The 285,889-nt window shown below is 40.2% G+C and overlaps 16 protein-coding genes, 1 non-coding gene and 1 pseudogene across 35 annotated transcripts; 8 read left to right on the top strand and 10 right to left on the bottom strand.

Annotated features, from left to right (window-relative positions):
- Positions 1–16,463: 16,463 nt before the first annotated feature.
- LOC146691829 (potassium channel subfamily K member 2-like) lies at positions 16,464–46,606 on the top strand. The gene is made up of 7 exons (XM_085431814.1): positions 16,464–16,841; positions 20,251–20,564; positions 27,652–27,769; positions 34,253–34,413; positions 36,089–36,284; positions 38,370–38,512; positions 42,331–46,606. Coding segments are annotated over exons 1-7 (1,290 nt in total). The 5' UTR covers positions 16,464–16,840; the 3' UTR covers positions 42,688–46,606.
- Positions 46,607–57,885: 11,279 nt separating this feature from the next.
- On the bottom strand, positions 57,886–71,672 carry prkg3 (protein kinase cGMP-dependent 3). Its single transcript, XM_085431808.1, has 22 exons — positions 71,324–71,672; positions 69,281–69,370; positions 67,832–67,894; positions 67,590–67,716; positions 67,340–67,506; positions 67,070–67,183; positions 65,928–66,033; positions 65,703–65,766; positions 65,485–65,562; positions 65,257–65,345; positions 64,581–64,646; positions 64,344–64,391; positions 64,157–64,198; positions 63,913–64,024; positions 62,672–62,808; positions 62,494–62,583; positions 62,207–62,348; positions 61,923–62,086; positions 61,597–61,713; positions 60,112–60,174; positions 59,326–59,401; positions 57,886–58,688 (listed from the first exon to the last, which is right to left on the bottom strand). Exons 1-22 carry the CDS (start codon positions 71,331–71,333, stop codon positions 58,602–58,604), a joined length of 2,052 nt encoding a protein of 683 aa, XP_085287934.1. The 5' UTR covers positions 71,334–71,672; the 3' UTR covers positions 57,886–58,601.
- Positions 71,673–72,707: 1,035 nt separating this feature from the next.
- On the bottom strand, positions 72,708–78,076 carry LOC146691827 (phospholipase ABHD3-like). 2 transcript variants are annotated; one of them, XM_085431810.1, is made up of 9 exons: positions 77,651–78,076; positions 76,551–76,711; positions 76,255–76,437; positions 76,072–76,117; positions 75,534–75,646; positions 75,228–75,401; positions 75,090–75,138; positions 74,832–74,997; positions 72,708–74,038 (listed from the first exon to the last, which is right to left on the bottom strand). In XM_085431810.1, the coding sequence occupies exons 1-9, from the start codon at positions 77,768–77,770 to the stop codon at positions 73,830–73,832; spliced, it is 1,221 nt and encodes a 406-aa protein (XP_085287936.1). In that variant the 5' UTR covers positions 77,771–78,076; the 3' UTR covers positions 72,708–73,829. The 2 variants fall into 2 exon arrangements, with proteins under 2 accessions (XP_085287936.1, XP_085287937.1); XM_085431811.1 differs by having other exon boundaries at positions 77,883–78,075.
- A 1,282-nt stretch (positions 78,077–79,358) lies between these two features.
- Positions 79,359–84,349, bottom strand: LOC146691826 (phospholipase ABHD3-like). Its single transcript, XM_085431812.1, has 9 exons — positions 84,139–84,349; positions 82,653–82,813; positions 82,357–82,539; positions 82,174–82,219; positions 80,887–80,999; positions 80,582–80,755; positions 80,451–80,499; positions 80,193–80,358; positions 79,359–79,897 (listed from the first exon to the last, which is right to left on the bottom strand). The coding sequence occupies exons 1-9, from the start codon at positions 84,256–84,258 to the stop codon at positions 79,689–79,691; spliced, it is 1,221 nt and encodes a 406-aa protein (XP_085287938.1). The 5' UTR covers positions 84,259–84,349; the 3' UTR covers positions 79,359–79,688.
- Positions 84,350–91,318: 6,969 nt separating this feature from the next.
- On the bottom strand, positions 91,319–93,915 carry ctsbb (cathepsin Bb). Its single transcript, XM_085431813.1, has 10 exons — positions 93,792–93,915; positions 93,324–93,447; positions 93,131–93,216; positions 92,914–93,028; positions 92,677–92,792; positions 92,400–92,485; positions 92,162–92,302; positions 91,954–92,070; positions 91,609–91,737; positions 91,319–91,484 (listed from the first exon to the last, which is right to left on the bottom strand). The coding sequence occupies exons 2-10, from the start codon at positions 93,444–93,446 to the stop codon at positions 91,408–91,410; spliced, it is 990 nt and encodes a 329-aa protein (XP_085287939.1). The 5' UTR covers position 93,447; positions 93,792–93,915; the 3' UTR covers positions 91,319–91,407.
- An 837-nt stretch (positions 93,916–94,752) lies between these two features.
- fdft1 (farnesyl-diphosphate farnesyltransferase 1) lies at positions 94,753–103,853 on the bottom strand. Of its 2 annotated transcripts, XM_085431807.1 has the most exons (8): positions 103,673–103,853; positions 101,887–101,984; positions 100,701–100,884; positions 100,482–100,610; positions 99,582–99,773; positions 95,811–95,987; positions 95,359–95,511; positions 94,753–95,268 (listed from the first exon to the last, which is right to left on the bottom strand). In XM_085431807.1, the coding sequence occupies exons 1-8, from the start codon at positions 103,769–103,771 to the stop codon at positions 95,041–95,043; spliced, it is 1,260 nt and encodes a 419-aa protein (XP_085287933.1). In that variant the 5' UTR covers positions 103,772–103,853; the 3' UTR covers positions 94,753–95,040. The 2 variants fall into 2 exon arrangements, with proteins under 2 accessions (XP_085287933.1, XP_085287932.1); XM_085431806.1 differs by lacking the exon at positions 103,673–103,853 and having other exon boundaries at positions 101,887–102,923.
- Positions 103,854–109,340: 5,487 nt separating this feature from the next.
- LOC146691823 (uncharacterized) lies at positions 109,341–110,377 on the top strand (annotated as a pseudogene).
- A 64-nt stretch (positions 110,378–110,441) lies between these two features.
- gata4 (GATA binding protein 4) lies at positions 110,442–118,708 on the bottom strand. Its single transcript, XM_085431805.1, has 6 exons — positions 117,955–118,708; positions 113,476–113,642; positions 113,238–113,363; positions 112,769–112,850; positions 112,356–112,510; positions 110,442–112,171 (listed from the first exon to the last, which is right to left on the bottom strand). Exons 1-6 carry the CDS (start codon positions 118,475–118,477, stop codon positions 112,046–112,048), a joined length of 1,179 nt encoding a protein of 392 aa, XP_085287931.1. The 5' UTR covers positions 118,478–118,708; the 3' UTR covers positions 110,442–112,045.
- Positions 118,709–132,421: 13,713 nt separating this feature from the next.
- On the bottom strand, positions 132,422–132,493 carry trnae-cuc (transfer RNA glutamic acid (anticodon CUC)). Its single transcript has one exon. It is a non-coding gene; the product is annotated as a tRNA-Glu (tRNA).
- Positions 132,494–132,790: 297 nt separating this feature from the next.
- Positions 132,791–154,043, top strand: ncoa7b (nuclear receptor coactivator 7b). Of its 3 annotated transcripts, none has more exons than XM_085431794.1 (17): positions 132,791–132,864; positions 133,762–133,936; positions 139,019–139,164; positions 142,717–142,787; positions 142,948–143,055; positions 143,350–143,448; positions 147,365–147,490; positions 147,821–148,005; positions 148,524–148,678; positions 149,417–149,980; positions 150,065–150,236; positions 150,396–150,543; positions 150,687–150,812; positions 150,930–151,082; positions 151,915–152,010; positions 152,111–152,184; positions 152,314–154,043. In XM_085431794.1, exons 2-17 carry the CDS (start codon positions 133,899–133,901, stop codon positions 152,447–152,449), a joined length of 2,397 nt encoding a protein of 798 aa, XP_085287920.1. In that variant the 5' UTR covers positions 132,791–132,864; positions 133,762–133,898; the 3' UTR covers positions 152,450–154,043. The 3 variants fall into 3 exon arrangements, with proteins under 3 accessions (XP_085287920.1, XP_085287921.1, XP_085287919.1); XM_085431795.1 differs by having other exon boundaries at positions 132,847–132,971; positions 148,557–148,678; XM_085431793.1 differs by having other exon boundaries at positions 132,847–132,971.
- LOC146691818 (cilia- and flagella-associated protein 45-like) lies at positions 144,387–162,125 on the bottom strand. 6 transcript variants are annotated; one of them, XM_085431799.1, is made up of 12 exons: positions 162,060–162,124; positions 161,789–161,899; positions 161,026–161,135; positions 160,604–160,748; positions 160,336–160,506; positions 160,065–160,243; positions 159,782–159,911; positions 159,537–159,683; positions 159,345–159,458; positions 159,048–159,241; positions 158,729–158,953; positions 144,387–144,645 (listed from the first exon to the last, which is right to left on the bottom strand). In XM_085431799.1, exons 1-12 carry the CDS (start codon positions 162,060–162,062, stop codon positions 144,573–144,575), a joined length of 1,602 nt encoding a protein of 533 aa, XP_085287925.1. In that variant the 5' UTR covers positions 162,063–162,124; the 3' UTR covers positions 144,387–144,572. The 6 variants fall into 6 exon arrangements, with proteins under 6 accessions (XP_085287925.1, XP_085287923.1, XP_085287922.1 ...); XM_085431797.1 differs by lacking the exon at positions 144,387–144,645 and adding an exon at positions 158,483–158,627 and having other exon boundaries at positions 161,789–161,896; positions 162,060–162,125; XM_085431796.1 differs by lacking the exon at positions 144,387–144,645 and adding an exon at positions 158,483–158,627.
- On the top strand, positions 154,964–157,960 carry LOC146691819 (adenosine 5'-monophosphoramidase HINT3-like). Its single transcript, XM_085431803.1, has 5 exons — positions 154,964–155,123; positions 156,256–156,373; positions 156,579–156,648; positions 157,212–157,338; positions 157,522–157,960. Exons 1-5 carry the CDS (start codon positions 155,013–155,015, stop codon positions 157,630–157,632), a joined length of 537 nt encoding a protein of 178 aa, XP_085287929.1. The 5' UTR covers positions 154,964–155,012; the 3' UTR covers positions 157,633–157,960.
- A 284-nt stretch (positions 162,126–162,409) lies between the features above and the next one.
- Positions 162,410–165,092, top strand: LOC146691817 (adenosine 5'-monophosphoramidase HINT3-like). Its single transcript, XM_085431804.1, has 5 exons — positions 162,410–162,859; positions 162,984–163,101; positions 164,124–164,193; positions 164,311–164,437; positions 164,787–165,092. Exons 1-5 carry the CDS (start codon positions 162,773–162,775, stop codon positions 164,832–164,834), a joined length of 450 nt encoding a protein of 149 aa, XP_085287930.1. The 5' UTR covers positions 162,410–162,772; the 3' UTR covers positions 164,835–165,092.
- Positions 165,093–168,724: 3,632 nt separating this feature from the next.
- ppp1r13bb (protein phosphatase 1, regulatory subunit 13Bb) lies at positions 168,725–200,561 on the top strand. Of its 6 annotated transcripts, XM_085431788.1 has the most exons (20): positions 168,725–169,100; positions 169,340–169,511; positions 175,872–176,019; positions 177,447–177,566; positions 178,506–178,576; positions 183,872–183,973; positions 191,669–191,843; positions 192,218–192,417; positions 192,547–192,711; positions 193,029–193,221; positions 194,085–194,213; positions 196,058–196,191; positions 196,594–197,047; positions 197,369–197,815; positions 197,909–198,153; positions 198,235–198,372; positions 198,464–198,597; positions 198,697–198,863; positions 199,043–199,242; positions 199,472–200,561. In XM_085431788.1, exons 2-20 carry the CDS (start codon positions 169,503–169,505, stop codon positions 199,511–199,513), a joined length of 3,273 nt encoding a protein of 1,090 aa, XP_085287914.1. In that variant the 5' UTR covers positions 168,725–169,100; positions 169,340–169,502; the 3' UTR covers positions 199,514–200,561. The 6 variants fall into 6 exon arrangements, with proteins under 6 accessions (XP_085287914.1, XP_085287913.1, XP_085287912.1 ...); XM_085431787.1 differs by having other exon boundaries at positions 192,547–192,687; positions 197,369–198,153; XM_085431786.1 differs by having other exon boundaries at positions 197,369–198,153.
- Positions 200,562–203,040: 2,479 nt separating this feature from the next.
- On the top strand, positions 203,041–248,522 carry daam1b (dishevelled associated activator of morphogenesis 1b). Of its 4 annotated transcripts, none has more exons than XM_085431779.1 (26): positions 203,041–203,193; positions 230,002–230,304; positions 232,040–232,129; positions 236,213–236,284; positions 236,549–236,643; positions 237,284–237,617; positions 237,698–237,808; positions 237,920–238,023; positions 238,302–238,368; positions 238,456–238,573; positions 239,263–239,401; positions 239,603–239,661; positions 239,751–239,938; positions 241,128–241,427; positions 241,515–241,622; positions 242,494–242,523; positions 242,779–242,876; positions 242,976–243,060; positions 243,268–243,374; positions 244,072–244,160; positions 244,275–244,443; positions 244,627–244,734; positions 244,925–244,985; positions 245,072–245,203; positions 246,449–246,619; positions 247,092–248,522. In XM_085431779.1, exons 2-26 carry the CDS (start codon positions 230,104–230,106, stop codon positions 247,302–247,304), a joined length of 3,249 nt encoding a protein of 1,082 aa, XP_085287905.1. In that variant the 5' UTR covers positions 203,041–203,193; positions 230,002–230,103; the 3' UTR covers positions 247,305–248,522. The 4 variants fall into 4 exon arrangements, with proteins under 4 accessions (XP_085287905.1, XP_085287908.1, XP_085287907.1 ...); XM_085431781.1 differs by lacking the exon at positions 203,041–203,193 and adding an exon at positions 203,231–203,453; XM_085431780.1 differs by lacking the exon at positions 203,041–203,193 and adding an exon at positions 218,486–218,893.
- Positions 248,523–248,575: 53 nt separating this feature from the next.
- On the bottom strand, positions 248,576–255,153 carry l3hypdh (trans-L-3-hydroxyproline dehydratase). 2 transcript variants are annotated; one of them, XM_085431784.1, is made up of 6 exons: positions 255,089–255,153; positions 252,482–252,971; positions 252,240–252,409; positions 251,683–251,805; positions 250,665–250,802; positions 248,576–249,495 (listed from the first exon to the last, which is right to left on the bottom strand). In XM_085431784.1, the coding sequence occupies exons 2-6, from the start codon at positions 252,957–252,959 to the stop codon at positions 249,370–249,372; spliced, it is 1,035 nt and encodes a 344-aa protein (XP_085287910.1). In that variant the 5' UTR covers positions 252,960–252,971; positions 255,089–255,153; the 3' UTR covers positions 248,576–249,369. The 2 variants fall into 2 exon arrangements, with proteins under 2 accessions (XP_085287910.1, XP_085287909.1); XM_085431783.1 differs by having other exon boundaries at positions 252,482–252,966.
- Positions 255,154–256,142: 989 nt separating this feature from the next.
- Positions 256,143–275,456, bottom strand: LOC146691813 (voltage-gated delayed rectifier potassium channel KCNH5-like). Its single transcript, XM_085431785.1, has 12 exons — positions 275,263–275,456; positions 273,759–273,882; positions 273,380–273,486; positions 273,104–273,232; positions 270,987–271,102; positions 270,495–270,887; positions 270,287–270,376; positions 267,866–268,295; positions 263,761–263,960; positions 263,082–263,334; positions 262,700–262,896; positions 256,143–258,304 (listed from the first exon to the last, which is right to left on the bottom strand). The coding sequence occupies exons 1-12, from the start codon at positions 275,333–275,335 to the stop codon at positions 257,234–257,236; spliced, it is 3,183 nt and encodes a 1,060-aa protein (XP_085287911.1). The 5' UTR covers positions 275,336–275,456; the 3' UTR covers positions 256,143–257,233.
- Positions 275,457–276,991: 1,535 nt separating this feature from the next.
- Positions 276,992–284,466, top strand: LOC146691812 (sphingosine-1-phosphate phosphatase 1-like). Its single transcript, XM_085431778.1, has 3 exons — positions 276,992–278,032; positions 282,303–282,392; positions 283,558–284,466. The coding sequence occupies exons 1-3, from the start codon at positions 277,355–277,357 to the stop codon at positions 284,107–284,109; spliced, it is 1,320 nt and encodes a 439-aa protein (XP_085287904.1). The 5' UTR covers positions 276,992–277,354; the 3' UTR covers positions 284,110–284,466.
- The last annotated feature ends 1,423 nt before the right edge of the window (positions 284,467–285,889 follow it).

Genomic DNA, 285,889 nt, shown 5'->3' with positions numbered 1-285,889 from the left:
CTGGTGAGATATTTGTAAAGCAGGCTTCATTCATTCATCCAACAATGTCACTTATCCAATTCAGGATATCTGGAGCCTATCAGAGCTGTGGACAAATTGCTAGTCTATCACAAAGCAAACACGGAGAGCTAAACAACCAATCACGCTCACATTCACACACATGCAAAATATAGTTTCACAAAACTGACCTAACTGTGAGAGGAAGCCAGAGTACCTGGAGAAAACCTCCACAGGAACATGCAAACTCCTTGCCCTGTGTGGAAGCATCTGCATTCACTGTGTTTCTCCACTTATTCTGCATTCTTCTTATTTGTAAGTACAGCAGATCAAAGGTCACAAAGAGGACAGCAGGGATTCACATAATTCTTGCTTTTAGTGAGTTAAGTTCATGCTCATTTTCCATTTTCAGAATTTTATGAGATGTCGTTTTCTGAAAGCCTCAAACCTGCACCATTGCTTACAGGCTTGAGACAGTGATAAAGAAAATTGTATTCTTGAATTAAATCAAGGATTATATTCCATCCAGACAAGACGGATAATTAAATCTCTCCAAATTCAAGGGTCATTCGTGGTAACAAAGAAAAAAATCTTCTCAGGCTGAGTCGCCGTTCCCATGCATTTTATGTGTTTTGGTTTTGATAGATCCAAATAAAATATTGATGTGTGTTTACAGACATTTCTTAATATCACAGTTTTGTTCTTTTTTTTTAAATTTTCTGCTAGTGCCAAAGGGTTTCTTTCATACTGCAGAGGCGGTTGTGAGAACAGGGCATGCATGGGGAGAGGTTATGTAACAAAGAAAGCAAAGTGCTGCATGTTTTAGTGCTGCCTCAGCATTTTGTTTTTAAGATGTTTTTGCCCAGTATGTGTTGCAGTCCCAGACAGTGACAGCCCTGAGTGATATAATCCAAAATATAAACATTTAATTTTCTGTTAAAAATCCACTTTTTCCATTAGGGTTCTGGAAAACTGTTTCTTATCTCATCTGTTTCACACAGTTTAGGTAATTACAGGCTGCTGCATACCACCAAATTACCCAAATCACTTCTCTTCTTAGCGCCTGACAAATTGCAGCATTGAGAAAGGTAGGAGGTTCTCCTTCCTCTGCCTTAATTTGGGGTATTTTTGTGGCACACAGATATTTGTAAGGTGAATGTTCAATACATGGCTGAATTATTGATAAATTTGATGAATTTTACAGTGGAAAGTTCAGAGTATTCCAGGTCAAAAAATTCAAAATGCATGCCCATCATAGGAGAATATATGATGTCCAGCACCTAGACTATGAAATCACATGTAATATTGGAATGGAGTCTGAACTCTACATGAGATGAGTTGTGTGGAGTTGAGGCAAATCTTGAATGTAATTAGTTAGTTAGTTTATTTGCTTGTTTTAATCAATTTTAAATCATGCTTTTTATTTGTTTTTGTTTCTAATGTCTCTGTAAAGCACTTTGAATCACCTTGTTGTTGAATTGTGCTATACAAATAAACTTGCCTTGCCTTGCCTTGCCTAATTTAAAAACCTACCTAATTTTAACAGCATAATATCCAATCTTATTGCATATCCAATACAGCATTAATGGGATATTATGCGCAAAAATATTGCAAATGATTGCCATTTAAGTGGCTTTTATGATCAATTTTGCTGTCGCCTATTGTGGACTCTGGATAGCCGACAGCAAGTGATTGAAAATTAAAATAATAACCTAATAAACCAGAGAGCCAGGAGCCTTGTTGCTCCTTTGCAGTATTGCACTTCATTGTTGTTCAGCCTCAACATTGTGCCCTGGTTCAGCTAATGCAACTTGTGAAGCTATCAGTGTCTCTGAAAAGAAGTGCTTGAAATTATAGTTCAAAACTCTTCACTGGAAAATATCTTCTTGGCAACTGGAGAGCCGGCGTCATTAGTTCCAGCATTCGGGTCTCACGGGTGGAAAAGTTCTTCTCCAGCACCTCAGCAAACGGCATTTGAGGTACCAGGTTCATCTGGCTGTGAAAAACCTGCTGCTGGATCTGGTTAGCGGCTCCTTGACAGCTCTATGCACACTTGAAAAGAATGAATAACCCTCAGTAGCGTGAAGGGATTGTGTAAGCAAGCTGTCTACTGTGGCAAACGGTGCTTGTGCAGTTATTTTTATATCGTTCTCTGAACTGCAGAAGTTAGAGAAAGTTGCTGGAATAGGAAGATACTTTAGTACAAACATGAAAGACATATTATTTCTGGAGCACGTTGATGCTCTGAACAGATGGTCATTACTAACAAGTTAATTTCCATTTACTGAATAAAAATGTTGCCCTTCCTAAGCACCCTTTTCAATATGAAACCTTTTGTATTACGGCAGTTCAACTGAAAGCTTGATTTTTTTTTTTTAAAAATGTCAGCGCCATGCCATTCTTCTTCGACTTCCATGTGTTAAAGTGAGGAAATACCTTCTGAAAAGCGTACAACAGATGCTTTGTGGAGAGTTCTTCCACCACAATTTGCTATTCCTGGTATGTATGTCTGCAATTTGGACGATGGTTAGTTGCCCAGCAACACAAGCTGCAGTTATTGTGATCCTTTTAACGTGATGCTGGCACACAGGCACTGAAGATGCAAATACAGGTCAGTGAGTCAAGGTCCCCTTCCCGTCTCCTCTAAATCGCGCATCAATTAGGAACGCATATGAGGGAATCATATACTAGAAGTCAAACATGTTCTCTGTTCACTGTTACATAACTTAAAACGAGGGAGAAAGAACCTGTTGTAAAACTTCAGCATCACTTTTTTAAGCAAGAGTTCAGATTTCTTGCCAAATTCAGAATCATTGTTTGTTTTTGTTTTTTTAACAGTTTCGCTGCCAAAGCAGAGCCTCATATATGCACAAAATTTTACACCAAACATGCCCACAGGACTAAATGGGTGAAAAGCTGAATTATTTATGAAGGTTTAGCAGCAGATTTATTTTTTGATTGATCATTTTTACTGTAGAAGTCAACAGACTCTCTGCAATATACCATCTGGCATTCAGTTACACAAGAAAAATTAATGTGAGATGATGTGTGCAGGGAGCCCCACAGGACCCACAGGACTGCATTTGATTTCAAGAACATAAAAGAACAATAAGCTTTGTGGAGAAAAACACAGACAGGGATATTTTTGTGTCAACATCAGCATTTGTCTTGAAAGGCTTTGGCCTTTAGCATCTTGCCTCATTGTTTCAGTGATGTTTAAGTAGATGTGGGAGCTAGAAACAGAAAATATTGCAAGCAATACTTTAAAACATCAACCTGCTAATAACTGTCTATTTGTGAACTGTTTTTGGTCAGCGTTCATGTCAATAACATGGTTTCCACTTTGCTTTCATAGCAAGCTGTGATGGAAAAATACATCTAATTTCCTGAAACTGCTGCTAATGATCATCTTTTCATCAGGCGAAAAATAATAAAGAAAAGAAAGTATGCATCAGACTTTATTTCTATTATGAGCAGCAAGCTGATGTAATTTGGCAAGATAGGAGGTGCCTCTGTGGCGAAGGCAGACAAGTTAATTCTTGATTAGCGTCACATACAGAGTGTTGCAGGTAAACAGGACACCTTGTATTAACATCTAGCTGGCCGATATCTATTTTCTGACAGTTTCATTTCCACACAGGTGGCACCTGCTTTCTGGCGAGCATGACAAGATAGCAGAAGCACCTGGACGCGAACTACAAATATATCAGAGTCATTTCCCCTTTTTAGAATTTTCCGTGTGTGCATGCGTGAGTGACAAAGTAAGCAATATCTGTGTTGTCCTACATGGCAGGGAGCATGTGATCTAACACCCCCACTACTCATCGACTGGCGTGCAGCGCAGCGAGTGTTTGAAGAGAGCAGCAATAAAAATGTCTTTGCAGCAGCACAAGTTGAGAATGTAAAGCACGTTTTTAAACGAGAGGTGCTGAAAGCACCAGATAAAAAGCCAAAGTGAATATTTCAGCATAAAGGATTATCTTTTTTCTCTCTCACAAAAACCGTTAAGAATAAAGGCCTAATCGCAGGTTCGAAAGGCTTCAGATGGCGCAAATGAATTCACATGCACACAAAAAGCTGCCTTCCAAGTATAGTATTTGCCACTGAGATGAATGTTATCCAACTGATAATGAGCTGTTGGGCTGCAGCGAGTTGAAGTCTCCAAAAGGGAAAATGGGTAACCACAAAGTCAATGTGATAGGAAGCGAGGGAGGGCTCTTGTGGGGTTTTTTTTCTTATCAAAGCAACGCCACATAATCATATCCTTGGGCAACAGCTTATTATACAAGGTGCAAACCCCAGTGCTTCAGCAGACGCACACACTCACACACATTCAAACATAACCGTGAAGAGCTTTTTGTTTTCAGCTGAATTTCTGTATTAGTATCTACAAAAGCATCCCGTTTGTTAGAAGTAGGAATCAGGGGATCTTTTGTGGTTTGGTGATGTTGTTGCTCAGTAGTCGTGTTTGCAGGGAAGGACACAGTGGGAGTTAAATGCGAGAGCTCAGTTCACTTGTATGGATTACCTTCTTCAGCTCTCAGACGTTTATTGATCGGTCCATCTTTGTCTGACTGCTGCGTGTCACTCTCCTGTGAAGAGAGAGGGAAGTGCACAAGGAACAAGGAAGGGGCAGATTCCCCCATGTGCACACGTGTTTGTGCACATGTACTTAACCACATATAGATATAGAAAGAAAGTGGGCACAGAGGGGGAGGGGGAGCAATAGAATCTAGAGACAATTATTAAAACCGTCACTTCTCCAAAGACACCCGCTTAATTAATCAATCAATCAAATGCCAACAGTAAAATCCAAAGCAACGGAGAAAGATATCAGATATCACACACACACACACACACACACACACACACACACACACACACACACACACACACACATATATATATATATATATATATATATATATATATATATATATATATATATATATATATATATATATATGTAATAGAGCTCCTAATTTCACCACACAGATTGTTATCTAAAAAGCTCTTCACCCCTGTGTTATTTGTCCTGCTGCTGCTCCGTATGTGAGACACAGGTAAGACTCAATGTTGTGGGGACCTAAAGTTTTATTGAGACTAAAAGGTAGCACCACAATGTGAGTCATTACATTGTAAAGCGAACGAATGTTTTAATATTTTGGGTAAGGGTTAGTATTGGGCGAGTAGTGAATCTGATAAAGGTTAGAATACACCTTAGAAAACAAACATAGGAAGCTGTAATAGAGACTAAAGTCGTGCATCTAAGTGCTTGAAAACCTCCCCGCCAAATAGGTCTTCTCTCCCCGAGGAGAAGTTCCCCTTTTTCGTGACAGAATGCTCCACCAATCCCATAATAATCTTGAATCCTGCAGAAGGAAGAAAAGGCTGACAAGAGAGTCACAGTTAAGTCGAGGACACACCTACGCGGTCTATTATCTATGAGTAATATTGTGAAGGTACCCTTTGTGATATTTCTCTGGAAAAAAGAACATCTAATTCTGCCATGTGCAGTTGTTATGTATGTTTGGCACATCCCATTCTGAAAAAGCAGCGTTCAATAGCTTACACAACTTCAGCCCCACCACCTGCAGCTCCCTGTGAGCTCCTTTGTGTTTCTTGTTTGTTTCAATCATTTATTTATGAGTTATTTATGATATTTATGAGTTTATTTTTGTTTTTTTCCTATTTTTCAATGGATGTTGGCGTCCCTGTGTATCTAATTGTGGTTTTCACTTCCTGCCTTTGCCCCCCAACATCACCAATGCTTCATTTTCTTTAATTTGCATATCTCGCCTTTCTGTCTTTGTTGTATTATATATGCATTTCCCCAGTGTTCTTTGTAGCCCTTTAGTTTTTTTTGTATCAGTGCTTCTTGATCCTATCCTGACAGTTTCACATGGGATTTCTGTTACCAGTAACTTCATTTAAATATCTGTTGTGTTAGTGTATCAAGCCTGACGCCAGTGTCTGCGACTAGGTCCACTTTTTGTCCAAAAAGGAGAAGTGGCTGACAGAGATACAGCCTAATAACTGCCATCTGCATCTCATTAAATATAATATGGCTTTTCCAGCTTTTTATTATTATTACACACCATCTCAGTAAAGACACCAAACAGAGCATCAGAATGGAGAAGAACAGGGATTTAAGTGACTTTGAACATGACATGGTAGTTGCATGACAGGCTGATTTGAGTATTTCAGTAACTGCTGATCTACTGGGATTTTCCCCACACATTCATCTACAGAGAATGGGCCAAAAAAGAGAAAATCTCCAGTGAGGGTAGTACTCTGAGTGAAAGTGCCTTGTTGGTGCCAGAGGTTGGGGGAGAATGGCAAGATTGCTTCAAGCTGATGTGAGGGTAACTGTAACTTGATGGGACAATGGGACAAGCTTGGAGTGATGACTCAATTTCTGAAATATCTGCTATAATCGTAGGGTCGGAATTTGGTGCAAATAACATGAAAACATACATTCTATACTTCTTTGTATCACCAGTTCAGACTGGTGGTGGTGTAATGGTGTGGATAATATTTTCTTGGCACACTTCAGTTCCCTTTGTCCCACGTGAGCATTGTTTAAACACCATAGACTACCTGAATATTGTTGCTGACCACCATGTACCCATCTTCTGATGGCTGATTTTAGCAGGATAACTAAGTAAAACTAAGCTAAGCAAAGTCTCAATTTATTATGAACCATTTTCATATTTTTATTAAATAGAGTTATTGCAGGTTGGGGCATAAATGCGTTCAAGACTGTAGTAAATTAATCGTGCCCTGTGTGAATAATGTGATGGGCGTTAGAAGGCATGATGAATAAAGTGTCAAATCCAAGATTTTCAGAGTTGGCTTTGTATATGGAAGAAGATGTAACAAGGCAGGTATTGTCACACCTGCTGATTTTATATGCAGCGTTCATGATCACAGATGCAAGCTTAGTCAGCGATGCCCTTGTCTGCCACCACATTAATCTGAATTAACTCCCTCTTGCTGAGGTGTACAGGTGTGAAAGAGCAGTGTGGAAAAGATCACACTGAGGGAGGGGGGGGGGGACTATAAGATAACAGGAAGGATATGTGAGGGTGAAAAATCTAACGTATGAAGGGATTATCTGACATCCATAACTTTTCCATTACAATGTTTTTTTCATTAAATATTTTAAGGTTTAAACATTTGTGAATAAAATATGAGTTCATGAGTGTTGTGGAAATTTTGACACAAGCAGGTTGTCGTTATTTAGCCCTTTCAAAGGGGGTCAAACAATACAGAGTACAGCAGCAGTCTGCATGTTTCCTGATCCTCCAGTCCTCCTCTCCTCCCCTGTGTCTTTCTGTGTTCGTGCTAATCACACCTTCTGTTACAGCTGTTCCTCCTTCTTTGCTTCCCGCTACAGCACACCTGTGATAATTAACTCACCGGTTGACAATTCTGTGATCAGCTGTTGCTAACTACTTAAGGAGAAGGAAGCCCGTCAGCTAATGCTGAATTGTTAAGCTGGAAACAGTCTGTGTTGCTGGCGCTTCTTACTAGATGCTTTGTGGTATTTTGCTCCTGTTTCTTACCTGTTTTTTTTTCTCGTCTGCACAGGACTCCTGCTTCTCCATCTGACGCGACTTACTGAGAGACAGAGAGAATATTTTCCTGTAGGAATCAACTCTGTGGGTTTACCTGTGGGAGCCAAGAAATCCTCTGACTACTATTGCTTGCCTTTGCATTACTGTTGAACAGCCACTGTAAATAACCGCACTGAACTTATCATCCTGAGTCCGCATCGTGTCCTGCAGAACTCTCGAGTTATGATAGCATGACATTTGACATAGAAGAAAATCAAGCATAGAACCATTGGACAGAGCTGGGGTAATGAGACACCGTTTAACACAATCATTACAATAAAGAGACAACAGACACAAAAAACTGGTACAGGACATAAAAAACAAAGACGACTGGTATAGGCCTGATTACTAATACTTCTCAAGATGTATGAGAAAAGGAAACCCAAAGGAACCAAGAAGTAAACAAAACAATAAAGAAGAAAACAGAAACACAGAGAGACTTTTACTGCTACAATTACTACTATTAATAATAGTAATAGTAAGAATAAGAATAATAGACAATTAACAAAACCGGAGACTAAACAACATTACAAAAGTCAGCCTGAGTGTTAGAATCATAAGGGAAACAGGAATTAAAAACTTTAAGTAGTAGAACAATAGAAAAAAATCTAATATACAAATATATTAACTAAAGATTTCTAATTCAAAAACCAGTCCCAGAGACCATACTGAATATAAGTGAGGTCTGTGGCATTGATGATCGGGTAGTTTGTCCTATGTGGGATAGTGCGGATCGATACTGAAATATCGATTCCTCCGATACCAGTCATTTATGTTCTAGAATCGATTCTCACATTAAAATATCGATATTTTAGTAATTTAGGGTAAATTTGTAGTTTATCATTAACAAGAACACAGTGGAAAGAAACTATATCATTCGGATTGTCTACATTGGAAGGAACTACTTCCTCTTCCGCCTTTCATAGTCATGTGCGAAATATGGCTGTATAAATGTGTCGCAGCCCCTTGGCGTGCGCACTCACAACAATGACTGAGCGTAATTGGAGTCATGTGCGGACGTATTTTACATCCACAAACAGTCGAGACGTGGTTTGCAATACATGTGGCAAGAAAGTGAGGTGTTGTGGCAACACCACAAATTTGTCAAACACCTCAGAGTAAATCATATCAGAGAATCGACGAGCGTATATTGAGGCGAACTGAAGAGGAGGAGTGGACATGAACAGGTGCTGCTAGGGCGAGACAGACGTCTCTCACGGAGTCCTTTAGTGCTGCAGGCAGGCAAGGTGTTCAAATAGCGCACAACTTCAGGTTTTTTATTTCTATATGATGAACTCTGCATTATGAAGTGATAAGAACAAGTAATCTGATGTCCTGTAATCATTATGATGCTATAATTTGAGATACAATAAAAGATACAATAAATAAAATACAGTTTTGTACAAAGTATCGGTATCGGATCAGTATCGTCGATACCACCCTGAATTTTACTTGGTATCAGATCGGAAAGGAAATCAATGGTATCGCACATCACTAGTGTGGGAGAGCTGACTTAGTGTTTTTTAACAGCAGTAATGATCAGACTGTGTTACTCTTGCACCAAACTATCTTCAAAATATTCTCTTCAAACGTACAAAAAGATGATAGATTTGCTTTTTGCTTTCCAGCAGCCTGAGACATTATTTTAGACTTAGTCATTCTAACAGTGACCTTTGAGAAATACTGTGATTGAAATAACATCAGCATTGATCCAAATCCAACAGTTTCTTAAAACAACTAAGCCATTACAGCAGGTCAGGCATGGACATTATTTTTTCTGCAGAAATGATTGTCAGAAGGTTATCAGGAAGTAGAGCAACCCTCATTTATTTGAAATGCAAGGGAAATATTGTTATTTAACTTACCTTATTCATTTAATTGACATTTTATTACACTGAAATGCTGCTCTAAACTGCATTGTGTGTTATAAATGATGTTCTTTGTGACTTTGGTCCCCTGTGTAACAAGCTTCTCCCATGTATTTTTTGGAATATCCACCACCTTTCTCATGATGATCATTATCCCATGATTTTCATGGAGCTCCTGGCCATGGGTGATTGATGGTCACCTTATTACAAAGGTTCATGCTGATGATCTTGTAGCCCATGCCAGCACTGTGCAGGTCTACAGTCTTGTCCTGAATGTCCTTTGACAACTCTTTTATCTTGCTCTCAGTGGTGGAGATGTTGGAATAGGACAAAGTGATACTGTGGACATGATAAATTTAAGTTACTTCAATTAAGTTTAATTCAATTTGATTTATATAATGCCAAATCACAACAACAGTTTCCTCTAGGTACTTTATATACTATGTATAAGATAAAGACCCTACAATAATACAGAGAAAACCAAACAATTAAACAACCCCCTTGAGGAAGGACTTTGGTGACAGTGGGAAGGAAAACTCCCTTTTAACAAGAGGGTCTGCTTTTCAGGAGTATCTGTAATTGATTAATCCATTGTTGATTCTTGGTTTTTGTTTGATATCCTGTCTCTCTACATTAAAATTAAACCACAATGAAAATTAGAGACTTTATTTCTTTGTAAGTGAATAAATATACAAATTCAGCAGGGGGTCAAATAAGTATTTCTCCTAATATGGGCGTATTATGTGCATGCATCTGTGTGCACCTGCAGGTGTTTTGCGTGAGCAGGCGCTTTTGGACAAGTTCATTTCGCTCAGTTGTTCATGGTGATTGATTTTTGCAGGGCTCAGTTGACTGAGCAGGAAATGAAAGACTCCAGTCGACGGATAATGCAGCCTTTTTCCTTTTGAGCTTAATTATCCATCAAGAACCAGTGACTAGAACAACTCGACCCTACAATGAACATGAAGCACAGGGTTAATTAGACAGATGCTTGAGAGCAACATCAGTTATAAAGATTGTTTCCACACAAATGCTAATCGTGTGTCAAACTATGCATTATTGGCTATCCCCTGAACACAGTGAGAGTAACTGATACAAAAACAATGTGCAAAAAGGCTGCAATTAACTGGACTTCACTGAATCCCAGAGAGCAAGGCTGTTAAAGCATTGTCCCATGCAAGATGTATAATTCTCCTTTTTATAAGTTGTTTCAAACAGACTTTCTAAAATGTGTGCTGTCTTCATAGTAGGGGAGACCGGGGATAGTTGTAACGTGGGTCAGTTGTAACACTTCCAATTTCTCCAATCAGGGCTAAGTTTCAAATGATGTGACTCATCCTGTGCATGCCCAATTCAGTTCTGCTATCACATGTGAAAAATCAGCACATTTTGTCAAACACAGACAATTTAACACGAAAAAAAGTAATTTGTATGCCAAAAAGTAAGTTTTTCTACTTTATTTCAATTTCTAATAGCATTATCTGCTTTGCAGTTAAACTCATCAAACTTGAATTATGTTATTTGTATGTCTATGGGGATATATTCTGTGTAGGTCTTTAGAGCTAATGTTTTAGCCGTTGGCTGTAATGTAAGCTAGTTCATGGCTATAGGAGTCTGGGTCAGTTGTAACAGCAACAGTCTGGGTTAGTTGTAACAATAATGCAGATGTTACAACTTACCACACTATTACTTTAACTTATATTAAACAAGTTGGGGCAACGACATCAGCAGAGAGAGGTTCACTGGTCGCTTTTGTATATGCGGTTAATGCCATTGGCAACACAATTCCTCCACTGTTTGTGTTCCCACACATACATTATGCAGACCTCTGTGTCAGAGATGGACCAGTAGGAAGCACTGGTAGTGGAAATAAGTCAGGATGGGTGCAAGAAACAGATTTCCTCATCTTTCTGAAGCACTTTGCAAACCACATCAAGGTAAACCCTGAAAAAAATAATGGAATTGCGATGCTGGTGAACAACTACATTTTTTCAGCTTCATTGTTATGTTTAAAATTGGTGCAAGAGCTGTAGGTTATAATGCCCACTGAGCCAATGAGGCCAAACTCAAGGAAGACCAACCAAAATTAATGAAATATTCATTTGCAGAAAATTCCATAATTTGTCTTTTTGGGGGGTTGGAATATGCTCAAAAGTTAGATTTCTGCATTCTGTCACACACACACACACACAGCTACATAAATGGCTCTAAGTGCATTCATGTGTTGAATAAACAAAGATTACATGTTAATGTTTTGTTAGTACCCTTATTTCATTGTGTTACATTTTACCCCAGGATATGTTACAACTAACCCAGACTATGGGGTTAATTGTAACATTTCACTCTTTGTGTTTGAGACCATACCATGCAATGGGTAACTGTGCTGCAGAGAAAATAGCTGCACTATTTAATAGCAGAGACATGTAAATACTTTGCATTACATTTTGAATCCACTACCTTTAAAAGAGCTCCAATTTACAGACAGAAATGTCAAAAATGTTACAACTATCCCTGGTCTCCCCTAATTCGTTTTTAATGATTTTTTTTTCAATAGATTCAGTTTACTTTCAGAACTTGTTTGTGTTGGGCTTTCATTAAACCTACCTAAAAGAAACATCAGTATTTCATTAATACAAAATGACAATTTCTGTGGATACTGACATTGTTGTATATATTTTGTAAAATAATGAAGATCAGAAAATTGAAGATCGATCTAAATCTGATCTTTCTTGTTTTTTAATTCAAAAGGCTTGTGCTCCTAAAAACTGCTGATAGCTCTCTGCAGGATTTAGAAACTGCAACCTCATTAGAAAAGATTCAGGTGTGTATTCAGCAGGATTGGGGGCAGAGATGCAATTCATTTGTTCAGCACTAAACCCTCTGAGCTTTTACAATGCAAGTTTGCAATGAAGACTATATTATACAGATTTAATCACATGAAAGTATAAGCATTTCTGTTTGCTGATGTTGCTAATTATCTGTTTCCAGAGCTTTTTTTTTTAACATTACTGCAGTCACATTTTTGACCAAGGTAATATTTCTGCATGTCCTTGCATCTCTAAGCATAATAATAATAATAATAATGGATACTTTATTGATCCCCATGGGGAAATTACTTGTTTTTCTCTGCATTTGACCCATTCACTCAGTGAAGCAGTGGGCAGCCCACTAAGCAGGCGCCCGGGGAGCAGTGTGTAGGGACGGTACCTTGCTCAGGGGTACCTCAGGGTAGCCGTTAAGTGGATTCGAACCGCCGACCTTCCGATCACGGGGCGACCACGTTACCTACTGAGCTATCCCTGCATGTGGGAATAACAGCGAGAGTTGAAGCATTTAGAAACAGATCCTCAACCATCTGTTCCTAAGATACACTTTTTGCATCTCTACCAAATCTCTCTCTACCAAATATGAAAAATATGCCCTCAATAATACACCCCATAATGTTGATGCACAGTACACTCAAATTACCAGATGCAAAACATGCTATCGGGTTCATTATAATATAGGTAATAGAAATACAATGTGCAAAAAATACATTTGAAATGTAAATCTTTAAACCTTTGTGATTAAATTTTAATCAACAGAAATTTTATGTAAGCAACTATTACGTAAGAACCTTTTGTAACGGGTCATGGGTGAACTCTCAAGTGGCTTACTACAACAGCATCATTTCGCTGCACTATTAGGAGAAATTACTGTGGTAATATGGCCCATTAGTGCAACAATGTCACCCATAATAGGATTACTATCCTGATTGCTGTCTGTAACAAAAGCCATATGTTCCAGTTACAGGTGCTGTCCAGCTTGAGCGAAACAGTCTGCAAATTACGATGAATTAGGAACCATGTGCTCATATTTCATGGGGGGACTCATAATGAGATGAAAAAAAAACCTCTTCATGTCCAGAAATATCTAAACAGCTCTACTTCAAATTCCCAAATGATCCTCCTGACTAAATACCATTACTGCAAAGTTTAAAACTTAGGCAACACTGGTAGTGAACACTCACAGACATTTTATTAGGTATACCTTGCTTGTACCGGGCTGGTCCCCCTTTTGCATTCTTTAATTCAACAAAGTGCTGAAAACCTCAGAGATTTTGCTACTATAGATACTGATACGAAACTATCCCCCGCACTTCCATCGATCGTGATCTGTTGCTGCAAGGCAGAATGGATCTCTGCTTTTATGTTGTTCGTGGCAAATTCTGAGCATTATCAGAATGTCGCGACAGAAATCAACATTTATTGGACCAGGCGATATTTTTTCAATCTTCTGTTACTCATTTTGGATTAGCCTGTGTGAATTGCAGAAACAGTTTCCTGTTCTTACCTAACAGGAGTGGCATTCATGGTCTTCTGCTTCTGTAGCCAATCTGCTTCGAGGTGGGACATATTTTGCTTTCAGAAATGTTCGTCTACCTTTTCTATAATGAGAGATTTTTCTAGTAACTGTTGCCTTTCTATCAGTTTGAAGCAGTCTGCCCATTCTCCTCTGACCTCTGGCATCAACAAGGCACAGAAAACTGATGCTCACTGGATATTTTCTCATTTTTGGGCTGTCCTCTGTAAACCCTAGAGATTGTTGTGTGGGAAAATCCCAGCACATTCTGAAATACTCAGACAAACTCATTTGGCATCAACAACCATCCCACGTTCAAGTCACTTAAATCACCTTTCTTCTCTATTCTGATGCCGAGTTTGAACTTGACCAAGTCTACATGCGATTGGCTCATTTGTATTAATGATAAGTTGAATGGTGTACCTAATAAAGTGTGTTAATGTCACATAAAGCTGAAGCACATCACTACATATGGTCTCTTACCTCATTCATTTAACTTGGACGTAACCTTTAAATTTCTTCAGGTTTGCAAGTAATCAGAATGGCAAAACCATGAAGAAACAAATGTTATGTTTCAGCAGCTTTATACACTAAGCAGTGGTGAGATGGTCAAAAAGGCTTGCTGCTTTTACACTAAGAGCAACAAAAAAGATGACTATAGCCGAGGGTAAAACAGCTTTAAAGCAAAGTCAGAAAGATTTACAGCCACTCATAACCTACAGTGGTTTTGTAGTTTCTGTTGACAGAACATTACAGCATTAACTGCTGAAAGACTTTGCAGCGGGTGTTATAGCAGCAGAGCGAGCATTATATTATATGCATGTATTCCACTTGAGTGCAAATAAATTCTGCTCTGCTGCTTGTTGGACTGATGTCTGACTTGGCTGAGGACACAAGCTGAACCAAAAAATTCAGCCTCTGACTGATACCAGCTCACAACAGCATGTTGACAACTAAGAAATAATTTGTACTGACTCATAGTCTCTCATTTATTATGGTTCAGACAATCAATGGCAGTTCTCTTTGGGTAAACTGGAGTTAATATTTGATGAGTAAATGCAATCCCTTGAGCCTTTCAATACACATTGCTGATATGACCGCATGTGAGACACAAAAGCCACAATGTAAGTCTCTCATATTTTATCCAGGAATGGGTTTTTCTTCTGTTGAATGATAAATGAATGGAGAAATTAATGAAAGTGTCACACATGTACAGTACCTCTGCGATTAATGCTCTGAAATGATTAATCGCAGATTACTTGGATCCTGACAGTGTGACCAGCATCCATCATAAACAATGAAACCACGACTTACCTAGAAGTCGTGTCCTGGAGGACCTAAAAAAAAAAAAAAACCCTCCCAGATTCTCTGAGCATGTGAGTGCAGATTGGATGCTTGAGTGAATTAAAGTAATTTAGAGAAGGAGAAATGAACAGATGGCCAGAAAAAGATTATAATGGAAAAGGAAAGGATGGAACAAATGGTTGAAAATCTATGAAAGAACACGCGGTTATTAAGAGCAATCTAAAGCATTTTTAAAGTGCGGTTGCAGACTACATGTTTACAATTCTTTTCATTTAGCGTTTTCCCTTCTTTAAATGAAAATTTTGTCCTCTTTAACCTCAACTACTGTCCCAACAAAACATCAAAAAAATGCACAAAATAGAAAAAAAGTAGAAATCAATCATGTATGATATCATTATGACTTGTATAATTTATGCATTGGTTAGAAAATGAAATAAACATTTAAAAAAAAAGGAGAAAATCAAATATCTGTTAAAGGGATCACGTTTTTCTTTCAAAGACGCCTTCCTGATTAATGAATCAATCTAATGCCAGCAGTACATCAGTATCAAAGCATGAAAGAAAAACAGAACTACTCCAATTCAATTAGCTGCAGCTGATCATGCATGTAATCAATACTGTGGTCTCATCTGCACACACACAAACACACACACAAGGGCAGGTAAAGGAGCTGATCAGCAACTGACCATCAAATTACTGAGAATCCTTGTCAGTGTTGGTTTTCATGTGGAGGTCACGTCTGGATGCCAAGGTAAAGATAACAAGCAACACAGGGGACATAAACCTTACAGACAGTCTCACAAATTCAAATTAATTTAATTAAAGCCAGGCTTCAAAGCGTGGAGCTGCAACCTGGCTTTTTCCTGGAGGTGAGATATGGCCCGTTGACTGGGATGTTGCCAGTTTAGTCCAGTAAGAAGACAGCTCTATTTATTTATTTATTATTATTATTATTATTATTATTATTATTATTATTATTATTATTATTTTAACACCAAAATGGTATTTAAAATGGCCTATTTTGGTAAAATTCATGCTTTTTAAGGTGAGTATTCTGTAGTATTCTATATGCTCTTCAGCTCACCATCTACCAAGACGTGGATGTCAGACAGGTCTGCTTTCTGGTTCTGAAGCTGAATTGTACATTTGGATGATGCTGGAAGGAAGAAAGTGGTGATCCTTTATAATATATGAACATATAGAGGGTTTTTTTAATGGAGTGGAGGTTTTAAGGAATCCACATCTCCCTTAGGAGGAAGTTTCTCTCTCTCTCTCTCCATCTCTCTCTCTCTCTCAAAAAGAGAGCACACGGTCACTGTGAGCGCAGCCGGAATGCGCCACAGCGCATCCAGCAGTGTCACACTGATGAAGCGCGTCTACTGACCCTGACAGCCCAAACCTTCCCTCCGTAAAAGCACGAAATGCCTGCAAACACCTGGCTGGATTTCGCGGAGGCGGTCTGTTCTCCGTGTTCCTTTTACGCTCTGTCTCAGCGTTGCTTTTGCTAGGAACGCGACGTCCTGGATGCGTTATCTCCAGTGACGCTGATGTGAAGCGCAGTTCGCTGAAGCCATGTGAAGAGCGGACATGTCTCTTGTCGGGAGCACCGGAGGCAAAACGCGAGTCCAGTAGAGGAACAGTGCTCGCACTTTATTGGAGAGCAAAAAAGATCCATCCATGAGGAGACGAAGAGAGAAGAGATGGTAGAGAAGTAAGTACGCAGACAAGTTGGAAATATAAGCCTAGCAAATGACGATTAGCTGCTTTTATTCTTCGTGACTTATAACCTGTTATCAAGTTTGCACTTTAGAGAAGATGTTAAGGGGGGAAGCAACCGTTCAGTAGGTAATCGGTTCACTGATAATTGATTGAAGGTTAATACCAGGGATATTTGAACTATTCGTATTATTGTTTTGAACTTGATGACACTTTTACTTAATTATAGACAAGAAAGCGACATTTTTAATTAGGTAGACCCATTAAAAATGGACTAATATAATAAAAGTGCTTACCGCAGTTGCGTGTATGTGCAAATAACCATAAAACCTAAAACAGTCCTTTTGGTTTTCACTGGATTGTTTTTGAGCGAGTGATCCTCTCCATGAGTTGTTTACTATAAAATTATGTCCAGGACCTCTCGGGGTGGTTATGTAATTGCATCTACTGTAGCAAGCTGTTTAGGAAACGGGTTTGTGACAAAGAGTTATAAATTTGTAATGAGCGTCCATTCAGTTGCTTTGCACATTTATACTATGGGACAGCAGCCAAAATAAATAAATACATGCATGCATGCATACATACACGTATTTAAAAAATATATAAAGATATAGTATTTTAACTCATGGAGTGCAAAGGGTTGCATTCTTCTTTCTTCATTCTTCTTCACATGTTTTGCATGCACAGATTGATTGATTAACAGATCGATTGAAGTGATATTTGGGAGTTTTATATCAGTCTCACATGTATATTTATTGGACATAATTCGGAAGAGGATCGAGAGATAATGATGCCGGTTGTAAAATTAGGGCTGATGCATTGTGTTTTTTTTTTTTCCTTCAGTGTGAACACAATGTGAATGAAAAGTGTCCAACCTCATGCTGATCGCTGGGGTTGAGGTGGCGCTGTTTCTTAAGAAAAACATTATAAATGTAATTAGACAAACCAAGTAAAAAAAACATTATTACTTATAACAGCGTTAAAAAAAAACTGCCATTCCTACTGGACTTCCATTTTTAAGATTTAATGATCAGCTTTTCTGCCAGGTTACTGACATTTTAAGAAGGTGATGGCATTAAAATACTGCAACAGAAAGTTTCACTATAATATCTAATATTAACGTTTCTGAACTATCTTTTTTCTTTTTTAGCAGCCAAAAAACAAAAAATTGTTAGCTATATGCCACAAAATTCAGAAATTGTCTGCACAGAGGTCATCTTAGGTGATTCCAGTGATTCAATATAAAATACAAAAAAAAAAAAATGCTGTATATACAGTTTTTGTTCTGTTTTACATATATATAGTCAGTCCTCATGTATTTACACTGTGCATATAGTAACTTATTATCCATCCCTTATCTATTCCACTATGTATTACATCTTTGCACCATTGCATCTTAAACATGCTTTAATTGTTTTTGTCTGTCTCATTGTGTCTGTGTCATGCTGATGTCATGTAGTCAGTATTGTCTGTTACATGCAATGAAAGCAAAGAAAAAAACGGAGCCTAATTCCTTGTATGTGTACAAAGCAGATTCTGATTCTTATTATTCACCAGATATAGATATTTGACGTTAATCAATCAGTCAATTTAAGATTGTTTTTCAGAACTGTGCAGCTTCCCTGGTAAAGTCTAATCTTTCTCTTTCTTCAGTGTAACCAGTAATTTGAACCTTGTTGTAAAGTTGTTCTATTTCCAATCATGATGTCTCTTCATTGTAAACTTTAAAAGTGATCAGCTATCTCCTCGAGTGTGCTTGACTTGGTTACTTCTGCAGTTCACACCTTTTTGGCTCAGTCAGCCAGTGCATTCATTCTTTTTAAGAATTAACCAAATTGTTGATTCAACTGCTCCTTTGTTTTTTCAGTCTAATGATGTCCTCACTTGCACTGACATCTATTTGGGCATCATATTCAGAATTGAAACGAAGGCTACCAGAGCTTTTATTGGCCTAATTTGTCATGAAACAACAAATTAACAGCCCTCACCTGCTCATGAAACCGTCTGTCAGTCAATTGTCCAATTAATTTTGAGTATCTAGAAATGGAGATCGTGTATAATAACGTCTGATTCCAAAACAAAAAATGTGTAAAAGCCTTGAAACAAGGCTGAGCCCAGACTCTGTTTTATTTTAAATCCTTTGTTTATGTGAAGAGGAAAAAATTTAACTGTCAAAAACTTAAGGACCCAACTGTATACATTGAGAGATAAAACATTACAATTCAACCCTGCTCTTTTCTTTAACACATTAGTCCAGATTTTCTTAAATATACATGTGAAAGAACCTTTTTCCACATCTGCTCCATGCTTGCCGGTCTTCTGGACCCGACAGGATCCTGGTAGTTGGTCAGAAACTTTCCATTTCCTTAAGGAAATGAACTCCTCCCTGTGCTTGAGGAATTTAGAGTAATGTAGGGGGAAGGATAATAAAATCCTGGGATGGTTATAAACCACTTCGTGACTGGAAGAGAAGGTGTTGAAATGCCTCTTCGACCCATTACACAATTATAAAGTGTTCTTGAGACTATCTCGCTTGCCCTGACACAAGTTTCTCAGAGAGGTCACAAAGAAATGGTAACTGCCGCTCAGTGTTGTGTAGTATATATCAATTTTGAGTTCAAGACAAGTTAAAAGTTTTATGCCTTTTAGGATATATATTTGATCCACAATAGGCAGTTTAAACAGAGTATGGGTTGTGGTTGAGTTTGAAGTTGAAAGCAGCTCTTTGAAGTAAATTTATGAGTCAGAAATGCCTGTAAACCATTTAAACAACAATGTTTTGAAGTGTCAGGTATTTAAAAATATGAAACTGAAAATCATTTGTACTCGTTTACATTTTAAAGACAGATAATTAACAAAAGCAGTTATAAATAACAGTCTGCAATAGTGTTCCGGGACAGCCAGTCCTGGAACATTTTATGAGTTTAAAGGGTGGTAAGATTTCTAATTATCTCACAAACTTTTTCCTTTATGTGATGAAGAAGCAAACAGTAATTTAAACAGTTAGTTAAATGACAGAATCAATAACTGGCAATTATTTTGTTGACTAAACCATCTTTTTAGGCAGAAATATCACAGCTCCTTTGGTCCAAGCTTCTTCAGTGAGAGCTCCTTTTTTGTTTGACACATTTGTTAAAGGTTTATTATTACATTTAGCCCTGTTTAGTTGGAATGAATAAAACATATTATGATACTGCACTGTCTGGATGGTGACCATGGGAAATAGTTACTCGCAACCCTATTATATTATATTATGCAAATCTCATATGGCGCATATTGTTTCCTGTTTATGTCTGTGATAAAAAATAGCACAACCAAGTCTAATCATAGGAAAGGTGAATGATGTGATAAATGAGGAAACATGTAAAGACACTGATCCACGTAAATCATTTGTGTCCTTGCAGTGGCTGCACCTGACCTTCTTGACCCAAAGGCTGCCGCCCACAACTCCAAGCCTCGCCTGTCGTTTTCAACCAAACCAGTGGTGCTGAACACCCCAGAGGACGAGTGCGACACTCGGACTACGGTCATGAGGTGGAAGACCGTATCAGCTATCTTTTTCCTGGTGGTGTTGTACCTTATCATTGGGGCAACAGTGTTCAGAGCGCTTGAACAGCCTCACGAGAGCTCCCAGAAACTGGCCATTCTTACTCAAAAGCTGGACTTCTTGGTTGCGCATGCATGTGTAAACTCCTCGGAGTTGGAAGAGCTGGTCCGGGTAGGTGGAAGCTTTAGTGCCATAATAATAATCCTAATTTATTCTGTTGTGCAGGTCTTAATGTGTAGCAAAACACAAAATTTGTCTGCAGATTTTTAAAACTCAGGGAGAACACTGAGCACTGTGCAGTTTGTACCTGGCAGCTTAATGTTGTTTAAGCACCCCTGAAACCCTACCCTGCCTCTAACATTATGCCTTGCAGAAAAGTATAATAACTGTAAATAGTTTTTACCCCACAGCTGTAAAAGTCTGATGGAGTATTGTCGTCACCCTGCCGGGGAACGACCAGGGGGTGTCAACACCCAAGTTTGCAAATGTGATAACTCAAGAACAAGGCGACGTAGGATTTTGACATTCATACCATAGTTACAGCTAAGAATCTCAGAAGAGTTTGAATCTCTTGTTATATCCATCACCATCTTTGTTCCAATGCAGGACTCTCTGACTGCCATGTGTCTCTGTCATAATGTCTTTGTTTTAAAGCTAAATAATACCATTCTTTAAAGATAAGCAAATTTGGGGTTCTTTTGTACCTTTTCTTATCCATGAAATGCATTTTTCAACAGTGATTTGTGAGGGTTTTAGAAGCCTTAGACAATTGATACAGGGTTACAAATCATGAAATGCATCTGTTTTGCTAAATGGAACTTTAAAACAAAGTTTCATTCTAGGGAATTCCATATCACAGCATATCTTTACTTACTTTTTATCTGCAGTTTCATTTGAAGCAACAGAATCGAACCATGCAGGGAACTTTTTATTTTCTTGAGCTCACCATATGCCAAGCACCGGAAAATTACTACTTGAGGCTGAGACTAGCGCGGGAGTACCTTAAGAGAGGCACGTTTAAATGTTTTTTGAGCTGTAAACTAAATGACATGGAACCCATCATTGCTGGAGGCTGATGCTAATTTTGACATTTCTATTAAAGCTATTACAAATTAGCATGGGATGAACAAAAGGGCTCAACAGCCCATCTACTGTTTAATCACCCCAAATCTTGAATGCTAGTGCTGATGTAAATCTAACCATTTTGAACTGCTCTGCAAAATAAAATATACAGAAAACGAATATAAACTATGAATTGCAGCAAAATAAAGCACAATACTGCCAAATTACCCATCTGGGTCCTCAGGTTTGTGTTATGTTTGCCCTTTGGGTATTCAATGTTTGCTGAAAAGAAAGTCAAAGATGTAACTACAAATCAAGCCATGAAGTCTCAAGTTGAACTAGTAAATCTCACTAAATGAATCCAATCCGTCAACTTGTAACTGCACATCAGTCACTAAAAATAAAAATGCACTAAAAAAAGATATATTGACGGTGCAGCCGTTTAACTCGTGAAGTCACGACTGTTTCTCTATGGATTAGTTTATCTAGCAGGCAAACTTGTCAGGGTTGATTAAAAGCATTTCCTCTTGGGGAATCTTGTTGGAGCATTGCACTTGTGGATGATGATTACTTTTCTAATGTGCCAAAGCTGAAAGGTCTTAAATCTCAAGGGAAAAATGATTTTCTACCTTTTCTAAATTTGGCCGCTAGCTGCAATTTCTCATTAAGAGTCTGCCACTTGGAGCCAAGAAAAACACCTTGTGAGTGGAGCAAACATTTTTAAAATTTTGTGGCATTAAAGTAATAAAAGTATTGGCATACGCTGTTTATAGTACATGTGTGCTCTAACATAATTAAAACCAATTTCACGCTGAAAGGATTTATTACTGCCTGTATTGAAAAATGTGTCGTGGCCACAGTTGTAACAGATGGCGGTTATTTATCTTTAAATTGCCGAGTTAATGTTTAATGGTGATGGTGGTGCTTTCAGAGCCGAGATCATCCGTCTTTCACATTGTTAGAGTGAAACCTGAGGCTCTGGACAATGGAAATCATCCTTCCAGCTCTCTCTTTCGGTCCCACTACCTGTTACATGACGTCCAACAATAGGGCTACGACTATACAGTGAAGCTTATTTACGGTTAAGACATACTTAAAAGCACATCATCAGGAAAACATATGGAAAGCCAGCAGTAGCAACAGTTGATTCTGCATCATCGTCATCTAAAAGTAGGAACCCACGTAACAACTTACATGACAAAAAGCAACTTTTTTTGACAATATGCACTGAGATTGGATCAGTCTGTAACAAAGTAGGAGTTTTTTTGACAGACCATCAGCTGTAAAACTGATAAACAGGATGAGGATGTTTTTTGCTATACAAGTATGTCTCTTGTCCTGCGTGTCCCTTTTTCTGCAGACTGTCCTCTGTCTTTAGATGCATCTGAGCTCTATGGGTTTCCTGGACTTCTGGAGCAAATTGGAACTAATTACTTGCTCAAGAACTTAACCTAAAAATCCAGGGCGAGTTGTCTCTGGAAGCATTTAGAATCACTTTAATGTTTGGTATTTTGAGGCTAATTGTAAGGCAGATAGCAGTGTTGATATAAATCTTTTATTGTGTTTTCACGAGACTAGAATCCAGCCAAACTCTAGTCTCGGGCAGAGGTGGGCAGAGTAGCTGCAGTGAGTACACCAGCCTTTCAAGTAACTATTACTCTTCTGATCATTTATTGATAGGCAGCTTCAACTGAGGTCCCCCCCTCCCCCTCCCTCACACGCACACTTTTTCATAATGATGTATACAAACACACACACATGCACACACCTTTGCAGGTTCCTGCTGATAAAACACTACTCAGCAGAGGATTGAGGAGATATGTGCTCTCAAAGGGAGTAATTAAAAAAAGTGAGTGATGTTAAAAGCTCCAACTCTTTCTCTCCGGTCTATTTGCCTCAGCTTTGAGACGTCCACTGCGGTCTTCACGTCATCCTTTCTTATCTTTTATTAGTTTGCATATAGCTGAGTGCCAAAGCGGTGAATTAATAAGCTCACTTGGCTGGGACACAAAAGGGGGCTGACTGAGCCAGGGCTTTCTGATCTAATGATTTGCTAAATTGTGTTTTTAAAGCCACTGTGAATGTAGTGGAATTAACTTTGACCTCCTCCTCCTCCTTCGGTTTATTTGGGAATTATGAGGTTTAGACAAAAACATGATTAAAAGCTAATCTTGGTACATGTATTAAGTCTCATAATACAGCTGTCCTCCAGTGGGCTCTACCAACTCTATTATAGCAGCTAATGAGTGGAGAAAACTGTAAATCAATTAATTCTATGCTTTTGTGCTTTTCCTAATTGTCGTCATTTGAGCTCGTTCTAGTGACTGATGAGCAACATACGGTGTCTTGTACACTTACTATATTATAGCAACGTAACTCCAAACCTGAGGTCTATTCATATTAAATCCAGCTGATGGAAATAATTAAAAAATTCTAACTCTTTTTGGTTCTTTTTAATTCTTATTCTTATTTTTATATTTTTATGACAGTATGTTTGCACTGAAGCACCGCAGCAATTTCCTAATGTTGTAAACCTGCTCAACATTTGGCAATAAAACCCTTTCTGATTCTGATTCTGATTCAATTCTTACATTTATTAAAAGAAAAGCCACTCAAGAATTAGATCCTTTTTAGATCTTTTTTCTTGGCCTCAAACTGAACAGAATGCATAATCACAGGGGAGTAAAAGCTTTAGTCCAGCGAAGTATTCCTCTGCAAGTTAATGGCATCAGATCTGTAGTAGAGTATCTGCTCCCCTGTCGTTTCAAAGTGTTTCTCTTTCATTTTGTCTCAGTAATAATTCTAGCGAGTCTCTTTAGTTGCCACTTGGGCCAAAAATGCTTTTTTCTTACTGCAGTAAATTAAACTGTTCCCCTGTTGACCTGAGTCTCTCTCTCTTTTTTTTTTTAAACCTGGTGGGATCAAGTTAATCCAGCATTCAGAGGAAATGACAGTTCACTAGCCTTGATCTTTTATCTTTCTTGTTTTATCTTGATGCTGTAATCCTTGATACCAAACAGCCAATACGATCCTTCCTCTCCATCTCCTAGTAGCAGAGAGAGGCCGGGGTTTGTTTGATTAATTATATTAGCTGAGTCTGCTGTACTCATCGATGTCTTATTTGGCTCAGGTTTACTCAAGCTGGAATCTCTGTCCATGGATCTGAAACATCAGTAATCCAAATGAATGCGTCATGATGAATCTGTGACAGTTTCCATGGTGCTGTATGCGGTAGACTGATTTTTTAATTGTGCCCTTTTTCTCTCTTATTACACCTTAGATCTAAAATCAGAGTTCTCAGAGTGTGTCCTTGGGTAACTTTTTGTGCAGTCCATGAGGAGGAAAAAATTAGTAGACTAAACAAGGAAATTTTCATAATATTCATAACAAGGAATTCAAACATTTTATTCACATACACATTTTTCTCTAGCGACCAGTGGTTACCTGGGCAACTCTCAGCTTTACAGCTTTACCTACATACTGTAATATCTGTGCAGGTTATACACTAGTGATTAGAGATCGATATAGGTTAAGTAGGTCAGTTGAACTAGTCAACTCCCCCAAAAAAGAAAAGAAAAACAGTTAGAAACAGGTAGCAGGAAGAGCAGGAAGATCACAGACACAGACTGTTGTGTGCTATTGTACAGTACTGTTGTAGTATTGTTATTATATTCCATTAACACACTTTAACCTCCTAAGATCCAGAAGACAAAATGTTCTTTTTCAAAATTGTAATTTTTTTACGTTTTATGTTCTGCTTCTGTCCCTTGAAGTGGACATCAGGTCTTGTTTGATCACAGAGTGATATGATGGCTGAGTTGAGCAGAAACATTTATGGATATATAAAGACAGATAGAACTATAGAGGTGGAGTCAGGAGCTGTCAGCTGTCATTTTGGAAGGGGCAAAATGATGACCCCCAAAGTTGATCACGGATAAGACGTATTGCATAAGCAGGGGCTCTGAAGTTTTGGGATGTGGTTTGGAATTATTAGGCTTGTTGCATTCTATTTGGAAGTAAATTTTTAAGTTCAAGTTTTAATGCTTCCTTTGGAAATGACCATTTCCACCTTGTTTGTGTGCTGATTTTTTTCTAAAACCTTATTGTCTGTTTTCTGTTTGATGGAACCAGAGGACCACCCATTTGGTGGTTTTGGGCCGTGTCGTCCTGTTTTCATGTTTCATGCTAAAAACTATTTCAGCATGGTATTTATGCTATTTTCACTTTTGTAAGTGCTGACATTTTTTTCTTCTCAAACCCGGTTGCCTGTTTTCTGTTTGATGTTATCAGAGGACCACCTGTTTGGTGGTTGTGTGCAGCGGCGTCCTATTTTCATGCTTCATCGTGAAAAAATATTTCAGTCCAATTTTAGGATGGTTGAAATTAACCTGATAAAGACAGGAGACGTACAGTTTAATGCACTTAGCATGTATTTTATTAATTACATAAATCAGCAGGATAAAAGGAGAAATCAAACTCTTAGCTGGTGTGTGTCTGTGAATTACACACGTTTATACAAATAGATTTATTTGTTAGGTTTAGGAAAAGATCATTTTATGGCTAAAAATAGATATTTAACATGCTGACAAAGAAGATGAACAAATTTTAACAAGCTGTTTTCATAAACTGTTATAAAACTGGATGTGACATCACACACTGGTCTTAAACTCATTGTCACTGTGGAAATTTGGAGTCCGATATTCCCTTCAGTTTGCAAGCTGCATACGTAGCTAACTGCTGAATCCTAATTAGTGCTTAGTAACAGACTTATAAAATACTGGAATTTCACTCACTAAAACTAAAGAAGAAACTCGTGCTGCGCAGCAAACTATATCATTTGTCAGGTCATTGCAATTAAATGCTCCCAAAGGCAGAGACATTACAAATGGTTGGATCTAGCAGCATGGAGGTAAGGGCCTAGCAGACGTGACTACAGCTTCCTGTTGGGCACATGTCAAAGTAGCAGCACCTATAATTCAGCTGTTAAGAAAATGTATCTCGTCTAGAGTTGTTGTGAAGTGGCGAAACTATCAATAGAGGGCAAAACCATTTTTGTACCAGTCTGTAAACATTTTACTGCAGTAAAGTCATTTTGTTATAAAAGTAACATATGCAGATTGATTCGCTTATGAAGTTGCCACTGAAAGAAATAACATTTTTGGCACTTTTGGCACTTCATTTTTTTTTTTTAAATACCACTTAAAAGTATTCTTGATGCCAAGCTATGAATAGCCATCAGGAGACCAGTCACTTATTAGGCCGTATTATGGTGTCTTAGGCGGACATCTATCACGGTAGCTGAATTCTGCAATCTCCCTGAATTCAATTTTTCCCTCCTTCTGGAACACATCAGACATTTTAATGCATTAGCTTTCCAAGGCATAATCTATCATAAAGAAAGGCGATAATGCCACAGCTGTCTGCGTCTGGCTATATTTATCCAGTATGCAGTTTGCCAGCAGGGTGAACTCACTGTAATCAAATGCCCAGTGTTAAGTATAGACTGAGCAGACTCTATGCAAATAGGTGAGAAAAGAAGCAAGTCTACATGTTGCATGAGAATTTCAATAAGGAGAGATCATTTAGAAGAACTGAACATGATTTGTTGAGAGAGTAAAATTAAATAATGTATTTGCCGATTAAACTCTGATGACCCTTCATGGCAGAGCAGAATCCCAGCATTGATTTAGGACAGGATCCCTAGATGGTGGTGAAGATGTAGATTGAGGCTTGGTGGATAGAGCTCTGTTGGGTGTGGTGGGGATGGGGAGGAGATGAGCTGCACGAATGAGACTCTGAAAGAGAGAATGACAGAGTACTCAGATTTAACAACACAGAATGGAGGCAGATTGGCTCAAAGGAGGCAGGCAAGAAGATGATAGGACTGTAATGTTAGTCAGTACTGACTCAGACAGCGTGGGAAACTGGTAGTGATGTAAAGAACAGACTAGTAGCCGAACGTCCAGGAAAGAAGGCAGACGATTACATTATTATTCAACTTACACATAAACTTCATTTTGATGTATAGAAAAAAATGTAAAAGCGATTTTTCAAAACATCATGAACTTGTGCGCAGGTCATTCCACATCTTTTGCTTGTGACATGTAAACGTTGGCATGGAAAATAGCGGCACATATTTACTGTATTATTTATTTCATGCTAAGGCTGTTTTTTTTTTTTCTTCTTTCTTCTGCAGCAAGTGGTTATAGCAATTCGAGAAGGTGTGAACCCTTCGGGAAATTCATCCAATCAGACGAGCCTCTGGGACATGAGTTCCTCCTTTTTCTTCGCTGGGACTGTTATCACCACCATCGGTAAGCAGAGAAATTTCTCGTTCGGTTGTGAAATAAAATGGAAATGCAAATAAATTGTAAGAACAATGTGGAAGCATTTTGGATACAAGTGGATACACTTCAGTCCCACTACCAAAAAGTGTGAGCCAGTGCCTGAACAGGCCTTAAATAGTTGTTTTAGTTGAATACTTGACCTGATCCAGTTTGGTCTATAGCAGCCTCTCACTTGAGATTATCCCAGTAAATAATTTTGTACCTCATTTGCAAATTGTGCCCTCAATGTTAGCTACTGTGCTCTTTATACATAACAGAACTTAAATGTCCAGCTTAAATATGTAGTAATGTAATTTGGCTTCGTACAAGCAAAAAAACAGCCTGAAACTCAAACACACTTCCCTTTTTTCCATCATTTACACCATTTGCTCTCTCTCTGTCACCTCCAGCTGTAAGAGCTTGCTAATCAGAAAAAAGGAATGGCACGCACACAAACACCCACACAACCGGTTTGACAGCTCATCTGGCTCTTCCAATTGGACCATGACAGTTCACCGTGTCTGTTCAGTGGGCTGTTGGGCTCCATTTCACATCTGTTGCACCTTTTCGGAGCACACCCTCCTTTAAAAACACCCTAAGTGTGATCTTGATAAATATTTTAGCATCAGACTTTGCTTGCTAACACTAAGACTTCTCCTGCAACCTCCTTCCAGATTTCTAGATTTTGGTGCACTGCGCCAGGCTTGTGCTTGCAGTTCCGCTCATGAAAAATTCCCCTCCACACACACACACACACGATGGGTATAACATATCTGTGTGGTGGGCTGTTGAGCTTCATTTCATATTTCCTGGATTCTGTCACAGCTCATCCTTGTGATAAAATGTTGCTAATGCATTGCATTACCATAAATGGATTTTGCCTTCTGGCTTTAAAATATGCTTCCCCTCGAATTTATTGCGAAAAAGCAAAGACTGCACTGTGGGTTTTTCGTCTGCTCACCTGAGACTGAGTATGTTGACTCTCTCTTTTATACTCCTGTGCTCCAGTGATTTACAGATGTCGAGTTTTCTCAGTACAAGCAGGTTTACTAGATTTTCTATGCAATGTGAGTGCAGTAAGTGATGCAGAGAAGTGAAAGAGCTCTGCTTTAGTTTAAAAACTAATTAAAAAAGCATGAAGCATCCAAAACTGTCTGAAATTAAGAATTGAAATCTTTTTTGGTAGTAAACTGTGCTTGAAATTAGATTTTGCCACAGAAGTCTCGATCCCGGGTGGTGATTTTGTTTGTAGTATCTCTGATGGTTGTTCGTGCAAACAACATATAATTGCTGCTCTCTCTGTTGGCAATCATTTTAATTTTGCCTTACTGGAACAAAATGTTCTGTGGCCTTTGTGCTGCTATGCAAAGACATCTTGCTTTAGAGAAGCCATTATGTCATTTCTTGTCAGCGCACAGCCTGTAAAGAATCTATTAAGAGTCCAGACAGGAAACCATTTCTGAAGCCATATCAAACATTACATTTCATACACACATACTCCTTTGTTTATGTGATCTTTAATTGGATGCCCATTATTGAAACATAGCATACCCCCCTTCATCGTTGCCCTTTATCGAGGAAATGAACTGGAATAACTTTGTGGGTTCGGTTGCCTCTCCTGGCTCCTACCCTCTCCTGGGAGCAAAAGAACAGTAATCATTGATCTCACAGCATTTCTCCCCCATGGGATTTCTTTGTTAAGACTGGTATACTTGGAAATTCACATTTCTACTGTATTTACACCAACAGATCTCAAATGATTCATTATTTATAGACTGTAGAAAATTTTTTATTATTCTCTCATACAACTTTGCTCCTTTTGGACTCTGTTGGAAGTTTGTTTTTACAAGAACATGTTGCGACACGTTGTGCAATGGTTTTCCATAAAAAGGTATATTTTTTATATATTTTTGATACCACCTCAAACCCACTGTACCAACATCTGATTCAAGGAAAGAGAAAGAGCAACCAAACCCGGAGCCTGTGTCTTTTTGTAGCTAATGAAGTCACTCTGTTAAATGTTGTGCAGCTGGTTTTCTCTCCCGGTGTCACTTAATGAGTTTAGAAGGAAGTCATTAAGCTTTTACTGTCCACTGCAATTGTCATCGCTCCTACAAGAGATTGAACAAGACCTGACGTGTTACTATATGCAATCATCACATAATCCACTCAACTGTGTCGGGAAAGAGGTGATCCAGGGCTCCTCCTTCTAAAATCTTAACCTTAAGATTTTAGAAGGTAAGGTACTGTTCATGAGGCAATGCTCTGAAACTAACTCAAGAATACCTTTCATGGTTTTTGAAGTCTGATATATTGCAAGTCCTGTAGGACAACAGCATCTCGGTAGAGCAGAAGGCAGATAATGTATTTTAAATGCATGACTTCTTATGTTTTTAGATATTTTTAAGAAAATATGTGATGGTTTAAAATTGGCTGTGTTTGCCCAGGGCTGTCACACTATCAGACTACCACATCACAGTTACAGTCACACAGTAAATCAGTATATTAACAATGCTGATATCTGCATAAAAGTGTGAAGCCAGTCATTATTTCATTATATTTTGCTTCCAAGGACCCAGACTTAAAAAACATTTCAAAGTGGTCTTGAGTGGTCAATTTCAATCCAGTACTTGTATGCGACAACCACAGAATAGTGATTAGCAAAAAGCAATGAGCTGAACACTTGGTATGTCTCAGCATGGTGTAGCCTTAAATTTTTGAGGTAACCGGATAAGTGGAGGACAGAAGAAGAAGTGCTAGGACTAAAAAAATATCTACAGATGGACAGTATCTGAAAATCATGTCCTTTAAAAATCAGGAAAAATAAAAATCCAACAAGGACCTAGCATAGGACCTGTTCGGGGAAACCTCGTGAGAAATGGTCTCAGTGGAAACAGGTTTGCCAAATTACTAGAGCTAGATTGAAAATAAGTGGCAACGAGTAAAACTTTTGTTTCAAATCATTGTCACTATCCACAGAGGTGGTCAGGAGAGAGGCACACCAATGAGTGTGTGTACAGCCATCTTAAACACATGGTGGAGGTGCTGTCATGGTTTGGAGCTCAGTCAGTGGTTTTGGAGCTCTTGGAGATCAAAACTGATGGAATTAAAAACACTGTCAGATTTTGATCCATATGGAAGTCGCCTGATTAGATTCATCTGAGTTTTTCAGCTTTCCTGCCAGTGCAGTAAAAGCATATCTGGTTAGAAAAACATACAATGGACATGATCAGTCATGGATTGGCCTCCCCAAAGCCCCAAACTCAGCATTACTGAAGTAGTGTGGGATCATCTTGCTAGAGAATGAATCAAAAGGCATCCAAAACTAGCTTTGAATGCTTTTTTTTTAAATAAGAACTATTCCTGAAGATTACTTAAAGAAAAAATGCAAAAGCTTACCTGAGAGAGTTCTAGTTGTGTTGAAGGATAAAGGTGGTCATACCAAATATTGACTCTTAAGGTGTTAGAATTGTATAAGCTCTGTTTTTGCCTCATACTCTATACTTATACTGTATTTCCATGTATGTTTGCACGTTTCAATGACAAAACTAAAACGAAACATTTTTTTATTTATATCTGTCATGATTTTAATCAATATGTAGTCATCATGACACTCCTATTAACTATTTATTATTTGATTATTTATGCATAACGAGGTAACAACATCGCTTAATGAATAGACAGATGAATGAATACCACAGATGTCTTCTGCCACATGTGACTAATACCCTTACCGTACTAAGCTTTTATGTCTGCTATTGAAATAAAACAAAAGATGAACTTAGAATATAAACTAGAATTAATTCAGGAAGAAATGAATTAAGTACAGGTTCAAATTAGAGCGCTCCTGCTTCTCATTTATTTTGCAATGTCACCCGCAGGTTAAAAAACCTAATCCGACATCCTGTCTCCCATTGTACTGATCTTAAAATTACTGAGCCATGATTGACAATTGTTCTCACATTAGGTGTCACCCTGCTCCAATGTGATCATGGAAAGTTGTTAGAAGACACCCTGCAGCTCATTTCCTGAGACAGATGACTACATTAATTAAGAAAAGTGGATGTAGTTCATTATGCAGATGCCTTATTAAACGTTAAATAATGAAATTGATATTGCATTTTGATGGGTGTGTGGGGTCAGGAGTACGAGAGGCGCAGATTTTGTTTTTAAACACGATCTTGACTGATTTTCTAGCTGCAGCTAAATATGAGTTTGGGGATTAAAACAAAGGCGTTAAACCTGTAATAGACTCATATTTTTGTTTCTCAGGTTTCAGAGGTACAGCTCAATGTTCATCGCTTCATTTTCCCCCCATTTTTCATTCATGTTAGAGTTGGCTGAGAATAGAGGGTGAGAATAATAAGCTTTTTTCCGAGTCAGAGACGTTACGCAGCTTCTACTGAAATTTCTCACAGCTATTCTTTTGTGCCTCTCAGCAATCATATCATAGCACAGTCAGACTTCGTGAAAATTTTCTTGTCTGGCAGGTTTTGTTTTGTTGCAGCCTGTAATGAATGAAGTTCTGAAATTCTGTTTTTTTTTTCACGTGAATATTTTCTCTGCTTATTTATCCATTTCTATTTGTGTTATTTCAGTAATTGCAATATATGTGGTACAGTATAACAATGTCTAAGGCAGGACAGACAGGAAAAAAAGCACAATGTATCGCCAACTACAGCTCTTGTATAAAAAAAGAACAGACATACAGCACGTGCAACACAACAATTATAAAATACACAGATACATAAATCAGCAATCTTCTTGTAGTATGAGTGTGAGACAGAGAGAGCATGCCCAAAGGCAGGCAGAGATGGAACCAGAGTCCCAGAGGACCAAAGACAAAAGGGAATCAACCCTGATAGAGGCCTGTCACTCTGGTACAATTCAAGAATAGGGTCCCAGGTTTCCAGGCACTCAAGAACCTGGTGAGCAAATGCTGCCCCGAACCAGTGGCAAACTGGTACTGCAAAGACCCTCAATGTCTAACTTACAGATAAAATGAGGGTCAGTGAAGGGGTGAATAGGGCCACTGCAGCAGCCCCACGAAACAGCCTCTGGGTACTGCACTGCCCCCCATGGCCTATGTGTGTGGTTATATGTCGTGAACCATAATTATTAGAGTTACTACTCAAAAGGGGGGTTGGGGTGAACTACATCAGCCATCCGCAACCCCCGGGCCACGGACTGGTACGTCGTTTGGTACCAGGCCGCGAGAGTTGAGGCTTGGGTGTGACATTTATGGTTTTCAGGGTTTTATCGGTTTTTATTGTTATTTTTTTGATCGTTTTATTGTTAACTAGGTTTCCATGGGTCTTTTCCCGTTTGTTCTGAATAAATCTTCTTTTTGTGGTACCGTTACTGGTTTTATTTTGTTGTAATTATCAGCGACACCTTAAAGGTCAGTCCGTGGCGCAAAAAGGGTTGGGGACCACTGAACTATATGATTCACCCCTCTCCCCAAGACCCTAAGGGAATGAGTGATGTGATGTATGGAGCTGGGACATGGAAGACCAAGTAAGAAAAGAGAGAACCAGCAAAGACTGGTTCAGTAGGCAGCCCCATTCCCAACACCCTGCCAGAGGGCGGTAAGAAGTCAGACGTCAGGCACACAATGACAATGACAACGGTCCTGAACACCGCCATGTCTAGGGCAGCACCCAGCACCACCACCACAAAGAGTAGACTGGAGTGTGCAGATGAGTCCTGAGGCTTGGAGCTCATCTGCACATTGCGTCACAATAGGGATGAGACAAAATGGTCTGTACAAGCTCCCTGAGACAAGATGCCCTAACCCACCCAATTGGCCTACAGGCACCCACGAGCCCTGGAGGCACAGACCGGACATTCTAACATGGGTCAGCCCACCTTACACATCAAGGTGGCCGGTGGGGGGGGGAGACCATCCCCACATAAGGAGGGATCCAGCCAGTGACCAGGCAACGATTTGGTTGCGTTGCTTGTCGTGTAGTACTGCTTCTCTGCTCATTTGCTTGCATATTTCTCTGACCCTCAGGGTTTTGGGTTTGGATTTTGGACTTTGCTCATCTTCTGTTTAGGACTTAAATCTGAGTTTTTGATCTAAATAAACAGTGCCTTCTGTTTAATCTAACCAATGTCTGTTTTCTGCATTTGGATCCTTCACTCTTCATGTTCCTTTTCATTACAGAAGAAAAACCAAACACTCGTTCACACGATTTTTCATGATTTAAACTGACAAGCGTGATATAGCAAAAGTAGAGAGCAATACGATTTTTAAAAATGTGCAATTTCATGAATGAAAGCTCAGAGAAAAATAAAACAGATTCAACTATGAATCAACAATCGCCTTTAATTTTTATGTTAGAAAGTATGCAAATTGTACATTAAAACTATGTTCTGCTCCAGAGGATAGAATAATTTGGAAACATAACATCACTGAAACTGTCAAGATCCACTCAACATTCACTGTGTGTGTGTCATTTCTCTCAGGATTTGGGAATATCTCTCCTCACACAGAAGGTGGGCGGATCTTCTGTATAATCTATGCCCTGCTGGGGATTCCCCTATTTGGATTCTTACTGGCTGGTGTCGGGGACCAGTTGGGAACTATTTTTGGGAAGGGCATTGCCAAAGTAGAGAAGATGATCGTGGTAAGATATGTTCTCTATCCATCAGTGACATTATACATGAATAAAGTTGTAAAAAGTGAAATTTATTGCGAATTTAGATTAAAAATGAATACAAATCTGTTGATAAGGTAGATAGGCACTGACTTTTATTACCTTGAAGAGTGTAGCATCTGGTAGATTCCTAGAAGAAAGACAAAAAAAGATGAGGGCCTAATTATCAGATGTTTTTCATTTCCTGATGTACTTTGTTTATCTGTAAAAGTCAGCTGAACTCATACATCCCCTCAAAAAGTAGTTTAAGAGTCTCCTGTTTCAGTATAAAATCACTGACAAAAGCATTTTGTCAGGGTACTGATTTTGATGTATAGCTGGCTCTGTCCCTCCCCGGGGAGGAAAAGACAGGTTGGAAGGTCATGGAGACAATGGAAAAAGATGGACTGCCACCTGCTGAACTCACTGCCGTGCAGTGAAGGTGCTGAAAACCATCAGCTTCACTGGTCCCCATGGAAATACAGTGATGCAGTTTTAATTTGTTTCTATAACATTCACTGTAGATTACCTTTCAACTGTGCATTGTTGTACTATGCTTTTTTGAGAGCGATGCGGACATAAGACATCACAGACAGAGTGATCTGAGGGCTGTCTGCTCTTTATACTTTACCTCTGAGGTGCTGTGCTTTGGTCTTACATAACTGCAGAGGAAAAGGGCATGATACCAAGAGACCCAGCTGAAAGCAGTCACCATGAGTGCAAGGGCAGCACAAAAAAGGACAGCGTGCAGAATATAATGCACAGTAACTCAAGCAAAAGACGAACTCTGGGGATAATGAAGAAATGAAATGTGCATGCTGTTGTTGAAGCAGTGCAAGTGCTGACTCTAATGTATCAATTAGCATACAGTAGCTGCTACTAAAAATGTAGTAAATCTGTTATTAGAGCATTTCCAAGGGATGTCAAGTCATGGGTGGGCGTTCCATCTGAGAGTGGAAATGATGTCGCATGAACTTCACAGCTTGAGATGTTAGAAAACATACAATTTATTCCTAGGAAGAGGTCAAAGAAAGTGACTCATTACAATATTCAGATCCATCCATCCATTCGCTTCCGCTTATCCTTTTCAGGGTCGCGGGGGGCGCTGGAGCCTATCCCAGCTGTCATAGGGCGAGAGGCGGGGTACACCCTGGACAGGTCGCCAGTCTGTCGCAGGGCCAACACACAGGGACAGACAACCATTCACACTCACATTCACACCTAATGGAAATTTGGATTTTCCAATTAACCTATCCCCACAGATCCAAATAAATAAATAAATAAAAGCATGGGTTGTTGTTGTTGGTGTTTTTTTCAGTTATTACATTATATGTAGTATACATATTGACAATATCTAACGCAGGACAGGCAGGAAAGAAATTGGATCGGAATCGGAATAAAAGGATAGCATACAAATAAAAATTCACGATGTATCGCCAGCGGCCGCACCTGTAAGGAAAAGCAAACATCTTGTTTTATTAGCACATCAGAAACCAAAGCACATGGTAACTATTCATAAAATTCAGCCGCAGTGTTTCCATGTAAAGCTTCTGCGCTGTTTGAATTCTTTCAAGCACTTCCCTTTCGCTCCCACAGATTGAATTTAAAGTTTTAGTCTCCGAAAGTGCACATCGTGTATTCTTCATGTGAGCTAATCTCCCTACAGAAGTGGAAAGTCAGCCAGACAAAGATTCGCGTCATCTCCACGCTACTCTTTATCCTGTTCGGGTGCCTCATCTTCGTGGCCCTGCCAGCCGTCATCTTCAAGCACATCGAAGATTGGAGCACTCTCGAGTCCATCTACTTTGTCGTCATCACGCTCACCACCATCGGCTTTGGAGACTTTGTCGCTGGAGAAAAAGGTCACTTGAATTTTTCTTTTGTCTTTCATTTTTATGTAGAATCAGTGTATTTATAGTTGAATGATTTATCGGCCAGCCTGACTCAAAGGATCTGCGCAGCAGTGATAAGCCTCCCAGTGCACTACAATTATATTCTGTGCCTCACTTTAATTTACAAGCACCTTAACAGTAGTTCTTATGAACACCGATAACATATTTAACTGTAAAGACCACCAAGCTCATAGCCACTGATTGTGTGAGTCTCTGGAGCTCTACCAGAACATCACATTAGTCTCCCAAATGTTGTCTTCATTTGGTGCTTTGAAGATGTTGATGGGAATTACTTTATATCCAAGCAAGCATAACAGAGCCACTGGTCAGATTATGTTTCTAAGGAGCCAGACCTTCTAGTAATTTTTTACATTAGTTTTGGACAATAGTTTTCCTTCGGACATTGGCTCATTTCACAATAATTATTCCCATTTTGTTCTACCATATTGTTTCATCTTTGTGAAACAGCAAGCTTGTTTTACAGTTGTTGGGGGTTTTTTTGTGCAGAATAAACAATGTGTCACACTGTGTCTGATGGACCAGTTGGCATTTTGTTATCTTCAGATATACCCTGCTTCCTGCTTATTTTCAAATTTTATACAGCTGCTGGAAGTAGATTCATTCTCCTTCCATAAATAAACCCGAGAAGGGCACTGATCATGACTCACCACAAGAAATGTAATAAGCGTACCGCATTTCTTGAAATGTCACACTATTTCATGACGCAAGTCTGTAAACACCCTAAAAGAATAATTATAAACAATTAACTAAACACACTGTACATAATACAGTATGTCTGTGATAGAAAAAGTAAGAGGGTGTACTGTGCATTTTTCGTAGCTTGTGTGTATTTGTGTAGCAGCTGGTATTAGCTTGATTTGACCTTCTTGGCAGATAACAAGAGAGAGGCAGATGGGACAAATCACAAACACTTAGACTGCTGGATTAAACTTCCCTGAACAGGCCTAATGATTATAGATTAGATTGTGGCACCTGTGCCAACCCCCAGTAGCTACACTAAGCTAATCAATGTGGACTCCCGTTAGTTAAAATGTTGTTGTAATGGGAGATTATCTAACTGCACACTGAGCTGGCTGGCTCTGACTCTTCATCCCTGCTGATATTTTACGGAGTCATTGAAAGGTAAGGACCATAATGGGGGCTGAGGCGGCATTTAAATGGGCTTAAGGTAATATGTTCACAATGACAGAAAACCAGAACCAGCCCATGAACTGATGCAACATGGATCTATTATAGAAAAATCATTATATAAAAGCCCCTATTCCTGGGTCATTCATAGAAATAGATTTGGGTGAAGTCAAGCAGAGCGTTGTGCAAAAGTCTTTAGCTACCACTCATTTCTTCCAAGGAGCCAGACACCTTTTTTTGAAAGTGTTCAAGAGACTTTCTTAAAAGTTTTTCTTTGGTTTTTCACTCATTTTCTGTCCATTCCCTGTACCTGACTGTTTTCAAGGCTGACCTACAAATCATTCAATCGTTCAAAAAAAAGGCCCCTAACTCAAGGGAACAACCAGTTTGGGAAAGAACCTATTTTAAATTTTATCTTTAGGCATTTTGTTATTAGCAGTCTGCTGCAAAAACAGATGTCAAATCTAACACTTTTAAATGCATAAAATAGCATATTTGCACCAACAAGATGATTCCCAAGAATCTATGAGCTAAAAAAAAAAAAAGCTTTAAAAGGTTGGGGACCAAAGAAATGTCAGGCCTTAAAAAAATATCTACAGCAGATGAAAAGTATCTAAAAGTCATGTACTTAAGAAATTGAATTCAGGTTTAAAGCTTTTTTCTACCGCCAGCTGTGAAACATGGTGGCAACTCTGATTTGGGGCTGATTTCAGCCAGTGCTGTTGGGGATCTTGTAGTAAATATTGGCACACATATATTTAAATTAATATTTGCAGCTATTTCTCATTTTCCAAGCAAAATGTAAATGAGAAATGACAGGCGGCTCGAGACTTTTGCACAGCACTGTAAGTATCCCAGAACGATGTGACCGACTTTTATAACACAGTTTTGTTTGTTGTTCTTCAGGTGGGTTCGAGAAACCAGAATACCTTGATTACTATAAACCCGTGGTGCTCTTCTGGATTTTGGTGGGCTTGGCATACTTTGCTGCAGTGCTAAGTATGATCGGAGACTGGTTTCGGGTTATCTCCAAGAAAACTAAAGAAGAGGCAAGTAGTGCTGTTAAGTTGGCTCTTTTGTTGGTTTTACTGACAACATAAAGCATGCAGATATGCAGAATCTGAACTGAAGTTGAAGAAAGAACTCTGTCAGCCCCTCGAATCCCAAAATTTATCTTAGAGTCTTATGCTAATAGCATCCCATGCTTGAGGAACCAAGCTCGTGGTTGGCACTTACTGAGAGGTCTATTAGCATTTTTCATTTTCACGTTTTTTTTTTTGTTTTTTTTTTATTGCTGTTTGGCCTTTATTTCACACAAAGTATCCAACAAGTTTGGAATATTTTCCAAAGCCATCCAGCAGGCTGGATTAGAGTCTTTGCTGGGTAAATTCTGGCCCCCAGGCCTTATGTTTGACACCCCTGCTCTACAAAGTATATTGAGAAGTTAGTATTCAGTGAATTTTCACTCTTTAAGTAGCAAAACCAACAAATTTGTAGTTAATGCATTTTTTTCCAATGACAGAAAGGTTCAGGTTACTTTTTTTGTACCTGTGAGTACAAACATTTGGTCTGCAGTAAGTTAATAGTCCTGCACACTTTTAAAACAAACACAAGCCTAATCCAACCTAATGAATTGAATAAATAATCATAAAAGAATTTCCACATCATGAAGCATAAATAATCAATATAAGCAAAACTATGATCTGTTCATCTGAAAGATGGCAGCTGGAAAAAAAGCTGTTTTTAAGCCTTGTTGTTTTACACTTCACCCAGACGGAAGAAACTAAAAATCGCTGTGCAAAGGGTGGAAGGCGTCAAGTAAAACTGAAGCAATGAGTTGTTGTAACTGTCTAATATAGAAGGACACTGAGTTCAGCTGTGGCTCACCAATCAGCCTTTTAGATCAAGCGCTTTGTCTCAGAAAATTCTCAATCATTTCTTTCAAATTACAACCAAACAACTGTACATGTGTTAAAGTGTTTCACAATGATGCTACAGATTAACTATCCACAAATATAACTTTGTCAATGGAGGGGTTTCTTTACAGTTACTGAATATGATCCTATTTGTCTCGACTTTTTTAGTTTTTTCCTCACATCTCCATCCTGGCCCCACCCTGTTATGTAAAAATGCCATTTTGTGCAGGACTTGGTCAAAATCTTTGGTGTGTTTGCAGTGGCTGGTGCTGATAAATATGATACTGTGCTGCTGTGGCAGGTTCATTATTTATATGTAGAAAGAATGGGAAAAGCCACACATTCATGCACACATTGAAGGGCATATAGCACTCTATAGTGGGAAATCCTTTCACAGCCATAATTAGGAGTACAGCTGTGTAGGCTGTGAGCTCCGCAGGGAATTGCATTACTGACAGACAAAGTGGGAGACTGAGGGAATGGATTAGGGGAAGGGAAGAGAAAGTGAAAAGACAGCAGGGAAAGCGTGCAGTGTTTGTGCTCCAATGTGCACCATCATTTTCAATTCAAGTGTACCTTAGAGCCTAATAAATAAACAAAACAGCCGGGAGAAACGGGTCTAATTCATAATGAAGGTGGGATCAATGATGTGTTGGCCTAACTCCCTCTTCCCTGTCACTATTCAGGAACCATAAATAAGCATACTGTGCAAAGCACATACAGTATATATCCGCCAGAGGCCTGTTCAGTAGGTCACACACAGCTCAATGACAAAAACTCATTTTTAATTCATTGCTTTAGGCTCCTGCATTAATATTCTTTGGGAAAAAAATCTCAACAGGCCAGTGATGAATGGTTGGGAAAATGTCTGCAACCTCTAATGTGTGTACAACATCTTGTGCCAAAAGCAGCAAAAAAAAAAAAAAAACTCGCAACACAGACCCATTTCTAAAAATCACATTGAATTCGGAAACATTTTCCTGCTTTTAAGTCCTTTTAAGTCCGCTAACCTCAGGTTAATGATAGCACAAGAGAATGAGACTAAATGTACTAATGCTTTAAAGGTTTTTATTCTCATTCATTTCCCACTTCTCATAAAGTTCCACATCTGCTGTTGGCCTTTATGGTAGCTAACTTTTATTGCAAATAATGAATGAATGTTAAAAAGGTCTGTCGTGCTCATTTGTTAATTGGAGTGCTGGTATATTTTGTGGAAGAATGCTCTGGATAAGAGCTATTAAACAGGGGTTTGCACTGATTAACAGAAATGACATTTTATAAACCATGTTCATGTAACACATCCAAGTTTTTTTGTTTTTCCTGGATTTAGTGCTTCAACTCCATGTTCTACATTAGAGTTATAAAAAATTTACTTTGTCTCTTCACATGAATTAAATTTTAATCTGACTGTGTGACAGAGGATGGCAGTAAAAGTGTCTCTAGTGTAGATGCTTAGAACTGTGCCAGAAATAGAGAAGCCTTGGGGTTGCCATGTCGGTGTCTCAAAACCACCCTTACAACCAGCAATAAGAAGACCAAAACCAGCCTAATATACTGCAATGGGATCCCCATATTAGTACGGCAGTGTATGTACATGATGAGTAATGTTGGTAGGTTACTGAAGTTAACAAATTTAATATGAATTTTTATTTGTAGATATTTGATTTATTTATTTATGACCAAATTTGGCACATGGGCACATTTGGGACCCTAAAAAGTCTTATCCATATCGGATATTATGATCTCATCCGGTTGTCTAGCAACCTCCTGTCAGTTAAATTTACACATTTTAGCTTTTATGAATCTTTAACAGCCATTTTAACTTCAAGACAACAATAAATTTATGTCAACAGAATTTGAATACTTGGATATTGAACAATATGCTATTCTCATGGTCCTGTGTTTTGGAACCCTAAGTTTTGGAAAGTTTTTGTATTTTTGAACTTTGTATTCTTGGTTATTAAGTGTCCTATTTCAGTTGTGACTGGTTGTTTAGGGTTCTTAGTTTTTTATTGTTTTATTATACTGCTGCTGTGTTTGGTCTTGACAACCTTGGTAGTCTGTTTTTTTTAGTGTTTAGAGAATATTTTTGAATGCCTCCCAATAGTCTAGCCTCCCAAGTGTCCTTAACTACTTGTTTCTGCTCCCCTTTAGTTATTTTCTGTTTTATTTTGGTAGCTGATTGTTTCTTGTTTTTAGTTTTTCTTCCTTGCCCTGTTTTTAAATTAGGTTCAGCTGTGTCTCGTCACCCTCCTGTATCCACTTCCCTTGATAAACTCAGTGTACATATTTAAGCCCAGTCTTTCCCTTCAGTTGTTGGCAGAGCATCTTATGCCATTCCTGTGTTTGCTGCCTGTTTCTGAGTTGAGCGGATTTAACCTTCTTTCACCCCAACCAGTCGTGGCACATGGCCACCCTTCCCTGAGCCTGGTTCTGTCGGAGGTTTCTTCCTGTTAAAAGGGACTTTTTCCTTCCCCATGTTGCCAAAGTGCTTGCTCGTGGGGGTAACTGTTGCTGGGATTTGGCGCTTTATAAATAAAATTGAATTGAACTAAACTACCTTTCATTTTTTCATTGGCCTTCAGATTCTGGATTCTACAATCACCCCGAATAAACGTTCACCTTGTGTTTAATTTTGTCAACTTTTAATGCTATGTTAAAAGTAGCCCAAATCTGTGGGAAACCCACAAATCTGGCAACCCTGAAGACAGCTTCAGCTCTTTGTCCAAAACGTGCACACAAATTACCAACAAGTGCAACTGCACAATCTATCATAATAATTTTATCACTGTAAAATACCAGCAATGATATAATTCACACATGTTACCCAAACACAAGTAAACAGAGACATTTAGTGCAACTAGACTTTTCTAACACCAGGTGTAGATAGAGAAACTTAGAATCACGTGTTTGATCGCCTTCAAACATCAATCTTCATTCTTTTTCTGCAGGTTGGGGAGTTTCGTGCACATGCAGCAGAATGGACTGCAAATGTGTCAGCAGAGTTCAAAGAGACCCGCAGGCGACTCAGTGTTGACATTTATGACAAGTTTCAGCGTGCTGCATCCATCAAGCGCAAGCTGTCATCTGAGCTGGGTATTAATGCGTCCATCAACCAGGAAATGACCCCTGGCAAGAGGACGCTGTCAGCTAACTTTTGTGAGGACAGAGAGGGTTATCCCACAGTGAATCTTTCCCTCAGTCCTGTCCCGGGGGCCCTGGCGAGGAACGGCAGCCTTTATCTAAACGGCCTCAGTCCAGAATACGCCGACCGACAGGAGATCGCCATCATCGAAAACCTCAAATGAGGAGCAGCGTGAATAATAAGATTTGGGGAGCTGTGTAAAATACATCTAGCCACTGACAGAGATTACAGATACAAACATGCTTTTGTGTTCATTCACAGAGCATCGCTGATGACATACCCAAACACATTTGTTAAGTAGACTGTGTTCCAACCATCGCATAAATCAGTCATGAAGCCATGTACCTTCATGTGTGTGAGCCTCACACATAAAAACACACAGTTTGGATTTAGTCTGTGAAAGAAGTCTGAAGTCTTTATGTCATCAACGTGACTGACTGACTGCTGTGCTAGTGACTGAGCCAAATAAAAAAAAAAAATAAAAAAAATTGTTCCAGACTGGAGCAAATGATTGTATTGGAGGCATGAGCTTGAAGAAAAAAAGAAAACTCCTCCTGAGCAGAGGAAGGAAATGAAAACCCTGTACCGAGGTAGCAACACACTGGGCATCCTGTCCTCCTACCCCCTGCAAACAAAGACCAATAAATTCATCAAACTTCGGAAGCAATAGACGTGTCTGTGCAAAGCTCCTGCTGAATTTTTCAGAGGCCCTGAAATCTGCATCAGATCGAGAGGATCCTCACTGATAAAAACACTGCATCATCAACAATGAACACGTTCTCTACAAGGCAGCAGCTCTGTGCTAACACAAAGGAATGTCCCTCTTTCTTTTGCATTACGCTTGTTACAGCATGAATTTATATGCCTTGCATCTGCCGGTCAGTCTGCCCTCGCTATAGAGATGAATGTTGACATATTAGTTCCTTTGTGACTGACATTCAGTTTCTCATTATGAGGAATATTCCACTTGTGCCTTACTAAAAAGTATACTGAACCTTTGAGGATGACGGTGTGTGAGAGACTGAGCAGCGCTGGTGCGAGCTCTCATACTACTTATTTTTGAGAACAGCAGTGATAATCATGTGTTTGGGATGTGTCTTGGAAAATAAGTGGACTTTTTTTTTCTTTGACTTGAGGGAGTTTGCATGACAAGGGAGGAGAAAGCATTTTGAGATATATTTGATTACTTGAGGTAACATTTGAGAAAAGGTCACCGCTTTATCAACTGTCTTAGTTTTTTTTCTTTAACCATCTTAATGTGCCGACAGTTACATTAACCACAGTGCCAGGCTTTCTGATCAAACCCTCTAACTCGAGTATACCAAAGCTATCATCCTGCTTTCCTGACAGAAGAATAAGATATTTCTAAAATCTAGCATTTCAGGGTTTTGAAAACTGAATTTAAATGAACTTCTGGCATTTGAGGTACTGTAGTAGTAAAATATCCGAAGCTGTGAGGCACATCTCCACCTTACCGCTCTCTGTGATTGAGCTGGTTGGGGAATAGTTCCTCTATTCGTAACGATAAGGTCTGTTATGTATTGTTGTTAGTGAATGTATACAATCAGAAATCCTTATTTACTGTGTGTCACATTAGTGACCCGATTAAGGCTTTACAGATATACTAGGGGCATCATATAGAAGAAGAAATTATTTAAATAAATGCTGCTCACTTACAGGTTTGGGGATGATGAAAATTTATACTAATGGCAGGAATGTTATTCAGGCACTGCCTATATCTCACTTCCACTTATAATTACTCTATGAATCTATGAATATGAATCTACTTCTTCTTTTAAATTATTAAAATATAAAAGTTAATCAATTTTTAAGGGATATTTTCCATTTTTGTCTCTCCTAGTGTATGGTGCATCTTGCTTGTCTGATTTTGTTCAGTGCATTTAAACAGCAACAGCTGGCACTGTCCCATTCATTTAATAGTGCCATTTACAGTTTTGCAGTTTGTCTTATAAGATGATTTGTTATGCCATATCAACCTTCCTCCATTCTGCTGCCATTAAATACTGCTAATTTGTCAAAGCTGTTGGCATCTTAGAGGTACCCAAAGTGTCCTTTGTCTTGACACTCCAGTTGTGGCAGTAGTGAGGCCAGTCAACCCTTTAGTTCAAGCACACCAGTTACCCTTGAATGCCATTTAACATGCAGGGGTAATGTAAATGAGGATGTTTTAGCAAAAACCACAATCTGGAAATTGAATGCTAAGCTAAACTGAGAGCACAAAGGCCCCAAATGGGACACAAATGAAGTTTCATGGTTGATAGGTTTGTGATTTATAGCACCTCCCCCTGCATCCTTATATGGTCTTTGTTGTTCTTTCACACTTTACAGTTTGGCTTCATCTAATATTCCCATAGCTGCTTTGCCAAGACACAGACAGTGATGAAATTCAGGGAAAAGTAAATTAAAACAGCTTGAACCAACCAAACAAGGTCTTATATAAGGATTAGTTGTCAAATATGTATGTCCATGAACTACCAATTGTAACATTTAACTAACTTAACTCCAGCTTATATTAGCTTGATATTTCATTACTCATTTAGACGACTTTGGGGGAAAAAAGTAGTTTGTGATATGGTCAGCAAAAGTGACCTTTTAATCTGACCTCAGGATTATGCCAGTACAGTTTTTCTATGTATCTAATATGTTCCAGTTCATTTAAATAAATAAAAATGCAGAAATATGTTTCATTTTTGTATGTATAGAAATCAAATCTGAAGTAATTCTGCTCTTACAAAAAGAAATGATAACTATTGCTGCATATCATCCCATCTCCTAAAGGTGTAAGAAATAGTTTTAATATGTTTTTATTTTTGTTTGTTTGATTTTTGCCTTTCTAAGATCTTTACAGGCTAAGACATTACTTCAATTTTACTTCCCAAGTGACATTAATCCCCAAGTGTGACTCAGTTTAGCAGGCACAACATAATCCCTGACATGTTTTCTTGGTTTGAGCAGAGTCTGGTCGTGTGTGTTCGTGTATAAAAGCCATTCGCTATTATGTGTAATAAAATCAAAGGGGCATCACTGAGGAAAATAGAAAGGAACTTTAACAAATAATACTGTTACTTCTCTTTATGTTTCTAAAAAGCAATCAATATCATGTAAACACTTACCTGTACCATGTGCTGAACTGCAATACACTGGGAGAAAGACTATTAGTACATAATTGCTGAGTAGTCTGAGGAAAGCCATCCCAGCTTTAGTGTAGCTTCTCAAAGCAAAGACTGTGCTGCTGCTTCCCTTGTCAGATACGTGATTAACAGCCTGTGAGTGCTGCAGAAAGTCAAGGAGGACCGTCAATGAAGTATTATATAACATGTCAGGACACGTAAGGCCACATGCACATGGTGGTTTGTATGACCATTAACGACTGCACGACTGAGCGTGTGCGTTCGGGTTTGAAGAAGCTCATTAAGTTTCCGCCCACACACATTACGTTTCCTTCTCTTTTCCCGAGGTGACAGTTTTTAATTAGGTCTGTAGCTCACATCAGAATCCTGATTCGAGCATGGTGAATGTATCCACCCATCGTTGACAGCTGAGAGGAGCCTCATTATAGACGTTAGCACATGCATCATGTAACGCAGTGATAAATGCTTGCAAAGGTGTTCCAATAGCTCATGTGGGTATGCTGTGAAAGGCCTTTTAAAGCTCCAGCCCTCATTAATTCAGAATCAGAATGTCGTAAACAAGAATCATGTATCAATCATAGTCATAATAACAACTTGGGTTTGGAAGATGCATGAGAATTTTACAATTTGTGATGGAAGGACAACACAAATAATTTTCACTGTATTTTTTTTATATATTTCTATTTGTTGAATATATGTGAAGGCTTCATGGACACGTGATCTTTTTTTTTTTTTTTTTTGAAACATGACATCATCAAGTGTTGCATGCTATTTTAAATGTTGTTTATTGATCATGAATTTCCTATCTGGGGCTTTGTTTGGTTTTTAAAAACAATATAGCATTGTATGTTTCCAGTGTGTTAATGTATGGTATGTCACATTAAACCATGACCACTTTTTTGAATATTTAGAATAAAAGGTTTTATATGAAAAAGGTCATTTTGTTTTTGTTCTAAAACATGATTTTTTTTAAAGCACAATTTTTTTTATTGTAACATTTTACAAATCCAATGATAAGACAAAAAAAGACTGTCTCACTGTATATCAGCGATTTCTACTAAAGATGTAGAACTTTTTAAAAAATGAATTATATGGTTTTAGCTTAATATGATTAACCAAATAGCTGAGCACTGTAAATTTCACCAGATTAACACGGTAACAGTAAATATTGTATTTGTTAGTGATGCATGGGGCACATTTAGTGTCATTATTCCATTATTCCTGCAGCAAAACAAATATTGCTGTTAAATTACAGTAAAGTGCCTGAAGCTAGATTTCTTTCTGGTAACAGTATTTTAAATAAATCCTGCAGCAGACTGATAAAACGGGACTAATGAGCTCTGAACTTTGCTGAAACCTTCTGTTAATGTTTTTGGGAAGTCCAGCAAAAAGAGCACTGCAGTAATCCAGTCTACTGAAAATGAATACATGAGTGATGGAGGCTCATGTCTTGGTTATATTCCTAAAATGGAAGAAGGCTGTCTTTATGATAAAAATCAATGTGAAGTTTAAGCTCAAATCAGAATCTAAAATAAGACTTTTACTGTGAGCTAATGTAACTAACGTATTAATTAACATATCATGTCTGATTTTAGGCCCAATTAAAAGAACTCACATTTTGTCTTTTGTCCTTGTTAAGTTTTAAGAGGTTTGTGGTGATCTATTTGTTGCTGTCAGTCAAATACAGTGTTAGAGAGTTCGTCATCTATCTCAGATAGGTATAGCTATGTATCATCTGCACAACTATGGTAACACATTATGCTGTGTGAACAGGTTGCCAAGTTGTAGCCCATATAAGGGCAAAAGTAATAAACCAATACAACTGCCATGTGGAACACCACAGGAAAAGTCATGAGTGGCTGATACCCAATCTTTCCTGTCAGTGATATATGATCTAAACCAGGGATGTCAAACTCATTTTACATGGTGGACCACATACAGCCCGCTATAATCTTAAGCGGGCCAGAAGAGTGAAGAAAGTCCCTTTCTCTAAGTGTAAAGAAGTTTAACTACACATTTACTTCCTGAGATATTGGGCAATTTCAACAGTAGGTTTCAGTTTTTCTACATGATAAAGAAATTTAAGAAATTTAAGAAATTTAAGAATTTAAGAAATTTAAGAAATTTAAGAAATGCTGCTGTGGTACAGCAGCATTTCTTAAATTGGGCTTAAATTGTAAGAGGCAAATGTGTAGACTTATAAAAGAGGTTCTAGCAGCTCATTGCCCAGACTCTCCTGTAAGTATAAAGCAGGAGGTTTCTCTTAATTTACAGGAAATGCCCCTTTTTTTCTTAGAATGGTAATTCTATAGTAGATTATCTAATTGGCTATTCAATTATCTATTGCTTAGCTATTTTGGTGTAGTATGAATGGCAGTGAGGGAGGTCTTAATTCGTAAGATGAGCTCTAAAATAAAAAATACAGTTAAAAGACCAACATTTACGGCCTCATTCACATTTTCTGAAGATGTCCAGTAGTACATCTTTAGCACGAAAAGGGAAGGTTTAATCTGTAATGAGTTTGAAGGTTTTGGTCTGTAATTAGTTAGTATACTAGTATCAAAGTTTGATTGCTTTAGTGGTTTAACTGTGGTTGTTTTAAAAGTGGAAGTAAAAACTCCAACCTCAAGTGATGTGTTAAGATCAATGCAACAGACTCAGAGATTCAGCAAAAAATGTGTTCCAGAGAAGGAGTGAGGACTGGATCTAGTTGTGAGGTGGAGGACTTGCAAGGCCATACAAAAGGTATATTGCTTTACATCAGCAGAAACACCATCTTGAATAACTGCCAACTTGTCCAGAATGAACTCTGCTGCATTTCTTCTTGATAAACAACGTGTGTTTTCTGTGCACCTCAACAATAAAGGACACAGTAGTGCGATAATCACGTAAGTAATGACGCACACCGTCTGATAATGGACAAGTGCTGACAAACTGATCTGAGTCACAAGCTGCAAAATGCTCGTCATGGTTCACAAGCACAGCATGGACCGAGAAGCCTACTCATGAGTGACTGCACTGACACCTTCACTTACCTCGAACGTTTTGTATTGAGAACTGTTTGTGCAATAATGTACAATTCTTCTCTAGGTCGTCCTCGACTTTCTTCTGTGCTAAATACAGAAATACATAAAGCAATTTGCAACAAAAGCACTGACGCCTCTCCGTAGCCTACTACAGTTTCCCTTAATGAAAACTGACAGGTTACTTAATGACTTTCAAGATGGAGAGTGACATTGCACATCACCTTCCAGCCTCTGAGCTGTCAACAGACAGACAGGACTATAAGCACATTCTCGAATGCTGCATTTCACCAAGAGGACACAGCTTCTGACTCTGCTCTTTTAAGAAAGGCTATGATTCACTGCTCCTTGCCTTGCTTTTTATTTTGTAGACTGATAACAAAGTAAGTATTTAAACAATCATAATCCACAGGTTTTATAACTTATTTAACAAACAGGTTGTGTATACAGGAAAACTGCTTTAGCTAGAATTCTGTGAAACCCTTTTTTCAAAGCCCTCTGATCTTGCAGCTGGCGGAAGACTTTAACTGTATATAGCTGTTGTGGACCTTTGTAGTCACTCCACTCTGAAAAGGCTGCTTGTGATGTACTTAATAGCAAAGAGGTAGACTACGGCATCCTGAAAAATGCAGCCACAGAGCCAACTTGGTTGGAAATTCGTTCATTAGTGATTCTGTCTGCAGTGACATCAGAGACAAGCTGTGACTCAGCCACCAACCACAATCGTCTGTAGTTGAAGAGGTACATGTTGAGGTTACCTCACACACTGAAAGCGAGCTGGAACTGTGTGTGGGTGCGTGGGTTGTGTGTGGAAAGACTTTGACAGGTCCTTTGTAGACTTTCAGTTCTACAGTTTTTTAGATTATAATTGGCCTCATGATGACTTTTTCTTAGATATTTCTGTTTCTTCGCACTCATTAAGCGCCGCTGAGTTGTGCAGCTGTGACAGCAAAATAAAATAGAAGGTGGAAAATTGTTTTTAAGATACACAATGTAACACACATTTACTTTTGTTGTTCCACTGTTGCGTTGAACACTGGAATACTCACCTTTTCATTTGGCCTTTAGTCTGTCAATGCTCAATATTCCCAATGCACAATATCTGTAATAGCAACGCTGTAAAGCCTTTTAAGAGCATGCAACATGTTGCATTCAAGACTTTGTTTTTTCCTCCTTTGTCATTCTTTCCATTGTGCATTACACATTGTGAAATGATCAGGACCCACACAGTGTTCAATTGTCACACTGAGCGCCTTTATTTTTTAAATACAGCGTTCCCACTGCTTCAGCGCTCGGAAGCCAGCTTTTCAGCTCCTTCCCACACCCCACGCCACTCCTTCCTGAGTCCAGGCACTAAAAAGGGGCAGATTTCATTAGTTCTAATTCCTCTCACCTGTCATCTTGGTCCTCCCGGCACAGCCCCGTGAGCTTACTGTACCACCCCTCCATTGCAGCAGAGCCAGAGACCACACCCCTGCCACAGACATCCTTTCCCCACTAAATTAAAATGCACTTTGCAGCTTTAAGAAGCTAAAGTGCAGACAACAGTAGTATTCTACTAGTAAAAGTAAAGTTTGTGAACTGTATGCAGTGTGATTCCTGTGGAAATTTAGCCCAGAATTGAGAGACAATTTTCAGAAATATTTTCAAAATTAATTCTCAAAAATACTTTAATGGGTGAGCAACAATGCAGTACTCTGATATTGAATCAGTTTGAATGTTTGTTTGTATTTTATCATATTAATGTATTGCTGCTACTTAACACAACAAATGTAGCACGGTTGTATTGTACTAGCTGACTTTTCAAAAGAGTGACCTAACAAGCAGTTAACTAGTTAGCAGTAGGTGCTGCTAGCATCTGACAGAGCCATGCTAGCTATTTCCTCATCCACCTTCTCAATACACTATTGCAAGCAGCAGGAGGAAGACGGCACCCCCGTGCATTTTTCAACAGGTTGCTCTGTGCTGATTATGAAATGTAATTACATTTTACCAGATACTGGGGAAACTGACAAGGTGAGCTATTAAAAAACAAACAAAAATGTCCAGTCATAAGGTATTTAAATGAGATTACGAAGCCAATTATAAAAGTCAAGCAGGAAACAAAGAGCAGCTCTTTAAAGCCAGATTAACAATATTTAAACTCTGACCTTTCTATTTGAATCTCATTTTCCTATCATGTGCTGGCTGTTGCAGAAAGGATATCCTCCCATGCTGGGAAGATGAATAACATCCTGACCTTTACTTCAATACTTGCTGAAGAACACAAATAGATATCATTTAAAGAAGGTGTCCCTGATAAATAGAAATGACAATTATAAAGCTTTTAAAATATCTTTAAAAATTATTCTACAGTGAGCTGATACATTCTAGGATACGACAATTATTCAGTCCAAAAATAGTAAACTTCATAATTTGGATCATGAATAGCCATCAACCCACATAGCAAAATTGGTATGCCCCGATCTGGCCCACACAATGTGCTTACACGTAGCCCACATACCGCAAAGAATGATGGCCCTTTGGTGGCCCAGATCTGGTTTGCCAGAGGTGGCCCACACATGGGCCAGCACAAGGCCAGTTGCAGACATACTGGTGGTCCTGTGCTGGCCCATGTGTGGATTACCTCTGGCAAACCTTATCTGAGCCACCAAACGGCCATCATTCTTTGCGGTATGTGGGCCATGTGTAAATTGTGTGCAGCCACGGGCCATTTGCAGACACACTGCTGGCCCTGTGCTGGCCCAGAACAGTTTCAGCTCTGGCCCCAGATGTCAGCCTAATGTGTACCTTAATTAATCCATGTAATAACAACGTGCCGGAACATAATAGTGCAAAAGCAACATGACGGAACTCTGTTCAGACATTGAATGGACTGAGTGCTCTACAGCACTTTTCTACTGTCTCAGATTGCTCAAAGTGCTCTATACAACATGCCATAATTACCCAATCACACACACTTTCGTTAAACTGCGTGCTTCCTAACGACATTTATACACATTCAAGCTCTTGAGATGCAAACTGGAGGAGCCAGGGATCGAACCAATCACCTTGCAATCAGTAGGTGACCTGCTCTACCTCCTGAGCTACAGCCACCTGCTGGCACAGATGAGTAAACCGTCACTAGGTTTTGGATAAAGTGTACACTCACAAACCTGTCAAATCTGCATTTGAAACGTTGGCTACTATAGCAGTATAGTATTGCAACGTGGCATTTGGATCTTCTAACTAAAATAGGAAAATAGGAACATAAATAGTGCCATCATTGCCAGACCTGGCCCACATCTGGTTGACATACACCCTGCCATGACACCGGTCAGTCAGAAGTGCCAGCTTGATGCCAGATCCGGGCCAGACCTGTTTGTTATGGGCCTGGGCCACATAAACCAAACCACAATCGAGCCAGATATGGCATGTCATCACATAGACAGTACCATCTATGCCAGGCCTGGCCCATATCTGGATGACATACGTCTTATCATGCCAGAAGTCAACCAGCAGAGCCGGCTTGATACCAGATCTGGGCCAGATCTGCTTGCTATGTGGGAAGGAAGCCAGGGCTTACTTTGCATTCTGTTGCAGCCTTAAAGTTACGCCTGTTTATGAGAATTTCATCATTTCTCTTCAAACTCCTACAGATGTTACTGAGAGGTTAACATACTTCTGAAAGCTCTGCAGCAGGAAGTCTTTGCCCTAGGCATTAAAACAAGATTTCACAAGGTCTGCAAAGATTTTCACTCCATTAGACAGGTTTATGATTTGATACCACAGCATAGATGTCAAGGAGCCTCAGTGACCTTGAAGGTTTTTGTAAACCTGTGTGAAAAAGGCTGAAATGATAGACACTGACAGAATGTCCAATCCCAATTTATAAAAGTGCTTTGGAAACTTTGGAGTTCATCCACCCAGTGCACATAAATACACTGATTATGCTACCAGCCAAAAAAAAGAGGAAACATTGTAGCAAACATTGTTGAACACAGAAAATGTTCTTGCACAAAACATCTGAACTATTGAATGGATAAAAAAAAGTAGTTATTCTGTACCATATTTTTATGATGAAGTGTGTGTGTGTGTGTGTGTGTGTGTGTGTGTGTGTGTGTGTCAGAGAGCTGTCAAGGCTGATGTGGAAGTCAGGTGTGGAGTCATAACAGTTGTCACGGTTCATATTTTTCAATGCTTTGTACCACCTTCCACACCAGCTAAGCTCTGCACGTTGAATGGATGGCCTTCAAAAGGTGAAAAGTGCAGTATCAATGGCTGCCTCCATCTGAGCTCCAACAGCTCTTCATGTCTATTTCTGCTCAGCAGAAAATTTCCAGCTAATGAGAAATGTATTCAATTTACATGGAAATGTCACATGATAGTTCATATTATTATTCACAGTTCCAGCTATCTTTCAGAAAAAGAAAAAGAAACTACTCAAAAGAGAGCAAAAGACTGATAATATTCTCATTATATTCTATACATTGTTATAGCAACTGTTATAGTATAAGAATGAATTTCCTCTGAAATGAACCTATTTCTCTACACATAGAGCAGTCCAGTTTCAGTTCTCTGTTAAAGCCAAAAATATGGATACTAAAAATTCTCCACAGGTGTATGTTGGCTACAGTAGGCTCCAGCTCCCATTAACGTTTCTTAATTCCAAACTGGACAACCAAAGAAAGAGTAAACTGAAGCGGATTTTTGAATTTGTGCCATGATGAGTTCTTAACAACCTCACAACAATGACAAATCTAGAGATCACTGTTCCTATCTGTTTGCCAACAAATTGTTACAATATGTAATTAAACAAATGGGATTCAAGTTGTTAATTATACTGTATCTGTGGAGATAATTACAGATGTAACTGTGGGTATATGTTTCAAAAATTATCACAGTCAGGTTAAAAGACTTTCCTGGGTTTCCATTGGCTATATTCAGCAAACCTAAGCACTCCATGCACACACACATTCTTATATTTGCTGAACAGTGAGGACTTGGTAAAAATACCTACAAAGTGGGGTCACATTTAGGGTATAAGACATTCCTGCTCTTATACCCAAGTTTTTCTAGGATTGTGGGAGTGGCATGTACAAGATCATTCGTTTCTGTAATGCTGGAAGTGAGGATGATGAGTAGAGTAGGATCCCTTCTGATAAAACTCTTTTAGCCACAGTTTTCATCCTTAGCTCAGTAGATGCACGTGTCATAGCAAGTGGCTGGGCATCATCTAGTTCCTAAGGCCATTCTCTTCTACCAAGGTCAGCTCATTATGTCCATAATCTTCTCATAAGATTGTCACCTTTTTGAAATACATTAGGGCTTTTCACAGAAGATGTCTTTCCTTGCCAGAGCAGGTTACCTGTTTTTAATAATGTCCAGTACCATGTGATGACTAAAAAAAGTCCTTTATATTCTGCTTTTTGAACTGCTCTCTATCCCACCAAACACTTATGCACATACGCATGTACCACATTTACACCTACTCAGCTCCTGTATTTATAACTATAATTGGAGTGTGCTGAAGAACTGAAATGAGACATTGTAGGTACCTATAAGTGCACCTGTTTCCAAGGGCCTGAAGGGCATTCATGCATAAGAGCAACTCATCGCTGAGGCCAAATTAGGAAGGAGCGTTAAATCCATCTGCATACAGAATTCATGCACGACCACACTCAAACTGTAACTTTGATTGCTGTTTTAAAGCACTTGTCACCTGGGAAATTTAAAATAGCTCTTAAGGACAGGAGCACATGAAATGTTGGCTTTACTCTGTACATATACAATAAAAAAGGCAACGCTGAAGTTTTAAATGTGCAGATACTGAGTCAGTGCACACTGTTTAGCTACTGGCAGTATACTGTATTTTCAGGTAAATTTCCCAGTCATTTAGAAAACAGGAGATAAGGGGTAAACGGATATGAAGAAAGTTGTGATATAACCTATTACACAAATTATGGTCATTACTACTCTCATTGTGAATAATCAGCATTTTCATCAGAGATAAGGACCTACCTCATAATAGCAGAGCAGGTCAAGAAATACTCAAAGAAAGGTGACTCAGTTATCGTGCTCAGTGTCTGAGGAGCAATAATTTCTTCAAAAGTCAAATAAAATCATGGACAAGACAATAACTCATACATTGACTTCCTCAATTTAAATGTTATATAACTACAGTTATATAATGGTTGCTGGCAGGAAATAAGTGCATGCTGTGGGTTTAAAATACACACAGTATGCTTCTGCATATACCATTATTTTCTGCATACACAAGCAGCTACATTTGGTAAATTAGAGCCAGTCATCACAGACAGACATTATCAGGATATAATTAAAACCATATACTCAGTCAGGAAGCAGCTGAACTATTAAAGGTGAATAACAGCAGTTAATTTAGCAGGATTTTAAAAGTTATACAACAGCAGAGCTTCGCTATTTCTGGCCTGCTGCAACAGGTGTGGAAGAGTCTGATAAACAATAGTTTTTAGCACATGTCATGTAAAAATAAAAAAGAAGGGGGCAAAAGGGAAATCTCAAAGGTAATCTCACACATGAGTTAACGTGAGATGAGTCCTGCCTCTAAACAGGAAACACGGGAGAGAGGTGGACACTGAGGAAGAGCTTTCATAGTCCATCACATCAAATGTTAGCTTTCAAGTTCTATTTTTGTTTGATTTTTTTTCCTGCACACACCTACTGGCTGTACCCAGACACATGCAATCTTGTCAGAGAAGTGGAATTTCTGAGTTATTTTTTCTCTGCTTAGTGCAGCTGTACATTTATTTTTATACTGGCAGCAGATCAAGAGTAGTTGTAAACTAGAGTTACAATAGGGAAAATGAAAGAATAACCAACGGACTTAAGTTCCTACTTTTAATTTTAGCTAACTATTTAAAGGTCGTGTTTACGGTTGGTGTTTGTCCCAGCTGTCACAGGGTACATCCTGAACATGTCACCTATCTGTCACAGGGCTAACAATGAGACAGACAACCATTCATCCATCCATCCGTTTTCCTCCCTTTATTCCATTCAGGTTTGGGGGGGGAGGCTATCCCAATTGTCATAGAGCGAGAGGCAAGATTCACCCTGGTCACGTCGCCAGTTTATCACAGAGAGACAACCCTTCGCATTCCCAAGTTCACCAATTAGCCAAAAATGTGTGTGTTTTGGACTGTGAGAGGGAGCCAGATTATCCAGAACTCTGTACAGAAATATCCCAAGCTGGCAGGTGAATTAGCCCTAGGACCTTCTTGCTATGAGGCAACACTGCTCTCCACCACATCATCGTGTGGAGAAATGGATGGATGGATATAGCTTGAAGCTTAGTATGCGGGTTTCCATTAGGAAAGCTACTACAAACCCATTTTACCTGCATTACATTGCATGCTCAACACTAAAATAAAATGAAAAATGCCCTTAGTTTTAGTCATTTCCTGAAGAAGCTGTGGGTGCATATGTATTCATTGAGACTTGTCTATATATGAGAGTTGACCATGTTCACAAATTGTTGCATGTGTACTGTTTTACCTGTTCAGAACTTCTTAAACCAGCCATACAAATATCAAAAACTAAACTAAACTAAAAATGAGGTTGAAAAAAAAATACATAATGGAAATAATAATAAAAAAGAATTAAAATTAACAAAATTTGCGGGACCTTTCATTCAAGCATGAATGCAATGATGCAATCATTGTCCAGAATATGACTAGCCAAAGCTGTGCAACAATCATTTCAAATATTTTCCAGTTCTCAACTGGGTACAATCAATCAGAGTACATAATGTTTTACATGTTCTGGGTTTTGATGGTTCATTGGGGTATAGGAAAAAACACACACACACTAAAATCTCCAGACTGGAGTGCTTTTAATAGAGCATCAAGTAGTGGCTCCTTTATGATCCCGTTATGGGAAATATAATACCTGCATGGAGAAGTCAGATCGAGAGTGCTGATTGAAGTGGTTACATGTTTCCTGCACTTTTGTATTCTTTCTCAGGGCAGCCAATCACTCATCAGGGCTGCCTTACGCAGAAACAGATGCCCATTCAGACCTCTCAAACATAAGTGACCAAACAAAGCAGCAAGCAAAGAGAGGGGCTTAAGTAGACTCAGCACAGGTGCAAACAATAATTAATCAGCACAGGTGTTAGCACTGAGCCTAATTAACTCAAGACTGCTCAGTGGAGAAAACACAACCGGGAAGGACATTTAGTGAAAGAACACAGCGAGGCGCAAATGTTTGCTTTTCCCTGGTGTTTCTTTTTTCTTCTTTAGTGTTTCAGGTTAAACTTCAGGCTGCATGAGACAATCCTCTCACATGGAGCTCAGTCAATATTCCTCGCTTGAAGACAGAGACACTCACAGACAGGAGTCAGGATAAGACCACATCAATCAACTGTGTAAATGTTCGTTTGAGTCTATCAGCCTCAATCCCCTTTCTGCTCAATCTATCGTTTATAATGAGTCTGGAGATGCATTCAGTGCAGCTGAAATCTATGGCATCATTGGAAGAAATGGGGCTTCAATACACATGAATGTTACTCGAGAGAGTGACAAGAAATCAGAAAACTGTTATGAGTTACTGGGATTGGATAAACAGAGTATATTGTGTTTGCTCTGTTAATCATACCACATGCATCACAGGTAAAACAAAGTGATCTGCAAACAGGAAGTCACGGTTTACTGCTGTGAATAGGAAATACTTGTAACTATACTGTGCATCCTCTGGGCTGCTTCTGTCATTGCTGCTGGGGTATTAGAGTCTATGCTTCAATGTGTTTTGGGTCTTCTGTAGGAAGGAAACATCTGGCAGCGGGTATTTTCCCTCTGGAAGATGTGGTTTTTATTCCTGTGAAGTTTGTGTCGTGATGTGGAAAACTGGTCTCAGCAGGCACATCGTGCGCATTAACAGGAGGGGACAGGAAGACTCCTTCCTCCAGCCCTAAAACCTGCTGCCACATCAGACAGCTGTGCCTTTCCAGACCCAAACAGTCAGCTGCAGCCATTGTCAAGAACATGAGATTAAACCCTTATTATGTCACCGGCCACTTTCCACCCTGATAACATTCTTAAAAACGTATTTCCACCATGCATTGTTATCTATCATAAATCTAATCTCTGAATACTTTGGTGTCAGCAGGAGGAAAAAAAGTAAATCAAATCGGCTCGGTATTTTATTGCAGCACAGTAACAAATTGAGCTGAATCAAGTGTATAAGGGCAATTTTTCTTTATTTTCAATCAAAAAGGTATTCTTCATCATGATGTTCAGTATCTTTTTATCTAGAAATCAAGGCCTAACACCACAAGAAAGTAACAGTGTAACGTAAACAACTTTATCAAGAGGATAAGCACTTTTTTTTTCTTTAAAACTTTAAAGATTCAAAGGAACAATAGACACAGACATACATTACAGCTATGGCATTAGAAATGATTCTGTTTCCAGGTTTGATAAGGACAGGGTTTTTTTGTTGTTGTTGTTTGGTACAAGTTGTACCATATGACAGAAACTCTCCACTAAACACAGGGATGGGTGTTTTTATTGGAATCAGTAAAAAGTGTTATATAGATGTTGTTATTGGCACTTCTCCACCAGACACCAAATTGACTTGGACTGTATTTGGAAACAAAATGTTGTACCATGTTCTTGTAACACATTTACATATTTTGGCCCCTTATCCACCTTTATGGTTGTTTTAGAATAGCAAAAGAGGAATTTCGGCACACGTCTAAAGTGCATGATTCGATACAGTTTCACTCCAATAATCAAATTTAAATCAACTTGGTTGTTTGTTTTGTTTTTTCCAAACAGGAAATTCTTCCCACCCTCATATGACTTTAGCCCTGTTTTGGCCCCAACTCAGGCGACCTACAATTATCCTATATGGGGATCTCTTCTTGATCCTTTAACATGGCAGAATCAGAAGTCACGGTCCCAGCCAGAGAACTCCTCTTCTGCCTTCGTCTGATCAAGAGGGAAGCGATCAAAGTTGATGTAGCAGGGACCCTGAAAGAGGATGAAATGTTAATGAAGCTCATCAAACAGCCTATCCCGTAATCTATTTCTAATCAGTAATATTAAGCACTCTTAAATCCCCTCATTTTAACAAAATTCGGCTAGTGACGAAATAACACCCACATAGTCCCAATGAAGCAAATTCAACATTTATGGGGAGTTGATCATTTATTTTAAAGAAGCATTTACTTTTGAATGAAACATTTAGTAAAAATATTTTTAAATGTTCATTTGAAAGCATAATCCTACCGGGTTTTTTTTTTATCTTAACACATGACTAGGAAGAGGATGAGGACAAGAAGAGCAAGAAACTGGAGCAACTACGATAGGCTAATTTCCTTTCTGGGGCCAGTAATGATATGAGGGTGAAAAACTTAGGGTTGTTTTCCATTTGGACTTTCTATTTTTTCATGTTCATGCAGTGTGTAATAACCTTTCAGACCCAGGTTTTGTTAATATAGTCTGAATACACAGTGGGTTTCATGTATCAAAACGTTCTTTAGCCACTGCGAAAACCAGTAATATTTGTTCCACACAATCCTGCCTGCGGTCCTTCTTTTGTTTCACTTTCTCTAAACATAAAAAAAGGTTCTGCTTTCCATGTAAGAGTAACACTGGTTTGACTTGCCTTGCGGATAAGCCGTGCTGTGGGAGCCTCAAGCTGACCCACACGCAGCTTGTGCCAGTTCATACTGCTGAACCACCTGAAGGTAAAAAGGGAGATTTTGTCATTACTATTACTATTATTATTATTAAACATGGTTTTATAATCATAAAATAATAACAAGGTAAAAAGGCTCAATCAGCAGTGTAGAAACATAATCTATAAAGACAAAATCACCATGCTGTTTTTCTGTACAAAGAACTTTAGACTGCTAATCACTTCCCTATTTTTCACATAGTATATATTTATTGTAGTAAATGTACTCACTCTATAGTAATACCGCTATAATAATTACGCAACATCGTATGTGCTATGCACTTGAGGTGGAAAGGTGCATAATGTTTATCATTACAGATTAGTAAATGTATAAAATTACTGTTGCCTGTTCAATATAGGCAAAAATGCCTTGTTGATGCCAAAGGTCAGAGGAGAACAGCTGACCTGCTTCAAGTTAGATAAAAACTCTACAGTAAATCAGATAACAACTGGTTACAACCGAGGTAAGCAGAAGAGCTCAGGAAACTGACATTACAATTCACACCAAAATTGGATGATGGAAGTTTGGAAAAAAGCTTTCTGTTCTCGATTTCAGATGCAACATTTGTATAGTAGATTCAGAATCTGGCATAAACAACGTGAAAGCATGGATACATCTTGGTTGTACCAGTGGTTCAGACTGGTGGTGTAGTGTAATGTACTACAGTACAGGCAGCAGTAGGTGACCAAAGAAGAGAGTTTTGCCATGGTTACCTGTGATGCCGGATATCTTTGATCCCATTTTTGGTGTTTCCTAATCTCTGACCAGGCCGAGGTCTGAAAAAATGCATCATTCAGAGAGAAGGCAGTTCAGAAACTGCTTTTGGTTTCATGAGCTTTCATTTTTCAAGAGGTGTGTTTTATTACAAATATATTTCTATATAAATACAAATGCATCTAATGATGGAATGCTTTCTTTTTCAGACATTTTTGTCATTTTTCATTATTCACACTGTACTTTGAGGCACTGTGGCATTTCCAAACAAGAAAACTCACCGACCAGATTTTGGGGGATTTTTAGTTTTTTTTGGTACACCTGCTTAAGTGCTTGTGAATTCTATTTCAAATCAGCCAACGATATGGAAGCAAACCAATGCATTTAGACGTGCAGTTCAAGCTGAGCATCAGAATGAGGAAGAAAGGTAATTTAAGTGACTTTGAACGTGGTTGTCGGTGCCAGACGGGCTGGTCTAAGTATTTCAGTAACTGACAATCTACTGGGATTTTTTCTTACACATCCATCTTTAGAGTTTACAGAGAATGGTCCAAAAAAGAGAAAATATCCAGCGAACGATAGTTTTGTAATAATTTTGTGTTTAAACCAGGTTGTCAAACATAAGGCCCGGGGACCAGAATCGGCAGACTCAATCCAGTCCACTAAAAGGCATAAATTTAGAGACTTTTAAACTTTTAATCTCATCAGTTTTACAGCTTATGATAAAGACCTTCCCTACAGCCATCCATACTATACTTAAGTAATTAAATCCACTCTTCTATAGAAATATCAGTTTTTACATTGAATTCACAGTCAGCAAAAACAGACAAAAACACACATTGACAAACTATATTGTATACTTACGGGACAGTGTGTGCAGTGAACTACTAGATATAGTTTTCTGTAATTTTACACATTTCATTGGTCCAGCCCACTTAAGATCAAACTGTGGCCCACGATGTGGAAACTACTTTGAAATCTCTGTTTTAAATGCTAAAGCCTACCTGACTATTAATACTACCCATGTCCATCCCTTTAACACCTCAGTGTACCAATTTTCTCATGGCTGCTTCTTGCAAGCTAATATGCAATAATGTCACAAACCTCAAATCATCTCAAACTGATTACAGTGAGTTCACTGTGCTCAAACGGCCTCCACAGGTACCAGATCTTAGTGTAAAAAGCTCTTCTGGGATGTGGTGGAACAGCAGATTCACATCATGGATGTGCAGCTGACAAATCTGCAGTAACTGTGTGATGCTGTCATGCCAATATGGACCAAAATCTCTGAGGATGTTTTAAGCACCTATGCCACAAATAAGACAAAAAGGGGTCTAATCTAGTATTAGGATGGTGTAGATAATGAAGTTGCCACTGAGTGAAATTTTCATAAGGTCTAATTCCATTTTTCTTTTTTGTACAATTATCAGTGACCTATATGAAAATGTAATCTATGTGCTCTCAATAAACTCAGCTGTTCTTACCTGCACAGTTTACTGATAATGGACTTGGCTGCTTCGCTCATATAAGGTGCATAATGGAGCTCCCCATCCAAAATTTTGGCATAAATCTTCTGGGGCTCTGAGCTTGAAAAGGGAGGGCTGACCATTTGAAAACAGAAAAAAAACGTGTTGTTAATAAATGTTAAATTTTTATTGAATGGTATTAAAAAGACTGAAACCTGAAATTGTGAGACACTGAGCTCTGAAAAAGCCATACAGTGCTGCTGCCATCTGCTGGTAAACATTAAGGTTATTTTATGTCTCTGTTGGTTAAAAAAAAAAAGTATTATTATTATCATTGTTATTACCTTCCCGCCAATAGTTCAAAAATCAGGATGCCAAGAGACCAAAAGTCAACTGCAAAGTCATGTCCCTGGTTCTTGATGATCTCTGGAGCCATGTACTCAGGAGTACCAACAAATGAGTAGGTTTTCTCGCCCCGAACCAGCTCCTTTGCAAAACCAAAGTCAACCTGGATGATGACAAGCACCCACACAAGAATCAAATGTGATGATAAAGTCTTCATTAACTGAAATTCACATTAAAAAAAAGTTTGTTTGCTTTAGAAACTTGTTTACAGCTAAAGACGCACCAGTTTGACGTAGCCCTTCGCATCCAGCATCAGGTTCTCAGGCTTTAGGTCTCTATACATGATGTTCTTCTTGTGGAGGTAAGCATAGGCCTCCACCACGCAGGCAGTGCAGAACACAGCGACAGACTCGTCAAAACGACCTCTAACATTCACAAAGATGCAATAAGTTGGACAACGGTTTTCTTAAAAATTTCTGTAAACTTCCATCTGCTACAGCTTCTACAAAAAAGTATGTATTTTAACTTGGGAACTCCAAATATAGAGCATGATTTCACTTTTCGTCTTACACTTCTTTGAGTTTGGTCCAGATTTCCCCACCACTACAGAACTCCATCACCATGTAGATGTATCGTGTGTCTTTGAAAGCTCCATGAAGTCTAGAAACAGCGAGAGCAGAAAACATTTTCAGGTGCTCTGCGCTCAACCGATGGATTTAAAACACTGCAGTCCACATATCTTTGATACCTGACAATGAATTCACACTGCACAGCTTTAAGGATCTTCTTCTCAAACAGCATGTGCTCTTCCTGTCTCTTGGCAACAATGTGCTTCTTGCTGACTCGCTTCACGGCGTAATATTTTCCATGGGGCAGGGTGGTCATCTTAGAAGAGCAAAAACAGTCATCAGTGCTAAATATTTTACAACCCCAGTTCCAAAAAGAGTCAGGACAATGTTTGAAATGTTTAAGTTCTCATGTCAGGTAACAATGTAACAAAGTAATATGGTTGGGTATAAATCGAGCATCTTCGACAGGGAGAGATTCTCAGCAGGGTAGAGGGGCAGAGGGGCAGTTCACAAGGAGGATGGGGTTCAAGCGCTATCATGGAAAGAGTAAGCCATACATGAACAACATCCAAAAACACCAGTCTTCTGCAGGACAGAGCTCATTTAAAATGGATAAAGGAAAAGTGAAAAACTGTTCTGTGGTCAGACGAATCAAAATTTAAACTTCTTTTTTGGAAAACATCCTGTACTCTGGACTAAAAAGGAAGCAAATTATCCCAACTTTTTCAAGACACATTGCAGCCATGAAATTCAAAACAAGCTAATATTTTTTTCTGAAAGTCGTACATTTCCCTATTTTTAACTTTTGATATGTTTTGCTTCTTTTATATCGTGATTAAAATACAGGTTGTGAGATTTTCAAATTATTGCATTCTGCACTGCATTTCACACAGTGTCCCCACATTTTTGGAACTGGGGGGTTTGGATTTACTGCAAATGAGAGAAATATCCATATATGTTAAAGTACATAAACGTTTAGTGGCTAATGCGACCGTAACTAAAATGAGGGGTTAGAGCTGAGCACAAGTTAGCTGAACAACAAATTATAAATTTTTTCTGACTGTGGGAGTAATTACTTTTAGCAGTTCACAGACTACCTTATACATCACATCAGTGTTTACAGTAGGCTGACAGAGCCTCTCTTTACAACAGCAACTTCCACATGCCAGTGCAGGGTAAACATGGCTATAATTATTATGTCCTTTTTCCATTTCGATAGCTCAAACGGTTGTGACACATGGGACCATAATACATCATCCATTATGACTGTGTTAACCCTGTTCTGGTGTGGTGGTGAAAACTACCTCTGTAGTTTCTACCTTTCTAATAAATGTTTAAAATATATATATATATATATATATATATATATATATATATATAGTGTGTGTGTTTTTAAACCCAGACAAGATGCACAACTGACCAGCGCCACACGGCCAAATCCTCCAACTCCAAGTGTGACAGGATCTCCTTGATAGCGACCCTCCTGATAGAAGACTGGAACCAGATCCTTCAATCTCAGAGTGGAGCTGGGGCTGAGAAAGAGTGGTGATTTTATTTTAATTTTTTAGATTTGTTTTCACTAATAACTGCTTATTGAGCTTATTCTGGTGACTGATTGTTGGTTTTGTAACATATTTTAACCTTCACCTTCAACAGCCCCTCACCTCAACTTTTCTGGAGGTTGCGCCTCCTGCATCACTTTGGAGCTGGAAGTGAAAATAAATTTGACAGGATATGAGCAGGAAACTAACTGGGGCAGTCTATTTCACCTCCACGTCACACTCTCGGTAAGGTGGAGGAAAAAACAAATTGTGGTTATGCAATCAACAGTGCTTTTTTTTCAATACATACTCATCAAAGAGTTCCAGGTGCTCTACGGGAATTGTTTCTTCAAATACCCTAAACAAAAGGCATCATTAGTCAAGCTGTGCATCTGTAAGCAAGTGGGAAAACACAACAGACAGCAAACAGACTGTAAAGCAACCGAAGAATTGTCCTCTCCAGGAGCAACAGCTGTCACTGCAGAGCCTGAGCGAACACACTATCACATTCGGTTACTGTCGGAATTGAGTGCTGGGTCAGACTCACTCCTTGTCAATGGAGAAGCAGGTAACAGGGCCGTCGGCAGTGCAGGTTGCTGTCCTCAAGACCTCGCTGCAAGACAAAAAGCATTGCCAAAATTCAAGTCTGTGGAAATGCAGTGAATACAGCTGCAGAAAGAGAACCTCATAGAGATATTTTAATTGAATAACATATATTAGCAAATACTAATATGTAGATTAAAAAATATGCAATGTGAAAAAGTACTGCATTATTTTGAGAAAAATAATTCCCAGTGAAATTGCAATGGTGCTGCATGTCCTGCAAATTAGAGGCAGACAACACAAGCTAGATGATATTTGATATTTATTAAAAATCCAATATCCTCCTTGTATAATCAAAACAACCTCTGTTATTCCACCAGAGGATCACACACACACACACACCCCCACACACACACACAGTGTTTCTGTATGCATGCACCTCTACTGACAGCCACAGCAATAAATTTGCTTCAATGGCTCATTTGCATCTTAGCAGAACTGCGCAATTTAGGGAAAAACGTGATGTTTCCGTCACCAGAGAGCATTCGGAGGATAATCTGAAGAATCTGCAAAATAAAAATGTCACAGCTGACAGCAGCTGAGGAAGGCGCGAGGAGCACATCGTGCTGCACGAGGCTCTCGCAAATGTCCTCAGGCATGTGTTGTGTCTCCATGGTTACCGTATGAGGGCCTGTTCCCCGAAATGCTCCCCTTTTCCCATCCTGCGAATCTGCTTCTGATGACCGTTCACGTTCTTAGTCACCAACACCTGAAGGGGAAACACGCACACAGGCAAACAAACGGAAAGAATAAATGTTATGCACACAAGAGAAATATGGGTTTGTGAAATAGGCTGGATAAAAACTCTGGGTGTGACTGGCCAAAGACGCACGTTAAGATATCGTTACCTCTCCTTTGAGGATGATGTAGAATGCGTTTCCTTCTGTTCCCTCTCGAACTATAACATCTTTGTCCTGGTACTTCACCTAGAAGAGACAGAATTAAAAATAATATTAAGAAAAATGTGTACTTTCAGATTCACTCCAAGAGCTGAAAGAAAACATCCTTGTGTTCAGTGTATTTGATTCTGTTGTGTCGTAGCAAAAAAAGACATCGAGGTGCACACCTCCTCCATGGAGTCAATGATTTTGGACAACTGGACATCATTCAGGTCCTTCAGAGTGTGGGCCCTGAAATGGCAAGTGGGAATTTAAGAGAAAATTAGAAATAGGGGAAGCATTTGCTGCATTAGTGCAGCGAAAAATACCAAAACTGTTATGATAGAGTTACAAAGAGAATCCGAGGAGTCGGGATGAAAGTTTTATCATGGCTGCTGAGTCTAGAAACTCACGTCTTCAGGAAGCCCATGAGCTGTTCTCGTTTCTTCTTGGACTTGTTGGTCATAATGCTTCTGTAGGTCTGTCGCTCCATGCACCACAGATGCACAGGTGTCTTTGCTGCATTATGAGCACACAATAATAGAGATAAAAATAAACAAAAATAAAAAGAGTAGTGGACTCAGTTAACTTTGAAGCATATTTTACGATTAAGACATTTGAACTCTTGAATTAATTTAACTACAACTGTAACAAAAACTGATTGAACCTTTAAAATTATTGGGGTTTGGTTTGATTGAAAATTCACAAATACTGTTCAGATGTAATAGATGAAATCTGAAATAAATGACATAAAACCATAGCCAGATGCACTCTATTACCATCACAGAACTCATATGACAAAGTGAGATAAATGAGAGACAAGCTTGCTGCAGATGGGAGAAAACTGCCTTCCCACGGGTGGATTGCATTGTAAAGGGATGTACTTGAACACACTGTTTTTTCTACATTGAATCAGGCACCTTTGTTACAAAACTACTGTGACTAAAAAGCTATTATTTTTTTCTGTCACTGTTATGTTAGTTAAGTTATGTTATTGTTTTGGTTTTGTCACATTTTACATTTCATTGTCCGAAAAAGCTGCTACCTTTCATAGCACAAGGCATGTTCATTATATCAAAATGCGACTCCAAGCGTTTGTGATAAGCAGCAACATCCTCCTTCACATGTTTTCTGCATCCATTTTGGGGATTTTGGACAACCAGTCCCAAAACCACACTAAACCAGTTTCAATCAGGATACTGTTTGGGTCCTTTCAAAATAAGAGTTTCTTCTTTTTCAGAAGTGTTATTGTTAGTCAGTTTGTTCTCCCCTCAGTGACTATAATGTGTCCAAATACCAAAGCAAACTATGATATTCTCCCCACCATGCTCTAGAGTTAGGTTGATGTTTTGTTGTTAACATGCTGGGCAGTTTTCCTCCAATGCACTGCTATGTATTTCTGTCAAAAAGTTCATCCATTATCTCATATGTAGAACATATGTGGTCATATATTATACATACATACATGTCTCCACATAAATTACATTATACTATATAATACAATCACTACAACCCTCTGCAAAACCCTCCAGGAGGCATCATTATACAGGCTGACCTTTGACTGTTGCTGTCCTTTTGCAGTTGTACAGAATCGCCAGCTCTCCAAAAACATCACCACTAGTAAGAGTTCGGAGGTCACGGCCAGACTGGCTCACAGAAAGCTCACCAGCTATAAAGAAAGGGCAAAAAAAAATAGATATTAAAATTTGCTTATTTGTGAAATGATGCTGTAAGAAGTTAATAACCCAGTTTTAAAAATCTTCCGTATATACATGGAGCAATCGCAGATAAAAAGACAGACATTCATACTAAGGTGTGTGCCTACCTGCCACAATGTACATGCTGTCTCCTTCAGAGCCTTCCTGAATGACTTCATCTCCAGGATTGAAGTGAGATACCTTTAACAGGTCCACCATCATGGCTATTTGCTCATCATCTAACCGGCTCAGGAAGTCATTCTTCTGGATAGCTTTGACAATTAGGCTCGTCTCACTGCCGATAGAAAGTTCAAAGAAGTCATCTACAACATACAAACTGGGTATTATATAAGTTGTTGGAAAGGTGCTGATGCTGACCTGACATTTTTCTTCACCCTCGCCCGTTTAATCTCCAGGTTCTCCGGGATTGGTTCTGAAGCTATGACAGCTGCACGGCTCTTCCTGACCTCAGGTTCAATCTCATTACCGGTCTGAGAGGGAAAGTCTGTAACAGAAACAAATGGATGGTTACAGATCGCCATTAGAAATCGCATCAATCATGTGTGTAAGTAGATAAGTAGATGTGTCCCTGTTCTGTGTTCCCGTGAAGAGCTGCTTACCGAGATCATGATACTGAGTCTGCAGTTGTTGCAGGAGTTTCTCTTTCTCGGTGAGTCGTTTTTCTGTGAATGTGAAGAAAAAAAACACATATTAAATGTGCAAAACACATTAAAAGTGACGATTTCTGTGCTTTGTATATAAAAGATGGATATGGGTCTGAAACATAAGCCAAAGTAAATTCTCTCTAATGGCCTGCAGGGATCCACTCCTCTGAATGCAAACGTAATGAATCACCCTAGAATGACCCTAGTTGTCTCTTGATTTATGACTTCACTAAATACCTTAATAGTGAGTTTATTTTATGAATCACCCGTTTCGAGTCTTTGAGTCACATACTGATGTCACTTTTGTCAATTAAGATCACAATCAAAGACAAATAACATAAAGCATACATTGGGCATGGATACATTTATGACTGACAAGTCATAAATGTATGTAATGTCATCCATTCATGAGTATATAATGTCATCCACTTATCAGCCTGATCCATCTCTCATTGTGGTTTAAGCCCATAAACCAATGAGTAACTGCATGGTTTTCTACATGTGTACTCCGTGTTTTATGTACAGTGGGGCCATGCTAATAACTGATCCATGCTATTAACTGATCTCTGGCCATGATCAGAAAAAAAAAGTCTAAAATTTTAGTTGCATCCCTCCAACATTTTACACTCATCAGTCACATAATTAGGTACATGTTGCTAGTACTGGGTTGGCTCAGAGCTGTCTTAATTCTTCATTACATAGATTCATCATGGTGCTGGAAACAATCCTCAGAGACTTTATTCCATATTGACCTGACAGCATCACATGATTTTGTCACATGTCATCCATGGCATGATTTTCCCATTCCATCACACCCCAAAGGTGACCATGCGAGACATTTCAGTACAGTGAAACTCTCATGTTCAAGTAACCAGTTTGAGATGACATGAGCTTTATGACATGCCACATTAGCCACCAGAGGATGGACATGTGGTCATAATAGGATGATAAGATCTAATACTAAGGCACCCAAAGTGTGCCAAGAAAATATCTCCCATGCCATTACACCATCATCACCAGATCATGGATCCATGGTTTGATGTTGATGTGAAATGTTGACCATCTACCATCCAAAACAAGCAGCACAAGTGGAGACTTATCAGACCAGGGAATCTTCTCTAATCCAGTTTCTGTGAGCACATGAAGCTTCCTGTTCAAACTGCTTCAGCCGTTTGTCTTGACCATGTCTACCTGTCTAAGTTCCACTGATTCCACATCTTAAGTAAAAGTCCTGTGAAGGCCTCATTCTGGTTCTCTAAATTTGAACTCAACCTTCAGAACTTTAAGAGCTCCACCTTTAATTCATGTGTTCGTATATATCCCAATATTCACCTCAATGAACCTGCTATTGCACAATGAAGTCTCTACAATATTTAAAGCTTATATAGTTATTGTTGTACTCACCTAGGTCCTTATTTTGCCTCTGCAGCTCCTTGTTGATCAGACATTGCTTTTCTAGCTGCTGCTTCAGCTCCTCTATTTGCTTCTCCATAGCTACAGCGGGAATAAGATTTTTTTTTAAAGGAAGATTTATGGGAGAATTTCATATAACAGGAAAACGAGAAGTTGTATAAATTATGCACCTGAACACAGACATAAAATGTAGCCCCAGTTGTTGTGATATTTGTGGAAACTCCTACACACAAAGCCATAAAGGGTGATATTTAAACTGTAACTGTGTTGATACCTTTTTCTCAAAGCACTGAACCCTACTTCACTGGCAGCACACAGCAAGAGCCCTGCTGAATAATGCAGACTAATGATGGACAGTCAACGGGGTGCTTTCTGAGTGCTGTCACACCCTGCCAGCATTTGCTGAAGATCTGTTACAGTTTCTGTGACTGATAATGACACAAAACCTGTCAAAGCTGTATAAAAACCCCTTTAAATGAGAGATCGCTTTTTCCAGGCTTTGCGTTTATATGCAGATTATTTATATTTGCTGGTTGTGGGTTGTTACACTAATGTGAGACATAAAAAACCCTGTGACTATGCATAAGCAGGTCATATTAACTGACAGATTCATTAGCACTGCTGCATGAGATTAACAATGAAGTTAACCACAAGCCAGATCCAATACCTCTCTTAATCAAGGTGACCTGTTTAAAGAACCTCTGCAAACAAGATTCCTTTTCTGTTTTCTTTTTTTAAACACTCCAATCAATACAAACACACTTGGATATGTGCCCATTTTACTAAACACACAGTAAAAACCCTGGAGAGGCTGTTTGCCTGTGTTCACGGCACACATCGTATGACCCCAGGTTACTGCTGCCTCACCCTGAACATTGGACAGGCCTAAGATTAAACTAAACTCATAAAGTCATTTAGTAAAACACCAGCAGAATGTGACAGGGAAATATAAACAGCTCCTGTTCTGCGAGGGAGCATGGGCACTTAAAAAAGACATGTACAGCGGCCTAAACTAGATATTTTTCCAGGGATTTCAGTACAGAAAGCGACGTGACTGCAGTGCACATAGCTCATAAATGTGTTACAGAAAAGAAAAAGACCTTAATGGTCAGTTTACACAGATCATAAAAATATGTCCCTACATGCTTACTTGAATATCAGATTTGCCTCAGGATGGTTCGTTAAATTGTCACCAAAGCACACACTAAGACAGAGCCGTGCACAAACACAATTTGTAAACTTTCTAGGAACTTGTAGCTGTTGAGAAAGACAATCTGAGCTGATTGAGATGATAACCTTTAGTGCCTGCAGGCTGACACTCAATGGGGGAAATTGCTCAGTTATTCTTCAGCCCTGGGGCAACTGATAGGTAGGTGGCTGTATTTCTGTTTGAATATTTGCTGTTTCATTGGTCCATGTTTGTTATTTTTGTTACAATGGTAAAAAAAAAAAAAATCAAAAACAAAACAGGTTATTATTTAAATACTGAATGAACTTTAAAAGTGAGCAACATTCATTTAACATGCGTATATTCATATATTCTGTAAATGATCCTGGAGGATCCCAGGAAACATGATATTAAAGCAGACAACGCCAAAAAAAGGAGAGAGAAAAAGAAAGAAAAACAGATATTTGTGTCTGCTTTTCAGCTGCACGCCAGGAACATGATGCCAGCTACCATTATACTGACACAGCCAGCATACAGTCCACTTCATACTGCTTCATTATTAATTCATGGCCATGTGTAACTACAGCTGAATTCTCATAAGATACTCTGTAATAGAAACCTGGAAGGAAGTCATGTGCTTTGTCTTTATTAGGCAGCCTTTTCTCAGATATAACGTTTTGTTAATCGCTGTAGTAAATCAAAAACCAATAAAACTTAAGCTGAACCAATGCTGATCTGTACTTTAAACACAGTAATATATTTAAAGAACCGATAAACGCCTGAAGGTGGCCTGTCTGACCTAATCTACAACTCTGAGACACTATTTGCACGTAATCTGTGGACGAATAGACTGAAGCCACACTCACCTGCAGGCATGGTGTGATCAGCAGACAAGGTGATCTAATGTCCTGCCTATGAAGGCCGCATGGATCACAGGAGCCAAATAATCACCTTGAGCTGCTCAACGATATCCACTTTTCCACTGCAGAGAAGTTTTTTGCTTTCTGTGCAGTTTTTCTGACCTGCTTGAACCCCAGATGAGCTACAGACTGGACACACCTGAGCAGACACACCGCATGCAGCCTGCAAACTCTCTATCAATACTCCTTCTTCTACTTTTCCTGCCACTGCATACTTTCTCAGCTTACATTTCCCCGTCTACAGCTTTACTATTTTTACTTCTCTCCAGCTCTCTCTCTCTCTCTCTCTCTCTCTCACTAAATCTTTCCTTCTTTTTCTGTATCTATCAATCTCCACGGCTCTGGTGTTGAATCATTAACCATAACCTGAGGCTCCTCCTATCACACCAGGTAGAGGAATACAGGCAGCAGGAGTACGAGAAGGAGAAGAAGAGGAGGAGGAGGGAGGAGGAGGATGAGCTGGAGAGAAAGCTGGGCTGTAAAAATTATGCTCAGTTGAGAAAACACACAGCTAAAGTGTGATGTTGCAGCACGTTATTCATCCCGAAAGAACACATCGGGCAAGTAGAAGAAAAGCGTACCAGGGTGCTTCTTTTATACCTCATTCACATTATTTTGTTACCTTAAAAAAAAACAGGAACTGATTTGTGATTACTGTGACGTTTATTAGCAATAATTGTTTCTCACTGACGCAGATGACAGAGAAGTGAGGAAATTAAAGTGGGAGCACAAGCAAAGCAAAGTCACTGCAAAAGCTGCCACAAAGCTGAAGTAGAAGCATAAAAGCTGCACAAGTCCTCACTCTTCTACCTTCATATTTTTGTCTTTAGAAAGAAAAAATGTGTTCGCAACAAGCACCTTTCTTCCAAATGGCTGCATTCACATAAGAGCTGGGGTAGTGTGGAACTATTTTAGGGTAGATTTTATCTGCCAGATTCGGAAAGTGGCTACTCCTTCAGGTTCCTGTTTTTCCACAGAGTAAATGCCACTGAATGTTTTCTAGGCCACAAATGACTCTAAATGAGGTTAGAGGGTTAGCATTGTGACAAAGGGCGTGGGCCTTTATTGTTCACAGTTAATTATTGATATCTTCCTGGTTAATCTGCGACATTAATGACTCGAGCGCTCAGAGATTAAAGGCCTCGGATTTCAGCGGTGCAAGTGAAGGGTAACTCAGTGACAGGCAGCATATGGGTTATAACATTTTTCCACTACAGGTCAAACCTGGTGATACGTGCTATAACAAAATAAACCTGCTGCGACTTGCTATCGATCACAGTGAACGGCCACTTGAAGCTTCCAGACAAACTCAAGATGTAAAAATCACCAGTCGATCTTTATCACCCTTTAATTGTAGTGTAATTACAAGATACACCATCGAACATACAATGCCCAAATATTGCACCATTACATGATATTGCAATAACACCGTGATTGTCTTTACAGCCCATACATAAAGTTTATAAATAAGGCGTGAGTTTAAAAAAAAAAGATATTAAAAGGCAGGTGAATGTGGTAAACATGCAAATAGCTGATGGATTCGTGACATTCATGAAAAGCCTCTTTTACTTCTGAAAAAGCAAAATTAAATTCTCATCCACCCTCACGCTGACAATTAAAAGCCACCAATTAGCACCATTATCACCTATTTTCTTCATGCCGATGATTGAAAACACTTCCTTTTATAGCCAGCAGTGGCGTCATTTAAAAATGGCATGAATCCTACACTAATACCACCTAGCACAGTAAAGCTACATATTAATCAGTGCACTGTTGGTAATACAAAAACAAAGCTGATGTACTGTCTACTGATAATAAAAATACATTCAGTACATGTACATGCTGATCTGGTCCTTGTGTGATGCTTACGATACTTAATTACACTTTATAGCAGCAGATACTGAAGCACCACACAGGGCGTTAATGGTCTTTACCCAGTGTCGGCTCATTTACCACTGGTGTCGTTTACTGTACAGCATGCAGCGTATAAACACAGGAAAGTTTCATCCTTTAAGGCATGCCACAAACCCCGAGGAAAACACTTCTTGAAGGCTCAAAACTAAATAAGCATTTGATGCAAAAGGGAAAAAAACATAATTAGCAAGAAGAAAACAACAATAATGCTGTTTTTAATTTTAATAACCAACTCTTCACTTTTTTTAAATAGCAACAAGCAGAGCACTTGAACTCTACAGTGCAGTCTACATACTACAGGTGTGCGGTGCACAGACGGCCTTTGTGACTGAAAGTAGGTAGCAATCAATTGATCAGCAATATTTTCAAATTGACTAAAATGTATTAAATACTTCAAAATAGCTTTACTGATTTTACGTCACTGTCATTTTTTTATTTCTACATGACTTGAACATGAACCTGAGGTCATGAGGTAGATGAGCAGAGTTGCAGCTGCAAATGTTGTATTACTTCAGTGTAAGTGCCTTCATATTGCTCGTTAGTCCTTCATTTGCTCCTCTCTGATACCACAGGCTTGCTTCATTTCCTCCCGGTGTTCAAAGACTGCGTGCAGAAACTGGCCAAACAAGCGTTCCATATAGCTCTCGCCTAGAGGAAAAAAACCCTGCAAGAAGGCAATGTGTCCCCCGTGGGCCGTCAATACCAGGGCGACGTTAGGAAGATCCTGAACTACGGACACCGGGAAGGCTGTGAGAGCAGGAAAGAAAAAGCCCAAATGAATATAAACAGACAGCAAAGTAGACACAAAGCAGACACGTGAATCGGAAACCTTTTGTAACCCGGAGACTTCAACGTCCATGATTACATATAAAAAAGGAATTGTGCTAAAAAGAATGAGACATTTCCTAATATAATAGAGATAAATTCAATCATCTGTTTTGACGTCGCTTCAGTCCATCTTAAATGAGCTCACACACAAAGATGAAAGTGTTTGAGAGAGTGTTATCTTGCATGTGTGGATGCAGTATTGAACTGTATTCGCTTACATATGTTTTCAGTAGTGTTCCTGAGTCTGTGGCAATGAACCCACTGGCACCTAAGGGCCTTAAGATATCAGCCTTGGTTTTTAGCTTTGTCACTTGCATACAGAGAGTTTGCTTGATTCTCTAAAATTCCAAGATCATTTGCAGCTTTATTTTGAGAAACTTTACTGTCAACTATTTTTTCGTGTAGTCTTTAACAGAGTAGTAAACGCTGCCCCACCTTTACTTCTGAGAAACCTAGACACTCTTGGATGCTCTATTTATACCCAACCGTGTTACTAATGTTCCACCAGGTGTTTTCTTTAGCAGTACACTTTTAATATGATGTCTTGTACAACTTTCAGTAAAGCATTCAATTTTACACAATGTTCCCAACTTGTTTTTTTCGAATAGGACCATAAAATCTGAAAAACGTCACATTTATGAGTAAACCATTACAGCTGTTATTTCCCCTTTGCAGTGCTTATACTGACACACCTCTCCTGTTGTGTACTCACCAGTTTGTGGAGAGAAAGGGTCATCAGCAGCATTGAGACACAGGATGGGTACGGCTGTATTGGGGAGCTTTTTGCCTGGGCTGGCATCGCGGTAATAATCCATACATGAGCTATAACCAAACATCAGAGACGTATAGCGTTCGTCAAACTCACGGATGGACCGAGCCTACAAAAGGGTGTGAAAACAAGATGACGATGAATGTAGAGTCAATTATACATCTAAGAAACTGACAAACTGTGAGTAATATTGTATCATACCTTCAGGACATAGTCAACATCCACCACTTTCTCTAAAATCTTCCTGTGCCTGTGAGAAACAGATTTTGGGGTTTTATTTAACTGGATTTACAAACGCAAAACTGTTAGACAAAATTTATGAACCCAAATGTATCCAACCTGGTGACAGCGCGGTGCAAGCATCTCGTGATGTGCCTGTTGAAGAGCAGCCAGTTGAGCGGTTCCTCCATCGAGTCAGAGGACTTACGTGCATCCCAGGGTACGGAGATGGTGATACCGGCAACCAATCCTGACTCGGTGTGCTTACGGGCCAGGTAGTTTAACAACACCATGCTGCAGCAGGGTGAAAAGAAAGGAATCATGCAATTGTTAAAAATCAATAAATAAAAGAAATGGAGGAAAGACACAGACGACAAATCTAGGTCCAGAAATGGAGGCCAGCAGAAACACTATGCACCAACTCACCCTCCCAAAGACACACCAGCCCCAAGCACAGGAGCACTGGGGTAGAGCCCTTTGACATGCTGCACCACACACTCAAGATCTGAAGTATTGGCAGCACAGTAGGTGACTGGTGTCTGAAGCAAGCAGAGGGATACAGGAGGGGAGTTACATGCAGCACTTAAGCCTCAGATCTTCTGTTAGTGTTATTATTGGTCTGAAACGGTGTATCAGTGGAAAAACTTAAATTACTACTTAAACACACAGAAAATACTTTCAATTCACTTTTTTTGTTTGTTTGGGTTTTTTTTTTAATCTGAAACTGTTTTAAATTGGGATTAAATACATTGGCAACCCATCTACCAAAGGCTAGAATCCTTGCAGGGGGGATCAGAGTTCAAGACCACCACAGTTTCCTACTTCTCATTTCTGTCCTCCCGCTCTAAAATCCTCACTTTCCTCACTCAACTGGGGTCCTTCAGAGTGTATTGACATGTTACTTACAGATTTTTAAAAACTAATTTGATATTATTCTAATTTATTAGGTATTCATTGTACTTACCAGCAGCTCCTCCCCTCCAAGACCTCTGTTGTTGAAGACCACACATCTAGGAAGGAAAGTATTTATGAAAACTGCTTCAGGCAAATACCGGGCACAAGCTACAATAAGCTTCCTGCTTAATGTAAACTTTCCTGTTAGCGCTGCTTCAAGATCACTTCATTTTGTGTGAGGAGTGCAGCTGACCTGTAACCGTGGCGTGTGGCCTGGCTAACGGCGTGAAGCACATAGGACTGCTGGCTGTTTCCTGTAATCCCTGGGAGGATGAGCACTGTGGGACGCGTGGAGGATTCTGGGTAGGTCACACTGGCCTGATTGTCCAACCAGTCAAGAGAGATCTGACCACCATCCACTGTACGGATCAGCTCACTGGGAGATGAAGGGACGAGACAAGATATTCATTATTTAATTAAATGTTTAGATTAAGATTTTTAACCCTCTTGTAAATAGTGGTGAACTGAAAAAAGAGGGTTTCTTCCTACTTGCGATAACTGACAGGGGGTCTGGATTTGAGGGCAGCACAGACCAGCGTTTGAAGTCGGCCTCCCCAGCACCACGGAGTGGGACTGAAGCGCTCAGCTACCACAGGACAGTGCTTGTAGAGGAATGCACTGAAAGCCTCACTGCAAACCAGAGCTGGTCTCTGAAAGGACACAAGACCAGATGAAGGCGTTATAAAAGCACAGCTGCTAATACAGTCACACCTGTGAGAGACAAGAAAACATCCAAAACACACCAGGCGAGCAGAACAAGGTACAAAGAAAATAATGGCAGTATCAGTGGTATGTAGATGTGATGTGACCAGCTCTGCAAGAAATACATCACTTGGAAACTTTGATGTGATGTTACACAATAGCATTTGATTAGCAAGTAGCTAACAATGAGAAAATAACTCTTACCAACGTTTTAGATATTTGAAAATAGTATTCAAATATAATCAATTCAAAATTCATATTGTCTTGTTTACAGTCTGTGAAGATATTTTAGATATTTATTTTTTCTGCATTTTCTACATAAACAAATTCTACTATTGACCATACTTTGAAATTATCCTCACTTTAGCTGCTTAAACTTAAGTAAAACACTTATTATGAATAAAGCTGATATACTGCTTATTACCAAATGATCACTCATAACCATGATCTTCTTCCAGTTTTATTTATGGAATCAATAAAAGAGAGGCTTTAATTTTGTAGAATAAAAGATCATATCTCATACACAGATGATACACATATTACAATATTATAACCTACAGATTTAATTTTATACAAAATAAAGTTAATTTTTTTAAAAAAAAAGGTTCAGAGCTTTGAGTACAAACCTCTGAACCCAAACACTAAAAACTGTAAAATTATGGACCAAGAAATGTTAAATAAGCTTAAAAATGTAAATAAATAAAACGGAAAAACAGTTTTTTAATTAATTAGAAAAACAAAATACCACAGATAAAGTCGAATAGGAGTTAATAGGATATAGTGATCTTCATTTTAAAGGAAATAAAACGCTTAAAAATCCAACTAAACTGTAAGTCAAAGCGGGTATGGCGGAGTCTTTGCCGCTAACTTCGACCGCAGAGACTGACCTGACACTCGCGGCCCCACAGATAGTACATTGTGGCTGTGAGGGAGCAGATGATCACCGTGTATGGCCTGGAAACACACTCCCAGTATGTTCTCCATACCTCCGCATGAGTCAGAAACATGACAACGGTCTAAGTGCGGTTGACAGCTGAGCTGCTAGCCGACGACGTCGTTAACCGACACAACGGAATAACAGGACAGAAAGAATATGATATTTAATGCCCGACAACCTGCCTTCATCAGAAACATCTAACGTTCAATATGTTGTACTTCGACTCTTCCCAGCAGCCTTGGCGATATTACGTTAGACGCCGGTAGCCATCAGGTAATAAGTCTGGTGTTTTCTCCGGGAGCAGCTGCTTCCTAGTTCTCACAGGCGAAGCTCCTGATTGGACAAAAGCTCCAACTTCAACGTCATGGCTACGATCCATGTAAACTACAAATATGGAGATATAGTTTTTCTTTTACTTTCTATGGGGTTATTGAAAATGAGTATATATACGTGTGTATATATATATATATATATATATATATATATATATATATATATATATATATATATATATATATATGGATAGATAGAAAGATAGATATACATTTTTTTTAAATACACGTAAAATATAATGTAGTTGTAAGGAGGATTTCTGTAGTCTGTTGATTTCCAAGATAGTGGAAAAGGGGGTGGGATTAAATAAGCTTATGTTTCTTCCTGCTCCTTTTTGAGCATGAAAGTTATTTGTAGTTGTGGTTGCTCGTTTTCCTTTTGTTTTTCTTTGTTTGTTTGTCTCGTTTTAATTCTATGTTGTTATACTGTTTCAACAAGTTCAAAATAAAGATTCAATCAAAAACAATCAATAAATGATTGCATTACCGCCACGAGCTGGTGTGGAGCTTGGATCGAAACTTGTTTATTTACGGCTTTAAAAACAAAAATAATTATTTTTATCAGCTAAGTTGGCATTTTTAAAATATTTATTAGATCTATTTTTCGTCTGAGGACTTGAATGAAATTGAATTGCCTTATTTCTGCCTCATATTTCTAACAGTGTATCCTGTGCTGATCAGTTCAGTATGTACAAATGTATCTCCTTTTCCCTCCTCACCTCATTTCTCCTTTTGTACACTTCAACTTACTCTTGTTTATCCCACCTTTCCCTCAGGTTGATTTATTATCACCATAAACGTTTGTTGTGGCCTTTGCTCCATTCTCCTCCTTCATGTCTTTTGACACCAAATATACAAGTACCCATAAAAATATTGCCACTAGCCCTATTACGTGAATTAACATTCACTAAAAATACTGGTGGTTGGCAGTGCTAATCCTCAGCCTCATATTAGACATCTACGATATCAATTTCAAAACCCTATGTTAGCTTGTTCTCAACTAGTGAAATATTTAGCAAATTATTAGATTAATTAGCAACAGGTCAGGAATATTTCTGCATCTTAGGGAGGCAGAGTTTCTCCGACGTAAAGATGGGCTGAAGTTCACCAATGTGCAAAAAATTGTGAAACAATTTCAGAATAACATAAAATCGCTGAATATCTCATCATAGTATATCATCAAAATATTCAGAGAATCTAGAGGAATCTCTGTGCACAGAGAACAAGTGCAAAAAGTCAGTATTAAATGGCCGTGACCTCCAGGCCATCGCACGGCACTGCATTGAAAACAGGTATGGTTCTGTCATGGAAATCACTGCAAACAAACAAAAAACTGATGTTCAGTTTACTGCTAATAAAAATACATTCAGCACACATACATAGTGATCTGGTCCTCATGATACGCTTACGATTCATTATTACACTTTATGGCAGCAGATACAATTATCTGAAACCCCACACAGGGTGTTACTGGTCTTTACACAGTGTCAGCTCATTAACCACTGGTGTCCCATCCACACTCTACAGCATGCAAAAGTGTAATCATAGGAAAATTTGACTGTCTACAGAACATGAACCTGAGGTCATGAGGTAGATGAGCAGAGTTGCAGCTGCAAATGTTGTATTACTTCAGTGTAAGTGCCTTCATATTGCTCGTTAGTCCTTCATCTGCTCCTCTCTGATACCACAGGCTTGCTTCATTTCCTCCTGGTGTTCAAAGACTGCGTGCACAAACTGGCCAAACAAGCGCTCCATGTAGTTCTCACCTCGAGGAAAAAAACCCTGCAAGAAGGCAATGTGTCCCCCGTGTGCCGTCAATACCAGGGCGACGTTAGGAAGATCCTGGACTATAGACACTGGGAAGGCTGTGAGAGCAGGACGGAAAAAGTCCAAATGAATATAAACAGACAGCAGAGTAGACACAAAGCAGACACATGAATCGGAAACCTTTCATGTGACTTCAACATCCTTGATTACATTTTAAAAAAAGGAATTGTGTTAAGAAGAATATAAATTCTCAACAATTACAAAACTTGATTTATCTTTTGTGCGCCAAATCTGACAAGGCCTACTGAATCAGCATTTATGAGTAAACCATTACAGCTGTTATTTCCCCTTTGCAGTGCTTATACTGACACACCTCTCCTGTTGTGTACTCACCAGTCTGTGGAGAGAAAGGGTCATCAGCGGCATTGAGACACAGGATGGGTACGGCTGTATTGGGGAGCTTTTTGCCTGGGCTGGCATCGCGGTAATAATCCATACATGAGCTATAACCAAACATCAGAGATGTGAAGCGTTCGTCAAACTCCCGGATGGACCGAGCCTACAAGGGGGTGTGAAAACAAGATGACGATGAATGTAGAGTCAATTATACATCTAAGAAACTGACAAACTGTGAGTAATATTGTATCATACCTTCAGGACATAGTCAACATCCACCACTTTCTCTAAAATCTTCCTGTGCCTGTGAGAAACAGATTTTTGTTTTTTTATTTAACTGGATTTACAAACGCAAATGTAGATTTAGCAACCGTAACTTATCCGACCTGTTGAGAATTTGGTGCAAGGATTTCGTGATGTGCCTGTTGAAGAGCAGCCAGTTAAGCGGTTCCTCCATCGAGCTGGAGAACTTCAATGCATCCCAGGGTACGGAAATGGTTATACCGGCAACCAATCCTGACTCTGTGTGCTTACGGGCCAGGTAGTTTAACAACACCATGCTGCAGCAGGGTGAAAAGAAACGAATCATAAAATTGTTGAAAAAAAATAATAAAAGAAATGGAGGAAAGACACAGACGACAAATCTAGGTCCAGAAATGGAGGCCAGCAGAAACACTATGCACCAACTCACCCTCCCAAAGACACACCAGCCCCAAGCACAGGAGCACTGGGGTAGAGCCCTTTGACATGCTGCACCACACACTCAAGATCTGAAGTATTGGCAGCACAGTAGGTGACTGGTGTCTGAAGCAAGCAGAGGGATACAGGAGGGCAGTTACATGCAGTGCTTAAGCCTCAGATCTTCTGTTAGTGCTATTACTGCTGTGAAATGGTGCACTGAGGATGACGTTCTCCATATTTATATTAAGAAAAACACTGAAACTAACTATGCCTGAAGAAATTAATCTTAGAAAACTGGTCACAAATGCATTGTTTTGTTGGGTCAAAAGCTTGAACTTTTTGGCCTCAATGTCAAGCTTTATGTCTGGAGGAAACCAGGCAGCCAATACCATGACATCAAATTTAGCGCGGTGGTGGCAGCATCATATTGTGCGGATGTTTTTGTGAGATTAGTCAGGGTCAAGGGCAAGATAAACGCAGTAATATATCAAAACATCCTGCCCCAGAGTGCTCTGGAACTCATACTGGGGTAAAGGTTCATCTTCCAACAAGGCACACAAAGCACACAACCAAACAAACAAAGGAGTGGTTTCCACTCTGCAAATGTCATTGACTGGACCAGCCAGAACCCAGACTTGAACCAATTGAATGTCTCTGGAAAAAAATCAGAAAATCGGTGTATGCCAACCTTCCCCCTCCAACTGGATAGAAGAATGGGAGAAACTGCCTAAAGGTTAGCGTGCCAAGTTTGTAACATCATACTCTAAAAGACCTGAGCTGTAATTGCTGCCAAAGCTGCTTCTGCAAAGTATTGAGCAAAGGCTGCAAATTCCTATGTACATATTATGTTTTTATTATTAAAACTCACAAGTACTTGGGTGTTCTACTTTGCAAAATTTTGTGGTGAAAAATAAAAATTTTGGAATAAGGCTGTAACATGAAAAAAGTGGAACAAATGAAGCACTCTGAGTACTCTCTGGATACACTAGAATCATTCCATCCACATTGTTTAATGTGCCCGCACCACTGGCAGGAAAACAACCCCAGACAGTGTTTTCATATTTGAAATCCTCACTTTTACTCCTCCAAACACACCTCTTGTCATTATGGCCAAAAAGCTAATATTTGTCTCATCTGACTATAAAGTTTTCTCCAGAAGGCATTTAGCTTCTCCACGAGGGCAAATTTCAGTCAAGCTTGAATGTGTTCATTCTGGAACATGAGCTTCTTTCTTAAACAGTGTTTTGAGAATTAGATTTTACTTAACTATAAATTATTAGGTATTCATTGTACTTACCAGCAGCTCCTCCCCTCCAAGACCTCTGTTGTTGAAGACCACACATCTAGGAAGGAAAGTATTTATGAAAACTGCTTCAGGCAAATACCGGGCACAAGCTACATTAAGCTTCCTGCTTAATGTAAACTTTCCTGTTAGCGCTGCTTCAAGATCACTTCATTTTGTGTGAGGAGTGCAGCTGACCTGTAACCGTGGCGTGTGGCCTGGCTAACGGCGTGAAGCACATAGCACTGCTGGCTGTTTCCTGTAATCCCTGGGAGGATGAGCACTGTGGGACGCGTGGAGGATTCTGGGTAGGTCACACTGGCCTGATTGTCCAACCAGTCAAGAGAGATCTGACCACCATCCACTGTACGGATCAGCTCACTGGGAGATGAAGGGACGAGACAAGATATTCATTATTTAATTAAATGTTTAGATTAAGATTTTTAACCCTCTTGTAAATAGTGGTGAACTGAAAAAAGAGGGTTTCTTCCTACTTGCGATAACTGACAGGGGGTCTGGATTTGAGGACAGCAAAGACCAGCGTTTGAAGTCGGCCTCCCCAGCACCACGGAGTGGGACTGAAGCGCTCAGCTACCACAGGACAGTGCTTGAAGAGGAATGCACTGAAAGCCTCACTGCAAACCAGAGCTGGTCTCTGAAAGGACACAAGACCAGATGAAGGCGTTATAAAAGCACAGCTGCTAATACAGTCACACCTGTGAGAGACAAGAAAACATCCAAAACACACCAGGCGAGCAGAACAAGGTACAAAGAAAATAATGGCAGTATCAGTGGTATGTAGATGCAGTGTCAGTGTGCTGAATAATACCAGCCCTGCACTTTAATGTGATGTCACACAATAGCATGTAATCAGTGAGTGGCTGACATACAGAAAATAAGTCTAAGATCAAAACTCCCCTTTTCCCTTTGATACAGTCTGTGCAGAGATTTGTTATATTTGCTTATTTTTTGGCATTTTTAACATAAAATTCTTAATTCTTAAATTCTTCAGCTGCCAATACTTAAACTTAAAGTGCTTAAACTTTAGCACAATGCTTAATATGAATATGAACAGGTCACACAACAAAGTCAATGATAAATAAGCTCACAGAAAAAGCACCCAGTTATAGAAGTGCAAACATGTCCGTCTAATTGCAAAGAAACAGGAGAGACATTAGGTGCAAAGGGTGATCGAAAAACTCTTCACAAACACATTTCCTTTTGTTTGGCAATTTTCGAGTGGAGTCATTGCTTTTAAACATTACAGATTACAGGAAGTATGAAAGCCATGAAGCTCCTGGTACGCATTTTTTGTGATGGCACAGTCAGTCTGCAGCTTTCGACTTTTACGCGACCCCGATCTCTAATACCTGGTCGGTAACTTCTTGGCTGCGTTGTTGTGGTTCCCAAACACTCCCACTTTGTGTGAAACCCACCGATTGTTGATTGTGGAATATATAGGAGGAAGGAAACGGCGAGATCCCATTTCATCACTACGCTTGAGTTCACGAAATCTTCAGAACGACCCATACAGGTGCTTTATTTTATACACCTGTGCCTGAAGGCACCAGCATACAAAGATTAACATAACTGGCTACCTTTGTCCTTACAGTGTTGCTGCACAAGCTGAAGAATGACCTCTTTTTAGTGCCAGAGAAACAGGAGTACTTCCAAAAGTTTGATCTGCATGAGCTCATCCACTGCAAAGTCAGGGTCCTCCCCAGTGCTGCTGGTTACATGATTGCTGGAGGCTACTGTTGACTGATGACTAATTTGAGCTTTAGTTGTGGTCGGTGGTGTGATCGGTTTAATTTTTTTTCCCTTTACCAAACAGACTTAATTCTACATCTCGCAAAAGCGTACAAGACTCAGCTGAGGGGTAAAGTAGAACTTTTTTGAAGTAAACATATACATTTTTGTAACTAATTGGAAAGTAGCATAGTGAAAAGGAAACAGAATAAAGTAACCACGGAATCTGACCTGACACTTGCGGCCCCACAGATAGTACAGTGCGGCTGTGAGGGAGCAGATGATCACCGTGAACGGCGTGAAAACGCACTCCCAGTATGTCCCCCATACCTCCGCATGAGTCAGAAACATGACAGGACAGAATGAAGTGCACTAATGTTTAATGCCTTCATCGCCAGCATTCAGCGTTGAGCTCTAGAGCGCGCAGGCGTTCTTCTTTTATTTTTGGTGAACAATAAATTATTGCATTACCGCCACCAGCTGGTGTGGAGCTTGGACCGAGACATTTTACTGTTTCATGAAAAAATGTGGCTCATTTTTTATTTAATAGACGTTTCAAAAAAGAAAATGAGAAGGCGAAACTAAAAAGAAACAGCTGGAGAAACACTTTACAGCTAATTAGGTTAATTAGCAACAGGTCAATAACATGATTTGGTATAAAATGAACATCTTAGAGAGGCAGAGCTTCTCAGAATTAACCGTGGTCCGAGGTTCACCAATCTGCAAAAAACTGTTTCAGAATTATCATCAATATAAAACTGTAAATATTTAGAACATCTCACGGTCTACAGTACATGATATCATTAAGAGAATCTGGAGAAATCTTTGTATGCAAAGGATAATTCTGATGTCTATTGGATGTCTATGATCTTCAGGCCCTCAGACAGCACCACATTAAAAGGCAGGCATGATTCCGTCATGGAGATCACTGCATGCACTCAGGAAACTTCCAGAAATGATTATCTGTGTTCACCATGTCATCCACAAATGGAGATTAAAGCTTGTACCATGTAACCATGTAAAGAAGAAGCCAGACGTGAACATTATGGGACGCTGCCATCTACTATGAACACAGTTCTTTTAAATTGGACTGAAGCAAAGTAAAAAACTGCTGTGTGGTTAAATGTCTGGTGGCATGAAGACTCCAGCGACACTTGAAGCACTATGGAAAAACTTTATTAGCTGACCAAAGCGTTTCAGCTTGTGGCCTTCATCGGGGTCATTGCAAAATAAACGTTTGAGTTTAGATAAAGGAAGAAATCTTGGTAAAATTACTTCAAATATTTGAAAAGATATAGACGCTGGACTAAAGAGGGGAGGGACCATCCAACTTGCTGGCTTTACTCAATGCTTAAATCCTGCTTCTCTGTTGGTAAGAAAGTGAATTAGGGCCGATGGAACTGGCAGCTTGCACATATAGACAGGGTCAATCAGTGTTGACATGTATGTACAGATTTTAAAGCAACACACGTTCCATCCAGATAACATCTTTTTTCAGAGAAGGCCTTGTATGTTTCAGCAATACAATGTTAAACTACATTCTGCAGCTATTATAACAGCCTGGGTTTGTAGCAGACAAGTTTTGGTGGTGAGGTTAACCGCCTGCAGTCCAGATCTTTCACCAGCTGAAAACATTTGGTGCATCAAAGAAGACCGAGGATTTTTTGTTCCGCTAGAATCCTTCATCAACATTCCAGAGGTAGTCTCCTCAATTCCCAGATATTCTATCTTTTATATCTTTTATATCTTTTATTAAAAGAAAAGGGTATGCTATAGTGGTAAACATGACGGTGCCCCAACTCGTTTACTGTCATCAAATTCAAATGACCTTGTTTTGTCTTAAAAGGATATTTTAAGTGTTTTTTTCTTGTGCATAGTCATAAACACTGCTCCTTACTTTGAGATGAAACTTCAGAATACTAAATGCTACTGCAATTCTATTCTTTTATACCTCTGCACACATCAGTATGTGAATTATAAAGATAAGTGAAATCTACGGTGTTGTCATAAAGTATCCAAGGTTGTATTGCTGGCAGTAGTACAGCTGGACTAAAGTTTAACTGAATAATTTAAGTAGTTGTTGCGTTCTGTGTCACTAGCCGCCCACAGCTTTTTATTTCTCTCCGCTCCCTCTGCCAACAAGTGCCTTATGTTGTGTAATCCTAACTTTACCCCTGTAGACATACCCAGGGTTAGCTGCATCTTATTGTATCCCTTTTTTTTTTTTCTTTTAATGCTACTCTTTTAAATGCACTTGTTCCTTATTCCTGTTTCTTAGCACCTTTCTGCATCTTTTTACATATAGGTCCATACTTTGTTGGGCAGACACAGTGTACACCCCCACAGTGGATTTTAAATCAGTCATGTGATTGAAGTGCACAAAGGAATGATTGTAGACTTTGATATTTATGCCTCGTCAACAGTTTTCTTGACTATGCGAGTTCTTGTGAAGGTGTTTTCATTTCCATGGAAATAATTCTGTGATCATCCACTTTGGTGGTATTTTGTGCTCTTTCATGCTTTTTTGATGTTGTTAAGCTTTCCAGTAAACTCCTTCTTTTAAACAATGAACCATATTGTTGATTCGACCACTCCGAAGTTCTTGCTTTTTCTCTGATTGGTTTAGTTGAATTTTGATTGGGTTTCTTCAGCCTTATAACGGTGCCCCTCACTTCCACTCGCATCTGTCTGATTGTTTGATTTAAAATCTTCCGTAGTAGTGTGCAGAGGCAAAATCACACACACGGTCCGAACTGTATGTGCATTACCACCACCCTCTGCTGGGCCCTGCTAGAAACATGTCTTGACATCAGTGGCGGAGCGGGGGGTGGCTTACTGGGCTTAACCCCGGGTTGTTTTTTCAGAAGCCCGGGGTCTTTTGGAGTGTAATTTTTTCATAGCTAGATGCCTGTCTGACAACTGTATAAAACAAAAACTACACACAATATTCAAAGCACATAGTGCACACTGTGGGAATTTACGACTGTGCGTAAATCCCCCCTAATATTGGTATGATCCGAGCTCAGACACTGAGGGAGGGGGCGGGGGGAGCTGCTGCTTGCAAGTGCGCTGTTGGAGAAGTGCAGCCAGGCAGACAGAGGGGAGAACTGAAGTTCGACCAGGTACCAAAGAAAATCATTCGTACTGTACAAATAATGTAAATATGACGGTGTATCACGAAAGATTGATATCAAACTGATCACTTGACCCATATTACGTTACTTGCTCTTCAAGTGAATCAACAAATGGCGAAATGAAAAGCCGAACAACAACAATGCTGTTTCTTTAGAGAGTCTTAGCTTACATGTATGTTTATTTCATATTTTCAGTTGTTTCCCTCCACGTCTAAATAAATCGGTTTCAGTAATGTACTGATATACAAGAATGGACATAAGGGGCTTCTTTTAAAGAAAAAACTCTGGTAGATGTTATTTTATATATTATGCTTTGTATGTTGTTCAGTATATTCCTATTCAAAACAAGAGGAATTTCAATACACAGCAGTATATTCACAGTTGAAACCAGATATTTACATACACTTTATGGAAAACCCAAGAACATTTTTTTACTGTACAACATCAATTTAGAGTAAACTTGTTTTGTTTTGGATAAATAAATATTGAAATATCTTTTGAATTAGTTAAATGTCAGAATAAAGACAGACAGAGCTGTCTCTTTTTATCTCTTTCATCAAATTTAGGAGTACATGTACACTAAGTTTATTGTTAATTAATAAGAAAACTCCAGACGATTCCATTCTGAGCTGAAGAAGCTTCTGATAGGTTAGTAGAGTCCATGTCCATAAAATTTGGTGCCATTTAAAATTATGAAATACAGATAGTTTCTCTCTTTACTCTTAAAATTAACAAATATGTTTTTTATATTTATCAATCTAAAAAAATAAACATTTAGTCTGATTTGATGTTACAATTAAAAAAGTGTTTGTGTTTTTATCTGAAGAGTGTGTAAATATCTGGTTTCAACTGTATATTTGATGATGTTGGTGTTTGGTTTGATTGTCAGCAAGTTATGCAGGCTTGTTTGCACAACAAGGCTAAATAATTATATAAACTTTTCTCAATCTAAATAGTGGACTTTGGTAGAATTAAAAAATAAGTGTAGTGCAGGTCTATGATGATTTTTAGTGCTACTATCATCTAGTTCTGATTCTGGTTCTGTCTTGGTTAAATCCTAAGTAGTCCTGATTTGAACTGTTGTAGTCCTGTTTTAATTCCGGATCAGTTCTGGGTCTGGTTGAATTGGGGTTTAGTCCTCGAGTCTTGATACAGCCCAGACTTTGTTCTGCCTTGCTGCTTAATTAAAAAACTAGTTTAAGGTGTCCTGCACATGTGATATATATTTTTCCCTATATGAAGTCATTCTTTTTTGAACAAAACTCAAAACAGAGCCTATTAATCTTTCAGTCATTTCTAACCCCCCCACCCCCCACCTCCCACCCCAATCCCACATGCATACTACCCTTTAGGGCTAAGCCCCGGGTGTATCAAATGTCTGCCTCCGCCTCTGCTTGACATTGTCCTGTAAGTCACAGTTCATTTAAAAGTTTGTGTTGTAACCTTTTCAGCTTTTTTCCTTTAGTGTACAAAAGGAATTGCCATTGGATGGATCTACCACAAATTGTGAAAGAAGGGCATCCAGTAAAATTTAAAACATCTTAAATCTTGTCAGGCACATGCTTTTTAAAACACTGTTAAGACTGTAGCAAATCACATTTCTCACCACAGTCAAAAATAAGCTGCAACACCAAAGGAGGACTAATTTACAGTGGCCCCTAAAGAGGACTATTTGGATATGTGATTTTTGATTTTCGTTTGCTGTAGTATCCTGTAATTTAAGGAGTCATGGTATTATATTGGTATTATCATTATTATAAATTACTGATTCAGTACATAGTATATGAAATCAGCAATGTCATCATCCCAACTAAAGCTAGAATGCTAGATAATATGTACAGTGGGGCAAAAAAGTATTTAGTCAGCCACCGATTGTGCAAGTTCCCCCACTTAAAATGATGACAGAGGTCAGTAATTTGCACCAGAGGTACACTTCAACTGTGAGAGACAGAATGTGAAAAAAAAAAATCCATGAATTCACATGGTAGGATTTGTAAAGAATTTATTCGTAAATTAGGGTGGAAAATAAGTATTTGGTCACCTCAAACAAGGAAAATCTCTGGCTCTCACAGACCTGTAACGTCTTCTGTAAGAAGCTTTTCTGTCCCCCACTCGTTACCTGTATGAATGGCACCTGTTTGAACTCATCATCTGTATAAAAGACACCTGTCCACAGCCTCAAACAGTCAGACTCCAAACTCCGCCATGGCCAAGACCAAAGAGCTTTCGAAGGACACCAGTAAAAGTATTGTAGACCTGCACCAGACTGGGAAGAGTGAATCTACAATAGGCAAGCAGCTTGGTGTGAAAAAATCAACTGTGGGAGCAATCATCAGAAAATGGAAGACATACAAGACCACTGATAATCTCCCTCGATCTGGGGCTCCACGCAAGATCTCATCCCGTGGGGTCAAAATGATCATGAGAACGGTGAGCAAAGATCCCAGAACCACACGGGGGGACCTGGTGAATGACCTGCAGAGAGCTGGGACCAAAGTAACAAAGGTCACCATCAGTAACACACTACAACGGCAGGGAATCAAATCCCGCAGTGCCAGACGTGTTCCGCTGCTGAAGCCAGTGCATGTCCAGGCCCGTCTGAAGTTTGCCAGAGAGCACATGGATGATACAGCAGAGGATTGGGAGAATGCCATGTGGTCAGATGAAACCAAAGTAGAACTTTTTGGTATAAACTCAACTCGTCGTGTTTGGAGGAAGAAGAATACTGAGTTGCATCCCAAGAACACCATACCTACTGTGAAGCATGGGGGTGGAAACATCATGCTATGGGGCTGTTTTTCTGCCAAGGGGACAGGACGACTGATCTGTGTTAAGGACAGAATGAATGGGGCCATGTATCGTGAGATTTTGAGCCAAAACCTCCTTCCATCAGTGAGAACTTTGAAGATGAAACGAGGCTGGGTCTTCCAACATGACAATGATCCAAAACACACCGCCCGGGCAACAAAGGAGTGGCTCCGTAAGAAGCATTTGAAAGTCCTGGAGTGGCCTAGCCAGTCTCCAGACCTCAACCCCATAGAAAATCTGTGGCGGGAGTTGAAAGTCCGTGTTGCTCGGCGACAGCCCCAAAACATCACTGCTCTCGAGAAGATCTGCATGGAGGAATGGGCCAAAATACCAGCTACTGTGTGTGTGCAAACCTGGTAAAGACCTATAGTAAACGTTTGACCTCTGTTATTGCCAAGAAAGGTTATGTTACAAAGTATTGAGTTGTATTTTTGTTATTGACCAAATACTTATTTTCCACCCTGATTTACGAATAAATTCTTTACAAATCCTACCATGTGGATTCATGGATTTTTTTTTTTCACATTCTGTCTCTCACAGTTGAAGTGTACCTCTGGTGCAAATTACTGACCTCTGTCATCATTTTAGGTGGGGGAACTTGCACAATCGGTGACTGACTAAATACTTTTTTGCCCCACTGTATATATCTCTAAATATAATTATCTAAATTTTGAATGCTAAAACATATAATCTCATCTACCTTCCCAATGAAGCTTATGCGCAACTTCAATTAGGCAGATCCGCAGTCACTCATCTGCCTGCTTTCCTGGGTTGTTTGGCTGCTACTAGTCTCTTCTTGACTCCACTACTTTTTCCCACGTTGTCAAACTCAGTACTGACATCATTACTCTAATCCAATCACCTTCTTGCCCACATTCTTTGAGCCAATTAGCCTCCACTCTACGTGGTTTAAATCTCTACTCTTCGTCTTGATGCATGCTCGATCATCCAGGTAAGTAAATCCCCAAAGTTGGATTATGTTCATGTGCTAGTTTCAGTCATTGTGCGATGTACTGTTTATAAGATTGGGGAAACCTGCAGTCAGCTGAGAGTGAAGAAGTCACTTGGATGAGTGACGAAACGTTTCTCCCACTGAAAATGCTACGTCCAGATGAATAGATTCAAACTTTCGGGATCTACTCTCTGTCATTCTCGCTTTCAGACTCGCATTCATGCAACCCACCTCCTCCCCATCCTCACCTCATAGACATATCAACTGGAGCTTCATCCAAACCTCACTCATCTTCACCACCACCACCATCTAGATTCTGCTCTGCCATGATAGGTCATCAGAGATTAATCGCCAAATACATTCATTTCTCTATGTCAATGAATAATGCTCAATTCTCTCCGTAATGAAATGAAGCTGTAAAAAAAATTTGTAGCTCACTTGTGGGAAAACAAACCTGCAAATCATGGTAAAGAAATGCAAATGAAGACCAAGACACAACAATTTATTCCCTCTTTATTGCATGAAATCTGTCAAAATCTGCCCCAGAATGAGGTCTGTCTTTTCTTCGATTTATTTCTTGATTGTCTGCTGTGATGATTATTTCATCTAGTTAAGCGGGATTCCTGTAACCACCTCTGACTCAATACCACACTCGTCATTTCCACGCTTGATTTTGAAGAAACCTGAAATAAGAAGACAACAGAGGACGACACAGTTTTAGGCCAGCATTCCCACTCATCTTCAGCACTTTGTGTGACGTAGGCCTGTATGTGACACCGGCTATGTGCCTTACACTTTCATCCATACCTTCATCTCCCCAGTCAGTATTCCAGGAGTTTGCAGCCAGCCAATAGGGCGTCCCGTTCTCATCACCCCAGCCCAAGATCTTAATGGCGTGACCGCCCAGCATATCCCCTGTCACATGCTGATACACACCTACAGCAAAAAAAAAAGCTCATTAAAGCAGAAGAAGGTTGTTCCTCTTTTGAATAATACCCATTTTCTGACAGGCGTTCTAAAGTGTCTGTGGAGTTTTTTCAGATTAGTGGTCGACTTGCTTGCTCTCAAACAGTTGCCCAATATTAAACTGAGACAAAGAAGTACGTTACTCATATAGAGTGACATTACTGGAATTAAATACATAAACCTCACCACTCTTATACAGCAGAAAATCTTCATAAACAGTGAAAGATGCCTCCACAGGCCCGTTCTTGTACAACTCCGTCATGATCTGATCCAGGTCCGACGGGACGCCGTATGTGCGTCTACCTGAAGAGGGACATACAGGAAACTTCAAGGACTGCAACGACAAAGTAAACCAATGCTAGGAGGGTGCAGAGTTTATTTTAATTCTCTGTACCAAAGTGTTTGTCCTTCTCATATGATAGTGAGTATCCATCAGTGCACTGCTGCACACACTTAGGAGTCTCTGAACTCCCACACGGAGGACGACTTCCATTCACATGATGCTCACAGGGGGCGATGGTGTAGGGTAGACAGCCTGTAATAAACAGTCACGGTCAGTCCATTTAAGTCAAGTCTTTTGCTCCTCCCCAAAACTACTTAAACTGAATTCAGCAAGTGGATAATGGACTTACCAACTTTAGAGTCATACAAGCCTCCTGTGACAAGCCCTTTCTTTGCCCAGAATTCCCAAGCAGCAGAAGGATAGCCACCATAACAGCTACATCAAACACAAAAAGACATAATGTGCACCATGAGTTATGTTATAGCTGTTTTACTTCATTTGATTTTTGAAGACTGTAATTATAAACCATCACGGTTTCTCCAAAAAAACTTTTCCATGAAAACTTCATGAGTAGAATTAATGAACAGCCCATTTACTTATATACACGAGCCATTACTAATGCTCACCCCATGCCGCATTCATCACAGCAGGCCAGCAGATCTTCAGCGGAGATCTCCACAGAGATCTTACCACCACTTTGGATACATAACCTGTCAGATATTGCCTCAGCTGCCCCAAAGGCCTGTGTAAAAATCAAACCGGGAACACTGAGAACATGGAAGTTGGTAATGATTTTTTTTAATGTCCCACCCTATCTCCTCTATTTGGTGGTGGTGTATTTTTAATTTCTTGGTGTGTCATACCCAACAGGACCCACAGGAGCCTTGATCTCTGATCTGTTGGATTGTGGCACAGTTGGGCCACTCTTTGCGTGCGTCAAAGCTGTCAGGAAGTTTAATGCCTTCAATATTATGAAGCCTAAACAAGAGAGAAAACAGAATCACTGCAGATTAGCTCAACCTGCTGACTGTCACATGTCATCTCATGTGACCAGCTGTCCAAACCACCTGATAAACTTACACCTCTGGTAGCTTGGGTCCATTCAGTATGGTGCCACACAGCTGTTTAACATAGGTGGCATCGATATTCTGGAAATTCTTTGTGGCCTGGAGCAAATAAAAAGGAAATTGGAGCAGAGAAATCATCGCTTACGGGTTGTTAACAGCTTCCTAAGATGTGGAAATATCCATAAAAACTGATTGCATGGTCTCACCGTCCAGGTGGTGTTAGCCTTGTTAATAAAATCAACCATCTCAGAGGAGAGAAGGGAGTGGTGAGGGTGTGCCCAAGTGGTGGACACCATCACCACTACAGAGAGGAGGAACAGTGGACTCATCCTGCAAAACAGACATCAGTGATCATAGGAGGTGACCAGGAAACTGTTTACATGCACACAAAAGCACATCTCAGTGGAGCGTTACAAGGAAAGGGAATAAGGAAAGAGGCCATTTCCTTTATTTATAACCAACATGTGTTTTGCAGTAATGTTGCAAATACATTTCTGTACATAGGAACTGGGTCATGTATGAATGCAATGAACTTGGTTATTAGAAACATTCTTTCTGAAATATATCTAACACTGACTTTAAGAATTAGATCCACAATTAATGATAAATGATACTTTTATTCCAATTTAAAATTTAAAAAATCAGCATATTTGCCAAATGTCTTAATTTTTTACCTGGGTTGCTGTTTTAGTAGATCTTTTTCGTCGTTCTTCTTCTCTCTGACTCAACAAACCTTACAGTTACCCTTCTTATAAGACTACAGTTGTTGATCACATGCCTGTGTAATAAATGCACCTGCATGTCTCATGTGACTAGAAGCCTGCCATTCCAAAGGTTGACCAAGCTCAATTATTATACGTCAATAACGAGATGCAGCTTTGTTTCCTTTATTTAACCATCAACCTTCTGATTCTTAATTTTTTGTTTAATATGTATGAACTTCTCACACACACACACACACACACACACACACTTAAACTCTGCATCAAAACATGAAATCACTCAAAATACAGGATTAATTGTTATTTATTTCTTCAAATATGTACAAATCAAAATGTCACATTACATAGCAATGTTTTTAGCTCTCCTTTGGTTCTGTACAAAGTTACTCTGTGCTAGCCTTTCAACGCACCAAAGCAGTGTTAAGGACACTTAGCTAGCAGTCTCAGTATGCCTTTTTCTTCCCTCTTTTGCTGATGCTATAAAGGACCTGAAAATACATCCATTTTCCCCTTTTCATCTGTAATAAAAACTACCCTGATATTGCACATAATTGTTTTTCCTTAATTTAAAAAAAAACATAACGATGAAACAGATTAACACACAGAAAAGGACCGAAAAGGTTCAACTGTGATTGGAAGCCGTCGAACATACAGCGGAAGCGCTGCAGAGTGCACCAATGTAACTTTTTAGTGTTTCTGCTAGAGAAACACAAGTGGAATATGGAGCTAGGTTTGATGTTTTTCTTTCTTTTCTCATATCACAAGTGGTGGTGGTGGTTGTTGGTAACCCCCCCCCCCAAAAAAAAAATCCTAGTATGTGCAGGATTAAACTGTGAACGTTTGTTTTCAATTATTCAAATACGATGAATAATTACAATTCAAACAATGTTTCAAACAAACTATTTTTAAAAAAAAACAAAAAAAAAAAAAAAACAACACCCTGAACTGTGGAAGTGTACCATTTATGGCAAATATACCCACACACACCAATGTGTGTATATAATTTATCTAGACACAGGATGGACTGCTACAGATCAAATCATTTAATGACACCAGCTTGCTAACAGAGTCATACTTTAGAGTGTCCATCATCCTGTAACAGCCACAGTGAATCTGTAAATTCCTCTAGAAACAGACCTTCAGAGGGGGCACAGGGGCTTCTTTTGTATAGAGGCTCAGGAAAGGAGGGGGTTAAATTAGTTCAAGGTCTCTGCATGTCACTGGTGCCTTGGGCCTGTGCCGCTGTAGTGCTAAGATATTGCCAGCTGAGGGCAGCGAGCACCATAGCAGCAGAAAGGTACATGGGCGACAGGTGGTGGGTCCTGGAGCGGAGGCTGGACTGCGACAGGGCGGACTTTTCACGGATTACAGCCAAGATGTGGAGCGTCTTTTCCCGAGACGGGTCGGTGGGGGACACCTTGTGTAATATCTGGAGAGAGAGAGCACATTCAGTACACCAATATGGTGGAAGCAGTAGAGAGAGACTGAGTTTAAAAATAAATAAATAAAAATAACCCACCTCCTGGCTGTACTGGGCGATAATTGTCTGCACAGCACTCATATTGGTGGCTTCCATCATGAGAGTGACTGCCTGCCCCTTTCGGATCTTCACCACTCCCTGAAACACCATGGGGTTGTTGTAGCACGTTGACAGTGTAGCTATTGCCATCACCTGGTCAAGAGAGAAATGACAACATGTGAAGTGGAAGTGTTTGATCATTTCTCATGAGTCAGTATTCATTGGTCTCTCTATTTAAGCGCAACATTTTCCATAGTTTATCAGTTACAGAAAAAGTTATTATTAAAACAAAATATTAAAATGTTTCGCAAACTTTAAATGCAAATCAAAACATGTTCCAGTAAGACCGTAGGACATGGACAGAATGGTTTGTTTTCTGAGCTTGAAAAATAAATAAAAAATGAACAGGTTTAAATGTTATGGTTTGGAGGAGATTGTGACGCAGCGCATACCTGTGGAATGGCACAGAAATTAAAGACGCTCTGGTTGCGCAGGCGGGACAGGTAGGCAATAACATCCGGGACGTGACGCAGAGCATCAGTGACCAGCAGGTTGAGACAGGACAGCGCCGACTCCAGCTTCTCAGGCTGAGCCAAATCCTCAAGACGGCCTGCAAACTGGCTCCAAGCCTGCACACAGCATGTAACAAGGATTTTATTTATCTGTACTGGCACCAGCCTTGGCTGGATTCTGTTCGTTATGTACTTCTTAGAAGCCTTGAGCAGGTAGGTGCCCCTCCCTTCCTTCCCTCCCCATCTCCAGCTGCCTCCCTCTTCCCGCTCCTCCACAACCACCCACACATGCAGGGCCTTGGAGTGGGGGTATGTCACCAGGGTGCAGAGGAGGCTACCCCCCCCCTGTCCCCTTCTGGCTGCCTCTGCCTCAATTTTATCCCACAACTTAGACATTCACATTATTCACACTCTCATTACACATACATATAGGATCTTGGGGGTGGGCACAATCACGGAGTCCAAATCACCATCAGGGTGTATACCTCACCCCTGACGTCGTTGCCCACCTCTCAATTTTAAATACACTTAGTCATTGAGGGTTAGCAGGAGGGACTATGCGCTTACCTGCTGCTCCTTGGCAGGTAGCTCCATGCCCTCCTGGGTTTTAATTGCACCTTAGAACACATATGCATCAACACTACAATGAGCGGGTGGAGGGAGGTTTGGAGTCTTCTCCCACCCCCATTCTCTGCGGCCTGCTGGAGCGGGAGGGCTAGTAGGAGGAGTTGGCCGTCCGACTGCGGTCTGGGGTGTGGGGCCTCCCTGCTGCTGCGGAGTCGGGGTGGTCTGCCTCTCCCCACCGCAGGGAAAAGGGTAACACCACCTGGGTCTGGGTGCAATTCCCCCCTCCAGGGGCAAGGGTACCTAGACCCGGTTTGTAGAGTACGCTTGGGGAGTGTGATTGTGTGTACAGCGTCTCTTTATGTCTGTCTCCACGTTGGTTGAGTGTGGAGTGAGTGCATATGAGAGCATGAGGGTGGGAATGGATGTTTGTGTCTGTGTGTGCCTGTATGTCTGTGTCTATATGTCAGGTTGGGTATCAGACGCCACCTCTCTGGGGACACCTCAGGCCCTCCAAGGTTTGGAGGCCTATCTCCACCCACCACCACTTCCCCTGCCGGTGGCGGACTCCCTCAGGTGTCGGTGTGTTGGTGGTTCTTTGTGTCTGGGGGTGGGCGTCCGGGTACACACCGGCTCACTCCTTGGCGGCCGCTTGTCGGGGCCTGGGGCTCGCTCGGGCCCCTTTGGAGGTGGGGTGCCCCCGGCCTCTCGGCCTAGGGCTCGGTCACTCAGGCGCAGCTGGGGGCCGGCGGAGCTCACGGGCGCGTCACTGCAACTCCCCCTGACTTCTGCTCCGCGGCTGCTGGGCGAGCCCTCATCTGGGACTCTCCTCAGCTCTTACTGGGACAGTGGCGCGGCTGCCCCTCTGTTGGTCTTCCATGGTCTCTTGTGTTCTGGGGGCCTCTGGATGTCTGGAGTTTTGATCTCCTCCATACCCGCTTCACACCCTGGAGGACGGGGCTGTGGCCCCCCCACACTCCCTAGCAGATCATTACATGGCGAAACCTTTGGAATGCAAGCATGCTGATCCACACAGGTATGCACACATGGGTATTCACAGACGCGGACTAAAGCTTTCTTGGCTGCTGCCTCAAAGCACACTGTGCGCTGTCTATCTTGCGTGCTGCACAATATCGTTTATTACTTAGTAAATACTGATATCTATGACTAGCTAGTTTATTGTGATGGTGCTTTGTTTTCTCTATTATTATGTTGCTCTTTGTTGTTTGCTGTCTCCTCTGTTTGTTTGTTTGTTTGTTTGTTTTTTCTCCATACAGGTGACCCAGGAGTTTTTTTTTTTTTTTTGTCTCTCTTCCCCCCCCTTCTCACCGTCTCTTCTCCCCTTTGGTTTTCTTTCTTTCTCTCCCCCTCTCTCTCTCATTCATTCCCCCTGTCCTATTTATTAAAAAAAAAAAAAAAAAAAAAAATGACAAAGGATGAACTGAAGCTCTGCCATCACGTAATGTCGCATACTGCTGTTTCTGATGTCATTTAAAAAAAAGAAAAAAAGAAGCCTTGAGCAAATTTCTTCAAATTTAGTACAAACACTTATCCCACAGACCCGAGAATAAGTTGATTAGAGATTGGAGGCCAGGGTGAAAGCATGGCCACATGACTGTCCTTTTATTGTAAAACTGCAGGCTTCCTGAGGGACATCTGAAACTCTTCTTTGGAACGTTGACCGCATTTGGTCCATTTTCTGTCAAGACAACCCAACACTACTATCATAATGTTGAGCTCCTGGCTCTGGAGAGGTCACTATCCATGGCTGATAGTGTCCTCTCTGCGTTTTTCTATGCAGGTAGGTTTTCAATCTGATGGAATTATGAATGCAGAAAAGTACCATCGATTTAGACAATTTCTCCAACACCGCTGGCTGAAGTTCAGCCCAAATCTTGGGGGCATGACTTTCATATACCGTTCACCTGCTGTAGATAATTTTTGGAGACCTGCTTCCTCTTCTGCCCTCCACTTGTCCAGTTTTAAGGACACGCTGCTAAAGATATGCCAAGTTTTCAGCTAATACCTCTTAAAGAATCACTTTGTTGGTACAAAAATACCATTTAAAAAGCTGTTAAACTCTGGCATAGACTCAACTAAATAAATGGGAACAAATGATGTGCTTTTGCAACAGGCTAGTTACCAAATGCCCAAAGATACCATTTAAAATGGGTTATTTGCCAAGTTAACCGTTATTTGCAGACATCCCACGAATTAGGTGGGTTTGTTTTGGGGTTGTTTTTTTTTTTCCTTTCTCTCCATAGGTCAGTGTTAAGTGGCTTAACAACAATAACAACAACAGTCAAGGGCTGAGGCAAAATGAGTGAAAAAGCAGCCAATGTCCAAAGACAAACTCTGAAATACCTACAGAAACCCTGGAGAACTCTTGCTTCTGACCACTTTAAAAGGAAAGAAAGTCTGGGTCCTTGGAAGCAAAATATAAAAGAATGATAGGTGCATCAAGATTTTTTTCATAGTACCACATTTTCTAGTGTCACAGTGATCTTAGCCTTTGACCGGCAACATAGATTTTCCTAGAGCCCAAGTAAAGGTTTGCACCACATTCTCAGAAATGTCAGAAAGGCCTTCTGTAGCCAACACAAACAGACGTTTGTACAACATGAAAACACTACAAATAGGACCACAGCCGTCACTAGTGTTAAGCATAAATAAATTTAAAAATTTAAAAAAAAAAAAAAAAGACATTAGACAGTATAAAGCCCCTCCTGCATAGAAACAAATGTTACAAAGCACATTTTGTATTACGAATATGGCAGGTGTCTGTGAAGGTTCTCAGTCATCCAGGTCATTGTAGTCTAAGGAGCTTGGAAAGAAAAGCGTCTGGACTTTTTTAAGTTGCTTGAAATATGGCAGATATTGCTAAGTATTTATGACTGCACCAATGAGTTCAGTAGGAAATAGCATAATTCCTGGAAAATTGCCCCATTCATGTGAACATGGTCACAGCTAGATTAGAAACCCCTGGGCTGACGTATCGAGTTGATAACCTCCTTCGTGCGACTGCTTGGCCCGATTAGGGTAAGCAAACCCAGATAAGTGAAAGATATCTTGGGTATTCTAAACTTGCTTCATAGTACCGGACCCTGGTCAGGCACACTGGTATTAGACAAGAGATTTTGTTTCTACCTCTTGTGGCCAGAAGGCACGTCCCTCTTGTGTGTCCTCTAGATAGTCTCGGATGATGTTAGTCTTTTGGAGAAACAGGCCCATGGAGTTCGCAAGTTCAGTGTCCTGCCCAACTTCAGGGTCCTCCAGCTGAGACGCAGAGAACAGCCGGGACAGGCCAATGCCGACTAAACCGGCAACATAGTGACAATACTGCACAAAAACAGAAAAACAAATCACAGTGCAGGACTTAAGAGAAACAAAATCCTGGCTTATGATTAAACATTCATATTATGTAATATTCAGAGCTGAATCATATAGCTACATGACAAGATTCTTTAGATTAAAAATCTCTTCTACAGGAGTGTCCTGGCCAAGAAAGACAGCAGTACAATCAGAGGAGTTTTATAAAACAGTAGCACGCACACGCACGCACGCACCCATAAAGCAATTAAGTACAGGCAATAAAAAAGAAATATATAAAACCTCTGTCTCAATAAATAATGAATAAATTAGTCAAAGCAAAATTGTCTACTGCCATAATTAAAGGAAACATTTAAAATCACCTTCCTTAAGTTCTGGTTGATTCTGCAGCTGATTTAAGAAGTAAGGAGCTGCAAATCTGAACGCTACTGTAGCTAATTCAATAAAATTGTAAGCTTACTATCTGCTCCTGAGCTGTACCAGTGAGTCAACAGCTAGTTTGTAGCTTACAAACCTCTGATAACAGCCATTCAGTTTTTAATCAGAGTGATGACATTTTATTCAAAATAAAAGGCTTTTATTTTGCAATGTAATAATTCTTTTGGGTCGTTACTCCAGTAATTTTAGAACTTACTCTTTATGTCCCCCCCCAACTCAAAGCAGTCATTTATGTAGTCATTATGGTGCTAGAACTACTAACAGAAGCATAACATTTACCTGGTCCCACTCCTTCATAGATCCCACTTTCTTCTCCAGGAATTCAGCCATTCCCACTCCCATACGGTGGCAGATATCCGAGATGACGTCTCTGTATTCCTGAGCGAGGTTTCTGAATTCCAGCGATATCTGGTTTTAGAGGACAAAGGTTATAGTTACCAATTAGTCACTGCCTTAATTTGCCCAAACTTGGTAAATAACCCTTGACAACCCACTGACCGTTGGGAAGTTTTCCAGGACCTGACGATCTTTCTCCTGGCTCTCCATGAAGCACCACTCATCCTGGTACAGGAAGGTGTGGAAGTCATTGAGCATGGGAACCTTCTTGTCCAGAGGAATGGTCATGTCATCCTCCACTGTGTCCAGTGCACGCAGAACCAGGTAGAAAATGCAAACTGCATGTCTGGATCATAGACACAAGGAGGATTTACACAATGATAAAGGTAGCAGGTATGTCAAGTGTCTATATGTGAAAAACTCCTGCATGGCTGCATCAAAGATATTTTTTATATTCCTATTAATACTACTCAACAATAAACTTTAAATGCAGAAAAAGAAAAGGTACATGGCAGCCTTCACCTCTGCAACCCTGAAAAGCCTGCAATGGAAACGTTAATTAACACCCATTTTATTTATGGAGAGTCTTTCAAGTACATAGAAATGTAGTTTGATATCAAAATTTTATTTAAGATTCGTGTTTAATATCTGGCTCAAAATGAAAGAATTAAACTAGGGTTCATAAAAGGAATGAATGCCTGTCAGTCTGTCTTAGATTACAGGGATATTTCATCCCAAATAATGAATTGGGAAGGTCCTGGTCCAGGTCCCTCTCACAGACCAAAGATATGCATGTTAGATTAATTTGTGATTCCTTTACCCGCCATGGTATTTTGCTTCACATGATGCTGGTAACAACATCACACAGCCAGGACAAAAAAAGTCTGTCATACAAAAACCTAACATGTACTTTTTGAATGTATATCTTTAGTTTGAGTACTTGTTTATAAAGTTTGTCATCATAACTTGCCTGATGACGCTTTGGTGCTGTACTGTGGGTCAACTGCTCTCAGCGTTTCTATTATTTTTGTAATACTCATCCTAAATGTTGCCTCGAGCATATGCCCTCCATACAACTATAGTTAAAGACTAAAACTGGCACTGAAACGAATCCCAACTAAAGTAAGACATTCTGGAAATAAACACTAAACGGAATTAATAATACTAAAAAAAAATGTCAAAAGTCGACAAAAAATAGAAACTTATGAGATAAGTTGAGGGATTTTTTTTTTTTTTTAAAGGGGGAGTGTTTCGGCCAAGACCCTTTGTTTTGCTCTAAAGAAAACAAACCGTGTGCACGCACACACGTGTCCTCACCTGGAGCCAGCTCCAGTAAAGTTTTACTCACCTCAACTCACCGTCCAGCGCCTGAATCACAGCTGCAAAGCTGCGACTGGTTTGGTTCAGGTACAGGTAGCAGGTCCGCAGACTCTCAGTCATGGACTCCTGACAGGAGAGACAGAGAAAAGCTGTTTGTCGGTAGAAGCCTGCAGGTCTGAGGGCGCTGGAGGGTCGGGCGGCCTCTTGCAGGCCCCTCTCCCCGAGCCTCCACCCGTGCAGGAGAGAGCGTGGAGCGGAGCCGCAGCCACGCGGAGCCACCGAGAGAGAGCGCTTGAACACGGACAGAGACAGCGGACACTTGCAGCAAGCTCCGGCCATACGAAAAACCGACAGCGAGAACGACTCTGCAGCTATGAAACCACACTATCCATGTTGACGCCACGCCTGTTGAGGAAGCGTGAAACATGAAGTCCATGTAGAGGACAAGAGAGGTGAACAACGCTGTGTGGACGACGCTGCGTGGAGTTAAATAAGCGCCCCGCGGATCTTTAAGCACTTTAACCTTGAACCGTGGCTGAGCGTGGCCAGTGCGCAGCGTTTGTAGATCTGCTGTTATGAGCAGGCACACTCCTCCCACCCCTGCCCCCAAAACAACGCCAGCTGAAGTTCACTTTCATAACCTACTTCCCGCATGCTAAAAATGGGGGGGGGTCCGATTTGGGGTTTTTGCTGCACTAAAGCCTTTTTTCGCTAAAGGTGAGCAGTGTTTTCTTTTTAAAGAAAGCACGCATTGGCTGCTATTTAGTTGTATCTCCATGCACGCATGCAGCTAGATAATGTTGGCTGTGCGCGATAAGCAAACAGTCAGCTGTGGGGTGTCGACTGCGACTTTGTGCAATATAAAGCCTTCATTGCAATAGAAAAACAAACCTTAGCAAGTTTGAACACCCCTCCCCCTGAAAAAAGCAGAACTCATGAAAACTGTATTTTGCTGACATCTGGTGGGAGACAGCGTGAAGGACGGGAAAATTCGTGACCTGCAAGTCTGTGATACTCCAGGAAAAAGATTTTTAAAACAAATATATGAGACGTATACTAAAACAAACGGACAACTCATTATAACCTTTATTTCTCTTTTTAATGTTTACATCGATTGTGCTCAGACATTACTGCACTTGTGTTGCTTTTGCACAACAATTTGGCTTTTAATACAATCAGATGACAGACTTGAGCTCTAACGTTTGACATCCTGTGCAGGTTTGTTCCTCGGGTGCTTTAATCCAAATCTTAAATGAAGAATATTTTTACTGTGTGTGTGTTTTGTTTAAGTAATGCTGCCAATCCGAGCACGAAGCCTCGTTGGCATGGTGCAGTCTGCAGGCTCTCCGGGTCCTGCCTCTGGGTCACATTGGCGTTAAAACAGTGGGATTATCCGTCAAACACGCGCACAGCATCTCTCCCCACCGGTGCGCCCTCCAAGCTCATTATGTAAGGTAAATCCCAAGTCAATGGTCATCTCTGCCTGTGTGAGTAGACTGTGTGAGCGCAGATCTAATTTGACAAAGTCCAATTAGCTGTCTCTGTTTTCACCCGGATCGTTTGGAGCAAAACTAAGGACCGTGTTGCTCAGTTAGGTTTGAGGTGTAAAGTGCCAGATATGGCTATGTGCTTTTTGTTTTGGTTTGTTTTTTTTCCTCTGCGCAGACTCACTGTGATGATGCTCTGAAAAGAGGAACGGCTATCTGCTTTTTAATCCGCGCAACATCCTTTCTCTGCGTGTGGCTGATGTGTTAGTATTCAAACGAATCTATAAATATGAGCTCAGACTGCGTTTTCGAGTAGATTTTACTCACATAATCCAACTTTGGCATGACGGCTCTGCATCCACCCATCTTAAATTTAAACAGGTTGAATATCTCCTCCGGGTGACCCAGCGACTTCAGGATGTCCATGTTGCTTCAGGTGTTCAGCGGTTACTCTGGCAGACTGACAAGATGTAGCCCCATCAGATATTCGTGTCTCTGAGATGCGGCAGCACCACAAACATGAGCGAGGACACGGTTTGCGGCCGGGAGCCTCGTCAGATCAACGGAGCGTCTGATTGGCTGGCGAGTCATGGGCTTAGAGGTTAACGTCCAATGAGCGGCCAGAGTGACTGGTGTGATGCCCCGCCCCGCCCTGGGCTGTCAGTGGAGCCCAGCTGCTGATTGGTCCGTTAGTTAATCAAGAAAGAAACTGTCTGCTCAATGAAATCGTGGTAATCCCGGCCAGGTCTGATACCTGTTGACTGTTTATACACAGCAGCACCTTGTATGTTATAAAAACAAAGGCACTGGTGAGTCTTTTTAACCAGGAAGGAAGTGTTGTAGCTCCAGTTAAGGTTCTCGGGTACTTCTAAAGCTGGAGATCATTCTCACAGCTGCTCATCCAATGTGCAGGTTGGTTGGGAGTTTCCATCCCTCCTGAAATCCACAATCATCTCCTTCTGTTTTCTTGACACTGATGCAGAGATTGTTATCCCATGCATCAAAGCATCAATCGCTTTACCCCCATCCTGCAGTCAGACTCATCATTGCTCGTGATGCATCCCACCACTGTGAAGTTGGAGCATACTGAAACTACTGCGAATACAAAAATTGGACAAGGAAGCTGTCCTATGATAAAAAAAAAAAATCAAAATCCGACATTGCATACGTGTTGAAAATATATTTCCCTGTCAATTAAACGACGTGCTTGTAAGGTCATTTGCTCATTTGCAGCTAAGGAAGGCCGCAAAATCCGTGATAATCTGAACCGATTCATTGCCAAGTAGATCATCAACAGTTCAATAGAGGACACCTAATGGCCAAAGTCAAAACACGGTGAGCACACAGCCAAGTGTTTCTCTGCTCCTTTTTAAATTTAATATTTTTACATTTTCCCCTCATTTATAGCCTTTGTCTACAAACTAGACATATACAATGTATGTATATAATATATATTGTTGTGCATATTTACAGCCAGCTGCCGACTGGCCTTCGGGCTAACCAAAATTTATTTTAAGCCAAAATGAAACCAAAGAGAATCATGCCCCCTCCTCCCAAAAAAATCATGTGGCTAGACGGTATTAACAGGTATTAGTCAGTGTCCACAACAACACCATCTAACCTCACTTAGCTTGTTTGTGTATGTGTGAGAAGTTGTTTCCTGATGCTTTAAAATACCCGGTTCACTCTGTAACACATGCTTATATGTTAGTGCGTCCCTCTGCATCAGTGTGAGCTGTAACTGGTGTATTCCAAGTTTTCAATGTTGCACTTGCACATTTTACATGCTTTGAAAACTAAGGCTCAGACAAGCTTGTCTGTCAGTCCCACACTTAACCTTTAACTGATTTCCTCTGTATCATTAAATGTTTATAATTATTAGGACAAAAACCTATTGCTGTTATTATTTTCAGTAATTATATTGTGCAAAGTTTCAAATAAATCCTTTACATTTGATATCTGTGTATGAACACTTTTAAAGTTTACTCTATATTAGATCTAAACCCTCCACGCTGGAAGGCCAGTTTCACTGCTAGCACCTGGCACCCTCGGAGGGGTTTTATAAATATCGGAAAATAGTTTGAAGTGATTTGACTGAAAACACTAATGCGATGCTGGACCATGCAGAGGAAGGTGAGAAATCGACACATCAGTCTGCAGTTTGGGGAACTCAATGAGCAGAAGAAAAATTAGAGGGCTGTGCGCTGTGTAGACCACAAGAGAACACACAAACATCTCAATGTTGCACTGCTCACACAAGGGCCAGAGTCTCTTTGTCTATGACAGGATAATTCAGGCGGTATGAATTAAATCCCCTACATGACCAGAATTATGTAGAAAGGTGTCAGCTGAGCTAATTGTAGACTCGACTAAATACCGACTTATCCAAAATGTACCATGTACGGAGGAGCGAAATCTCCAGGCAAGCCAAAAATGTCTGAATGTTATTACCAATATTAATCCCACCTGCCCTACCTCTGCTGTGTTCCAGAGTGTAAAGAGATGCAGCAACCGCTGATGTTCATGGTTACTTCCTCTTTGCAAAACTGGAAAACTGCTGGAGTGTGACACAAAGTAAGTAGGTTTAACACTTTCTAAGGGAGATGTCACCTGTATGGGTGAACACTGGGGCCTATATATGGACTGGAGCCATAGTTTCTCTTGCTTTCTTAAAATTTCTTAAGATGACAATCAATTCATTACATCTATTACAAGACAAGATATGCAGTCAGTGTGAGAGGAATTCAATTTAATGTGAAAAATATACAACAAGACAAACAGCTTTTGTAGCCATATTACCAAGTTACCTGTAATTTGAGTTTTTGTATGTCATACTTGCACTGTTCTTGTCTTGTTCTACTTGCATAATGTGTATGTTTAAGCTGTGGACCCTAAGCTTCACAATTTCATCTCTCTGTATACTTATATACAACTGGGATGACAATAAAGTTTCCTTTGACAGTTTGAAATGTGTCAGATCTTAAACGTTACGTCTCAAATGAAGATACACAGATTTCTTGAATGAGAACGCTGCAGTCTGGCACCTCTGGCTGTGGCAACATGCACCATATGAGTTTACTGACCTTGATGATCTAAGACAGAACCAGGAAAGGACTTTTTACTTTACTTACTCTCTTCCTCGATTTTTTTTAAGCTTTGGATTTTGCAAAAAATACTTTCTTCCATTAAACTCGGAAGCTTTAAAACTAACAAGTTGTATGAGCGGCCTGATAGCTGAGTACTAAGAGTGAAGGCCAAAATCTATCAGCAAAAAAAGAAAGAAAAAATCCCCCCAAAATTAAATGAATAATCTTGACAGGCGCTCAACATGAGCATATTTCCCCAGTCTTGGCTCATTTACACTGGCTTCCAATACGTTGTAGAATTGATTTTAAGATTTTATTGCTTGTTTTTTGAATCTCTAAATGGATTAGCTCCGTCATACCTCTATGATCTGTTAACTAAAAATACTCCTAATAGAACTCATGTCAGCTGATAAGTTGCTTCTAGTTGTCCCTAGAAGCAGGCTAAAAAACAGAGGAGACCAGGCCTTTGCGATTGCTGCATCCAAACTTTGGAACAGTCTGCCTCTTGAAATTAGGGTCTCTCCAACACTTGACATTTTTAAAACCCGTTTGAAAACACATTTTTACTCTGTAGCTTTTAATTTTGACAGAGTTTTGTTTTGTTCTTTATGTGTGTTTGATCTACTTTTTCCTTTTTTACTATGTCCAGCACTTTGGTCAACCTGTGTTGTTTTTGAAAGTGCTTATAAATAAATTAATTGATTGACTGATTGATTGAATATTTTAAAAAATGTCTTCTGAAACACAGTTAGAAAAGCACCACACATAAAAGAGCACATATGCAAATTAGTTCTAAAAAAAATCAAGTTGCCAAGACAAGTTGCCTCTACTCGCTTACCTCCGTCAACTGAAACCACAGGAAGGAAAACACCTAGAAGACAGATTAAAAATACAAATACAAAATATGTCAGCGTTGTTTAAAATTACACAGTGAAAAGCACCACACAGCTGTTTTAACTGAAATATATCATAGATGGGAGCAGACTTCATAAATAACTCTGTCCTTTTATGAGGAAAGACTCCTGAGGGCTGATGTTTAATAAAAGAAGCAGCTCTTCAGCAATGTTTAGGTCATAGCCACAAAGGCCTGAGTATTACTGGAAGGAGGAGCTACGTACTGACAAATGACAGCCTGGCTGAAAAAATGTAGTGCAACAGATCAGGTTATGAGGCTTTTTCTGTCTGGAGATCCTAAATTAAGACAGAGCCTGGCAAAGAAGGGTTATAAGTTTGGCTGAGGTGAGAAGACTGGATGGATTTTCCAATGTGAAATAGTTTCCAGGTGTTGTAACAAGACGATCACAAATTGTTGTGTGTATTTGTTTTGTTTTAGGCAATAGTGAACCAAATGTAGTCACACAAGTAGTTCAATAATATGTTACCTGCGGGAAATGAAGAGTTATTGAGTCAAGTAGTGTCTGTTTAGTTAACTACTAAATCTATATATAAAAAAGAAGAAATGTGACCACATAATACAGGTCGGTTCATCCAACAATATCAGCTATAGCTGGTACAGTTTGATAAAAACGTATCCAGTGTGTTATCCTGCTGCAAGCAGCCATCACAAGATCAGTACACTGTGGGCTTAAAGGGATGGTAATGGTCAACAACAAAATTCAGGCAGTCTGTGGCTTTTAAATGTTGCTAAATTGGTACAAAGGGGCCCAAACTGTGTCAGTAAAATATTTGCCCGCACCATCAGCACCACCCTGAACCATTGATACAAGGTGCGAGTGATCCATGCGTCCGTGTAGTCCGGAATTCTTATCCTACTATCTGAATGTTGCAGCAGAAACGGAGAGTCCGCAAACCAGGCAACATGTTTCAAATCTTCTGTTGTGCAGTTTCGGTGAGCAGGTGTGAAATGTGGACTCGGTTTCTTGTTCTTAGCTGACAGGAGTGGAACCTGGTGTGGTCTTCTGCTGCTGATGAAGCCCATCTGTTTCAAGGTGCTGTGCATTCAAGGATGCACTTCTGCATATGCTGGTTGTAGCAATCACTTATATGATTTACTGTTGCCTTCCTATCAACTCAGCGCAGTCTGGCTGTTCTCCTCTGACCTCTGACATCAACAAGACTTTTTCACACAACTATTTTCTCTTTTTCTGACTGTTCACTGTAAACATTGGAGATTTTTGTGTGGGAAAATCCCAGCAGCAGTTTCTGAAATATTCGGCTGAGCTCTTTTGGCATCAACAACCATCTCATGTCCCTGAACCAGGTCACTTAAATCACTTTTCTTTGCCATTCACACAGCAAGTGTCCAACAAGTTTTAGCTCTTCATCAGTACCAGACACAGTTCCCATAAAACTACAGATGTCCTTAAAAGAACCGAGGTTTAACATCGTCATTGTCCGGCTCCATCCATCCATCCATTCGCTTCCGCTTATCCTTTTCAGGGTCGCGGGGGTCGCTGGAGCCTATCCCAGCTGTCATAGGGCGAGAGGCGGGGTACACCCTGGACAGGTCGCCAGTCTGTCGCAGGGCTAACACACAGGGACAGACAACCATTCGCACTCACATTCATTCGCACATTCACACCTAGTGACAATTTGGATTATCCAATTAACCTATTCTCACAAGCTGCATGTCTTTGGACGGTGGGAGGAAGCCGGAGTACCCGGAGGGAACCCACGCAAACACGGGGAGAACATGCAAACTCCACACAGAAAGACCCCGGCCTGATGGTGGAATTGAACTCAGGACCTTCTTGCTGTGCGGCAACAGTACTAACCACCGTGCCACCGTGCTCATTGTCCGGCTTTTGTGTGAAATTCATTAATAATGGATATATTTGCATCACAGGACAAGCTGTGGTCACCCCTGGACACGTGAAGCCTGTGCAACTAGAAGGACCAATCTCCTCTTGGAGCTGACATCATCCTGGGCTAACGCACAGCAATCTGGGATGAAAGTTTTGGAGTATCTAAAATTTAATCAAGCCACAAATCATTTTTTCCTCAATGACTCAGTGAACAGTAATTTTTTAGTTTCACCACGACATCACTGATGAATGCTGTGAAGACGACAAACAGCATTCTTGGGCAGTGATTGAAAGACAGGAGGAGATTATCATGTACGGGCCTTATTATCCTAACTATAGAGAACATAGTGAGGACCTCGTTATCAGCCAAACCCAGGAACTTCTGGAGTCAGAGAGTTTCTCTGAAGACATAAAGGGCTACATCTTCACTGTGAACAGCCCAAGTTTGGCAAGATATGCCAACCCGTGCATGCTGAACTTGGTTCATAAGGCTCTGGAGAGGTGGAATGCACTTGGAGTGAAGACTCATATTGGCCATATGAAGTGCTTGGGCTTTAGAGGAACCAGAGAAAATCTGTTTCAGGGTGTTAACTACAAACAGGTGGAGTGCCTAAATCAAACTGTGGACTATGAGAGTTATGTTAAAGCAGCTGAAATGAGCACCGATCTTAATCTTTTGTGTGAAACTGTGTTTTCTCTTCTTAAGCGCTTGCTGGGGCCTCAACAAGAAAACATCCACTTTGCAGCCACCATGCAGAAGCAGGACAGGAAGACTTATTTTAAAAGCATGCGTTCTATATTTGAAAGCAAACCAGCGCATGAGAAGAAAAAAAATCCTGACGCAGAGGGTGAAGGCACTGATCGACTCTGCAGAAGTTCTGCTTTCGATGAGTACCGAAAGTCTCCAGGAATATTTAGAAAGAGGGCGTGTTTTTGCACTTGGTTACACATTTAGCTCACAAGCGTGTGATGCTGGCCTCGAGGATATAATGAGACTTGCGTTTCAGCAGTGTTGGAGGGACTTGGTACAGGACAAGTGTGCAGAGGTCATCAGAGAAAAGTTGACTGAGGACTTTAACCACTGTGCCCTTCAGCTTTTTACCAAAAACACCGTGAACATCACAGAGCAATTTTTACAAATTGGGAAATTAAGAGGACTCAAAGGCTCCACGTGCTTTTGAGAAGAAGATGAAGTTATTGTAAGACACTGTCATTAGAAACAGAATGAATTCCACCACCTTTGCATACTGTTTGCATTATGTCAAAATGCTGTGTCTTTATTAGTGTCTTTGTCTACAATATGTCACAGATCATAATGGAGTGGAGTTTTTACATAGAAGCAGTAGCAATATCCTACATTTACAATGGTTGCCTCCATGCTTTTAGAAAGCAAATTGAAGTAATGCTAACATACTGTACAGTTAATCCTTTATACAGCTTATTGGTCAGTCCTTATATAGTAGATGGTAATCCGATGATGACGGTGATGATAATGATGTGGTTTGGCGCTAAACCTTTTAATTAAAGTCCAGTGGTTGCATGCCTGTGCATCTGTCAGCAGGGGGAGCTATGTGGCCTCCACATCACAATCATCACGTGCACTCTTCCTGCGCAGGTAGTTTATCATGTGTTGTAAGAGATGCCAATACTGACGTGTATTTTTCATACTTTGAATGGAAGAAAGTGATAAGGAGCTGTTATTATTGCACTGAGTAGTAGATCGTGTAGCGATCGGATAACTGGCACTGGGGAGTGGTGGATCCCATAAAGTAAGTTTAGGGGGGAATAGTCATTCAAAGGTTAGATGGGCTAATTACACAGTTGCCTTTTAACTGCAGATTCTTGTCAGCAGAAATACCGATCTGCCAATGACAAAACATACTGTTGTGCAGGATGGCCCACTGCCGTGGATCCCTGGGACACTCTATATAACCTGTTTTATATTTGCTTTACCTTCTATTGCAGTTTGAAAAGAGTATAACAGATCGCTCATTGTTTCAGTTTGCTGAATTTAACCTGCATAGAAACACTTAATAGTTTGCGTCTGCTGCAATCTTATTACATTACAACTGAACTACAAAAAAGTACTCGTTTAATTAAACCTGCAAACCCTAAAAGGCACTGTACTTTCCCCTAAACAGTGTGCCAGTTTCTTTGGATGAATCCAAGGGAAGATTTTATCCCACACAGTTAAAAAAAAAAAAAATCAAAGCTTTAAGCACCATGAAGAAAAATGTGTGGAAAGTCTATTGTTGAATTGCCTTGATACAACCAGTGGAAAGTGATCAACTCTACTATATTTCTGGTTCTTTTATATACATGTATCTGAGCTGGCCTTTAAATACACTTTCTGTAAACCTGGTGGTGCAACTTTTTACATTAAGTTTAAAAATTGTGATTTTCTTTTTAAACATTTTTTGTGTATTTTAATGTTTTTCCTTTTTGGCAAAATATCCACAATCATATGCAAAAAAAAAAAAAAAGTTAATTTAAAAAAAATGACTATACCGTAACTATTATTGTCATGTATTATGTTACAGTATTTATCAGTTGAGGAGGGTGACGAAAAGTTTTCTGTCGTGTTACTGAGTGAATCTAGTCACTGCTCTTCTTTCAGATTTCTATAACAAAGTCCATTCAAGTCCTTGTTTGCTCTGAGTTCACACACAGTGTGTGCAGCACTGTAAGGCCTCGTTTCTTCTGTAGTAGCTCCCAGATTTCTGTTCCTGCACTGACAACGCTGCACAGCGTGCAGGAAACAGATGGTCTGAACCCAGAGTCTGTCAGGAGACTTTAATAGGTATTCTGTGGTTAGGTAGGTTTTTGAGATGTTGGGTTGTAGGTTTTTTCTAAGCCAGGATTAGGCTGTTCCAGGGTTCAGCTTTGGAGCCAGAGGACCCGTTGTGCCCCCCAGGGGACATCTTCAGGGGAATGGGGCCTCCTTGAGTTGCCATGTAGGCTGGCAAAGCAGAAATCTGGAGAGATAATGGAGAAGGTGATGAGAAGTGGAATTTTTGCCATCTTTCTGTTCACTTCCCACTACCTCTGAGTGACACGTGGTTAGGGAGGCATTGATTTTTACACTAATGTCTACCAAAAATCTGAGTTTATCGTAAATTTCTTAATGTCCTTCGAGATTTCGCCATTGAGGTGTCTCACCTGTGCATGTGAGCTGTGATGTGTGTACAAGCTGTGATTTTCTGGCTCCGTCTTTATCTGGCGAGTCTCCTCTGCAGTGGTGGTAGTGGTGGAGGTGGTGGAGGCGCGGGGAGTGCTGCTGGGTGTAATCGGAGCCCCCTCATTGCCTGGTGTCCCTGCAGGGTACAGCACAGGTGAGGTTACAGGTGTTGTACACATGTGATCCATCCTTGATACGTAAACCTGTATCACATTTGCACTGATAAATCTAAAAACGTTTATTTCTTCGGTTTGAAAGTACAAAGGACAACAGGTGACAGCAGAAAATTATCACTCTAATGTAGAACACAGGGGAGAAACGACATTTACGGCTCTGCTCCTGCTTGCTCTTAAATAGAAACACAAATATAATCAAGTGTGTTTTTGAAGCCCACCAGTTTGGGATTTATTGAGGTTCTTAGGTTTGCGTTTGCGGGTCTGGATCCCCTCTTTCTTCATAGCCAAAGGTCGAGGGACCTGTCGAGACACAAAGACAAAGAAAGAACCTTAAAGAAAACGCAGGTTGTATTAATATACATTAAACAATCAAAAAGGCTGGAAAACAGTTTTTAAGGAAAAGTTGATCACTGACTTGATGCAGTTTCTTAATGTCTTTTCATTTAGATGTTCTGCATTAATTTTTATTTTGCAAACCATCATATGTGCAAGTTTAAGACAAAGTTAGAGAGGCAAGGCTGAGATGGTTTGGACATGTGTAGAGGAGGGATAGTGGAGCTGCCAGGAAGACCACGGAAGAAGTGTGACAGAAGAAGATACAGGGATAGGTTGAGATGGATGCGACCCCTAAAGGGAGCACCCGAAAGAAGAAGAGTGCAAGAGTTCTCCCATTGTTCTCTCTCTTACCCCATGGAGTTTCATGTAGAGCCCACAGGCGTTGCAGACCGGCTCTCCCTCTGCGTTTCGTCGCCACAGGGTGGTGGTGGTGGTGTGACAGTTGGTGCAGGACAGGCCCACCCTCCTCGAGGCAGACTGCCACAGATAAAACATGTCGGTCGTCAGTGGAGTGACATTTAGCAAAGAGATGAAAGCATCTGTTTTACAGGACTTGCTAAAGGAGAAGATGAAATCGTGGGTGACCAACCAGCCGTCTCTGGGGTTTGATAAGAGGTCTGTTGATGCCGTTCATCTTATGGTACAGCCCGCAGGCGTTACACAGGTAGTGACCGGTACCGTCTCGCCTCCAGAGGGGGGTTGACATCGCTCCGCAGTTCACGCACTCTCGGCCCTCAGCGAAGTCATCAAACAAATCTGATAAGAGATGACAAATATAAGCCAAAAAGTTCTTTTTCTTGAGATGGGGCCACTGGTCATTTCTAACCTTTTGTAAGTAAAATACAAAATATGATCTGAAGTAACACTCAAATATTACTGGAACAGTTATGCTACAATACTTCTTAGAGAAATTAACCTCCAGCCGCTCTGATACCGCAAATATAAATCCATTGCTTTCCTTTTTTTTTTTTTTTTTTTTTTTTTTTTTTGGCTGATAAAAAAAAAAATAATAATAATAATCCATTGCTTTCCTGTACATTCAGACCCTGACAGTGATCAAGCAGTACAGTGGCATTCATGCACCAGCAGGAGGTGCAGGCTGGATCCACTCAGGGGCCCACACAACCGCAACCTGGAGTCCTTCCTTAGCTCGCAACCCCCCGACCCCCACCCCCATGAGATAAAGGGTGGCTGGAAATAAAGATGGAATAGAGCTCAGTCCTACTGAAATGTCTATCATACCTCTTTCTCTTTTTCTTTTTCACTTAGCGGGACATCTGATAAATGTGATAAATGTAATCTTCACTCTCTCATCTGGCACATAACAAAGTGTCTCCCAAGAACCTCTTAACTATTTGGGATAGGAGACATCAATCTTTGGAATAGAGGTGAGAACACTACTAGTCCTTCTTCATATTTCAGCAATGCCACCACCAGCACGAGCTGTAATCTAAAATACGTGTCAGGTCTGAGAGCACCTTGATAAACAGCAGAAAACAGCAACGTATTAACTGTGGACGTCCCGTTCAAATCCTAATGTGTTTTAATCACACACACTTCGCTGTGCATAATTGCTCTTCTTCAGATAGCGTAAATCTGGCCCACATGTGTTCCTCCCTCGCCGCGCTGTGCAAGCGGACAGGCAGTTGCACACATGCAGGCCTCCTCAAGGCTGAGAGCCAAACAGACACGACAGGGCGAGCTAACCTTGAGCGAGGCAGCAATTGTAGCCAACACAACGCAGCAACATGAGACAATACACAAAAGAAATATCTAAATGGAAGTTTTCATGCCCACTGTTTATATGTCAGCGTTTATCATAGTGCGGTTAAAAAACCCAGACACAAATGCTTTAGGAGGCCAGGAGTGGAAATAGAAATACAGAGTGTACATGGTGTCAGCTGTTACAAGGAAAAGGCTAAAGTCAGCAAGATAATGATTGTATCTGTAAACTTATTTTTAACATTAAAAGATTTAACTTTAATAGAATGAGTATTTTCTGAGTATTTTCTTGGGATTTTACACTTTTGCATTTTGGGAAACATAACCAGATTAATTAATCAGATTATCATTTAAGTCATAAATCTTTCTGAAATTTCAATGAAACTTCAATTAAGAAAAGTGATTTAACTCAACATGCTGGCCAACACAGCGTGATTAGCTACTATAAGAAACAATAATAATTATAATAATGTACTGCTGTAAATTAACAGTTCAATTTTCAGCAATGGCAAAATTTTAGGGTACATACTGTACTAAGTATTCCACTCAAGTTTTCTGATTTAAATTCTGATTTTAAAGTTTTTTTAAAAAGATTTTTTTTTAATGTAAAAAAGGGGGGCCAGCATGCGAAATAGGACACATTGTTACACATTATCCAACAACAATAATAATTTCCCAAATAATTTCCCCCAGGGATCAATAAAGTATTCTGATTCTGATTCTGATTCTGATTCTGATTCTGAACACTGTTTAATTGGCCCCATGAGTGAAAGAATGAAAAGACTAAACATGCCTGAATGCATAATAATAAAATATTTGTATTAAAATATCACCTCTTTCAGGGTTTATTTTTGATACCTTATTTAAGCCTTCAATTTGTTCTTTTTTTTACCTTGCTGTTCTTGCTTTACCTAGTAAAATACATTTTATTATATTAATATTTTATTAACGCATATTAATTATTACAATTTAACCTGATTTTAGGGGTACTTTGTTAGATTTTACTTTAATAGAATTTTTGTATTTTTTTCCATGTTGTTCATACAAATTCCACCTAAACTGCTTTCATGACTTCCAGGAATTTATCAGAGTCATAACATAGATATTAGAATCTGAAATATCGATGAATTATGCTGTCCTTTAGTTGAAAAGTTATCCCCCCCCCCCCCTCAATCTAATTAAACTTGAGCAAAGGATTGTTCAATTTAAGCATAAATACATCCATGCATTGTATCCCACACTTAATAAATGCCAATATTGTTGTTTTCTACAATCAATATATTTATGGTTTGCAATTTTAACACGACCATGATAGCTTTGCTCAAAAGACAAAACTAAAGTGAATTTAGTTGTTCCATTTGAAGATCAAAACTGATTTTAGTTTAGTGCCCTCACATCCATTCAAGCTAAATGTCACTGAGCATTTCTGTGCGTTGATTAATGAATGAATTCTGATTAGATTTTATTTCCTCTTTTCCATCTTTACGGAACAAATGAGGGAGTTTCCCTTTCCCCAGAACAATGTGCTTTCGGCACCCGGCTGAAAGCCTCTTAATTAAACACAGAGACTTGATTGAATTTATTGAGATTGCACAACAGTGAGGTGTTACTGTTACGCTTGTAAACCAAATCAGAGTGAACACAGGGGTCTTTGTGACGAGTGTGATTGTAATAAGATGAAGAGCTCCGTTTGGATCAATGCTGTTATCTCTCTTTTTTAGAGATAATTTGAGAGATGCTTTTTTTTTCTCCATGAAACTGTTGAGGGTCGGGGGGTGGGGAGGGGGGATGTGGCAGATGGAAACTGTACATGATATTTAGAAATGAGGAAGTAATGAGCTGTTAATCAGCTGTGAATAATAACTGATGTGGTGAAGAATGAACGATAACGACTGGTTACTTCTGAGGATACTGAACTGGAAAAGTGGCCAGTTGTGCACGTTTGAATTAAAAGATGTTGCCCACCATCGTTCTGCATAAGTTCAGAAACTTTAGATGTAGGGGGGGAAGACAGTTTAAACAAACACAGTGCTTATTGGTGATGCAGACTATGCAAAACGTGAGCCACACAAAATCTGACAGCCTAAGCAAAATGAATGTGTTGTGAAATCTCCGTCATCCATGGTTCAGAGTACACTGCAGGCTGCAGCTACAGGCCAAAATCACATCCAGTACATAAAGGTCAGATATTAGATTAATCTGTTCACCTTAAAGTGACTTCTAACATGTCTTTTTAAATAATAATTAAATTATATATATATGTATGTATATATATATATATATATATATATATATATATATATATATATATATATATAGATAGATATATATATATATATATATATATATATATATATAAGAATCGTGAAAGACTTCTTTAATAAATGATTGATGATATGTGACGCATGGATGAGATTCCCAGCAAGTAAAATCTGTCCTGATCCAAAAGGCCACAGTCAAACACAGCTCATAAACCGCAAATGGTGTTATCAACTCCACTTGTGTTAAATACTAATTTCAATCTTACCAATAATATTGCTCAGATTCATTCATAACTAATAGATAGCATGTTTCCTGTATGTTGTTTACGTTTAACTATTGTAAGTCTAACTTTGGGTGTTTGGATTGAGCCTGATGAGTGTTCATATATATATATATATATATGTGTGTGTGTGTGTGTGTGTGTATAGATAGATAGATAGATAGATAGATACATACATACATACATACATACATACATACATACATACATACATATATAGTTAGGTATAGATATATATAGGGATTTAGAGATGTGTGCCACACATTTAAAACGGCTTATAAAACGTATTATTAATTTTGTTGAATTATTATAGATATAAAACTGTGTGGATTTGCACTCAAATGCATCTCAATTTAGGTTGTGTGAAAATGTTCATTTGTGATCAGCATAAATGTAAAAACGTGAACTTTTAGAAGATTTTCCCGAAGTCTATATAATTTTATATCTTTATAAACTATCAGAAATTGTACGTTAAATGTGTAAATATGAGTAAAAACATATATTCTTGTTCATGGTGTTAATGTTTTAAAATTCAGTTACCCTTTCTTTAAAATCACAATCTGCCTCTTTACAACCGCGTAAAAGTAACAAAATGGAGCCAAAATTGATATTGACCATTAATAATTAATGCACGTTTTTATATTTTTTAGTTTCGCCGATTAACTCTTATTAATTCCAACTTTTAATCTCTAAATTAAAAAAATAATTGTGTTCTCCCTTTTGTAATCCATTTCATTTGTGCGTTTTTCCTTCTTAAAATACTGAAACACTGTATTTGTGTAAAGGTGTATTTTATTTCCTCACCTATGTTGGGGTGTCTTGTTGTCCCAGGAGGAGCGCCAGTTTGGAGACCGTGGAGAACCGGACTGTCAAAGGGGGACGCCGGCCACGTTCCGCCCACGTTAGGGCTCATGTAGGCCGAATAAGGGCTGTGATACGACCCGCTCAGACCGCGAGCGCTGTAGTGATCCCTACCGTTAGCGGAGATGTTCAGCGGACTTGTGTAAGAAACTGCCGTCTCCCGGGCCGTGGCCACCCCGGAGGACAGAGGCGGGCTGGTGGAGAAAGTGAAGCGCGGAGACACCGGGGAGTGGTTGTATGAGGGCACCGAGTCTGCCCCCGGCTGTGCCCACGCAGAGTGGCTCGACGCCGGGCTGCTCTGCTGCGACGCACCGGGCGCCTGAAGGTAAGGAAGCGCAGGAATCATGGGTGTGACGACCCGGGTGGTGGGGACATAAACCGGAGAGGTGCCCGCCGAGCCGTTATGAAGAAATCCGGCCTCGTATGAAGAGGGTCCGTGGTTGCTTGTCATTATGCCCTGGTACATATCCTCACCTTGAAGCTGGACATCCGCGTCGGTAGAAGGTATGAAGGCTGTGTGGATGCGGTTACGCACGGAACTACTGCGTGTTACCGCAAAACATCTGGTTTAAAGCAGCTCGCGAAGCTGGCTTAAGTCAGGCTACTTGTTCAGATCTGATCAAGTCAAGCAAAACAGCGCAACACTCAGAGAAGTGAAAATAAACGCATTAGTGAACACACAAGAGAGGAGGAGGAGTGACAGACCCTGTGATCAAGATCCAGCTGTCATTATCTATCTCTCTCTCTCTCTCTTTCTCTCTCTCTCTCTCTCTCTCTTTTTGCCAAAAACAAATCCAAACATTTTTTCTAATGACGTTTCCAAAACTGCACAGTATTTATTTCATGGATTCCAGATAGGCCTATCACATGGATTTGGCGAAGGCCGAGCACTTTTTGGGGGGGTCTATTTTCTTTCTGACCTATTATCTTTTGTTTAGAGGTGATTTTTTTTTTTTAAATGTTGCTGTTTTTAAATGTTGCATTTTAATGTAATAAAAACATAAATATAAATAAAGACTTTCAAGTCTCCAAGGGAATTGGAGACTCGCTGCTTCACGTGGATCTTATTGGAGTCTAGCGGTTTCTTTTTCTGTCCTTATCTATTTTAAAACATCGCTATAAAATCATTTTTAGCGCTAGCACAAAATATCCAAATACTTTTTTTTATTAAATTAAAACCTGGCTGAACTCATTGAACGCCGATTTTTTTAATTGCTGTTTTATTATTTATTTTTCGCTTATCTGAAATGAAGAATCGGGAATCTAAAGATCTAAACTTTGTGTTTCTTTTTTTTTTTAATGTTTTTTAAATCTATCAGATTTCAATTCTCGATTTTAGTCTTCTTTTTTGTTCTGTAATTATTCTGTGTGCTTTGACTTATATATTTTATAGGCTATTATTAAATATTTTTTACATCTGATAATTTCTCTCTCTCGCTCTCTATACAATAAAATAAAATAAAATAAAATAAAACTGGAGGCAGAGATATTGGTGTTATTGTTCTAATAATGTGTTATAATTACGATTAGCAACTTTCTTTCTGGTAATTCGAAGCGTCTTTTTTTTAAGGTTAATATCCGTTATTTACGACAGTTAAAAGTGCACATGCATCAGGCTATAACCTGTTGGAGGACGCATAGATGTACTTAGATGCGGAGGGATATTGCCTGTAAATAAATGAGCTGTGACCTGCAGGGGTCCCACGGGCCATTTATTCATTCGTGTTTTCGTCACAGCACTTCTCCACAGCCAGAAATGATTTTTCTTTTGTTGTGTGTTTTCATATTATTATTATTTTTGTTTTGACAAAATGAAGAATTGCGCTACTTTAGTCGGAAGTGTCCGGCGGCTGTTGTCCTCTCCAGGACAGATTTATACCTGTCATCAACACCAGTAAACCTAAACACACGAGGCCATTTCATTGTGCAGCCACTTCCCACTGACATCCCCTCACTGAATTATGTACTTCTACAGTGTGTGTGTGTGTGTGTGTGTGTGTGTGTGTGTGTGTGTGTGTTTGAAGAGACCAGGGATTCTGCTGTATGATGTGTAGTTTAAGCAATTATTAACTGTGGTTATTCATAATAATTCATGATGAATGAACCAATAAAACTATCTGTTTGGTATGCAAATCAGTGCTTATTCTTAGAATTAATTGGCCCCGCTGTAATGAATTGAAAATACCCTATTAATATTCATGAGAACACAATCAGTCTGTGCATAAAGCATGAATAATAACCTCTAACCTTCGTACTTTAGTATCGATTCCCCCCCCCTTTTTCTTGAACAAAGTCAAGGCAAACAGTGCAATATTGCCTGAGTGGAAACGGGCAACTGTCATCAATGTGTAACCATAGGCTGATAACAGAGCCACCAATTGCTGGCTAATAATATCTGGGCGTGGGTCTGTTAACCTGAGAAAGCATAAAGTAGCGGCAAAGTCGATTCATGAAAGAGACGCTTCGAGTTTTACAGCTCCAGTCACAGCGTGGAAGTTCGTTTTGTGACGCGAAATTTCTCCGTTCGCGTGTTTCGAGCAGGAGAAGAAGAAAGTGGAAAATTTCTGACGGTTGGTTGGCGGGAAAAAAAACCCCCAAAAAATATGTTGGTGTCGTTCTTCTTTAAAGCTGCTTCCAGCCGCAGCATAATCAGGCAAAATGTGAGGTAAAAAGTTTAGAAAAATACCGAAAAAGTGGCGTTCATTCTTTTTCTGCTGTTATTGGAGAGTACAGTGTGTGTTTTGATTGGTGTGTTTGCATATGCCAAGCTGAAGCACTGACAGTGACAGAGGCCAGAGCTCGTGTAAACTGTGCGTGTGTGTGTTTATAACAATGATTCTGTGCAACCGTGTGTTTCCCAGTGTGTGTTCGCTGTCAGTGTGTATGAATGAAGAGGTGTTGGGTGAGGGACTAGATAGAGATGCTGGTATGTGTTGGACAGCAGCAGACTGTTGCTGAGGAAGGTGTGTGTGTGTGTGTGTGTGTGTGTGTGTGTGTGTGTGTGTGTGTGTGTGTGTGTGTGTGTGTGTGTCTGAACCAGGCACCAGGAAAAGTGTCCCCGTCTTGGCTGGGGCCACGACTCAATCATTCGGGGGTCGGTGACTTATTTTGGCCCTTCTTCCTCACACACACAAACACGCACACACACACAGACACACACACCGAGGGTATGGTAGACTTCTGGCTCCAGGAAGAACACTTCAAATGGAAAGGCAGGAAAACACAGGAGGAGGAACGATATGAGGCCAGTGAAACGCACACAGAGACGTCACTCAGCTCAAATTCTCGGTATTCCTCATGGACATTTTGGTTAGCAAAAAACGTCTTCTTCTTTTTGTTTGTCAGAAGGGCTTTCATCTGTTCAGCATCTGCTCCTGAAGACGTCAGCTGTTTGTCTTGTTTTATCTGATGCACAGTAATGAGATAACAATAATGATGACAGCGCAGATCAATAGAGGTTTAGGTCTACCTTTGCTGTCACTTGAGAAACCCTCATGTCGCCTCCAAAGTTTAAATTTAACAAGTGTCTCCAGGAAGAAAACAATTCAGAAATTTTTTTTCCCAGCGTTGGCTTTTTGAATGCAGTGTAGCCTGTAATTAATTGTGATCGGGACTCATCCTCACCAGCGGCGTTTTTGTTTGGACAGAAAATGTGGGAGGCATTATCCTTCTTTCTTTCTTTTGCCGATTATTTATGGGTATGGCTATGAATTTTTGTAACTGCAGAATCCTCCAAACCAAACAACCAAACTGACATGAAAGCTCCGCTCTCTCCAACGTCTTCCACCTCCTCCCACAGCTCATCATCTGCAAACAGAACATTTTTTATGATATTTGCGTAATTCAAATGTTTTTCATGTTTTGCGTTTTTGTGTATTATTCAAATTCATATCTGGGTATTGTCACATCGCTTGCTTTTGTTTCTACTTTCCGTTATGGTCATTGTCATGTGCATTGTAAAGCAAATCCCTTGCACTACTTGGCAGTGTAAACTTGGCAGTAAAACATATTCAGATTGATTCAATGTCACACTGAAAGATCAAAACTGGATTTTTGGAATATTTGTGGTGTTTTTACTGATGCCTCCAGTAGAATAAACTCACACATATGTGTCTAATGCCACATGCAAATCACAGTTTTAGTGAAAATGTTTCATTTCTTTAGTATGTTAAGCTTTGATGTGATAAAAACACACACAAACGCTCAGTCAACATTTTTCTTTCATATTTACTGCTTATTTTTATGAACGAGTGCAATTTCCTTGTGCAGTCATTCTTGTAAGTGTGTAAATGTCCAAGTGTGTGCGTTCAAGTGTTAATCTAAGGTGTCTGTGTTGTTCTTGTGGATTAAGTGTGTTTGCACAGGTAAGGTCAGAGAGTCACTCTGGGGAGACACAAGTTTTCCCAGCGGGACACCTGGGCTTCAGCAACGCAGTCGTTTCTCTCTCTCTCACACACACACACACACACACACACACACACACACACATGCACATTCTCGCACCATCTATGAGGAGTGTGTTTTGGAATAAATTATTAACTCCTCGCAGGTTCTCATATGTGTGACAGACTCGAGTGCTGAATTGGACTCTTGATTCACGTAGCTTGAAGAGCAGCGCAAACACGTCGCACAACACTCAATTATGCATGATAAGAATTCAATTATCAAAACGCTCTTTTGTCCCAATGACTTCCACTGTTTGTAAAACTACTTCACCAGCAGAGGTTTGATCGTTGCTCTGATGCTTATGCACGTACTTGAAATTCTGCTCCTTGGGGTTATAGCCTGCTGTTGAAGCTATAGATCAATTCTGTAAGCAATCGCATCCAAAACAGACAGTTAACTTCTGTTAGCCATCACAAAAAACATAGTGGGGTGCCCTGTGTCACTGAGAGTGTGCATGCAAGCATTAGCAAGTGTATTTTTAGCAGTGAAGACCAAGGGATCCCAGGACCTCTCCCTGTGATAAGCAGTGGCCAAAGTCCGCTGGCTAGCAAAGGCCTAAAGAGCAAATAGGGAACACACACGCACACACACAATGTTTAATACACTCATACGTGGGGCTTAGTTGCAGTGTGATGTTGCAGGGAGAGGGAAAACCTGTTTGTTTGAATGCAAGGGGCAAGATAGGGGCAAGAAGAAGGTTAGGTAAAGGTGAAGCGACATCATCAAAACAATGGCGTTGTTTTGGTGTTGATGAAGGGTTCGTGCAGAGTTCATGGAGAGATGGCTAAAGAGGTGTAAGGTGTGGGCAAAATGGCACTGAAAGAGGCTTGAGATCAAAACAAGAGGAGAAATATTCACAACATAAGCGGGCGAAGTCTTTATCAGTGCCTAAAAACTGGCTGCGCCTGTCAGTCAAAGGCAGGCGTCCCCCAACCACCTCCCTCCACCCAATCTCTGGAAACACTGTAAGAGAAAATAAAAACACAATGAGGAAGCAAGAGGGAAAAAAGGTCCCTCAATCCAGAGGCTGTCATAGTGCATATTGCCTGATAACAGCAGGAATATTTCTGTTTGGACAAAGAGAGGAGGGGTGGCAGTGGTGGAGGAGGAGGAGAAAGGTTTAACAAATTGGGTAAGGCTGAGAAGGAAGAAAAAATGTTGAAAATAGATGGAGAAAGAGAGCGGGAATGTTGGAGAGGAGAAGGGAGATGCCACCAGACAGGAGGCGCACTGGAAAACAAAAGAGGCTCCACACTCTGCTCCGTCTTATCTGTCTGAGGGGCTTATCCACCGCTGGCTCTGTTAGTGTAACCCCATTCCCTCCCCTCCTTGCCGCTCATCCCTCCATCTCCAGCTTCAGCACCCCCCCCTCCCTACAACTCTGTACTGCTAGCTGTGGACTCCGTTATCAGGTCAGGGCTGACGTCAGGGGGCCCGCTGGTGCTGGGGGGCCGGAGACGGAGGCTGATAGCGCGGCAGAGGCAGCCTCCACACAGCCTGTGGGAACCACGGACCCAGCCCACCTCGACCCAGTGGCCCCGCACGTCCGCCACAAAAACACACGGAGGTGAGGATGTACGGGTATTTCGCGAAAGCACACACATGCACACTTTTTATGAATTGTGGCATGTTTAGGAACCTGAGGAGAGTTTTTACACCACTACTGTAAAAACAGTCACATAGGACTATTTATTCTTCACAATGTAGTGTGGAGCATGGTTTAGATCTTTATATGGGCTTACCCATGAGAGGAGTGTTTCTAAACTCCTGGCAATGTCACTCTGCAACCCTTTTTAGAGCTTCTTTAAAATAAACCAAAGGATCTGATTGACAGTGGACAAAATAAAGTGTGCAAGTAGAACAGATTTGCTTTATGCATGTTTTCAAGCTCACTCTTAAGAAAACAGTTCCCCAAACACCCTCTCAGGCTGATAAAGCTGTATATGCAGATACAAGCTGCCATTTAAGTTCATGATGAAGCTGAGGTTACTTTTTGTGACATCTGTCGGCTCATGCATCTCCAGAAAAGACACCAGGCCTGCAGCTGCACTGCATTTGACAGATTCTCCTGTCGGGGTTGGTCTTAGTCCAGTAGACATGAATTCACTGGAGACGGGGATGCAAAAAAAGAAAGAAAAAAAAATCAAGAAATTAATTTCCTCTGATTAGGTTAAGGAGGCACTTAGCCCAGAGTACTGAGATGGTTATTGTCTTGCCAAATCTTCAGAAGAGCTAAAGAGAAAAAGAGAAAAAGAGTGAGAATATGTGTGTGTTTGTGTTGCAGGTCCACAGGTGTGAGTTTAAAGTGTGGAGAGTTAGTGCAGCCTGGATGGCAAGTTTCACATCATTAGTTGCAGGTGCAGCACTCCCACAACATGCGCAAAAACACATATTCACACACACGCCCACACATCGCAAGTCATCTGAACCTTGCTCACCCAAAACCACGGCTGTACCTCTGCTCAGCTCTGATTTGACTCATTAATGAGCGACGGGATTCGGTTGAATCATCAATCTGCCATTACGCACATTTACGTGTATATACTTCCACATTTTCCTACGGGGTGTCACAGATGTTTTCGGAGATGGATCTGTCGGATGGGGAGTGGAGACATACTTATCAGTGTGTTGTCCTCGATAAGGCCGGGAAGATTTGTAATGGTTGCGGTCGGTCAGTCCTGGATGTGTGCATATGTTTGTGTGTGTGTGTGTGTGTGTGTCTCTCTCTCCTATTCTCTGACCTCTTCTTGGCCGAGTAAAGTAGGAGGAAGAAAAGAATGGCCTTGACAGTGTGAGAGGAGGGGTGAGATGTAGAATCAGAAGAACTAAGAAGAAGGAAAGCGTTGTTTCTCGCCTGCTTATTTCTTCTCCTCCACCCCTTGCTGTCATTTTCTCTCACTCTCTTTGTCGGACACCTACTCCCTAAATCTCACCAATGGCCTGCGTGCCCTTGTAAATAACTGTACAGTAAGACTAGAGAGAGAGTAGGGTTAGAAAAAAAAAGGGGGGGGGGGGGGGGGGAGAAAAGTGGTGAACTTAGGGTGCACTCTTACTGTAAAATGAAATGATGCATTAGGAAAAGAATAAGATAATATAACCTGGACTGTGTATTCAGTGCAAGTCGTTTTTTTATGGTTATAGTAATTTTTTTCATCATATCGTAAAGCATGCTATTAATATAGTTTGATGTAATTTGGAGGGTTTAAAAGTTTAGCTATCTTCCAGCAGAAATCACTGACGAAATCGGATCTAGTCTTTAACTTTTGAGGATATTTGTGTTATCATTTTTCCCCCAATTAACATCTCTGTCCCTCGTTAACAAGTGGTGCAGTGTGCCTTTGTCTGAGTTCTGCTTATCCAATTCAGGGTCGTAGAGGGAGCTGGAACCTATCCTAGCTGTCACTGGGCAAGATGCAAGTGGTGAACCCTGAACTAGCATCAGCTATATATAGCCATTGTAGCACAGCCTGGAGATGTGGTTGCACACACGCTTGCGCTAAAACACCAAGTAGGTGTGCAAGAGCAGTGAATGCTGCTGTGGGCAATTATTAACAGGAAAACACCACCACTACTCCCAGACAATTTTTGGCTATTTTCATCCTTTTCCTTGCAGATCACTTCAAGTTCTGGGATATTTTTAGACAATGGCGAGGGTCACTCCAAACTCTTCAGCTTGTGTTTCTTGAACTGCTTATAAGTTAGAGGTCTGCTTTGGATCAGTGCCCGCCGTTGTACAAGTCAGGGTCTTTTCAGTTTCTCTGTCTTGACTCAATGCTTGATATTTGTAGCCCAAACTTGCTTATGGGCTCTTTTATTTCCTTCTATCTGCGTTTTCTGTGCCTCTGGCTTCCTCAAAAAAAGATATTATCATCTGCTCCTTTTTCTTCAAAAGAAGAAAAACTATTTGCAACTGAAAGAAAGAAAGAAAAAAAGAGAGTGCTCAGTTTGAACTTAAACCTAAAGCACTTGTTCAAACAACTGAAGATACTACTTTCACATTTATGATTAGCCTCCAGATAAAGCTAAGCTGGCTTCTATGACTGTGCCATGTTCCAAAGTTTTGTGCACTAATGCTGCAGAGTGGACAACCACCACTCCACTCCTGCAGCTCTCGTGCACTTGTGAGGATTTTCAGCCCAGCAAATGTTCAGTTTTATTGAAAAGTTTGCTCTTCATAGATTCAGACTGTCAAGCTTTGGAAAACTGCATCCCTGGTTATCCATTAATATGTGTTAATAGCTTTTCCCTTCGTTTTAGGAGTTAGCAAACTTTATTTCAAATCGGCAGTAAGTTCTTAATGGAGCCCATGTTTGATAAGCTTTGCCACAAGACTCAGATAATTAAGCAGTCTGTCCTAAGGAGCTGATTTAGTTTGGCGCATACATAAATAACAAGACCACGGCCCACTGCAACTGACCCATACATGAAATTTTGATGTATTTCATGATATGAAGAGACAATTACTAATATGGCTCTGTGGCACCTTATGTGGTCTTCTGCTGTTGTAGCCCCTTTTCTTCAATATTCACTTTGTTGTGCGTTCAGAGAAGCTCATCTGCATATTCTGTAAACCCTCTGAGATGTTTTTGTGGAGAAAATCACAGTCGATCCACCAACAACCATGCCGAGTTCAAAATTATTAAATTCATCTTTCTATCCCATTCTGATGCTCAGTTTGAGCTTCAAATCGAAATCTAGCAAGTTGCTAGCTAAATATATGCGTTTAAACAGTTGTACCTAATGAAGTGGCCATATTTTGTGAAGTGATTCAGCTGTTAGACATGTTTGTTTGTTTTTTTCCCCCATAATTAGTTTTATCTATCCTGAGAAAAATTTACTTAAAGACTCCAGAAAAGGTTGACCGCTTAAAACCTCTGTGGGAAGCTTTTGGTAGCACAAAAGGTTTTTACAGTACACTGTATGTATGAAGTATTTGTATGGCAAGTTATCACCACCTGCACTCTCTCCACTGCAAACCTCTCTGGCCTTTGGGTGACATGATAAGCGCAGGCCTCATTAGCCTTTTTAACTGGTCCAGCACAGTTGCACTGGGCCGGTCTGTGGGCTGGCTACATGCCAGGCTAAAGTAAACTAACCCAGTGGAAACACTGTACAGGCTGACCAACAGATCACAGAGTGCAAAGACTCTATTTGATGGGAAATTAATCAGAATTTATGGTATAATTTTGGCAAAACTACTCCTTCAGTTTAAAAATCTCCTGTCTGACTATTCTTAGACTTGCTCTCTGTATAAAATTTACATCTTTAAAAAAAAGTTACCCCAGGAATCCTTCTCTAAACACATCTACTCCCTCCATTTGACAGCTTGATGGCCTTATGCCCACAAAACTTTAACTGTCTCCTCAGTGTTAAATCATTTAAAAAACACTTATTCGTTAGCTATTCAAGCAAATCTTTTTATTCCCAGACTGATGTGAAAAAGAGAGCAATTACAAAGTTTTTGCAATCTTTATGATTCACTGTGTTTGTCTTGTTTTTGTTGCCTACAAAGTATTTTTTTATTTGCTTTTCTCATTAATGCTTGGAGTTTTACACTGATGCCTTGAGAGTGACTTGTCAAATGCAGCTTTTACTTTTTGGTCAGCGCGTTCTCAGGCCTGCATGTGTGAATTAGACGGTTTGTGCATGTGCGTCGAGGCGTCTATAGTTTTTGAGAAATCCATCAAAGCTTATCATTATAAGTAAACATGACAGAGTGGACAAAATGTCTTGTGCGCCGCCAGACCTGCTATCTAACCACAGGCCATATCTGCGATGATGGACTGATGTGGCGCTGGCTCGGACTAACCAGAGTCTGAGTGTGAGAGTGGGAGTGCATGTATGACATACACACACAGGAGAACACACACATCAAAAGGCTACGCATAGCTCATGTTACCTTATATCTTTTTTTGCCTCTCAAAGGAATATTACCTTTGCCGTACATGAAAACTTGACTTATCGCACAGTCACAAATGGGCAGACTTGGTCATAACTCATATAGGAATTTATAGCTGTTATTTATTGGCCGGTGTTTACTGGGGCTCATAGTTTTATACCTATAAGCTGAGCAGAGACAGCAATTTTTCTTCCAGATACTGATCGTTACTGTGCAGGACGAGCCTCTTTTTATGGCAGATGAGATCAGAGGAGAGTTAAGGAGATTTATTAGTAATGCTAGCTAATAGTCCATGATCTCTGCTCATTATTGTGGTTTTACTATGTGTTAGAACACAGACAGCTGCTCCCACAACTAACAGTATGTCAAGGAAGGTTATTAAAAATCCTAAATAATTTGTAAAATTCACAATTTCAGTTTTCAGAGCTTTTTTTGTTTGTTTTTTCATTTGCCCAAGGTAAGGTTCCTTGCATTTGTTTGCGTGTGTGCGCAAGTGCTGAGGTCAACCTGTGTGTTCCTCTAGTTGTTACAACACCACTGATAAGCAGAGTAAACAACCATGCACTGTTTGCTCCCCTGCCACGGTCACATGATCGAGAACTCTGATGATAGAGAGAGTGTGTATGTATGTGTGACTGGAAGGGGTAATATTCTGTTTTGCTCCCATCTTTCCTTAAAGTTTCAGGCACTGTCTGCACCGTATTAAAGGTGTAGCTCCTGTGCTGTCTGGATGGCTAGCTTTAAGAACCAAGACCCCAGCTTTGATAACCTTTCCCCTGCTGTTCAGTTCCCGGGTCGAAGGTCATGGCTGCAGAGCCTCAGCTGACTTGGCAGATTGACAGTAGGTGTAGTGGCACTGGATGGTATACAGTATAGTGCGGTTTTAAGCCATATCTCCATCACCCGCATTCTCCTCTTTGTCTTTGCTTACTGGACTTTGTTGGTGGCTAGTATGTGTGCAAGCAGAGGCTGCATGTGTGTGTTTGTCTGTGTGAGGGGTCATTAACCTCATAGTAGCCTATAGGTGGTCTTTCAATCACTCTGGACTGTCCTAGACCACCAAAGGAGTGGTGAGTGCCTCAATTACATCTAAACAACTTGCAATGACTCATACAATGTTATCATTATTATTTTAATTATAATATTTCAGCTCTATCAGTCTATAGATTACCCCGCCTAACACTGGCTTGTACCATTGATTATAAATGCATTACCAATGTGTTACCACTTCCTAGAGATAACCAAGTCAAAATACAAAAGTATCTGCTAAAGTCTATTAATTGTTGCAGTAAAACTTAAATTATCTTAAAGACTAATTGTAAAATAAGCAGTTTGTCTGTGTATCCTGCTGTGCTTAAACCTGAGCTTGTATAGCTAGCTGGAAGAATGAGTAATTATGCTAAGCTAAGCTGACAAGCCACATAGGTACTAGCTTCATAATTACAATTACAAACAGAATAATTTCATTTAAAAGGTGGCTTTAGTACTTTTTTAACCACTAGGCTGTTGGTAACATGTGTTTGCTACTGTTTGCTTGCCTTTAAATCAACATCCTCACTGCTAACAGGTCTGGCAAACATTAGCTTCAGTAATAATTTGGCTAGGTAACTTTTAAACTTAGCAGATAATGGGACAAAATATTAATTAATCTACATAAAATATATTTAAAAATTGCAATATAATAACTCAAAAATTTTTAAATTACATATCTCTAAATTTAGACTTAGACGTAACAGGAAATTCCAAGATACTCAGCCAAGAAGTCAGAATTTCAAGTTATGTACCTCGAAATAACTCAAAATTTAGAGTTACACATCCTGACATTTTATGTTGAAATTTCAGGTTGCATACCTTGAAATTAGAATTTAATAATGCAAATTTTTCAGTTGCACATTCCAAAATTTAAACTTACTCAGTAGAAACTAAGTTACATTTTTTAGATATGGATCTTAAATTTGTAACTTCTTCAGCTGTAACTGGATACTAAGTCAGTAACTGAAAGTTTTGAAATAGCTAACTCAAATTTTTGAATAAAGCAAAAACTGTCACATTCATGAGCTTTGTTTCAGCAGACTCTTGAAAGAAAAGTCATGATATCTTCCTCATTCTGAGCATTTTTTGTGTCAGCCTCATGTAAATCTGTCAAAGCTGTTAGCTGCTTGTATAGGGGACCCTAAATTATACTTACACAGCATTTTTTTTTTAGCTTCCTAACTAACAGCTAATTGGTTTATGGTACAACAATGTCAGCATTCTTACATCTTCCCATAAACTTCAAGATAAAAATTCACATTTTTTTTACACACTTAAGATCATTATATTACACGCCACACACATCTCCATCAGTTATCATTTGTGTGACATATCCTTTTCCCAGTGTTTAGGTTTTGTGTCTTCTTGATGCTATGCCGTACTTGACATTATCAGCGGCTGTAGTCTAAGCTAGAAGTGTGACGTCCAAGCAAAATGATTCAAAATCGCTCCAAGGCCTGCGCTGGTTCCGACCTTTGTGCCTACAACTGTTTGAAAAGATAGAAGCAAGATATTATCTTTGTTTTCTCTGACTTTGTAAAACAGTGCACAACAAATCTGTTTCATTTTAACCCCACACACATGAACCTTAACATATACCATGCCCTAACAATGTGCCCATCCTCAGAGATTGTGTATTTTTGTATGTATGTGTGTGTAACTTTAAAGTAATTTTAACTTTAAGAAAGCACACACTGTAATAATACCAAGCTGTTTGCTGACTCTGATGTAAGAGTACCGTAAAAATTCTAATATCAGAGGCTGAAATGAAACTACCTGTCTACTGTACAGATCTTATATGACTGTATGGACAGAATTAGACTTGTATTATAGCTCTGTCTGTGAAGCACATCTTGAAAACATTACTCTGTAAAGAGTCAAAAGTTTACTTCTGGACATCCTTGGCTTTTTTAGTGCTTAAAATTCTGACAGTATGCTTGTGAGTCTTCTTCCATTTTGCTTCCTTTCTCTCTTTTGATTCGACATCAGGAAAGAAAAAGAGAGAAAACAAGAGACATAGATGTTAATCCATCATTTAAAAAGTAGGAAAATTAAGAGAAAGATTCCAATCAGAAAGCCTCATTCATAGACAGTGTATACGCAGATGGTGGGCAATATTTTGAGCTGTACTATATCTGAGTCACAAGAAGCTTTTGATGGCCCTGCAAGGGGACGATGATACCCAGAGCCACAGGGTCCCTGCCAACACAAATCCTGCTCCCCTCCACCCCCCACAATCCTTTGCTTCTGAGAAGAGGAGGGGGTGGAAGTAGATGAGTGGGTTGATGAGAGGCTGAACAGGCCGGAGGAGGGACACACAGGCGCCATGGCGATCCCTAAGACAACTTATCTCGTCTCTCACAATGATAGCGCCTGTCAAAATAACTGCCAAGATACACAGCCAGGCAGGAACTGGTCAACTCACAGGCCGTCCAATCATGAGGGCCTTCTCGCTGGGGTCCCACCTTAGAGGGCTCTCTGGGACTACAAGCAAACGTTATCTCTGTCTCATTGCTCACTAATAACTCAGACAGGTTGGGTTTAACTTGGCAAAAGCTTTATTGTGGGAATGGCAGGAAACAAAGCAATTAAGTTTAAAACCAAATGTACGTTGAATCAAATACCAATATGTCTGAGAAATTAATATAGGTTGAAGACACCTTGAACATTGATAGTGACTTTGATGTAAAATGAAGACAAATTAAACCTTAGGGAAGACATTGTTTTAGTCTGTAAGAATTTTTATAATATGATACCATATAGCTGCCATTTTCCTACTTTTGAAGACTTGTGCCATTTATTGTGAAGTGTCGCCACCTAGTGGCACAGTTTCTAGTGGGTGGCAAAATAAAATGTACATCTCGTGCAATTACAGGCATTAGAGACGTCTGTGAAAGTATTTTTGCTCTAACAAGAGAAGGATCCCCTTTCCATGTATATTATAAAGAAAGATTACATTATCTGTGTAACCAATACACGAAACAAATTATACTGGAACGTTAAGTTTTCTTTAGAGAAAACGAAAAGTATCTGTTCCCTGACCGGGAATCGAACCCGGGCCGCGGCGGTGAGAGCGCCGAATCCTAACCACTAGACCACCAGGGAGAGATAGCAATGGTTGAAGGTCTGTACGTTTTGTCGTCAACACGGTATCATGATTCGAGGTAAAGTTATGATAATATACGGACAGACAACCTAGTCTCCAGCCTAGTTAAATATTGCTAACACAACTTACCAAGAGCCAATTGGAGGTGAGCTGTCTGTGCTATATGTATACATATATATTGTTTTTTATGTTTTCCACTGGTTGTATATTGTTTTCTTTTCTTTACTTTTGCACCTTTGTGGTCCAGCTACCCAATTTCGCTGTGCAAGAAACCGCACAATGACAATAAAAAGCTCCAAGTCTCTCTAAGTCTAAGCTTTACCGCGCACGCGACACAAGAGGGCGTTGTAAGTGGGAGGATGCATACAAGGTATGTGGGAAATTTTAGGTACCTGTTTTTATGTCAAATATAAGCGTTTCGAGGCGTCGTTGCAAATCCGTGCTTGGCGTGAGAGGTTTATCTGGATGCATGAACAGGTATGCGCTATTTTAAGAAAGCGAATTTGCTTAATGAACGACAAATATATTCTTATTCTCACCACCAGGTTGCTATTGTCTTGTAAACAAAATGGCTAACTAGCATCGTTAGCATCAGCTGTCTTGTCAGCTGGAGCACCTTTCACTTCTCCCGCGTTTGTTTGTTTGGTTTAAGCACATCAGGGATATCTTTTCTCGTTGTTGCACTGTAAAAAGAGGCCGAAAGCCTCTTTTTACGGAACCATTTATGGAGGATTTCAAATCATGCAGGCTGCTAAAAACTGAGAATGTGGCTAAATGGGATCGTAACGTTGCTTCGGATTGAGCTTTCCCTCAGTGGTTAGCCTCTCACCTGTTATGTAACGCCTTTAGGCTACACGTGGATGAACTGCTATACGTAAACCCGCTAAACTGTGCTACATACTACAAATATTAGTTTCGCTTTTATTTAACTCCACGGCGTTGAAGCTAGCCGGTAACTTGATACAACCATAATGCTTTGACTCTTTACATCAGCTGCTGAGAATAGACTTTATATTAAGTAGTAAAACAACCGTTTACAGTGTTTCCGTTAACCAGATGCAGGTGTGATTGTGTTTTGTAGCCGAGCGCTCCATTTTTCACCCTCTTCGGGTTATTGTCAGCTGACTGAGCTGACATGCCTATTATGGGATGCTTTCATCGCCATCCACTTAAGCTGATGGGGCTTCGCGATCGGTTATTGGGCTCTTGCAGTGCACTGAGCGCTGCTGAATGAAGAGATTAATCCGGTTTCTTCTTCACTCTGCAGGACAAGAAAGACGTGTGAGAGGTGATCTTCCCAGCCTTGTGTCTCCGCGCTTGGATACACACACTGCGTACGGATGTAAGAAGGTGGTTGTTTGTATGGATGCACGTAAATACATGCAGATTTAGCACCCTGGCCTGATGGAAAAGAGAGACAGGAAGCCTGGATATTTTGCCAGGTAAGGGACTCTAGTTTTTATGCAGCTGTCATCTTAAGATTTGCATTTATTTTTTACCTCCTAAAATCGGCCTCTCATTTGTTGTGAATCACCATGTTTGGTGCTCAATGAGTCGATGTAATTATGTAATGTTTTTTTGCTGAACAATAATGATTTACCCATAGTTAATCACTACAAAGAAGCACACCCATCCCTTTGTGTTTAAAGGCTCAGGGAACAGAAGCTATGAAAATCTTTACGCGAGAATGATAGGTTGAAGGTGTTGGAAACTTTCAAATCTGTGAAAAATCTTAATGAGAAAATAGTTTCTTTAATCCCCTCTTTGTGCATTTAATGTAACTTAACTAATATCTTTATTTTTCCTCTTTGTTTTATTGTCGAGGTTGTCTTTTGGAAGGCATGTGATCGTGAGATGTCCCTTCACACACTGAATAAACTAGTGCCACGGTCTACTCTGTGGCCTGGGTTTAAAGCTGTGGCTTAGGATGGTTGATTGATTGTAGACACCTGTGCCCTTGCTGGAGTAATGAACCTTGCTCAGCTGGTATGTACTGTGCTGTGAAGAAGGCACAAGCTGGTGCTCTTGGAAATTTTTAATGGTTCAGTTCAGTCATAGAAATCCAATAAAGATAATGTAACTCTGATTTCCAGCTGCACGGTTTTTATTCTAAGATTCTCCCAGGGTAGCTCTGCATGATTCATATGTCAATATAACCCTTATTTATCTCATACTGGGCTTTGGTGCAGTTACTACTTTCTTTGAGACCACCTTCCTTTAAAGCCGGCTTTTGCATGATTGGAAAGTTTGAGAAGCAGCTGCTCATAGCCAGAAAGGCACCCCAGAGGTGATCATGTTAGGGTATTGTATGTGTTCCTTGATATCGCAGAGTACCTGAGTCAAACAATATTTTTAAAAAATAAATGTTTTTTTGCTATGATGCACTCCTCCAACCCAGCCGTCTCTCTAACATGATGCCATCTATCACTACAAATCACTGTGCTCCTCTATTTCAGTGTAAACACAGCAATGAAAGGCATTTTAATTATGTTGTGGAGTTAGCTATACAAGCTATCATGTGATGCTTTTTTTTTTTTTTTTGCTTTTTTTTCTTGTGAGGATAAACTAGTGGTTCTCAAACTTTACAAGGATATAAGTTGATCTGAAGCAGTTACTGATTTATTTCTTTTAGAATTTATTTATTATTTAATATAAATGGCAGTCGTGCATCACACGTGGGGCCGTGGCCTGCTGACGCAGTGTCAACTTTAGTAACAGATTTTTGACACCGTGTGAAACATGATATGAGGAAATGTGTGGAAAGAGGCTTACCGCAGTTGCGGTGTATAAAGTGACAAGAAATCTGCAGGTTGTCAACTAGGGCTGCCACGATTTGTCGACTAGTCACGATTACGTCGACTATCAAAATCGTCGACGACTGATTTAATAGTCGACGTGTCGTTTGAAGCTTTGTAAGATCGCAAAAGACGCAGGAATAATAGCAGGATTTAAGAGTGTAATAACGGACTGAAACAGAAGATGGCAGCACAGCATGTACAAGGATGCCAGCTGCCGTTAAACCCCGAAGAAGAAGAAGCAGCTGTGTCCCAGAATTCATAGCGCGGCCCAGCTTAGTTTCCAACAATGGCGGTAGCTAGTTAGTTTTAATATTACTCTTATTATTCTTTCTGGGTCACAAAATAAACATTTAACATATTTTCAGGCGAGAATGTAGCTGTGTAAACCTCAAATATCTGCTCAGTTTATCAGGACACCACATATTTTCAAAAGCGCTCCGACGTTTTCGGAGACGTCTGTTACCCACTAGCTCGATAGCTAGCCGGGGGCTAGGTCACTAGCGCCGTGAGAACTCCGGACTCCCGGCAAATTGTTTTCAAACCCACCGCCATCTTTCGCGACTCAGGTTAAATATATATGAGTCACTTAGATAAATTAAAAATGTTATTGTTTGGCTTTTTTTTAGTATTTTATTTGTTCCTGAGTAAATCGGTTTGGCTGAGATTAAAGTTATAGTTTTTACACAGCTGAATAAACGTCAAGCAGACAGCTGATTATCAGAAGTGTGAGATGCTGGAGAATATACTCCGGTGTCCTGTTATATTTTAGATAGCAAGGAGTTTATTAAACTTCACCGAAACAATCTGCAAATTTCATTAAAATTGAATAAACTATCATCTTGTCTTTATTTTTAGTTAGCACCTTAAAAGCTTAAAGCTGTAAGCTAATGATAGTTGTATAAGAGCAGATGCTGCTGGTGCAATAAGCTGTAGTTTTACGTCCAGTGGATGATGATCTGATTAGTCGACTAATCGCATAAATAATCGGTGACTAGTCGACTATCAAAATAATCGTTTGTGGCAGCCCTATTGTCAACACCTGCTTTCGCGGATGTCGGAACAAATGAGGTGTGTCATCGAACTGCATGGCTGATTTAAGATGGGTAAACATTATTTTGGGGGTGTACTGCTTGTGCACTGAGGCTCACTTGCTGCTGGAAAACCCTCGCTGCACAATACTGCTCTTATTCTGCCTTGTCTAACCTGTTCTACAAAACAGTCTTATCATAGTGTAGAAAAAATATAAACCTTGTTTTTTCTTTTCTTTTTTAAAAACCCTTACAAACATGTAAACTAATGCATATGGAAGGTAAAACAATTAAATGCTTCTGTCATTGGATATACAGTAAAATATAGAAACTGTTTAATCTTGTGTATATGAGGTCATGCTTTATAGCTTAGTGAGCTTAATTCCTTCTTATGGCTCACGTTACTCACTAAGACTACACAGACAGTCTAGTGCAATCCAGCCATTTGTCATGTCTGTATTTCTTTTTCCCCCCATATGATTAGGTTATGTTGGAAATATTATATTATGGAGAAAAATGACTGTCATCACAATCCAGGCAGCCTCTAATTATTAGGTAGACAGCATATTAGATGTTAATGGGGGTTGCAGGCTTCAAACTGCTCATGCAGAGACACTGTGCAGTAGCACTGGTGCCTGTTTGTACAGAAAGTAGAACAAAAATAAGCGTTATCATCTAACACAGCCACTCCTGTAATGCGTATCTCTTCGGCTGCTTTGTGCCACCTCGCTTCCTGACAAATAGAGCAAAGGTCAATGTGAGGTGCACAGGGACAGTATTAACCAGCCACGGTACAAATGTCAGATTGGAAATGAAGATCAGTAAATTAAAATGCTGGTGGAATGGAACGTAAATCCAGGCCTGCCTTCGTAATGTGGCACTTCAGTTTTGTTTCCAAGCAATCCAAAATAAATTGAATTGAGGCATTATGAGGATATGAAGGTGGGAGAACTTTAATATCTGCAAAAGTTCCATCAAAGGTATTATTAGTCTTGTTAAATATCACAAGGTCTGGTATAGATATATGAAAGAATATGGCACAACTGTGCATAAATAGTCACACAAAGAGGCTCATATCAACTTATGTTACTAAAGTAACTGTTACTTTATTCTTACCAGTCAGACTTTAATTGCTTTTTGAGAAAATCCACACACTGATGACCATGTTTTCCTTTACACTATAAACTGCTTTGTGGCTTTTTTCTTTTTTTTTTTAAAAAAAGGTGGTGTATTTGCACTAGTAGTTTTTCCTCATGCATCTTTGTTTCAGACTGTCTCACTTGAAGCATTTTAATTTGCATTAACCTATACAAAAAGTGTTATGAAGTTTGATCAATAGAAGGAGGCCTTCTGCTGTCTGGAAGGTTTCATTGCTGCTCTGGATACAAAACAAAATAATTCCTGAATGCCCTAAAAAAAAAAAAAAAAAAAAAAAGTAGAGCAGAGCTCAAGGTTTTCAACAAGCTAACATATAGACTGGCTGTGTCCACACTGGGCCAGATCCATAGACTGAAGCCGTATTTGCCGCATGTTTAAGGGATATGAAAATTAATATTATTAGTAATTGTGTGTCTGTGTTATGCAAGGGCTGTTGTTGTTGTTCATGCCCTCTTTCATGTGTTTGAGTGAGCCGGATTGGAGTCTTTGCTGTGCCAATTCTGGCCCTCGGGCTTTATGTTTCACATTGCTGCTTTAAATCATTTAGCATTTGTTTGGATGTTCATTATCTTCATTGCTTATACTATACAATAAACCATAATTTGTCCATTCTCATTAATAACTTTAAAACATCCTGGGGTCTGTTTTGTGTTTAATTTTCTTTTTATTATGGTAGGAAGCAGTCACTGTTTAGAAACTCAAGAGGGAGATAAGAAGGGTTAAAGAGGAGATGAAGATGATGTAAAGATGAAGGCTGTGATGGAGAGCACTGAGAAATGCCCCTGAGTGAAACAGATGGCGTGCTGTTGAGAAATGCATCAGCAGATTCTTGAGTCCGCTAGCAGATGTGCGCCTGAGCTCTGTCTGGCTGCTGACTTATCGACCCCAATCCTTCCTTTCCATTAAAGCACTTGAACACTTAAGTCGAGCCTTTTGCTTTTTCTCGTTTGCCCAGATTGTGCAGAGCAGCCTAACCACTCTCCCTCAATGCTTGTGACGAATCAGTTTGGTGCTGTCTTTTCTTAAAGTACTTAAGCTCTCAGCACGCCTCTGAGAGCCAGCATAATCCTTAAGTGTACAGCTAACCTGTGATTTCACTGCACTGCAGTGGCCCCCTGTAATGCACCCCAACACAATCTGGAGGCGGTGTACTTGATTCCCTTCCCTATTAATGATTAAAGAGGGAGAAAAGGCAGCGTCACAAAACAGCTGAAGCAGCAAAGTAAATGGAGAGAAAAGTTGCTGCTCATTATTAAAAACTTATTGCAGCACCTCTGACAGAAGGAATTAACAGTTAAAGTCTGCTGCATTGTCGATGCTAGAAAAGAAGTGTGGGCTCCCTGGTCATTACACATTATTCTGGAGCTATTCTTCTAGATTATTCAGTAAACCTGATATCTGAAGCAGAAGTTCTGAAGGGTTTAATTTATTATTTCCTCTGCAAGCTAGCAGAATACTTTAAGTTATGGACATGGTTTTAACTGTAGGATTTAAATTCACCATGTTTCTACTTGATCTACCCCCCGGGGCATCTCATCAGGCTGAAGAGGCGGAAACAGCTCAGGGGGAGCCAATCGGAGAAGACTGTGAATGAACAGAATCCGGAAATCATCTCCTGTCCCGACATTCCAAATGACAGTGACGCCAACAAAAAGGCAGAGCTACAGAGAGCGACAGGAAAGCCAGGTAAGATGGTGACAACACACATTTCAAAGTTGCTTCTCTGAATGTTGGAATATACCCTAAATCTAAGTGGCTGCTTTTCCTGTTGAAAATGGTGGATGGTCATGTCAAACAAGGCAAACATTTCAAATGAGAAGGTCATTGTATACGCAAGTAATCCATGAAACGCAAAAGCTCTAAAGAGGCATCCTTAATATCGGCATCTTGTGAACGCAGAAGCCTCACCCACCTGCTGGCCAAATCCTGGCCAATCAGATGAAAGTTGGCTTAAAGGGAGAAGAGTTAATAGTTTCGGAATATGAATGGGCTCAGATGGCACCGATACAGTAAAAGATGAGGAGTCCACGAATACAAATATGGAGTTGGAACATAGCATTTTAGTTACCCTCTGATAACATAAAGACTGAATAATTTAGCATAAAGACTGTGCAGGCTGTGTGCACATCTCTGCTTGGGTTAGTTCTGTTTGGGAGAATAAGATTGCTGATCTTAAGCCCTTTACGCACTGAACACGTACAATCTGTGAATATTTCATGCGTTAAAAATATTTTTCGGACTCTCTTGCAGCTGTTCATGAGGGCCACGTCATTTCGGTGGAGGAATTTGCAGCGCTTTTTGTTTTGTTTTTTTTAAACCAAGCACAAATTATACCAAACAGATCTGACCAGACAGATGCACCTGACAGCAAGTGCACTCATGGCTCAAAACACACACAGAGAATGATTATACAGTGATATGGAAATGATAAAATAATACTGTTTTACCTCAGGCACACAGCTAGACTCTGCTTCAGGTCAGTCGGCTCTCTGAAATGATTTCTCTGCCTCCTCAGATATGTTCCCAACTCTGCCAGCAACACTCAAACTGCCCCACTGACATCCTGAAATATGTACGAAAGCAGCCGTGACACTGCTTTAACTCAGCTGTGCCCTGCCATGACAATTAGATAAACCCAAAATTTCAGTTTCTTCCCTTTCTTTAGAGACATTAGGACCAGCTCATCGTGGCTTGATGTCAACTCGATTGATTTTATTTATATTTTTCTACGGTGCAAACGCAACATGTTCATTGTGTATGTGCATCACACTACAAGTGCAAATCTGAAAAATTCGTAATTTTGTGTGGGTTTTTGGGTTTGTTTGTTTTTTGCAATGCACTTGGTATATAATGGCCTTTCTCAGTAATGTTTATCATCTAATGCCCTTCATCAGAATCGGTGTAAATTTATTTATAAGCGCATTTAAAAACAACACAGGTTGACCTTAGTGCTGTACAAACAGGAAAAAAGAAAAAAAAAAACATGTTGTGTGACTTGTCAATCAGATTTGTGGAAGTCTGTAAAACAAATGGTAGCCCTTTGGCTGACAGAAGGCTTTGTGGCACAGATATGATCTTTTGAGGGTAAAGAATTGAAAATGCAAATAAAACTAACCTTGCATGTCAGCTTTACAGTTGAATAACAAAATCTTATACAGAGGAAGTTAAACTTTCCCTTGCTTTTACTAATCATAATTTGAATTGCATTTTTCCAGCAGCTTTCTGAACTTATTTTTAAAAAAAGATTTATTTATTTTTAACTAGAGTTGTTTTACACTTGCAATATACACTGATTAATATCTGAGGATCCTCTGTGGTAAAACAACCTCAGCAGTTTTAAACAGGAAGTTGCATAACCTTTATCCTGTTCTAGTATACCGTTAAAAATGATATTCAGTACTCTGTATTCACAATGTCATTTAGTACTAAGATTTGACGCTACTCTTGGAAAAATGTCATTATTGATCAACAATATTGTGCCACCCATCATTTCTTTATATTTTGCTGGGTAATCTTAAGGTCCAGGCTCTCAGGAGGCCAGTCCATGACTGACGGTGATCCATTGTATGATTTAATTTTCAGGTATGCTTTTACTGCAATAAAAGTGTGTTTAGGATCAGTATCACACTGAAAAAGATTTTAAACCCAAAATTTTAAATTTATAAGTCGTTCTGTAAGACCTGTCACTGATTTTCAGTCGGGTACAGAAACGACCCTTGCACCGAGGCTCTGATGAGGCTTCAGTAAACAGTAGATGTATCAACTGTAGATTCAAGTAAAGAAATAGAACCAAATTGTTTTTGCAACAGGCTGTTAGAAACAGAGTGCCTAAGATAAAATTTAAAACTGGTTCTTTAATTTGTCTTCTATGTGTAGGCACAACAATGGTTCATTCCATGAGTTAGGTGTCGTTTTATGCTTAAATAATCCAAAGATCATTGCCAAGTTTAAAAGATTAAAAAAAATCCTCTCAAATTGGTCAAGTGCAAGGACAGGAGTGAAAACGAATAGAAAAAGCAAGAAGTATCTGAAGAAAAACTGAAAGACCTTCAGAAAGCCTGAAAAAACTATTGTTCAAGCCCACTGAAAAGATTATGAGGTCTGGCTGTTTGGAAGCAATATTGAAAGAGGGGTGATTTAAGGCTGTCTTTCCCCCCCTAAATTTAATGGGCATCAAACTTTTTGCATGGTCGAGGTAAGCTTCTTATTAAATTATTATTGAGTCATTAAAATGACTCAGTTGAATTGTCGTTGGTGTGGCTTTTAAAATATGCCAGTCAAAAAGTTGCGGTTGTTAATATTATTTTAACCAAATAAAACAATATTTAATAAGTGTGTACACTACAGATTTTATTACAAGACATCCTGTGGGCCAACATTGTCTTGTGTAGAAACCCATTATGACCTGCAAAACAAAAAGTGACCATTGCAACCATTATGGGCAGTGCGTGTCATGCTAGCATGTTTTGCTGGGTTTCTTTGGCTGTGAAAGAGCAGTGATAACTCCTGTCACAAGTTCAGTGGGTCAGCCAGCTGTAAAAAGCCATTTCTATTATAATACATAGTGCAAATGTGGTATTCTTTAGTGTAAAGGGCAAGAAATACACACAAACAAACTGTTAAGTCCCATTGACTAAAAGTCCTGCACAGTATAATATCAGTCACAGCCTGGTACAGGCTCGGTGAATAAAGTGACAGCGGCCTTTTCTTTGATGCTCTGTACAGTAAAAAGAAGCAGACGCAGCTGGAGTCTGGCCAGCTAATGCTTACTCATGCCCTCTGTATCCATGGCGGGGGCGGCAGTATAATGAGGCAGTCAGGGAGTGGAGCACTAATAGCCTGTGCTTTCCCGGCAGGAAGAAACTGCTGACTGTGGACCTTCTCTGCTACAAGGGTCAGATTATGTGTGTGTGTATATACAATAACCACTTCTGTGTTTGTAGTGTTTTGAGGCTGGATAATGATAGGAGATGAGCAGCTGGTACTGAATCACAGTCAGACAACTAAAGGCTTTTTAGAGGGTCCTCCCCCCCCCCCCCCTTTTTCTTTTCTTTTTTTTTTCCTTTTTCTAACCCCAACCCCTGAAACATTGCTTTTTTTCTTTATTAACACAATTAACCCATTTATAAGACCTATATAACCCATTTATATAGCTCTTATAAGAAGTTTTTTCCTAATCATACTGTTATTTTACAGTCGTCCTTAGTCTACAGTCCTCTTTCTGTTCTGTTCTGTCAGATGATGGCTGTAAAGTTACCAACAAGGCAAAAATGGAAAAGACAAGGCCGCCGGGGACAGTGGAGTTCGTTGTGAGTAACATCATTTTTTTTGTTGTTGTTTTTTTTCCTTTTAAGTAAGGTGCTGTAGACTTGCAAGGGAAGAGATAGAAAATTTCCGTTGTGTAGCATTTTGAGCTGTTTGCATTTAAAATGTCTCACATTTTTACAGAGGAGATGATTTGTGTTACAGGTGGGACGTGATGATTCCCTCAACAGCATCGCACTCAAGTTCAACATCACCCCAAATAAACTGGTCCAGCTGAACAAGCTGTTTTCTCGCAGTGTCTACCCCGGGCAGGTGAGAAAGCTGTGACACTAAGCATCAGCTGGATAATGTGTTAGAGCGGGTTTTCCACTAATTTCCACAAAGGAACACTTTGAAAACGCATATCTTGAAAGGGGTAGGGCGGCGATATCGGCTACACTGATGTGGACTAGGAATGAAAAGAATCTTCATCGTTTGATGGAAATGAAAATGATCACTGAAGGTTAAAAGCAGATATAGAAGTTTAGCCCATTTATTATGTCATGCTGCTTTTTTCCCCTGTTCATTACTGATCATCTAACTATTGGTTATCTGTTATTACTACAGAAACTGTTTGTCCCTGATGTGACTCAGTCAGAAACTGAACTCAAATCTCCGACTTCCTCTGATCCCATCGCTAAAAACGTGTCAGAGAAGTCATCACAAGTAAGTCAAATAACATTCATTATATTACTTGGAGTACTGTGATCATACACAGGACTTCGGCATGAACCAAAAAAGCTAATTTAGCCTCTATCATGTGACATACCATACACCCCGAGATAAGTATTCCAAATTATAGAACCTTTACCCGTATTGTGGCCATTCAAGGACAAAAAGATTGTTAAAGGGTATTTGAAGGTTTTGGTAGCATGTGCTTAAAATGCACTGTAAGATGTGTATTTAGAACTACATTTGCTTAAATTAGTTATACTTGAGGTAATTCTTGAATTACAGTCTTGTGCATAAGTCTTGAGCTGCTCCACTTTATATTTTGCTTCCAAGAAGTCAGTGTAACCCTGTTTACCCTTAATTAATAACAGTAAAGACAATATCACTGGGTCTGCAGTAGTGCGAGGTGTAAAAATCAGCAATGAAAAGCAACACCATAGTAAACTTTGCACAAGAATGCGTATTTGTATTTGCAGTACATCTGTCATACAGCAATTTATAATACAGACTTTCTTAATAAGAAAGTCCTTTCTAAAGTCTTTCAAGTTATCAAGAAGTTTTCAAGCTGCTTTTTTTTTTTTTTTTTCCAAGCTGCTTTTTCACCCTATTGCAGTTCAGACACTTATACCTGACCATTCAGATGAATGTTTTTGTTTTTGCTTTTTTAAGCCTCTTAACTCTGCGACCTGTACATCATTCAAGCATAAAAAGGCACCTACCTCAAGTGCTTAACCAGTGTTGTCTACACACAAGAGAACTTAGCAAAGTTATATCTTTAGGCACTTTGTTACTAGCAGTCTAGTGCAAAAACATGTAATTTGTTCTGATTTCCTTGGTTGAATCAGTTTTAAAGGTATAAAGATAGTAACTTTGTAACAACAAGGTGACTCCCAAAGAGCTGTTAGCAGAAAGCTTACCATATCTCAGCATGGTGTGCAGTGTGAGATTTGAGGAAAAATGGACAAGTGGAGGACAAAAAGTGACAGGCCTAAAACACTATCAACAGCAGATGAAGGGAAGTCAATAATTTTGGGGGGCAGAGTTATTGAGGAGTGGTAGAAGACCAGCAGCAGCTTCTGGTCCAAGTTATGTTTCCTTAGGACATGGAAGTGCAGTCTTTACCAAGACGTTGGTGTTGTGGGTCCAGGTGAGGTTGGTGGAGATGTGAGTGCCCAGAAAACCTTGAGAAACCTGAAGGCAAAGACAGATCCCACCTATACTTCATTATGAATTCTTTTGTCTTAAGGACGCTCAGCTTCACATTATTTTCTAAACACCAGCGGGACAAGTTCTCTATCTCCGCCCTGTATCTCTGATCTCTGATCTCCTTTAGGGATCAGCCCAACGTCATTGGCATGCTTGACAATGAGGTTGGTTGGGTGGATTGATGTGCAGTCTGATGTGTACTGGGCGTAAAGTAGGAGGCTGAGAACACAGCCCTGCAGGGATCCAGTGCTGAGTAACATTTGGGGGTCTGGTCACCTAGTCAGACTGATTTGAGGCCGGTTGGTGAAAAAAGGTGGTCACACCAAATATTGACTCATTAGAATTGTACAAACTGTGTTATTATTTTATTATTAACCTTTATTTTACCAGGAAAAGTCCCATTGAGATTAAAAACCTCTTTTCCAAGGGAGTCCTGGCCAAGAGGCGACAACATGTTAAAAATTACAAAGTTACATACATGATTATAAGTAACAATTACATTTTAAAAAACATTTTTCTCTGGCTCTCTCAATTTGGACTTAAAAGCATTTAATGAAATAAGATCTGCTATCTTCCAGTCTTTTTGCATCATGTTCCATGTAAAAGGGGCAGCATAAGAAAAAGCCCTCTTTCCCAGTTCAGTTCTGGGAAATGGAACATTGAGCAGAAGAAGATCGCTTGAACGCAGGCTATAAGAAACAGTACTCCTCCATGTGAGCAGATCGCAAATATAGGTGGGCATTTGTCCAAGCAGGGCCTTGTAAATAAAGATGCACCAGTGATCAAACCTCCTGGAGGACAACGAAGGCCATCCCACTCGAGCATACAGATCACAACAATGGGTCAAAGCCCTACAGTTTGTAATAAACCGTAAAGAGGCATGATATACTGAGTCAATCTTATGAAGACACTAGGCGGAAGCATTCATGTACAGCAGATCACCATAATCTAAAACAGATAAAAATGTGGCATTTTACAAGACGCTTTTTTGTCTCAAAAGAAAAGCAAAATTTGTTTCGAAAGAAAAATCCCAATTTTAGTTTGAGTTTTTTCACAAGATTGTCTATGTGAGATTTAAAGGTCAGAGAATCATCAATTAAAAAGCCAAGATATTTATACGTATGCACCACTTCTATGAGGTTTCCCTCAAGAGTGGACACCAAAGGGACAGTTTGAGGAAATCTCTTCATGTTTGAAAACAACATTAGCTTTGTCTTTTCAGCATTAAGAACCAATTTCAGCTCCAGAAGTGTGTGCTGAACCACATCAAAAGCTTTCTGCAAAGATTCTATTGCCTTTTCAAGGTTTGAGCCAAAGGAATAAATAACTGTGTCATCAGCATAAAAATGCATACTAGCATTTGACACATTTTGTCCCAAATCATTTATATACATGATGAACAACAGAGGTCCTAAAATTGAACCCTGTGGCACCCCAGTGTGAATATTCAAAAGTTCTGAGCACAGATTTTCACATTTAATGCATTGAGTCCTGTCACTCAAATAGTTAGTGAACCAGGAGACAGCATGTCTAGACAGCCCCAAAGAAAGAAGCCTATGCTTCAAAATGACGTGATCCACAGTGTCGAAAGCTTTTGACAGGTCGATAAAGAGAGAAGCGCAGTGCTGTTTTTTATCCAGAGCAACAAGTATGTCATTTATCACTTTTGTGGCAGCCGTAACAGCACTATGCTGTTTTCTAAACCCAGATTGCATTTTTGAGAGAACTTCATTAGAGTACAAGAACTCTTTTAATTGCTCACTGACGAGAGACTCAAGGACTTTTGCCAAGACACACAAGTTTGATATTGGCCTGTAATTAGTCAGAATGGCTGGGTTGCCTCCTTTTAATATTGGCGTAACAAAAGCAGACTTCCAAACAAGTGGAATTTCTTTAGTTTGGATTGAAAGATTAAAAAGGATCATAAGAGGTTGTGCAATGTAATCAGCTGCTATTTTCAGAAAATAGGGCTCTATTAAGTCTGGCCCTGGGGTTTTCCTGTCATCTAAGGCTTTAAGAGCTTTATGCACTTCCTGGACAGAAAAAGGAGAAAAATCAAAAAGCTCCCCAAAATATGTTTGGGGTTCTGTACAGGGAGTCATGGGGGCTGATCCAACAGAGTTAAATAAAAAAAACCAGTAGCTACGAAGTGCTTGTTAAAGCTATTTAAGACCTCAGTTCTGTCATAAACTGGGACAGAATCTTTTAAAATGAATTTTGGAAGAGCCTGTGATATTTTATTTATAGATAAGGACTTAATTACTTTCCAAAATTTCTGAGGGTTATTGAGGTTTTCTGTAGTAACAGATAAATAGTATTCTGACTTAGCCTTCTTGATAAGTGTCGTGCATTTGTTTCTTAATTTCCTAAAGTCTAACCAGTCAGTCAGGGAATCATTGTTCCTAGCTTTTGCCCATGCCACATTGCGCTGATGGATGGACTCTGATAATTCCGATGAAAACCAAGGGTTCTCCCGTCCCTTGACCCTAAATTTTCTGGCAGGTGCATGCTTATTTAAAATCTTCATAAAAATTCCTTTAAAATAAGCCCAAGCCAGATGGATGTCTGGTATCAGACTCAAATTCAAAGATTGTGTTCTTGACTTATGTACAGTATATCCTTATGTTTGTACCTTTGAAACAAGCCGTACTAAATAAAAGCACAACATTAATCTCTCTGATCTCTGCCTTTCAACATCTTTCAGTATGGCGTTCCAAACTGTAGGTCAGCAACGGCCCTTCGCCGCGAGCTCTCCCCAAGCTCTGAGGACGAGAGTCCATTAACGGTCAAATTCATAAAAATGAGCTGCAAGTACTTCACTGATGGCATGGTAAGAAGGAAAATTCATACTGGGTTAACAAGCAGAAATGTCCAAACTGGTGAATTATTGCATCTCATGTATGAAGTTAGACTTATTTTAATTTTTTATAATTCCACACTGGGGGAAATTTCCTTGTTACAGCAGCACAAGGAACAGTAAAAAAAGGGGAATTAAAGATGTAGTAGAAAACAATGGTGTACAAAACAAGACAAAATACTACACTATATACAGATGGTTACTATATAAAGTAAAATGCAATTGGAAACATCAATATTTAGTTTTGTCTTTGATCAAATTGTCACCATCTTGCTGCCTCTTTGTGCATTTTGATTTTTCCAGGGTGTTGTTGGAGGCGTGTTAATTGTGACGCCCAACAACATCATGTTTGATCCGCACAAGTCGGACCCCCTGGTGATCGAGCACGGCTGTGAGGAATACGGCCTCATCTGCCCAATGGGGGAGGTCGTCTCTGTAGCGCTGTACGACGACGTGTCGCGCATGAAGCTCAAGGACGCTCTGCCATCGTAAGACCTCTCTCCGTGTCACTTGCCACATTTCCTCCTTCGCTAACCGTTCCTCTCAACTCGATTCTTATTCCTCCTTTTTTGTTCCTCCTTCCCGTTTCTGTTTTATGAGAAATAAACTGCAAACTAAGATATTACGAGCCCTTCAAGCTTTTCAACGTGTTTCCTAACATGCTCCTGAGATTGTCATCTTAGCTTTGTTTCACTCTTTCCTCCATAGCTGTTAATCAAAACTCTCTCCAGTGCAAGATCAGACTTTTTACTTTCCCATTTTCACCTTTTTTGTTCTGTTTAAGCTTTAAGTTGCTGTTTCACATCACATTTACTACTTTTAAGTTGTATACCACATTAATTTCTGTTGGGCATTTTTCTTTTTTCTTTTGTTTTCCCATTTCTTTTTTTTTCTTTTTTTTTTTTTTTCCCCCCGCAATTCTGTTTGTTTGTTTGTTTGTTTGTTTGTTTGTTTTTTTCCTCATTCTTAATTGCGGTGTGTGTGGTGCCACACCGTGAACTCACAGAGACCTACCCCAGGATCTGTGTCCTGTGTACAGGCCCGGAGAGTGGGAACAGCTGCCATCAGAGCAGGAACTAAACCCCTTCAGTCGCTATGAAGCTCTGAATCCCAAACAACCAATAGTTCTGGATGACATTGAATCAACCCTTTCTGAAACTGGTAGGATATGAAGTTTGTGTTTGTGGTCCACTTGTGGTTGCTTTTTTGTCTGCTTTTATGGTTAACACAAGCTACTTTTCGTTAGCTAGCCCATTAATGAAAGGCAGCTTGCGAATCTTGAAATCCAAACCTGAGACCAAATATTAATTTATTTTCAACGATGCTCAGTTGACATTAAAAGGCTCAAAGTGTGGGGGGAAAAAAATACAAAATTCCCCACACCACCAGCATCATCCTAAACTGTTGACACAAGGCAGGATGGATTCACGGTATCGTATTGATTACACCAAATTCTGACCCTGCCATGCAAAAGAAATTGGGATTGGAAAAATGTTGCCTGGTCTGATTAGTCTCCAGTCTTTTGCTGAGCTTGTTTGTCTCTTTTTAGCTGACAGGAGTAGCACCAGGTGTGGTCTTCTGCTGCTGTAGCTCCTGACTTCAAAGATGCGTGGCCATTCTCCTCAAGACATTTTCATTTTCACCCAGAGAACCGCTGCTCATTGGATACTTTCTTTTTTCATTTGCCGTAAACCCAAGAGAGTGTCTATATGTCTATGTGAACTGAGCCTCTACCATGTGATTGCTTTTTTTTAGATATTTTCTAATCAAGAAATTAAGGATTTTACTACCCGTACTGCTTTACTAATGTTGAAGTATAAGGAGGGGGGTTGTAGTTGGGGCATTTGACACTGATTTCTGACATATGCTAAATTTAATCAAAACCTCTTTTGATAACAGTGAGTACAGTGGGCGAACAGACAGAGAAGTCTCCATCAGATGAAGGCTTTACCGAGCTGGAGCCAACTGTCAACGGGAGCACAGACGAGGCAGAGGGGACATCCTGCAGAACACTCGACAGACACCAACATGAACTCCTAGGACAGAGTCCAGGCCAGGGAGACCATAAGAACCAAACTCAAGGGAAGCTGGATGATGAGGAAGACGAAGGTGTTGCTCAGAACACCTCCATCGAGGATGGAGAGTCGATACAGTCCTCCTCAGAGGCTGAAAAACAGGGTGACTTGCATAATAAACCTACAAACCAGATGGTAACTGAAACCAAAGACGCAAACTGTGAAGGAACTGAAAAGCTGCTAAACGGTGTTGATGATAAAATAACAAGTGCACCAGTGGACCAAATCAGGAGGCAAAGTCTGAAGCAGGCTTCAGAGGTTGATGAGACGTCTGGCCCAGACAGACCAGCAGAGGAGGACGAACTCAGTGAGGAGGAGAGGCAGAAGAAAACCTATGAGTTGGAGATGAAATCCTGGCTACTGAAGAGAATGCAAGCTCCAATAGAAGGTACAAGATTTCAGACTTCGATGGGACTAAAATAAAGTTTCAGCATGAAATAGCTAAACTCTTTATTTTCTCCATACCTTGCAGACATGCTTTTCTCATCAGAGGAGAAGAGCAAAAACCCACCAATGTTCCTCTGCTTCAAAGTTGGGAAGCCAATGCGGAAGTCCTTTGCCACCTGCATGACCTCTAGCCCCGCCCACTCATTCGGGGGCCGGGAAAAGCAGCCAGAATATTGGTTTGCTGTGCCACAGGAAAGGTATATTTAAATGTTTTATATAATCCTAGTGCCAGTTAAATGCTGCAAAAATAACTGTGATGTAAGCTGTGTTGAAGGGGCATTGGTTTACTAATGGTATATTTGCGGCTACACTAGTCGGCAGTCTCCTGATTTCGTGTGTGTGTGTGTCTGCGGTAGGGTGGACGATCTGTATGCCTTCTTCGTTCAGTGGTCCCCAGACGTGTACGGGAAGGAGGCTCGAGAGCAGGGCTTCGTTGTGGTGGAGAAGGATGAGCTGGACATGATTGATAATTTCTTCAGCGACCCTGCATCTTGCAGCTGGGAGGTATGCTCGGGCCTCCAGCTCACCTCACCTCATCTATTTTCTTTTTCAAGCTAACACTACAGTGGTGTTTTGCCTTTTTCAGCATTTTAAAAGCACCTTTGTCTTGCAATCATTTCTGTTCTGTTTGTGTACTTGTGCGCTAGATTATCACCCTTGATGAGGCTAAACGTAGGCAGAGTTTTGGCAGTATCGATGTAGACTTCTCTATGGATGCACTCCCCATGCTCATTGATACAAGTGATCTGCTGCAGGATACACACATTGAGAAGGTAATCTTCAAATATCCAGACATGCGGCTGCTTTCTGAACACTTTAACATCTCACTTGGTGAAAGGAATTTAAGGAAATTCAGTTTTTCAGGGCTAATGGTGTGTACGTTTCCCCAGCTGGCCTGTCGTTTGCCTGCCCGTGTGCAGGGCTATCCATGGAGACTGGCCTACAGCACAGAGAAACATGGGACCAGTCTGAAGACTCTGTATAGGAACCTTGCAGATGTTGACAGTCCTGTGCTGCTGGCCATCAAAGACATGGATAACCAGGTAGACATAGTCATCATAGATGTGAATTGTTTAAATAACTGTGAGCTTTAGGAACGTGACATCAGCATTAGGTGAACAGAATATGAGACATCGGGAGGTGAGTAACTTCAGATGGTTTGACTCCTAAGCACAGTGTTGTTGGCTTGTGTTTTATTGCCTGTATAGATTCATATCTGTTAACCCTCAAGCTGACAGTGACAGTCACATCATCTTAGCGTTTTAAAACCAAACCAGTGGACACTGCATACTCATATGGTTTAGAGCTACTGAGTCTATAAAGTCAGCAGAAGAGTGTTTGATGAGGTCATAGTTTTCACTTCCACTTCATTTTGAAACAAGGGGCCCCCTGCTGGCCAATATAAAGAGTGCAGTTTTAAGGCATTACTGCATCACTCTGTTACTTTCCAGACTTTGCCTATCTTCTTATATGGTTTAACACTTTACGCAGGCCACCTGGAGTTATTTTATAACTTTGGGTGTAAAATTGCAAAATAATTCTCATCTTTCAGGAACCATTTGAATTTTCTCTTTTGCCCAAAATGCTTGAGGAGTTATAATAATGAGAAGCACACATGGGAAAAATCTAGGCGGAGCTGGTTTTTCTGTCTGCATTCAGACCGCAGTACCTTGTGAATGATTTGTGCTATTGCGATGCACCAAATTTCTCCATGAAGCTCGTCTGCTCTGCTTTTCGAAGCGTTTGATTTTTGTGGGTTAAGACTAATTTCAAATGTACTAATTTGATTTATGCTATGGCCTGAGAGAGTGGAATCTGTGTGATTATTAGTCGTAAGGAAACTTGATTTCAAATCTAATCTGACTCTCGTCACAGATCTTTGGGGCATTTTCAACTCATCCTTTCAGAGTGAGCGAGCACTGCTATGGCACAGGAGAGACCTTCCTCTACAGCTTCTGTCCTGAAATCAAGGTTTGCGTCCAATCAGTTCACAAGCTCACTCTGGTTAGTTCACCCTTAATCACTAAAAAGATCTCAGTAGCGACTGTGCTGCTTTGCTACTTGCTTTCAGGTGTACCGCTGGACAGGGGAGAATTCCTACTTTGTGAAAGGCAATACCGATTCACTGCAGATGGGAGGAGGAGGGTATGTACAGCTACCTTAGTTTCAATTCAAGCATCAAGTTGTCTCAATAATCTAAATCCTTGGGACAGAAGAGTAGAGACAGTAGAGGGTTTGATAGTTGTCAGTAATCAGCACTGCCTTCCTCTGCAGTGGTCAGCTGGGTCTGTGGCTGGACGCCGAGCTGTACCGAGGGACCACCACCAAATGTGCCACCTTTAACAACCAGCCACTGTCCTCCCAGCAGGACTTTAACATCCACAGTCTGGAGGTCTGGACCTTCGAGTAAACCCATCTTCTCAAACTACATTCACTCTCCCTAAAACCTTTAACATCACCCATTTCTATTATGCACCACTTGGAGGCAAACCTAGCTACCCACAAATGACGCTAAATGTTATGTGAATGAAGTTCAGAAGCCCCTCGTGGAGCCATGTTGACCGCCGGCCGCGCTGTGTCTTCTGTAGCCTGTTTTTGAAGTGAGTGTATTCAGCAGGTAGGCTGGCGAGTTTGTCTGGGTCACCGTCCGTTCAGAGGTGAAGATGTAAGAAAATGTTTTTTGCTCTTGGTTCATTGGCTGCCTTAGACATCAGACAAAGCCTCCAGCTTCCCCCAGCATGCAGACTGCCTTACCACCATAAGCTTGTGAGGAGAGATTGAAGGTGAGGATAGCTGCTTTTTGTCTTTTTCTCTTTGTTTGTTTTGACCCATGTTGCTGTGAGGGCTAAAGAAGCCAATCTGCTGACGATACTATTGAGGTGATCCCTATAAGAGCTGATTTTTAAGTCTGCGTGAAAGAAAAAGGAGTCCGACAATACCACGTGTCTATTTGTTAATAAATAATTGTTAATATAATTTGTATTTTGGGGAATGTACAGATGTGTGTACTGAAAATACTTAGTGGCTTTTTTTTTGCTTTTTTTTTCAAATGTTCAAATCACTCGCCATCAAATTCAGTTTGGCTGGAATTGTTTACAGTGAAAGAGTTCACTTTCTGTGAAGGACATCTTGTGAACGCTGTCTTTATCTTTTTATTTTGAGTTTGTTCATGTGAAATGAGTGAATTCCTCACAACTGCGCACAATGTTGGCATTCCCTGTGTCCAGTCCAAAAACCGCTGACGGAGCCAGGAAACACTTGCAGTGACCAAATATGTTCTGTTTAATTAAATAATTTCATATTTGTCGTGCGCTCGTCTTATTTTATAAATATATTTTTGCATTCTGTTTTTACAAAGAATGTTTGCTTTATTTTTCCTTTTTTTTTTTTTTTTTCTCTCTCTCTCTCTCTCTCTCTCTGTTGACTTTTGCCAGTATTGAATTCCTGCCTCTAAATGCGTAATGTAGACTCTTATTTGTGGTCTGTGTTGTTCAGAGACTTGCAGCCTGTAGAAGTTTAACATGATGTCACTTTGCACTGCAGGATAAATTGATGGCCCGTGCTGTGTTGTACCCTGAAGCTTTTCTACAATGTAAAATTGTTACTGAATGTCACTACAGGAGGGAGTCCAGCCTCCTTAAAAAGGGATGGGAAAGGGATACACTTTTTTTTTCAATGCACATTGATATGCCACTAACTAAACAATCAGATCTACTAACACAGGGTGAAAATGTCCATTTGCGCCCTCTGTATCTGACACAGGCTTGTAGTGCATGAATATGCAATACTGCAAACATCTGACACCACTGACAACGATCCCTGCCGTACTAGTCACTATAACGCTGGTTAGCGCTTCATGTTGAATTGAGCTTGGTTGTCGTCGGCTGTTCAGTGTTGTAGCTGTGAAGTATTATTTCTTGTGAATCCAAAACTGCTGTGTTCTGTGATATCATGATCTATTTATTGTGTTGTCACTGCAACTACATTTAAAATTAAATGTTAAATATATACAAATAAAATATTGGCAGTGTGTGGTTTATATCTTCCACCTCTTCAACAATCAGTGATTATTAAAGAAGATGAAACACTTGGAGCTTTTCAAGCTTGTGTCATGTTTTAGACTCATTCTCATCCTAATCACACACTATGTATTAAAACACAATATTAACCATAATTGTTTTAGTCGTACCTTTTTGGATTGCAGTTTAAGAATTCTCAATTATTTTGGTAGGTCAGAAGCAGCTTTTTTGGAAGTCAGTCATAATTTACATTGTGTTAAACATTCTTTAAGAATTGTGAATATTAAAATAAAATTATGTTGAAATATAGTCCCGATCAAAAGTTTAAGACCACCTGAAAATTGCAAAAAATCCTATTTTGCATGGTTGGATGGATAATAACACTGCTTCACTGCAGCAACATCAGGTAATCTCCATATACGGATTCCTGGCTTTAAGTTTTTGATCTACTGCAGAATATTTTTAAGGGTGTTATCTACTATAAAAAACCATGCCAGCAAAATCTCCAAGTTTTTCTGTTTTATCCTGTTACTTTGACACAAAGGCATCTGCTGTGATGCTTACACATCTGATAAAGTGGCAGCTTAATTTTTTTTATACACAGCCTACAAACTCAGTGCAAACTAACTGCAGAGAAATAGTCAAATAATTTTGAATTAAATATTCTTAATTTACAAGGCTTAGAGGGTTCTTTCGACAGGACATATCCTAGATAAATGGACAAAATTATAATATTTCTGACTGACTCAAAATGGAACAAAATCGAATCGGGACCTTGTGAATCAGCTGTAGAAATCAGTGACGATAGTAGTGCCTGCCCGACTGCCTTCATTTCCACAATGTTTATTAGGAGGGCAGAGTTCTCAGAAAAGCATTGAGTAACCTCTCTGCACGTCATAGAAGATCTTCGGAAAGTGTTCAGGAAACGCAACAGAGAGACCGTCCTCAGGCAACATGGAGGACACAGCGACCAACTGGTCAAACTCAGATGTAAATTATGTTGAAACGTGTATTTTCTGTTTAATAGCGAACAAAAAAGACGAAAACACAAAGATAATAAAAGAGGTGAGATGCTTTTTTTTTTTTTATCCCATGTAGAGCGATACAGGTGTTATAGGAGGAAACTGTACCCGGAAGTTGCGGATCCGAGGTTTTGATATACTATTAAACACACACATAGTTAGTTGGAGATTTTAGCACTTGACGGCAGATGAAGTTTAAAGCGTATGGCAAATCAGCTATTTAATAGAAGAAACAGACTACAGCAGGGAAACCGCGGGGGCGGCATTTCACGACGAGAGCTGTTTTGCAACTCTGAGCCAAAACAAATAAAACTGTATGAAACAGGGCATTTAGAGCAGTCTGAGCTCTTTTGGCTGTTTGTAGTGTGAGCACCCACCAGCCCAGACAGGTAAAAACCTGTCATGTGACAGAAAATAAAGAAAAGCACAACAGGTCCACTCTAAAGTGTGTAAATCTAAAAATGCACTTTGTTTAAATCCAGATGCTTTAACACCTGCAAATCACCAAAACGTTAAAGGGTCCCTGCGCAGGCACAGGTCCATGCATGACTTCTTATTTGGTTGAGGACTGGTTACATCTTAAGTAATGATAATACATTTATTATTTATATGCACCTTTCAAGACACTCGCGGACCCCTTACAATGCCGAGGCAAAGAGAGTAGCCAAGCATCAAAAGATTTTAAGGCTGGTTTTAAGTGGTGGGTTTCTCTTCATCTATGTGCAGCTAAATTAATAGTTCAAAGTCTCCGCACACCTGAATGAGTGACAGGTGGAAAAGTTCCATGACAATTTAAATCTAATTCCCACACGCTGCCTCGCTTACTGCAAATACATTTAAGCCTCAGTGTTTCAGTCAGTCTGACATTCATCAGGTATGTGTAATAATGTATCTACTCAGAAAAAGTGAGTAAAATAATAACAATAATAATAATGCTGTATATTTTAAAACTGAGTCCCACTGCCACCTTTTCATGTACTGTGCAGAGTGGGAGTTTGTGTCCGGGGTTTCCTGGTTCTTTTATGTGCACAGCTGGAGTAGCGCTACCGCCTCCAATAGAAAGAGTGCCTCGACACGGTACTTTCTGATCCACCAGGGAAATATACTGTACTGAGTCTTGATAGTGCTGCATTCACAGCTTGAATGACTCTTTCATTTTTCTGCCCCGACTACAGACTAAAGACCTGGTGTGTTTCAGCGACATTTTCCCAGGTGCGCCTCACCACTACCTGGTTGTTCCCAGAGAGCACATACCCAGCTGCTTCTCACTGCACAAAGGACACATTGATCTAGGTCAGTTAGTCCTCTGTCAACTTACCATACTATCTCCTAACACTGTGGCTATCCTGTCGTCACTACTGCTGCAAGTTTTCCTTTAAATACTTTAAACTAGACTATTACTGCTGGTACTATAGACTTCTGATACTCTTATTTTTCCAACTATTTGAGATTATCAAAACTATATCACATAACCCATAAGAAATCATGTCTCCAATAGTTGAAAGGATGGCTAAACTGGGGAAAGATGTGCTCCACGCCCAAGGGATTACTGACATGGCGGATATAAGGTTGGTGGAGACGGTTCTTGGAAGTACCGGAAAAAATATTCATACTAGTAAAAAGGCAAAGTCTGCAAACTCAAGTTCTCTCGTGGGCATTCAGGAATCATTTACAGTGGACACCCATTTTTCATCCATCCATCCTTGCATTCATCCATGCATACATCCACCCACTCACAGGGCTAAAGCACAGAGACGGACGATCATTCACGTTCACGCTCATATGAGGTTAATCAGCGATCCAAAATTGGCCGTAGTTTTGAATACGAGTGTGAAGTAAAATCCTGCAGTTTCTGCTGGGTGCATTGTAGCTGCCCGAAGCCAAAACTCAGTAAAAATCTTACTTTTAACATTAAATTAAAAAAGCTACAGTGTATCTTAAAAAATGATATTAAAGGGAGGGTGGATGAATCTTTTGCTTTAAGTAACTGCATAAGTAATCTTCGTGCTAATGTAATCTATATAATTATAGTTTAACATGGAGTGAGGGGTCTAGTTGCTCTGTTGTTTGTAAGCGTTTCATCCCTGCTCTGGGCGGCTGAATTTCAGTGCTGATGTGTTTTTCTCCACAGGCTGGGGTTCCACCAGCCGCCCTTCATTTCAGTAGGTCACCTCCACCTCCACGTGCTCGCCCCAGCCAGCCAGATCTCAAAGTACATGTTGTATAAGTTCACTCCAGAAACCAACTATTTTGTTACTGTGAGTACTGCAGGCGACTTCTTTCCTCATTCTGTTTTTTTTTTTTCTTTGATTTTCTTTATTAGTTTTCTTACACTACAATAACTAAACCACTGCAGCGGTTTCCATGCAGTCACTGTTTTTATCAGGCTACTTCTGTTACTTCACATTTGAACTGATAAACTCATAATTTCCCCTTTGCAGGAAGAAGTTTTACGCAAGCGTCTTGAAAGTATCTCCCCACCACTCCGGTGTCATTATTTAGAGAACTGCAAGTTATTTCAGTGCATCAATTGTGCTCAGACTGGACTTTAGATCAGAGCAGGGAAACAAAACCAAAAAATCTCAGAAGAATCGCTGAGGCAGAATGAAGACTGGAGACACTTTTGAAATGCCTTTGTAATTGTTTAGAGCGATATTTACCACTTTAATATTCATTAGCAGTGACTGACCTCTGCACGGGCCAGTGCAATATAGAAAATTAACGGTCAGATTTTATCTATAGTGTTTTGTGCTCGTGCACTGTAACAGTGTCGTTTTTGAATGAATGCACGTGGGAAATGAATTGTACTTTTATCATAAGAAGAGACAAGACTGATTCCACTAAGTATTTTTTAAAATAAAATTATTTATTTAAATAACATTATTGAGAGTTTTCTATTACTGACAGTCACTGTAAAGAAGAAAAATGTGTGGAGATACTGTTGCCTCTGTATTGGATGTGTGTCTGCTTGTTTGTAATGATATTAAAAAATAAACAGTTTTTTAAATAAAATAAAAAATCATTCATGGAGAACCCTTTAATAAACTAATAATTAAGGTAATTAAGTTTTAAGGCCAGTGTTGTGACTTTCTAATGTTAATTATTTTAGTACAGTGTCATAATCCTGGTAATCCTCACTGGCAGATATGTGTGTATAGATAAATATAGATTCATCAAGTTGCTGGATACATCACAGATCTTGGTTAATATTGACACGATAGCGTCACACAGTTGATGCAGATGTGTAGGCTGTACACCCATCTTGCGAACGTCCCCCCATCCCAAAACCTCCCAGTGAATGAACGGGACACGACTCAAATGCAGATATTACACAAAAATAAAACCTACAAACTGTATCAGTGAGCCAGAGTTGGAGGGCATAGACCAATGATCATACACCTCTGAGAGTGAAATATGACTTTAATCCAACATATTTTAACTTAGAGTAGTAATTGAAACTACTGTTTCAATTATGGAGCTATACAAAATGAGTCCCTGGGCCTTTCTCTCCACTTCACAACAGTATTTTTCACCAAGCCCTATAACCCTGCACACAGATATGCACATTAGGTTCATTCATTATATCCAGTAAACCTGATATATGACAATCATGCCTGAATATTACTACAGTAACCTGCTCATGCTTACCTGAGCTCCTTTAGTTTCTTTTCCTTTATCTCATTCAGGCGCATCTGTCGCTGCTGGGCTTCCTCCAGCAGTTTGTCAGCCTCCCCGAACCCCTCTCTATGCTCAGCTTTGGCAAGCTTCTTGCGCTCATTCACCTGCTGCCTGACGGCCTCAGCGTGGCGCAGCACTTTCTGACGTTGCCTCTCCTGCTGCTCCTTTTCTTTGGCCTCTGCTTCCTTCTGAGCCCTGTGTGGAGGAAAAATAGCAATTTCATGCAAAAACGTGCAGAAAATGCACACTGAGGTGGGAAAAACAAACAAAAGCCCCCCAACTTTCTTACTTCAGCATCCGATCAAACTCTTCCTTCTTTATGGTGGCCTGCACTGTCTGGTAGTGCTGTTTGCTGTGAACTTGCTCCAGCCGAGCAGCCCCCAGCATCGCCTCCTGCTGTGCTTTCCTCACGGCCTGCTCTCTGTTTTTCTCCCTCCATTTCTTTTGTAACTCTTCTTGATGCCGATGGGCACAGAGTTCATCCTTTTTAAAATCCGCAGAAACACCAGCACAAGTGGCCGAGAACAGTTAAAAGTCATATTAATCCACCTGTAATAAGGTTAACGCTTCAAAAACAATTTCTGACCTGCTCTGCCTTATAGTTTCGATCTTTTTCTTGCTGGGCCCTCAGCTTAGCAATCTCCATCTCCTTCTCTTTCCTTATCCGCTTTTGCTCTGCTTCACGTTCCGCGTCCCTCGCCTGCAAAAACAATAAAATATCAGCAGAGAACAAACATCTGTAGCCGATCTACAGAGTTCAGTTGCTTTTCCAGCTGACCTGTTTCTTTTTAATGTATTCCATGGCTTTAATGTCCGCCAGCTTCTCCTCCTTCATCCTCTGCTCCTTGACTCGGAGGGTCTCAGCATTGATGCGCATGATCTCCTCCTGCATACGCTGCTGCTCCATCCTATTCTTCTCTTTAGCCTGGAACAAAGCAGCCGGTCAGAGATGAAACTGACTCCCGTACACTGCACTGTGTTCACGTTAGTGAGTTTAAGTCTGCACATGGGCCGTGTGTGCACCTTGAGGTCATCCTTTTCCATCTTCTTCTGGTTCTCCTTTATTTGCTGTTTCTCTTGCTCTCTCATCTTTCTCTCATTTTCCTTTTCCTCTAGATGTTTCTGAATTTGTTCTAAAAGTTGCGCTCTTCCTCTGAAATGTAACACACACAAACAGAGTGACAGATCTCCTAATGGCCTCCTTTTTGGATCAGATAAAGTGCATAATTTAACGTCTTCCCATCCTTGGAGTTATTTTAAGAATATATAAAGCATTTGGTGAAGAAAAAAAAGGTGCTCTCTTTACTCGTTCCTGTGCTGTTTCCTCAGCTCGTCGATCTTCCTTTCAGTCTCCAGACCCTTTTGGCGCTTTGCCTCCATCACCGCATCCAGGCGCCTCTCCTCCTCTTCCATCTCTGCCTGGATCTGCTTCTTCTCCTCCAGCTGAGCATTGATTGTGGCTTGACATTGAGCATTCAGAATAAGCTGAGGGAGTGACAAAAACAGAAGCATTTATATGTGTGTGAATTGACACCGCCTTTGTTTTCTTCATCCACATACTCCCAGCCAATTCCTACCGTGTTCAGCCTTTTGATTTCCTCTTCTTGCTCCATCCTTAAAGCGTTAGACTGCTCCAGCAAGCTCTGTGAACGTTTCCGGGCCTCTTGCTCGAGCTCAGTCAGGGCCTTGTTGTTCTTACGGGACAGATCTGCTGCCTGGATCTGCTGCTTCCTTTCCTCTGCGGATTTCTGGGGAGCCATCATATAGATATCATATTGCAAAATCACAGGAACGAGCCTCTTGTGTTAATGTCCAAGAAAACATCATCAGAGCCATGAATCCTACCGTTTCCTCTTCCTCCTTTCTCTGATAAGCCTGGTGAAAAGCCTCTCTCTCCTCCTTGAGGTTAGCCTGGGATGCTAAAATGATGCGTTTATACTTAGCTGACGGGAGAAAGACTGACTTTCCCAAAGGACTGTTAAGTGGGATTCTGGCATAACGACAGGAGGAATTATGTTGTGGTGAGGATGTCCATTTTGGGTTAAAACATCATTATCATCATGACATTTGTTTTTAAAAAAATCTAATTGTCTCTCTAAATCACTTGAAACGATACCAGGTCATACATTAATGGAAAACTGTTAGGTGCACCATTGTTTTTTTTTTAATTCATATTAAATGTAATCAAATTGCTTCCATTTCCATGTTTTAAAAATGTGCATTATGCTTTTTAAACCAGCGGAGAAACTCAACAGGTTTGGGACTACCTGAGATTGCGGATGAGGTCTTTAGAGATGATTTGAATGGTGTCTTTGTCTTTTTTGATCTTTGACGGAGCTTCCTCACAAGGATCGTCTTCACAAAGCTGTGATGATATCTTAGCAGTTGTTAGTTGATAAAAACCCGCAAAATAGCACCATAATTAGTGAACTCAACACACAAGTATTTTCAGTTTTCTTTTTGGGTTTTCTTTTTTCTTACTTGTGATATCCACTCACTGGCCACTTCATTAGGTTCATTTGCTCATTAATCCAAATATCTTATCAGCCAATCACTTGGCAGCAACTCAGACACTAGGTACACTGTCTCCTTAATACTGTCTGGACATCAATTAAATGCCACAGCCCACCTGAGTAGTTCTGCTGACCATCTCCAACCCCTTATTGACAACAGTGTAACCATCTTCTAATCGCTGCTTCCAACAGGATAACACACCATGTCACAAAACTCACATCATCTCAGGCTGGTTTCTTGAATATGACAGTGAGTTCACTCTACTCCAATGCCTCCACAGTCACGAAATCTCACCTTTGAGATTCTTATGGTGGATGTACAGTCAATAGATCAGCAGTAACTATGTAATGCTATTATGCCAATATGGAGCAAAAATCTGAGTAATGTTTCCAGCGCCTTGTTGAAAATTTAAGGTAATTCAGAGGGCAAAAAGCGGTGCTAATAAACTGCACCTAATAAATTGGCCGGTGAGTGTAGTTAAGATGTGACATTTCACTCTGTGAGAGTAACACTCACCGGGTCTGGGCTCCCAAAGAGGATGTCGTCATCATCCACCTGAGAGCATGGGCACAGTGGGCGGTAGCAGCTGCTAAAAGAGCTAGCTCTGGAACTGGACGGATGTCTCTGCTGGCATTGAAAACAACAGTGGATGAATATACAGGGACTTTTTCTAGCGTTAAATACAGACTTTATAGAATAGTATCTTTTGCATTTAAAAAACAGGATCTAGCATCTAAGGCAATATGAAAATTGGCTTGTCAGTGCTCGCTGTAACATATAGACTTACCATGATCTGCCGTTAACAAAGTCCAGGCAACGGAAAATAAATGTTTCTAAGATTATCCAGTTTTAAGACTAATATAGCTGCAATACTCAGTGTTATTCTCCCATCTATAGACATGCGCTTAGCTTCTTTAAAAACTTTAAAAACGTAGCGACACGGATTTTAATTGGCGAGTAATCTGTTGCTATGGTGACAGAAGGGCAAACGTTAGACATCCTCTACTCCTTTAAAGTCAAGCGTATCATATTTGATACATGAATTTTTGTGAGTTTTTGAGACTTCTACATCATCAGCGTGACTTTTTTTTACCCTCAAAAAAATGATAGAAATTGCATGACACATTATTAATGACTAAAGTGCAAAAGTATGGCCTATGTAGCAAATGTGATACAAATTAAAACTCATATATGCAGATTAAAATTTGATATATTTTTATAGATTTTGTCTAAAAGTTCAACCAACTTTCCATTATCAAAAAATTAATCTCTGACTTGGGGTTCAGACTGAACCTGTTCAGCTCTCGTAAATAAAATAAATAAAATAAAATATATATTTATTATTTTATTTTTTTCCTAAGACAAATAATTTGACGGTGCACTCTGGGCTCGACTAGCTCTGTCTTCGGGCGATTGTCCTGCCTTTGTCTCTGGGCACACCCAGGAATTATATTACAGCATTTACTGCGCTCTATATAAAAGACGCTTTAAAACTCACGAATGGGGACGCTGGAGGCTTCTGGGATTGATGACTGTAAATTCTGTGAAATAGTAAACAACAAAACTGACACAGAGATCCTGCTGAGCGTGAGTAAAACAACAACAACATTCATTCATGTTTAAGGAGAAAAAAAAGTTAGCCACTGGAAATTCCTGTCTCTCTCTCTCTCTCTGTGTGTGTGTGTGTGTGTGTGTGTGTGTGTGTGTACAGGACGATGAGCTGGTTTGCTTTCGTGATATGAAGCCTGGAGCCACCCATCACTACCTGGTTATTCCCAGGATGCATATCAGCAACTGTAAAACCCTTAAGATGGACAACATACCTCTAGGTGAGGAAACATGAACTTAATCAGTCTGTTTGTTTGCTTGTTTGTTTGTTTGTTTGTTTTTCCTGGTAGCAACTTCTGCTGACAAGACTTGGTCAATGGGAAAATATGAGTCGGTAGTTATGATTGATTACACAAAAGCACCCCACCCTTTAAAGCAACATGTTTCCAAGCAACTGATTATTTATATAGCACCAAATCACAATAGTTGCTTCAAGCGGCTTCATATTGTAAGGTCATACATAGCATGTAGATGACCCCCTATGAGCAAGCACTTGGTGACAGTGGAAAGGAAAAACTCCCTTTCAACAGAAGGAACATTGCACAGGGAGGAGCAGCCATCTGGTTAATCAGTACAAACTATTTTAATAATAGTTTATAGTAAATTCAGGTTAATGAGTAAATTGTTTTGTTGAGTCACCAGTATGACCTCAGTGAGCTTAGCTTTGTAGTTTGTGTCTGTAAAGACAGATTTAAAAGCGCCACCATGACCATGAAATGATTAATTGTGTCTTCAGAAATCAGCTGCACACCCATGATACAAATTTCCTGTTCCGCTACGCGCCAAATGAGCTCTACTGGACTGAGATCTGGTGACTGTTCACAAACCAAGCCATTCTCCTCTGACCTCTGTCATCAACAAGCCATTTTCACCCAGAGAACTGCTACTCGCTGGATATTTTCACATTTTCAGACCTCTGTAAACTCTAATGATGGTTTTATGGGAAAAAAAAAAATCCCAGTAGCTCAGTTTTTGAAATGCCTACAACAGCCCGTTTGATAGCAGCAACCATGCCACATTCAATGTCACGTCAGTCACCTTTCTCCCTCATTCTAACGTTCTGTTTGAACCATGTCTACATACACTGAGGTGCTGCTATGTGATTGGCTGATTCGATATTTGTGTTAATGTTCAGGTGTGCTTAATAAAGTGGCTAGGGAGTATATGTACATATGTGTAAAACTGTCTTGCATAATCTTGACTTTCTGATCGCACATCGCCGATAAGTTTTATTTGTTGACAGTGGAGCGGATGGAACAAATGGGAAGAAGTATACTGGAGAAGAACAAAGTCTGCAGCCTCGATGACGTCAGGTAAAACAATCCCTGTGATGAGCTGCGACTCTTTATCACTTAGAATTTTATTATGCTTTCAAATTAAACAGGTTTTTTTTCATGTTGTAATATCTTTTTGTTAATTTTATTTTGTAGGCTGGGGTTTCATCTCCCTCCATTCTCGTCAGTTCCCCACCTCCACCTCCACGCTCTAGCTCCAGCCAGTAAGATGAACTTGAAGTCTCAGCTTCGCTACGGGCAGCAGTCTTACTGGTTTATTACAGTAAGTCAGGGCTGGATTGAGCCAAGGAAAATAATTCAATTGGGACTGTTTATTTTTAATATCACTAGACAGACATATGGCATGGTAACATTTGTTTCTCATTTGTTATCACGGTCTATGCTTTAAAGGAATTCAATAAAAATCAGATCAGAGATTATTGCAGATTATCACTGACGCCATTCTCTGATGTCAAAATGAGAAACAAGCCACATCTTCTCTCCCATGTTAGGTCTTTTATGTGTGTTGTGTACACCTTTAAGTGCTACCTTCTTTTAAAGTGAAGAGCTTTTAAAATGAGTGAATTTACTACATGTGAATACTCTTAACCCTCAGTTTTGCTCTGTTGCAGGTAGACAAAGTGCTTTCACAGCTGAAGACTCATGGCAAAGTGAAATGAACAGATGCAGGTGTAGCAACCTTGTTTGCTGCTTACAGGTTATTTAATTAGCGTCCACCGCACTGAGTGCACTTTGCATGACTTCTCCAGCCTGTTTGGCATTCTGGTGCTAATACGTTTGAATATTTTCCTCCATGCCGCATGCTGACTTGGTTGTGGAGAAGAGTTCTTTGTATTAATTTTTTTTACTTCTGTTTTCTTTTTTTATAAATGGTATAGAATTCATGAATATTAATAAAAAAAATCTTGAAAGGCTTCAAATAATGGAGATGATTTCTGTTTTAAAGGTTGCTCTTCCAAATCTCTCCTATTACAAACATAGGTACAACACATGCAGCCCTTCAGTATCCTATACTGTAACTGCTCAACTTTCCATTAGTGCTTTCACGATCATGTTAATTAGCAGAATATGAAGGGTTTGTTGGTTAGTTCCTCTTCAAATCTGTAAACTTGACCACTCAGTAACACATCTGTGTCTTTCACTGAAAAGAATTCAGTGAACTAACTCTTTAGTCACAGTAGAAAGCCAGTTATTGATTGGCATGCTGGGATCTTTTTTGGAAGAGCCCAGCATGCCAATATAAATGCTTTCATGAGTGTTGGATTTTAGCAATGCTAACTGCATGACTCCAGCAATGTGGTTGGACAAGCCAGAAACACTGTACCTAGGAGGCATCTAGGAGACGTTCTAGCAGGTTGCCTGATTCACCTCAAGTGACTCCTTTTGATGTGGAGAGGACATTATCCCCAGAGAGTAATCCTCATGACTATTTATCTGTTTCATTTGTGGTGCACATCACAAAGTTTTTGTCACAGATCAAAATGCAGGGTTAAATAAACCTGCATCAGGCTGTATGCCAAGTCCAAAAAACAGGAAGCACAGGGAAAGATGTGTAGATTTTATGACAAAGACTCAGGGAAAGGACAGGACTATTTATGCACATAGGATTAATAAAGGAACTGGAAACAGCTGGGGGAAAAATACACAGGTGCAAACTAGGCAGGAAGTAAAACTCAAAGCAGGAACAGACGACAACTTTCATATTAAAACAGGAAAATAGCAAATAACTAAATACGGAAACAAACAAAAAACTCAGTGAACGGATAAGCAGAAAGGAACGATAAGCATCTAACAACACAAAAAGCATTACAAGAATTATCTAAGCAACACAAGAATCCAAACTGGAAAATGAATGCAAACAGTTTCAGTTTAGCTACTATTTTGTTTATCAATACATTATATCTCTAACTCAAAAATATCATTCATTAATAGAATAAGTCAGAACGCACAGTGGGTCAGACTTTTTCTAACCGGATCAGTTCTTTCTCTGAGCCACTTGATGTCAGTAATGCAATAGGAACTCTCACAATGGCAGATTACATGGAGGGTCCACGTGCATCAACAGGCCTCATATGGTGACTCGCAGCCTGTTTTTTTTTACTTATTTAAAATGATAAAGTAGGAACCATCAAAAAGTGTTAGCATGACATCATTTGCCAAGGGCTCCATTCCTGTAAACTGGTGAGTCACTTCAGTCCATGCATTTTCAAAACTGTTCACACAGGACACTGACATGACTCCAAGGCAAATATTCAGCAGTAAGAGTCAAAACTATCTCCTGGTGAGGAGGAACAGGAGCACTTGCAGAATTCAGAGCTCTGCAACACTCCCTTGTATGTCTTTCGCATCTCCAAACTTTTATCTGCTATGAGTCATTTTTACTGTGTATTATTGTGTATCGTCATCATTGTTTCTCACATACATTTCTCATGTGTTTCTTGGTTTATATTATGATAGTGTTGGCACATCTGTCTGAATACATGTAGGGACCGTAACTTTCCATCTAAGGACTGATGTAAGAGGAGACATGATGTAAGGAGTATTGGGTTCCTGAGCTCAACTACCTTATTGTGCTGGCTATTGAATATGTTATATGATTCAACAGTGATGTAGTTTGAGAAAGATATTATGTAACACATGCTTCATAGAATTTGTTCCTCTTTGAAAATATTGATACTGTGATACACAGAGATATGCATTTACGTATGCATTTACAGCTAGGGGCATGATTTATGATGTCATGAAGACCTTGAATAGATTTCCTTGGTGTTTAGTTTCCTACATTTCTCACCAGCGACATATAAAGACAATACAAAACAATTTCATAAATAATATTTTAATGGCAATATGGAAACAGTTAGAGCCATAAGTTTTTGGACAATTAAACTTTTTTGTGTGTGTGTGATTTTTGCCACCGCTACAGTTAATTTTAAATCACTCAGGATGTGAGTGAAGTACAGACTCTGAGCTTTAATTAAAGGGGTTTTACAAAAACATTGTGTTAACTGTTTCGGAATTACAGCCTTTTTTATACATAGTCCCTCATTTTCAGAGGTTCAAAAGTAACCGGATACATTAACTTTATTTGAAATTGAACATTTTGTTAATCCTTTGCAGTTAGAGACTGCCTGAAGTCTGCCTGCATATCCACTGTGGTCATATACAGAGGCAAAATTACAAAAAAATGTATCAGTTTAAATATACTTATGGATCTAACTGTATTCAAATTACCATTAAAATGTTATATATGGAAATGTGTATATGTTTTATGTGTCTCTACTGAGAAATACAGGAAAGTAAAAAAAGAAACTCTATTTAAGGTCTTCAGGCCATCTTAAATTTACTATAACAATAAAGAAAGCGCCCGAAACTACAACATCATGTCAGAGTCAGGAAGGGACTCTCATGCATCATTCATACCAAATGACATAATTTCTCAGACCAAATGCTTTTGTTTTTATGTGAATTACCAAAAAAAAAAAAAAAAGAAACCTACAACAACACAACTTCCTGGTGTGTTAAAATCCTTTAAATATACTGGTATAGTGCTGTGAAAAAAAAATCGATCCCTTCCTCGTTTCTTTCTTTGCTTTTCTTCTCTTTTTTTCTTTTCTTTGCTTTTTTTCTGCATATTTTTTCCATGTTTTGATGCGTGCTCAATCATCCAGGTAAGAAAATCCCTCAAAAATTATTCTATTCATCTGGACATTGCGTTTTCAGTGGAAAAAACATTTTGTCGCTCATCCGAGTGACTTCTTCCGTATTTGTGGGATTTCAGTCATTATGCAAATGTACTGTTTATAAGGTTGGGTAAACCTGCAGTCACCTGAGACTGAAGAAGTCATAAGGCCAGACATTCTCCTTCAGAATTTTCTGCTAGAGAGCACAATTCATGGTTCCATCAATTACTACAAGTTGTCCAGATCCTGAAGCAGCAAAAACCTTCACACTACCACCACCACGTTTGTCTTTTGGTATGATGTTCTTTTTATGCTTTCAATCTGGTTCCCAAACATGTATAAATTGTTTTGTACCCAGTCCCAGGCTGATGATGTCAATTAAGACTTCGATTTTCATTCTTTATTTTCTTTAGATTGTGGCATGATGTGTTTTTGATATCTTTTAGCCTACTTCACTTTGTCAGGTTCACTTAAACATGTTTAGTGATTTGGCGGTAATTGGGTTAGTGAAACTGAACTCAGTGTTCCAGAGCAAATGGTTAATCACAGTTAATTCCAAAGTTAGTTTAACAAGAGGGAACTACTTTTTCACATAGAGCCATATAAGTTTAGATAGATTTTTTCCCTTAATAAATGAAATCATCATTTAAAAACTTAATTTTGTATTTACTCGGGTTATGTTTGTCTAATTTAAATAAAAAAAAAACATATGTAATGATCTGAAACACATAAGTGTGGAAAATATGCAGAAATATGCAGAAAAGTAAGAATTCGGAAAGGACGCAAATACTTTTTCAAAGCACTGTATGCTTGCAGTTGACATGGCTGGTGGTGACGTCAGATTCCTGACTTTCTACGTTGCCCCTCCTACCGTCAACAACTGGATTCCAGCTATGTGTATTTTCGTGAACTAGCACTGCTAACCTGCTTGTGATGATTCGCTGCCTACGTAGAAAAAACGAACTAAACCTTTATTTTTGTTCCTTTGAAAAAAAAACCCCACCCTCTCTGTCGACAGCTCGTGCCGATGTTCGGCCAATGCAAGCTAAAGGGCCGACGAGAGCGGAGACATCGACGTGCATACCATCCTCTAGCCATCTCTGATTCCAGCTAACACAGCTACCACCTTACCGGGGGAGATAACGCTAGCTGGCTGGCTGACAGCTGGTTGGGTTAGCTGCGTGCCTTTCACTGTAGCAGAACTGAGATTTTTTTCGCAGAAACAATGACTCGTCTCTGACATTGGTGAGTATATTTGCAGACACTGCGTAGTAATATCATGTAATTGCCTTTTCGTTTGCCTCGGCGTTGCTTTGCGAGCTAGCTTGTTTGTAGCAGCAGCCGCTGCACAGAGCCACGCCTGGGCAATTTAAGTTGATACCTGCGGCTGGTGACATTACATATTATTTTTGTAGTATGAGTCAGATGTCTTAAAGTGTTTGGCTTTGTAGTACTTCAAGTAATTAGCTGTTTTTGGTCTACAGTGAGGACTGAGGCCCATTTGGTTGTAACATTGGAGTTAATCGGAGCCCATAACTAGCAAGGTGGATCTTTGCTGACTCTCCGTTGGTGCCATAGAAGATAAGCGAGGAAGTCAAAAGTCAGCTTGCCGATGCCCGCTGATTGTGATCCCGCAGAGTTGCCAATATGATGCCGGTAAGTGCACATGTAGCGTAACATTTAGCATTTAGGGGACTTAATGAACATGTAAGAGTGGGTCTTTTCCTAAATATGTTATTATAAAAACAGAAATATGGTTCACTAACCGTCCATACACACACGTTTCAAGTTCTAACCGACTGATATGAGTTTGTTTGCTTTTCCCACTGCTGCTTAGATAATCTCAAGGCAGATCAGCTCCTAGTCATAAAAGTCTTTTCTTTTTTTAAATGATCTACTATGGCTTTTATGATTTCACAGCAGTTTTTTCGTGAGAATAAAAGAGTGACGCAAACCTTATAAAGGATCCTAAATTATAAACACAATGTGATCAGTTTTTGAATTCTATCAGAATGTGACACATCTTATCAAGTGTTAGCAGGTAGATTTATAACGCTGTGTGTCTCAATAGGGCAGGTCAGATTAGTATGATTGACTATCTCTGTGATAATCGTACTGTAATTCATTCGTGTTACAAAAAATGCTCTTACACAATGGATGATGTATTTAAAGCTGTGGGTATAGTAGGTGTGCTAAGCCAACAAATATTTTCATTCTATTGTTTTTTTTTTTTTTTTTTGTGTGTGTGTGTGTGTGTTTGTTTGTTTTTTACCTTGGTGTTATTGTTCAAGAAGCTCTGTGTTGCAAGGAAAAGAATACCTGACTGGCAACCCTATTGGAGTAGCGCATTGTTGGGACCTCTTTTGTTGTCTTTAGTGCTGAGAAGGCAGCGACTGTGGGAATCGAGAGCGGAACATGAACTCGTGCAAGGGATAAATTTACAGTCAGTTCAGTGAGATCTTGTCATTTAAAAAAAAAAAAGGGGGGGGGGGGGGGGGCGGGGTGATTCACTCTTGGTATTATGTCTTTCCAAACGACTATTGGTTTGAAGTTGGCTGTAAATTTGTATAGTTCTTGATCACCATTCCAGAGACGCTTGTACATTTCCAGAAGTACCAAGTATAACAGAAGCAAGTCCATATTTGCGGCAGTTCTCAGGTTCAGTTACTACCATTGCCTCGGTGGACAGCTGTACCCTGTGGCACCAACAGGCTATCAGAGTCAGAGAGCCAGTCGAGCAGAGAGGCAGCGAGCCGCTTGGTTCTCGCGTGAATCCAGCAGCCAATGAGACGTTGGCAGATCTAGGTCTGTGTGGCTGCGTCGACTAATGCTCTGTTGTTAAGGGGAACTTTTGAGCCGAGTAGATTGTCAAGTGGCATTAATCTCAGGCGGTGGAACCAGGCAGAGCCTGACTTACAGGAAAAAGTAAACAATGCATATTATTGCTGCATTCACATTTTTGTAGATATACTTGTTTGAAATAATAAAACAATTATCATTAAAAAGTAAAAATATCAAGTTTAATTGGGTATGACTATATCAAAATTGATTTATTTAACAAGTTCCCTCCGTTTGGGACTGATAGATCTATTTTATTCATTTAAAAAAATACACTTTAAAAACGACTCTAAGTAAAAGGAAAATAATAATAATATTAGTGTGCATTATCACAGTTTCAAATAAAATTTAACAGTGAAGGCTTTTGCACTTCGTAAGTATTAGACATGTAAGAGCCATCTACATAAGTCTGTAAAAGCAAAGCCAGATAAAATTTGTTAAACCAACATGAAACACTGGGTGAGTGCTGAAGTCCGACTAAAGGAACGTTAAAAAAAAAAAAAAAAAAATCTTGATAATTTTGTAGTTTGCAGGAATCACGGTTACTCAGATGTTTCAGTTTGTTTCACATCATTTGTCTCGTCTTTCCTCCGCACGGTTGACGAGTGGTTTTTGGCAAGTTTGGGCAGCATGAGATGGACTATTAGTCCAGAATGTCAGAGACAACTTTGACAGCCTCCTTGGGTTTAGCTGTGATTAAGCTGTGTGTTTGTGTCTGACCAGATTACCATACAGACTCATGACCAATACTTATCATAGTGTGTTGTTTACCACACATTTGGGCTTCTGCTGGGTTACAGTTACTTGTGTTTTTGGTTACAGCTGGAGTATGTAAGTAGTATTGTATTCCAGTGTCTTACATTTATGATATTTAAGGATTGTTTGAATGGTTCAAGTTTATAGACAAAAAACAGTAATGTGCTTAAACTTTTTTCCCTCCACTCAGGGCCCATCTTTAAGAATAAGTAAGTAACTGGATTTATGTGAGGAAATGTTTGATGTGTGCTGGAGATCAGGGCACTAAATGATGCCTTTTCCCTCTCAGAAGTTAAATGATCTCCAGATGGTGCCCACTGTAGCATAATGCATTGACTCCTTTGAGTCATGCACAGCCCAGTATAAGCATAATCTCTTTCTTGGCTCTGCATGATGGTGTTGACCTGCCTGCCAGTCACAGCTGTGGCCAAACTATTCTCATTAGCAGGGAGTTGTTGGTGCTGCAGCCACAGGCACATCCCAGGGACACTTTTCCAGTAAAATTACTACCCATCACTTTCCTCCATCCATACCCACCACCCTGTGACACTCTCTTGTTCCCTTGCTCTCTCCTTCTTTCGCTGGCTGTTTGTTTCACACAAGCTCTCTCTCTCTTCCCCCCTCCCTGCTCGAACTGCACATGCAGCTTGTGTTTTTTTCCTCTCAAGTCTCCTCTGCAGCACTTTTCTAATGCACGCGTCACTGTCGGGTTTAGAGGTCTGCTCGGGATGGCATAACATCTAAGTCTCGTGCCCGCAAAAGCGGCAGTGCCACAATGAAGAGATTTGTGACTATAGTGTTACGTGGCCTCGTTAGCCTTTCCAAGGAGAACCCCATCTGGGCAAAGGAACATCACCGGCCACCAAAGAGGGAGATCAAGAGGAAACGGAGGGCGGCCAAGAGAGCCAAGAGTATGGGCAGACGCAACTTAGTGAGGGTGGTTCGTATCCCCAGTGATCACTCAGCTGGATCAGAGTTTCTGTTTTGTTTTGGATATATCTAGTAGTTTCTAGATTTCTGTGTAGTTTAGTCTGCAGGTGCTGTGATTAGTTTAAATTTTCACCTCATATTGTCTGATTGATTAATTATGTGTTTTTAATCTTTAAAGGCTTGTTTTGGTATGCTGCCAAGGATATTCAGAATGCAGGCTTGTGGTGTTGTCATTTTAAAAAAAAGAACTGCAGATTTTGATGGATCTTATAGTATTTTTCTCCTTTTAGTTTAATCTATAAGGGATATTAGAAGCTGTTGTATAACAAATACAAATAAGAATGCCTTAGTCTTCTTTATATTCAAGCTGTTGTTCTTTCTAGCAGCCTAGTAGCCTCAATATTTTATTTTTTTTTTTTTTTACTGTATTGTGTTGTATGTCATTATGCAGCTTGTAGCACCCCCTGCCACACTTTTAGAAAAGATTTTCTTTCTTTCTGCCATCCATCCATCTTAACCACTTACCCATTTGAGGTTTCATTCAGATCATTCAGATTTAATTTCTTTCCCCCAGTAACGTTGTTGCATATGCAGTCCCAAAAAGGTCATCCATTAGCTCATATTAACACTGTAAGAAACAGCGCAGAGCCACAAAGGGATTTCCTGGTGTCTCAGCATTAGTTCTATGTTTTTACCATCCTTGTCTGAAAATGCAGGTTGTTGATTCTCATAGTCACTGAGTGGATCTCTAGGACAAGAGATCATATCGTTTAATTTTGGCTGCTGCAGAAAATGTCAGTGAATCATGCAGTTGCATCATTACAAAGGATGAGTCACTTTGTCTTGGAGAAACTCCTGGAGTAATTATCTGTAGGTAGGTTCAGTGACTAAAGCTAGATTATATATGACAATAGTGCTTGCTGGCAATTATTGTGAAATTGAAAATGCACCATGAAGCCATGTGTACACAAAGTATGTACACGGAACATTTCATCTTATACTTATTTGTAATTCAGCAAAGTCAAAGCCAGTCAGCAAAATCAGTGTTGAAAAATTTGTGATCTCTTCACTTTTCCAGTGATGTATTAGTTGTTTCACTTTAGAGGTTTTTTTTTTTCTTTTTCTACCTCTTTTTGACACTGAGGGCTTTAAATTGGCATTTTGAACCTTATTGCATGTAAATAAAAAGCCTTTTTGTCTAGAAGTCAGTCATAGCATAAACACTGAGCATGTTAGATGGCCCCATAACTGACAAGAAGAGATGGCTGCAGAATAAGGATGGAAATGTAAAAGCTTAACTTGCAGGGGCGAAATAAAAGACAGAGCGAGTGTCAAAAAATGTGTCGGAAATGAAAGAGAGGCGAATAGAGGTCCTCAGTGCATTATGGGAGGTCCCCTGTCAGCCTAGACCTCTAGCAATATAATTAAAATGTGGTTTAGTGCAACCTGAGCCAACCCCAGCCGTAATCATTTTAGTTTGTTTTTTTTTTTTAAATCAAGAATGAAAGATTAAAAAGGGCTGTTTAAAAAAAGAAATAAAGTGGGAGGTGGAATGTGATAACTGAAGACTCTGCCTCCCATTGTACTCTTGGAAACTCTAGGAGTTACAACTAAGCCATAGTGTAGGTTTTTCCTTTTTTTTTTTCTTTTTTTTTTCTTTATCACACTTCAAAAGTTTCTAGGCATAGGCTGTCCCTGTTTTGGTGTTTTTTAAAGCAGTGAAACATGTATAAAAATTGCCGAAGTGGGACGGCTTGGAAGCAAATGCTTTTCTTCTTTGTTTACTGAGAAAGAGTTGAAATTGAGTCTAGCATGCACCAAGCAATCCTTTCAAACACGTTTACGTCATTTTGAGCATCCCTGCAAAACATTCTTTGTTACAGAAGTTTTTCTTTGGGTTGTTTTTGTTCGCTAAACTCCTCTCAGTGTCGCTTTTCTGTTACATGCCACAGAAGGCGAGGGGCGAGTGAGGCCTGTCACATGAAACAGGAAGGCACTCCTCAACACTCGAGAGTGCTTTGTCCCACAGGAAACAGTGGAAATCTGCCTGACGCTTCAGGAGGGGGGAAAAAAACCCATATTGTGGTGATGTGCAGTAGCGGTGAATATAGAGGAGATTGCCATAATCAGTGCAGACATGTGTCACCTCCCGCAGGGCAAAAAAAGTCTTTTGGTTTAAACAAGGTATATAAATGTTTTTGTCAAGTAAAATATTCAAACCTATTGCGCCTCTTATCCTGCTGTTAGTTTTATTCTACATAGATATTGAATAATCTGATTATAGGATCCAAAACCTGCTTGCCTAGAAACATTTTGTCAATTTATGGAAGAAAAAAATGTTGCCCATAGTTAGCAACCTAAATTCATAGATTAACATGCCCTACAAATGTATTTAACCCAGTGATTCAGTACTTTGCAGTGACCGAATCGTCTTAGAAATGATTTAACATCTTAGACGATCTGGATTTTGGGATTTATTTATTTATGCATTGGCTGCTTTCCATGCCCTTATCCTTGAGGATAAGTGTTTGTGTGACTGTGACCATGGCTTTTTTTTTTCTGAATAAATGGATTGTCTGTTGATTTGCATGAGGGGAAAATAACTAAATCTTAACTACAAGAAAGTCCAAAGGGGGTGATCGTATACCTGTGAATGGGTTATGATTTAGGTAGACTGTGTGAAGCCAGATCAGATAAAAAAAAAAAAAAAAAAAATCACTGCCCAAGATATATTTTCTTATTATTTTCATGCTTTCGTGTAGTAATAAAACGAAAAGTAATATGACATGTCTTTTTTTTTAAACAAGCAACAACAACATATTAAGTTTACTGTGTAAATGTGAAACTTAAATGACTAGTTGAATACTCAACTGCTGAGCTTCTCAGTTTCATTCTTAATAGCTTAGTCAAAAGGTGACATGCACATTGCAGACATTGTGATGTCTGATTAATGCAGGAGAACTTGAAGCAGCTTGAAGTTTACTCATAGCTCATTATAAAGCGTAAAGATGATAAATCGGCTGTGTTTTGTTTCTCATTCAGTCTTTTCAGATTTAGAGTTTTTTAACCAGTCCTTTAGAGTTAAGAGTTTGGGCTATCATTTAGATCATACACCCATCAAGTCGATATGATTTAACTGCTGGTTGTTCAAAAACTGGTGGAAGCTGAGAGCCGACACAGACATGTGAAGGCATGTATTGATATGTTTTACCTTTCAGCTCATACTTTATGTGTTCAGTGCTATGTCAGACACTAATCATAGTAAACAGAAATTTGGCAGGCACAGACACGAGTCCAATGCTAGCTCCAACTCACAGTCTGGGCTGGTCAACAAGGAAATGTAGTGTCAGCAGAGCAGGCTTTGTAGCAATAGAGAGGGTAAAGATTCATCCATAAACACTCCATTGTTTTTATTGTAATCTGTGTCATTCATATTTCACTGTTGAGCACTTGTATTCAGTTTTCCCCTCACTGCCTTCCTTCTCCTTTCAGATGATATTGACGGTGTACCTCAGCGACGGGGAGCAGGCCGTGACTGAGGTGCCCATCACCCCTGAAACAACGTGCCGCGATGTCGTCGAGTTCTGTAAAGAGCCCGGCGAGAGCGGCTGCCATCTGGCCGAGGTGTGGAGAGGCAACGGTAAGACCCATTTGAAGCTTTCTCACGGACCTGCTGAAGTGCTTAATATTCAGAACAGGGAGCGCTGCCTTTCTTATAGGAAGCAGCATCCAGTTCGCTGCCACGTTAAAGAGAAAGAACAGCGGTTGTCTCTTGTAAATGCCTGAAGGTGAAGTAATCTGAAACCCCATTATTGCTGAGCCAGACACTTCATTTGCATGCACAAGAATTTCATTTTCTCAAACAGTAGCCTTTAGCTTTCTTTATTAATGTAAAAACAAGCACTTTAAAAAAAACGAGTTGAGGGGCTGAATGAGGCCGTGCATGCTTACCTGAATGGAATAAAATAATTCACATAGCAAATTTTAATATGAGAAAAAGGGTTATGTGCCAGTGTACTTCACGCCCCTGTCACAACAGATTCCACTCGGTCCCATCACCATCGCTGTGCTGACACACCCTTTGTTATCAGCGGTTTTTAAAGGCCTACTGCTCAGTTGAAAACAGCATTCCAGTAAAACGCTTTATTGACCTCACGTTATGCAGTCATGTGAGGCCTGACAATGCAACTGGCTGCCCCAAAACCCTCCTAAAACCTCTCTACCTACTGTCTCGGTCTCAATCTTTTTCAGTTCTGCATACACATTATGCTGTAAATATTCATCTCTATCAGTGGACTCTTCCTCGGGGTATCATCATTTTAATTCTGAGATTGTCTGTATGGCTACGATGTAAACAGAAATAGCATAAAGTGAATTATTCACACACATAATCCCTGCAAATGTATGGAAGGTGGCATCACACTCAGAGACAAGCAGTTTGATGCCCTGCGTGATTAAGAAGCCCAACTAAAAATGAGGAGTCTGGGAGAAAGAAAATCTTTGAAGTAGGAGAGACTAGAAAGGGTTTTTTTTTTTTTTTTTTTTTAAATTTGTGCTTCAAGAAATAATTTCACAACTTGGAAAAAATGCTTTTTTTCCCTGAATTTAAAAGTGTGTTAATGTGTAAAGTAATACTTAGTTTGGGAAAGTGAGAAACAGCATACATATCCAAGAAATTATTTACCACATACCCTGCAAGTAAAATATCCAGTGAGCAGCAGTTGTCTGGATGAAAGTGCCTCGTTGATGCCACAGGTCAAAGCAGAATGGCCAGACTGCTTTGAGCTGATAGGAAGGCATATCGATATGGAGCAAAAACTGTGAGGCATGTTTCCCGCACCTTGTTGAATCTGAGCCTTGAACATTTAAGGCAGCTCTGAAGACAAAAGAGGGTCCAACCCAGTACTAGCAGAGTGTAACTAATGATGTGCCGACTGACTGTATAACAAGTTAATCACTGAGCTTTAGAGTTAAGTGTTTTTTGTTCATTTAAGTACCAGGCTAGCTGAAAATCAGTGTACCTATTGTAAATGACTGAACCTGGTCGACCTTTCCTTAACTTTTCAGAGCGAGCAATCCCCTTTGAGCACATGATGTATGAACACATGCAGAAATGGGGACCTCGGAAGCAAGAAGTCAAATTCTTCCTCCGGCACGAAGATTCACCAACTGAGAGCAGCGATCAAGGTGTGTGCTGTCTGCTGCTTTCTCTGCTCTGTGTGCTTGTTTTTTCACACAGAAGGCTGAACAGTAGAGGGTGGAGTCGATAGCTGTCGGGAAATTCTTGGCATCTGTTCTGCCTTCCTTGTAATGAAGACTGGTGTCACTTGGTGTTTTTTCTTTCTGTTTTCTTCTGCCACGTCTAGTCTAGCCAAGCCGTTTGCAGACTTTACACATCAAAAAAGCCCAGATTTCTCTCTGTTTTTGTTTTCTCCTTTTTTGGAGCTTTGTAAATATTAGTTTAGCCTTTCTTAAAATAGGTGAAGTGTCGTTATGTTCTTAAAAGCTTTGTAGAATTAAAAAAGCAAAGGTTGTTCAGAGGGGAATATCAATGGAATAACTGGTTTGCCAGCTATCCCACGCACATTAATTACATTGTCTTTCTGTCTGGATAGAGCAGAGCCACATAAACAGCTATGTGTAACATCCACTCTTAAGTATTATCAGCCTGAGTCTGTAATGTTTTAACTACAAGTTACCTGGTGGTCTTCCCGATCATGTTTACATTGGCTATAAACTACCAAATAAAAGCTGAGGTCATTCTTTCCTGTTTTGTTTTTTTTGTTTTGTTTTTTTTTAAATTACAGAAAAGAGGGCAGTTTTCTGTCCTCTGCTGTGAATTTTTATACATTTATTAAAAGTATGAGGTAGGTGGCTTTAGTTAGCAGTGCTTGTCCCAGTTCTTAAAGCCCCCTGTCATGTGCAATCATACCAGTGAACTTTAAGACGATTTCAGACAATGGTGGTTGTCTCTGAATCTTCACTTGCGTGCGGTACCTTCGTCTTTGCACTCCTGCACTCTTGAGTGTCGCACTAGTACACTGCATGTCTGTATTGGGTTTTTCGGATTTTATTTATTTATGGTGACTGCTTCTTTTTCCCCCCCCCCCCCCCTTTTTATTTCAGGGAGTCAGCAGTCTCAGGAGCAAATGAGTCGCAGAAGTGGAAATACTGGAGACAAGCACAATGAGAATGGGGTGAGAATTAATGTTGAAATATCTGTCTCTGTGTAGTGTTCTTTAACATTTTCCCTATAGTTCACAGTACAAGATAGAAGTATAAAACACACTAGAAATGAAACGGGAGTACATGTGTCTTTGTTTTGGGGGTTTTGGTCATGCTTCACCGTAATAATATGATTTTAACTCCAAACTCAGAGGATCATCTCTGCTCTGGTGTGGCAGGGCTGTTCCTTTTCCACACACTGTTGGCGTTTTCCTGTCAGGTGTACCCATTGATGTACTCTTTGGCTTAAGGATGTGTGTACTAAGAGATGTGAATGACTTCGATAAGAGCAGCCTCTGGGAACAGCTTTCTCTCTCTGACCATCTGTCCCAGATTTCTCAACAAGAAAGTGTTGCGGTCAAGAAATTGTAACTAATTCAACCTTCAGGGTTGAAAGAAGGCTTTGTTTATTTTGTTTTCAAGAGCATAAAAGCACCCAGAAGCTATCCTCTGTATATTCTCCTAGAAAATGTGCAATTTTTAACTTTGTTTTTGTTGAGAAGATCTGTTTTGTCATCCATAGACTACATGTACATAGCCCATTGTACTTAAAAATAAATTCTACAGTGAAATATCATTTCTCAGATTTAATTTGAGGTTTTTTGTCAGTATTAAAAGAACCGTGTGAGGTATAGTCCTTTTTACAGAACCAGTATTCAAGTATTTAAAAGTAACTGGACACTGGGTGACTAAATGTTTCCTGCATGTTGTTTTATGCACAAAAGGCCGGCTTTTTTTTTCTTAGATGTGTTTCCAGTTAGACCTAGATGGGTTTGAATGGATGTCAGTATGTGTAAAGAAGCAGATAAATCAAAGTGATTTGATTAGCCAGAATTAATGGTGAATTAATTACAGTCAAGAATGCACCAAGATGGAGTAATATCATGACAGAAGCTGAGAGGATTCGTCTTAAGATAGAAACCCTGGGTGAGCCTTAAATAATAGTAAGGCGGGTACAGTTTTCAAAAAAGCATTAAAAAAAAGCTTCTTTGAAAATGATGGATAGAAGAAAGGAACAACTCGAGCTCTGAAGCATCACCTCATCTGTCAAACATGGCGGTTTTGCTTCTGTTGTGATGAGGCTGCTAATGAAAGTGGCATGGTGGCGTTTATTGATAGTTTCCCTGCTGATAGAGGGAACAGGGCGAACGCAGATGTGTACCGAAGCTTTCAGATTATCTCTTTGGACAAAATGTAAACATTCAGCAGGTAAATTAAAATCTTCAAACAGCCCAAACATCTGAGTAATGAAGGACCTTTCATGGTCACGAGGTGAAGGGGGTGTTTGTGGATGGTTGCAGATATTATTTTTAAAACTTTGAGCACTCTGTGTTTAAAAGGCGTGTATTTCCTCCACAGCTCTTTGTATAATAAATAAACCTAAACTTGGCGCTTTAATCTACTGTGCTTTATTTTATTTCACGAGTAATGTGCTTAAGGAGAGAGCCTCAGAAATAAACAGTGTAATGCTTTAGAGTGTAGATATAGAAATTGACTATTGATCGGCACCAAATGACACACTCTGTATCATTAGTGTCACTACTGACCGAAAGAGACACTGAATGGCTCCTCCCATTCAAAGTACTGAGACTAACTTGTGTCCAAGTTTCTTCTTAATATCTGATTTAGAGGATTATATTAGTCGGCCCTCTGGATGATATAATGGTTGTTAAGAGGATCAGTGCTTTAGCTTTTCCACTTGCTGCTGCCCAAACCCCAGAGGCTTTCAGTCAGCCCAGCAGAGCTGATCATCATCATCATCTTAAAGAACAGCGATCCCTGTAGGGAATACTACGATTACAATTCATTTTTTTTATATCACCATTTTAGCTGCCATAAATGATAATTACAGCTCATTGGCACTACCCAGAAATGTAATTGAATTAGTCAAGACTAGTAAAATTACTAATAATTTCAGTGATTTTATTTTTTTCTCCCAGGCAACAATATCAAACTGCCTGTGACGCCAGTTTCTCGGTTGCTGTTTTTCCTTTGAAATCTCTTATAATTAATAGCTTAGGATTTGTAGGTTGTAGCTCAGGAGGCAGAGTGGGTCTAAGAGAGAGAGCCTTATCCCCGGGTGGTGTCCCGTTGCTGTTGGCTGTTAAACATATTGTTCTTATTTTATTAACAGACTAGTATTTCTGGGATCGACTAGCAAGGACAGCAATGTTTAAACGTCCAGACAACTAGTCGCACACATCCCCAGGAATTACTCCAGTGTTACCCTGATAAGACTTTACATTTGCAAGCAATTACAGTCGTTGTGGGCAAATGTATACAATTTGCAGATGGGTTTATGAAATCCTGCAGAACGGCATCCCTCATCAGCGTGCACTTGGCTGCTTTCGTCCCCTCTTCCTGCCGTCTGCTCAGTTGGGCGTTTCTCTCTCTTCGCCACACGAGAGAGTCGATTTCTCCCTCAGAGGAACTGTCACTGATGCAGTGTTGCTTGAGTGCATTTGAGCATGGCCGTGTTCATGTGCCAGTGGCTTCCCCCACTCTGCCCATCTCTATCTCGATTGAGTCATCATGCTGCCCTTCCAGCCTTTATGAGGCTTTCTAGACATCCTTATAACTAAAAGTCTTAACAAATGCCAAGGAGTAAAAGATTGTCTATGTGGGTGCACTACTGTTGCATTCTTTGAGTAAAGTAAAAGTTGAATTTACTCCCAGCAAGACGCATGTTTTTTTCACGTCTCCTCTAACCAAACAGAGCAGTAGTTACAGGTATTGTTGTTGGTATTATTGTCCTCCCCACTACTTTAAATATGTGTTGGATCCAGCATCCATGCACTTGACACACGATATGCCTCTTACTAAGCTCTACTCGAGCCAGGATTCTACATTTTTCAGTCTGTTGTTGAAGGAAAAAAGGCACCATGACATTTCCTGCATCGTCTCCTCCCTCTCAGTGCTCTTTCCAAAGGCAAAGGCTGGGAGCATTTCAATATCGCTTGTAGTTTGGTGGAGCGTGTTCGCTCAGTATTCTGTTTAAAGGTAGTCGTCAGTGTTTTGAATCTAGAAATCCAAAACTCTGTAGGGAAAAGCCAGCCTGCCTTTATTCTGTGAGCTCTTGAAGAACACATGGGTGCCGAAATTTCAACTTCATGAAAACTCTTCTTGGAGGTGAAACCTTTTTTCTTTTCTTTTTTTTTGCCTCTCATTTAAATTTCTGTTCAGGCTCTCCGTCAGTAGTCGACAGTTTGCTGCATGGATCTGTGTCTCGGGTTTGGCTGCAGTAGCGTTTGGTTGTGCAGGGCTCTCTTCCACTTATCTTTTACAGCTGTAACACTTGGTTGAATAGCGAGCTATGATTTGTTACTTTTATATTTAAAAAAAAAAAAAAAACTTAACACACCACATTGCTCTTTTGCATCTTATGTGACGGCGATTGTTTGAGAGTGACAAACACTGACAACAAACATGAGCAATAAGAAAACAACACAAACACACAAGTGAATTGCAGACTTCAGCTCATTCGATTGTGCTATGCATGTAAAATGTAATGGAAAGACACAGGCTGATCAGTCATTAAAAATGATCAATAGTACCGGCTTGTGTCGCCGCTCATTACAAAGCTTTGGGCTGACAGCTGACTCGAAGTTTCAAGAAGGTTTTCAGCTCTGAGCTTACAGACTTGTGGTGGTAGTAAACAGAAGTCTGAGTTACTAAACAGAGGGCAAAGTTGTATGTATTTATTTATTTGTTAAGGAATTTGATTATTAACTATTGGACACTAAGTTAGAGCAGTTTCAAATTTATAAACATACACATCTAAAGGAAAGTAAACGACTGAGATCTACAATTTTGCCTCCGGCTGAAAAGAGTAGGGCAAACACAGTTAATTGATGTTCTTCATTCATATTCATCTTAAATATAAATTTAACATTTCCAAATTTGCCACTGCTAAACTGAACTTGTGCTTTGTGGGAATTAAAATGATAAAAATGATTTTTAAAAAAAAGATGGGTAAACATATTGGGGGATGCGAGGGGTACGTGAGGCATTGTGGTCTCTAATCTTTTCGTTTTTTTGGCGCATTGTAAGGATCTGCAATGACGCTGATTGGATTTCACTTTTTCCCCTTAGAGCTTCAGTTTCGTACACTTCATTTTCTTTTAAACTTTGTAATGCAATGAAGTAGCAAAGAATGAAGTTGTTTGTTTGTCTGCCAAACAATTCATTGTGCAGTGATGCCACAGTGACGTCAGTTACCGAGCTCTGTTTAACGATGAACATGATCAGTGTATTAATATAACAGCAAAATAAGAGCTTGTGCACATTTACAGTCCACCTAGTCATCAAAGAGTAAAGCTCTCCAGTGTTACTGGCCATCAACAACAGGTTATTTTATGTATGGAAACACAGCTTCCTCTAGCTAAACCTCTGGAACTCTTTGTTCTGGACAACCAGAGCTAAATGTAATAAACTGATTCATGTTTTTGTTTTGCTGTAACAAAACCGACTTCTGGTAATTTTGTGTGCTTGAGTAACGTGGCAGCCTCGTGTCTGGTCACAGCTCCACTCTTTTACTCCAGTAATGCCTTCATACGATACGAAGCTTATGCTGTGTGTATAAACACCAAATGACATGTTGCCCCTCAGAGGCTCGGGCCTACTGCCCACTAACTGATTCTCCATCATAATTAAGGTCCCATAATGATGCTGTTTTGGAGAAAGAGTCCCCAGCTCTCAGTACTGTGCAGTCTACTGCAGTTTTACCCTCTGGCTACTGAATCCAGACATCTTTTAAAATCATTTCTGCAAATGGCTTTTTTTTTTTCTCTTTCTCTTCGTAACCTATTTCTCTGTGCTTAGTTTTTCAGCTTCTTTTTCTTATATAATATTTTTGGCTTATGTAATGTTGCAGGCCCGTATTATTCTGCATTTATTGACTTGAACTTTGTGTTATCATAGCAGAGTGCTATCAAACATTTACCTGAATATTGGTGTAAAAAAGCAAAAAGGTATTTCTTAGAGATGTTGAACAACTCTGCTGTTAAATGTTAATGTTTTGGCTGAGAGTCGAGAATAATGTAATGTAATTTTGAGTCTGAATCAGTCACCTTTTAGTACAGGAATTATAAGTCATATTTTTCTTGTCAAATTAGCCTTTTTTCCTGATTTAAAATATTGTCATATGTGAGTTTTTATAAGGGAAAACCTTCATTAAACTCATTATTAATCATCAGTCTCAGTGGTTCAACATCAAGAGTAGTTGGGAAGATTTCAGTGTATTGACCAGTTCCTGTGTTGGTGTGTAGGTGGGCAGCCAGCGTGTGGAGCTCACGCTGTCGGAGCTGCAGGAGATGGCCACACGGCAGCAGCAGCAAATCGAGGCTCAGCAGCAGATGCTCGTTGCAAAGGTATCAGCAGCTTCATTCTCTTACCACGAATCCTTCCTCCAAATACAGTCATGGTCTTTTATGCAAAGTTTGTTTTATGCTAACAAAATGTGTTAATTGGAAGCACAAGTGAGTCCATGTTTCTCGTCTTTTTGCAGTTCATATTATGTTTGTGTTTCGGTAAAGTCGGTAAATGTTCTTATGCTGGGATGTGTTACTGAAAAATTGTTGCAGTAACTTAACTGAGTAACATAGCAGACCTGACAAATCATAGCCTTGGCCAGGGTTTGGCCTGATGGTGTGTCATTTAGTCCGATGCCACAGACGCAGCCTGGGCATTAGTTCAATCAAGTTCAGGACACAAAGCAGCCTTGGACCGCTCTGTCGGAGAGAAAGTGGAATGTTGTTGCACTCGTCTCATCCAAAGAGTCTGTCGTGACCTGAAATGGGGGCAAACCATTATGTAACGAATGAGATTGGATGCAGTGTGAGTCACGGTGCCAGGATTGTCCAGTCGGTCAGAAATGATACTCAAGTCTTTGCAGGAATTAGCGCTATTCACTAACCAGCTGCAGCTCCACATCATCAGGATTTTATCTGGAGTTGTGAAAAGCATCCTTGTGAATAATTATCAATAAAGACCTGCTTGACTTTCAGACAAGCAGGTCAAGTGCTTAGCTGAAAGTCCGTAGGGTGGAGTCAAGTTATTAGCTAATGCAAGAAAGCTTGGATAGTAAGCTGTAACCATACATTATATGGGTGCATCACACAGAGGCAGCTAGCTAGGCCTGTAATTAACCACAATGCGAGCCATATAATGTTGTGACATTGTCATTAAAAAGATACCAGTATAACAAACACAAGTTAAGAGGCCCATGTCAGTACCTGTTTGTGAGGTGTTGGTAATTTGGCATTTATTTTATAGTCCAGCTATTTGACAAATTACAGTACTGTGCAAGTCTCAAGTTGCCCATTATTTCTTAATATTTATAATTAGAAAGTGGTCTTGCACATTAGTGTTCTAGGCTTTCTGAAGGGCTTTCAATGTTTTGTCCATTCCTGTACCTGACCATTTTCACAATGTTTGTTTTGTTTGAACCACTTAACACCAACTTGTGAATCATTTAAACATAAAAAGCCACCTACAGTGGGGCAAAAAAGTATTTAGTCAGCCACCGATTGTGCAAGTTCCTCCACTTAAAATGATGACAGAGGTCAGTAATTTGCACCAGAGGTACACTTCAACTGTGAGAGACAGAATGTGAAAAAAAAATCCATGAATTCACATGGTAGGATTTGTAAAGAATTTATTCGTAAATCAGGGTGGAATATAAGTATTTGGTCACCTCAAACAAGGAAAATCTCTGGCTCTCACAGACCTGTAACGTCTTCTGTAAGAAGCTTTTCTGTCCCCCACTCGTTACCTGTATGAATGGCACCTGTTTGAACTCATCATCTGTATAAAAGACACCTGTCCACAGCCTCAAACAGTCAGACTCCAAACTCCGCCATGGCCAAGACCAAAGAGCTTTCGAAGGACACCAGGAAAAGTATTGTAGACCTGCACCAGACTGGGAAGAGTGAATCTACAATAGGCAAGCAGCTTGGTGTGAAAAAATCAACTGTGGGAGCAATCATCAGAAAATGGAAGACATACAAGACCACTGATAATCTCCCTCGATCTGGGGCTCTCGATCTCATCCCGTGGGGTCAAAATGATCATGAGAACGGTGAGCAAAGATCCCAGAACCACACGGGGGGACCTGGTGAATGACCTGCAGAGAGCTGGGACCAAAGTAACAAAGGTCACCATCAGTAACACACTACAACGGCAGGGAATCAAATCCCGCAGTGCCAGACGTGTTCCGCTGCTGAAGCCAGTGCATGTCCAGGCCCGTCTGAAGTTTGCCAGAGAGCACATGGATGATACAGCAGAGGATTGGGAGAATGTCATGTGGTCAGATGAAACCAAAGTAGTTTATAAGATGGCGCCGGTGAGGTCGGCTGCCGTCACGACTGCTCCGACCACTTTTTCTTTGTCTTTGTTTTTTAAGTTAGTTTTCAGCGTTTCTAAATCGGCAAAATCATCACCATTGGGTACATTAGGTATGACAGTGACACTCTTGTTTCTATTGGTATACAATGTACTCACAATTCGAAGTTTTTAACTCCGGATCCGAGCTGGCCGAGTGAGATCTCGAGGGAGAACAAAGGGAAGCGGCGGCGGCCTAGAGGGAAGCGAGCCGGCGTCAGGAACAGGCTGAGAGCTCGTGCACACCGCACACCTCTGCCTAGCATCCTGCTCGCCAACGTCCAGTCACTGGAGAACAAGCTTGACGACCTCAGGGCCAGGATAAAGTTCCAGAGAGACATTCGGGACTGCAATCTCCTCTGCTTCACCGAGACATGGCTGAACCCAGCGGTGCCGGACCACGCCATCCAGCCGGCCGAGTTCTTCTCGGTTCACCGCATGGACAGGACACGGGACTCGGGGAAGTCAAGGGGAGGCGGCGTGTGTTTAATGGTGAACAACAACTGGTGCAACAGTGCGAACGTTGTTCCTCTCACACGCTCCTGCACACCAAATCTGGAACTACTGTCCATCATGTGTCGTCCTTTTTATCTACCTCGGGAATTTACATTGGTCATTGTAAGTGCCGTTTATATTCCACCACAAGCGGACACGGTCACCGCCTTATGCGAGCTGCATGAGGCACTCACACAGCACCAGACACAACACCGGGACGCTGCGCTTATTGTGACGGGGGACTTTAATAGCGCCAACCTCAAACGCGCAGCGCCGAACTTTTATCAACACATCACCTGCCCCACCAGGGGTGAAAGGACACTGGACCACTGCTACACTACGGTCAAGGACGGCTACAAGGCACAATCCCGCCCCCCGTTTGGCAAATCTGATCACGCCGCCATCTTCCTCATGCCAAAATACAAACAAAGGCTGAAACAGGAAGTTCCGGTTCAGAGGAAGGTCGCGCGCTGGACGGATCAATCGGTGGCCGCGTTACAGGACGCACTCGATGACGCAGACTGGGGCATGTTCAGAAACAGCTCCGACGATGACGTCAACGTGTTTACGGAAGCGGTTGTGGGATTCATCGGGAAACTAGCGGATGATACCGTGGAGACAAAGACTATCACAACGTTTCCCAACCAGAAGCCGTGGGTGGATAAAACCATCCGCGACGCTCTGAGATCCCGCACCGCTGCCTACAACACGGGACTCATGACGGGGGACATGGACCCGTACAAAGCCGCGTCATATAACGTGCGGAGGGCGGTGAAAGAGGCGAAGCAGCGCTACGGGAGGAAACTAGAGTCACAACTCCAACAGAGTGACTCTAGGAGCCTGTGGCGGGGACTAAGGACAATAACGGACTATAAAGCACCAACAACCGGTATGACGAACGCGGCCGTGACTCTGGCAGACGAGCTGAACACTTTCTATGCTCGCTTCGAGGCTGCAGCTAAGGTCTCCAACAATGCTAGTGTTAGCGGCGCTAACGGCTGCAGACAGGAAGATACTGCCAGCACCGGAAACGTGCTCGTCATCTCCGAGCATGAAGTAAGGAGAGCCTTCAAGAGAGTGAACACCAGGAAAGCAGCAGGACCAGACGGCATCCCAGGTCGTATCCTAAGAGACTGCGCATACCAGCTAGCTCCTGTGTTCACTGAGATATTCAACATCTCTTTATCTCAGTCGGTGATCCCCCACATGCTTCAAAGAGTCCATCATTGTTCCTGTCCCGAAGAAACCCCACCCTGCTTCTCTCAATGACTATCGCCCTGTAGCCCTCACCTCAGTAGTGATGAAGTGCTTTGAACGCCTGGTCAGAGACTTCATCATTTCTTCACTACCAGACACACTGGACCCACTACAGTTCGCTTACCGTCCAAATCGTTCCACAGACGATGCCATCTCTCATCTCCTCCACACATCACTCACTCACTTGGACACTAGAAGGGGGAATTATGTTAAAATGCTCTTCATAGACTACAGCTCTGCATTTAACACCATAATTCCCTCCACACTCACCACCAAGCTGGAGCATCTGGGACTCAGCTCATCTATGTGTCTGTGGATCTCCAACTTCCTAACTGGCAGACCACAGGCAGTAAGGATGGGCGGACATGTCTCAGCCTCCACCACTCTCAGCACTGGAGCCCCCCAGGGGTGTGTTCTGAGCCCCCTGCTGTACTCTTTGTACACATATGACTGTGTGGCCACTACCAGCTCCACCACCATCATCAAGTTTGCTGACGACACCGTCGTGGTGGGCCTGATCTCTGATAACAACGAGACGGCCTACCTGAAGGAGATTAGGAATCTGGAGAACTGGTGCCAGAGGAACAACCTCCTTCTAAACGTCAGTAAGACAAAGGAGCTGATAGTGGACTTCAGCACTAAGCAGGAGAGGAACTACCAGACCCCCGTCATCAACGAGTGCCCAGTGGAGAGAGTGGACAGCTTCAAATACCTCTGAGTTCACATCACGCAGGACCTGTCATGGTCCTGTCACATCAACACCGTGGTGAAAAAGGCCCGACAGCGTCTCTACCACCTCAGACGCTTGAGAGACTTCCAACTGCCCTCCAAGGTGCTCAGGAACTTTTACTCCTGCACCATAGAGAGCATCCTGACGGGAAACATCTTAACCTGGTTCGGGAACAGCACCATGCAGGACAGACGAGCTCTACAGAGGGTTGTGCGGTCAGCTGAGCGCACCATCCGCTCCGAGCTCCCTGACCTGCACTCAATCTACAGCAGGCGGTGCCGGACCAAGGCCAGGAAGATCGTGAAGGACCTCAGCCATCCCAACAACAGACTGTTCTCTCTGTTGAGGTCAGGAAAGCGATTCCGCTCCCTGAAGACCAACACAGAGAGACTGAGGAGGAGCTTCTTCCCGCAGGCGATACGGTCTCTCAATCACACCACCACACAGTACTGACCCACACATATGGTTCTTACACACACACTGGACTTTCTGGACTTTGTTTTTGCACAACACTGGTCACTATATTCTTCATTTCCGGTTAATACTTGTACAGCTGCTGTTATTGTGTATATATTTATTTATATTTAGATTTCTTCATACATTCTTATATAGTTCTATATTGTGTATTGTGTATTTTGTTGTACAGTTATTTTATTTTCAACTTTAATTTATATATTTATCTTTATCTTATTCTTCCCAGTTAAATTTACCCTTCATTCTAATTTGTGTTGTACAGTTATTTCATTTTTAACCTTAATTTATATTTTATTCCTTCCTAGTTAAATTTACCCTTTTTTAATTTTTCATATTTATTTCCTATCTTATTCATAGCCTTTTCCTTTTTTGTTTTCTTTAGGTCACGAGCAGTTGTCCAAGCATTTCACTACATATCGTACTGTGTATGACTGTGTACGTGACAAATAAAATTTGAATTTGAATTTGAACTTTTTGGTATAAACTCAACTCGTCGTGTTTGGAGGAAGAAGAATACTGAGTTGCATCCCAAGAACACCATACCTACTGTGAAGCATGGGGGTGGAAACATCATGCTATGGGGCTGTTTTTCTGCCAAGGGGACAGGACGACTGATCCGTGTTAAGGACAGAATGAATGGGGCCATGTATCGTGAGATTTTGAGCCAAAACCTCCTTCCATCAGTGAGAACTTTGAAGATGAAACGAGGCTGGGTCTTCCAACATGACAATGATCCAAAACACACCGCCCGGGCAACAAAGGAGTGGCTCCGTAAGAAGCATTTGAAAGTCCTGGAGTGGCCTAGCCAGTCTCCAGACCTCAACCCCATAGAAAATCTGTGGCGGGAGTTGAAAGTCCGTGTTGCTCGGCGACAGCCCCAAAACATCACTGCTCTCGAGAAGATCTGCATGGAAGAATGGGCCAAAATACCAGCTACTGTGTGTGCAAACCTGGTAAAGACCTATAGTAAACGTTTGATCTCTGTTATTGCCAACAAAGGTTATGTTACAAAGTATTGAGTTGTATTTTTGTTATTGACCAAATACTTATTTTCCACCCTGATTTACGAATAAATTCTTTACAAATCCTACCATGTGGATTCATGGATTTTTTTTTTTCACATTCTGTCTCTCACAGTTGAAGTGTACCTCTGGTGCAAATTACTGACCTCTGTCATCATTTTAGGTGGGGGAACTTGCACAATCGGTGGCTGACTAAATACTTTTTTGCCCCACTGTAATTCAAGGGATGAGCCATGGCTGACAACTTAGGAAAGAACCAATTTTAAATTGTATCTTTAGGCACTCGGTTACTAACAGCCTACAAAAACAAATTTGCTCCAGTTTCTTTAGGTAAATCCATCAAAAATGCCAAATATTACACAATTTGACAGTGATAAAAAAGCACTTTTGCAGAAACATGATTCCCAAAGAACTATTAGAAGAAAATTTTATATATCCTGTTCAGTGTCCAGTGTGCTTTCTTTGAAGAAACTGGACAAGTGGAGGACAAAGGAAGTGGCAGGCCTAAAACACGATCTACATGCAGATGAACAGTACTGCATCAAGTCATGCTTGATGAGGAAAAGAATCCAGCAAAGACCTGGCACAAGACCCGAGAAATGCAACTGGATCCTCGGTTTATCAATCATGATTCACTGAAGCCTAATCAGAAATGGTCTTAGTTCACACTGCTTTCAGTCCATAGTGCTGTGCTTGGTGGCCGTCAAGAAGCCACTGTTAAGGAAGGAAAAGAGAAATTGCCAAATTACAAAAAAAAAAACAGGACTGAAAGTGAGAGGCAACGGGTCTTATGGAATGATGAATCCAAATTTTAATTTGTCATTATTTCATTTAATTTTCCATGGATTGGTCTCCCAGGACCTCAACATTATTGAAGCAGTGTGGGACAGAACAGAACAAAAGGCAGCCAACATCCAACGAAGAGATTCTAATGTTCCTCAACAAGCCTGGAGAACTATTTCTAAGGATTATTTAAAAGAAAATTGGCTAATCAATGCCAAGTATCTGCGTCTGTGCATCTATGCTAATGAACAAAGCACTATAGAGTCACTTTATACTCCAAAAGCAGTGTGCTTCTAAATATGCTGCTAAAAATCAAGGCTTTGGAAAAGGACCTCACAAACCAATGGTGGCTGCCCTCCTACTGTCTATTATCAGGATTTCTCCTTCAATGGAGGAGGAGGAGCTGAACGTCGCACAAACAGCCTACCTTGTCACTCTGTGACTTTTCATTGCACTAACTCACTCTGACCACCGTGCTTGTGGTATGCTGATCAGTCATGCAAAATAAAGCCCGCTGTAGACTCACTGATAGAAAGACTATTTATTGCCTTTGTTGTGGTGTCTGAAAAGTAGGCCCACTTGAAGCCCTGCAGTCATTTGGAAACCTGGCCCTGTCATTTCCTATTTTAGGACTTTAACTGGAGCAATTCTCAGTTGGGCGGAGATGAAGTCATCTGACCCTTTCTTCAGCCTTCAGACCGTCTTGACACGGCACAGAAATTCACTTAATGTACTCAGTAGAACGATTTAGCCTAGTTTTAGATTTCCTTTAAGCTTTGGGTGGTGCCCTGCTGATTTTTTTGATTCGTGTGTTGGGATTTTATGTTTTAACCTATAAAGATATACAAATTGTACAGTTTAAAACCACCGTTTTATCAAGGTTTCCCCTGTGAATCAATCACTCTTTGCTTTGCTTTCCAAAGGAGCAACGTCTGCGTTACCTGAAGCAGCAGGAGCGACGTCAGCAGCAAAGCGTTTCAGAGAGCGAGAAGCTGCAGAGGCTGAAGGAACGTGTAGAGAGCCAGGAGGCCAAGCTCAAGAAGATTCGCGCAATGAGAGGCCAGGTGGACTACAGCAAGGTCATCAATGGCAACCTGTGTACGTATACTTAAAATATGTGCATAACTTTACCACCACTCTTTAGAGACGATTATATTTGAGTATCAGATAGATAACTGTTTCACAGAAAGGTTGTCTGCGCTCGGCTCGAGCTATTTCACAGTCTATCAGACACTGAAAGAAGATTTATATCTCATATCAGTGCATACTTTATATTCAGAACTCTTGACTTTGGATGAATAAGAGTTCTGAAACGTCTTGGTCTTGAGGATCTTTTCGTTTCTTTAATAAAAGAATAGCATTTGATTTTTGATGAATGGTTTGGAGTATTTTTTCCCCCCAAAACAAAGAAGCTGTCTGTTGGTGCTGATCCAGATCCTTTTCCTCCCCCCCCCCCCCCCTCCTAAATGCAGCGGCTGAGATCGAGCAGGTTAGCAGCCTGTTCCAGGAGAAGCAGGCGGAGTTGCAGGCAGCTGTGTTGAGGGTGGAGCAGCTTAGCCTGCAGCTAGAGGACCTGCGGAGAGGAAAGCTGAATGGCATACAGGCGTCCCTGGGTGGCCAAGTAACCGGTGCTGCAGCGCTGGAGCTCCGCAAACTGTACCAGGAGCTTCAGGTAATGCAGAGTTAAAATTAGTGCATCATGTCGTGCATACTCTTACAAGGTCCGCTACGTTTACAGTGATAGCCGATTATCTTGGTCCAGTCTTTCTATGCATTTGTTTATGTCTTCACTCATCATCAGATTCGAAACAAGTTGAATCAGGAGCAAAACAGCAAGCTGCAGCAACAGAAGGAGCTTCTGAACAAGCGCAATATGGAAGTGACGCTTATGGACAAGCGTATCAGTGAGCTGAGGGAGCGTCTCTACAAGAAAAAAGCTGAGGCACGTCAAAAAGAGAACCTCCCTGTAAGACTAGGAGCCCTTAACATCTCCTGTTTACATATTTTTGGGGGCGGGAAAGTTCTGAAAGTTTTATTGTTTTGTTTTTTTCCCCTCTATCTCTCTGTAAGACATCAGCTTATACACTGCAGGGGTTTTTTTTATTTTATTTAAAATGAAACATTTAAATGCTGTTTTTAAAGTTTTTATAGATACTCAAAGAAACGTTTTCATTTGTCTTCTTAGAGGAGCTGTAAAGCCCTTGGAGTAGTGAAAGTTTTATACAGTTTTCGCTTTTCAGCTGTTTTGACATCTCAAACATTTCTCATTCTCTGTTATTATAGCTGAATAGAGCCAATGGGCCTCCGTCTCCCCAGCCAGCTCCCGGCACTCTGGGTCGTGTTGCTGCTGTCGGGCCATATATCCAGGTTCCAGTACCGGCTCGACAGGAAGGCGGCTACACCATACCACCAGATCCACTGAAGCCACAGACTCTGGGTGTTAATAACCAAGCTAACCATGGCCGCACTAAATCAGGTTTGTTTAAACCCAAACATTTTACACATGGAGATTTTCTATTTTTTAAATTTTTTATTTTACAAAATGCAGAAATGTTTAAAAAACACTGAAAAGTTTAGTACATGTAGTCTGAGAGTGCAGGTCCTATAGAACAGCGGTCCCCAACCCCTGGAGTGCGGACCGGTACTGGTCCATGAGACATTCGGTACTGGGCCTCGAGAGTTGAGGCTCGGGTGTGAAATTAATGCTTTTCAGGGTTTTTATTGGTTTTTAGCATTATTTTTTTTTAATCGTTTTTATTGTCAACTTAGTTTCCCTGGGTTTTTTCCCATGTGTTATGAATAAATCTTCTCTTTTGGTACCGGTACTGGTTTTATTTTGTTGTATTTATCCACGACACCTTAAGAGCCGGGCCGTGAAAATATTGTCGGGCATAAACCGGTCCGTGGCACAGAAAAGGTTGGGGACCGCTGTTGTAGAGCCAGCTGGTCAACGAAGCCATGAATGTCTGAAAGTGAGATCACTGATTTCAGACTTTGGACAGTATCAGAAACCTCCAATCATCCAGGGTTCTGTTCAGATAGATCATAAATCCAGCATTTCCAGCTACACACTTTCTGCATGCTGCTGAAGTTCCTTCCTCTGCCTGAACTGATTCCTTCCTACCTGACATCTCAGTTGATTCTCCACCTGGGCTTGATTTCTGTGATTGCTTTTCTTTCCTCCCTTCCTCTCTAACCTCACTCTTCTCCTGTGTTGTGTAACCTGTATTTCCCTTCCTTGTCTCTCCGTCTCTCTTTCATGTCTATCCTGTCTTGTCTTTGTGATGTCTGTCTCACTGGGTGTGGGGGTTGGGTGGGGGATGACTCTTCTTGGGGCAGACGGTGTGCGAAAGCCTCCCGGCCCTTGGAAAGTGTCTGATTTAGACATCGTTGTGGACCCGGTTCCCCCGTCCCTTCCAGAATCACACCCGGGCCCTGGAGCCTCCACTGGCTCTGACGGCACGTCCCGTGAGTGCACAGCGCTGCATAAGCAAAAGGATGGCACCTGCAGAACCTTGTCTTGATTGTAGCACAGGATCCACAGCATGCCCCAGATTTCATTTTTTCTCCCTCCATATTACAACAATGTAATCCATCATACAATTTTTATTCCATCTAATCGAGTTTCTTATTGCGTGGACTAATTGAGTATTTAAGAACTCTCCCCAGTAACACCATGAGCCACCCACACTCTAATCACTCACTGCTGTGATGGGTAAATTGCTACAACTGTCTCAGGCTGAATCCATAAATCACTGACTGGTCATTAAGATTCCTCTGTGGATTTGGCCAGTGACTTGAAAGTACTGGGGTGCTGTTTAAAAGCATAAGCTGCACGAAGTTGGTGTTGTTGATTGTAGCTGATATCATGCCTCACATGACTGATGGCAAAGCGCTGCTGGTCCTGTGTGTTCTCGTACACTTCTGAGAAGGTTCGCTGAGTTGAGTGCTTCGTCAGTTTAACATGTAAAGCAGTCCATAACATCGTGGCTTTGTTCTAACTTCACCTCATTCCCAGGCCTGCGGCCACCTTAACCTTCGCACCAAACTCTAACAGCTAAGCTGTGAGAATCACTTTTAGCTGTCAAACGCTTTACATGCACGAGGAATTTAACTTGTGCATGTTAAAATATCATAGGATTCACTCTTTAAGTGTCACGCTTGATAATCTGAGAAGAACCAGACCCAGATTTTCCCTTTTAGACTCTGGATAGTGTTGCCTTATTGTAACTGTTTAGACTTTTCTTTCATTGTAAAACATTTTGGTTTTTTATAGCAGGAAAAGCACAGCTGTGATTTATAACATTACAAGTAGTGCATTTGTTTTAGGTGTGCCAGTTCAATGGCTTTATCGTTATGCATGTTTACACACTCGTGGATTACAATCACAGCTGATGGAATGATTTTTGACAAAGTTTCTTCTACCTGTTCTTTCCTACTATAACAAGTCAAAATCTCTGGTCTACTAATATATGATAGCACTTATGTACATCTTTAACACATCACTCACCAGCATTATTGCTGTGTGACAGATTGTGACGGTTATTATAATTTGTGTGTGCAGCACTTATTTCTGTTGTTTTTTGTCATCTTTTTCTTTCCTTTCACGCTGTCCTTTCTGTTTGAAATTACTATTTTTTTAATTGTTTTTATTTTTAATTTTGCATATTTTCTTTTTAGTTTCACATTTTCTGCAGTTATTATTATCTGTTATTAGCCAGATTATCTTAACTTTCATTGTAGTTACCAATAATAGTTACTAAGTTAAACACTACGTGACTAAAATCAGCAACATACTAATATGCATAAATTCCTTCCTCTACCTAACGTGAAGGCTCGGGATTTTGATCCTATTGATCAGCGGCGCCTCTTGAAACATTTAATTTGATGCAGTTTGTACTTTTAAAAGAAATAAAGAAAATCTCCCTTCTGATGTGTGAGAGTGGGGGAGCTCATGGGAAAGATCTTCTCCTTGGATCGATGTCTATTTGTTATCAGTGATGGACATAAATGTAACATAAAGCGAGCTCTTGGTTTCTTTATTGTGTCTGGTTAATAGGATGGGCATCTAAAAAAAAAAAATCCTGACCTCCAGTTGATACCGGTCAAAACAGTATAGTTGTTTTATGTGTTTACAACATTATATTTACTAGTGGTCTGGAAATGTCATCACTAATATTCCACACAGTGCACTTAGTCATAAGAAAAAGCTGCCGTTTAAGACTAGTGCTGATGGACATGCTTTTTCAAGTCACTTGTGTGATCTTTTCTTTCTTTTGCTCTCCACTAACTGTGTCCTGTTTATGCCATAGCTAATGAAACTGGTTGGCCTACTCTAGGCAAGCCCAGTGCAACTCTAAAACCTCCTGAGAGAAGAGACTCAGGGACTGATACCCAGGGCAAAAGTGCTCCCTCAGGCTCCCCCGGTGCTCCAAGTGCAGAAAAGGTACGTCCTCCTAAACTCCTTTCATTGAAAGCAAATGGAACCAAAAATGGAGAGCATTTGTCTTTAAAATAAAAAAACATTTTTTGAAACATGTTAGCTTCAGTTATAAGGCACAACCTTCACTTTGAAAGTGAATGCTCTCTGCTTTTCATCTGCATTGCACTTTACTGAGTTTCTATACAGCTTGGAGAGCAAAATGGCTAATTTTTGAGACAGGTCGGCATGTTTCATGCAAATTATGGGTAACCACGGCAACCTCCTAGGCCTGTATGATACCAGTTGCACATATGGTAAATTGGCTGCTGAAGATGGATTTTTATTCAGTGGGAAGGAGTGAATCTTTCAATTTTTTCTGCATATAACAGCTGTTTTAATGATAAATGCCTGTATGCTTCTTCACAGGTGCTAGACTCCAAAATGGCTGTGTCCTCCCCAGCCATCAACAAGCCGCAGCCACCACCATACGGATCCCACCTGACCTCCGCAAACTCAGCCAGCTCCTTGGAGCGCCGTAAAGATGCACCTCCCCCACCTCGCCCACTCCCAAACCCACCAGCTCCCGCTTGGCCCCGTGTGCCCCCCGCCACAGGCTCGTCCTCCCAGCAGATCCAGCAGCGTATTTCAGTGCCACCAAGCCCCACCTTCCAGCCTAATGCACCGCTCTTTCCTTCTGGAATGAGTGAACGACTGGATCCTCCGCCAGCTGTGGCAGTGCGTCCCTTCATCCCAGACAGAGGATCACGGCCTCAGTCTCCCCGAAAGGGCCCACCTACCGTGAACTCTAGCTCCATCTATCACATGTACCTCCAGCAGTTGGCGCCAAAGAGCCAGCCACTAAAGCCTGCTATTAAAGCAGGTAAGAACTGAGATTTTGGGACAGTTTTCTATGAATCTTTTGCCCAGAAATTGAGAATATTTAGTTAGTTGCAGTCTGAAATGTGATGATATACTTATATCATATAAATCAAATTCTTTTAAGTTTTCAAGTGTGAAAAAATAAAAGGAATTTTAGGGGCGACGCAAGCTTTGAGGACATATGATAGACAATTTTAACTTTGGCATTTCAGACTGCCAACTCTTGTTTATTATAAGCAAAATGAAAAAGTGAATTAATAATGAAAGTAATGATGGCATCAATGCCCTCAACTTTAACTCTACCATGTCTGCTCTCTCTTAGTATACGGGAAGCCTGTTCTCCCCTCCAGCTCGACGCCTCCCTCGCCTCTGTCTTTTGGTCAGTCAGGAGGGGCCTTCCCATTGCTCCAAGGCCAACCCAGTGGTGAGGACACATTAGACGGAGAATATGACGATCATGAGAGCTTCCAGCACCTCGAGCCGTCAGCACCTCCTCCCAGTGTGGAGAACATACCACGGCCACTCAGCCCAACCAAGCTGACGCCAATGGTACATTCCCCGCTGCGCTACCAAAGCGACGCTGACCTCGAAGTGCTCCGTAAAAAGCTGGCCAACGCTCCAAGACCACTGAAGAAGCGCAGCTCCATCACAGAACCAGAGGGTCCCAGCGGACCCAACATCCAGAAACTGCTCTACCAGAGATTCAACACTCTTGCAGGAGGCATAGAGGGAAATGGAGTTGGTGGATCTGGAGGTGGGAGTGGTGCAGGTAATGGAACACCATTTTATCAACCAAGTAATCCTCCTGGATACCTAGGAGGTGACCCTCTGGCTGATACAGACAATGGGAATCTCCTCTCAGAAACTCCGCTAGCGCCAACACCAGGCGAAGAGGAGCCGGGCTCTGACGCTCCCCCTGCCACTACTGATGCTAATGACAATGAGCCAGTGGCCTCACCAAAAGGAGGGCACATGGATCCTGCTGAAGCCGAGGGATCAGAAGACAACAGCAACAACAACGTGGGAGGCTCAGAAGCGGCGCTGCCCAGCCCTGTGCCGGAGGTCACCACTCCAGAGGAGAGTGGCACAGGGGTCTCACAACCACTGGTGAGAGACACACATACACAGACTTTTATTCAAAGAAATAAAAGTGCTTCAAAGGCTCATCCCTCCTCTCTATTATTACAGGAGAAGCGAACAAACCTAAAAAAACCAAACTCTGACCGCATTGGTCATGGCTTCAGAGTGAAGTTTAACCCTCTGGCTCTCCTGCTGGACGCCTCGTTGGAGGGAGAATTTGACCTGGTCCAGAGGATCATCTATGAGGTGTGTTCTGATTCTATTTATAGACTTTGTTTTATATGTGAATGTAGTTTAAGCACTCATCTTTTTTTGTTCCGGTCCTTCCTTTTTCCAGGTGGAAAATCCCAGCACTGCCAATGACGAAGGCATCACACCCCTGCACAACGCAGTGTGCGCGGGACATCACCACATAGTCAAGTTCCTGCTGGATTTTGGAGTGAACGTCAATGCTGCTGACAGTGATGGATGGTGAGTCCTCATACGCAGGAAAACTGGATGATGACGCAAAATGCAAAGGTTTACGTGACCTGTTGTATCCATATTTCGTGTTTGTGTGTGCTTCAACAGGACTCCTCTTCACTGTGCAGCTTCCTGCAACAGTGTTCATCTCTGTAAGTTGTTGGTCGAGTCAGGGGCCGCCATCTTTGCTAGCACCATTAGCGATGTGGAGACTGCTGCGGATAAATGCGAGGAAATGGAAGAGGGCTACCTCCAGTGTTCCCAGTTTCTATACGGTGAGAAACATCACACCAATTGGTGTGTACAAATTCTAGAAAGACTTCCAATCCTTTGAGTCCAATCGCTGAGGCTGTAATAAAAATAATGTAGCAAATGTAAGATTATACTTAAATATCCTGATTGTATCCTGAACTGTAAATTATACTAACTGTTTGTTTGGGTCTCTTACATGCAGGTGTTCAGGAGAAGCTGGGCGTAATGAACAAGGGGACGGTGTACGCTCTGTGGAATTATGAAGCCCAAAATCCGGACGAGCTGTCGTTCAGTGAGGGGGACGCCATCACCATCCTGCGACGACAAGACGACAGCGAAACGGAGTGGTGGTGGGCACGACTCGAGGACAATGAGGGCTATGTTCCCCGCAACCTGCTGGGGGTAAACGTCACTCCTCCCACCCCCATTTCAATTTTTTTTTCAATCAAATTTCAGCTTTGTTATCCAAATTTAAGTTTAAGCAAAAATGAAAATTTACCCTCGAGCTGATTGACTCTTTGACTTTTTAGTTAGATGCCACTTACATGTACCATTGCAAAACAAGAATTCATCAAAGATTTCAGTGACTAATAATAATAATAAATCATTTCTCCTGTTGTTTGCTTTGCAGCTCTATCCTAGAATCAAACCTCGTCAGCGCTCCCTGGCATAGTGTCTCACTCCACTGACCTGTGGCTAACAGCTGGACTACTGACACGACCAAGAGCAGAGAACAACAAAAGAGCCTGGTGCTCTCTCTTCTCCCTGTGGCCATAACCTCCCCCCTGAGCCTTGTGCTTCTCACAAAAATCCTTTTTTTTTTTTTCTTTCTTTCTTTCTTTCCTTCTGGGCACAGAACTCGTGACACATATGCTTACAAGCTGCACACACAAACACAATGAAACACAAGCACTCCGATGTTTATTAAATGACTTCATCCCACCCACAGCCCTACCCCACCCCCACCTCTCTTCAGCCTGTCGCTCTGATATTGTCCCGACTTGGATTTGATCCCGTTTCAGTGCCAGCTCTGTAACTGACATCAATTTGAAGAATCAAACACTAATCCTTGTCTCAGTATTTCTTGCAGTGTTCACACTTGTTTAGCCATCTCCCTACTGAGGTCTGTGGTGGCAATGGTTTACACGACACTATATTGATAACTGGAAGTTCATCTTTAAGGTTGGGAGAAGTCGCTGATTTTTTTTTTCCATTTTATTTTATTTGTTAATGTAATGTAATAAGAGTTATTGGACATGAAGTATTTTTTTAAGGCTAATTTGATCCCTGTGACTAAAACACTAATGCAGAAAATATGTACTTTAATGAAGGCCTAACCACCAAAGATGAAAATGCATCAACTTTAAATCTATTACTCCCTGTGATCTTGCAGAATTGTTGAGTGAGATAATCAATTGATTTGCTGCTATCAGAAAGGATTATTAGTTCTCAGACTTTAGAGTCCTTCGAGACTATGCTGTAAATCCTGAGTATTTTTGTCAGACAGGCCAGTGAAATTCCAGTGTATTCAAGAAAAGATGAATATAGATTTGACAGTTCGCACATTGCCATGAATTGCATTTCACAAACATCGTTGCAAGATGTGATTTCTTTATTTATTTTTCTTCCGTTAGTGTCATCTGTTCAGAATGTGGATGCAGGATTGTTGCGGATGTGTGGCGAGAACATTAATAAATTATAAGTGAGCCTTTGAACAATAACCCCTGTGAGCTGGTGTGCGTCATTCTGTGTGAACCAAAGTTACATCTATATCTATATATCATTCTACTCTTTTAGCTGTTGGTTCTCAAACTGTGGAGCTACGGATGGTCAGATATTGGCAACTATGTGTGCAATATAAAGGGAACCTAACGTGACTTGGAATGATTTTGGAAGAGGAAATAATAGTTTTACTGAAGCTTCTTTTGTGTTTAGCTTTGTTAAGATAAAATTCAGAACTGGTCCTTTTTTTTTATTATTATTATTATTATTATTATTATTATTGATTGATTGGAAACACTGGGGTGTGAGGGTTCAGCTGTTGGTGGGAACTGTTGGGGGAACATAACCTGCACATAGCCAACGTGTCAAATAATGAGGTCAGGTTATGTCTATTGTGAGCATCCACAATTGTAACAGTATTTTTAAGAAAAAAAGCATAACATGTCCCTTTAAAGATCTGATATAACAAAAATAATGAGCCAGGCCAGAATCAACTTCTCATATTTAGTTATAAAAGATTCATAGCATAGGGTGGGTTTTTATTGACAGCTTTCATTAAAAGTTTAATCTAGCCTCCAAGGTCAATATGAAATATGAAAACAATCTGCCAAACCATCTTGCTTTGTTTACCCTTCTTGAGGAAGTGGAGTTTGAACTGATTTTAATAAACTGTATTAATAATCTATATTCAGTCTTTTCATTAGAAACCCCCCACTGAGTTAGGTTCTTTTAAACAGGATTATATGTGACAATACCCTAAATCTCAGGGTTTAAAATGCTGCTGATGGGAAATTTTATTTTAGTTCTTGTGTAATTTTACAAAGATGGAAATATCTCTCCGAACACCTTTCTGTTCTCAGATGAATGAAAATGCATTCCATGAAAGAGTTCAGGTCTTAGGAGGTTAAAATTCAAAAACCATATCCAGAGAGAATAGAAAGTAGTCTTTCTTTGTAAAATTGCTATATCACCATGGATGAATTATGCTTAACTAATTGCCTTTGGTTAATAAGCATTTAAAACAGTTTGTCTTATAAAATTCAGTTGTGAATTGCAATAAAACGGGCATCTGCAGTAGTACACTCCAGATGTGCACGTGCATAAGATGTGACAGTTGTCAATCAACTCCATGATGCCTACAGCAGTTGTTTCATTAGTGGCAAGGAAGAGGTTTGCTTAGCAGCAGCGTGGTGCTAGATCGAGTCTGCAGTGCCTTCAAAGCAAAGCCAATGAGATATCCTCATCTCAAAAAAATAACTTCATGCTGTGTATCAACTGAGACTTGCATTATGCAGTTTAACTTTGTTTCCACCGGAGGGCAATAAACCATCTCAGATGACTTGTCTTCTAGCTCCAATCTAGTACTAAAGGGTTTTTCATTTACATGAAATTAAAATTAACTTAATAAAACTATTTCCCTGTTACTACTATCACACAGTACTCAGTTTACAGCTGTTACAAGGACTGTTATGCCAGGTTCTATTAGAAAAGGCTTACAGGAAAGTGTGCATTAACTAATTAATAGCCATGTTTTAAATCCACTGCAAAGGACAACACTATCCCACAGAGAGAGCTACTTAAAAACAGATCAAACTTTCTTAAATCCATCCAGCCTGTGAGCTGGTGCCGGACTGGTTTATAAGGTCACAAAAACCAGCAACCTTCTCCTGTAGTTCCTATGGAGACCTGGCTATAGTCCAGATATCGTGCTGAGCAACACAGCTGCTTCTGTAGAGGCCCAGCTTGATCACCAGTTTGATGAAATGCGTCCTAAGCTTGCCTTTGTTCACTGTTTGTAGGTGATGAGATGGAGAAGGGAGGGTTTTCTGAGGCCAGAGTGACCGTGGCAGCTCTGGATTTTTCTAAAGTTTGGAACTGACTGCTGGGAATAGTAGGAGGGTGAGAAGTATGAGAAAAAAGGCACAAGTCATACAGGACAGATAATCTCATTGTGGTGTGAAGTACATTATAAAGAAACTGCTGATGGAGAGTTTAGACAGTTAACTGTAGCTAAACTGGGAGATGTTTTCTAAAAACAAAAAATACATATTAATATAATTGCTGCAGTAATTTCCCAACTGTAAGAAAAAACCCATTTATTTAAAATATTTAAGGCTTAGAGTTTGAGCACCTTAATTTTTCTTCTTGATTGTTCCATTGGCTATTTTTCAAAGACAGGATGAAATCTTCACAATTAATAAACTGGAACATGGTCATTGTGTCTAAATTAATTTTTTTTCTTTTTTTTTCTAACACAAAAATACAAATCAAATAGAAAATAAATAAAAGTAAAGTAAAAACAACAAAAGATCTACACCTCCAGAGCATTTAAAACCTAGCTTTGACCTCAACCTTCAAATGACAACGATATTTAGGCTACTAATTAAAAGGCAATGGTGAACAGCGCTCGTATCTTTCTACACTACAACTTCCATGAAGCAGTGGACTACAGGTTTGGAATAATAGAGCGCATGCGCGTTACCTGCTCGAGTAAATCGATGACCTCATGAGCAGCCCGGACCAACCAGTCGGTTGAATTCTCTGCCTGCCGTCTTCGCTGAATGTTTTTCTTGCGCTATACCTTTTCGAGCACATGAAGCGCTTACCAGAAAAAATGTTCACCGTAACGAGGTAAGCGGACTGTCCTCAGACAGAACTTTACCGTTAACAGCTAAACCATTAAACCGCCCGAGAACCCACACCGCCGGTTGGGCTGCGTTGTTGTTGTTGGTGGTGGTGGTTGTGACCTCCGTACCGGTGTGGCCGGTCAGTGCTACAGCCGTCGTTGACATGACTGCGGTGAATTTACTCGAGCTGTCTTTGTTGAATTTTCACTGATGCAGCTATTTACTCTGGAGCACGCGAGTATCCAAAAACCTCGCCCGGACAAGGTGAGAGTCCGGTACTATTTGCATGTGTTTTGCAAATTGCTTTTTGTTGTGTCGCCTCTACCTGTTTGTGGAGTTTATTAAAAAAGAAAAAGAAAGGGGGGGGGGGGGGGCTGTATAGGCTAGATAAACCCACTAAAGTTTGAAAAAGTAGGTCTAAAGAGGACCTTGGCAATTTCCTTAGTGGTTTTGGCCACGTTTTTATAATATCTCTTATAGTGTAACTTATTTTTTGGACAGGACAGTGGTGTTATAATCTATTAAAGAAAATAAAGGTTAATGTCTGAACTCTAACCTGTGCTCATAATTAACTACTGAAACTGTGTGACCAAAACTAAACTTACACCAACTCACATATCCACGTTTAAGAATCTAAATGGAAATTTTGGCTAATATTATTTAGATTTTTGGAAAATTGATTACAAGAAGGCCACCTTTACTATTTGGACAAATGAATCACAAATTAATTTTAATAAGCAGATCTTTATTGTGAACTTTGGCCAATGTGTACAGAGCTGGAAAGTAAGCCTGTCAGAGTCTTTAGGCACAAAGGTCCGTGCATGATAACGTTTAACTCTCTTTCATGTACATTAAGTTTTGATTTGAGTGCAGAGACATGTGAGTAAAGTACAAATATCCTTCAGAACGTTTCTTCCCTCTTACTGCCCAGCTCTAAGACTTTGCCTTTCCTGAGTTAATATTCACTTCTATCAAGTAAAATCACTCTTTTGAGAAGTCATGAAATCATAGGTCACAACACAGAGATTAGCACAAATCACCACGGTGGTAAGCTTATTCCCTGTTGGATGTTTATCAGAAAGGACTTACATTCCCGAGAATGAAAATGCTCTAAATCATTTGGGGGGGGGCTGTGTGTGCTTGTAATGGGCCGCTGCTGTCTTGTGAGACGGCTTACTGCTGTGGTGTGATCAGCAGACGTGTTTTCACTGTAAACACTGGAGAAGCCTTACATGATGTACCATGCTGTTATTTTGTCGACAGCATTAATGTGCAGACAGGGAGTCGGCTGGATACAGATGAGCATCAACAGGCCCTGACATTCAAATTACAAGGTTTTTTTTTTTTTTAAAGGGGCACTTTGCAAGTGATTAGTCTGTGTTGTAAGCACATGCTTTCCCAAGTGGGAATGTTTATCCAGTGGCTATGATATAATTGGGTAGTAATAACAAGCACAGATATATTGGTATTTGTGTAACTATACAGATTTGCAAATAGTGTCTAACTAAAATCACTTTGAGGCTTTTTGATTCAACTGTTTCTTGTGGTGAATCATCTCACCTGGCCACCTTAGACTGTGTTTACCTAATGTGCTTGTTGGGTCCTCTTGCCTGACTGATGAGCAAACACAACAGTGATGCATGCACCTTTACAAGCCTTGCTGCTCTGTGTGAGTTCAGTTTATCAGTTGCTGTTAGCAGCTATGTCAGGTCAGCTTTTGGTGATCAAAAGCACACCGAGTGGTGCATTATGACATGTTGTGATCCATCCCGATCTCATAGCAAAAACGTGAAATAGTCACTCAAAAGTAATCTATTTGATCATGTTCGTGGACATGTATTGTCACACTTTTAATGACATTTGGTACAACTCATTTCAATAGGAAGTACGTTTCATTTCTGCAGCACTTATGCTGTCCAGAATCATCAACAGGAACACATCTCTATGGAAACCAAGGAAACAAAACTTCATAACAAAGGGCAGCCATAATCGCTGTCTAAGTCTAACTCAATAGGTTTTATATCTTAAACCTACAATAAGTAAGTTACTTTTAATCCCTGAATAATAGGGCTGTGACTCCTTTTGTGATATATGTCAAGCTTTTCTGTTTTAATTTTGATTATTAAGACTGGCAGGTTATGGAAATTTAGAAATACAGAAATCTATACATGCAGATCATTACGTATGATCTGTATTTTAAGTTTAGTTTCAACTGTAATTTACTCAAACTTAGTTCATTACACAGAACCACAATCATGGGGAAGAATCATGCTAACACCTTTTCATATGAATGTTTATCTTTTTGAATTAAATCACAGAGCAAGTGAACTTTTTTTGTAACTGTTTTAATTTGAGTTTCACAAGAAAATAAAAGTAGGAAAATTGTATCCATAATGATGATTCAGTAGACTAAAAGATGTGTCTACTTTATGAAATACCTTGAGAGTTATGCCTTCTCCAGACGTGCGCAGAATTCAGTCACTGCAACTGCAGTTGTGCTGTTTTTGTTGGCAGTGGTCAAATGTTGATGTTTCATGTCATCCTCCTGTTGTCACAGACGCAAACACACTGCCGTGCTGTTGGAAACAGACTTTGACAAAAGCTGTCCCTGGTGAAATCGACTGTGCCATTGTGAATGTCGGTTATAGTTGGCAGCAATCTGACTTATGTTCTCTGTCCTTAAATTTCCTCATTGGTGCTCTGAGACCAGCAGAGCAATATCAATGTGCAAGTAAATGAATAAAATCATGCTTGTCTCAGCCCAGATATGCCTCTAATTTTCACCAACTGGATGTAAAAGTACAGAATTAATAGAGATGTGAATAGCACAAGTATCTGATAATGTATGAAATGGAATGTGACAGCAAACTATCAACATTGAGTGTGCCAACCCACAAACTGCAGTGGTGTATTTTATCTGCTTTTCTGTCTGTCAACACACACACACACACACACACACACACACACACACACACACGGATGGAGAACTAGGCTAATGAACTGAGTGTTACGTTTCACAAGACCGTCTACATAGCAGCTGGGTGGGGGGACCTCCCTGGGAAGCTCACATTAAGTACTAAGGGTGGAAGAGTAACTGACAGTCCTGACAACAAGGATGGGGGAAGTGTAGACTAATCATTTTCTTCAATGCTGGGTGTCATTCAGGAGTGGCTCTGGCACAGCTGAGCACCTGAGGCCACCATGTGTGCGTGAAAGTGCATGTGCATCCTTTAAGGAAGGATATGAATGATATTCTGTGAAGTAGTTACTATAAATCATGGCATCTGGGAACTGGTTTAACTTTTTCCCATACACTACATTAAATGTACTGTAATGTCTAATAGCCTTAGTTAAGCTTTTAAAAGATAATTATTTACTGGAATAGTCAAAGTGACTCTCACAGTTACTGCAAGCAAGGTAGAAAGTAGCAAATCCAGTTAGCACATACCATAGATGGTTGACTTTGTTTGACTCATGCTAAATGTTTCACATCCTAATTCCCTCCCTGTACTGTTTCCACAAGGGTTGGGCAGTCTGACTGCAACTGTGAGAAAACAGAAATCCATCTGCTTTCGGTGAATTCCGCTGTCATTACTTCATGGGATTAGTGAATTGGTGGGGTTAGGTTAATTGGTGATTCTAAATTGCTTATAGGTATGAATGTGAGTGTGAATGTTGTCTGTCTCTTTGTGTCAGCCCTGTGACAGACTGACGATCTGTCCAGGGTGTACCCTATGGTTGCTGGAATAGGCTCCACCCCACCACCCTCACTCATCATGTTGATTTTATTACCACACCTACTTCATAGGGGAAAATTTGAATTTTAAGTTGATCTCCTGTTTTTTGGTTTTTAAAATTGCATTGTTGAAAACTGGAATAATAATTGTATGTTGTATTTTCGCATTTTGCTGATCTCCACTGGTCTAATCAGTTCCATCAACTGGGCGGAGCATGAATGAAGAAGCCAAGTTTCTGGTTTAATATTTGACGGATTTTTATTGACGAAGTGACCTAAAAGTCTTTCCTTAATTGGTTCCTCTGGGTAATTATGGTTCCTGCTCTTCCTGTTGGTGCTAGTGCATCATGCTCTTAGATCAAGCTCTCTCTGTTTGACATGTCGTGGATCCTGTGGGATATATGTGGACCTGCAGCACTCTGCTCTCCCATCACAACAATAGGCCTGTATGACTGTTTGAATGTGCCATTCTTTGTGTGGTGTGCTTCACTTGGGCCAGACAATGGCTTCATTTAGCATCCCTTCTCTTTTTGAGGCCTGCTCTGTCACCATGACACCCCATGCCACACCCTGCCCCCAGTCTGGTTTAGCTTTGCACTTGTTTTCTCTCTTAGGACAGCTGGGCTTAGACAGCCATTGTTGGCCACACCCGAGACCCAACCTCACGTTTTCAGGATTGTTGCTCTGTGGCCATGTGTTCACAGCTTGCTATAGTTTTTGAACTTGAGAATAAACTAAGGCTGCCCTCAAGGTTGGTGCAGACCTGTTAAAATTATCTAACAAAGAAAATCAAACACAGAAATAAATCTATGATTGAATGGTTTCCTGCAATGCTTTATGCTAGAGGTTAGAAAACAAAGATCACCTCTGCCAACAAGGATTGTGGTGTTGCAGTATAACTGACGTTTAAAAATAATATCTATATAAAGTTTTTGCCTGTTACTTTCTAGTTGGCACTTTAGCAGAGTTGATCATGGTATTGCATAGCCAGTTATATTTATTCTTTTAAGTTTCTACAGATATTGCAATAATATTGTGATAGTGAATTATTTTGTTTATTAAAGTTGGCAGTAAAAAATCTGATATTGTTACAGCCCTTACTAAAAACATTCACATCTTTGTGAAACAAAATATAAACTCAGTGGGAAAGAGCTAAGCTGAAGAACAGACATTACATATAGTATATCTGCTTTTTCGGACATCAGCCAAATTGATCACAAGATGAGGCGTGTCAGAACCTGGCTGGATTACTACCTCAGCTAAACAATTTACTGAAGGAAATCCAGGATTACAGCTACTGATGTGTGATTTGTCTTTTTGTTTTAACTAGAAAGAAAGAATGTGAAACCTGCCATCATCCTTTTAGTGCAGAAACGCACGTATTTCATGACCTGGAGGCCGAATGCTTTGTTAACTTCTCTTTTTCTGGCCTCTGCTTTGCAGTTTAATTCACATCAAGCAAAACAGAAAGAAACTATAGTTCTATTAGTAATCGGTGCATTTTTGTACCATGAGCTCTTCATTACATATGGTTAACATTTATATTAGTAGATGAGTTGAGATCGTCACACAATGAGTGAGCACTGATTGTGTTTTTTCCACGACCTCATTGACACTTGACCTTTGAGATTGTCCATAGTTGAAAGGGCAGTACACCCTGTTTCTAGCTCAGCCTCTCAGCTGCAGCAGATTTTTCGTTAATGTGTTTCAGGCTGACACACTTTGGACTTCATGGTAAGTAATGGATCCCTCATGGAAAGTCATTCAGTTTTATTAGCAATGAAAAATGCATCACAGCTACATAATGTAAGGTGGATCAATAACAGCAGTCACTGCAGGTGTCTCAAACTGTCATGTTTTACTTGCTGTTATTACATTTAGAATAAGAATATAAATTCTGAAGATTATTAGCCTCCATCTGCTGAACGCAGTGTAAATATTGGGCATGGTGAGTTCGTCCAAAGCCCTTTATAGTCACTGATTTTTGCAGCACAAATTATCTCCAAAGAGCAGCTTCCCTCAGAGAAACCAGCCTTGATCTAGAGTTTTGTGCTTCTATAACTAGAACTGGGTGACCTATGAAATTATATTTTGGGCTGATCTGAACGTGTTGCAGTTGTGCCCTGGAGAACACAGTACAAGCTGTGCTACTTCTGGCTTCCTTTTTGAGATTTAAAGAGATAAAGACTTTACGATTATGATACCTGCAATGTTGATGTTTACACGCTGATGGATGCAACCTTCTTATTGCAGTCTGACCAGAGGAATGTGGAAACATTTGTTTTAAAAGTGAGGTTGAAGTTCTGTACTGCAAATTTCATCCACAAGAAGGAAATCACACCAACTTTAATAGAATATAACAAACTGTTCTATGACTAAAATTAGCATTTGTGATGTAGTTTTTCTGGGTAAAGGGTCTGTAATTTGAAATAATTGTCTCGGGGTGTATGGTATGTCACATGATGGAGACTAAATTAGCTTTTTTTGGTTCATGCTGAAGTCTCAGAATCACTTAAACTTTTCATCTTGTGTATTTTTCTAATTATATAATAGTACTGCTTTGCTTTTGGAGTTCAGTTGTAGTTAAGTTAGAAAATGACTGTTCTCTTGCCAGGCTGAAAGAAATAAGTCAAACCTCAGATTATCATGACAATGAGCTTCAAAATTAATCAAATGTGTGTCTCAGCCACAAGATGTGGAAAGAGTGTATCCACGGTCGAGTTCAAACAAAGGCAGCATGCAGTCCTGTTCTCTGTATATGTGTGTGTCTGTGGGGGAGTCCTTTATAAGCACGATGTTGGTTGGGAGGGTAGGGTGGATTTTATAGGCCAGGAGGGATTCACGTTTCAGCCCATGCTCGCCTCTCTCTTTTGTCTAGGTCACGTTAATAATGCTAACTCCCAAAAGCAGAGATGTGTTAAAATTAGAATTCTGTATGAGTGTGCAGTTTTGTCAGAGAGTAAGCAACCGGTTGGATGCCAGCATTTTGTCTGACAGCAAATTCAATCAGTTCAGGTTGCAGCTTGAAGTTCTGCTAATAGCTGTTCAGTCCCTGAAAGCTGACGTGCATTTAGCATATCAAAGTGAATCATATCACACACTATGATGCAGCTTTGTTTCTTGCACAAACAGGTCTTGTTCTCTAGCGTTTCACCATCAAGTATTAATAGTCACAGCATTTCTTTAATGTTCTAACTTATAAATCATTGTAAATGATGAATGTCTACAGCTGGAAAAGGTGATTGATGTAGGTCCTGGAATTTCTCAGGGTGTGGACTCTATCTAAAAGTAGCAAAATATTAGGCTTGTTTTTATATTTGTCTTAGACAAACCCCAGCAACAATGCTGTTACCTCATGAAACTGAATTTCAAGCCTTTGGGATACATATTCAGTTTCCCATTTTACAAACAACGTGGATTTGCACATTATGCTGTTTTTCCTGTTTTCATTTCTTCAATGGATGAGGTCAGATGCCAACTTGTTTAAATCTTCCCCAGACACAAACCAAAGCATGTGTGACAGGCTTTGAAACAGCAGACAGATATCAGATTCAGCCCCAGATTGTGCCAGAGCATGGCATGCTTTATCCTGCTCTTAAAATACTGCCCTACCCCTCCAGAAAGCAACACTCAAGTTTGAACAAGTTATCAAGCAAGAGAACAACGGGAGAAGAATGTTTGGGCTATGCCATTTATCTTTCTGTTATGCTGGATGATGTAACTTTATCAGTTTAGACGTTTAAACTCAGGAAAGGATTAAGACTCTGCCGTTGTTAGCTTCTTTTGGCCTGATCATGGATGGACTTCACATGATCTGCAAACTATCACTGCCTCGATTCAGGATAATCCTCATAATAATTTATGTGATGGAAAAAAATGTCTCCTTTGTTGCATTAATGCCTCTTAAGCTGAGATGTTGTTGGTATATTTGACATAATGTAATTTCCAGTTAATTGAGTTGGCATGTCAAGAGCCAGTAATGTTAGTCATGCACATTCTTATTGAATTAGAAGTATTTGCAATTGTTTTATTTTTAAAAGTTCCTTTGTTTCTTTGTTGTGATGCATATTAAAACTTTTGACAAATTACAATCATATGATCTTAAATTAGTCAGAGCATGGTCATAGATTCATAAAATATTTCCAGAAACAGTATTCAAAGATTCTTTGTTGTTAATAGATAGTCACTTAACAAAATTCTGTGCAGTAGTTCAATATACACAATAGGGAAATGGTATATACAATAGAGAAACGTTTAAATGGAAGTACTGTATTATGAGTTGTGAAGTTTAGTCTTTTAAAGCATGAGGTGTGTATGTTTTTGTATAGAGTTCACAGGTATGTGAACCACCTCAGTCTGGGGGTTCTTGTTTTTATGGTCAGAACTAACAAAATACACACAAACCACTAAAGAGCTTATAGCACCGAGTCGCTACACACAAAAGTACATGCAGACTAATATGAAACGTCTTTCTATATAAAAGATAATCAGAGGATCTTCTTTGTTACTTCTGGGAAAAGAAGGCATCCTGATTTTCCTTGAAAAAGATTTCAGGCTGCTGCTCGAACAAGCAGGATTCCCAAAATATAACACATCTGTGTGATAACAGCAGTGTACAGAAGTGATGAAAACAGCCATGTAGTCAGATGAAACCGGTTAACGGTTAAAAATGTTCTTGAGCAGTGATAGTTTTACAGCTGCTTGTTTCAGTGTTGTAGCCACAAATCTGGCTAGTAATTCAAGGCTTTTAAATCTCCTTTTTCTTTTTTTTTCTTTTTTTTTTTTTCTCTAAGCAAAATTGCAGTAGTGTTAGCATAGCATATATATCTACTCAACAATCATTCAGTTGTACTGCTTCCCTGAGCACAGTGTTGTTTTCCAGGAGTTTGCGTTGTGCAGCTGATAGCTGTGACGCCACAGGGCAAAGGCTGTCAGGTCAGTCCTGTTAAACAGCAGGTGGCCTTGTTAACGTCCACAAACATCTTTTTTTTTTTTCTGCTGTTTATATTTTGGCTTCATTTTTTTTTTCTTTACAAGGCCCAGCTCTGAGGAGAAGCTTCTCCAAAATATTTCCTAGTTTTAGTTTATTGTTGTAGCATCTAGTTCTCTGGTTGTTTTCCCCCTGCTGTTATCATGGCACACTTTAAGGTAAGCAGCTTTGTAACTTAGCCATCCTGTCGTGCAAGATGGCCATCTACTGTATGGTGGCTTAGTTTTACTTCAGACTTTGCCTCTGTGCCAGTGAATTAGTCATGCGTCCTGCTGGCATTAAGCCAGTCTCACATCCGTGTTAATGGCCATAGAGGAGACTCAGACTTTGAACCTTTTCTCATGGATTTTCGCCTGGTCATGTGTGACACACACTAATGGACCCATGTGCTTTGAAGCTGTCTTCACCCACGGAGCAGACTGGATACTGATTAGATTATGCTGGATTATCATTACTTTGTTTGATTTGATTTGTTTACTTATATTTTACCTCTACAGTAATATTCAGTGCACTGGGCTGCCTCCGCTGCCTTATCTCTCTGCACGAAAACTTAACCACTGATTTCTCAGCGCAGTGCCAACATCTGGAGGGATCAGCAAGTTAAGCCATGGCCTTTTAACCCTCAAGTTCAGTCAATCCATTACAAGCACGATCACTGCAGCTGCACCATTTCACGTCATAATATTTTTGCAGCAGTGTCTTCCACTTCTTCCTGGAAGACTTTTTTTTTTTTCGTTGCTTTGCTGTAGCCATAAATTCTCCAGGTTTGCCTAAATAAAGATGTTATTTTACAGTTTGAGGGCAGTAGAGGTAAAAAGGTTCAGAAAGTACCCTACGTGTAGTTTAGTTTTGATACAAATCCACACTAAATATAAGATTAGGGACTGTTTCATGGCTGAAAGATAGCTTTGTTTTTTATTAGATAAATGAGCAAGGAAACAACTTGAAGATAACAAGTACTTTGTCAAAAGTCCATTGAAGCTTTAATATGAGTGAGAACATCTTGAACTCCTGGTCCTCTTACTGGCTTTTTCCAGAACTTACATTTCAATTCACTTATCTCAACAAACTCCACAGAGAGAAACTTTGGGATTGAGTTGAATGGGCTGTGAAAGGCTACAGGAAATAAAAGCTCTGTCTTAACAAGTACGTCATGATGTATAAATGGAAAAACACCAATCTCTATGCTTTTTCCAGTTTGCTACATGTATCCTCTTTTAGATGCACTTTCACATTTTTTCTTTTTTTTTGTCTTATTTCAGAAATACAACTCCATTCTTCATGTCGAAAGTGTTGTATCCAGCTGCTTGGCTGCGTTCTGCAGATTAGTAGATGTAGAAGGTTATGCGGGCCTTCTGAGATGGACCTGGTTGAGGGAGTAATTACAAGCTTTCCAAAGGGTGGAAGGGACCAGTAAGACCCTTTTTAATCCTGGCATTTAATTTTGTGAATGTTAGGAGGGTCTCCTGCAAGGGAAGGGCTGCATGGTTGGAATTTATAGATATAGCTCCACCCTGAATGAAACACATGCACACGGTGAAGCGCTGTAGCCTTCCACCACATGATACGAGCCATAATATTACGTTCCCCCTTCACACATTCCTTTGCAGTAGTTGGAGAAAGTGTTTTTTTTATTTAGCGGCTGTCAGTCATGATTCAGCTCAGACATCCTTATTATTACTGTGCAGCTGAACCTTGGGTTTATTTTTTTGCGTGTGTGTGTGTGTGTGTGTGTGTGTGTGTGTGTGTGTGTGTGTGTGTGTGTGTGTGTGTGTGTGTGTAAATTTTTTATTTTTTTTAAATCTTAATTTGTGTGTGCTTTTGACTGGCTCCAATGATTCACACTGTTATCTGAACAATAAGCTATTAAGTTATTTTTTACATTACCATCACAGCTGTACTTTTCTGCAGCCAATCAGGTTTCTTGTTTCACAGCTGATGTGTTGCACATTGATATTCAAGCTTCAGCAGCTTGAATATCTATATATATATTAGAGATGGACCGATCCGATATTACGTATCGGTATCGGTCCGATACTGACCTAAATTACTGGATCGGATATCGGAGAAAAATAAAAAAATGTAATCCGATCCATTAAATATCACGAAAGCACCTCACAAAACTTGCAACACGCCGTAACTCACCTCAGAACGTTAGCACGTCAGAGCAGTATGCATCACGTGATAGAGCGGCTGTGGCATGCGGGACCTGTCGGTGGTCTGGATAGCATTTGGAGCTTCGCTAGCAACCCAGCATTTCATCTCCGACAAAGTTATCCCGAGAGAAGTAAAGCAAGTGTGTAAGTCCATCTCTGAATGTTTGTAAAGCATTCCTGCGTTAAGCTTAACAAGCGACTGCCTCTCCTGCTGCTACTTCAATCATGAAACTGCTTAACGATCAGCTGATCGGCTTTTCTGTTGCGAGTCCGTGTCTCTAGTTTGCTTTTGGCCCACTTTGCACCAGAAAGAGGAAACCAGCGGCTGAACAACAGCAGCACATTTAAGCTTGATCAGCTGTTGTTAGAATGTATTTAATATTACTTTCTACTCGAGGATCTTTTTCTACGTAGCTGACGCTGGTAACTGTGCAGGGGCGGATCTAGCAAAGTTTAGCCAGGGGGGCCGATAGGGCATTAACAGGGAAAAGGGGGCACAAAGACATACTTTTCTTTCTTATTCTCATTTAAAATGTCTAGCTTTTAATAAATAATTATCTGACACCCAAAGTTTTAATTTGATGTAAAATGAATAGAAGTCAATTACTGTATATAGTAACTATTAAGTCTAATATATATACCCTAGTAAGCTATAGTACTTTTTCCTTTGGGAAGGTACCATCTGTGCAGTCTGCAATTTTGTTGAAGAAAGATGTTGAATCTATTTAATATTTCTTGAAAAATAATTGATTTCTGTGCATTTTTTTTTCACACTGCATCAAATTAAGGTTGATTACGTCGATTAAGCATCATGAGGTGGAGCGTGAGGGGTGGTTCCCTATTTTTTATTTATTTATTTTTGTTGTTGCTGGGAGTTGGAACCCTATTAGTTAGGTTGCTTAATATTTATGCTAAGTACTCTTTAAAATACCAGAATAGGGAGGATGGTGTAGGTTTAAGTTTATTAGATTGATCAGTATTGCTGAACTATGAAATATATTTTTTTTGCATACAGGTATAACAGAATAGCTTTAGTGTAGTTGTTGTTTTAAACTTGAGTATGAACTTATACAAAATGCAGCAAGATATTTAAAAAACAGTTTTGTTGATTAAAAAACACTATATCGGATTCATATCGGTATCGGCAGATATCCAAATTTATGATATCGGTATCGGACATAAAAAAGTGGTATCGTGCCATCTCTTATTTTTTATATATATATATATATATATATATATATATATATATATATATATATATATATATATATAAGTAGCCATAATATGTACTTTTGTTTGTTGGAAGTCATAAAACAGGGTAAAGTTTAACTCTGTGCTTAAATGATCAATGATTAACAGAAAGGTTCAGTGGAGTTGCTGCCAGAGGATGGCTGTTCCTGATAATTCTTAACCTGCAGGTGTAATGATGCAAAACCCTCAAGCTAGTGCTGTCATAGATTGTCATTCAAGCATGCACATGCTGCAAGATGAGCAGTCTACCAAAGAGAAAAACTACTTGTTAGTGACACACCGTTTTATCCATGATAGTTTAAGCTCATTTTTCCAGACTCTCCTCATCCACATTATTCTATTGTTGTCTCATTATCCTAAATGTTCAGATTGCAGGTAGAAGTAAGGATGGTAGGACATAAAAATCTTTATTTTATAAACTTTTCTGGATTTCCTTTTTAAAGAGGAGTTCATAAAAATGCTACACATGAAAGAAAGCTACACAGTCTTTCTTCATAGATTCTAGTTTAACAGAAATGCAGGAGAGTAATACCGAATGTTACTAAAAACATTGCCATCCTCAGTACACCAAACATTGGCCGTTACACGTGGTGCACACGAGGACAACAAAACATTGGTCCTGGCTTTTTATCGACACAGCAGATCCATCCCATCAGAACAGGAGCCGTCCATGGGAACCGGACCTGTCTGTTGTTCCAGCTGCACGACATTCTTTTCAGAGGCAGCTACCCAGCACTGTACAGCTTCCACTGTTATCCATTCATGACTGCACCGGCGCGGCCTGCCACTGATGTCTGTTACCCCAGCCCTGTAGAGATAAACTGTTTCACACAAGCCCAGCTATGTGGATCAACAATGCAAACTCAGACGTGGAACTATAAAGTCCGCAGTGAGAAAGTTGAAGGGCTTCAAAAGATAACGTTTTCTATCATCTAGCCGTAACATGTGACTGGATCAGAGATCTAAAAGCTGCAGACGGCTTTACATGCTGGCATGTCCAGATGAGAGGGAAAGGCAGCTGCTGGAAAGCTGAACTTTTGAAAACCCTGAAATCAGGGAAAGTGACATTACTAAACTCTGACGAAGACGGGCCACATTTTTAAAGCTTGCTTGCAGCTGTCAAGGTTTAAATGTTGCTTTTAGGTTTGATGTGCGACTTCCTTTTGGCAGGGGTGTGTTTAGAATCAGTTTTCTTGGCAAGCAGAGTAAATTCATAGTCTCGGTTATAGTTTCACTTACAGAGCATATAATACTCCTGTGTTTCTGCCATATTTCTACTTATGGAGATTCAAAATGGTGTTGAATAACATAATATACAACAAAAGCACTGAGAGATTTCACTCTCATGAAACGGCTTGGTAATGCTTCACTCACCTGTTTTGTTTTGTAACGAACAAAAGTTAATAAGTAGGGGAGAGCGTGCTGGTGTGGTGGTTGCCTTGATTCCACTGTTTGGTGGGTTCTTTCTGTGTAGAGTTTGCATGTTCTCTGTGTGCTTGTGTGGGTTCTCCCAAAGTACTCTAGCTTCCTTCCACATTGGATAAGAAGAAAATAAATGGATGAATGGATAGATGTTACTGACTGATGACACTTAATTTGTCTACACCTGCATGGAACCGGGTGTCTAAATCAGGTAGATAATTTTCTCTTATGAGAACATGTCTGATTTTGTTACCTTCACCATTGAAGAAAACAGATGGACAACATAGTCATTAGTACAGATGACATGTTTTCAAACATTACGTCAGAGGTGAATCAACACGCCACAGTAAATTTTCATATTGCGACATCATATGCTTATTGCTGTTGGTTTGGAACATTTGATTCTATTTAAACAAAGCTTAGAGTGAGTGTCCCTTATGCGGGGAGGAAAAAAAAGCAGTGTTATTTTATCTGAGATCATTTTATGTCTTTGATCCAAAGACTGTGTATAAAAATAGACGTGGTCACTGTGATTCGGTTTGTGGACTACCATTCTGAAGCCTCGAGTTGCGCAATTTGGCTCAAGCCATCTTGTTTTTGTTAAAACCAGATGTCACAAGCACAGGTTGGATCGTAGTGAGTAATCGAGAACACTACACACCCATACGGTAGTGGTGTCAATCAGTAGGGAGCCACACCCTAGCACATACGTAGGTTTATTGTCTGTTGTTCTAAATGGAATTTCATTTACATAAAGTTTGAAACTAGTGATTTGGAGCATAAATTTCATAAATGAATAAGTGTTTCTTTGCGTCATAAGTGAGCAGTACGGTCATTTTATCATATAAATGTGTGCAATCAGACTTCTTTTTGCAAGCAGAGATCATCAGTATCAGAGGAGAATCATAATTAAAATTCAAAACAATCAAGATGATGCTGTTCTACATGTTTCACAAAAGTCTTTTTTTTTAATACTTAAGAAATTTGTCAGTCACTTTGTAATAGAGTTTTCTATTAAGACTTCAAATTTTTCTGACTTCACTGATGGCTGACTATTACTTTTTTACGTTAGTGAAGGTAAAATTCCTGTCACACTGTGTTCTGACTGTATGTGCAATTGATTGTAATTTCATGAAAGTCATTCTCAGAAAATTCCATATGCAATTTTATTACTTTGGTGTCTGAAAAAAAAAGTCACAGTGTTGCAATTCAGGAATGTTTATGGATGCTGGATTTTGTTAAGCAGTAATTAGCTGAGATGCACTCATGATACATGTGCAGTAAATCATGTGGGAGTGTCTGACATTGTTTAGATTAAAATTCTTTGGGATGTTATCACCGTTTCGAGACTGCAGTGTTGCATATTCTGAAGGTGTTTTATTAAACACAGGACTTCAGAATAATGATGAGAAGCAGTTCAGCTCTTCTGCTTTCTTTCGTTTGGACATTGGCTTGGACATTGCTTCATTCCTCCAGCATCCCTGGCACACGTGAATAGCATCCTTCTTCTCTCCCTGTCACACATTTCCACCACACAGCCTTCTTTTCTTCCTACAGCTCTTCAAACAAGCCCTCTTCAAGCAAACCCTTCAAGAAGTTGTTCACAGCCGGTAGGGGTGGGGGGGTGGGGAAGCAAGCTGGGCGGTGGCCACGGCCCTCCTGTATCCTATTAGGACTAGGAGTGTTGAAAAGGGGTGTGGCCTGGAGCCAGTAACATCTGTGCCTCTCCCCTCTGCCCCCACGGCATTCTGCAGAGAAAGGCAGAGAGAAGGAGGCTAGGGAGGGAGAGAATACGAAAGAAGTACTCGCCAGCCAGCTGGCTGTGTGCATGATCTCAAGCAGCAGTTCGTTCTATGTACGGCGAGTTTATCCCTTGTTTGCCCTGCAGCCATCACAGAAACACATCCTCAACCTAACTGGGATTTTCCTTTGACAGCCTCTGAGAAGGTGCTTATTAGCCACTTAAACCTCATCCAGATGACTTTGAACCTGCGTGGACTACATACCTTGTGCAGGAAATGCTCCACTGCATGCTGTGTACAGGCATAGTTTTTTCTGTCGACAGTGCAGAAAGCTGGATACTGCAGTGAGTTGAGGATATAAAGGGAATGCTAAGAGCACAACAGAGGGAAGCTCTCTCCTGGACAGGGTAAGACAAGCAAAATGCATCTTCCAATTCTACCCTATAATTAAATGAATGCAAGGAATAGGAGCGAGGAGCCGAAGCCGGCTATCTGCTGGCTGAAATGTTTGAGTGTGGACTGCATGTGACCGGGAGATAGTTGGAGGCTATCAGCGTGTGAGTGAGGGGAGTCGGGGCTGCTGGTGTGCTTTATCATTCCCCAGAACACAAGCTGGATTGGATTCCTCTCACCAATACGTAGGTGAATGTGTCACGTCTGTCTAATTAAGAGGTGTTGGTGCAGAAAAACAGTGTTGCCGTAGTAACCGAGGGGGAAGGGGAGGATGACAGGTCGCTCCTGCTGGGGCCCACGGCTGATTTCATGGTGGGAGAGTTGTCCTGTGTATGCGGGGAATGCCCCATAATGACAAGGCTGCTCTGGAGATAGGGTGAGGTGCTGGTAGAAATATGTGCTTACACACACAAACACACACACACAGACACAGTGGCTACAGGGTGCTACCTCCCACCAGCTTCTCTCCCTGGTTTGCTGCCCATTATCAGTATCAAGTGAGTGAGAGAGGGAGAGGATGGCATATTTTTTCCATGATGGGAGTGGAGTGCAGATAATCAGGTCAATGAAAGCAATGTCACCTTGAGCGTAGAGGGGTCCGCTGATTCTCCTCGCTCGTTTCCTGCCACTGCCCATCCTTCTCAGGTTCCAGTCTCACTTCCGCAGCGCCTCTCGAGGCTGCACACTACACATAACATAAATACTATATGGACTCATGGATTACAATAGAGTAGTTGTAATTTTGTGTGGATTTTACAGTGCGTCTGGGTGATGGCAAGCTAGATTTTTACCCTGTAATCCGTAATGGTTTTGTTATTTGTTTATGTCTGCTGAATTAGAGCGACAATCCTATTTTCTCCCTTATAAGCATCCAGAACAGATTAAAAAGGAGGGTAATGTGCACTGGAAAGGGCTTACATTAAATCACCCTCCCACCCAGCTTGCACCGGTCACCCACCGCTCTGGTTGCCATGGCAACTGAGGAAGAGGTAGGGATTTTTAAACTGCTGCAGCTCAGGGTATCCTGGAAAATATTACAGCGCAGTCCCCACCCTGTTATTGATGATCTGTGAGTTTGTACATTTCATTACTCAGGAATAAATATGTGATTGGTGTTGGACTGTGCCTAGCTGTGGCACACATGAATCTTTCTTTTGCAGTACACAGAAAGATCACGATGACAGCTAGCGGTCCTTATAAGGCACCGCTAGCTGTCTTTCAGACTGGGGGATTTATATTTGTACTCACCAGTTGTTTATTACTTGCTGTTCTCTCTTCGATCTCACTGCTTATTTACAGTGATGCAGTTGTTTGTGATACTGATGCACGCGTGGGAACTGTTTCAGAGATGGCACTGATTGTCTGCCCTTGCTGCTCATAATTGAGGGCATATTGATCCTCCAGTTTAATGATTCTCAAGCTCTCGACCTCTGCATGTCTACATACACCAACATTTAAAATAACAATTTACGACTGAAAGCTGTTAACTCACACTTTTCTTTTATTTATATATATATATATATATATATATATATATATATATATATATATATATATATATATATATATATATATATATATATATATATATATATATATATATATATATATATATATTAGTGTGTGTGTTTATAATGATGTCAGTGATAAGACATGGTGTAATCCCACCTTAGTGCATTGCTTTGATTTATTACATGCAATACTGTGGATACAAATCACACTGGTGCATTAATAGGGGCATGAAGTGGGTGTAATGAGCGGCTTGTTTTATATGCTATTTTTAAACTGCGCTGTTCTTTTTCCTTTTATCTTGAATGTAGTCGATAAATAGAATTCGAGATGACAGCAATGAAACTCTGGCATACTGTCGCATGTTCAAGTATTTTCCATCTTTGCCCCGAGTCTAACCTCCATGAAAGCCTGGCCTGTTCAAAAATGCTAAGATCTTAAGAGTGGGGGGTTGAAGACTCTGTCTGCAGAACAAGTTTGGCAACCTTGCTGGTGGAAAGTGCAGTAGCCTTTTAACCTGCTTTTTAATCTCTGTCCTCCCAGCATTATCTGCACACTCCCAGTTTCTCAAAGTATATTTTTTGCTTTGTGCTCATACATGTAAGAATCACAGGAATTTTTTTTAAGAGCTGTGGAAGAGCTTGGAATATATGTATATTTGTAACAGTAATAAACTGATACTAAAGCCTATTTGGTTAATATTATTATAGTTTTTGCAACTATTAAAGTGTCAAAATATGGTTTGGTGAGCATCCAGTCAGTTTCCCTGTTGGAGTTTCTATAAAGGAATACAAGCTTGTATAGAACTAGAGGGTACCACATGTTAGATTCACCAGTGATTTGAATCTTTCCAAGACCATAGAATAATTTGGTGATAAACAGCTGCTTATCATCACTGGGTGTGCACAACGCTTTGTTCATAAAATAATGCAGGTCAGGTTATCAGTCTTCTAATCAAATATTCACTTACAGAGTTTATTGTTCACACTTTATGTTAGTCAGCCTCAACGTGAGTGTATATATCTTTCTCTTTTTGTTTTTGAAAGCAGTTGTGGCTTCAGATGCATCATAGACTATGACTAGAGTACTGTCTCCAGAAGTGTGTGAAGATCATGAGCCTGTGTACTGAAAACAAACAAACAAAACAATTAGATTACCTTTATGTAACATAGGTAATCGAATTTGCTGGAGTTTTTTTTTTGTTTGTTTTTGTTTTACCCCAAGCAGTTACAGCAGGGTCTCGGAGTACAGAATAGCATTTACTTGTATTGTTTACCATTAGTTGTTATATCCAGGGTTATAGTATTAATATGGATCTAATTTGCCTTAAAGAGTCCACTGACAGATTTTATTTTTTTTTTAAACTGTTTTATTTATGCACATAAGCACGTCATCATAAAACAGGAAAAAACTATGGCAACAATAGAGTCGGATTACAATCTTTATGGTCACAGCCCTGACTAACTTTGAAACATTAACTTTCACTACTTCAAAGTGCTACAAGAGCTTTTATAACCCACAGCCCTGTAAAATGACTGTAAAGTGTATCACCCGATGGAAGAATCGCTTCCTTTGTCTCTGTGTTATCCCTTTCTCTTCGCTTTGCGTCTCTCTATGTTAATCCTGTAATCTGAGAGCCACTTCAGCACTGCTCCCTCAGCCATGTGACATTAATGCTCCAGAGGCAATGCCTTTGTCATATCTCGACATGCAGTCGTGTAATTTAAATGCACATGAGCACAAACACATCAGAGCAGAATAGCTCTGCTGCTTTAACACTGCAGCTTTGACACCGACTTTCTGATGGCTCTCCATTGACTGGCAGCCAATGGGGACCGATTGATTTTAATCTCCATTAAACCTGCCAGTCAACATTTCTCTCACGGCCTAGTTTTTTTCTGATAAGTGTCCAAGTTATCATCTGTTTACTCATTGTGTGCTCAGGGTGCTATTAAGTAATTGGCACAATGATAGCTATGTATGGTATCCAACTGTGCAAGATACCACTATGCCATTTGTACCACATCTAAACCAGGGAAAATTAGTCACACACCATTTAACATTTCCTTCTTGCTAGGAGAAAAGCCTTAGCAACACACACTAAAGCTACATTACAAAATGTTATTAATGCCACTCTTAATGCTGTTAATGTTGTGACTGTGACCAAATGTGCCTCTGATGTTGAATCATTTTTCATTTGCACAAGTTAGGCAAACTGTTGAAATACTGGTTTGATTGCTGGTTTCTAGCTCAGCAGCTCTGGGCTAAGGTTGTTTTTTGGCAAAATGACTTCCTCCAACCTTATTCTATGTCCTCAGCTTCATTTGCAGCTGTCCATACAAATCCAAAATATTTTTGTCAGTGCAGGGCACAATAATCCTTGGGCTTTTAGTTAAGCATATTGCAGAGAGTGCACTTGGCAAACCATGAACTGTGCCTCCAGTATCAGTGGAGCAGATATAGTTTTCAAAAGAAATGTTGCTGTGTGCAGCAGCATCTTATAGCTGGGTCCATGACCTGGAGTTGCTTTGCGTTGAAAATACTTCGACAAGATGATCATCAAATCGTAAGTCTGATCCATCCCAAATCCTAAATCGGTAAAGAAGATTAAACTTCTGTGCACCAAATACCTTTCTGCTCCGCCCATAACACTGCTACAGCTATACCCTGTATAGCCAACCGTGCTTCTACCAGCTGTGCCATTTTTTTTTTTTTTTTTTTTTTTTTTTTTTTTTTTTTTTTCCACAAACATCTGATGAAATTATTTGGGCTCTTTAGATGTTGATGCAACAGATGTTTGTGGGTTAGTGGAAAGACATTGTGTAAGAACAGCATTATACTGATGCAATTTTTCTAGGAGAAATACTATTTTTATTAACACCCTGTACACGCTGTAAGGAGTTCAAGAACACTGTTAGATGGATGTCCCTGATGCAAGGAGAGATTCAATGTTTCTCTGAAGGACAAAGGTAGATTATAATTATATTACATATTGTTATCCTGTTGCCAAATCTCCTTAACCAAATCAAGGTAGACGGTGTACAGTGCTGCCAAATATATTCTGTGTATTGATTCTGAGTAGAGTCTTAATACATATGTTGTTCAAGGTTTCCTTGGCCTTACTAAAGAAACACAGGAGAGATTCTCATCTCTTTCAGCATGAATGCAGCCTGTGATTTAGGTCAATATTATTCACTGTAGAAATCAAAAAATTAAAACTACATCTCAAAGCTAGAAACTCCTGAGAGATGCCAGCTGTTGCAGAAGAAGGTATTTCACACATCTGTTTTCAATACACTGCTGTCCACTGTGTTCTCGTTCCAAGGTTGAATTCCTTCTCCAAGTCAAGCACAATCTGGGTTATTAGCATCAGCTTAAAGTTGACCTCTTTTTGTGATTTATAACAATTAATTTTGGATCGACTTCTGTGCCTGTCACTCATGTAGCATCAGGAAAATCTGGCACACTGAGCCTTTTACGGTTAACGGCAGAGAATCCTAAAGAGGTTAATAAACTGACGGAACAAAATCAACAAAGAAAGATGTGACAGCTGGATGAAGTGTCAGGTCATCCTTAAATTCTTTAGTTTTCCCTGCACATGTTTAGTAACGTGAGCCTCTTTGTGTTTAGCTTAAGATGCTCTTCTTACTTCTGCCTTTTCTCCAGTGGACCTGACAGTTGTGCAGGTTTTAATGGAGAGGTCTTGGGCAGGCACCATGGGCGGGCTCACACTCACTTCGCAAACACTGGGATTGTTTTTACAGTTTGGACTCATGCCAGGTCACCCGCCAAACCACATGGTCAAGAAAACAACGAGACTATCCACAGACAGAAATCTCCTTCACACAAAGAGAGAAGTGTTTGTTAGGAAATGGGTGGGCGGGTCTAGTTATTGGATGTGTATGAATGAAGGAGTACAGAAGAATCTGGGTTAATCTGTATGCATCTGCCTACAAAAGGCATGTTTCTCTGTTAAAGTCCAGGACTTGATTTATTTCAGGATGAATAGCATTCTTCTTGATCATATGAACAATGGGACTGCTACATGGCACCACCATCAACTTTCAGACTCTTAACATTTCAGACATACTACTACATGGATAATTACTGGATATGACCACTAATTTGGCTGTTACTTCTTGGACAGTTAAGATCAGTTCAGCTGGCTAGGCTGTACGTGACCTGTAATTAAAGATAATCTGTTGCTCCCTCTCAGTTAGAGCAGGTGACAGTGGAACGTGTTGTAGTGTGGGTGTTGTTCAGGGTCACAAGACTCACCTGGCTATGAGAGGAATGTTGTCCTGTTGCAACAAGCCTCTGTTAGGTTCGACACCTTGACCGTCTGACAGACAGCCTCCGGGGACTAATGTGAGCGCAATCAGGTCTCAGAGGGTAAACAATTCCAGCACAAAGTCTTCACAGACATCAGATGGTCTCCATGTTCAAACACTCCCGGTGACCTTCTTCGGATGAGTGAGTCGTGGCATATCCTCTGGCTACTGTAGCTGGATGGGGGACCAGCTTTGTCCCACTCTGGCTCACAAGTTTAAACATAGTTTAGCTAATGGAAAAAAATGGGCAGCTTTGTGTACTAATATGGTCAAAGAAGCCTTTGAAAGGCTTCTTCCCTTCATGCTAGAATAGATGGTGAGTGTGAAGCCAAGCAGCTGCTGCCGAGGCCTCCAGTAGTCAATTTAGAAAAGTCAAGGATGTGTCAAAATAAATATACTATTCAGTGTGTTAATAAAAGAGAGCTGCTGTGTACTTTATCCCACGTGTGGCCATTTGGCCTCAGGCACCGTGTATTTCTAGTGGTACTGTATGCTTTTCATTCACTCTGTTGTATATTTCGGTACGTTTGCTTTCTTTTTTTCTTTAGAAAAGAGTGATTATTGTTAAAGTGGAATACATGTTATGACTAGTATTGTTTGACAGTTTGTCCAGTTAATTGTAGTCTGTTGGCTTTCAAGAGCAAAAAGCAGTGATGTGGACAAGTATCTAGTGCTTCGGATTTGTCAGAGTAGCAGTTCGTTATAAACGCAGTCTGCCTTGAGACAAAATTTTAAAAACCAATTTGTTTAAAAGTTAAATTATATCTTATGTTACTGCTTGTGTTAATTATATCTCTTTTAGAGGTTTGCTCCTTTTGTTGTTGTTAGAATCGGCACATCTTAAAGGAGTTATTTGGTGCTTAAGAATAAAAATGATAGAAGGCGACAAATTTTTCTGGTGGTTGGAAAAAGCTGCTGACATCCGTAATTTATAAAAAAAAAAATAAAAAAATAAAAATACAGCTGCTGGATAGAGGAAACCCATATGAACCAAAAGTGCCAAAAATGGGACAGTGATGCTATCGGGCCCTATTTAGGTTGACCAAAGACATTGCTATAGGAAATGCCCTCACTTTCTCCTTTGGAAGAAATAACTAGTTTGTTTCCTCGGCTCGCTGAGAATAGCGACCCACAATCTTCGATTACCGCTAAGGACGTGACCTGACCAGACTAAATTTAAAAATGCTTCACACTGAACTTGATGCATTCAGTCTGTGTGGAGCATTTGACTTATAGGAAATCACTGGAAAAGGTCAAGTGAACAGGGTTATAATCTGCTGGGCTATTGGTCACCACGACAAGACGTCCAGACATTTCTGCAGTTCAGCACAACCTCTGTGGTTTATGATGCTGAGCCTCACACCACAGTGTAGGGACAGTGTAGAGATATTTTTGTGGTATGCTGACGACAGCATACTTGCGGATATCTGGACATCTTTTTTATTTCCCAGACAGCAGATATGTCCCTTGTGCACTTGATTTCCTTGTTGAAGATAAACCATCGGGTTAGCGAGCACACTCTGCAACTTTCTTCTCTCTTTGTCACGTTTAACATGATTATTATACTTGTACATGTGTTCCAGGTTGTTCTGGTTTTTTTGGGGGGGGTTTCCTAGTGAGTTTTGATGTTTGTTTTTCTTTTAAAATCTTACCTTATGTTTTACTTTGAGGCTTTAGCAACAACCTTAGCATCTGTCACCCTTGGCTGAAAGCAGAGAGGCAAATGTTTCAAGCACAGTTCAGTCTGGTCACAGGTCAAAGTACAGTCTGAGTGAGATGACTGAAGGGCTCTGGTCTTAACCTCCTAAGACCCGAACTCTTTCATGGCATGCATTTTTAATTTCTCTTTGATATTGGGGCTGACTGGGACCTGATGAATGTTAAAAACAAAGAATTACCTGATTTTATTTTTATTTTTTTAATTTTTATTATTTTTCTGTTTTTACCTGATTTTTACTCCTGAGAAAAATGAGATCCACATATGAAGACATTCGTTTGAAATTTTGATTGAACAGTGTCAGTATAATGTCCTCGTAAGTCGATATCAGGCTTTTGTAGAGCAAAGTATTTTGGTCCAGGCAACCCCAAATGTGATGTCCACATATGTGGACACCAGGGGCCTGTTCTTCGTACGTCGCTTACTTACATCCAAGATCAAATGACACATCCAAGACCAAACCATCGCGCTAACCGTGAGCTCGCTAATCCGGTTCCCCGAACACGCCTGCTGTTGACGATTAGTACAGCTGGACGCAGTAATGTGACATCACTGGGTGTTGTAAAAGGGGCTACGCATCGATAGTAGAAACATTGATCGGCAACCCGCTGATTGGTCGGCGAAAATGTCGAAGGGGCGTGCTCGGTATTTTCCGGCAGCAGAGCAAGAACTCATGAGTGAGGGATTTCAGGAGTTTCAGAGTTTAATTAAAACGCAAGAGAACACTGCAAAGGCTGCAGAAGCAAGGAGAGAGGGCTGGCAGAAAGTTGCTGACAAATCAAACTCGTAGGTAATTTAATAATAATACTGATAATAATGGATTGGGTTCATATAGCGCTTTCCAAGGCACCCAAAGCGCTTTACGATACCACTATTCATTCACTCCCACATTCACACACTGGTGGAGGCAGCTACGGTTGTAGCCAGGCTGCCATATCGCGCCATCGGCCCCTCTGGCCAACACCAGTAGGCGGTAGGGTAGATCTATCATATGACACTATATTGTCCAATATCATATGGCATTATATTATATTATAATATGTTATATTATATCCCCTTTCACATTAGAGCCACAACAGGACCCACAAGAACATGGGAACAAGTAAAAGTGGAATACAGGAGTATTCTACAGAATGGTAATATTTATCTCTTAGATTGCTTTTCGTCTCTTGGCAAGGTAATACTGGCCTGTAATACTCTGTTAGTTTGTTCATAACAGCAACCAAGAAAAGGGCAGAGGAAAAAAAGACAGGTGGTGGTCCTGCACCCCCTCGTCAACAAGTTGGTTAAGTAAATAATACCCTCACGGGAATATCGATATCTCTCAATGAGCACACTGTCGCGCTGAGCTAAAGGATCCTGTCTATCCCGCAATATACGCTGAATTCTGAGGACTCTCCTTATCAATCTTGCACCTTCCGCAATGGGTGGCTCGCGTATACGGACAGGACATCGCTGCGACAGGCTTCCCAAATCCACCTTCGCTTTTATAGCCGTGGTCTCTCATCTTGATTACACGAAGTAATTTACAATTACTACTCTGAAATATGAATTACATCTGTAATAATCACATACATGTGATAGAATGTTAATAGTTCATTTCCCTTTTTTAGGAAATGACCTGTATGTATCTGTGTGACATCAATAAAAGGATCAAGTGCTGCATTATCTTTAGTTACATTGATGTTATTTATTTATGGTGAAACAGTGGTGGAATATCGCTGTTGCTTTCGTATAAATGAAGCGGACATACCTGCGTGGCCGCGATCTAATCCTGTTTACATAAAGTAAACCTGCTCCCGAGCAGGTTTACGCTTACGGCTCTGTTGCTATGACAGCAAGTCCCGGATGAGCTTCGGGGAACCGAACGATCCGGGATCACGCGAAATTGTCAACAATCTAATCCAGCTAACTTACTTAGCGAGGTACGAAGAACAGGCCCCAGGTCCTAGGAGGTTAAACAAGACTAAAGATTTAAACTTTGAAAGTTTAGCTGTTACAGATTGTCCCTCAGAGCCAGAGTTTTAACATCACAATGGCACTTGAGGAAGTGTTGGGGAATTTCCAATGTCATCAGGTTTTATCTTGTCATGATTATTAAAATTTGGACAATAAATCTGTCAGTTGGATATTTTTGTCAGAACCAAAGTAGTCAAACAGCAACCTAAAATATACTGTATCTGGTATTTGGGGGGAGGGGTTACTTAAATGATCCCAGATTTGTATTTATTTATTTATTTATTTTTTTAAATAATCTTCCTCTTGTAAAACTTTCATTGATATGCTGAGACGGTCGTCAGCAATGCTGCTCGTTTGGGACAGCTGAACTCTGTGTATTTTTATCTGTGATAGACAGGCAGGGCAGATAGTTGAGTAGGATTGTGCACATTTCCTACGTTACTGTGGAAACTTACAGCTGCTACAGACCAAACCAAATGTGTAGCTTGTACTGCAGCAGCCAGAAAGTAGAGTCACGTGATTGGATCATCAGGAAGATTGAAGCATTGTATATTCCAGTTTGACATAGTCTCTAAATGTTTTAAATCTCCCCCATCATTAGGTCAGTATGCAGACTGATTTGTACAGCAGCTCAGGGATTACTAAAAGGCCTGCTTTAGCTTTCCCCCCTTCACTGACCAAACCAGTCTCTAAAGACCGGAAGGTATCACACACTGCTCGCCACGGTCATTGTAAACACTCCCTTCTAATTACTACTCGTTAGATCTTCAGAGAAAAGCCAATCCTGAATAGGAGGAATTGGACACGAGAAGACCTGAATTTGCTAATCCAGTCAAATTATCTCCCCCCTTTCAAGTGTCACACTCTCATTGCAGGGCTCTATTGAGTAAATGATATAACCGAGTCTTTTGGGGGCAGAGGACATTGTACTTTCCTTTCAAAAATCATGACCCTACCTCATTAAACATTAGCAGAATCAGAGGTTCATGTTGTAGTACAGTACAATTGTGGCTGGAAGCTTGCTGTGGTTTAATTGAAGAGAACAGAAATTATCAGTCTTTGTTTTTAGCACTTTTCAAATTGTCTTAATTGTGTTTTATTCTTTTTGAAAAGCCAGTTTAACTATGCAGCACAGTGGGGTGGTGGCTAGCTCTGTTGCCTCACAGTAAGACGGTCCTGAGTTTCCTAAGCTATACTGAGTTTGACTCCACCATCTGGCCAAGATCTTTCTCTGTGGCATGCACTCTAACTGGGTACTCTGGCTTCCTCCTTCAGTCCAAAAACAGTAAGCCACTTTTATGCAGTTAGTTGGGTCAGGTTAATTGGTGATTCTAAATTGCCCACAAAAAAATTGAATTGAATGTGAGTGGAAATGGTTGTTTGCCTCTCTGTGTTATCCCTGTGTCAGATTGGCAATCTGTCCAATGATAGCTGGGATAGGATAAGGATAAGTGGAAGAGAATGGATGGATGGACAGTTTAACTAATGTGGTCAATACGTCACTCTAATTTGGTCAAGACTCACTGTCCCCTCTTTGTGTCTACAGTGCTCTCTGACGGAGACCAAACTCTGAGGTGGAGGAGGCTGTAAAGAGGTCCTGAAGGAGCCTCCCCCCCTCCCTGCCTGACCAGTTAGACATTGGATCGCCATGCCTCCTCGGAAGCGTGGTGGGGGTAGCGGTGGTGGCGGCGGTCGCAGCGGCTTCTCCGCCATCTTCTGTTGTTTTAACAACAGAGACCATCCAGAGATCACCTACAAACTGCGGGATGACTTTGCTCTGCAGTCCATGGAGCCATCACTGCCCATGCCGGGAAATGATGAGCTGGATAGCATGTTCGCCGAGTTGGTGGTAAGACACTGTTCCATTTAGTTTTTTGTTTTTTGCACATCTAAACACTTACAGAAATCAGTAGGTAATCCTGATGTGTCTTATTCAGGATTACTTACTGGAACTTTTATTGTCATGAAAGTATTAAAAATAAAGGTTTCTAGCAAGTTTGAATTCCAGCGCTTCTTTAAAATAAAAGGCCAGTACTTAGCACTGTATCACTGGGCCACCTTGGGATAATTATGACCTTTAAAAACCACCCTATCATACAAATCAAGACAATTTACAATGAAATACTTGAAATATTTTCCAAACTGACTTAAGTGGATGTTTTAAATTGGCTCTAAAATATATTCTTACTACATTGTTTACCCTGTCTGTTACATTTTAAGGCATTCCCAAATAAACTGCCACTTCCTCCCAGTTTAAACTTACACTAACTTGTGAATAACAGGGCCAGACTGCCTTTTTTCCCTGTCTTATTGTCACTTCTAATTTGTCGTGCCCTCCTCTCGCTCTCTCTTCTGGCCCCGTTTCCTCTCTCATGGTTGCCACAGTAATCTAAGCATGACATTTTTGCACATCAATAGGCCTTATTCAGGAGCTCTTAATGCCTCGGCCTCCTCCATCTGCTAATTGCTTGTTTTTGTCTACCACTCTTTATGAAGACATAATTGAGTACGTTGAGTGTAACGACAAAGAGGCTTTCAGTTGCTCTGTTTACTAGAAGAAAACAGCCACGTGCTTTTCTTTTCACCCAGTATGAGCCACCATGTGCTTGTATAATCAGAATGGGTTTGCTGGGGGGAAAAAAAGACTCATGTTGGGGAAACAGATTTTGAACATCTGCTCTGTTACGATCAGTTAAACTCGACCTTTGAATTTGAAATTTACTCAGACAGTCAGGTGAAGCTACTTTTCCTATCATGCGTTCATACCCAACATAAAACACATACATGCTTTTTATGATTTAGGGAGTAATTGAGTCATTTCCCCAAACACACGTGGCCCTTTTACTGAGGATGTCAATAGGGACTTGATCATTGCACATATTGATTCACCAGGCCTACATTCTTTAGCAAATGAAACCCCCAAAGGCACGTCCCATGATGACTAGTTGTCATTAAAATATTTTGCAATTATTCTGTTGGGTAAACTGCGTTAACATAATCTCTATTTCTCTATAACTTCCACTGCCTCTTTCACATATAGTCATTCAGCTACAGTTCAGCACAAAAAGCCCATAAATCCCTCAGATAAGTTACAGATCTTGCTGATAATGTCTCAGTCAGTTTTTTTTCCTGGTATTTAGTCAAACGCTTCCCAAAAGCACCCTTTACGCGCCTCTGTGAAATGTCTTTTATGCGTTGTGACACATGTTGTTTCCAGATGTTTGTTACCACATGTTGAGCAGGCAAACCACACCTTATCTTTTCCCCATTACTCACACATCTAAAGCCGGGAAGACATCTGATTTGTTTCAAAATCGCACTGAATATATGATGAGACCATCCAGTGATACTATGAAGAGATTGAGCTAAAAACAGCTAACAAAGCTGCTCTTCACTTATGTTTTGTTTGGTTTGATGTCAGTTGTTTGTAAATTTGCAGGATGATGGTTTTGAGAAAGATGCTCGATATTTTAACACTCGAGTTATCAATACGGGTTTCATAATCTAACGTTCAGCGATTTGTTACTGTGACTCAGCACCAACATTTCTTAACCTTTTTCTTCTTTTTCATCTTCATTTTGCAGGATGAGCTTGATCTTACAGAGAAACACAGGGAAGCCATGTTCGCACTGCCTGCAGAGAAGAAATGGCAAATCTACTGCAGCAAAAAGAAGGTAAACAGATCTCTGTTGGCTGCATAGCACATTACACCGTATCAGCCTTCATAGACTCGCTGCTGTCTGCCTTTTTTTTTTTGGGGGGGGTGGCTACAAATATCCCAGTAGCCAATTTTATGTAATCTCCTCCCTCATTGATTTGTTGATCCCTTGAGCTGTGTGTTTTCTGAGTCTTTTATCGCTGGATCCCTATGCTTACTGCAGACCATTTTATTTTGATGTAGTGAATATGTCACTGCTTACAGTAATATTCAGGACAGCATTGTGAACCACCTTTTGCTAATTTAATAGTGTGCCTCCTTAGGAATTCAACTTGACAGATAATTAAAATATAAAGGGTAGCTGAAAGGGTGTGTTAATGGAAACTAGCAGTTAAAGTTGACGTACGTCTGTACTGGTTTTAATCTCTCACAAAAGAGGGAAGTGGCTAAATAACATGAGGGAAGTTTGATACTACGCCAGTGCAGTATATTTAAGGCTTCTGCCAGAAACCGGTTAGTCTGCAGTGTTCTCATCTAAATTATCAAACCATTCCTGTAATGTAGAGGCTTCGGTACTATGCCTTCCCCACAGTACTGAAGTAGTTCTGGTATCTGCAATATTTTGCTTTAAGAAATAAGTAACTTACATTTCAGACTTTATTAGGATCAAAACTTGGGCTCATTTTCATTGCATCTGCCTACTGTTTGTATAGCCAATTAATGTATTGCTTATGCAAGCCATTATCAGTCAAACAGATAGCTAAACATTTCAAACAAAGCACATCATTCCCATTCCACAAAGTGCTTGTAATATCCCAGCATTAATCCCCTGTTCTGTTATACATCTCTTGCGTTACAGTCACTTTCTCCCTCGCTACAAAGTAAATCTTTTCTACTTAAAAAGAGCTCCTTTGTGAATAACTTCCTTGAGCGGATGCTACATGAGGTGCATATAAAAATAGTGCGTAGAGGGAGTAAAGCGAAAGCTAAATCTGGCCTCCTACATTAGATAATCCACTAACAGGGAAGGTACTGTCAGAAATGATGAAGTTCTGAAGATTTCAAAGGTCCTATTTTTTTCCCTTTAAATTTTGACAGCGCATTTCCTCCCACACAGTGTGGTTTTTCTCTTCTTCTCTTCCTGCCTGATTCAAAAATGAAGAAAACTTGGCATATTTTTGATTTAATTTTTTTTTAAATTCTCTTTTAGGTAACACACCTATCCCATCAAAGCATTCATGTAGACACAACATATACTCTACTACTCTGTGATAGTGTCGTGTTTCATTATGGCCTTCCGGATAAAAGGAACGTCAGCTGTTTCTCCACATAATAACAACTCATCCTCAGTATGCAGGAAAATGCAGACGCCTGTTCTGGTTTAGCTCAGTGCAAGTTCAGCTACCTCTTAATGTGCCCACACATTTTTACAGCAGTGTTTCAAGGCCAAAGGTATGAGGGTGTAGGATATCCTGTCCTGACTAGTATGCAGACGGGCCATGCAGATTTATTAATCTTTTCCTACATCTGGTAACAAACTGGATGGTGAGGAGTACTGGGATTTAGCCAGATGGACTGGATATTTAGAGTGTGTGTGTGTGTGTGTGTGTGTGTGTGTGTGTGTGTGTGTGTGTGTACTATATAAATCCCCAGATAAAACAGCTGCAGAAAGGCATAGATGTTATTAGGCCAGAACAGCAGAGCAAAAAAAAAAAAATCACCGTTGTTTGAAATGTCAGTTTTCTTCCTGAATGTAAATGCTTTTGCTTTAGCCAGCCCAGAGAGTTTAAATATGCATGAAACAAATGTAGCTCTTGGCAATGAATTGAATAGGTGCGTTTCCCAAAATGTCAAATTACTCCTTGTAAAGATTTGTGTTTGAGCCAAAAGTGTGTATTCATGTTGATGGATAATTTCTTTGCAGAAATGGTACGTTTCCAGCACAGTTAAGTTACTGGATATGACGAGAAGCTCGAGGAGCCACGTCAAATTTTCCTCTTTCACTGGACACATACTTTAAGTATAGGTACACTTATGGCTTACTTTAGCTGCAGACAGCATCAACTAGTCAGTCACAACAAGGCAAGTGATGGAGAGTGCTGCATGCTCCTGCATCTACTGTGCCCCAGTTAGTGGCCTTATTTCAGTAGCATCACAGTGCACCTTAAAAATAAACCTCAGAATCGTTGCTTTACTTCTTTTGTGTTAAAGGGAAGTTGGGGGAGGATTTAGGTGAGACAACCCTTTTTAAATGCAGTGTGGACCTACAGAATAAGGGTGAGGAGGAGAGACAGAACAGACATCAATATTGCTGACTCTGCAGCAAACTTTGGCTCCAACTCAGATAAAAACTCACCATCAGAGATTCAGAGAGGAAGGGTGCGTGCGTGCGTGCGTGCGTGCGTGCGTGCGTGCGTGCGTGCGTGCGTGCGTGCGTGTGTGTGTGTGTGTGTGCGTGCGCATGCAGAGAAAAGAGGAAGCACTTAGTTGTCCAAAGCAAACAGGAAGGCTTCACTTCCACAGGTGCTTCTTTTGTATGTGAGCAGCGGGTGGGTGAGTGAGGGGGTGATAAGGAGGAAGATGGGTCATTATCGGGGCACTCAAAGCCCAAGTGATGAGGGTGCTCTTTTTCCACCAGTTGCTTCTTGGCTTCAGAAGTCAAGCTGGATGTGGAGGAGATAAGTCATTCAAAGCTTTAGCTGTTTAGTTTGGCCAGACACCTGAGCTGATGAAATCATGCTGTAGAGAATCAATCTGCTTCCTGTCTCTTGTCTGTCCATTTTCTTCAAGGCTACATCATCTGCCAAGAAGATGATTTACTGATCTGGTTGTCAGCAAAGATTTTTTTTTTTTGTTGGGTTTCAGATTTTAACGTGAGGAAAAAAGAAAAGTTTAACTTCTAACTTCTTGAGTTCTGAAACGGGCTAACTATTAAATGCACAGTTTAAGATTTCGTAATGTGTCTCTGACCTTTATTTTTTTCAAATGTGAAAAAAAACAAACCCCTCAAAATACACTCCTAGCCTGTCATCATAACTCTAAATAAACTGTGGGTATTTTATATTTTGAAGACCGCTGACTTAGAAGTTAAAGGAGTAACTCTTTAAAATGTAAAAGTGGTCCCACCTCTGCGTCTCCTTCGCCTCTTCAAACTGACTGGACATTTTCCAGGACCCATCTGGTCAAGCTGGCACTGGTCTTGAGTGGAACAGCAGGATCAGTCCTTCCTGTCACAGCACAAACCTTGCAGACCAGCCAAGGCCCACAGTTTCGACCAAGAGCGGCCAAATCTCTACAGGCTCGCTTTATTAACCGACGCCCAATTAGTTTCTGATGGTCACAGTTCACTTGTGCCTAATGGAGCATGAGGTAAACTGAAAGCCAAGAAAGCTTTTATGTACATGCCAAGGTTAGCTTCAAGTCACTTTAACCTCAGTGCTTTAGTAGTCTTTTTAAGTCAAATATGAAATCATCTCAGAAGTGCCTAGCAAGTTTTTTGTTTTTTGTTTCCCTCCCCCTCCTTTAAACTTGCAATGCAAACGTGCCCGTGAGCAAGATTAATCTCACCATAAGTCAGGCCATGTCCTTAATCCACGGTTTAAACATGCATTTGCTAATCTCACGATTTTCTCAAGCAGCTGTGCACTCGTGTTTTGGCATTTTTCACCACCTCCTGAAACTTAGTGAAGCTCTGGAGGATAAAATAGCTTGAATATCTGTGTCGCCCTACTTTGAGCTCTCGATTCGTTTTTGGCTGGTGGCTATTTAAGCTCCAGTCCGTCTGTTCCCTGTCCATTTGTCTGTGTTTGTGTGCATCGTGTCTTTCAAAGCCAATCAATCTGAAAAGTGACGTAAAGAGGGGGAAAAAAATAATTTGCTTTGAAGTTAGACTTCAGGGTATTTGAACATGTGACATGAACCAAATAACTTTTCTTCTCATGTGAAATATGTCCTTCCAAACCACATTCTTATGTAACTTTGAAAAATGAAAATCATACCCAGTTAATATTTATGAGCTAATGCCTCATGTTTTCCTTCATTTTTATTTTCTTGTCTACTTTAATGACAGTGAAATGTATTTCATTTTTCTGTTTTTCAGGAACAAGAAGAAAACAAAAGTGCAACTAGCTGGCCAGAATATTACATTGATCAGCTCAATTCAATGGCAGCTGTAAGTAGTAACATGAGCGAGATGTCTTTTTTTTTAATTTACTAAATGGTCTTTTCTTTTATGTAATGTAGTGATGAGATATGATGACTTTTAAACATTTTGCACGTTTGTGGTGCTGAAATATCACGACCAGATTTTTACACTTTTTTTTTTTTTTTTTCCCTTATTGACATTTGTTTTGTTTTTTGTGACCTGTTTATCATTAAGAAAATTAACTTTATTTTGGCCTCAGATCTTTATGATGTTCAATCTTTTGCTGAACAGAGAAAGACGCTCCTCGCTCTGGAGAAAGAGGATGAGGAGGAGAGGAACAAAACTATAGAGAACTTGAAGACTGCTCTGAGAACCCAACCTATGAGGTGACCAAAAAGTTTAGAACAGCAAATAAATACACTCACATCCACATTAAAAACTATGGCAGATCCTAGGGATGAAAAACAAATGAACACATTAAATTATAACAGCTTGTGGTATAGAGCCTCAGTTTTAAGGCTACATGACTATCAGGTAAGTATCTGATGTTGCACACTACCAAGACGCAGTAAATAAACTGGAGGTCTGTAGCGTGCAAGCTGATAACTGTTGATATATTTTTCTTTTTCATGTGCCCAGATAGTTTATGTATCTAAACTCAGCCCCCCCCCCCCCTTTTTTTTAAATGTCACCTGTCATCATATCTCCTGTTATTAACCTCCATCGCTGCATCTGTCGCTCTTTTCAGCTCCTCATACTCGTATGGAAATGCACCCTTTAAAAATTGAACACCTGTAAAGGTTTTTCATTGATATAAAAGAACATTAAAGGAGACCCTCTCATTTTCAACACTTACTGAATATGAATTCATTGTACTGCAAGAATACACAAGGACACAAGGAACATTCACTGCAGTTTTAACCCAAAAACTTGGGTATTATCGATGCACTATACTTCTATGGTATAGTTAGTATTTCCTTAAGCGCTAAGATCATCTCTGTAAACCGCAATGACGTCTCTGTTCAGGTTTGTGACTCGATTTATTGATCTGGATGGCCTGACGTGTATCCTGAACTTCCTGAAAAGCATGGACTATGACACCACAGAATCACAGATCCACACGTCTCTCATCGGCTGCATCAAAGCTCTGATGAACAACTCGCAGGGCCGCGCCCACGTCCTCGCTCACTCCGAGAGCATCAACATCATCGCCCAGAGCCTGGCCACAGAAAACATTAAGACAAAGGTGGCGGTCTTGGAGATCATGGGTGCTGTATGTCTGGTGCCTGGCGGGCACAAAAAAATCCTGGAGTCAATGCTGCATTACCAGCGTTTCGCCTGCGAGAGGACACGCTTCCAGGTGGGTGGGAGGCGTAAAGCAATTTAAAAGCAACATTGCTTGAAAGTATTAATCATCTGTAATGGATTTTCATCTCTCAGACACTTGTAAATGACCTGGACCGGAGTACGGGGCGGTACAGAGATGAGGTCAGCTTGAAAACAGCCATCATGTCCTTTATTAATGCTGTGCTGAGTCAAGGAGCTGAAGAGGTAATATATACTGTTTTCATGCATCTTTTCACACAGGAGTCACTTATTCAAGAGGCTCTTTAAAGCACTGCTTGCATCAGTATCTTACTGCTGTTTTTCCCCCCGTTTTAGACTAGTTTGGAATTCCGTATTCACCTCCGATATGAATTTCTTATGCTGGGGATCCAACCTGTGATCGATAAGCTACATTCTCATGAAAACGCCACGTTAGACAGGTGAGGTGCAACTTCACTTTAAAACATAATCTCTTCCAAAGTGGTGTCTGTAAACATTTACAGATCAGTCGAACAGCTAAAGAAGTACACAAGCACACATACTGTGAGTCAAAACCTCGGCTTTAAACTCTACACATTATCCTGGAACTCTACCCCCAACAACAACAACACAGTAGAGTTCAAAGTCTTTCCAACTAATGCGTGTCAACATTAATACTCTGATCTTTCTAAGCTGTAAGTGTGCGAGTTCATCACTTAATTCTCTGTGACACTTTCAGGCATTTAGACTACTTTGAGATGCTGCGGAATGATGATGAGCTGGCTGTGTCAAAACGTTTTGAGTCGGTAAGGAAAAGAAACATCTCTCCCTTACTCATCATGTGAGGAACAAATGTTTATTCATTTGGGGGTTTTTTTATGCTTCTTATCCAGGTACATGTAGACACCAAAAGTGCCACGCAAGTTTTTGATCTCATCCGGAAGAAGATGAGCCACACTGATGCATATCCGCACTTTATGTCTGTCCTGCATCACTGTCTGCTCATGCCACGTAAGTTTAGTTGTTTGTGACTGGACAAACAGGCTTGATAAATATTATATAATAAGAATGTTGACTTTGTCCTGATTAGTCAGTCCAGAAGGTGGATTAGCACATTCCCAGCCAAACTAAAGCTGTATTCATTCAGACGCTAATATTTAGTTCTGTAACTATTTTCCCTACCTCTCACTTTCAATGGATTTGAAGTGAAAGAGCCACTAAAGACACGACTGCGCGAGGCTTTTTGCTTTAACTCTCACTCCTCTATTCTGTGTTTTTCAGGCATTTTTTTTTTTGAAGAAATGAAAATGGGAGTGAGCCGCAACCAGTGATGTGGTTTCACCCCAGTGTTAGCAATAATCTGCAAACTTAGGAAGGAAAAATAAAACAATTATATATTAAATTTGATGCAGTGCACTTTTAATTTCCACAGTAAAGTATAACAGCAGTACCGCATGTTGTGCACTGTGAGTTTATAAGGCACCAGTTAACATCTTGTCCCCATATGACTGATGAAATTTCACCAATCAGTAAGAAATGCATTTGTCATCTTGTTGTAGCCTTTAATTATTTTGCCTCCTTTAGGCTATCTAACCACTGTGGATCCAAGTGTAATCAGTATTTTCTCCGATAACACTGAATGGAAGAAACATGAGTAATGGGAAATTTGCTTTCTTTGCTCTCTTTCTTTCCGTGTCCAGACAAGAGAAGTGGAAACACTGTACAGTACTGGCTGCTATTGGACCGCATCGTCCAGCAGATGGTCTTGCAGAATGATAAAGGTCATGACCCTGACGTCACACCACTGGAGAATTTTAACGTGAAGAATGTTGTCCGGATGTGAGTGCACCGATTTTCCTCTGCACAGACGGACACGTAAACATGGAACGGATTGAAGAATGTAGAACAGGGCTGAAGTAGAAATCCATGTGTTTGACAGCGTTGGTTCAAAAATAGCTCCCCTTTTATGTTCAGAAAAACAATCAGTGAAGTCGTTCGCGGAGATGCTGTAAGTAATTACGTGTGTCATTCTCTCTGCAGGCTGGTCAATGAAAATGAGGTCAAACAGTGGAAGGAGCAGGCAGAGAAAATGAGAAAAGGTGTGTGCGATTATAAATGCAATGGGACAATTTTCTTACCAATGAAAATCACGTTTTAATAAAATCTTGCTTTAATTTCCCCATCACAGAGCACCATGAGCTGCAACAGAAGTTTGAGAAGAAGGAGCGTGAATGTGACGCCAAGACCCAGGAGAAAGAGGACATGATGCAGACTCTCAACAAGATGAAAGAGAAGCTGGAAAAAGAGAGCAACGAGCAGAAAAATGTCAAACAGCAAGTGGCTGAACTCACCGCACGACTGCATGAGCTCAGCACCGTATGTTTCCCTTTAAAGTACTTTGCAATTACAATTACCTTCAAATGAAAACCTTAATGAGTAGGATGATGGACTCTGACAGCCAGCGGCGGTCCAGAATAATCATATGACCTAATCTAAGAAGTTAGGAGTAGTCCTTTAGATATCACAATGTGATCTAAATTTATTAAAACCTCAAAATTAAGCAGTTTAAGTTTTTTTTGTTTTTTTTTCTAGATGAAAAGCAGAAATGAAAAAATGAACCATTTTTAACTTCTGTCTGATTAAAGGTCAGGTTGAAGGGAACACTTCTGTTTATTTTCATATATTTCATATATACTGTTACTGTGGCCCTGAGTTCAAACACATGCAAGCCCACAAATTACAATGGAAATTGAGTAAAACATAAAAGAAATAGAAAATGTTCACAAAAAACCTTATAAAACAAAAGTGTTTTCGGGGTGACAACAATGTGACAGAACAGCTCTCGAGGGGACAAGCTACTGAATGACTAATAGCAATCACCTATCTATGCATGAGTCATGCGATTAAAATGCACATTACCCGCATCTTTTTGTTCCTCACAACGATGAAAACTGTTAAGAAAAAAAAACAGAGCTTCCTGTCATTTCTACAGTTTTTATGTCACATTGTTGTCTCCCTAAAAACATGTCCTTTGTATTTTGTGTGCTTTTGCAGTGTTTTTCTATTTGCTGGCATTTTCATAAGTCCAAGTGCGTTTAACCTCTCACGGCCAACATAGAATGCTGATAAAAGAAGATGACAGCCGATGGTTTTGAGAATCCATTTCAGCTAATGTGCCCCTTTTCTGCTGGACTATAATCAGAATTCAGAAAGCACCCAAGACCAGGAATCTTGTTTCCTGTCTATAGTGACTACAAGTCTACTGAAATGGCACAAAACTCTCATAAAAACTGTGTTGTTGAAGGCCAAATGTAGGTTTAAGAAACTAATAATACACATCTACCTTACTTGAGAAAGAAACTCATGAAATTAGGAAAACCTTTTGCTTTATGATAACAAAAATTAGACTTTTAGACTGGTATCGTTTTAATTATGAATCAGTGTGGTATGGTTTGTGTTGAAAAAAGCATAAAAATTCTTTTTGTAGTTACAATTCCATTGAATGTGCAGCAATACTCTTTCCATGAGAATTGAACCCCTCTTGTGTTCCCATGTGTCTCTGCAGAGGCAGGCAGCTGTTGTTCCTGGCGGCCCTCCTGTTGCCCCCGGCCCCCCTGGCGGCCCGGTGCCTCAACCAGGCTTTGCAGGAATAGCCCCACCTCCTCCACCACCTCCTGGTGGTATGATGCCTCCTCCGCCACCCCCACCGCCTCCGCCAGGTGGCCCTCCACCTCCCCCTGGGCTCCCGCCCATTGGAGGTATCCCTCCACCACCAGGAGCGCCCCTGGGATCATCGCTGAAGAAGAAGAACATTCCTCAGCCATCCAACCCTCTCAAGTCCTTCAACTGGTCCAAGTTAGCTGAGGTATGAAGAGCAGAGGCACAGGAGGCCTCCAGATATTCCTGCTCTTTGTTAAAATTTGACATATAAGATGTCTTATTTTCCTCTCAGAATAAGCTGGAGGGTACGGTCTGGATGGAGGTGGATGATGCCAAGGTTTTCAAAGTGCTGGATTTAGATGACATTGAAAAAACCTTCTCAGCCTATCAGAGGCAGCAGGTACTGAGAATGATGTAGTTCACCTTTCAGTCTCACCACATGTTGCTATGTTGTCTATCATTAGATAAGGCCAAGGGTAGATATGTGGGTTTGGGGTGGGCAGAGGGTTGAGTTTGCTTGCAGTTTTTTTTGGGATTTAGACTTGGCTGCTGTTCAGTTCCTTGGATTTTTTTTACTAAATTTATTATTTATTTTTTTTTACTGTTGTACAACTTTTCTTTCCTAAGCACAGTTTGGTCATGGGGAAGAGGTCAGATCAATAAAAACAGGAGAAAGGAGATATTTTGAGATACACTTGGCAGTTAATTAGATTCCAGACTTTCATGCTTGAATGATTTTAAACTCCTCACATTTCGAATGGAACGTTTTTTCTTTTTTTTCCTAATGGTTTAGATCATTCTGCCATATGTGATTGAAAATGCATGAGTGCGCTGCTCACAATCAGCTGTTCCTTTTTTCTTTCAGTTTGCAACTGATGTAGTTTCTAGAAATTCATAATCGGTAGTTTCTGGATTAGAAGGGCATGTCTTTTTAAAGATGAAACTGCAGACAGCCCAGTATATAAAATGTGATCTAACGCATGTTGAATCCACACACATTAAAAAAAACAAAACAAAAATGTGCATTTTAGATACTCAGCATCAGCCTGATCAGTTTAATGATTAGTTATGTGCACAGCATGTGAAGAACAAGCATGTAGTGATAATCTGAACAGCCACTTACAGTATGTCTTACTATGCTCACGTCATTGCTGATCCATTGTCATTGAAGTGCTGAATGATTCATTTGTTCTTATGGGCTGCAATCACATAACTGCTTTACTTATTCTAATGAGTGCTTACATCTTCCCTGCTTCTTGCCTGCATTTTAGGACTTCTTAATGATCAATAACAGCAAACAGGTGAGTGCACTTACAGTACAGTAGTTTCTACAGTCACTCTTTGTTCATATATTTGGCGTCAGCTGTCTTGTCGTGTTTGTGTGTTCTCGTGAATTCCACAGCCACTCTCTCTCCTTTCAAATGTGTTTTAAGCTCTCCTTCGGGATGCTGGCACATGTGTCATCCAGTCCTAATTGTTATGCGTTTGTCTGTGACTGTAACTGAAACAAAATGTGAGCTTCATGCTTTCTAACCTCTTAATCACTGTGCTAACAGAAAGAGGCGGAAGACGACACGCTGGGCTCCAAAAAAGTCAAGGAGCTGTCAGTGATTGATGGCCGTCGAGCTCAAAACTGTAACATCCTGCTCTCACGGTAAGTTCAGTTCAGGATTTTTTTTAAAAAGATAAAAAAAACCAAAAAAAACCCAGACACAGCAAGATGTTATTATATTCTATCTGTTGTGCACTGCAGACTGAAGCTTTCAAATGATGAGATTAAGAGAGCCATCCTAACCATGGACGAACAGGAGGACCTTCCCAAAGACATGCTGGAGCAGGTACGGCTTTCATGCAAACATAAAACAGCTGTGCTTTCATTAATGCACGTCAGTTTAAATCACAAGTAGTTAAGAAGTGAGCGGCAAACGTCATGCGCCTTGGAGCGAGAGACAGTGGAAGCAGAGATTCAGGCATGTTCACTGACGACAAAAAGCAGAGGTGTCTGAGTATTCGATATAATGAAAAGTCTTTTCCTTGTCCTTTAGTTGCTGAAGTTTGTCCCAGAGAAGAGCGATGTGGATCTCCTCGAGGAGCATAAACATGAGCTCGATCGAATGGCCAAACCCGACCGCTTCCTTTACGAGATGAGCAGGTGAGTTTCTCTTTATGTGCAGCGTATTATTTCACTGTTTACCAGCTGATAACCACAGAGCTGACAGCATCAGGGCAGAGCAGCTCAGATCTGCTGACAAACAATAGTCTTTGTTTCCTCTTGGTCTGAGTAGATAAACCCAGTGACACATGGTTTTCTACTTGACGGGAACAATAGCCGTCTGTGTGAAACACTGTTTTGGAGAAAGTGAGCCGATAATTTAATAACTTTTATTGCAGTTTTGCAAATAAAGTCATGTAAGACAAAAGAAAGGAGTGTGGTCACCAGCAAAGGTCAGGTCGCTGGTGGGTGAGATCCTGCAGCATAGCAACAGCAGAAATGTATGTAAAGGAAGAATCACACAGTCCGTTTTGTCTTGTTTCCTCTAAGAAGTGCCGCTGTAGTTTCCAGTTTGTCGTCTTACAGGCTGGACTGGAAGACAGATGCCACTGTGGTATTCATTAAGTGCACAGACTGTGCTTTTATAGGTTTAAATCATAAACACAGCCAAAAATAAGCTTCAGTACCACAACTAAAACTTTGATATGCTTATATAAAACTTATATAGTGTGGCGATTTAAGTGCAATGTTCATGATTGTGGCTTTTGTCTACATTTGTGGATTTCCCTGTTTATAATTTATTATTTGTATCTTTTTCTCCTTCTTCTCTGACACGTTATTTCCATCCTCGGTCCAGAATAAACCATTACCAGCAGAGGCTGCAGTCTTTGTACTTTAAGAAGAAGTTTGCAGAGAGGATAGCTGAGATCAAACCCAAAGTTGAAGGTGGGAAATATGTGCTTTATACAATAAAAATGATATCTCAAATATGATTGCTATGATTTATCCAAAGCAAACATATTTATATCTCCAACTTTGTCCATTTTCCTGCTGCTTTAGCGCTGGGTAAGGCGTCTAAGGAGGTTTTAAACAGCAGAAACCTGAAGCAGCTGTTGGAGGTGGTGCTAGCATTTGGAAACTATATGAACAAAGGTCAAAGGGGCAATGCTTATGGCTTCAAGGTGTCTTCACTCAACAAGATCGCAGATACTAAATCCAGTATCGACAAGTAAGAACATTTTTCAACAGTGGTATTAAAACTTTGCAGGCAGCAGTAGCAAGAATGGCATGCGGTGTATAAAAGTCACATCTGGGAATATTATAGTGATGAAATTTCACCATATTCATATCTGAAAGTCCATCATGAAAGCCCTATATTGCACATTTGACACATTTTGCTGTGTGTTTGCAGAAACATTACTCTGCTGCACTATCTGATCACCATCCTGGAGAAGAAATATCCCAAAGTCCTGAAGTTCCAGGAGGACCTGCAGAGTATCTCAGAGGCAGCCAAAGTCAAGTAAAGGCCGGGAGCAGTGATTCCCAAGTGTTTTCCTAATTTTTGTTTGTAAAATATGCCACCAATTGTGGTTCAATTGTTGGCATATAAAGAGAGTTTCTGTAAAGGGTGAATCATCTGCATGGGGAACCTCATTTTCAGCTACTTCCTTTTTAAGTGAATGGTGATGACCTTTCTTTCTTCCACGCAGTATGACGGAGCTGGAAAAAGATATCGGCAACCTGCGCAGTGGATTAAAAAGTGTAGAGAGCGTAAGTCATGGATATTTATTTGCAAACTCAGCAGAGCTCTTCTTTATGTTCTCTTTCTAATTGCTCCTTTTGATTTCCACTTGCAGGAACTGGAATACCAGAAGAAAGGGCCGCAGGAGCCAGGTGACAAGTTTGTGTCGGTGGTGAGCCAGTTCATCACCGTGGCCAGCTTCAGCTTCACTGATGTCGAGGACTCTCTCATCGAGGCCAAAGAACTGGTGAGTCATTCGGCCTGTGTGGTTTCTCCAGAAAACCCGAGGGTGTGCACGTGCGTTTGAGCAGACCGGACAGTGTCGCAGTCGCCTGCAGACACAGGCGCTGAAAGCTTGCATCCCATTTCCTCTCCATGCAGCTGTTTCTACAAGCCTTACTGACCCCGCCAGGGACCTTTCTAGGAAAGCGACCAGCAGGAGAAGCGTTTCGGCTTCCTGCTGCAGTGCCACCGACACTTTATTGTGCGGCCTGCTTGTCGCCATGTGTGAGGGCCAAGAGTGCAAACAGGAACATAGGCTTTAATATTATTTCACACTGTGGACATCAGATTACACCTGCCAACTTTAAGATGTCACTTTATGTTGTGCAAACAGAATCACAGCATCGAAGCAAACGAAGACAAAGCAAATGTGGATTTTATGGGGACTAAACTCCACTACCAGCAGAAACCTGAACATGTTCACATTTCAAAGGGCCGTTTGACACGCTAACATGGGATTTATGTGTCTGTCTTCCTGAATGGCAGGAAGAGGTGTTTTTTCTTTATTATTTTTATATGTCCCACAGTGTGTGCCACATTGACATGAGGACTCAGCTGGAACCATTAGTTGCTGTTAATCATTTACAGTATGCCACGGTTAAATATTTGAATGTTTACAGCGGCCTTCTGTACTCACGACTGGGAGCCAGATAACCTCGTGACCCTCTAAGTGGGTCACTGCATCAGCTCTGTGCATATAAACAAAACAAAAGCAGAAAAAGGTGACTGTGAAATAGAGTTTATTGATTGTTGCTGTGAGGAAGTTGAAAAGAAATGTATTCTTTTTTTTTTTCTTTCTAATGGGGGAAAAACAAACTTCAGCATCTTTTCAGCTCATAGTTTCCCTGTCTATGCCATAACTGCTGTTAGCGGTCACATTTTTTGAAGCTGTATCTTCCCAGCATGATCTTGCATCTGGATGTTCTTTTTTTTTTTTTTTTTAATTTATTGTGAAAAACACCCAACAAGCACATTGCCTTAATTTGAGCTCTGGCTCCAGTCTCTGACCTCAGCTGCAATCAGTAGCCGGTGAGATCTGGATGAACACGGGCTTCAAAGCCCGACCACTCCTGCCCTGCTCTGGTTTCAAAGAGCTGGGGCCGAATGACTCTCCTGTAAAGCAGTCAAAGATGGAATAAAACGCGGTTCTGCTGCGTCCTGCTGTAAATCTAATCCCGTGTGCCCCCTCCTCTTCTCTTTGGTCCCGCAGTTCCTGAGGGCAGTAAAGCACTTTGGTGAGGATGCCAGTAAGATGCAGCCAGATGAGTTCTTTGGCATCTTCGACCAGTTCCTGCAATCGTTCACAGAGGCTCAGCAGGAGAACGAGAACATACGAAAACGAAAGGAAGAGGAGGAACGCAGGGCCAAAGTAGAAGCTCAGGTATGCGACTGATCTCTCTTTTCATCCCCTGAGATTCTCAGTAGAGCTATAGCTGCTATTAAACACTTATTTAGCACCTTTAATTTATTAAATACTACAATGCCTTCATTTAGCAAAAGTTACACAGTCATAGGAAATATATTTGATCTGTTTTCTGTCCTACGTGAGAAGATAGTATGACTCACATCTGTGCAGCTCATTAGGTCTGATTAGATTAGAGCTGAAAAATGGCTTCCTAACCTTTGATCAAAGGTGCCAGCATCTGCCCACTAACTCCTCTACAGCTCATTGCATTATACAGTGCATTGATATTATATAGTCAAATTGGATGTTATTACGTGACTGCTTCTCTGAGTCATAAATAAATAAAAACCAGGAGGGCTCAGATTCCCGTATCCAAGCAAAGCTAATAATGCTCTTATCCTCTCACCTCTTCAGATATTTAAATGACAGTTTTCATTTGTGTCCCCAGCTACGTGAGCAGAGGGAGAAGGAGCGAAAGGCCCGGAAAGCAAAAGCGAACGGAGAGGAGGATGGCGGTGAGTTTGATGACCTCGTGTCAGCGCTGCGGTCGGGCGAGGTCTTCGATAAGGACTTGTCCAAGATGAAACGTAACCGCAAGCGGATCAACAACCAGAACACAGACTCGGGCAGGGAGCGACCAGTCACAAAGCTGAACTTCTAAATGGGCTCGATCACTCGCAACCCCCTGCTCATCAGCCTCCCTCTGGGGTGAACTGACATCCACATTCCTCTTCACCCTCCTCCACTCCCACCCACCTCGGCTCGGGTGAACCACAGCATTGCGTCATCGCAGCAGGGCCACACACAGCACAACATGATTAGACCTCTCATCCTCTAAGATTTTGATAAGAAATAGAGCAGAAGCCAAAGGTTGATACTCTTGGACCAAACAAGAGGGTGGAAAAGAAATGTTTTAAGTCATGCTGGAGAAAGGTTTTCACGGGTGTTTTGACAGGATCCGTTCGGTGCCGTTTTTGTACGTGAATCTATGCACAGAGTGAAATGTGCATCTGGTCGAGTGTTTCCGAGGCTGGAAGCTCGATCAAAGCAAGAGGACTATTCCTCTAAATGGGGCCATTTTGTACAGACTGAGGTGTGCTGCTTTCACCTGCCTGGATTTTCCGAGAGATCATTTCTGGAGACTAGACCTAAGCTTCCTCTTGATGCTGCCGCTCTCTTGCAGTCACAGCCATCACAGGACTGAGAGACTGTGTTGTATAGATGGATGTGGTTTTAATTGCAAGTGACACAGCTGAGGGTCGTTTTTTTTGTTTTGTTTTTTTTGTGTATTCACCTTTTTTTGACGTGCATCACATATATATATATAAATCTGATCACTGTATGTTTTTATTTGAACATTTTCCTGTTACGAGCTGGCCTTAACTCTGATTTGATTTTGTTTTGTTTCTTTGTTAAGTGGGTACTCTCAAAGGCCTTGGCCTGATCTGCAATTCTTAACAGGTGTGTGGACACTCGTGTCATACATTGCATACATCTATAGTATACAAGCGTGTGTGCTTGTTACACATGCACATAGGAATTCATAATGCTAAATACCATTGAAACCAACAATTAATGCAATACACTTGTCTTTCCCCTTTGAAGAGAGTGCCCTCCTTAAATGTTTTTTTATTATTTGAATAGATGAAATGTTTGCTCCATGCTGGCTGGATTTACACTGCATCAAATGAAAGGGCAGAAAAAAAAAATCTGCTCCACATGTGATGTTTTCATTCTTGTGGAAAACATCACATGTGGACGTGCGACGTTCCCCCTTCAGCCTTGTGACTCCATCCAGCCGACACCTCCACCGAACTTTTATAATTTAAACTGCCTTCCATTGTACAATGACCTAAAGATAATAAATGGGAGAAAACTACTGATGAGTTTGATTATTTAGTTTTTCAACACATGCACTTTCGCGCAGCATTGACTCTGGTTTTATAAAGTTGTTTATTGCTACTAAAAACCTTGAACAGGAAGTGGAAGCATCTTTTTTATGGCTGAATTTTAAACTCTAGAGGTAACCAGCATTGTGGCTCCATCTAGTGGTCAGTAAATGCAACAACATTTAATGTACACTCCATTTAATGTACACTTCAAATCATCAAAGCAAAAATCCCTTTTTACATTCAGTCATACACGATAACATATTTATGTTTATTATCATATACAATCAAAGTTCACTATCAAGAATATTTTAGTAGATATCTGAATGGCAGTACACTTCCATTTAGCTGTTCTTCAGATTTTATCTTTAGTTATAACCATCCATCCATTTTCTACTGCTTATCTGGGGCAGGGTCTAAGCAAAGCAAAGAAACCCAAACCTTCCTCTCTCTAACCCCTCGTCCAGCTCTCTTGGGGGGATGGTGAGGTGTTACCAAGCCAGATGAAGAAGAGTACCAGTGACTGAGCTCCTCGCAGTCTCTAAGAGTTAGTTATGTACTTTGCTAATCTATTAAATATAATTTAGGACAATTTAAAGAGTCACAAGATGTATAATAGTTTTTGTTTTTCTTAAAACAGGTAAGGAAAACTATTTCTTCATTTACTACTCAGGTAAACCAGGCCAGAAGAAAATAAGGTCTTATTTTCTTCATTACAGATCCAAGTCTTGGCCACCTAAACATTTTCTATTCATAAAATGTGTTTTTGTCTTATTAAAAACCACCATATAACCTCTGTTTTAATTTGCTTTTGTATAGAAAACCTATACGTCTTGCTTACTTCAGCAGGAAACCATGTGTCAGCTTGTCATCTGCCTCCTGCACAAAGCGTGAAACTCCAGTGTAAAAAGCTCTGCCAGCAACTTCCACCACTACAGCCTTGAAGTCTCCACACTTGGTCTCCTGAGCATTAAGACAGAAACACAATAAATGCTTCAGATCATTCTATGATGAGCTGATTCAAAAGAATAATTCAATTCATATTTAGTTATATAGCACCAAATCACAACAACAGTCACCTCAAGGCACTTTATATTGTAAGCTAAAGACCCCACAATAGTATAACACCTTGTATGTGAGGCGAAGGATTTTAAATTTGATTTTAAATTAACAGGGAGCCAATGTAGAGAAAACAGTCTGGGAGAAATGTGCTTTCTCTGTAGTTACTCTCGCTGCAGCACTTTAGATCAACTGAAGGCTTTTCAGGACATCCTGATAATAACCATCTTGTAGAAGTAGGAAATTAGAGGTCATCCAGGTCCTGCAGTTTTATTAATTGGTATGTTCTCTGGCTTCATGAACAGATAAAGTTGGGTATCATCTGCATAGCAGTGAAAAGCATGCTATGCCTTGAATTAATTTAACACTTGTGTGAAGATTAATCTCCATTTACATGAAGAAACTGTAGTCTCAAAACAAACTGGAGATATGATTCAAACCGCTGCAGTGCAGTACCTTTAATACCTGCAGCATCCTCTAATTACTGTAATAAAATCTTGTGGTCCATTGTCAGAAGCCATAAGATCATTTGTAACCTTCACTAAAGCTGGCTCTGTGTTGTGATGAGGTCTGAAACCTGACTGAAACTAGAATAAACTATTCCTCTGCAGATGATATATGCAATGAGTAATTCTGACAGCAAGTAGTGATTTGTTTGCTGTCAGTCCACACATCAGCGCGCTGTGTTTTGATGTAAGAGAAACCCGGAGCATCTGCTTCATGGTGACTTCACTCTAAGACATTTAAATACAGGATTTCAAATCAGTATTTTAGAAACTGTCAACCTGAGGAGCCAAACAAAGCGATGTTATATTAAATTGCACCAAAATCCTACACTTAGGATTAAGTATTATTAACTGTATTACTGTTTAGAAACAAAACACACAAAACATGTCTTCTTTTTAACTTGGATTAATCCTGTACATTTCAATACATCGTAAATCCACTGCGCCATAACGTCTAAATATTTACTTATTCTTTTGGTCTTTTTACAAAATGCACTTCTTTCTTTTCCCACTCTTTGAACAAGAGGCGATCACCCTCATTCCACAAGAGAACAGAAATCGTGATACCTCAACAGCCTTTCCTGTGAACTGGGACCCAGTGGCTCCACTCTGGAACGTCCTGGTCTGGTTCAGCTGGATGAGACCTTTGTGATACTGAAGAGCTACTCGAGCCGTGACACCAGAACCAGTCGGGCTTCGGTCTACCTGAGAAGCACAATTTAAACCTCCTATTACATGAAGTTAAGGTGACACCAATGAACAAAACGCAGACCTTTTATTGTCTTTTGTATGATTCCAACACTTGAGCACTTAAAGAGGATTCAAATAATGGAAGTAAGGACAAAGACTTAAGAAGTGACAACAAATAATAAATGTCCCTAAACGTGTTTTCTTGCAATATGTCTTGTTTTTCTTTCATATTTCATCTGAACAGTTGCTGTGTTTGTCCATTTCATTTCTGATAAACTCTGCAGACTGCACAAATAAAAGACGATGTGACCACTTTACATAATGCTCATTACTCATTGTAAAAGGCCGATCTCCGGCACTGTCAAACTGCTGGCTGTGAGCACAGTCACAGCTGCTCTTCCTTGGCATTAATGGGTGTAGCTTCAGCTAATACAGCTGTTCCAAATTGTAATGTGACTTGTTAAATTGACCAGCTGTAGCACTTCCTGGAATCTGCAGCCCTTCTAAGACAAATGTGCTTAAGTGTACACTTAGAGCTACTTCAGGACTAAAGACTGTATTTAAAGTTGGATGTGGATTCAGGGCCTAAACAAAACAAACAAAAAAAGGTGCTAAGAAGTGCCTTATCTGCATTATTTTTAATGACCAGCAGGGGGACATTCCTCATTTTCCATCAAACTCTGCTGCTTTTGTCTCTCTTATGATCTCTTTAAACATATTTCTAAAAAGCTTAGGATTTCAATCAATAGTTTGAAGTCTTTCTTGTTTATTTTTTTTTAATTTTTTTATTGTAATCAATAAAACGTAGTAGACGCCTCTCACTATAGCGTTACCCACACCCACACTCAGGCTTCATGACAACGGTTTATCCTTCCACCAGCAGGAACTAACATACCTGAGCTTCAGCAAACACACAGATATTGGCGGTGGGTTCAGGGGAGTGATCGTCTTTCCCGTCTGTTAGTATGGTGCCATACAGGAAGGCCAGATCATCGCTGGCTGGATGATGCAACTTCACCTAAAGGATAATAAGAATAAGGTAGAAAAAGAAATCAGTTCACACTGTGGAATATGGTTGGGAGCATCGTGTCCAGATACTTTTGGGTGACATCAAGCTGAGAGGTCATGTAATGCTCAGATTTTTTGCTATAAGCTCTACAGGCATGCACTGCATCCCATATAAGTACTACCAGATGTTTCTTGTGCCCTCTAAAAATATCCTGTGCATACATTTGAGCCATAATTTGACAACACCCTAAAAGCAGATGTAATGAATAAAAAAAGAAGCTGCCAATTCAAAGCAGCTCTATATAAGATCAGGCCTACTTTTTCCCCTTTTTAAATTAAAGTATGGATTATTTAGACTTTTAGATTACTAGAAATTTAGCAAGTGATATTCTCACTGTCTGTGTAATAATGCTCTTTTTTTTTAATTTCCTGTCAGCTGATCACCTGAGATTTGACAGCTCTGGTCACAGCTGTGGCTGCGTCGACAAGATCGCGAGTCCTGGACTTGGACACATCCAGACCAAACCTCTGGGCATTCACAAAGGCATAAAAGGCTCCTCCGTAGCTGATGTCAACCGTTACTTCACCAAACCCCTCCACCAACACTGTCACATCTGGTAAAAAATATTGAATTAGTCCTGGAGAACATTCAAATACCTGAGAACTATTACAGTCGTTTGTGCTACCTGTAGCAAATGCAAACGCTGGCACGCTGAGAAACCTCACTCCTCCTGTTTTCCCCTCAGAGTACTCAACAAAGGCCTTCACCAGGCCACAGGGACAGTGGATGTTCACTTGTGTCTCTGGCGACTTCGGCTCTTTCACTAGTTTGTAGTCCACAGCGAAGCGTCCCAGTGCGATGACGGCGTGGCCGCACATGGTGCTGTAGCCCTCGTTGTGCATGAACAGCACCGCCAGGTCGGCCTCGGGTAACTCGCTGTCCACGATCAGGGCCCCGTACATGTCGTAGTGTCCTCGCGGTTCATACATCAGCACCCTCCTCAGGTGGTCCAGATGTTCCCGGACGTAGCGACGTTTGGAAAGCACGCTGTCGCCTTTGACCTCTGGGTAGCCACTGAGGATGATCCGCAAAGGCTCTCCACCCGTGTGCATGTCGACCACAGACAGCTCGCCTCCCTCGTGAGGTGGAAGCTGCATTTCCATCTCAGCGCTGATCTCAGAAATCAAAACAATCCCTTGGGTTATAAACTCATTTATATTTTAATACACCTTTTTTTAAATGTAAACACTTGCATGGGAAAACTTTTGAGTCTGCCAGCAAGCTTTGTTTGGAAAATTATCCCTCAAATCAAAACATACATATGGAGCATCGGTAACAAATACATTTAAAACGATTTATAGCTCGGTGTCTGTGTCGCGTGTTTAGTTTATGAATGCTAAATTCTGCTTGAAGCCAAATTTGCTGAGTGATAATTCATCTGTAACATTGAGGCCACAAGATCAGCTAAAAAAGTAGGACCTTTTTCAGTTGATACCAGCTTGAAAATGAGCTTGAAAGTTAATATTTGGTATGACCGTCTTTATTCTTCAGCACATCCTGAATTCTCTTAAACAACCTTTCTTGTCATTTCTTTAGGTAGACTTCAGGAATAGTTCTCCAGGCTTTTTGAAGGACATTCAAAGCTCTTCTTTCGTTCTTTGTGTCCGGGGATGAGCGTCCCAGTACGCACCGGCTCACTCCTGGTGGCTGCTTGTCGGGGCCTGGAGCCTGGGGCTCGCTCGGGCCCCTTCGGGGATGGGGTGCCCTCAGCCTCTCGGCCTGGAGCTCAGTCACCCTGGCACAGCTGGCCGCCGGCGGAGCTCACGGGCGCGTCACTGCAACCCCCCCCCCCCCCCCCCTGGCTTCTGCTCCGCGGCTGCTGAGTGACCCCTCATCTGGGGCTCTCCTCAGCTCCTTCCGGGAGAGTGGCGCGGTTGCCCCTCCGTTGGTCTTCCTTGGTCTCTTGTGCTCTGGGGGTCTCTGGATGTCTGGAGCCTTGATCTCCTCCATACCTGCTTCATGCCCTGGAGGACGGGGCTGTGGCTCCCCACACCCTCTAGCAGATCATTACATGAAGGAACCTTTTAAATACAAGCACGCTCACAGGTGTACAAACGGGTGCTCACAGACATACTGTAAACTATGTCTGATGAGGGTTCAGTACAGTAAATGGATCAGCTAAAAGGCCAGATCCAGCACTCAGGTAATGTGTCAGGTCATGTTGGATTTTTTCCATATTACTTAAGACATGACTTCCAGATATCATTCCTCTGCTGTAAATAGATGATGTGACAGACCTAAAAGTCTGTCCACTTGTCCAGTTTTTACAATTTAAAAAAAAAGAAGAAAATACCGCACACCATGGTGAGCTATGCCAAGTTTTTGGCTAGTAGCTCTGTAAAAATACTATTCTATTTTACAGCTATTAAACTGTGTTATCTTTGGCATTTTTGTAGATTCAGCTAAACAAACGGGGACAAATTGTGGGGGTTTTTGTGACAGTCTGTCAGTAACAAAGTGGATAAAGATACTATTTAAAGTCGGCTCTTTGTTACTACTGGTTCATCAAAAGATGAACCAGTAGTAACCAGTAAGTACTAGTACAGTTATAGTAGTAGTGTCCTTTTTATGCTTGAGTGATTCACGTTAAGTGGCTTGACAAACAAAAACATTCCTCATAAAAACGAGTACAAAAAAAGCAGCCAATGTCCAAAAGAAAAGCTCTGAAAGACCCGAAAGAACTATTGCTCAACTTCTAAAAAGTACAAGAATAAGTCTTTGGAAGCATAATATGAAGAATGAGGAGGGGTTCAAGACTTTGCTGTATCTTCTATGATCAGTGTGGAAGCTGTTGAGCATCTAACTCCTGTAAATTATGTGTTTATTCATACTTTAGATCAAAACATTCGTTAACATTAAGAAATGTGAGGGTAGATGCAGTAAACATTGAACATGGATTCGCATTAAATTTGACAAAACAGGCACCAAGGCGAATGTTTTGCAGGCTGATCTGAGGTCATCGTAAAAATGATTTATGAGCAACAGTTTTGCTTATATTCGTTTTTGAAAGCAAACAGGGGTTTATAGTGGGAACTTTATTATTATCTTTCTCAAGACATGCTGTGCCGTGTTATTATTATACAACCTTTTCCCAGTTAAACGTTTGGATGCCTGCAGTAGGTATAACGGAGTGCATGCAGCGCAACTCTCCAGTAAAAGGCAGCAAAACCCCAGCGTTGACTTACACAACTGCAAAGAGGAAAAGAACTAAAGCGCTGGTAAGTTTACTTACCTGCTGTAACTTTTCTCTGTGCTCAGATCTCAAACTTGTGCAGCCCTCCTACTTTTTTTTCTTTTCTTTTCTCTCTGTGTTTCAGTTACACAAAGACACTAAAATGAAACATTAGTGCCACCCGCTGTTCTGGAGGGCTGCACGAAACAGCCTGCTAGTACTGTACACAGTTTTATATTCACACAGAGATGCAGACATGTTTCTCTATATGTTATATAACCCTTCAAAAATAGGCTGAAACCGATTCAGTGTTTCTGATTAAAGATCGTATCCAGGAGAAGTCCCCCCCCCCCCCCCCCCCCCAAAAAAATAAAATAAAATAAAATGAGGTTTTTTTTAAATAAATTTTAAAAAAGCGAAAATTCTTACATGTGTATTTATGTTCTGCACAGCAGTTGTAATACTTTATAATACGACCAGTTTATAAAGGTGTAATTCCCCTGTAATTAAATGCGGTTTCTTCGTATGTTATTTGAAATTACATTGTAATTATATTTAGCTACAAATACTTTAGGTAGGTAGGATAAGAGCATCTCCTTTCCTCTAAAATAGCTGGAAGTTAGGCAAGTTTATGTCAATCCACAGCATGACCTGCACCTTGAAAAGTCCAGTGTTCTTATAATGTAAGAAATACTGTTTGTTTTTATGCCAAATTATCAAGAAATTACGCAGTACTTACAGCATAATTTGTGTCTCCTTGACTTGTTATCTCCATGTGGGCACCTACAATTAAGTATTTGTGATCTATCCATCCATCCATCCATCCATCCATCCATCCATCCATCCATCCATCCATCCATCCATCCTTCCTCCTTATTAGCACTGATGTTTAAAGATGATTCAGAAGTCAGTGCAAAAGTGTTGCTTTGTTTGTCAACTGCTAAATAAAAATCATATTTGAAGAAAGTCAAGTGTAAATCCACTGTAATCGGTATCCTCCTGTGACTCACCTGGATTAAACAAAACATTGTGACATGAAACCCGCTTGCGTGTTGCACTTTCCAGTTTAAAGGCAGACTTTTGTGTTACATAAGAGAAGAAACTAAACAACAGATGGTGAGCAGGCATTACTTTTCATTACTCATTTCACAGTTGACAGGCTCCCTCGGATGCATGCAAGGTCGTCTGAACGTAACATAGAACAGACATACTTAACAGTCACATGCTTGGACCCTTACAGTTCACACAGAATTTCCCCAGTGGTTTCATAAACCACCAAAAAATATGAACAAACTGAGTTTAGTGCACCTTCCCTTTAGATATGCATAGTGAACCATCATTTAAATGATTAAAACAGGATATGCAGTACCATTTATCCTACAAAATGGCTAATAAATAGAAATCGTTCAAATTCAGTCTGAGAACAAAGATACCTGAGCAAGATGCAAAGCTACGTGAAGAAAAATGCACAATGAGTCTGCTGCAAAAACCTGGTGACATGTTCACATCCTGAAGGAAAAGAAACCTTTAACAAAAATGTAAAAGTGGCATTATTGCATTGCTGTCCTTTATTTTTACATGCACAGGAAATGAGTTTTTAAAGAAGACAATGCATATAGATTTATATGTATATATAACATTAGATTTCATCAAAACAGCTCGCAGTGAGGCTTTGCTATTGTAAGGCACATTTAATTACCTGATAATTAACTCGGAAGGTAGTCGCTCCACTGAGGATGAGCAACAAAAACTCTGGATTTCCCTCCTAAATAAGATAAAGCTGTGTATTTATAATACACTGTGCATGATGAAATGCTCACTGAGCTTCAGCTTGTCCACAAAATAGAAATGTGAACTTCAAGGTTTTCTACCAAGAAAACAAACAAAATAAAAAACCTCAAAACTGTAAACTGACTTCCAGAAACGTAAAGAACTACTCCATCTTATTTTCATCAAACTTGCATGTTTTGCCAAGCACCTCATCAAGCATCATTTCCTTTTTGTGCTTGTTGTTAATTATTTGTCCCTGCTTCCTCTCACACACAAGTGTCTCATAAGTTAAAAGCTACAGTATAAGATAAATCCCTGGATCCTTGTGGTGCTAAGGTAACATTTCTGCATGCAATCAAGTATTAAAACTTGTAGTCCAGCAGGACATGCACGATGCTTATCTAATCCTTTATTTTTTTTATTAAGTGAGAAAATTTAAAGATCCTCGTCCTCTGTTTTGGGTGAAGCCGGCCTGGAGGCGGTGACCGAGTCTTGACTTTTCCGTCTTGCTTTTGGAGAGGACGCTGGCGGCAGAGAGAGTCTTTTTACCGACAGCAGCCTGAGGATCTCGCTCACCTGAGCCTCGAGCAGCGACAGTCTCCCGCTCAGTATCTGAATGTCTGCTTTCAGCTCCAGCTTGGCCGCGTGGAGCGTCGCTTGAAGCAGTGCTTGCTCAGACAGCGGCTGCACGAATGAGTGTCTGAGGGAGACCTCGGCGTAAACCCCGAGGTTGTGTTCGAATGGATTTCTCTCCATGGGGCTCCTTTCCATCGGGCTTCGCTCGAAGGAGCTTCTTGAATCTCCTGCTCGGTCGATGCGTGGATCGCTCTTTGTGATACCACTGTCGCAGGAGTCGGTTTTGTGCAGGGCGCTTGTTTCCTCACCTGCGCTGTTGCTGCCCTCTGTGCTTCCCCTCTCTCCGCCTCCCCCTGATTTGTGGTTCGTTTTGGGGGCTGCGATCTGTTCTGAGGACTGCGATCCTTTCGGCCACTCGTCTGCTTTCTGAGTCTGCTTCTCCTGCTCGACAGGAGGACGTGCTGGCTCAGCAGATGTGGCGTTTCTAAACTTTGCCCAGCCTCTCACACCTCTGCCGCTCCCTGTGTTACCCTCTCCACCTGCACCACTGCTCTGGCCAAACCGGCTCTCTGGACAAGGCTTTGATGCAGACTCCACCGCCTCCATTGTGCGCCTTTGCTCTGACTTTTCAGGCATGTTGCAACTGTTCCCCCCTCCTGCTGAGGTGTTCTCCTGCCGCTGCTGAGGAGATGCTGAGTGACTGGGCTGAGTGTAAGAGTTTGAGTCAGTGTGGTGCTGGGGGTGCTGCTGCATCTCCACCTGCACGCAGTTGTGATCTAAGTAAGTGTTGGACTCTCCCGTTTGAGCGTCTCTGTGCTGTCTGAACTTCTGGAACAGCTTGCGAACCGGGTGGTCTTCGGGAATCGACAGAGTCACGTCACTCTGATGCGCCTGCTCCCTCCTCACATCGGCAATCTTCCTGAAGATGACCTGCAAGAGGGAGAGTGCGTGCATGAGGACACTGATACAGGACACACTGTAAATTGTAACTTACAGTGTGCATGCTCTAGTGCTCGACCTGGACGAAGCAAGTTGTACAATGTCCGTATAATGCAGCTTCAAAGCAAGGACAGCTGCCTGCAGCTGTTGTGAATGCTGAAATATTTATGAGCTGAAAGCAGTAATGCACAAGGGAAACCGTTAATGGAGCAACAAGTCAATAATGGAGGACAATTTAGGCTCTGAGTCTTTCCTGATTCCTTCTGAAGACAAAGAAAAGAAATGTCAATAAACTCCAAGCGTCTCACTACCTTCCGATACCACTCTGGTAGAAACTTTCAGTGCTGGTGTACCTGAGAAGTTAATCTGTGAAACACTTACCCCCATGAATCCCAGGTTAAAGCCCACTGTGTACAAAGCTCCCACTATTTCAACTGATATATTAATAGTGTAATAGTTAGCATCAACTTCTTTAATATCATTTTTGGATTAATCTGAAACTGACTAGTTTAGATGATTAGAAATAGATTAGAAAACCAATGTAGAAGACAGCTACTAATGGGCTCGGCTGCCCATAAGTAATCTACAAAATGTCTAGGACCTGTTATGTTATTAAACATGCAAAGAACTCTTAAGTCACTGTTTATTTCTTTATATTTTGCTTTAAAGAAGTCAGACTTCCCTATTATTATTTTTTCAAAGTGCTCTTGAGCAGTGTCTCTCCAGGCTTGGCTGCTTGTTTACTCATTTTCAGTAGGGGTGCAACGATACACAAAATTCACGGTTCGGTTCGATACTTTGGTGTCACGGTTCGATATTTTTTCGATACAAAAAAATGTTCATGCCTTTTTAATTTGTCATTTATTAAACTTATAAATATATATTTTAACTCAAAAGTACAGTTTTTAAATTTAACCCTAACCCTTGTGCGTGTTTTTTATTTTGACAGCGAATGCGCACCTGCGGACCACTTATGTGCACCCCTGGTTATTTAGCTCGTCATATTGCAGCCACAGAAATTCTTTTGTCCATGAAACCATAAAGCTGCACTTTCTTTTTGCCTTATAGTCTGATTTGTCATAACTTCTCCGTTTTGTGGTAAGCTTTTCTTTGGCTGTCACTTCTTCACCCTGACCTGTCTTATTTGGCTCAGCAGAACTAAAATATATATCCTGCTGCTTTTACACACACACTCACATAAGCTCAGCGATTCTCTGCGCGATCAACCTCTCACATGTTTAAGCTGCGGGAGATTTCACTTGTCATGTTTGCATAGTAAGCTAACAATTAATAAGACGATGTCAGAGGAATTGGTGCGCAAATTATCATCACTCACAGATCAGTGCTGTCGCTCTCTATACACAGTTGCACGATTGCAAAGTGAAAGCAAAAAAACAAGCGCAAATTCAAAAGCGATTTCAATATGTCACATATTGACAGTGGCTCACCGATGCCAATGACATAATTACCCAGCTACATTTCTGAAAGAATGCAAAAGCATTGACATATATTTTCCCTACAATAGCCCGACTGGCAGGGAAGAGATAGATTTTGGTAGCCCGACTGAAAAAAATCGCTAGCCCCAGGACGTTGGGCTAGCGATATTGCAAGCCCTGTATCTGATTGAGGAATCACTCATCTTTGGAAAAGAGAGTTTATTACAGAGAAATGTCTCTTTCCAAAATAAAAGCTATACTATCTGCTTCTTCTGGGCTATATTCTCAGCAGCATAAGGAGAATCACGTGCTAACAGCTGTCTAAATGACTCGGCTAAAGTTAGTAGCATGCTTGTTGTTTTTGTCTTTGCACTAGGATGATGTCAGCGTAAATGTGCAGTCATATTCGTTGTGTTCCCACTAGTGCTTTCAGGTTAATCTCGTTGAAATGACCTTAACGCCACAACACGGCAAATCTCCGTTAACGAGCTACCGCTGATCGCCCCGTGCGTGGGGCTAGACGGCCAACACGTTAACGAGCTAACTGCGCTAACACACTAGTTCACACCCATGTAATTGAGCATTGCATGGCACATCCAACATACTGTTTTACTTTAGTCCATGACTCGCTTACCTTCAGGGTCATACCTCACATGAAAACCAAAATAATTCCAAACGCCAGATCTGAATGAGGGTGGGGGAGGTCCATGTTGTAAGGAGAGCTTAGCTTCTGTCTCGCTAGCTTGCCCTGCACTCTTCCTTCTGTCTATGCTGTCTGTGTTGAGCGCTCAGTGGATCTGCGCTCGACAGTGCAGCCTAGGCGGAGTAGTCAAACGCAGATTCACTGAGCGCTCCACACAGACAGCATCGTCAGAAGGAAAGTTGATAAAATAAATTACAAATGTTGTATTGTTCGATACATATGCGTACCGAACCGAAAGCACTGTATCGAACGGTTCAATATCGATACGAATATCGTTGCACCCCTAATTTTCAGTCCAGTACTTGTACACAGGATGTTAAGCCACTTCAACATGTCCTATGAATCATTCATGTTAAGACCTGACACAGGACCTGAAAGATGCATCTGGCCCTTCAATGTTGACTGAAGCCTCCTCAGAAGTGGCCTCAATGGAAGTGTGTTTGTCAAGGAGCCATTCTCAAGGAAGTAAAACTGAGGCTGAGGTATGCCAAATTACACAAGGACTGTGCTGAAAGTCAGTGGCAATGGTTCCAAACACACTGCCAATGCAGTAAAAATATACCTGGATAGACAAAACACACCATCAAACACTATCAGCATGGATTGGCCTCTCCAGAGGCCCACACTTCAACATTATTGAAGCAGTGTGGGATCATTTTAACAGAAAACTGAACAAAAGGCAGCCAAAATCCAAAGAAGAGCTTTGAATTTCCTTCAAGAAGCCTGGAGACTGAAGACTACTTAAGAAATAACAAGAAAGCTTGTCTGAGAGAGGCCGTGTTGAAGAATAAAGGTGGTCATACCAAATACTGTTTTTAAAGCTCATTAGGAATTGTACACACTGTTTTTGCCTCATATACTGTATACTGTCCATGTATGTTTGCACAGGTTTCAATAAACCACTGCACCTATTTCCCATTTTCCTAACAAAACATAAAGAAATGAAGAGGGCTTGAGACTTTTGCAAAGTCCAAATACCTGCCACGAAACTGTGCCAATTAATATTTACTACACAGCACTTCCAACAATTGCTCAAACATTCTTAAAAGGCCGATCTGCTTTGTTACAGCCAGAGTTCGAGCTGTTATGAGTCTGTTTAATTCCTTCAAATTTTTTAAACCTACATCCTCAAAAGTATTTCATACATCTCAGTCCTGAACAAAGAACACAACAGACTACGTGCCCTGGGATGACTTGACGCAATATGAACATCCATTAAGAACTTAAAAGATAGTATTACAGCAGAATGTATAAGAAACCTACTCTTGTGGCTGGAAAGCAAAGCAGCTCCGTGCTGTAGTGGGATCAATATGCGTAGCCAGGAGAAACTCTATGAAATATTAGAGCCTTAGTTTGGACCGGCTAATTGTTCAGCTTTGAACTAATTTTTTGTCACTGTCCTTTTCACAGATTGGGGAAATCTGGATGGAGACAGTGTGCATGTGCTGATTTATTTACATTTATCCTCTTCACATTTGAGCTGTTCACTCTCAGTTTGTAATTTGATAAAAAGGCTTTCTGAGCGGTCGATACAAAGACAATGTGCTATATATATATATATATATATATATATATATACAATCCATTTACCATTACACACTTTATGGAAAACTGTATACAACTCTGCATCGCACTCAGGTATTCCATGCTGCCTAGCTCAAGGCCACAGCACATGTTGTATGAATGAAGTCTCATCTGCAAAGAAGGGATTTGATTCTAATTTTTGTCTATGATTTACTGCTGGCACAAACACCTTTTCTTTCTTTATTTCTCCTTTTATTTTAAATTTAATGATCATTTAAGTACTAAACACACATATAGATATGTGTGTTTAGCATATGCATGGCAAGACATTGCAAAATGCTTTGCAATACAAACAAAATAAGAAAAAGTGTTTTTTATTCATACTGTCAGTTGGTGAAAAGTTGTGGTTATAGATGTTCCTGTGCACTGGGTTTGGTTGCTCAGCTCTTGATGATGTAGGAGTTTGTAGATGGAGAGTTTATGTTGTAAAGAAGCAGGTTTGGTTGTATTGCATTTGTTGTAGATTGTAAAGACTGATTCACTTGCAGTCCATTGCACCTTGGTAATTTTAGTAGTGTAATGTACAATGTTGAAGTCCAGCTGGGTGGGAGCTGTGCACCCTGTTATCTCTTTTGCCTATGACAACAAAATGCAATCAGTAATCCCTTGCTTTAAGATGACACTAACATCCTTTACTAAAAGACAGGACAGTGAAAGTTTTACCCGTTTTCGCAAATTACAGGTGAGGATGAGGTTGCGGGAGAAAGAATTGGCGAACGCGGTGTAAAACTCCAGCACCCGCATCAGAGCCTCTCTCCGGATGACGTGCAGGTCGCAGTACGTCAGAGCGCGCACATTCGCACAGGCTCGAGCCAGCGTGGTCTCTTTCCAGAATGCATCTCCAAACACGTCACCTTTACCTGAACAGGGCCAGATATCATATAAACATCTGTTGGCTCAGATAAATATAAATAAAATGGGATGAAGTCGAACACATATAGGTTGTAAAGCATAAAAAGGACTTCAGAAAACTTTGCTCTAACTTCAACTGAGAGCAGCAGGTACAACTTTGCTTGGTCTATTTCACAATATTGCCCTGGATTACCTAGTATTGCGATGACCTCGTCATCTTGGATGACTTCGAGTGAACCCGAGACTACAAAACAGAGCGTATCAACGCTCTCCCCGATGTGGAAGATGAGGTCTCCAGGTGCGCAGTGTGTAGTCTGAAACTCCACGGCGAGAGAGCGCAAACAGCCGTCACTTGCCAGGCGAAAAGCTGGATGGTCATTGAACACCTGTTTGTTGAGGTGGACGCAGATGTCTGCACGCATGTCTTTAGGACAGATGGAGAGAACCTGAAAGACATGGTGAGATTTGTGCAGCAAACACTTAATGCATCATCACTGGAGGACATTAAATATGTAGCACATTTCCGCTGCTCATTTAGCAGATGTATTACTAAACGTTTTAAAAATAGAACTGCAGAGACATGAAAGCTGCTTCTTTAAATAATCTTTCAACTCCAGATGTTGGACCATGTGATCGGATTTACTTCATGAGAACAACAATGGTAATGTTGTTACTGACTGCATGGACTGTAGAAGTTCAGGACCTAAAAGGCAGATATGGGAGGCAGGCAAGATTTAACCAAGGGCATAAACTTTAATTGGGTTGTTGGGAAAGCCAATAAATGAAAACATGAAATCCAAAAGATAAATCTGACAAGTAATGGCACATCAGTTTTTGAAAGCACCCCCTGAAACTTTTGCACAGATTTGTACCTTGTCTGTGTCAATGCCCTTCGACATGGCCCAGGTGGAGACGATGAAGTCCATGACCCTCTCGCTCAGACCTTTGGGAACCTGGTAAAGTTTAAGGAAGTCACGCACATTGTTGAGCATCTCGTGGTAGCGATTTGTGTTGGTGTACATCTGCTGGAAGATGGTGGTGACGTTTCCAAAGATTGTGGCATATAGCAGCGCTAAAAGAAAAGACAGAAGAGCAAGAGTTCATCTTATTTATTTGAATCTAACGTTTTCATTCATCCGCCTTCTTACGCTTATCCGAGACATGACCATCTCTTCCAGCTCATCTGGGGGGACAAGTCATTCTCAAGCTAGCCAAGAGAACTAATCTCTCCTGTAAGAGATAAATGCTTTTAGATAACAAATAATCATATTTATGGGATCACAGTATCCAACTTTCATACCTCAAATTTAGAGTTAAATATTGTTGAGGAAACTGCCTATGACAAAACGTTTCAGTGGAATATATGCGTGATTAATGGAGTATTTAACATGAAAAAAATTTATATTTGGATTAAAGATTAAATAATTAATTGAGATCTAATCCAAAACTTTATTCCCTTAATTTTTTCCGCTTGTCCAATTAAGGGTTAGAGTCCCAGCTGTTATAGAGCAAAATTCCAGGTGAGGTTACTGGTTTATGACGGGAAAAAACCGGAGCATGCTGATATTTAACTGTCCTTTAAGTGTTTTCCACGCTACTGGCTTCCACACAACCACGTGAAGACTTTTTCCCTCCAAATGACATTCTAGGAACAAACCAGCTCATCTACTTGCCTTTCTAGACCTTCGGGGACTTTTGTGACTTGTCATAAGGTCAAAGGTCATTTTCCCACCTGATGAGGAGTTAACCTGTAGACCCTGTTCATGCAGAACAGTTGCTCCTCCAGGCCACTCTGAGGGAAATCTTGTTAGCGCTCATTTGCAGTTGTATGAAGGCTGGAGTAAGAGTACAGCACCATCAAAGACTCTTCTTTTTTCTTTTTCTTTTGATAATCACCAAATTATGCCATTTGATTATGATTGCTCAAACCTTTGCTTGCCTCTCTTTATCACAATCCCCTGATTTATACATGACTAACACTTGATCAATGATGCTGTAATTACATAATCGCTGGTGCACAAATGAAAGTAATTTTAAGATTTCAAAGATTTTACAGTGATAGAAAAACGAAAACCTTAAAAACAGTGTGGATGTCCATCTGATGTGATGCTGTATAAGCACTACAAGCATATAATCATTATATCTTGGTTCTACAATAATATAGTACTTTTTGCATTTTACATTTTGGATAAACTCTTTAGTGAATTTTATTTATTTGTTTTTAATAATTTTGTTTGTTTTGTTTTGTAATTTACTGAAAAGTAAATGTACACAAAACAGCACTGCTGACAGTGCAGTTTTCTTAAATACATGCATGCATAGCCTGATATACACAACGAGGGATGGGCTAACTCTTTATGATATAATTTCTAATCCACAGTTCCTGGGTAGGAGTGCCGTGCTGCAGTGACCTCAAAGAGTCACTCAGCATCTCTTACTGTGAGGTTTTATCCACTCAACGGGAAAGCTTCATCTCCGGTCACCACAGCAGGATCACAGAGGTTAGGATACATATCTAACGTGATGGCTCATTGTCCACTTACTACACCCGAGCCTGCAGGCAAACTGGCCCTCTCTTCGATTACTTTTCCACTCAAATAATTACCGTATCTATAGCAGGAGATTTATGCGCCATAATTGAAGCCGACACTGCAGTGTGACTGAATGATCATCGTGATCCAGGCGCCATCAGAATAATGGGTGTTTACTTTCGACTGTACGAAGCTTACAGTACTAAGTTCTAGATAGTTTTGAAGTTAGCTAAGGAATATGGCGTGACTTATACGTAGACTTATATAACATAATGCATCATTTCTAAGTTCATGTTATAAGCTTCATCCTCATCAATTTGACAGTCGTGTCCCATTAAATACTGAAAGTCACGCAACACAGGGAATGTAAAGAAAAAATATCTGTATTTGCTGAAAATTTAAGGGTAATTTGGGAATAAATGAAGTCTTTAACTTTGACTTTCTTCATGAAGTTTCTACTGACCATGAGAAATACAGAAGAATGCAATGACATTTATTCCCTGCATTGAAAAAACGACTGACTGAATTAACATGCAATACTTTTCTGATGTGACGACCGGCCCTCAGACAGACATTCACAGAGCAGGCTGTGATGGGCGCTGAACATGTCACTTTTGATTATTGACAAAGCCGAAACTCAGAGTGGTTCAAGCACCGAGGCTGCAGCTAAACGTGAAACCATGACCAGAATGAAAAGAGGAAAATGTTGTCTGTGGATCATTTAGCTCTATAAGGAATAAATACTTACTTCACTTTCTGAATATTGAATTCTGTCATTATCGAAATGTGATTTTAAATAATAATTAACTGTCCGTTTGGTCAATTAGGGTGGCAGGTACAGATAGACAACCTATTTACATCCCTGATTTAGAGCATGCTTCCAGACCTTTAGGAAGAGATTTTCTACTGAAAATGGTTTTTAATGTTTTAAATGGATGTCTAGTTGATGTTTCTGTGACGCTAATACACACACCAGCCAATCACATGACACCAGCTCAGTGCATTTAGGCACGTAGTCATGGTCAATTTGATGTGCTGAAGTTCAAACTGAGCATCATGATGGGGAAGAGAGGCGATTTAAGGGAATGTGGTGTGGTTATTGGTGCCAGACGAGCTGGTCTGAGTTTTCCAGAAACTGCTGATATAGTGGGATTTTCTCCTTCAAACATCTCTAGAGTTTACAGAGAATGGTCTGAAAAAGAGAAGAAATCCAATGAGCGACAGTTCTCTGGGTGAAAAGGAAAATTTTCAGGGCACACTTTGAGCCGCTCAGTCTACATGAGTATTGTTGCTGACCATGTCCATCCCTTTAGGAACACAGTGCACCTGTCTTCTGATGGCTGCTTCCAGTAGGATAACACATCCTGTCACAAATCATCTCAAACTGATTTCTTGAACATGACAATGAGTTCACTGTACTCATAGCCACCATATCTCAATCCACTAGAGCACCTTTGTTACAGTATATGGTGTAATGGGATGTTCAGGTGTCAAATCTGCAGCAACTGTGTGATGCTATCACGTCAGTATGGTCCAAAATCTCAGAGGAATGTTTCCAGCGCTTTGTTGAATCTATTCCTTGAAAAATTAAAGCAGTTCTGAAGGAAAACAGGGGCCCAGTTCAGTCCTAGCAAAGTATTCCTTAATAATGTCCACTGAGGATATGCACATTAAAAGGTTAGGAGGAAGTTGCAATAAATAAAGGTAAATGGTTCAAAAATATTTTGTGAAAACTAGAAATTCAACTGATTTGCAATGTTTCACTTTCACTTTGTTGAAAATGTAAAAAGAGACAGCAAAGTCAACTCTGCCATGACATTTTTCAATAGTGGTTACATAAATATATTAGTGTCTAAGCAAAGTCATCTCTAAATACATCAGTAATGCCATACACTATGTTAACTATGGGTAAAAGCAGCCATGTATTGATCACAGCGTGCTGGGACTTAATATCCTGCACAGATCCTCCTCATGTTTTAGAACACGCGTACCATATGTTGCTTTACTGGCAGCTGGTAAATAGCCAGCAGGACTGTGGAGAGCACGTTATCTTGACTAGCGTGCAAGGAAGTGTAACCAGACTGTTTCATCTCCTGCAAGGTTCAACTACCATATTATGAATGGATGAATGCACGAATGACATCAAAGTATGTATGCTTTGTTTAGTGTGGAGTGATGGGGAGACAGGGCTGTTTTTGTTGTTACAGAGCTGTTGTTCTGGTAAACACCCACAAATGATGCTACTGAATATGGTTAAAACATCCTTTCCCAGCTCCAAGTACAGTTTAAAACTCATGGATCGTTCCATTATATGGCTGTATTACTCACATTGTGGCTGCTAGTTAAATGTTTCCTGTGCCATTTTCAAAGGTTTTGTGAAACCTTTGGAGAAACTGTTAAATGTGATGCATGTTGGAAATACAGTGTGTGGTGACTGGGTACTCACAGCCCACCATCATCATAGCCACGGAGAAAATCTTCTCGCCATCTGTTGTTGGAGCAATGTTACCAAATCCAATTGTGGTCAGGCTAGTCATGGTGAAGTAGAGAGAAGAAATGTACAGCGTGTCTTTGGTAGGACCTCCTTCCCACCGGCCATTACCGCTAGTGTTGTAGCGGTAAGGAGTTCCAATACTCAGTCCCAACTGGTAGAGCCAGCTGTCTGTCTTAATGGTGTTGGTGGTCTCATCAATGACCTCGTGGTCACCAATGCTGTACCAAATGCAGGCAAGCCAGTGAGCCACCAGGCCGAAGACACACACCAGCAGGACCAGGACCGCAGCTCCATACTCCAGGTAGTGGTCCAGTTTTCGGGCTACGCGGCCCAGACGGAGCAGGCGGATGACTTTAAGGGAACTGAAGAGGCTGCTGAGACCCTACAGAGAAAGAAAGTGAAAATGTGAACCAGATATCCAGATTAAAACATACAATACATTGTACATTGTACATCAGATGAAAGCTGCATTATTATCTTATGTTATAAATTTACACTGGTTTTCATGATTAAAATGATTTCACCTTAAGAGAAGAAAATATCTGTCAAGTCAATAAAACAAGTTTAGAATGTGTAAAATCATTAAGAACAGAGGATTCATGTGACTGGTGGAAGACAATCCGAGAGAGTATGGCAACTTAAAGAGGTGCGCTTTGAGAGGGAACTCCAGAGTTTAGGAGCAGAGCATCTGAAAGCTCACATTGTATTCAGTTGAGGGGAAGGGACAGTGAGATGGAAGGAAGAAGAGTGCAAATGGGTGTGTTGATGTGCAGAAGTTAAGAGTGGTACTGCAGAGCGATGTTGTGGTCTCAAAGGTGATGAGCAGAATCTTGATATCATTATGATATGATATTAGCCAAAGAAGCTGCTGATGGGCCTGTATGTTGTGACTAATGGAGGCAGTTCTGGTAATGATCCGAGCACCAGGAAGAGAGAAGACCTGAGAAGAGTCGTCAATAGGGAGGGAAACATTTACATTTACACAAGGTGAACTGGTGTCAGTGAGGAGAACCTTGGTTTTATCACTATTCGATTTGATAAAGTTTACAGGAGTACCAGGATTTGATTTCCTGGAGGCAAACACAGAGAGCAGTGGTACGAAAAGTGGTGGAACATTTGGTGCACAGGCAGAGCTGCATGTCATCAGCGTAACGTTGGAAACTGATATTAAATCTATGGAAGACATGGCCCAGAGGAAGTAGACAGATGATAAATAAAAGAGGCTCCAGGACAGATCCCTGTGGGATGCCAGTGAAATTTAATATTTTTGAGTTGAAAGAACGGAGTGCGACTAGAGTTGTTACATTTTGTTGTACAAAGAGATGTTACATTTGTACATATGAAAAAACAACAACCATATCTCCTTAAAGGGTGAATATTTTTCATTGCTAAAATTGAAAAATCATGCTACTGCTTGGTTTTGTTCTCGGGAGTCATGATTGTTTTTGGCTGCTTTTACATATTATTGCAACACTGATATTGTAAAATAAATTATTTACATACAGTTGAATACAGTTACAATTACATACAGTTATTTAAATTAGAATTAGTCTTATTTTGGCTCTCTCCTAATGTAAATAGAGATCATATATATAAGATGAATGAATGAACTCATCATGATATCACCTACCGGTTAGTGGACTGATGTTTTGAAGCCTTGAGTTTACCAGTTTAGCTGACTCCACCTTATTTTTTAAAAACTTTAATGTGATCATAAGGGGTAGGTACAAAAAAAACAAGGGCCATATGGAGGTTTTGCAGTCAGGTGACCAATAACCACGTGACATTAACTTGCCCACGATTTTAAACATGTGACAGTCATGGTGATGATGTAGAATCAAGTGAAGAAGGCCACAGTAACACTAGATACTGGTCAAAAATCATATGGGAATCACTGTTGGTGAAGGGAAAAATTAGTATTCCCTTACTGGTTGTGTGTGGTTGGTCACTCGCTTTTACACCTAAGACCATTTTAGAATCATCAATAAACCTAACCCATTCATGTCTTTGGATAGTGGGAGGAAGCCCCAGCCTCCTCCTGGATTCAAACCCAGGACCTTCTTGCCGTTAGGTCACGGTAAACACTGGATTTTGTAGATATCATTGTTGACAATACTAATGTTCTGGGTGAAAAACTCAAAACAAAGAGCTCAAAGACTCTGCAATGTGATTATTCAGTGTGGTTTTGTCACCATAAGGGATCGATAATATGACCTGATTTCCATCCATTCATCCATCCAATTTCTTCCGCTTATCCAATTCAAGGTCGCGGGGCGGGGGGGCTGGAGCCTATCCAAACTGTCATAGAGCAAGAGGCATGGTACAAACCATATTTATCACAGCATATTTAAAGAAATACAGAAATTTACTTACTGGGAGAACGGAGTCTTCAGTCCGTGTGCTATTTCTGTGGAAATGTGACTCACGAAGATGACCCGTGGAAGAGGCATGTGTGAGGATATCCTACATTAAAAAAAGAACAGTAAAGCAGAAACGTTTTAATGTATACGTGGAAAGACATACCATTGCCTGAGCAATTAATCCCGCATTAAAAGAATTATCTTTATTAAAGTTTACTCACATCATCACCGTTTTCAAAGGTATTGATGATATCATAGGGCAGGCAGGACAGCAGGTCGATGACAAACCACGTCTTTAGGTAATTCATTCTTATGAGCTTGGCATCTGAAATCACCTCTCCAGCTGGACCCACAAAGGTGGTGTGGAAGTTGAGCACGATGTCAACCAAAAAGATGACATCGACAACACTGTCCACAACCAGCCAGGCCAAGTTGTTCTGCTTGGTCCTGAAGGAAACATTATAGGGTACCATGATGGCAGTGTAGAAGGTGAGGATGAGGATGATCCAGTCCCAAGTGGTCTTGAAAGTGCAGTAGTGGAGGATGATGTGTGGAGGGGTCTTAGGGGCCTCCTGCTTGTACTGAGGGAGAATGTCTGATCCCAGCTGGAGAGCCTTTCATTGAGAGGAAACATTTGCCGTCATGATACAAGAACCTCTAAGCCATATTTAAAAGATACAGATTCTAGAAAGAAAATTCTGGGTCTTGCTCACCTCAGCCAGTCTGGAGGGCTTGTGGCTGACCTCCGACTTATTGAGTGGTGTTAACTGCTGCACCAAGTTTCGATTGTTGGCCAGTGCTCGTGTGAGCCTGGCAAACTTTGTCCACCCTATCCACAGACAGCAACACAGAATGCACAGGAAAACAGCACGGCATCCGGCATTATTTAAGAATTAAGAAACATTTAAGAGCATTTAATGTTAAGATGTTTACATTTTACTGGAGTTTATGGGAGTATTAGGTGACGTTGATTTTCTTTGTTAAATGGGCAATAGATATCTTTTGACTTGAACTGAATTTGTGCAGTTGGATAAAAACACCATCTGCGTTTAGACTGGTTGCCTACTAGCCTTGCTTTAACTGTGCACTGCTGTCTGCTACCTGCCACAAGCACGACTGCTCAGCCAAAACAGGAAGAGGAGAGAGCATTTGTTTCCTGCTATATGAAATTAGGAATGTTCACAACACTTCAACACTTGGAAACTTTACCCAGCAAAAGAAAACCTGGTCCACTCCCAGAGGAAGCACAGAAGGAAAAGACAAGTGACAGAAACTGAAGGAAAAATAAAAGTGATCCCAATTTCAATTGACATTATTTCTACAAGATTTATAATAAACAAGTCCCGTGTACTTGCATCGACTAAATCAAAGAATCTCTATGTGCTTGTCTCTTTTTCATCTGTTTTGACAAAGAGTCAAACTTTGAAGGTATCCTGTTACATACACAAACAAGTGTGGCGCCATATTTGAAGTCAGTTGCATGAGGGGCAGTCTCATTTTCTTTTTGTAATTTTTCCCACAGTGTTTTGTTAGCCAATGAATGGAAATAAACAGGTTTAGGCTCTCATACCTGTTGATTAGTATCACCATTATGTTGGTATTGACCGAGTGCACCATTCAGTGCTGTGACATCATGTCTGATCAATTACGTCTCAGAGATGTTGGGGATTATCTTACTACAAAAATTTGTTTTTGTTTTTGTTTGTTTGTTTGTTTGTTTGTTTGTTTACATTTTTTCCTGCATTTTTGCATTTGTTATGATCTGTCTCTTTCACATTCTCTTTATGTTTTGAATTTTCACGTACTTCCTTAGTTTCTTATTTTTTGTCTTTTAGTTCTTTGTTACAGTTTCTGTATATTATGGTCTATTTGTTTTATTTGTTCCTCCTACTTTCTTGTGTCTATGTGTCCCTGTTTAGTTATAGCTTCTCACTTCCTGTTTTAGTTTGGCAGTTATCTGTCTCCTAAGTCTTGTTACTAGCTTAACTTTTGTCCTCTTGTCTTGTTGTCTGGAATTGATTCGGCTGTGCCTTGTTACCCCTTTGTTTCCACTTTCTCTGATTACCCTGATGTGTATAAATAGTCCTGCCTTTGCTTTCCCCTCAGTCATTGTCTAAGTCTCTATGTTATCTCCCTTGAATGCTCCCTGTTAGTTTTTTTTTAAATTATTATTTCTACTGGCTCCTTTCTTCAGATTTTTGGTGACTTTATTAATGGACTTTGAATTCAGTTTTTTTTTTTATAACAATCCTAATAAACGGTTAATTACGTCAGTCTCCAGCAACTGCATTTGGGTCCACTCCTTAAATGCACCATGCATATTGCACCGCTGCAGATTCATGATATAAATAAATCCTGACTTGAAAAATATTTAACTATTAATATATGAATAATAATATAATAGTATATAAAATCAATCTTCAGAAACCTGCCACACCCTTTTTTACCTCTGTGAAACAGGATTATTCATACAGCTACCTTCTCCTTGTGCCCTCACTGTCATTTAATTCTGCTTGGTGTATGGAAAAAGTCTCTGTGGCACAATTAATCCCCAGGGATATGGCACTGCATAGACTCACAGAGACCACTGTTCACTGACCCGGACACACAACACCTGGACAGTTGTACGTTACACACCAGGAAACTAATGTCTTATAAGTCAAAGCCACTCATGTGCAATTAAAATCTATAACACTCTTTGTCTTTAATTGTAATGGCTGGACCTTTAGCGATAACTCCAAAGCTTTCAATGTGAAAATCCCAGAAATACAATGAAATACAGAATACTATCAGGTGGAAATTATTGGTACAGTAACATAAAGTCTCTCACCTCTTGTGGACTCATCGTCAATTGGCTGTTTGAACAGGGTGATGTCTCTGAAGGTGCAGAGGAAAAGCACCACCTTGTCATTTTCATTTCTGATTGGGGCTATCTGCATGTAAAGCCATATTGGTGTTTCTGTGGGAAGCAATCAAAAAACAAAAAGTAAATGACCAGATATCACTTCTAATCGTGCGTTTCTTTTTCTTTTTTAACATTTATTCCTTAATTCATTTTATTTTTGTTTTTTGTTAAAATCTTGCGATTCAAATTTACAGTACTTACTATTCTTTGTATACAGCAGCACCTCATAGAAATTAGACTCATAGCTGTCAAATGTTTGTTTGATTTTGTCTATCGTATTTTTATCAGTCAGATCACCATACATGAAACTGCAAAATAAGACAAAGAGGGAAGAAAACATAGTGAAATGTGAATAACAGATTATGAGTTTCCATAATGTAAGGTTTATATATATGTTTTTTTTATACTTCAGGTTTGACTATTTCCAGGTATTTAGATTAGTTCCCCTTTTGATAAATAAAAAGTGGAGATTCAATGTATAAAAAAAAAAAACAAGAAAAAAAACACACTAAAATTGTGGATTAAAGCTTCCAGTCAAGCACCAGAAAGAAAGGTGCTGCGTGCTTGAAGAGCATCTTACTTGCATGTGCTGCTCTTGTGCATCACATCTGCTCTGTGGTATCCAGACAGCTTGCAGAATCCATCATTGCTGTAAACGACTGGCCACTCCAGGACCTGTGCATTTCCCAACAGGAAGCTTGTTTCTGAGACAAAATACAGGAAATTTTAAACACCAAATTACAAATAAAGAAAACATATGTAATAAAACATATACCTTTTATTATTTATCAAATCGCCATACATTATTAAATCACCATAATGCAAGTTTATATTTACTACTGCATATAATGGAAACAAGATGCAAAAGTCATCCACATTTGTCTACCAGATGAGACGGAGAAAAGAAAAGCTGTTTAGGTTCCACTCATAATGCGAATCAAATATTGATGAAGAGCTGAAAACTTCTTCCACTTTACTGCAGTTTCAGAGCAGTCTGCAGTCTTCAGACAAAAGGGTGACTGAAATTCTTCCAAATTAAATTGCACACTTGAACTTACTGTACATGTTGTTCATTCTGCGGGCTTTTGTGGTCAGACATTCAGACAATAGAGACTGAATTTCAGATAACCACCACATTACTGAGGTGAAGAGTAAAGTTTACAGACACTGAATCAATGTTGCACCCCTCCATCTACGTTTGTAAGAAAAGCCTCTGGGTCTCATGAGAATAATGTCTGATTGCCTGCTGTGCACATAGTACTTTAAATATTTACGCCAGTAGTACAGTTACTGGCTGTTTTGCTGACATGCATTTCCTTTCTGGAACATAAAAAAGGTATACAGCAAAACTGCGCTCTACTCTCTGGTATTTGTAGCTAAGAGATAAAGTGCCATAAATCAAATTATACATCCCTGAAAAGAACATTACGACCTTTAGGATTGGCTGCAAATCCAGTTCTTGTAAAAATGAGACTATATGTTCTCACATTAGCAGAACTTTACTCCTTAATACCACTGAACAAACACCATGCATCAAATCTGGAGCTGCAGATGGCCTAGATTTCATTCGTTTATGAACTTTAGCTTCTGCAACAATGCGCATAAATAAGGAACAACCTCACAAATCCTCAAACAAATGCTTTAAAATCCTCATATTGTGATAATCATAATATATGGTGGTGTAAAATTGCATCATCACATAAATAATAATCTTTACTCTTACTTGATAAGTAAGACAAATAATTAGTGTTTTCCTAATTTTTTTCTAGAGCTAATTTAAAAAGCCTCCCATAAGAGCAAACTATAATTTAGATTTTTCATTATTTATCCACATAATTCGGATAATGTGACTGTTTTTTGTTTTCTATATCAGAAGAAATGTGTCAGTCAACTTTCAGGTAAAAAAAAAAATTGCTACTTAAAAGAAAAAAAAATCAGTGATTGCTGATTCTGCTTCCCAGCAAATGGCACAAAAATAACACACGTCGGTATACTTCAGCATCCCAGTCCTGTGTGGTTCCCTGGCTGAGAAATAAAATCGAAAGCATCACTTATTTCTGTTTCCATTTCAGAGTCAAACTCACCGCTGGACCGCCGGACTATATTCTCCAGGAAAGTGTTCTGCGGAGCCACCAACCCTCTCTTGCCCCCATGCATTATGGAGGTTTCAGGTCAGAAACTCGGTGCTGCTCGGTGGTCGTGCTGGTACTAACTGACCCTTCTCCGTTGTCTGCCCGGCGGGAGCCTGGTCCACCGGAGTCAAGATCGCCACGATGGAGCTCTGTGTATCCGGACTGAGGCTTCAAAAATAAAAGCCTCTTTGTAATCATATGGAGCTGGGCCAGATTTGGAGCTGGTTGGGTGCACAAAGTCAATTGTAATTAATATCCACCGAGGCTTACACTGTAGCCACACTAATCTACACTGGCCCAACACTGGACTAACTGTTAGTTCTTGATAAAACAAACTTTTATTTTTAAGCTCTTTTTCTAGAGTATTGCTGGTATTATTGTCTCAGGTTTCCACTTTATACATAACTCCGTCCAGACGCACGAGCTGGCCTGAAATGTCTGATTTCTTTCCGCATTAATTTAAATGCTGGGGTTGGACGCGTATTTGTATTTAAAATACGTGTTAAAATATGGGGTTTTATATTTTTTCTTTTTAATACTCAGAAAACGTGCATGATGATGAAACATCTGATATCAGGAATTTGTTCAAGTATAATTCAAACAGGTCATCCTTTCATGGGTTTATTAGGAAGCTGGAGATGCATAAATGTGCAAAAGTCTTCATTTCTTTACATTTTGCTTCCAAGGAGCCAGGCTTTTTTTGTTGTATTTTTAGTCAAAAGCAATAATTCTCCAGGCTTTCAAATAGAATAGTAATTAATCCAAATGTGAAATCATTGGCTCAAATCATTGACAGTATGTATAAACAACAGTTAGGACAGAGACACAACAGTGAGTGTCTACAGTCATCTTTAAAACACAGTGACGGCTTTGTCATGAGTGGGGACAGCATTTCATCCAGCAGTGTTGGAGATTTTATCAACATTAATGGAATTATGAATGCAGAAAAATAATTTCATATTATGATCCAAATCCCAAAACTATGTGGACAGCACCTGACTGGCCAGAGCCTTTTTCAACATGACAATGAACCCCAAAACACTGACAGTACAATAATGACATAGCTGGAGAGAAAAAACATTTAATGGATCACCATCAGTCATGGATTGGCCTTCCCAAAGCCTGAACCTCAACTTATTAAAGCAGTGTGGGATCATCTTGACAGACAACAAAACAAAAGGCAGTCAACATCCAAAGAAGAGCTTTAATAGTTCCTCAAGAAGCCTGGAGAACTATTCCCGAAGACAACTTAAAACTTGCAAGAGTTCAGGCTGTGTTGATGAATAAATGTGGTCATACCAAAAAATTATTTTAGAGCTCATTAGAACTCTATTTTTGCCTCATACACAGTATTTGCACATGTTTCAATAAATGAATGTTTCTTTTTTGTGTATCAATTTCTTAAGCTATTCAAATCTATTCATACCTACAATGAATCTCTGACAGGTGTGTGTCAATAAATATTTGATATAAGCTAGTGCTATGCAAAGAACGCAAAAAACAACATGTAGTAGTGTGATCTAACCTAACCAAACTACAGAGGAAGTGTCTTAATGTATCTCTTTAATCAGTCATCATCAGACGGGATGCCTCACATCATCGTCGTCTTGCAGTCATGTGGATCATGTGTAATGTGCAACATGTTCAGCAGGGGGTGCTAGCTGAACATGTGCATTGGCCTGACAACATTAAATCAGACGAAGAAGAATCCTAGCAAAACGAGGAATAACGGCCTGACGCAGTTAGTTGTTGTTTGTATGAGTTCGCGTTACATACCCTGCGAAGTAATGGTTAACTGTCACGGATTTTGTATGCTCGGGGCCAGAGTTTCCATGCTGTCATTCAAGGTCGGTGCTTTGGTTGCAGGTAGCAGATAGAGGCGTTCCTAGCCGCTCTGCTAGCTCGGTTTGTGGTATTTTGTTTGAGAGGAATGCAACGGCCGCCGAGCTGCACTTCTGTCTAGCTTCCTGGATAATGAACTTCGCTTTTTATGACTAAATAGAGTTAACTCCTGTTTGCTAACTGATATAAATTATTTTAAAATATGGCGAACTTTGTAAAGACGTTTGTGCAGATATGTAATTATCTACAGGACCCAGAACTTGTAGCAAGGTTTCAACATTTCTGCGGCGTTGAAGGAACATTTCCGGATGCACCGGACAGCGGGGTGTCTGAGCCGGACCGTCCGGGGCTGAGGAAGCGGGTCCAGCAAGGTGCAAAGAGCTCAGATGCAGGTGTTGGAAATGGAGCAGCCGGAGATGGTCCCACGCCGCAAGTTAACGGGATGCTGGGAGACGACACCACCGGGCCCGATAGCTCATCAGCAGCAGCAGACTCAGAAACCACCATAGCAAAACCGCTCCGGAGGAACTCACTGACCGGAGATACCGGTCAGGAGTTCCTGATCCACAACAAGTTTCTGTTCTACCTGTTCACGTTTGGCACTGAGCTGGGCAACGAGATGTTCTTCATCATCTTCTTCCCCTTCGTCTTATGGAACATCGACGCCCTGGTCAGCCGGAGACTCATCGTGGTCTGGGCCTGGAACCTGTTCGTGGGACAGTCCACCAAGGACATGATCCGCTGGTCCCGACCGGCCTCTCCTCCTGTGGTAAAGGTGGAGGTCTTCTACAATTCCGAGTACAGCATGCCATCCACGCACGCCATGACGGGCACGGCCCTGCCTTTCTGTCTCTTCATGCTGACCTACGGACGGTGGCAGGTGAGCATATGTACACAGTCCAGGTGCTTTAATCGGATTAAAAAAGTGTAATAAATATATATGTCTGTGAAGGTTCTCAGTCATCCAGGTCATCGTAGTCAAAGGAGCTTGCAAAGAAAAGCGTCTGGACTTCTTTAAGTTGCTTGAAGACGTTTCACCTCTCATCCGAGAAGCTTGACTAATAAATATATAGCTAGACAGACCCCAGAAGAAAAAAAAAAACCCAACTAAATTACAGTGTCCAGTAGAAGTTTTTCCCCACTGACCTCTAGGCGACTAGATCAGAGCTTCACTGGCTCAGTTTGTCTGTAGCAGCAGTTTGATATTTTACTATTATAAGATATGCAATTTAAAAAAAAACAAAAAACAAAAAACTTTTTGTTTGATTTGTTAGAGTTTGACAGTGGACACAACCCCAAAGATCTTTGTCTCCAGCGGGGGTATTTTCTGTCCCAGAATGGACAATTAGGGAGTTGAATGTTTCATTGTGCATGGTGGTCAGCATGATCAATCCAAATAAAACTATGATTACTGTAGTTAAAGTTGTAGAGAGACTCCAGTACTCTCCGACTGTCTGTGGAAAAACAGAGATCCCACTTGTCCCAGTTTCATAGCAGAGTGTTCAAGGCACAATCCACACAATGGCTTTCCTCTGGACAGGAACAGGCCTGAACAGGATGCATATGCTTTGTATGCACACTGTTACACCCCTGGAGTTTGAATCCCCAGTGTTGCTTTATGTTTTTACTACAAAGTGCTATTTGATACATCTGCTGGTCCTGCAAAGTGGATCATCCTTTAAAATTATAATCATCTTTCAGAAAACTGAAATAGTAAGAGAGATTTCTATAGCTTATCAGAATTTATCATTTAAGACCAACACATAAGTCTGTATTCTGTTAAGGGGGAAATTATTGTTCAGCTATGGCAGCCTGTAAATAGTCAGTTGGCAGTTTTTTGGACTGCCTGTCTCTCTGCTGAAGAGTGTTTCTTGTCAGATTGGGCTGTGTAAAAAAATATGTGGTGCAACCGGTCTTAGGGCTACTCATGTTTGTGTTGTTGTCAGTCCACTAGCCAGCCGTGGAGAAGATTGAAGCTATAACATACAAAGAGCTGAAGTGAAACTAAATGTTAAAAACAATTTAAAAAAATGTCCACTGCAGCCACTGCCTGTATGTTTTATACTGTATTTTTGTTTTCTTTGATGCTTTTTTCACACTTCTCACATTCCCGGTGAACTCTGAAGCACAGGGTCATCAACACTGATCACTGTGCAGTTGGGATTTTGGAGGACTGTACAAAAGGATGTTTGCATTTGCAGGTGCACTAGATGTTACTTTCAGCTGTATAGCAGAACTTTTTGGCTTAGAATAGACTTTTGTGATATGACTGCACACAGGTGACTGCTTGTTTAATCTGCATATATTCAAGGACATGAGTCTGTGTTGACTTAAAAAAAAAAAGTTAATATATTTTCCTGTTATTTTATTTGGACATTTGATAAACAAAAATGAATTTTAATCCAGTACAGGCCACTTATGAAACCTTGTTGTAAATTGCACTCTTAATGATTCTACTTTGCAAAGGCAACATTTTTATTTTTGGTTGCTCAAATATAAAATATGCGGGATATGCAAGAGAAATGCTGCGTAAGCATGCCTTTTAGCAGTTTCAGTTCTTTTTGTGTCAGGGTGACACTTGGTGAACTTTTTTATTTTGTAATATTTCAGCCATAAAAATGATTTCTAAAGGTTGCAGATGCTCATTTTGGAATATTTTCAGAGCATCTGTCAAATACTAGCTTGCTTTACTTTTACTGCGATCTCAATACAAAGCTTTTCCAATTTTTATGCTACTCAGTGAAACATGCTATCTTCAGAAATGATTTGTAAATGTGGAATTCCAGGTCAAGGCATGCTCTTTGAACACCATTGTAAATGCTTTTCTTCTTCATGTTGCCTTAGATTTCAAAGGTCTAGCTTTAACACAGGATATGAGGACACTTTGATAATTCACGGCACAGGTGGGCAGAGGTGCCAAGTTCCCAGATGGGGTCCAAATGTTTTCTTTTTTGTTTAGTTTTTTCTTTTCATGTAAACTTGACATTGAAAAGCGCAAACCAACAGAAAGCCCAGCATACACTATTTTGTGCAGGGCCCCTCGGTCTCAAAGAGCCGGCCAATCCGACTGAAGGACTGCCATTTAAATCCCAGTTAGTCTTCAGTGACCAGTCTTTAATGAAGAACAGCACAGCTTAGATCAAATCGTAACAAAAGCTGTAATATATCAAGCTTATGCTTTGATTTGTGCCCCTAACAAGACATTAAAGAAGTGGACTGACAGCTGGATTACAGAGGTTCACATAAGGAGAAAGAACCAAGCTGTGTTTTGTTTTTATTTAAATGAACAATATCACAATATCAGAGCAAGTGCAGGAAGCAATGAATGCGCTTTGGGAGGAGAAAGTGTCAAAGGTATCCTGTGATTGAGTCGGTTTTCTAGGAAAGTGGGCGGGGAAGTCCAGTTCGACCAGATCGAAGAACACAAAACATTTTTTTTCCAGCCTTCATGCTCCAAACAAAAGGGATCCACTGCCTGCATAGTCAGTTAAAATGGTTTGAACTTAAAACGCATCAATGAATACAGATAAACATGTGTCTGAAGCTGTGAATGGGTTATATTGAGTGATGAGAACTTTTAATCAATAAATGACCAAAAAAAGAAATGGACTCTGTCCCAAAATAGAGGTGGCAACAACTCTTAAATGCAACTTTGAGTAGTGAATTCATCATAAAACTACAGTTAATGCTTACCTAATCTTTTTTTTGATTTGAAAGACCTCATTTTTTCACACCTGTCTTTCATTTGCCTCACTATGTTTTCCTTCACAGTGGTACAGTAAAACAAGCCTAAGTACACGAAGCAAACATAACAGGGGTCCATTATGTCTCTTCTTAAACTGTTATTTCTATTTTGTGGACACAGCAGAGACAAAAACAGGAGCTGCCTAAGAATTTGGCCTGTGTCGTTTCTTTGAGCAATGGCAGAGACAAAAGTAAGGAACAGAGAGGGAGAGGATATAAAAGGGGGGTTTGTGCCGAGAGATAAAAAGAATGGAAAGAGAGAGAAAGGAAGGTCAGCACCAGGGAGGAAGCGCTCAGTACCTGATTAAGTGTGTGTTGATGGTACACCTGCAACCAGGCCTTGAACTGAATGAATGTAGCTCTCTGAACTGCATGAACCTTCTTCCGTGTTAAGTTGCTGCAGTGTCAGGACTTCAGAGGAAGAGGTGAAAAATTTCAGAGAAGAAGGTTACAAAAGGTTTCAAAAGATATACGCCATAAAAGCTGTCATAGTATGGCGGGAGGGTTATCTAAATATATAGATGACAATTTGGCTGATAGCCAGTGTGGCTATTTGGTTTTAATTTTTGTTTTTTGGTGTTATTTATTATCCGTTTTGTGCCAGAGGTTTTATGAAAATAACCCAGCTGGTGTAAAGACTTCCAGCTTTTCTTTGCACTATTTTTAAATCTTTAGCCAAAGCTAATATGGAACAAGAGATAATCATTGGCCACTGCCATTGGTAAATGGCTTCTTATTTGCTGATAGGCTGAGAGCCATCTCCAAGGCCAATATTTGCTAGAATTGATTGTTGGTTTTTCAGTCAGTCCAACTGATTGGTTCAGAGGATGAAGCAGCTAATTTTTTTTTTTCGTCTTGCACCACGGTGAAGCTGACATTTGTGGTTCTGAATTAAATATCTCAACAACTTTTTCCAGGAAATCTGTAACTCTTTCACGTCCACCCACGATAAATATTGATCAAGCTTAATTCGAATTTTCGCACACAGATAAAATCAGGTCGTAGTTTACTCTACCAATAGTTTAGTTTACATTTAGTTTACACAAGTGATGCCATTCTCAGCTGATAGTCGTGTCATGTTACTCAGGAAACGCTGAGTAAGGTGCTAATCATGGTAAACAGATGTCTCAACATTGCTGCAATTGTGAGCATGCTGATGTTAGCATTCAGCTTTTGATGCACTACTGTGACAAAGGGCAGACTAATGGAGACTCAGAGTTGTTTTCACAACACGTTTTCAGTGACCCTTGCATCAGTTTCAAATACAATATGCTTTAGGTTGCTGATCACAGCAGTTTTTAAAGCTGTGATTTCCACTGATGGTGAACATCCTGGGTAGCTTGGCTTTGTTCCAATTAAGACATCATCTCAGCTTTTTTTAATGCATTCTCTGTTTTCTCTTATAGTATCCTTTCCTCTTGGGCTTCTGTGTGGCTCTCAGCTGGAGTGTCCTGGTCTGTGTAAGCCGAGTCTACATGGGGATGCACTCCGTTCTGGTAAGCAGCTGCAGTTTTTAACCTGAAATTAAATGTTCTCAGTGGTGATCCTCATTCAGCATCTTTTACTTCCATTATAGCCTGCAGGCATTTGCCTTCTTATACTATAGTCTTAGTGTAGCCTCAATATGAAACTTTGGTAAGGCAAAATGCATTTCTGAGAACTTCCACTGTCACGATACCTGCTGCGAGTGGCGTGCATATCTCAGATATCACTTGCATGCATACTTAAAATTACTTTCGGTCCAACTGTTGCAGTGAGAGGAGCTGTCAGATGACTTTTAGTTGAAAACAAAACATTATTTTTCCAATTGTTAGTATCAAATTCATTTTTTTCTGATTACTTAATACATTTCCTGTTGCGTGTAGCAGTTAGAGGAAGTAAGTGCTTTTTTTTTCTTTTTAATCTGCGTACCATACTGCTGGGTTTTGGAAACCTCTGATAAAAAACATCTCTTGGCCTTTGGTTAATGGTCTTTCAGGCTGGCTTTTTAGGGAAAAGGTAAAATTTATTGTAATTAGGGAAACCTTGGGAATTTGGAAAAAGAAATAATCCTGAGAAGGGTTTAGTAATAATTGTTATTACTTTTTCCTGGATTTATTTAAATATAATTTGAAGATGCAGTATTTTAGCATTTCTGCATTGTCACTAAAACACAATGCTAAGCCCATTAACAGATTTATAACATAAGTATGAAGTTGACATTTATAATTCATGGAACATGATGTTAACAGAGCCAATAAACAAATTAAAGCGCTGAGATTAGATTAGATACTGTGACCTGCAAACCTGTGACCTGGTAGCAGCTCTATGGAGATACTGCTTCCTCCAATGGTAACACCTGCTGATCTGTCAGCACCTCACCTGATCCTAACTGGACTTTTTTATGACTGTGGAGTAATCTGCAACTTAAAGGACATGTTTCATGGAGGAAAGTGTAATTGTAGCACCTCCTACAGGACAGGTAGCAGCAAAGCATTTTTTATTTGGTTGTTTATTGGATGTGTGTACTACTGTTACTTTAAAAAAAAAAAAAAAAAAAGTTTAATTGTTATTAAACATATATCATCAGCCCTAAATATGCTTTGTCAGCACTCTGTCTTTCCTTAAATGCTACCGAAACTGTCTTGCTGCTTTACAATGATTTATGTCCCTGTGTTTCAGGAGGTAATCACTGGCTTCCTGTACACCCTCCTTATTCTCGCCTTCTTCCAACCAATTCTGGGGAAGATTGACAACTACTACATGATGGGCAGCTACGCTCCACTTATGATTGTCATATCACATGTGGGCTTCGGACTTGTGGCTTTCTCTCTGGATTCGTGGAGCACCTCTCGGGGCGATACAGCTCAAGCTCTGGGCACTGGGGCAGGAGCTGCTTTAGCTTCCCACGTGAACTATCAGCTGGGCCTCCAGCTGGATCCTCCACTGTCATCGCTTCCTCTAACATTGCCATCACTCAGCGTTAGCTTGGTGTTGCGCTCCATGCTACGCTTCTTCATCGGAGTCGCCGTACTCCTCGTCACAAGGATGATTATGAAAGCAGTGACTATTCCTTTCTTATGCCGACTATTTGGGCTGCCCATGGACGATGTAAGACGGGCGAGACAGCAAATGAAAGTGGAGCTGCCGTATCGTTACATCGTCTACAGTGTTGTGGGTTTTAGTTGTGCGTGCTTTGTGCCTCTCCTCTTTAAGATCTTAGGTCTTGCCTAACTGTTGTGTGCAAACTGCCATGTCCTGTTGATATGGTGAACATGCTGCTTGTTTTGACACAAGGGAAGGCTCTGTTTCTGCATGATTAAGGGCGTTTTAAAGGATAAGTCCTATGGTATTATGTGTTTCCATTATCGTTAAATCCCATCAAAAGACTAGAATCGGTAATGAATCGATTGACAGTGCGGTGTGTATCCAGCCAGAGGGGTGTACTACAAAGTCATATTAATGGTTTAAAGTGCCGTGTCGAGCAGCTGAAAGTTTCAGAGGGCTCACTCAGCACTAAAATAATTAACTTGAATTAAAATGTTTATTTTATGGCTCTGGGATAAATCCCAAGATTAATCATTTTCTGCAGCATTAATCTCTTGTCATTTATGTTATCTTCATGCATCACCAATTTATCATCTGATAACATCTCTGATCGACTAGGCAACAGACATAGGGAACCTTTTGTGCAGAAGAAGAAGAGTCACGTGACCTGTGAAATGCCCTCTTTGTTAGCACTCAGAAAACCTCGCCTAACAGAGAACGATAAGAACCACTGTTGTCATATCTGTTATCTCCAATTGTGGTTTTAGGTTTTGTTGAGCCAGCAGAGGCAAAGAAAGCCTGGCTATGGGGAAATTTGTTTGTACTACACCCCTCAGCTGTGACGTTTCATTACCATGAGAACAACAGCTCACGTATGCAGTCATGCTGATACAGACAAAACCACAAGTATTAATTATTTATGAATAATTACTTGCTTAAAAACTGCAAAACCCACTGGCTTAAGTTTATGAGCTGGCAGCCATGCTCTGGAGGAGTTTAAAAGTAATGTGTCTTTTGGTTTTGATCTTTTTGGGGGATTTGTTGAATTATTAAATGGATGGGATATCACCTGCCTTATCCTTTAAGATCCACCTGTGCTCAACACATTTAAGTGTTAACTGGAGCTACTTAAATATAAAGTACTGTAATGATGCTCATATTCATCATTGTGGAATCTATTGTTCAAATATAAATTTTTTTTTTTTTTTTTTGGAGAGTTTGACTCTTTGAAATTAAACCAAAATATGAATCTGTAAATCAAAGCGATGAAAAATACTGTAAGTATTTAAGCTTCCAGGCTTCAGGACATTTAATGATCTGTATGTAAATACGGAGGACTCTTTACCTTTTAGTGGGTCGTATATGTCATCACTATTTTTCTACATTTCCATATTCAGCGTTGTCCTGTGTAACTTTGGCCCAAATTTAGGTTAAGTCGATTGATAGTAGAGAATTAATGAAAAACAATATTTTTGATAAATTATTTTATCATTGTATTTGATGAATGGTTGTATTGGGAAACAAAGGAATATATTATTCATACTTTATTGCTCTGAATGCCAGAGACGTTTCAGTTCTCCTTACTCTCGCAGTCTGCAAAACCTTAGACCCTAAAAGTTGTCTGATTGTTGTAACTGTTTGTAATTTCTTGTGTTGTTTTAATAATCAGTCCGAATATCAATGCCCGACTTATATCAGAACATGTAGGGCTATTTATAGATCTGCTATTTCCATCAGTTCTCCCATTTTTTTTTCTCTTGTTGTCTGATACCTGTGTATATTTAAAACATTTGGAGACAATAAAAAATAAAATATTTTAAAAAGAAAAAAAGAGTATTTTATTTTGTTGTATTATAAATAAATTCAGGTGAAGCCACTCACAACATAGATGGGAGACCTGTCCACAATGTACCCCATCTCTCACCCAGTGATGGCCAAAACATGGATCTGGATAAGCGGTTAAGAA

The sequence above is a fragment of the Copadichromis virginalis genome, linkage group LG15 (genome assembly GCF_057382275.1).
Source record: "Copadichromis virginalis isolate Kocher_CV1m ecotype Utaka linkage group LG15, C_Virginalis_male_GT1.1, whole genome shotgun sequence".
Lineage (NCBI taxonomy): Eukaryota > Metazoa > Chordata > Actinopteri > Cichliformes > Cichlidae > Copadichromis > Copadichromis virginalis.
This window is presented reverse-complemented; position numbering and strand designations above follow the sequence as displayed.

Coding starts and splice junctions, on each gene's coding strand:
- LOC146691829 (XM_085431814.1), top strand. Junction 27,770..34,252: donor GACTGTTATCACCACCATCG/GTAAGCAGAGAA, acceptor CATTTCTCTCAG/GATTTGGGAATATCTCTCCT. Junction 34,414..36,088: donor AAGTAGAGAAGATGATCGTG/GTAAGATATGTT, acceptor ATCTCCCTACAG/AAGTGGAAAGTCAGCCAGAC.
- prkg3 (XM_085431808.1), bottom strand. Junction 67,507..67,589: donor AGGGTGAAGAAAAATGTCAG/GTCAGCATCAGC, acceptor TTCTATCGGCAG/TGAGACGAGCCTAATTGTCA. Junction 64,647..65,256: donor GGGGAACAGGCCCTCATACG/GTAACCATGGAG, acceptor TTTGTCTTGCAG/CGAGGTCTTGAGGACAGCAA.
- LOC146691827 (XM_085431810.1), bottom strand. CDS start 77,770: ATGTTTCTGACTCATGCGGAGGTATGGAGAACATACTGGGAGTGTGTT. Junction 76,712..77,650: donor TGTGGGGCCGCGAGTGTCAG/GTCAGTCTCTGC, acceptor GTGTCCTTTCAG/AGACCAGCTCTGGTTTGCAG. Junction 75,139..75,227: donor TTGCACCGCGCTGTCACCAG/GTTGGATACATT, acceptor TGTTTCTCACAG/GCACAGGAAGATTTTAGAGA.
- LOC146691826 (XM_085431812.1), bottom strand. CDS start 84,258: ATGTTTCTGACTCATGCGGAGGTATGGGGGACATACTGGGAGTGCGTT. Junction 82,814..84,138: donor TGTGGGGCCGCAAGTGTCAG/GTCAGATTCCGT, acceptor GTGTCCTTTCAG/AGACCAGCTCTGGTTTGCAG. Junction 81,000..82,173: donor TTGGAGGGGAGGAGCTGCTG/GTAAGTACAATG, acceptor TGCTTGCTTCAG/ACACCAGTCACCTACTGTGC.
- ctsbb (XM_085431813.1), bottom strand. CDS start 93,446: ATGAGTCCACTGTTCCTCCTCTCTGTAGTGGTGATGGTGTCCACCACT. Junction 93,029..93,130: donor GGACCCAAGCTACCAGAGGT/GTAAGTTTATCA, acceptor TCTCTTGTTTAG/GCTTCATAATATTGAAGGCA. Junction 91,485..91,608: donor TACTGACTGGGGAGATGAAG/GTATGGATGAAA, acceptor TTCTTATTTCAG/GTTTCTTCAAAATCAAGCGT.
- fdft1 (XM_085431806.1), bottom strand. CDS start 102,197: ATGGCCGGAGCTTGCTGCAAGTGTCCGCTGTCTCTGTCCGTGTTCAAG. Junction 100,885..101,886: donor GCGCTGGACGGTGAGTTGAG/GTGAGTAAAACT, acceptor TCTATGATCCAG/ACATGCAGTTTGCATTTTCT. Junction 99,774..100,481: donor CTATGAAGGAGTGGGACCAG/GTAAATGTTATG, acceptor GTTTTTGTGCAG/TATTGTCACTATGTTGCCGG.
- gata4 (XM_085431805.1), bottom strand. CDS start 118,477: ATGTACCAGGGCATAATGACAAGCAACCACGGACCCTCTTCATACGAG. Junction 113,643..117,954: donor AACAAGACACCCCAACATAG/GTGAGGAAATAA, acceptor ATCTCTTATCAG/ATTTGTTTGATGACTTCGCT. Junction 112,511..112,768: donor CCTCAATAAATCCCAAACTG/GTGGGCTTCAAA, acceptor TGTACCCTGCAG/GGACACCAGGCAATGAGGGG.
- ncoa7b (XM_085431794.1), top strand. CDS start 133,899: ATGGAAAAGAGAGACAGGAAGCCTGGATATTTTGCCAG. Junction 149,981..150,064: donor AATGCAAGCTCCAATAGAAG/GTACAAGATTTC, acceptor CATACCTTGCAG/ACATGCTTTTCTCATCAGAG. Junction 152,011..152,110: donor GCTTCTGTCCTGAAATCAAG/GTTTGCGTCCAA, acceptor ACTTGCTTTCAG/GTGTACCGCTGGACAGGGGA.
- LOC146691819 (XM_085431803.1), top strand. CDS start 155,013: ATGGAGGACACAGCGACCAACTGGTCAAACTCAGATGTAAATTATGTT. Junction 156,649..157,211: donor ACTGACATGGCGGATATAAG/GTTGGTGGAGAC, acceptor TTTTCTCCACAG/GCTGGGGTTCCACCAGCCGC. Junction 157,339..157,521: donor AAACCAACTATTTTGTTACT/GTGAGTACTGCA, acceptor TCCCCTTTGCAG/GAAGAAGTTTTACGCAAGCG.
- LOC146691818 (XM_085431796.1), bottom strand. Junction 160,244..160,335: donor AAATCAAAAGGCTGAACACG/GTAGGAATTGGC, acceptor TCACTCCCTCAG/CTTATTCTGAATGCTCAATG. Junction 159,912..160,064: donor AGGAAACAGCACAGGAACGA/GTAAAGAGAGCA, acceptor GTTACATTTCAG/AGGAAGAGCGCAACTTTTAG.
- LOC146691817 (XM_085431804.1), top strand. CDS start 162,773: ATGGGGACGCTGGAGGCTTCTGGGATTGATGACTGTAAATTCTGTGAA. Junction 162,860..162,983: donor ACACAGAGATCCTGCTGAGC/GTGAGTAAAACA, acceptor GTGTGTGTACAG/GACGATGAGCTGGTTTGCTT. Junction 164,438..164,786: donor AGTCTTACTGGTTTATTACA/GTAAGTCAGGGC, acceptor GCTCTGTTGCAG/GTAGACAAAGTGCTTTCACA.
- ppp1r13bb (XM_085431791.1), top strand. CDS start 172,225: ATGAAGAGATTTGTGACTATAGTGTTACGTGGCCTCGTTAGCCTTTCC. Junction 196,192..196,593: donor GTGCTCCAAGTGCAGAAAAG/GTACGTCCTCCT, acceptor GCTTCTTCACAG/GTGCTAGACTCCAAAATGGC. Junction 198,154..198,234: donor CAGGGGTCTCACAACCACTG/GTGAGAGACACA, acceptor CTATTATTACAG/GAGAAGCGAACAAACCTAAA.
- daam1b (XM_085431779.1), top strand. CDS start 230,104: ATGCCTCCTCGGAAGCGTGGTGGGGGTAGCGGTGGTGGCGGCGGTCGC. Junction 241,428..241,514: donor ACTGGTCCAAGTTAGCTGAG/GTATGAAGAGCA, acceptor TTTTCCTCTCAG/AATAAGCTGGAGGGTACGGT. Junction 243,375..244,071: donor TTCCTTTACGAGATGAGCAG/GTGAGTTTCTCT, acceptor TCCTCGGTCCAG/AATAAACCATTACCAGCAGA.
- l3hypdh (XM_085431784.1), bottom strand. CDS start 252,959: ATGGAAATGCAGCTTCCACCTCACGAGGGAGGCGAGCTGTCTGTGGTC. Junction 251,806..252,239: donor CCAGAGCTGTCAAATCTCAG/GTGATCAGCTGA, acceptor ATTATCCTTTAG/GTGAAGTTGCATCATCCAGC. Junction 250,803..251,682: donor GTGTGTTTGCTGAAGCTCAG/GTATGTTAGTTC, acceptor TGTGCTTCTCAG/GTAGACCGAAGCCCGACTGG.
- LOC146691813 (XM_085431785.1), bottom strand. CDS start 275,335: ATGCATGGGGGCAAGAGAGGGTTGGTGGCTCCGCAGAACACTTTCCTG. Junction 273,487..273,758: donor CACAAGAGCAGCACATGCAA/GTAAGATGCTCT, acceptor CTTATTTTGCAG/TTTCATGTATGGTGATCTGA. Junction 262,897..263,081: donor CGAGGTCATCGCAATACTAG/GTAATCCAGGGC, acceptor GGCCCTGTTCAG/GTAAAGGTGACGTGTTTGGA.
- LOC146691812 (XM_085431778.1), top strand. CDS start 277,355: ATGGCGAACTTTGTAAAGACGTTTGTGCAGATATGTAATTATCTACAG. Junction 278,033..282,302: donor TGACCTACGGACGGTGGCAG/GTGAGCATATGT, acceptor TTTCTCTTATAG/TATCCTTTCCTCTTGGGCTT. Junction 282,393..283,557: donor TGGGGATGCACTCCGTTCTG/GTAAGCAGCTGC, acceptor CCTGTGTTTCAG/GAGGTAATCACTGGCTTCCT.